The sequence below is a fragment of the Xyrauchen texanus genome, chromosome 39, assembly GCF_025860055.1.
Source record: "Xyrauchen texanus isolate HMW12.3.18 chromosome 39, RBS_HiC_50CHRs, whole genome shotgun sequence".
Taxonomy (NCBI): domain Eukaryota; kingdom Metazoa; phylum Chordata; class Actinopteri; order Cypriniformes; family Catostomidae; genus Xyrauchen; species Xyrauchen texanus.
The window spans coordinates 33,917,993-34,206,350 of record NC_068314.1 but is presented as its reverse complement, the minus strand read 5'-3'; the positions used below and the strand labels follow the sequence as shown (position 1 = coordinate 34,206,350).

At 38.6% G+C, this 288,358-nt stretch overlaps 1 protein-coding gene and 1 pseudogene across 1 annotated transcript in view; both read left to right on the top strand.

Annotated features, from left to right (window-relative positions):
• Positions 1-61,291, top strand: part of LOC127632512 (chromodomain-helicase-DNA-binding protein 5-like) — a 67,574-nt gene extending 6,283 nt beyond the window's left edge. Inside the window, exons 2-40 of the mRNA XM_052111127.1 lie at positions 4,642-4,808; positions 19,842-20,033; positions 20,687-20,805; positions 21,438-21,679; positions 22,542-22,654; positions 22,957-23,086; positions 24,138-24,304; positions 24,840-25,058; positions 26,829-27,035; positions 27,159-27,370; positions 29,832-29,963; positions 30,053-30,161; positions 32,883-33,074; positions 33,146-33,346; positions 33,523-33,660; positions 33,781-33,902; positions 36,441-36,614; positions 36,738-36,879; positions 39,268-39,399; positions 42,315-42,432; positions 42,520-42,644; positions 43,269-43,515; positions 43,788-43,960; positions 46,056-46,230; positions 46,358-46,444; positions 46,713-46,801; positions 46,879-47,012; positions 47,273-47,417; positions 49,650-49,809; positions 52,170-52,252; positions 52,331-52,529; positions 52,616-52,702; positions 54,525-54,680; positions 54,865-54,973; positions 55,212-55,344; positions 55,430-55,625; positions 56,206-56,369; positions 56,484-56,610; positions 58,858-61,291. Of these exons, the coding sequence (XP_051967087.1) occupies positions 4,642-4,808; positions 19,842-20,033; positions 20,687-20,805; positions 21,438-21,679; positions 22,542-22,654; positions 22,957-23,086; positions 24,138-24,304; positions 24,840-25,058; positions 26,829-27,035; positions 27,159-27,370; positions 29,832-29,963; positions 30,053-30,161; positions 32,883-33,074; positions 33,146-33,346; positions 33,523-33,660; positions 33,781-33,902; positions 36,441-36,614; positions 36,738-36,879; positions 39,268-39,399; positions 42,315-42,432; positions 42,520-42,644; positions 43,269-43,515; positions 43,788-43,960; positions 46,056-46,230; positions 46,358-46,444; positions 46,713-46,801; positions 46,879-47,012; positions 47,273-47,417; positions 49,650-49,809; positions 52,170-52,252; positions 52,331-52,529; positions 52,616-52,702; positions 54,525-54,680; positions 54,865-54,973; positions 55,212-55,344; positions 55,430-55,625; positions 56,206-56,369; positions 56,484-56,610; positions 58,858-58,985 (5,945 nt within the window). The 3' untranslated portion in view covers positions 58,986-61,291. The remainder of the gene's footprint in view (positions 1-4,641; positions 4,809-19,841; positions 20,034-20,686; positions 20,806-21,437; positions 21,680-22,541; positions 22,655-22,956; positions 23,087-24,137; positions 24,305-24,839; positions 25,059-26,828; positions 27,036-27,158; positions 27,371-29,831; positions 29,964-30,052; positions 30,162-32,882; positions 33,075-33,145; positions 33,347-33,522; positions 33,661-33,780; positions 33,903-36,440; positions 36,615-36,737; positions 36,880-39,267; positions 39,400-42,314; positions 42,433-42,519; positions 42,645-43,268; positions 43,516-43,787; positions 43,961-46,055; positions 46,231-46,357; positions 46,445-46,712; positions 46,802-46,878; positions 47,013-47,272; positions 47,418-49,649; positions 49,810-52,169; positions 52,253-52,330; positions 52,530-52,615; positions 52,703-54,524; positions 54,681-54,864; positions 54,974-55,211; positions 55,345-55,429; positions 55,626-56,205; positions 56,370-56,483; positions 56,611-58,857) is intronic.
• An 18,697-nt stretch (positions 61,292-79,988) lies between these two features.
• Positions 79,989-253,055, top strand: LOC127632939 (rho guanine nucleotide exchange factor 10-like protein; annotated as a pseudogene).
• Positions 253,056-288,358: the final 35,303 nt, after the last annotated feature.

Sequence of the window (288,358 nt, the reverse complement as noted above, 5' to 3'; positions counted from 1 at the left end):
CAACACTTATGGAATATCTCAAATAATGCACAGTTATGGCTACAAATATGAGCACCCTTGGTAAATATGAGCAAAGAAGGCTCTTGTTTATCCTTTTGATCTTTATTCAAAATATTTACAAAAATGTATCCTCTAATGGATATCAAACTATTACAAACACAACACAAGTTTTATTAAAAAAAAAAGGCAAATTATTGGCACCCAGGGCTAGACTGGTTATCTGGCATACTGGCATTTTGCTGGTGTGGTGACGCATTTTGGGGCCGATCAGGGGCGGACAGGCCATCGGGAGAACCGAGCGGGCCGGTGGGTCGGCCGTGAAACGGGCCGGATGGGCCTCGATAAGCTATAATGAGCAGCCACGTTATACAGAATGGACCACAAAATGGCAAGGCGATATGTAGAATAGGACAGCGAACATCCCCCCGCTCAACTTTTTGGGTCAGTTGCTATGTAAAATCCTGAGCCGATTTCTCTTTCCAGTTTAGCCCTGTTGGCTCCCTATTATTCAATACTTTGTGCAACCTCCCTTTGCCAAGAAAACAGCTCTGAGTCTTCTCCTATAATGCCTAATGAGGTTGGAGAACACATAGCAAGTGATTTGAGACATTCATCCATACATAATCTCTCCAGATCCTTCAAATTCCAAGACTGTCCTTCAGTTCACGTCACAGGTTTTCTATGAGGTTCAGGTCAGGGGACCGGGATGGCCATGGCAGGACCTTGATTTTGTGGTCAGAGAACCAATTTTGTGTTGATTTTGATGTTTGTTTTGGATCATTGTTCTGCTGGAAGATCCATTCACACCCATTTTAAGCTTTCTGGCAGAGGCAGTTAGGTTCACTGTAGATTTTTTTATCTGTTGGTATTTTATCTCTTCATGATGCCATGTATCTGAACAACATGTCCAGAACCTCTGGCAGAAAAACAGCTCCACAACATTAAAGATCCACCACCACATTTAACCATGGGCATTGGGTACTTCTTCATCTCTGTGTGCGCCAAACTCATCTCTGGTGTTGATGGTTTGTTTCATCTGAGCATAGAACCCGGTCCCTTTTGAAGTTCCAGTTGTGTCTGGCAAACTGAATACGCTTGCGTTTGTTGTTGGATGAGAGCAGAGGCTTTTTTCTTGAAACCCTCCCAAACAACTTGTTGTAATGTAGGTGATGACTTTTTGACTGCAGTACAAGACCCAATTAATTTCTGCAGTTCTCTAGCTGTGATCCTTGGAGAATATTTGGCCACTCGAACCATCCTCCTCACCGTGCCTGGAGACAATACAGACACACGTCGTTTTCCAGGCCGATTCGTAATGTTTCCAGTTGATTGGAACTTCTTAATTATTGCCCTGATGGTGGAAATGGGCATTTTTCAATGCTTTAGCTATTTTCTTATAGCCACTTCCCATTTTGTGAAGTTCAACAACATTTTGCCGCACATCAGAACTATATTCTTTAGTTGGCAAATGTAGGCAAACATGTTTTGGAGGATTGTTTTTTATTTAATTATTATTCAATTAGTTTACTTCAATTAAAGGTTAGATTTTTGTAAATATTTTGAATGAAAAATCAAAAGGATAAACAATAAAACATATTTTTCACAGTCTTCTTTGCTCACCAAGGGTGCCAAATGTTTTTTGACCACAACTGTATGTATTCACACAGCGTGAGGTGATGGTAAAGCAATTCAACTAATTTTTAAGGTTTCTCAGAAGTTTTGGTAGCTGCCACTTTCACTATTAATTACAATAGAGCACATTAGTTGGGCTCATGTAAAAATCCCATACATTTCTTGCATAGATACATATAATGAAGATGCAATCAAGTCTATCTTCCCACACTGTCAAACTAATTAATATTTGAATATTTTGCAAATAAAACAAAATATATTGCTTCTATACTTAAACTCAACAACTTTAAATCAACAGTTAATTTTTATATTGTTTTTATCTGATAATGTCATTCGCAATCCTTCATGAGATTGTAGTTCATTCCCTCATGAAAGACGGTAAGTACACAGTCTTGTACGTTTGTCTTTTTTCTGATTTTCAAAGAGTTTTTTGCTCCAAATCAAAGTTTGTAATGTTGAGATTCACCTCGGAGCTGGATGGTTTCCTTCATGGCTTGGAACTCTGTTATGAAGACGTTTATTAAGTCCCAATGGAAGACATACTTCCGGAACCAAGACGACTGAAAACATTGGTGGGCACCGATGTGCAATTTGGATTTGTCAGGCTAGCATTGAGACCTGGTAACCCCAGCCATTCAGCTACTGTACATAGCACAAAGTCATGACGGCTTAGTACATGAAGTGCAATTTTGAATGCAGTGTCTGTCTTTGCAAGGCAAAGCAAAGGTTGGTGGAACAGCCGGAGACTGCGGCGTAGTATTCAGAATGTACAGATACAGCCTAGAAAAGTTACATGCTGTCTCATCACATAAACTGTGGGGGCACTATTAACATATGCAATCTGTCAGGGTGCTAATGTGATTTCCTGTAACTGCTTCTCTTCTTAACAGCGAGCACGGCCAAGAATCTCTGCTCTAATGGAGTCCGGCAATGACCCAGTGCTTGCTGGAAGGTCACAATTATCCCAATATCCGTGCTTAGCTGACACGGAAATGTGTGGCTGCAGCTGTGACATTTTAAGGCCTGCTACCAGGAGCCAATGGCAGTGGCATAAGTTATAATCACCTGGCAGTACCTGGAAGAGCATTTGTTTACTTGGCAACATGGCACAGATTGTGGCTGCTATTGCGATGACCACACCCTCATGAGAAACAGCATCCATTGCCTCTTTTATTAGATCATTTGTCTTTGAGATTAACTTCATTTGGCAAATGGCAATGCAGTGGATGTTATTACATTAGCAAAGGGATTTAAAAGAACAGAAAGGATCTTTCATGTTAGTGTTGGTGTAAAAGGGCTAGTTCACCCAAAAATGTAAATCGTGTCATCATTTACTCACCCTCCATGTTCTAAACCTGTATGAGTTTCTTCCATGTTAGGGACTGACAGCTTCATACCAATTACTTTCCTGACTTATTTATTTTTTTTAAATCAAGGTCAGATAGTTTTGTGTAATTTAAAGTATAACCTCTCCAATTTCTGTTAGATTTCTCTGAAAACAAGGCTTAATATCTTATGTCATTCTGTTCTCAAGTAATTTTTTCATGTCATATACTCTACTCTATATTTAGATTTTTCTTTTTAATCTGAAAAAGGACAAAGATACACAAATGATCAGTTAGAAAACGATTTTGTTTTGCTCTGCAGCATCTACATTAGTTAACATTTCTCTTTTTGTCCTCAACAGTACAAGGAAAATGACAACAGAATTCCCATTTGGTTGAGCTTGCCTTTAACTTTGATATTGATAATATAGATACTGAATTGATTGGTATAGATACTCATAATGGTTTGATAAATATATTAGATAACCCTCACATAATAGCAATAAAATCCAAACCACTTAAAACATATCTTGAAAATGTAATACCTTTGCCAGATATTCTTACTTGCTGTATTGCATCACCATGACTGTAAGTGAGACATGAATGAGCAAGAGATGTGAGTCTGATTCGCCTGGCAGGCAGCAGACACGTTCGTCAGACATGAAAGAGCCTCACTGTGAGATGCACTGCAGACGCGCTGCCCTAAATATCCATCATCTCACAGGCAACTGCTCTGTTTATGTGCAGCAGAAGATTAAAAAAAAAGAAAACCTCCTAGCGGTTGACAGTAAGACAGGAAGCTCTGTATTTACGAGAGTAAACACTCAAAACGCCCAATAGAGCTGCAAGCTGAGCTTGAACTGTGCAGTGGCTGCTCTCACAGGAGCTGAAGTCCTCAAACAGTGGCAGCTAAATAAAGGTTAAGTGGATTGTGAGGATATCATCCAAGAGGCTGGGAAAGCCCCATCTCTGGCAGTTCCCATGGGGCGTGTTGGGCTGCAGGGCAGGGCTTTAGCTGATTGACTCCACCGCACACGCTGCATATTTCATGGGCCACATTGTGAGCTGAAGATAGACAGTCGGTGGAGTTGTACCGTACAGCTCCGGTTGCAGAGGATGCCTCTCTGATGTCTTTTTTGTGCTTAGCCTTTTTGACAGCATGGCGTTATTGAAGTGTTAAGAGTGCATATGCACTGCCAGACAGTAGTTTTTGTTTACTGTAAGAGATTCACAGTTCAGCAGATGGCAGAGACCTCACCTCTCTCCATCACTCCCCTTTCAGTGTGTCAACAGGAATCTTTGCTTTTCCTGTCACGAAGTGAAGGATTCCCCCCCCTCCTCCCCAGCAGAGATGGATAGATAGATAGATAGATAGATAGATAGATAGATAGATAGATAGATAGATAGATAGATAGATAGATAGATGAGTTACTCTAAATCATTAACATATGCAAAACTTTATTGAATTAAAAGTAAGTAAAAGTTAATTGAAGGATTTGATTTGCAAGAAGATTCTGCTGTGTAACTAATTAATAACATTGCAGGGTTTTCTTGCAAATTAAATAAGATAGAACATAGATAGATCGATCCAATAAAATTAAGGAGAATGATGTGGGATATATTGAAGGCTTGTGTTGGCGTGCTTTGTTGCTGAATCTTTTGTATGCTTTTATTTTTTCTTCAGACGAGGATGAGGAAGGTGAACGTGAGAGGACTGTCCCCATGTTGCCGCTAGAGAGGTTCTTCTCTGATGATGACTCGGTTAAACAGCAGCAGAAGAAGAAGCCCAGCAAGATAACAGAGGTCAAAGAGCCCAAAGTAAAGAAGAAGAAGAAGAAGAAGAAGACGGAGGTAAGGAACAGCCTTACAAGTGTTATTTAATTTAAACATGGATGTGCAGGTGTTATTATGACATTATCAGAATGCAATGCATTTTTGTGACAGATTTATCAGGCTAAACCTGCATATCAGGGATTGATAACCTGCTTGAAGAATTTACTTGCTGGCCCAGGATAGTTTATGCTGGTTAGTGCTCGTCTAGCTGGTGGCTCTTACAAAAAATAACTGAAAAAGTTTTTTAAATGTAGTACAAGTGTGGTAAATACTGCAGTATTACTGCAGTTCTGAAAACTGCAGGAATAATGCATCCAAATTACCACAATTGTACTGCAGTACTGAAAACTGCAGGAATACTGCGTCCAATTTACCACACTTGTACTGCAGTACTGAAAACTGCAGGAATACTGCATCCAAATTACCACACTTTTACTGCAGTGCTGAAAACTAAAGTAATACTGTGTCCAAATTACCACACTTGTACTGCAGTACTGAAAACAGCAGGAATACTGTGTCCAAATTACCACACTTCTACTGCAGTACTGACAACTGCAGGAATAATGCATTCAAATTACCACACTTGCACTGCAGTACTGAAAACTGCATCCAAATTTCCACACTTTTACAGCAGTACTGAAAACTGCATGAATAATGCGTTCAAATTACCACTCTTGTACTGAAAACTGCATCCAAATTACCACACTTGTACTGCAGTACTGAAAACAGCAGGAATACTGTGTCCAAATTACCACACTTCTACTGCAGTACTGACAACTGCAGGAATAATGCATTCAAATTACCACACTTGTACAGCAATACTGAAAACTGCAGGAATACTGTGTCCAAATTACCACACTTGTACTGCAGTACTGAAAACTGCAGGAATACTGTGTCCAAATTACCACACTTGTACTGCAGTACTGAAAACTGCAGGAATTCTGCATTCAAATTACCACACTTGTACAGCAATACTGAAAACTGCAGGAATAATGCATCCAAATTACCACACTTGTACTGAAAACTGCAGGAATACTGCGCCCAAATTACCACACTTGTACTGCAGTAGTGAAAACTACAGGAATACTGTGTCCAAATTACCACACTTGTACTGCAGTACTGAAAACTGCAGGAATTCTGCATTCAAATTACCACACTTGTACAGCAGTACTGAAAACTGCAGGAATAATGCATCCAAATTACCACACTTGTACTGAAAACTGCAGGAATACTGCGCCCAAATTACCACACTTGTACTGCAGTATTGAAAACTACAGGAATACTGTGTCCAAATTACCACACTTGTACTGCAGTACTGAAAACTGCAGGAATTCTGCATTCAAATTACCACACTTGTACAGCAGTACTGAAAACTGCAGGAATTCTGCATTCAAATTACCACACTTGTACAGCAATACTGAAAACTGCAGGAATAATGCATCCAAATTACCACACTTGTACTGAAAACTGCAGGAATACTGCGCCCAAATTACCACACTTGTACTGCAGTAGTGAAAACTACAGGAATACTGTGTCCAAATTACCACACTTGTACTGCAGTACTGAAAACTGCAGGAATTCTGCATTCAAATTACCACACTTGTACAGCAGTACTGAAAACTGCAGGAATTCTGCATTCAAATTACCACACTTGTACTGCAGTGCTGATAACTGCAGGAATACTTTATCCAAATTACCACACTTGTACTGTAGTACTGAAAACTGCAGGAATTCTGCATTCAAATTACCACACTTGTACTGCAGTACTGACAACTGCAGGAATACTGTGTCCAAATTACCACACTTGTACAGCAGTACTGAAAACTGCAGGAATAATGCATCCAAATTACCACACTTGTACTGCAGTACTGAAAACTGCAGGAATAATGCATCCAAATTACCACACTTGTACTGCAGTACTGAAAACTGCCTCCAAATTACCACACTTGTACTGCAGTACTGAAAACTGCAGGAATACTGCAGACAAATTACCACACTTGTACTGAAAACTGCCTCCAAATTACCACACTTGTACTGCAGTACTGAAAACTGCAGGAATACTGCGTCCAAATTACCACACTTGTACTGCAGTACTGACAACTGCAGGAATAATACGTCCAAATTACCACACTTGTACTGAAAACTGCAGGAATAATGCATCCAAATTACCACACTTGTACAGCAGTACTGAAAACTGCAGGAATAATGCTTCCAAATTACCACACTTGTACTGTAGTACTGAAAACTGCAGGAATAATGCGTCCAAATTACCACACTTGTACTGCAGTACTGAAAACTGCAGGAATACTGCATCCAAATTACCACACTTGTACTGCAGTACTGAAAACTGCAGGAATAATGCGTCCAAATTACCACACTTGTACTGCAGTAGTGAAAACTGCAGGAATAATGCATCCAAATTACCACACTTGTACTGCAGTAGTGAAAACTGCAGGAATAATGCGTCCAAATCAGGCACGGCACCAGGATTTCAGGTTTGGATGGGCCAGACCAATTGTGGGTGGGCCTTAAATTAAAAACGTTAAATTAAAAACGTTATCCAATCACTGTTTAACCTAATAAAAGTTACTGACTAATATACTGCTATATTATCTGTACGTAGGCTATACATAATATAGATTTTAATAGCTTGATGCTCTTTAAATATTTTGTTGCATTGTTAAAAAGTTTCGGTGCATATAGAGTCAGGACGGACCTATCCGCGATCGCTATCCTTGGTTCTGACCAAAGAAGAGCGCTTTGGAATCTCCATTACGCATCATACCTGGGCTGCGTTTCCCGATAAAAGAAAAAGCGGTGTTCTTTATAAAATAAGCACTTCAGAAATAGTTGAAATTGCATTTATTAGGACTCATGGGATATTATAAAAAATTATCTAAACTATAATAGCCTATATTTAGACTGTAAAAGAGGTCAGGAATGTAATATTTCCCCAAAACATAGTTTAGTTCTGCTCGTATAACATGAGGCCGAATATTTCACAATTCTTATTAATTGTTTTAAGTTTTCAACAATAGGCTACTACATTACAGATCAACAACACTGCCCGACAGTTTCAATCAATACTCGGGAACAGAACTTGTTCATTAACAACGTCATCTGTCCATTTATTTATTTTCGTGAGATGCGCAATATTTCTGGATACATGGAGTGGGTAAAACATTATTCTGACCACTTAATTGAGTTTTTTCGTTTTGTATGAAATTGTATCTTAATTTTGATCAAAGTTTTATCAACCAATTGCCTGTATTTAATAAATAAGAAGCAAATATATAGCAGACAATGTAATAAGGCGCCGGCACGATCACTTGCATTGCACGAGAACTGGAGCGTTTCCGCCACAGAGTGAAAAATAAAAAATGTAATTGCGATTTTTTTAATCTCACAATTCTGACTTTTTATCTCAGAATTACGTGATATAAAGTGGCAATTGCAGGTTAGCTATAAAGTCAGAATTGCGTGATATAAAGTCGCAATTGTAGCCTATGTTATTAAGTCAAAATTGCGTGATATAAAGTGCGAGAAATATAGCTTGAAATTCTGGCTTTTTTCACATAATTGCATGTTTATATATCTCGCAATTCTGACTTCATAATAGGCCTACGCAATTGGGAGATATAAAGGCAGAATTGCATGATATAAAGTGTGTGTTACAAAGTCAGAAGAATTGTGAGATATAAACTATGGGTAAAAAAAAAAAAGCAATTGCGATTGCTTTATTTCATGCAATTCTGACTTTATAACACGCAATTGCGTCTTTATTTCACGCAATTGCGACTTTAGTTCACGAAATTCTGATTTTATATCTCGCAATTCTGAGAAATAAAGTCAGAATTGCAAGATAAAAAGTCGCAATTATCTTTTAAAAAGTTTTAGGCTATTCTATGGCGGAAACAAGCTTCCATACTAGGCTATAGCCTATAGCCTGCCCTAGTAGCCTAATTAAATTAATATAAAGAGGCGATTTGTCCACTAATGGCTTAGTCGACTGGGGGGAAAAAAATAGTCGGAGGCCTTATTCCATATATCTTCGAAGTTCGAACCAGCAGGCCATTCTGGTTTGAGCAAGCGACCCTGCAGAATGAGCGAGCAGAGCGGAATATTCAGAAATGCGCTCTCCGCTCACATGCTCTGATCGGAACAAACCCGAACACTGTCTGCTGAACTTGCGCAGAAACATCAAAATAGACATAACCAGCTTAAAATTGTTTTTAAAACTAAACATTTAGACTATTTTAGCACAAATTATGAGCTTAATTGGCGATTTTTTTATAATTCTTGACAAAAGAATTTTGAAGAAAAGTTTTGGGTGGGCCTGTTAAAAAGTGGGTGGGCCTAGGCCCGTCAGGCCCACCCATAACGCCGTGCCTGGTCCAAATTACCACACTTGTACTGTAGTAGTGAAAACTGCAGGAATAATGCTTCCAAATTACCACACTTGTACTGCAGTACTGAAAACTGCAGGAATAATGCGTCCAAATTACCTCACTTGTACTGTAATACTGAAAACTGCAGGAATAATGCATCCAAATTACCTCACTTGTACTGTAATACTGAAAACTGCAGGAATACTGCGTCCAAATTACCACACTTGTACTGCAGTACTGAAAACTGCAGGAATAATGCGTCCAAATTACCACACTTGTACTGCAGTACTGAAAACTGCAGGAATAATGCGTCCAAATTACCACACTTGTACTGCAGTACTGAAAACTGCAGGAATACTGCATCCAAATTACCACACTTGTACAGCAGTACTGAAAACTGCAGGAATAATGCGTCCAAATTACCACACTTGTACTGCAGTACTGAAAACTGCAGGAATACTGCATCCAAATTACCATACTTGTACAGCAGTACTGAAAACTGCAGGAATAATGCGTCCAAATTACCACACTTGTACTGCAGTACTGAAAACTGCAGGAATAATGCGTCCAAATTACCACACTTGTACTGCAGTACTGAAAACTGCAGGAATACTGCATCCAAATTACCACACTTGTACTGCAGTACTGAAAACTGCAGGAATAATGCGTCCAAATTACCACACTTGTACTGCAGTACTGAAAACTGCAGGAATACTGCATCCAAATTACCACACTTGTACAGCAGTACTGAAAACTGCAGGAATAATGCGTCCAAATTACCACACTTGTACTGCAGTACTGAAAACTGCAGGAATACTGCATCCAAATTACCACACTTGTACAGCAGTACTGAAAACTGCAGGAATAATGCGTCCAAATTACCACACTTGTACTGCAGTACTGAAAACTGCAGGAATACTGCATCCAAATTACCACACTTGTACAGCAGTACTGAAAACTGCAGGAATAATGCGTCCAAATTACCACACTTGTACTGTAATACTGAAAACTGCAGGAATAATGCATCCAAATTACCTCACTTGTACTGTAATACTGAAAACTGCAGGAATACTGCGTCCAAATTACCACACTTGTACTGCAGTACTGAAAACTGCAGGAATAATGCGTCCAAATTACCACACTTGTACTGCAGTACTGAAAACTGCAGGAATAATGCGTCCAAATTACCACACTTGTACTGCAGTACTGAAAACTGCAGGAATACTGCATCCAAATTACCACACTTGTACAGCAGTACTGAAAACTGCAGGAATGATGCGTCCAAATTACCACATTTGTACTGCAGTCCTGAAAACTGCAGGAATAATGCTTCCAAATTACCACATTTGTACTGAAAACTGCAGGAATAATGCATCCAAATTATCACATTTGTGCTTCAGTTCTACTGTTGCTCTCTAGAAAGGCACTCTGCAATCTTACACATAATACATTTTCTGTACTTCCCTACATTCTTCAAAACTAGACCAATGACTGAAAACACAATGCAGGCCATTAACATTAGCAGGTACTGACATTAAAATGTTTAAAAAAGTTTTAAAAGCTTTTAAAGATGTGCCTGGCCATTAAGACACCTGAGCATTAGCTACGCAATATTTCAAATTAAATATTCACTAGCATATATAAAAGTATACAACCCCAATTCCCCAAAAAGTTGGGGCAGTATGAAAAATGCTAATAAAACAAAAAGGAGTGATTTGTAAATTATATTTACCCTTTGCTATATTGAAACCACAAATAAACATTATATGAATTTTTACCTTGTGAATTTCACTGTTTTTTGAAAATGTACAGTAATTTCAAATCAGATGATTTCAGCATGCTCCAAAAAAGTTGAGATGGGCAATATAAGACTAATAACAATTAGACGAGTTGAAATAACATGGTGATGTGAAACAGGAGATGTTAAACAGGTGAGGCAACTATGTCATAGTATATAAGGAGCCTCCAAAAACAGCTAGTCCTTCAAGAGCAAGGATCACTCAAGACTTGTCAATTTGCCAACAGATGCCTCTGCAAATAATACAACACTTTGAGAACGATGTTCCCCAAAGACAAATTGGAAGGATTTCATGCAATTCACCCTCTACAGTGCGCACAATATAGTTAAAATATTCAAGGAATCTGGTCAAATCTCAATGCGTAATGGCCAAGACGAAAACCACTTCTGAATGACATCACTGTCTTATGATGTAATTAATCTGTAATGGATATCATGAGCATGGGTTTGGGATTACTTTAGTAAAACTTTGTTAGTCGACAACACCACTCATTGCTGCATCCTCAGATGCAAGTTAAGACTTTACAATGTAAAGGAGAAGCCATACATCAACACTGTCCAGAAGCGCTGCCGACTTCTCTGGGCTCAGTCTCATCTTAGATGGAAATTAGAACAGTGGAGCGCGTTTTTTGGTCCAACAAGTCCACATTTCAAATATATTTTTAAAAACACAGCCGTCGTGTTCTCTGGGCCATCCAAGCTGTTATTAGCGTCAGGTCCAAAAGCCAGTGTCTGTATGGGCCAGGGGTGTGTCAGTGCCCAAGGCATGGGTAACTCGCACATCTGTGAGAGCACAATTAATGCAGAGATTTATGTAAAAAATTTTGAGCAACATATACTGCCATCCAGCACATCTTTTCCAGTGACGTCCCTGCATTTTCCAGCAGGACAACTTCAAACCACATACTGCCTGGATAACAAGTGCATGGCTGTGTGAGCAGAGAGTGTGGGCACTAGACTGACCTGCATGCAGTCCTGACCATCTCCATTTGAGAATCAGTCCTGACCATCACCATTTGAGAATCAGTCCTGATCATCTCCATTTGAGAATCAGTCCTGACCATCTCCATTTGAGAATCAGTCCTGACCATCTCCATTTGAGAATCAGTCCTGACCATCTCCATTTGAGAATCAGTCCTGACCATCTCCATTTGAGAATCAGTCCTGACCATCTCCATTTGAGAATCAGTCCTGATCATCTCCATTTGAGAATCAGTCCTGACCATCTCCATTTGAGAATCAGTCCTGATCATCTCCATTTGAGAATATGTGGTGCATTATGAAACTCACCACACGGCTACAAAGACCCCGTACAATTGTGCAGCTGAAGACCTGCATAATGGATGAATATGGGGGAAAATGACACTTTCTAAACAAACTTGTGTCTTCAGTGCCCAAATGCTTAATAAGAAGAAATTATGATGTTTCACAGTGGTAAACACTCGACTGTTCCAACTTTTTTGGAACGTGTTTCAATCATCTGATTTTAAATTTCTGTAAATTAAAAAAAAACAATGAAATTCACAAGGTAAAACTTCATATAATGTGTAGTTGTAGTGCTTTCAATATACCAAAGGGTGAATATAATTTAGAAATGACAAATATTTGTTTTTGTTAGCATTTTTCATACTGTCCCATCTTTTTCGAATTGGTGTTGTAAAATAAACTTGAAAAAATTGGCAACTTATAAATGGATAAACATTAGCTCTGTCAGTCAATTATAATATTTAATTGCAATTAATCACATTATTTTTCATAGTTAATCACAGACTTTCGAAAATTCAGAAAAATGACTGAAAAATGAAATACTGTATTCCTCTTCTCCTGTCAAAATACATTTAGTTCCTACTTAAGAATGAAAATAAAACAATATGCAACAATAATTATTTTATTAATATTTTCCAAACAAAGCCTTTCACAGTATAAAGATAGAATTACACTAAAATGGCACAAAGTTAAATAAAACATTACATATTGTGTATTCATTGCAGTGCACATTAAATCTCTTAAACACTCATCCTCCACTATAAATTGTCTGACAGGCTGTGGCTGTTCACTTTGCTACAATAATCGTGAAGTTGCATTCGCATGATTCGCGCTGCTTTGAGCTCCATTTGAAAGGTGCTGCGTCTTGATCCCAGTTCGGACGCTAATTTTTTTACATGGGGATGTAAGGTAACTCCAGCAGTTGCGGTGGCTAGTCAGTGATTTTATTACCGTCTGAATCCAAAATTCTTTTCTCCCATCACCCTCAAGAATATTCCCAGCTGAATTACCTACTGTGTTTTGACAAACACCAAGTTCGTGTGGTAATTCAATTTCCATCCAAAGTTATAAAAGCAAGAATCTAAAAATGTTTTGGGAAATCCTTTTTGACCTCTGTCAGGTGCTGTATGGTTACATTTGTCAAGATGTATGGTGATGTGCATGTGTTCAAATGTTAGAAATAATTCACATTAATAAAGAATACATCCCCGCTCCACCTCACTGTGTGGGATCACTTACGTAGAAGAGAAATAGAAAAAAAGAGGTCGCGCTAACAACTTTTCCAGGAATTTTCCACATTTTCTTTACTGTACCTGGTATATGTGAAGCTTTTCTCTCTCTCTCTGTACGAACTTCTGTGTGTTTTTGATTGCGTGCTGGAGAGATAGAGAGAGCGTGTGTGCAACTGATGATGCACTCTCATTTCAGCGTGTGAAAGCATGAGCAAACTGCACTGTGCTCACTCTATTTACACTTTAGACTAATACCAAATATATTTGCATAGCCTTTATTTGAAAATGCATTTTCACAAAATGCGCAGAACGCAGTGTGTGGACTGACAAATTTTCCTCTTGCTGTCACCATATGGAACAAGCGCAACTGAATTCATGTGATCCTTGACTAGTATGCAAGAACTCAACACGTGGCTGTACTAACCGACTAGCCGACTTTACTGACATTTGACTGACCATGTGAGAAGCAAATTTCCGGGTTCGTTGGATGACTGAACTCGCTCTTTCACCATGAATTAATTGTCATCTGAAGGCATGCGTTTTCATTTACAGATGTCATCCTGAGAATCAATGACCATCCGAATAGGGCTTTGTTTGCTTTTAGCGCTAATACTGCCCATATTATGAGACTTTTCTGAATAGTCCAGTAAAATGAAAGCACAATGATGCACAGTGGAAACGCTGGCTGCTTTACTCAACGACTCATGTAAATGTGGCTTTAGTTTGCTGCATCTGGGTTTGTTTTGTACAAAAAAATACTGTCAATAGGTCCTTTCTCCATCTCTTTGATCGCCAACTAATTGCTGCTGTGTGTTTGGGGTGTATGTCTCTGTGTAAGGTCCCCCCAGTTACATCACAAAGGTTCCATCCTTCATTGTGCAATACAACATCATTGTACTACACAAAACCGCACTTTTTACTACATAGATTGCAGTAATACTGCAAACAGACTGCAGTTTTACTGCAGTTAATTTTTGTAAGGGGGACTGTGGCAGGTCAGAGGGCGGGGCCGAGTCGTCATTCCGCACACCCGGCCCCTAATCACGCTAATTAGCCCTGGAGAGGGATAAAGGCCGACCGTAGACGGCTGTGCGACAGAGAGAGAGATTTACGGACAGCTGTCCGACACCTGTTTGTGTGTGTTTGTCTTTTAGGTTGAGTTTTATATTAAACTATTATTTATATTGTCAAGCCGGTACTCGCCTCCTACTTTCCCTTTAACCCATTTACACTGGTGTCGAACCCGGAAGGAGGAGGGATGCGCCGTAGTGGAGTTCTCGGTGCTACCATCCATCCCAAAGGAGCAGCCACGGCCATCTGCCGGAGGACGGAGGATCCCGGCCACCTGGAAGCGGAGGAACGGCCACTGACTGCGAGGGGAGGAGGGGCTCCCAACTAACCGCCTGGAGCGGTTACCGCTGCCAGGGGCGGGGGAGACCCCTACCGTCCACCAAAAACCTGGCGGGGCGTTCTGTCCACCAGGGGCTGGAGGACTGCCTCCGATCTGCCCGGGGAGGTGCGCCTGTCGTCCATTAGAAGGCGGAGGAATGGCCGAGGACCAAGCTACGGTGTTTCGGAGAACCGGCGAGTAAGTGTTTTTTCTCTCTCTACCACTGCCGCTCTTATCAACAATATCAAACATGTAACAGGCAAGCAAATAAACATTTGGGTCGCGATATGACTGTTATGGAGGGTGGGAACACCGATCATTAAACAAGACTTAAATTTAGATCTGTTACTCACACAAAGTGATCACATGGCATCAAAATATCCGTAATGCAACGCACAAATGTAGCATTACTTTTATGATCGTTTTATGTTCCTTTTCTTATTATTTGAGCCACAGCTCGGACATTCAGAAAACTCCCTTTGTGTCTCATGGCAATCAATAATAAAATGTTTTGTTATAAAGCAATGATTAAATCATGACAGAATTAATTTAGTTTTAAAATTAGCCTTAAGCAAAGTATTGAAATCCTCCGAAATGAGTTGAATACGGCATCGTCAAGGGCGACCTTTTAGTGATTCTGGCAAAAAGTCGCTATAATGACATCTCATTATGAGAGTGTGTTGTCAAGGATGTAATTAAGTTATTAAACTACTGTATATGGGGGACATTCGTGGATATTAGTGGTCAGAGCCTCCAGGACCATGGCCATTGGGAGCAGGGCTTTCCCAAGTCTTAGATCCTGGCATTTTCTCCTGGATTACACTTACACTAAACCACCCATATAACAAGTGGCATCTTGATCCAGCTTTACTGCCAGTATAAGAAATGGCAGTCATGCTGTTATGCCTTTGTTCCCATGAGGTGAATGATCCATATGAAACAACTTGCCTGATCCAAAAGTATTGAATCACATAGTTAACTGATTATCCCCTTCATCCTGTTCGTTCTCCCTTCGTGCCTGATGTTTTGCCTGCACCGTGGAGTGCGAATTGATAGGTCAGTCGGTCACAAGCCCCCCAGCTGACTGTAAATGCAAATGAGATAATGAGAGGGATTCCTCTCTTTTCCTCCATTTCGCTCTCTCCCTTATGCTCCTTGCTTCCTCTTTCAGATTTAGTCACTCTATCAGAACTCTCTCTTTCTCAGCGGTGGTAAATGTGCCATGAGAGGGCAGAGAGGTCTCCCCTCAGCAGCTAAGTGCTCTGCTTGACTGAAGAGTCATGTTCTCCCTGCAATGGCATGTCACACACGGGTTCAAATCAATGCTGGTCAAAACCACCCCCTGAACTACTTCTATCCGCAAGTCTAACGGCTCAGATCACCATAGCCGGCCACATGCACCAGAGCCTGATCGACTGGAGAGTCTGGGGATTGGAAGAGAGGAGTCAGAATTGATGCTCTGTCAGATGTAAACAATGATAAGAACATTTCAGTGAAGAGATATTAACATGGAACGTGTTAATCCATGTTAATATATATATATATTAGGGCTGCCGATTGAACGCGTTAATTCAGTGCGTGTAACGAAGAAACGTGCGCTGCTCCAAAAAAAACCAGCCATTTTTTTTACACGTTAAACCAAATTCACCCTTAATCGCTGAAATTAACACGCCACATTTCTCAGCCCTATGAGAAAATAAACCTTATGGGTTTGGAACAACATGTGGGTGAGTACATAATGACTCAAAGAATATATATTCTTTTAAATACTGCATTTTCTATGGGACAGCTTGGCGGAACAGACACAGTAGATGTGGTTGTGATTTTGGGAGACCTTTCAGCTCCTGCTATGAAGCTCTTTAGCAGTTCTGCTCTTTGCTTCTTGCATGAGCACCCCTCCCGTTTCTTCTTTCTCTCTCTCTCTGTACCTTTTCCTCTCTCTCTCACTCTTTCTCCCTCCCCCATGTACGTGATTGAGATTTGTCTAGACGGGCCCTAGAACACAGGCACTGCAACCATGGGGACTCTGCATAACAAGCTCATTATGCAAACATGTGTGATTGGATGGCATCGTTCCATTGGCTGCTGCAGCAGAGAGAGAGCCCCCCCCCTCCTCTCAACTGCACAGTTTGGTTACCATGGCAACACAGAACAGCTGCTGGTGGAGCCCATGCACTCTGCGGCAATGCCGGCCTTTGCTGTGCTGAGAAGTGTCTGCCAGCCAGAGTACAGCTGCAGCACAGCAACAGGCTTTCTCCAATCACTCACACACACACACGCACACGCACACACACACACACACACACACACACACACACACACACACAGTAATTCACCCACTGACACATGAGTTCCCCAGCACTATGATCATTTTGATTCGTTTCCTGTTTCCAGCTGTTATTAATAAAAGTGCTGTAATGATCTGGTTTTTCCTTTATTGTGGGGTTGATTTTACATTTATCAATAGTAACGGCATATTAAATGCCTGTTTTTTTATTAACGTCCTCAGATGCAGCAGCTGTTCCAAATAGAAGAATCTCGGTTTTAATACTTGCATACCAATATATATAGAGCAGGGTGGCCGCTTACCAGCATAATATGGATATAAACATGCTACACTTTAATTTAAATGAACATTTACTTTGAACAATAGTTACTTAAAATACACAAAAAATCTCTCCAAGGTGAGAGTTCTAACAAGTCTCAGCTATTCGATGTGGCATTAGCAATGTCGAGGTCATGGGTTTGATTTCCAGGAAACACACAGACTGATAAACTGTATAGCTTGAATTAAACTGTACTGTAAGTTGCTTTGGATAAAATCTTCTGCCACATGTGTGTATGTAATATAAACTAGGTCTAGGCAAAACTTGATGTTAGCTTGACAAAGACAAGACAGACATCATTTAACCATTGCCATGAGTTTAGGGCAAGAATCTCTGTGTGTCTGTTTGAAAACAATGTTTATTTTTGCATTTCTGCCCAGTAGTATTTAGCATTAATTTATATGTTCCATTTAATGTCGTCACCCTAATTGTTTGCCCTAAATAAATAATATAATGTAATTATTTTATGTTTAAAAAATATTTTCTTTCTTAAATTAGCTTCACTGTAGTTAGCCACTTTCTTGTTAGTAACGTCTCGGTTACTGACGTAACCTCCGTTCCCTGATGGAGGGAACGAGACGTTGTGTCGGTGAGTTGACACTATGGAGTCGCTCCTGCAGAGCCCAGACATCTCTGTTCTTGAGAAAAGGCCAATGGATATTACCGTGTGGAATTTCTGTGGCGATCCTCTGTTTGGAGATAGCGCTTCCCTTCCGCTGTCCACCGAAGCAGACAAAGAGCTGCTCGGAGCTTCTAAACTCTGCGTGCGATCCAAGTAGATACGAAGAGCGCGCACCGGACACAGCAACGCCAAGGCTGGGTCTGCCTCCTCCTGGGGCAGTGCTTGCAGGTTCACCACCTGATCCCTAAAAGGGGTCGTGGGAACCTTGGGCACGTAGCCTGGTCGGGGTCTCAGGATGACGTGAGAGTAAGCCGGACCTAAATCTAGGCACAGTTCACTGACAGAGAACGCCTGCAGGTCCCCTACCCTCTTGATGGAGGTGAGCACCATCAGGAGGGCAGTCTTCAGAGAGAGCGCCTATAGCTCTGCTGACTCAAGGGGCTCGAAGTGAGCTCCCCGAAGGACCATGGAGAGATCCCACAAGGGAACGAGGCGTGGCCTGGGGGGGGTTTAACCTCCGCGCGCTTCTCAGGAACCTGATGATCGAATCGTGCTTCCCTAAATACTTACCGTCCACTGCATCGTGATGTGCCGATATGGCGGCTACATACACTTTCAAGGTGGAGGGGGAAAGCCGTCCCGCCAACTTTTCCTGCAGAAAGGAAAGCACTGATGCGCACCTCTGAGTGATCGTGTCTACCACCGTGGGTGGTAGGCCACTTAGGTCTTCCACGTCCCGTCCAAGGGCCAGGCATGTAGATTCCAGAGGTCCGGTCGCGGGTGCCAGATGGTGCCCCGTCCCTGAGAAAGAAGGTCCTTCCTCAGGGGAATTCGCCAGGGGGAGGCTGTCACGAGGAGCATGAGGTCTGAGAACCAAATCCGGGAGGGCCAATAAGGGGCCACTAAGAGGATCTTATTTGGAGGATTCTGCTCCAAATAAGTTTGGAGCAGAAGAATAAACCTTGTGTAAATTGTTAGTTGTATTGTTTTCCTTAAAAAATGTCTAAAACTCTTTAAAACAAAATCCATTTTATTTATCTTGTTTTAGAAACAACATTGCATAAGATATTTGGGTTTTTCAGTGAGTGTCCCTTACTGTCCCTTACTTTTGTCTTACTGTACTGGCAGAGTTTTTACAGTCAAAACAAGTGAAAAAATCTACCAGTGCTGAAGAAGTAATCCAAAGTATTTATAATATGTTACTGACCTTGAGTAATCTAATGGAATACGTTACATATTACATATTACACCATGTATTCTGTAATCTGTAGTGGAATACATTACAAAAGTAACCCTCCCAACCCTGTATATATACACACTCAGTGACCACTTTATTAGATGCACCTTTACACCTACATATTCGTGCAATTATTGACCTGTTGTGCATTCTGAGATGCTATTCCGCTCACTACAATTGTACAGAGCGGTTATCTGGTAGCCTTTCTGTCAGCTCGAATCAGTCTGGCCATTCTCTTTTGACCTTTCTCATCAAAAAGGCATTTCCATCCACAGAACTGCCGCTCACTGGATCAGCAGTTACAGAAATACTCAAACCAGCCCCAACCATGCCAAATAATCACCTTTATTTGTGTTTTTATTTTTTATTTTCTTGAACTGCTGTTATTGCTGTTTTTCACACTGTATGTTTAAATTCTGCTGCATCCCTGAAGAAGCTAAATAAGGAATTCTGTTCACTATTGTTTACTGTAAAGTTTGTAGTGTTGTTTTCAATAAGCCTGCACCTCACAGGGGCTTCCTACCGAGCTGGACAACATGTCAGATAGAGAAGATCGGGGTCACAGGTCAGGAAGTGAGAGCAGCACCTACAGCTCCCTGAAGAAGAAAAAGAAGAAACCCAAAGAGAAGAAGGAGAAAAAGACAAAACAGCAAAAGAAAGATGAAGATGAGGATGACGATGATGACGATATTGGAAACATGAAGGTACGGTCAGTACTGATTTGGAAATGTTAGATTATTTAACCTGCCATGCTTCAGAATAAAAAAAAAGTAATAAATATATACTTGATTCTGATTGGTCAATGCTGCCATCTAGCGGTCTGATATTTTTGAGTTACAATCGCACATCCGGGGATTAAGACATTTCCATCAGGGTATTGCGAGCCAACTTTACTACTTCTCGGATCACTGTGCAATCTCTACATGAAAGCTAAGGAAATAATTTAAACTCAAATCAATGTTTCATGTGCATTTATTTATTTACTTGGCAAGCAGTCTTTTAATGAGCTGGATAATGAGAAGTCAGACACCAAACACCAACAAAACTCTGATACAAACTGCAGGTGGAATTAAGCTGTTCAGCCATTTCTTTCTTCTCACATAATTACACAATATCAATGCAAATCAATGTGTCATGTCCATTTATTTATGCATTTGGCAATTAGCCGTGTAATAAGCTGGATAATGTACAGTCAGCTGGTTGTTATTGCAAAATAATCCCCTTCAGGATGATACAAGACCTCTCTGCTTCACGATGGGGTCCTGATCACCCTGTCAGGGTTTATTTTGTGATAACAACCGGTTGACTGTACATAGTCCCTTACATAACTCAATTACTGTTTCTCTTATGACACCAGGAACCAAAGTCATCAAGTCAGCTCATGCAGGAGTGGGGTCTGGAGGACGTGCAGTATGCCTTCTCAGAGGACGACTATAAAACTATCACCAATTACAAAGCCTTCAGCCAATTTCTTAGGTAGGACTCCAAGATTTCCCTTATTTATAGATGTTTTAATGCCCTGCTGTCAAGTTGTATTGTTCTATTTTAGAACGTTCCATTTCGCAAATGCTTTTGTGAGGTAATGACATTATGTTGAGAGGTTTTATAATAACAGGCATCAAAACAAGATGTACTGTCAGACCTTGCACCATGCCAGTTTCTGCAGTCAGTGTTGGATATAATATTGCATCTTGTCTCTAAACACCATAATATTTTATTCATATTTGACTCTTTTATAAAACAGATACTTCAGACTCACGCAAAAGTCAGGCTCTGGAAGTAATAGTTTTATGCTTCAAGTCAAATTTGTAATGTTGTTGTTCACCTCGGAGCTGGTTGGTTTGGTTCATGGCTTAGAACTCTTATCTGAAGGATTTTATAAAATCCCAATAGAAAAAAACTCTTCCAGAACCAAGATGGCTGAACAAATGGGCAGGCACTGTTGTACTTTATTTCTGACGGGATGGGCCACATTCAAAATGCTGATAAATTCACACCTGCACGTGTGTATCTTTTTATTAACACACCAAGCTGCTTTTTTGCAACCATTTACAGCCAACACTAACTCACTGTGTAGTTGTCTCTTTTCCATTTTATGTTCTGGTCAGGCCTCTTATTGCCAAGAAGAACCCCAAGATCCCCATGTCAAAAATGATGACGGTTCTTGGGGCGAAATGGAGAGAGTTCAGTGCAAACAACCCTTTCAAAGGCACCTCTGCAACCGCGGTGGCAGCAGCTGTGGCTGCTGCCGTGGAGACGGTCAATGTGGCTCCGCCTATCGGCATTAGAAGTATCCAACAGATCTCATCATCTGGGCCAATCAAAAAAGCCAAAACCAAAGATGGAAAGGGTAAAGTTGTGCTTTTTGTAGCTGACATAAAATTGGGATTTGTATCTAGGGTTTGATTTCTAAAGCAGTTAGAGGGTTGACATGGTTTACACATGTAGCATGATTAACGATTGGTTCTGATGTTGCGTTTGTGCCTGGCTTCGCACATGCTAGACGATCCCAATTGCTTTAGCGCAACCTAAGTGTTCATATGTGTATGTCAGGTAAAAAAAAATGCAGTTTGGCAAACATTAGATTTAGTTGTATTCTATATGAATTTCCAAACGTAAGTTCGGGAAAAGCTTGTTTATCGATGCCTGCCAATCATATCCCATGGATAATATAAGTGGCTGCTTCCCTCGCAATTTTGATGATTCTTTCAGCATCCCTCCACCTCCCCGTCTCCACCTTTTTATTTTTGTAACGGCCAAATATTTTTTCAAAATTGTCTTTCTATTTCATGCTTTAGTCAGATAGTCCTTGGGGGGGATCTCAGAGCTCAAGTCCCTCGGTTATGGAAAGCAAGCCAAATCCATTTACCTTAATGCGTTCCAGGACTGTGTGAACTTGAGAAATGGGTAGTTGATGTGAAATGCTTTTGAGGAGGTGACATGCTATATTCCATGTAAAACTATTTAAAGTTTTATTTTATAAGTATTGTTGTGCATGCAGCTATTATGGCCCCTTATTGAATTAGGGACTATATGGAATATTTGTACATTTAAAGTTAATGTTTCACACCACAGGCCATTCAAAATGGCTAGTGAAGGCAGTAGTTGCATGTGCATGGACATGCTATGAACCAACGACCCATATAAGTTATATAGAATGGAGTATTGTCCTCAAGATCTCACTTGTTTATCTCATCTGGACTGCATTGCAGGGCCCGGTGCTAAAAAAAAGAGTAGGACTGTGAAGGAAACAAAAAAGAAAGGGAAACCGAAGAAGTCCAAATCGAAAGCAGGCCAGGGTGGGAAAAGGAAAAAAGGCTCTTCGGTGAGAATTACTTTGCATGGAAATCTTTGTAGGGCTTAACCTTTATCACATGGAAAAGATTCCCCATAGCTGTTGACTTGAGAAAAGGAGAATACTGAAAAAAAATATATATAAAATCATTCACGGTTCAACCCATTTTTATGAGGTTCTTTCTGAAGCCGGAACATGTTTCTGTGTTAGACCCTTTTCAAGCTTGATAGCTTCTGATCAGAGGATTTGTCTTTTACATAAACTGCTGCATCTTTTGTATGAGCTGATTACGCTATGGATTGTTTTCATGGATTTCGTGCCTTATGTCCAAGAGTGAGGAGGATTTCCTGGATGACTTCTCAGACTTTGATGACATAAGCATTCACAGTGCCTCTGTACGCTCAGACACATCAGCGGCACCCAAAAAGAAGACGGCCTGCCGAGGACGAAAAAAAAGAAAAAGTAGTTTGTTTTAATTATTTGCTCATTTTGTTGTACTAATGAGTTTTATGTCTAAATGTGTTAATTCTCTTGTTTTTGCATTACCAGTAGAAGTTTGGGCACACCTGCTCGTTCTTTATTTTCACTATTTTCCACATGCTAGAATAATTGTGAAGTCCTCACCTATGAAATAACACAAATTATTTATTATGCAGTGACTCAAAATGTTCAAGCTGAGGTCTGTAATTTCTGCACCACTAGCGCCACCAAATAAAATTGCCAAAATTAACTTTGTTTTCAAACATGTTACTGCCAACAAACGGGTAGTCCCGCCCCAAACTCACGCCATTGGTTGAGTCGATGTTTCTGTGTCAGATGGTCGGGACACAGTCACAACACGTAAAAAAAAAAAAATCAAATGTACATTTTAGCTTCTTTAAAGCAGCCACTCTTTGTCTAGATCACTGCTTTGCAAATGCACTCAACCAACTTCATGATGTGCCATATCTGGTGCTTTTAAACTACAGTATTTAAGTAGTTTTATAAAAGTACAACAGAGATCTATGACAGTTGCTCAATATTAAGGAAACTTCTCTTAGAAGAGTTACAGTAAACAATTTGGGCCTGCTCTGAGCTTTAAATGGGAGCAGATGTGCAGCTTGAACTTGGACACTGATGACGATAATAATAATAACACTGAGCAATTTGGCACATTTTCGATGGACATTGTGAGTGACATTTATCTTTTTTTGCTAAACTAAAATGTGAAAAATAATTGCAATTTTAGTTGTGTAAAGAAATGTATATGTTGGCACAGGTTATATTTGTCTATAAAACACATTTTGAGCATTTAAGCAAAAACATGAGAAACAAATTCAGCTAAGTGTGCACAAACTTTTGACTGGTAGTGAATGTCTTGATAACATATACGAATATAATACATGTTTTTATGAACTGTTATAAATATGTATTGTTGTATGAACTTAAGTTTTGACATTTTGGAATAGGCACTGATGCACAATACCTTTACACAAACGTTCTTTACACAATGTTGACCTTACTTTTAATGTAGGAGAGGATGGAGATGGGTACGAGACAGACCATCAAGACTACTGTGAGGTTTGCCAGCAGGGAGGAGAGATCATTCTGTGCGACACCTGTCCCAGAGCATATCACCTGGTATGCCTGGATCCAGAACTGGAGAAAGCCCCTGAGGGAAAATGGAGCTGCCCCCACTGTGTGAGGAAATCCCATCTGGCATAACACATATATACTTTACCTGCAAAGAATCGCAAACACACATTTGAGTGTCTGAAGCTTAAACATGAACTATAGGTGTTTCAACTTCAGACACATTTAGCACTGATATCATCGCGTGATAGGGGCATGAACTGATCGTCTGACCTTGGGGTTCGCGTGATATGTGCGCGAAGCGATCATCTGTGTTCCGCAGCTGCTTTCGGGTCCTTGAATAACGTATAAAGTGCGAGTAAGGGCAACCAGTGGACATTCGGGTGCCCTCCTAGGGTAAGATGGTGCCCCCCTAGGGTGTTGGTGCCCTACGCAGACTGCGTAGTCTGCTTATAGGGAGCAGCGGTACTAAAGGCACAATCGAAAGTGTACAATTCAGTTTTAATAAGACCTTTGAACATGGTTCTTCACATAGAAATGTATGTTGCATATATGTACATGTATGTGACATACATATTATATATGTATTTACATGTGTTGCCATGTCTACAATTTCAGTATGGGCTATTTCCTCATCTCTCAGGAAAAAGAAGGCATTCAGTGGGAGGCCAAAGATGATGATGAGGAAGAAGATGAGGTCATTGGGGAGGAGGAAGATGACCACATGGAGTTCTGCAGAGTGTGTAAGGATGGAGGAGAGCTGTTGTGCTGTGACACCTGTCCTTCCTCCTACCATATCCACTGCCTCAACCCACCACTGCCTGAGATCCCCAACGGAGAGTGGCTGTGTCCACGATGCATGGTGAGAGACCCAGTTAGAATGCTATCATACTAGGTGTCAATTTCACAATTTAGTTGACCATAACATTTGGATCATTTGAGTAGTTTGAAAGCTAATCTCCGTCCTCAGGTGTGCACCGTTGAACTGCACTGGAGAACATTTCAAAAGGGTTCATGTGAACCTCAGCTCAGTTCCTGGTCGATGCAAACCCAACCTGAACACGAATTGCTGTTGATAACGTATTTTTTAGCGTTGTTTTTTTGCCAATAGTTTAGCAATGGAGTAACACCAATTTCAACTTCAATTGAATTCAAGTTTCGTAAAAGTACGATGGCATTTTAGTGCCATGTTAAAATAAAAAAGTATGATTTTGAGAATAAAATAATAACATTATGAGAATAAAGTCAAAGCATTACTAGATTAAAGTAGTAATGTTATGAGAATAAATTACAAGCATTATTAGATTACATTTGTAATGTTTTTGAAAATAAAGTGTTTTTTTATGAGAATAAAGCAATAGCATTACAATAATAAAATTGTAATATTCTAGCTATTTTTATAGCTATTTTTAGAATGTGCATTAAGGGAATTTAAGCATTTTATACATTTCAGTGTTTGAGCATATACATTTGTAACATTACGAGATTAAATTTGTGAAATTATGTGAATAAATACTTAATAAAGTAATTTAATAAGTTGGAGGTGGAGAACAGCAAAGTGGAGCACTGGGTACTATTTCAGTTTGTGTACTGCGTTAATTTAATAATGCTATGACTTTATTCTTTAAATATTACTAGTTTAACCTAGTAATATTATGCCTTAATTCTCATCTTTATTGTACTCTATTGGTAGAGCGGGTCGGCCACTAATCGCAGGGTTGGTGGTTCGAATCCCGGCTCACAAGACTCCACATGCCGAAGTGTCCTTGGGCAAGACACTGAACCCCAAGTTGCTCCCAATGGCAGGCTAGCTTACATACCTTACATAGCAGCTCTGCTGCCATTGGTGTATGAATGTGTGTGTGTATGGGTGAATGAGACGCAGTATAAAGCGCTTTGAATACCGTTAAAGCTTAACATTTACTTTATTCTCGAAATGTTACAATTTGTATTCCAGAAATAATATAAATATATATATATATATATATATATATATATATATATATATATATATATATATATATATTGTTTTTAAATGTGTGACTAAAACAGTGTCATAAAATGTACCGTAATTCACATTTATAGGGGACCTATTAGGCAAAATTCACTTTTACATGGTGTTTGTACATAAATGTGCACACAACCACCCTACAATGTTAAAAGTGCACCCACTCCTCTTTCTTATATTTCTATTAATCAAAAACAGTGTCAAAATGAATGGTTTTTGTTTCTGCTCTAAAGTGACGTCACGTTAGAGCAGGCCACGCCCACGACTGGTGACGGACTCCACCCTATTATCATAGATCCTCCCCTGAGTGATCTACACACAGTAGATGGGAGTGGTTGGAGCAAGTATGAAAACATTAAGTTAACATGTTACACATGCACATTCACAACTAATTTCTCCGATAGAAAAGAATATTCAACTAGAAAACTAATGTAGGGATTTGATTATATGAATCATGCTCTTAAAGACCTGGAATGTGTATCGGGTTAAATTTGATTTCATGTTAACGTAAAAAGCTGATAGAACCTGAACAATCTATGATGTAATTTAATGGAATCATAATTAACAATGAACAATGAAGTAATTATAAACTATACCACTTTATAAATCCATGTTTTGCCCCAGTGCCCACCACTTAAAGGGAAAGTCCAGAAGATTCTACACTGGGCTTGGGGAGATCCCCCCTTGCCACTTGAAGTTCTTCCTGGACAGGATGGAGAGAAGGTTGGCGTTCTGGCCAAAACCCCACTCAAGGGTCGTCCAGAGAGGCAGCTGTTTGTAAAATGGGCCGGCCTGTCCTATTGGCACTGCTGCTGGGTCAGCGAACTACAGGTGGGATTTCCCTATTACCACACCAGGGCCAACATTAATTTAGCCATTAGTTATCTTTTGCCTCATTCCTGTTTTTTTAGTGCCTTTTCAAATTATTTTATGGTGATCTTTACTTTGATGCAGTTGGAACTGTACCACACGGTAATGTACCGTAACTACCAACGTAAGAACGACATGGACGAACCGCCTCCGTACGACTACGGTTCTGGGGAGGAGGAGCTTAACAACGAGAAGAGGAGGAGCAAAGATCCTCATTATGCAGCCATGGAGGAGCGATTCTATCGTTATGGCATCAAGCCAGAGTGGCTGATCATTCATCGCATTATCAACCACAGGTAATGTGGGCTGCGGTTATCGCTGTTAATGCTCTGGTGTACAAATGTTACTTATTTTGAACGCATACGTGCGCATAGTGACTAGACTACTGGAAAACTCTGTGTGCACCAATTCGGATGCATCTATTTGACTAAAGCCACGTCCTCACTAATTATTTATTGTTTGAAAATGCATTGATTTTGCTGTTTACACCTCTCATCCAGACTTGAACAGAGCCTTTTGTAAACACTCTCCATTACTGCATACTTGGGAAAACAATGCAGATAGAAAACCTAAAATGGATTATTGTGGATGTTGCCTAAAATTCTGCTTTAAATGTCATTATCGTCCTGAGGCCCAGCAATTCATTTTTGTATAGAATATTTGTTATTGAAGTTTTTCTTAGCCAATACATGCTACAGTGGTAATACTTGGGGTATTATCATAGGACTCCCTGGGCTTTTCTGAGATACCAAATGTTTGAGAATTTGGCCATGACAACTTCCTCTCCTTGGTGTATAAATATGGATTGAAATGTACCAGTTCAATTCAGCCCATCAAATACATACATAAATATATTCATTATATGTGGAGTGGTGATGGTGTTGTGGTCTAAGCACATAACTGGTAATCTGGTAATCAGAAGGATGCTGGTTCGAGCCCCACAGCCACCACCATTGTGTCCTTGAGCAAGGCACTTAACTCCAGATTGCTCTGGGGGGGATTGTCCCTGTAATAAGTGCTCTGTAAGTCGCTTTGGATAAAAGCGTCTGCCAAATGCATAAATGTAAATGTAAATATGCACCAAACACTTTATTGACATTTAAAAAAGGGAAATTGTAAAACGTTTTTCCACTGGGTCTCAGGAATTTATGGTAAGATGACATCATAATAGCTTATAATGTAAAATAATACGATTTTTATAATGACAGAGCAGACTGCATAAATGAAAATACACATAAATATTAGTTCACACTTATAGTGGGCATGAATGGAATGTAGTGGTGACTGAGAGATACTGTATACCTCAAAAGCCTATTGTATCATATATCATATTTGATACATGTGATTTCAACATGCTTTTACAATAAAATAATATACAGCATTTTAACCAAGCATAAGTTGCTTTTATTCAGCAAATACTCATTTTAAAATATCAGTAACATTATAATCATTACTGTCACTTTTACTTTATTAAAATAAGCTGTCATTTATCCCAACATAGAGTAATTTTTTGCACAAGTCTGCCTCCATTTGAAATAGATTGATATAAACATTGAAACCACTTTTTTCACAAATAACCAGTAGATGGTTCCATAAACATGTGAAACGTACAAACCATACATTCTTTGGCAATTCAGCTTCAACAGAAAGTGAGATAGGAGCTGTCAAAAATGTGTTTATCATATTTGATACATACGGCATTATAGCGTTAAACTCTCATCCTCCTCAATAATAATTGTGGCTATGCACTTTGCTACAAAAAATTGTGGAGTCGCAGTTACATGATTTGCACTATTTTATACTCCACATGAAAAGCGCTTGCAGAGAACGTCTTGTTTTGCTTTTAGAGTTGGCACCAGTCGAGGAGTCCAGTCCCCACTCGCCTCGCGGACGTCGGACGTTCTCCATGTCCGGGCGGTCGGGCTACTAAGTCCCCCCGCCGGATGTCAATGGCACTCCCCTGGCTGGACGGCAGTGTCAAGGACTCCGCGACGGGCATCCCTCCTCCTTCCTGGGTTTTGGCACATGTGTAAAGCGGGTTAAGGGAAAGGAGGAGGCGAGATCCAGCTTGGCAATATAAATATTAGTTTAATGATAAACTGAATGAAATATACACAAACATAAACACACAGAGCAGCTGCCTGTAATTCTCTCAATCTCTCTCTCTCTCGAACCGTCGTCACTGGCTGCCTTTATCCCTCGCACGCCCCCATCAGGCTGATTGGGGACCGGGCGTGTATTGTTCCACTTAACAATGAGTTAACAGAGTTTCAGTGTTTAATTTGAAATATGTGTGCATGTTTTCATGCTGAAACTTCAGACTTGGTGTGAATAGGCATTAAAGGGATAGCTCAGCTCAAATAAAAATTTCCATCATTTACTAACTTGCATACTGTTCCAATCCTGTATGGCTTTCTTTCTGCCATGTAACACAAAATGAGATGTTAGGCAGAATGCTAAGTCTCAGTCAATATTAAATTTCATCATCAATATTATGTTTCAATAATGTATTTCCAATCAACAATAGCATCATAAATGTTGCTTCTTTGCCTCAAATCACAGGCTGGCTATTTTTCTGGCTGGTCCAGCTAATGTGCTGATGCTTCTTATCAAAAAGTAGATTGGCTCTTTTAATTGAAATACTGGACTTCATTTCCTACAGCTGTAGGAATATATATTTAGTGTTGCAGTTTCTTTCATTATTTTCCTACAAATTGTCTGTTTCCTCTCCTTATACTGACTTTGTTTGTGTTGAAGTTTTGACAAGGATGGAGATGTACACTTCCTGATTAAGTGGAGAGATTTGCCGTATGATCAGTGCACCTGGGAGACTGATAACTTTGACGTCCCTGATTATGACAGCTATAAACTAGCCTACTGGGAACACAGGTGAGCTATTGCATTAATGTATCATGTTGATTTAGTCATAAACACACACACACACACAACTCCACATTGACTAACTCTGTGTCTACCAGGGAGCAGGTGCTCGGTGAGAGCCATCACCACCTGCTGTTCAGAAAGGAAAAGAGACTCAAAGAGGAAGTAAAGAGAAGGGAACCTCCTCCAGACACTCCGGTTGTGGATGTGAGTGAGATCGCTTTTGCTTCATATATATATACGGCACATTTTCTTCACTATCTTCTCTTTATACGCAGTGTTCATTTTCACAGTTTTCCTTTTTTTGGTCCTATTTTTCTCTTTTGACGAAAATATTTTCTCATGTCATATTCATGAATTTGAGTACATTTTACTGACGAAAATGGCATATACTGTAATTGTAATCGACAAAAATGACATTTTAGTCATTTAGAAGTTACTCTGTTGTGAATTCCTCACGTTTAGTATGTGTCGTGCATTTCTAAGTAAACGGCGTATTCACAGAGCAAGTTACGCATTCTGACTTGCGTGTAACTTAATTAAAGTTCACCTGTTCATTGACTTCTTTGTGTGGATGTAAGTTATAATATTATAATATCTGGCACCATTCGGAGTAAATTCTAGAGACTGTTGTGCGTGAAAATCCCCTGAGATCAGCAGTTACAGAAATACTCAAATCAGCCCGTCTGACACCAATAATCATCCGTACGATTATCTAATCAGCCAATCATGCAGATACAGTTCAGGAACTTCAGTTTATGTTTACATTAACCATCAGAATGGGGGAAAAATATGATGATTGTTGGTGCCAGATGGGCTGGTTTGAGTATTTCTGTAACACTGTACAATTGTGGTGAGAAGAATATCATGTCTGAATGCTATTCTGAGATGCGGGTTGGTGCTTTTTTGGTGGCACGAGGGGGACATACACAATATTAGGCAGGTGGCTTTAATGTTGTGGCTGATTGGTGTATATATATATATATATATATATATATATATACAGTGGCATGCAAAAGTTTGGGCACCCCTGGCCAAAATTTCTGTTGCTGTGAATGGTTAAATGAGTAGAAGATAAACTGATCTCCAAAAGGCATTAAGTTAAAGATGAAACTTTCATAAGTGTATTATTTTTGTTTTGCACAATTTTAGAGAGAGAAACAATGAATGGAGCCCATGCAAAAGTTTGGGCACCCCAAGAGAATTGAGCTCTCAGATAACTTTTACCAAGATCTCAGACCTTAATTAGCTTGTTAGGGCTATGGCTAGTTCAAAATCTTCATTTGAAAAGGCCAGATGATGCAATTTTCAAAGCTTTATACCTGTACATACTCTGACTCCTCAAATCTTGTCCCAACAATCAGCAGCCACAGGCTCCTCTAAGCAGCTGCCTAGCACTCTGAAAATGAAAATAATTGATGCCCACAAAGCAGAAGGCTATAAGAAGATAGCAAAGCGTTTTCAGGTAGCCGTTTCCTCAGTTCGTAATGTAATTAAGAAATGGCAGTTAACAGGAATGGTGGAGGTCAAGTTGAGGTCTGGAAGACCAAGAAAACTTTCAGAGAAAACTCCTCGTAGGATTGCTAGAATGGCAAATCAAAACCCCTGTTTGACTGCAAAATACCTGAAGGAAGATAAAGCAGACTCTGGAGTAGTGGTGCACTGTTCTACTGTGCAGCGACATCTGCACAAATATGACCAAGAGTCATGAGAAGAAAACCTTCCTGCATCCTCACCACAAATTTAAGCGTCAGAAGTTTGCAAATGAACGTCTGAACAAGCCTGATGCATTTTGTAAACAAGTCCTGCAAACTGATGAAACAAACACCTCTCCAACTGTTAAGCACGGGGGTGGATCGATCATGCTTTGGGCTTGTGTTGATGCCAGTGGCACAGGGGAACATTTCTTGGGTAGAGGAAAGAATGGATTAAATTAAATACCAGCAATTTCTGGAAGCAAACATCACACCATCTGTTAAAAAGCTGAAGATGAAAAGAGGATTGCTTCTACAACAGGATAATGATCCTAAACACAACTCAAAATCCACAATGGACGACCTCAAGAGGTGCAAGCTGAAGGTTTTGCCATGGCCCTCACAGTCTCCCGACCTAAACATCATCTAAAATCTGTGGATAGACCTCGAAAGAGTAGTGCATGCAAGACGGCCCAAGAATCACAGAACTAGAAGCATTTTGCAAGGAAGAATGGGCGAAAATCCCCCAAACAAGAATTGAAAGACATTTAGCTGGCTACAAAAAGCTTTTACAAGCTGGGATACGTGCCAAAGGGGGTGTTAATAAATACTGACCATGCAGGGTGCCCAAACTTTTCATTTTTTAGTTTTTTTGATACTGTAAAAGATGGATATAAAAAGTTAAATTGCTTAAAATATTAAAGTCTTCTTTAACTTCACACCTTTTGGAAATCAGGCCATCTTTTGGTCGCTTAGCTGTTCACAGCAACAGAAATTTTGATCAGGGGCGCCCAAACTTTTGCATGCCACTGTATATAGTACTGTGCAAAATTCTTTGGCACAGAAGATATTTCCCAAAAAAACATTTGTCTTAAGATGGTTATATATATCTTCATATTTAGTGTGTCAATAGGAAATAAACATTTTATTCTCCCAAACATTTCTTTTGCAAATAGAATAGAATAGAAGAACAGGGAGCCCTGCAAGAGTTGGCATGGCACTCACAGAGCCCGCCACTGAACATCGGGTCAGTCTGAGATTACATGAAGAGACAGAAGCAATTGAGACAGCCGAAATAAATAAAAGAACTGTAGAAAATTATCCAAGAAGTTTGAAACATCCTATCTGCCAACAAGCAAGAAAAACGGTGTCCAGGTGTACCTAGGAGAATTGATCCTGTTTTAAAGGCACAGGTGGTCATACCGAATATTGATTTTTATGTCCTTGGTCGCAGCCCACCATCAAGTTTGAACAGCAGCCCTGGTACATCGATGACACAGGGGGAACTTTGCACCCTTACCAGCTGGAAGGCTTGAACTGGTTGCGCTTCTCTTGGACTCAAGGAACCGACACAATCCTGGCTGATGAAATGGGGCTTGGCAAGACTGTGCAGACTATAGTGTTCCTGTACTCACTCTACAAAGAGGTACCACTTGAACTGTCTATCAAATGTACTTGAAAGAGAACGTGTGTAACAGTTAGTTGTTCTTATTACAGGGTCACTCCAAAGGGCCGTTTCTGGTCAGTGCACCGCTCTCCACCATCATCAACTGGGAGCGAGAGTTTGAAATGTGGGCTCCGGAATTCTATGTGGTCACTTACACGGGAGACAAAGACAGCAGGGCCGTCATACGCGAGAATGAATTAACCTTCGAGGACAGCGGCGTCAAAACAGGTCGCAAAGTTTTCCGCATAAAGGTGAGAGAATGTTGTGGACTGGTTTAAAGCGGATGTGTGTAAATGTTGCGATTTTAACCTACTTTTTTAACCTCTAAATCTTTTTGAGCATGATTTTATGGCAAGAAATTTGGATTCAGTGTGAATATGTCTTTTATTTTGACCTTTGACGTATATGACGTTTATTTTTCCCTCAGAAGGACAGTCCGATCAAGTTTCATGTCCTGCTGACATCATATGAACTGATCACCATTGATCAGGCCATCCTTGGCTCTATTTCCTGGGCCTGTCTGGTTGTGGACGAGGCCCACCGACTAAAAAATAATCAATCAAAGGTACAGAATTAAAGGAAGGCAAAAATTGGCATCTCATTATTTTTGGTGAAATCTATAATAATTGTGTAATAGACTTTAATTTATACTTGGGACATCAATATTGTCTTTACCTTGTTAAAGTTTTTCAGAATTCTGAATGGCTACAAAATCTACTATAAGCTGCTCCTAACCGGAACCCCTTTGCAGAACAATCTAGAAGAGCTATTTCACCTGCTCAACTTTCTCACCCCAGAACGCTTCAAGTAAGACTGCAGTCTGCATGATTTATGTGGTGATTCACAGATCGGCTCATAGAATAAAGACTCCCTATAGAGTGACATGACTTATAAAGGGACATAGTCATAGGAATAGACAAAGGCGAGATCCATGTTTTATATTTTGCTAGTTAGTTTCAATTGTGTTATTCGGTGTGCCATGCTTTAATTCATTTACATTTATTTGATCTCAGTGTGACCCCGCGTATGGCTTCGCTATATGCAATGCATAATTTAAATCGACCAATCTCAGTTTATCTAAGTCATTCACTAAATAGGTTTAAGAGAGCATTCTTAAGATTCCAACCAAAAGTTCAGTTTCATTTAGGTGCTACTAGTTCTTATCAAAAAAAATGTGGCACAGTGGTTAGCACTGTCGTCTCACAGCAAGAAGGTCCTGGGTTCGAGTCCTGGCTCAACTAGGGCCTTTCTGTGTGGAGTTTGCATGTTCTCCCCATGTTTGTGTGGGTTTTCTTCCGGGTGCTCCGGTTTCCCCCACAAGTCCAAAAACATGCAGGTTAAGTGAATTGGAGACTCTAAATTTCCCCATTTGAGTGAGAGTCCCCAAGCCACGGGGGGTTGCATCAGGTAGGAAATCCGACATGAAACTTGTGCCAAATCAAATATACACTCACCTAAAGGATTATTAGGAACACCTGTTCAATTTCTCATTAATGCAATTATCGAATCAACCAATCACATGGCAGTTGCTTCAATGCATTTAGGGGTGTGGTCCTGGTCAAGACAATCTCCTGAACTCCAAACTGAATGTCAGAATGGGAAAGAAAGGTGATTTAAGCAATTTTGAGCGTGGCATGGTTGTTGGTGCCAGACGGGCCGGTCTGAGTATTTCACAATCTGCTCAGTTACTTGGATTTTCATGCACAGCCATTTCTAGGGTTTACAAAGAATGGTGTGAAAAGGGAAAAACATCCAGTATGTGGCAGTCCTGTGGGCGAAGAGGTCAGAGGAGAATGGGCCGACTGATTCAAGCTGATAGAAGAGCAACTTTGCCTGAAATAACCACTCGTTACAACCGAGGTATGCAGCAAAGCATTTGTGAAGCCACAACACGCACAACCTTGAAGCGGATGGGCTACAACAGCAGAAGACCCCACCGGGTACCACTCATCTCCACTACAAATAGGAAAAAGTGGCTACAATTTGCAAGAGCTCACCAAAATTGGACAGTTGAAGACTGGAAAAATGTTGCCTGGAAATGTTACATTCAGATGGTAGAGTCAGAATTTGGCGTAAACAGAATGAGAACATGGATCCATCATGCCTTGTTACCACTGTGCAGGCTGGTGGTGGTGGTGTAATGGTGTGGGGGATGTTTTCTTGGCACACTTTAGGCCCCTTAGTGCCAATTGGGCATCGTTTAAATGCCACGGCCTACCTGAGCATTGTTTCTGACCATGTCCATCCCTTTATGGCCACCATGTACCCATCCTCTGATGGCTACTTCCAGCAGGATAATGCACCATGTCACAAAGCTCGAATCATTTCAAATTGGTTTCTTGAACATGACAATGAGTTCACTGTACTAAAATGGCCCTCACAGTCACCAGATCTCAACCCAATAGAGCATCTTTGGGATGTGGTGGAGTGGGAGCTTCATGCCCTGGATGTGCATCCCACAAATCTCCATCAACTGCAAGATGCTATCCTATCAATATGGGCCAACCTTTCTAAAGAATGCTTTCAGCACCTTGTTGAATCAATGCCACGTAGAATTAAGGCAGTTCTGAAGGCGAAAGGGGGTCAAACACAGTATTAGTATGGTGTTCCTAATAATCCTTTAGGTGAGTGTATATATATATGCGGACTATCGTGAAGCGGACCCTGCACCTATGCGGGACAAACACTAGGAAAGAGAGAGAGTTATATATCAAAAATGGTAATGGAAAATGCACACAGCATGAATATACTGTATATTTATATTGCATTGACAATTTCATGACCTCCCATATAATTTTAAAAACAACATAGAATATTTTCTATACTTTTTTCATGTATTTTTAACAAATGAAGGCAAAATGTGACAAATAAATAAAAATTCCCCAATCTTCCCTATCTAAAGTTTCCCAGCTTAAAATGCAGTTCTAAGTTAGCCATTTGTTGATTGATTACACTCAAAAATGTCAATGTGTGTCTCTGTGGAGTTATCAAAACATTGCTCTGTTTGTTTAAGCGGCACATCCAGCCTGACGCAGCAACATTGGCTTGACCAATAGCGTGAATTTAGGGTGGGGCTATCTGTTTTTACAAACAATGGAAGTTGGAAAATTTGAAAGAAAACAGTGATTATTCTTTTAAATCCGTTTGTTGACGCTTATGGTGCAGAAAATACACACTTCAGCTTACATTTACATGTCCCATAATACACTCTTTTACATTTTACAAATATGTATATTGCAGCATAAAATCTTGATGATGAAGAATACCAAAAAAACAAAACAAAAGAGATAATGGACGTTATTCATCAACTTCCAAAATCCAAACGAATATGTTGTTTTTGCACAGTAACCTGGAGGGTTTTCTGGAAGAGTTTGCGGACATCTCAAAAGAAGACCAGATTAAGAAACTGCATGACCTTCTGGGGCCGCACATGCTCAGGAGGCTGAAGGCCGATGTCTTCAAGAACATGCCGGCAAAAACCGAACTTATAGTGCGAGTCGAACTCAGTCCCATGCAGAAGTCAGTCTACCCGAGTTCTTTTGATCCTCATACTAAATTATTCAGTCAAACTTATTTTATCATTAATTAGTATCATATTTCACGATTGCATATGTAAGATAATCAGTGCTTTCTCACTGACAGGAAATACTACAAGTTCATTTTAACGCGGAACTTTGAGGCGTTGAATTCCAAGGGAGGAGGGAACCAGGTGTCGCTTCTCAACATCATGATGGACTTAAAGAAATGCTGCAACCATCCTTACCTGTTTCCAGTAGCTGCAGTGGTGAGGAGGAGAGGGGGCAATTTATAATTAATACCACCGCTATATGGAGACTGTGCTATATTTTAAGCAAACGTAATGGCAAGACTATCTGTTGTATAGGAGCTATAAAAAGTTTTTTTTTCAAGAGTTTATTGTTTCTTAGTGACTGCAATGAAATTGATGCACAATATCTGCCTTACTGTATTTATTTCTGATGTTCTTGCATTCAAGGACAAAACATTTCTGATATTAATGTTATTTACTCTTATAAAAATTGGTTGAAGACAGTTAGTATCACTTTAATTATTACTCATACTTAACATTATAGCTTTTTCAAAATCCCAAACCCCAAGTATTAAACTTTGTTGTGTAACTGGTCCTGCAATCGATCATATGCCTTTTGCATGGTGGGTTATGAAATGGGAGAAAAAAATCCAGGCTTATATTGAAGGAGGGGATGGGCTCTTTTGACTTGCCAATAAGCAATCACCCAGAGCACCCTAGCAACCGTACAGCAATTCATTAGCAACAACTCAGAAAACCTTAGAAAACTGCATAGCAATGCCCTGGCAACCACCTAGAACAAAGTGTTGCATGGGAAAGCACTACTCACATTTTCTGTATGTAAAAATCTAGTTTTAAACTAGTTAAAAAATTGTTGAACTATTCTATATTACTTCTAAAAATTCTAATATATATATATATATTCAAACTAGTGACCAAAAGTTTGGAATAATGTACAGATTTTGCTCTTATGGAAATAAATTGGTTCATTCAACAGATCACAAAGTTTAGTCAGGACATTACTGATGTAAAAAAAACAGCACCATCACTATTTAAAAAAAGTAATTTTTGATCAAAAGACTGGCATGTCTTAAGGTCAATATTAGGTAAAAAATTACAAAAAAGAAAGAGCTTTCTATTGAATCTCATCCGTCAATCATTGTTTTGAGGAATGAAGGCGATACAATGCCTGAAACTGCCAAAACAACTGAAAAGATTTCATACAAAGGTGTAACTACAGTCTTCAAAGACAAAGGACAACTGTCTCTAACAAGGACAGAAAGAGATGTGGAAGACCAGATGTGCAACTAAACAAGAGGATAAGTACATCAGAGACTCTAGTTTGAGAAATAGACGCCTCACATGTCCTCCGCTGACAGCTTCATTGAATTCTACCCGCTCAACACCAGTTTCATGTACAACAGTAAAGAGAAGACTCAGGAGGCCTTATGGGATTAATTTTCTTAATTGCAAAGAAAAAGACACTTTTGAAACAGAAACACAAAAAGAAACGTTTTGAGTGGGCAAAGAAACACAGACATTGGACAACAGATAATTGGAAAAGAGTGTTATGGATCTTAACCCTATTGAGCTTTTGTGGGATCAGCTACACTGTAAGGTGTGTGAGAAGTGCCCGACAAGACAGACACATCTATGGCAAGTGCTACAGGAAGTGTGGGGTGAAAGGTCACCTGAGTATCTGGACAAACTGACAGCTAGAATGCCAAGGATCTGTAAAGCTGTCATTGCTGCACATGGAGGATTTTAGATGAGAACACTTTGAAGTAGTTTAAGAAGTTCTGAACATTTTTATCAAATTGTAATAGTAATTTTTCACGTTATTAATGTCCTGATTATACATTGTGATCAGTTGAATGCCACTTTGATGAAAACAAGTACCAGTTTGTTTCCAAAAGAGCAAAATCTGAACTTTATTCCAAACATTTGGCCGCCAGTGTGTATATATATATATATATATATATATATATATATATATATATATATATATATATATACTGTTCTTTCTGAACTTTCACCTAAATTAATTGGTTCAGATAAATGTTTTACCAAATAACATATATGTAGCATTGTGCAAGTCCAAATCATTATAGTGTCTGTTCGCTTGGTGCTTGGCGCATGTAAACGATTCACCAAATCGCTTATATATAGTGTTCAAAAGTCCAAAATGTTTTTGTGAATTGTTTGAACAGTTCAGTTAAATCCAGAATCTAGTTAACATTATGCACATTAAATGTACACTTTTTAATGTATAACTAAATTCCATCAAATTGAATTGTGTTTTTTAACCAAATGAAATTAATAAAACATAAATATTTATTTATTTTGTATCTTATTTGTTAAAAATTACTCAATTACATTTGATGGAATTTTGTTTTGAAATATGTAAATGTTTAAATAATTTATTTAATTACGTTTTTTTACAATTATTTTTTATTATATTACATATATCATATTTATACATATTATTTTGATATTTATGTAAGCATATTAAAAAAACAGTTCAGAAATTAACTTGACACCTTGGATCCTAACATCATTAATTAAGCCTTAAATTAAGCTATATCGTCCAATTCTTATTTTAAAACCCATTCTTTCCGTGTTCAGGAAGCTCCAGTCTTGCCCAACGGTTCGTATGATGGTAACCTGCTAGTAAAATCCTCAGGCAAACTCACCCTGCTTCAGAAGATGCTCAAGAAGCTTAAAGACGAAGGCCACAGGGTTCTCATCTTCTCTCAGGTAGTTTCTATTCCTTCTCCTACTAGCACTAGATCAGATTACAAAATGTTCTTTTTGAAAAAAAAAAAAAAAGCATAAATATGCAGCGGTCTTGCCTGTATTTCAGTGGAAGATTAATTAGATGGTAAACTGTGAATAGAAAATAAGAGCGGAGCTCATTCATCTTTTAAATGGAGTTGACAAATGAAAAGGTGGGGCTTGGATTTATCTCCGTTGTATTGTTTAGTCCACAGACTTTTAAATTGCCTGCAGAATCAGTGCATTGCTTTGATGAATGGCACAAGTAAAAGGGGGGTGGTTGACTTTTCATTTTACCACCCTTGTCTTTCCACAAGGGCTTAAAAAACACACTGTACATATTAATATTTGAGCACATCATCTGTTTGTTCAGTCCTTTAAGCTCGAATAAAGAGGAGGGCTCTGTTTCTGCATTTGTATGGGTGGAATTTAGTAGCTGGCAGACTGCCATCATTTACTCACCCTCGTGTTTTCTAAACCCATTTATTTTTCTTTTTTCAAAGTTTTGAAGAATGTCTTTGCTGCTCTCTTCCATACAGCAGAAATGAATGGCTACCAGGGGTTGTAAAGCACCAAAAAGTACAAAAAAGCACTCCAATATGTACTCAATATTACGAATGCATTATATTCTAAATCTTCTGAAGCTATTTAAAGGAATATACCAGGTTCAGTTCAAGCTGACCACAGTCGACAGCATTTGAGGCATAATGTTGATTACCACAAATATTAAAGGAGACCTATTATGCCCCTTTTTACAAGTTGTAATATTAGTCTCAGGTGTCCCCATAATATGTCTGTGAAGTTTCAGCTCAAAATACCACACGGATCATTTATTATACCATGTTGTAAATGTCTCTTTTTGGGTGGAATCAAAAACACGCTGATTTTGTGTATGTCTCTTTAAATGCAAATGAGCTGCTGCTCCCCGCCCCCGACATAGCTCTGGTGTCTGTGAATACAATCAGAGACAATGCTAACTTTAGCTGGATTAGCCGTGGAATCAGCTGACAAGAACATTCACAAACATCCTGTTTTATATTGACACTCATTCACAATGCAGTCCGGTGTAAAATGATTTGCACAAACATACAAGATTTTTGTGTGTTTTGGGGCACATTTCCTTCAAAACAAAACTTGTCCGCTGTGTCTTCAGTGGCTCTGATGTCGGGAGTACACGAAGACACTTATGTTCACAACAACAGAACACTTATGAGACATTTTTCTTCTCACTGTATCTGCTCCAGCATGGAAAAAAATGGCGGACTGTGTGTAGATCACTCAGGGGAGGATCTATGATAATAGGGTGGAGTACGTCACCAGTCGTGGGCGTGGCCTGCTCTAACATGACGTCACTTTAGAGCAGAAACAAAAACCGTTCATTTTGACACACTGTTTTTGATTAATAGAAATATAAGAAAGAGCAGTGGGTGCACTTTTAACATTGTAGGGTGGTTGTGTACACACACTGCCGACTTACATTTACGTACAAACACCACGTAAAAGTGCATTTTGCATAATAAGTCCCCTTTTAAGTAATAGTTCACCGAAATGTTTTAATTCTCTCATCATTTACTCACCTTCATGCATTACCAACCCCATGAACAACGTAATATATTGTACAATAGAAAGACCTTTTTTCTCATAACGGAATGCACAAGTAAATTTCAACCCCCAATAATTATTTTGGCCTGTGAATAATTTTGTAAATATTCGAATGGCTTTTAATAGGAAAAAGGTTCCCTACCCCTGATTTAAGTCATTGTTTTGCTAGACATTCTTCCCTCTCCCAGCAGGGGGCGATATGCATGAAGCATGTGAATCACCAAAAAACACAAAAAGAAGAAAGTGAAAGTTAAAGTGGAGATTGACTGAGCAAGGAGGTGAATTAATAGTAAAAAATAATTAAATATTGATCTATCTCTCGCCCACACCTATCATATCGCTTCTGAAGACATTAAGTTAACCACTAGAGTATTGATTTATTTTATGCTGACTTATGTGATCTTTGAAGTTTCAAAATGTTGGCACCTATTCACTTGCATTGTGAGGACCTACAGAGCTGAAATATTCATTAATTTCAGTTCAGCAGAAGAAAAAAGTCATATGCATCTGGGATGGTATTAGGGTGAGTAAATGATGAGAGAATGTTCATTTTTGGGTGAACTATCCCTTTAATGTTAACTTTTCTCTCCTTTAACTTTAAAAAAAAAAAACAAGCACAAATCTGCATTAGTGAGGCACTTACAATGGAACCTGGGCCAATCGTAAATGTTAAATATTAATATATAATCTGCTCACTGTTTCAAAAATAAACAACATATGTGATAAAATCACTTACTAAGCTTTTCTGTGTTTTACAACTATGTTGCTATGACAATGTAAAGCCATAAACCCCAAAACCATAAAACATTGTTTTAAAAAGAATTACGGCTCACATAATACAAAACTTTTAACAGAAGAAAATTATAAGCTTCACATTTCTGCTTTTAAACCTCCCAGAAATGTGCCCCATTCACTTCCATTGTAAGTGCCTCACTGTAACCTCGATTTTTGCATTTTTTAAAGAAAAGGAGAAACAATTTGAAATGTTTTTTTAATTTTATTGTGCGTATGAGTCAGTCAGCATTATGCCACAAATGTCGATTGAGCTTAACTTGAATTGATCCTTTTACAAGTCTTTATTCATTGAAAATCTTGCCTAACAGTCGCATAGGCACCTTAATTGTACGGAAAAGTGCAGTTTCTTCTATAAATAACTCCACAAAAGTCATACAGGTTTTAAAAGACATGAGGGTGAGTAAATGTTGACAGGTTTATCATTTTTCATCTTTTAAAACTGCCATATGTCCCTTTGTTGGATACTATTATTATTATTGCACTTTTGACCCCTCGCTCAGATGACAAAGATGCTGGACCTGCTAGAGGACTTCCTGGAGTACGAGGGGTATAAATACGAGCGTATTGATGGGGGCATCACTGGTGGGCTGCGACAGGAGGCTATCGATCGCTTTAATGGTGAGAATGCTGGTAGTGAAACTGCAGTGTGTGTTATATAGTGAATACTGAGGCGCTCAAACTGACTGGCTGTCAACATGTGTTTAGCTCCTGGGGCTCAGCAGTTCTGTTTTCTGCTGTCTACACGTGCTGGAGGATTGGGGATCAATCTAGCAACCGCAGACACAGTAATCATATATGACTCTGATTGGAATCCACACAATGATATTCAGGTAATGCAAATACACACAAGCACCGAATTTCATTCCATTGACTTCTATTGGTATCATACTGAGCTAATGACATTTCCGAAGCCTACACCTAACCCTTACACAAACCTTTCTGTACATTTTATAAAGCATATTTTTTAAATTTGTTTCCAAACTACAGCTTACCCTAAATGTAAGCGCAGCCTAGTTCTAGCGGGAAGACTAGCAGCTGTACATCATCGCACCATTAGCTGGGTAATTCCCAGCCAATCACATGTAAGCCGTTGCTTTATAAGTCTGCTCACAATCTATCACATTGCTGTTTCAGTGTGCTAACAAGGCAACCTCCACCACCCCACCACCACCTGTTGAGCCCCATCCCACATGGTGGTAGGCTCCTCGCTCCTGCCTCCTATCTCCGGCAGGATATGACGGTTCCGAGTACAACTCCCTCGGACCGCCAGACGGGGCTTACGCCAAAGAGAGACATTACCTTTCTGTTTTACATTAATCAAATAAATGGCATCTTAAACCTCACTCGAGCCTGCGTTTCTTCCCGATAGAAGTACCTTCCCCCTCCATTATACCTGTACCAGTTCAAATTCTTGCTTAGGTCTATTTCTTGTCTTTCTGTTCATCTTTTTGCAGGCATTCAGCAGGGCGCATCGTATCGGCCAAAATAAAAAGGTGATGATCTATCGTTTTGTGACGCGTGCATCAGTAGAGGAGCGTATCACTCAGGTGGCCAAGCGAAAGATGATGTTGACCCACCTGGTAGTGCGTCCCGGCTTGGGCTCTAAGACAGGTTCCATGTCGAAACAGGAACTAGACGACATCCTCAAGTTTGGGACGGAGGAACTTTTCAAAGATGATGTGGAAGCTGCCAGAACCATGGGTGAGCAAAAGTGGATTGTCTGATCGTTTGTGTAATTTGAACCCTACCCACAAGTGTCCCTCTGAAAGTAGATTTTGCAAATGTCCTCTGTCCATTACATGTATCAATGTACAAATAAGCAGTCCTCCTAGAAATGCAAGGTCATGGGTTTGATTCTCAGGAAATATACATACTGCTAAAATACTGTAAATCACTTGAATGTTCTGATAGTTGCTTTGGATGAAAACGTCTGTCCAATAAATGAATGTAAACATTGTGTGTCTCTCATCTAGGTGAATGTAAGGACGGAGATGAGGGTAGTGTGATCCATTATGATGATAACGCCATCTCCAAACTTCTGGACCGCAGTCAGGATGCCACTGAAGACACAGAGATCCAGAACATGAACGAGTATTTGAGCTCCTTCAAGGTTGCTCAGTATGTGGTGAGAGAGGAGGATGGAGAGGTGAGACACAAAAACTGCATTTTCAATTGAATCATGCCTTTCGCTATTTAATATGTGTTTATCATTTATAACTGACAACCATGTTTTGGACATTTGAATTGATAATTGTCATTCAAATTGATTGAAAAGTGCTTTATTTATTTACTCGTTTCAAGAGGGACTAGTTGTGCAAGTCAATTGTAGATTTTTATTATTGTTTATTGTTGTTTGTTGTTCACAATTTTTTACTTATTTGAGAAGTTTTTGTTTTTAAGATATGGTACCATGGTTTTACCTTGAAAGTGAATCGTTTCGTTCTAACAGTTCATGTAAATTAATTGGTTCAAATAAATGATTCACTAATTCAGTCATATGTAGCGATGGAAGTTCAAATAATTTTAGTGAATCGGTTCATTTGAACAGTTCATGTCAATGAATTGGTTAAAAAAATCAATTCACCAATTCTCTAATATGTAGCTTTGGGAAGTCCAAATATGTTTTTTTGTTTCAATTCGTTCAGACAGTTAATTTAAAAGAATTGGTTCAAATAAATGATTCACCAATTTTCTTATATGTTGCATTGCGAAGTCCAAATCATTTTAGTGAATCGGTATGTTTGTCCAGTTTATGTAAATGAATTGGTTCAAATAAATGATTCACCAATTCATTCATATGTAATGTTGGGAAGTCCAAATCATTTTAGTGAATTGCTTTGTTCGGACAGTTCAAATAAAAGAAAAGGCTCAAATAAATGATTCACTGATTCACTTATATGTAGCGTTGCGAAGTCCAAATAATTTTAGTGAATCGGTTCATTCGAACAGTTCATGTCAATGAATTGATTCAAAAAAATTATTCACTAATTCAGTCATATGTAGCTTTGGGAAGTCCAAATCATTTTAGTGAATCGGTATGTTTGTCCAGTTCATGTCAATGAATTGGTTCAAATAAATGATTCACAAATTAATTCATATGTAATGTTGGGAAGTCCAAATCATTTTAGTGAATTGCTTTGTTTGGGCAGTTCAAATAAAAGAAAAGGTTCAAATAAATGATTCACCGATTCACTTATATGTAGCGTTGCGAAGTCCAAATCATTTTAGTGAATCGGTATGTTTGTCCAGTTTATGTAAATGAATTGGTTCAAATAAACGATTCACCAATTCATTTATATGTAGCGTTGCGAAGTCCAAATCATTTTAGTGAATCGGTATGTTTGTCCAGTTTATGTAAATGAATTGGTTCAAATAAACGATTCACCGATTCACTTATATGTAGCGTTGCGAAGTCCAAATCATTTTAGTGAATCGGTATGTTTGTCCAGTTTATGTAAATGAATTGGTTCAAATAAACGATTCACCAATTCACCTATATGTAACGTTGGGGAGTCTAAATAATTTTAGTGAATCAGTTTGTTCAGACAGTTCATGTAAATTAATTGGTTCAAATAAACATTCAGTACCATGGTATAAACAGTATTGAAGCACAATGGCATTGCCATCTGACATCATCACTGTACCCCTGTACCGCTACAGTAAGTTTTTGTAAGAAATGTATATTTTGGCCTTCGTACATTATGGAGATCTCATGGTCCCCATGAGGACAACGGCTTCATAAAGGGACTAAATGTTGTAATTTACAAATACAAATACCAAAAGTTAAGGATTAGGGCCAAATTTAGTCTAGAGGAACTACATCTAGCTTATACTAACTAAAAACAATAGAAGTCTATGATGTGACCTCATTTAGATTGCTAAGTAAACGCGTGTGTGTGTGTGTGTGTGTGTGTGTGTGTGTGAGCGTGTATTTATCACTTTGTGGGGACCAAATGTCCCCATAAGGATAGTAAAACCCGACATTTTTGACCTTGTGGGGACATTTTGTCGGTCCCCATGAGGAAAACAGCTTATAAATCATACTAAATTATGTTTTTTGAAAATGTAAAAATGCAGAATGTTTTCTGTGAGGTTTAGGTTTAGGGGTAGGGTTAGGTTTAGGGGATAGAATATAAAGTTTGTACAGTATAAAAACCATTATGTCTATGGAAAGTCCCCATAAAACATGGAAACACTACGTGTGTGTGTGTGTGTGTGTGTGTGTGTGTGTGTACCTGCAGGAGGAGGTCCAGAGGGAGATTATTAAACAGGAAGAAAATGTTGATCCAGACTACTGGGAGAAGCTCTTGAGACACCATTACGAGCAGCAGCAGGAGGATCTGGCTCGGAACCTGGGCAAAGGGAAACGAATCCGCAAACAGGTCAACTACAATGACGCCTCCCAGGAGGACCAAGGTACACACGCACACACACACACACACACACACACACACACACACGAGAGAGCGAGATGCTTACATTGCAGTACTGCAGTAAGCATATATGAGAGTACATGTTTTCCCTCTTTTGATCCTGTGTTCAGAATGGCAGGATGATCTTTCAGACAATCAGTCCGAGTACTCTGTTGGCTCCGAGGATGAGGATGAAGATTTTGAGGAGCGTCCAGAAGGTAGGGACCCTTTTCTTAGCTGTAGAAGACATAGGCATGACAGTGAGGAAATGGCCATTTTTAAGCAAAAGTAGCGGTATTCAAAGCACTTAACACTGCGTCTCATTCACCCATTCACACATACATTCACACACCAATGACGAAAGAACTGCCATGCATGAAAGAATATAACTCTGGGTGTGTCGCTAAAAAACCATGTGTTAAAGTGACACAATTGTGTTGTGAATTCGCCAAAGTGTCTTTACTATATGAGATCCTTTTCTTCCAGGGGGGCGCAGACATTCTCGCAGACAGCTGAAGAGCGATCGGGACAAACCGCTGCCGCCACTACTGGCTAGAGTCAGCGGAAACATAGAGGTGAAGCTCCTGTACCTTCTGTCTTCAGGTCAAGCTGTGGCGTCATGCATGATATTTACGTACCTTTGGGATTTCAGGTGCTGGGATTTAACGCCCGCCAGCGAAAGGCCTTCCTGAATGCGATTATGCGCTGGGGAATGCCGCCACAAGATGCCTTCAACTCTCATTGGCTGGTCCGCGACCTGAGAGGAAAAAGCGAGAAGGAGTTCAGGTACTGCGTTTGTCTGACTGTGGACAAGTTTTAGTTTGAATATGTCTCATGCATCTTAAATAACTCATCAGTGCCTTAATATGTTGAAAACCAGTCTAAGCTGGTTGGCTGGTCTTACCTGGTCTTCCAGCCTGGTCAGAATGATCAGTTGGGTGGTTTGGGCTTGGAGACCAGCTAGATTTTTTTTTCCCCAAGCAACGGTATGTTCATGTTTTTCCGTGAACATATGAAACATTCAGTTTTTCGTGTGTGTTCTTTAGGGCTTATGTGTCTCTGTTCATGAGGCACCTGTGTGAGCCGGGGGCAGATGGAGCCGAGACATTTGCTGATGGCGTCCCGAGGGAAGGGCTATCCCGCCAACACGTTCTCACCCGGATCGGTGTTATGTCTCTGGTTCGCAAGAAGGTAATCCATGCAAATTTTATTGTAACACGATCGACATGAGTAGCTAATTTGACGCTGTATAAGAAATTGTAGGACTTAGGTTTTTGCATTTGTTTAAATTACGTGAACATTATTTAGCGTGAACCTTAATCACATCACTGAAAATAAATGGCTCCCAATATATTCAATGATGGATGCGTCCATTGCATCAGACGGACAATAAGCAGATGCCCCATTCTATTTCTGATACACCGAATGTCAGTAAATGTCATTTTTTAGAAATTTTGCTTCTACGTGTTCAGTTTTGATAACCGTTAGTCGATGAGAAGAGTCTTGGTCGACCAAGTTTTGATTGGTCGGTTGGTCAAAAAAAAATAAAACAAAACTGCAGGAAAATGACGAACAACGGTATTTCCGCTGGTTGGATGCTAGGCGGTACTATGGGATAACTTTCGTTAAGCAGTGTTAGGGTTTATCCTACACAATAAATGATTTCAAACTTTGAACTTTATTTTTTATTTATTTTAACTAAAAGTTAAAAAGTGTTGTTCAACTTTTTGAAAGATGGCTTTATAACAGTTGTGAACATCTCTCTGGTAAAGAAGCTTCATCTGTGCATTCTCTACCAGTCGGGTATTTCGTTATCCAGGAAAATATATCATGTGTGTGAATATATATATATATATATATATATATATATCCAATTACATTGGAAACCTCGGGGATGTGGGATTAGTGAATATTATTGCTTTAGTGATTTTGCATTGAAAATTAAATAATTTATTTAAAAAACGAATAACTTAAATCAAATACATTTCTAAATTCAAATTGCACTCCAAACAAAACAAAAAAGCAAATAAATAAATATATATATATATATATATACAGTATAAGTCTGCGATGGACTGGCGACCTGTCCAGGGTGTCCCCGCCTTTAGCCCAATGTTAGCTGGGATAGGCTCCAGCCCCCGTGACCCTGTACACAGGATAAGCGGTTGACGATGGATGGATGGATGGATACAGTATAAGTAACCACCTTTCCATTTACCGTCAGACAAGAATCCGTCTAAACACGTAGTGGAAAATGTATTACACAAATTAAGACATAAAAAAAATTATTAATGTAAAAATAATAATTATAATGATAATAATCACTGAAATATAAATCATTGTTCGAGGTGAGCGTGTTTTTGTATTATTTTATATAGTTTGTATTATTTTATATAGTTTTACAGGCTGCAGAGTTGCGTTCACAATAAACTGCTCTGTGGAAATAAAATGAACTAAACTCAAAGCACCTCCTGAACTGAGATGTCTGAGGTCATTTGCAGCACTCATAAAACCCCCCAAAAATAAGGAACCAAAGAGTGAGATCCTTGCGTGGGATGCGCGTGTTCCACAAGACTGCACGCCTCCGTATCAGTGCGTCATATATGCGCATAGACGGCTTTTCTGTCATCTGTTCCTAATAATATAAAATAGTGTTTTTTCTTTGTGTCTTTGTGTCTACAGGCACATTGTTTTTAATATTAATTTGATAATAATAATAATCTAATAATAATAATAATAATTTAATAGATTAATGAGAAAACGAGCCAAATATCGTCTTGACATGGTCAAAGGCATCAGGTATTGGCGATCACTCTGACCATCGTCGATCCTCGAGATCATCGTCTGTTTGCTCAACCAGAATGTGCATTTCTTTCTATAAATTAACGAAATGTTCAGACAGTCTCTTCTGGTTTTCCCAACACATTCAGAATCATTACAGATTTTGCCGGTATCGCTGCGGCTTGCTTCATGCATTAAAGGCTCATATAGGCATAATTGCTTATATGTAAAACTTAATATCATAAACGTGCGACGACTAGTCGACTAATGGCTTAAATTAACGACTAGTAAAATCTTTGGTCGGGGGCAGCCCTACATTTTTTATTTGTCATGCGTTCACAATTAGTTTCTAGCTCTGTAAAGCAACTTTACATTTTGAAAAGGTGCTAATGTATGTAAATTAAACTTACTATTATTATTGTTATATTTTAATTGATGCAACAAAAACAAGTCAGTGAGGGATGGAATAATGTCAATTAAGGGATAGGTCAGAACGGTTGACTAGATTAGTTAGGTGACCTAGTTTACCTAAGTATGTTGTTGTTGTTTTTTGCGGCACATCATTAAATACCCCATCTTCTCTGTGAAGTCTATTGAAATATCCCCTTGTTTTTTATTGTGTGTGTGTGTGTGTGTGTGTAGGTTCAGGAGTTTGAGCATGTGAATGGAAAGTTCAGCATGCCAGATTTGATTCCCGCAGGCTTAGAGCTTAAAAAATTAACTGAAAGTGTCTCATCGGACCCAAACACTCCAGTCCCAGCCAGTCCTGTTCCGACTCAACCCAGCACTCCTGTGCCGTCAGGTATGTAAATGTGTATCTACTGGACAATAGTCACCGTCTGAATTTAATTAATGCGAAAGATCAGAATAGTGCAAAAACAATTTGCGAATAATCAGTGTTTTGAGTGTCTCTACTGGTGAAACTAGCTTAAAATAAATACATTTAAAGTTGAAGCCAATGTGGCTCTTTTACTAAATGTAATGCAAGTAATTTATTTGTGGTTTAGAACTTACGAATAACATTGATCATCTCGTAACAAGGCCACATGTCAAGGTCTGGGTAGATTAGATGGCAAGTGAACAATCGTAGTCAACATGTTGAATGCAAGAGAAATGGGCAGGAGTACAGACCTGAGCAACTTTGACAAGGGACAAACTGTTATGGCCTGTTATGTTAGGGTCAGAGCATCTCTGAAATGGCAAGGCTCGTGGGGTGCTCCTGGTCAGCAGTGGTAAGTACCTACCGACAGTGGTCCGAGGAGGGGCAAACCACAAACCAGCGACAGGGTGTTGGGCTCATCGATGTGTGAGGGCAACAAAGGCTATCCCATCTGTTCCGAACCGACAGAAGGTCTACTGTGGCACAAGTCTCAGAAAATGTTATTGATGGTGATGGGAGGAAAGTGTCACAACACACAGTGCATCGCACCCTGCGTAGCCGCAGACCAGTCAGAGTGCCTAGGATGCCCCTGTCCACCGTCGAAAGCACCTACAATGGGCAGGTGAGTATCGGAACTGGACCTTGGAGCAGTGAAAGAAGATTGCCTCGTCCAACGAGTCCCGTTTTCTTTTACATCACGTGGACGGCCATGTACGCGTGCACCGTTTACCCGGGGAGTGATTGCGCCAGGATGCACTGTGGGAAGACGACAAGCCGTTGGAGGGAGTGTGATGCTCTGGGCAATGTTCTGCTGGGAAACCCTGGGTCCGACCGTTCATGTGGAAGTCAATTTGGCACGTGCCACTTACCTAAACATTGTTGCAGACCAGGTACACCCCTTCATGGCAGTGGTATTGCCTGATGGCAGTGGCCTCTGTCAGCTGGATAAAGCGCCTTGCCACACTGTATGGTTGCATGGTATACCGGTGCTATGGTATTATTGCAATAATAAAGCTTTAAAATACCGGTGGTGTCACAGTATTTTTTAAACGGTAGTACCATAAGTTATGTTGTTTGTGTGGTAGTAATCAGACCTATTTCTGCAATAACATTGAAAAATAGTCTTTTCGAGTGGCATCCCCTTCACGCAGTGCCCTTTAAGAGCACAAAATGCTGTTTAGAATTGGCCACTTACATGGTATTGTTTATTTTTCAATGAGTGTTTTTCCCATGCTTAAAACACATGTCTGAATCACGTCCCTGAGTCGTGTGATCAGTGTGTGTAATCTGCATTCGCGCTCCTGTTTACCGGGAGACCAGGGCTGAAATGGATATAATAACGAAACAGCTTCTCAAAACAGTCTTTTCAACGTTACAATGTCTATATTTTTATGTTAACAACATTCAAATAATCACAGAAATAATGGACGTATTAGGTAACAAGTTTGTCCATTTGAGCCTTTTCCCTTTTCATCCATCAGTTATTTTCACCCCTTCCAGAGCAACATTTTAATATATACTATATTAATAATGAATTTGCTTAAAACAAACTGCGAATGGTGAGTCATTAGTTGACTGTCATATAAAACAAATTAATATTATTTAAATTATTTAGCAAAATAATCATCTTTCATGTTGACACTGCCCTTCCAACGTCCCAACTCGGAAACTCGTTAATATGACTTTGTGGGGTCATTCATGTGCTTGGAACTCATAATTATGATATGTCCTACTCCACTTGAAGCGCACATTTGACCATCTGTGGTATCGTGATACTATTTGGTATCTTGATACTTTAGCTGGTATACTATCGTAAGATATGATCATGGTAGCGTGGCAACCTTAGCACACTGCACACATTGCTCGGGAACGGTTTAGGGAACATGATGAATAGTTCAAGGTGTTGCCCTGGCCTCCAAATTCCCCAGATCTCAATCCGATTGAGCATTTGTTGGATGTACTGGACCAACAAGTCCGATGCATGGCGGCTCCGCCTCACAACTTACAGGATTTGAAGGATCTGCTGCTAATGGCTTGGTGCCAGATACCACAGAAGACCATCAAGGGTTTGGAGAGTCCATGCTTTGGTGGGTCAGTGCTGTTTTGGCAGCAAGTGCAGGACCAACATCATATTAGGCTCATTAGTGTATATTCATATCTAAATTATTCGGTAAATGTGATTCCATCGTAGTTTATGCATATGTCTCCTTAGCCAATGAAAAAACGATTCCGCTATTGGTTGCTCTTGGTCAGCTGGACAGTTACATTTTCTGTTTTTACAGATAAGACTGAGTCGGTATCTGGTTCTCAAGAAGACAAGGAGATTACTGAACCAGAGAGCAGCGCCAAATCGTCAGAGACTGAGGTTGGACTGCTGCATATAATTCTCAAATGTCTCTCGTCTCTCTAGTGTGTATTAAAATGTCTCTTTGTCCTCTCACAGCAGCCAGTTATTCCAGAGCCCTTCTCTGCAGTAGAGAAGACCAATGAGAGTGAAGAGCCAAAGACTGTCAGTGCAGAAGAGAAGCAAATGAAAGAAAGTAAGAAGAATGACATGCCACCCATCCAATCAGAGCCATCGTCTAATCAAGCACAGGCACCCACTAAACCTAGTGAGCAGTCAGCCAATCAGACTCCCTCTGGTGAGCGTTTTTTCACCATGCATGTAATAGTTCTGCAAAATATTCATAAATTATTTTAAAAAAACAACTTCAACAATATTTTCCAGACTCTGTTGAAGTGAAAGAATCTTCTCCTGAGAGAGGGGAAAATAAATCCAGCCCTGTTAAAACAGATGACAAGGAGCAAAAACCAGGTCAGTATTAGTGAAATACGTTTATGATTTTGGAGAAAAAGGGGTGACCATCAAGATTTTGGGTTTAAATGTACATATTTTAAATGGAAAATATGTCACAATGCAGGACATTTCACAAAATCAGCTTTTGTGACACATCGATTCCAACAGTTAAGCTGGCTCTCCAGTAGCAGACTCAAATTGGGAGGGGGGTGTCACACTTAATGACTGTTTTCACTAATCTTGCCCTCCTAGTCAGTGAGCCTGTCACATTTACAGATTAAAAACAGAGGGAAGGTGTCACACTTAACAACTGCCTTTGACTTTTCTCAACGCTTCACTGTCACGGCCCATTTTCGCAGCCAATCAACCATAAGCTTGCGGAAATAAAAGCAAGAGCACCACCTCCGGGTGAAATATGAACACAAAGGCAAGCAGTGTTTCACGGCAGCGGTTGCGGTTTCCGTTTCATTATTTCTGGTTGCATGCAGAAAGAGCAGAAAGCTCAGAAAGTGTTGGGCAAGACCAAACTTACATGGCCGTGGACAATATAGCTTGGCATTTCTTCAATTTGAGTTGGAGGTAAGAACGCGTTGTAACACGCACAAGAAGAGACAGTCACAATGTCGGGGTAAAACTGCTTTAATGGCAGAAAGGCAAAAGTACCAAGGGGCAAATCCAGAGAAGCGTAGTCAAGGGGGCGGAAGGTCGAAGCCGGGAAATCAGTATATAACAAATGGGCAAATCCAAAGAAGCGTAATACAGGGAAGCGTAAGGTCGAAGCCAGGAGATCAGAATATAACAAAGACAAACACGAGAGTAGTAGAAACAGGGGAAAGCTAGCGAAACACTAGAGCTGGCAAAGCGAAGGGGTAACTAAACAATAACCAACAAGTGTGGGGAGAAAGGGTAGAGTATATATAGAGGAAGTGAACCGTGCAGGTGAAACTAATATTCTGGTGATTGGGAGCGAGCGTGAGAGCTAGAGGGGGCGGGGTGAACTTGAGGATCAGAGCTCGTTACACGCGTCTATAACAGTTACTTTTATTTCTAAATTTATATGAATATACAGTATTTTATAAAATATAGTATTTTCAGTGTTTCAAGGCATTAACTCAGTCGGGAACACATTGCTTGCGTTTTAAACGTCTTTTAATTTTAGGGCAATATATAAATTAATAACCAGGATTTTTTTTTTCTCTCCCCAATTTGGAATGCCCAATTCCCAATGCGCTCTAAGTCCTCGTGGTGGCGTATTGACTCGCCTCTATACGAGTGGCGGACGTCGAATCTCAGTTGTCTCCACGTCTGAGACCGTCAATACGCGCATCTTATCATGTGGCTTGTTGATTGCGTTACCACGGAGACATAGCACGTGTGGAGGCTTCACGCTATTCTCCGTGGCATCCACGCACAACCCATCACATTCCCCACCGAGAGTGAGAACCACATTATAGCGACAACAAGGAGTTTACCCCATGTGACTCTACCCTCCCTAGAAACCGGGTAAATTTGGTTGCTTTGGAGACCTGGCTGGAGTCACTCAGCACGCCCTGGGATTCGAACTCGCGAACTCCAGGGGTGGTAGTCAGCGTCTTTATCTGCTGAGCTACCCAGGCCCAACCAGTAATTATTTTAAAAAACAGACACAAATTAGAAAATGTTGATACATTTAAATAATATTTATATCAACATTTTTCATTTTTATGTTTACAAACATAATCTGTGTTCTTCGTTTTCTAGGTAAATTATGAAAATTATAAAGAGGAAAAAAAAATATGGCATTTCGTTACAAAATGTCATGTGCCATGTATCTTTCAAATCACTAATCTGGTTTCCACAGTCATTCCTGATGATTTAAAATCCGAAGAACCCTCTGAGAGCCAATTGAATGGAGAGAAAGACGTGAGGGACGACACGTTAGACGAGAGCCACAAAGATGACAAGACCAGCATCAAGACGCGCTTCATGTTCAACATCGCAGATGGAGGATTCACAGGTGAGTTACAGTCTTATTGACATTGTTCTGATTGGTTGTCTTCCTCTGACAGGTATTCCAGAATGGATACATATTGCATCGTGGACAGCAGAATCAAAATGATGTTCAAATGAAAACAGCGGCAAAGAATGCATGGATAAGGACAGTATGTGCGTGTTTTTGTGTGTGTTTTGTTTGTTCTCAGAGTTACACACACTCTGGCAGAATGAAGAGCGTGCAGCTGTGTCATCTGGCAAAATGTACGACATCTGGCACCGTCGCCATGACTACTGGCTGCTGGCTGGCATCGTAACGTATCCTCACAGTTTCCACAGTCGTGCTTGTGAGCTTTCTTAATATTGCCACTTGTTTATTTTTTCCCTTTTTTCAGTTTTTATAGAAGCAGTGTCCTTTTTGCAACATCTGCAAATGGCAGATGACTGTAAATATTTCTTACCAGACATAAACTGCATTTTGCATAATGTTTTATTTTGCATTATGAGTTTAAAAACCTCTCAGAAAACGAGGCGAACCCTTAAGCAAGTGTCTCAGACATGGCTATGCCCGCTGGCAGGACATTCAGAATGACCCACGCTATGCCATCCTCAATGAGCCTTTTAAGACAGAAATGCACAAAGGGAACTACTTAGAAATGAAGAACAAATTTCTTGCCAGGCGATTCAAGGTACACTATGAATCACATGTTTTACTTGATGTTTTAATTAAAAAAGAACATGCCTTGAATGTTTCTTCCCTTTTCTCCATATCAGCTCTTGGAACAGGCTTTGGTAATTGAGGAGCAGCTACGACGTGCAGCATACCTGAACATGTCTCAGGATCCCAGTCACCCTGCTATGGCCCTCAACACACGGTTTGCTGAGGTGGAATGCCTGGCTGAATCCCATCAGCACCTCTCCAAAGAGTCACTGGCTGGAAACAAACCAGCCAATGCTGTGCTGCACAAAGGTGCAATATTCTTAAAAATATAATGTGTAAATGTATAGAATTTATAAGCCAAAACTACACATTTTTTTAAATTGCCTCAATCCGGGTGGTGGAGGACGAATCTCAGCTGCCTCCACGTCTGAGACCGTCAATCCGCACATCTCATCATGTGGCTTGTTGATCACATTACCGCAGAGATATAGTGCGTGTGGAGGCTTCACGCCATCCACCGCGGCATCCACGCACAACTCACCACACGCCCTACCGAGAGCGAGAACCACATTATAGCAATCACAAGGAGGTTACCCCATGTGACTCTACCCTCCCTAGCAACCAGGCCAATTTGGTTTCTTAGGTGACCTGGCTGGAGTCACTCAGCATGCCCTTCGATTCAAACTAGTGAACTCCTGGTGTCTTTACCACTGAGCTACCCAGGCCCTACCCATTATTAATGGATTATGAAAGCATACTGTAATGAAAAATAAATATCGAAACTAAGCAACAAAAATGTTTTGTTTTGAAATCCTATGGTTTCTGATCTGGAAGAAAAATGTATAAATAAGAAAATGATTTATCATTATGATTTTTTTTCTTCTTCTAGTGCTGAACCAGCTGGAGGAGCTTTTAAGTGACATGAAGGCCGACGTGACACGGTTGCCCTCCATGCTTTCGCGGGTCCCACCCGTGTCTGCCCGGCTGCAGATGTCAGAGCGGGGGATTCTCAGTAGGCTCACCAGCCGGGGCAACGAGCCGCCACCTCAGCAGGTCAGGGTGACACCTTCTCATATCATATCACTGTCGCATCTAAAAGATGAATAATAGATAGACCTTGTGTGAATGAGCCTTCATGTCAGAATGTTCTGTTTTATCTCCCCTCAGCCTTTCCCTCAGGGATCATTTGGCTGTTCTCAGATGTATAATAGCAGTTTTGCCGGAGGTTTCCGTGGGCCTGGAGGCACCGCAATGGTGAACTACAGCCAAATGCCCCTGGGGCCATATGTTAGTGGTTAGTGCCCTAAGTAAACCTATATTAACCTTGAAATAAAGAGCATAGATAAAACAATCAGCTTGTTTACATGGACACCAGAAAGCCATTTATTAAGACGCAAAAGCAACTTTCGTGTAACATGTACTGTGTTAACAGATACATTCGGATCGATCTGCAGTAAGCAACTTTCTCCACAGCAAAGGGCATAATACATAATTTCCCTGGGAGGCTGGTGTAAATAACGAAAATGGCATGTGAGGACGACTTCCCCATTAATTGCTTTACTCAATTGCTTTGCTTTATTTCCAGATGTCACACAGCTGCTGCTGTGCTTGTTTGCTTAACTTTCCATCTCGACCTGCTGCAGCATTGCGCTGCAATTGCGGGGCTTCCCTCTTACGTCATACTGCACAAATGCATTTTTTAAAACATATAAGAACGCCACTTATGCATTTACATGGCCACAGAAGTCACGTTCTCCAGCAGAAATCTAGATGTGTTAAACCACATAATCTTCCGAACCTTCGTGGACACTCACAACCCACAATTCTTTGCTTCAATGGAAATGTCTAAAAATAAATGATGGCAATTTGCCCGTAAATATGATGTTCAAAAGCAAGTAATGTTAATTCCCAAGTTGAAGTACCTCAGTAGATGGGTGCAGAGTATATAATATGCATAATTACATTAATATATAATTTAAATAAATTAGTAGACTAAAAGTACACCTGTAAAATCTGTTTTCTTTTCTCTCTACATCATTATAACTCTCCTAGAATGTACCTCATGCATTTCCTTCCAGAGGGACTTTGTTCCCTTCTCACTCAAACCGCTCGCATGTTAAAGTGTGGCGTGCTGTCATAGCAACCATGTAACATTCCGTTTCCATTTGTCCTACGAAGGCCGTCTCATTTAAACAAGGCTTGTTTAAAGGAGGACGTTTCGTATACTTCAGCCTTCAAAGGACGCATCCTACCTGGCACGCAGCCTTCGAAACGAGACACAGCAAGTGGCACCTTTGGACCTGTCCCAAATGGCACACTCCACCCTTGTGGTCTTCCTCTGAGAGCAGACTTTGATGATGTAAGAGAGTGCAGAACGATGGGGCACTAGTCAGCAAGTCCATGAGGGGGCATGATTGGTAAAAGTGTACAAGCTACAGCCATGTGCATTCAATTATTCTATCCTGTCTTGATATTTTAGAGACTCGCAATAATTCTAAAATCCTCTTTGAAACAACAATAACAATAAATTGAATAGGAGTAATTCCATGTCTCTTGAAAATTAAACAAAACAAACTCAGACTTAAAAGTGATTCTATATACCCATGATAAGCAAGTGACATTGACAATCCGGAAAAAGCGATAATTAAAATACAATTTTAATCTGCAATTGAACATTGCCTTGTCCGCCATGTCTTATCCTCCAGCTCAGAAACTGGAGTCCTTCTGGTTGGTCTGTCGCAAGGACTGTTGGGTAGCAGACTGCAGTTAGCCCATCGAGGGCACAAAGGAGGTGCTCGCGAGAATCCTCGCAAGCACTAAAATCACAAATGGGACACACTACGGACTTGTAGACTTCACAAGCACGTGCAACTGAAGGCCACGAGACCACAAGTCCACATGAAGTGCACCATTTGGGACAGGGCGTTTGTACAATGGGCAGCAAGTCTGAGTGTGGTTTGTTTTTGTACAGCTGCGCGTTACCAATACAGCTGGAGTTTTGCATACTGCCCCCTGCTGAAAACAGGTGGTACTTCAAACTTAAATTGCTTACATTATTTTATTTCTATATCATTGAACATAACCCTATTATTGGCCTACCTCTGTAAGCACTATTTTTTATTGTTGGTCGAAGTACTTTTGTAGCATCTTACTTTGGTTGTGTCATGCCTCACTAGTTTTCATCGTCTCTAGTCATAAGTTCTGTGTTTTTTGGGCACTGTGTCAGGTCAAACAAAGTTTCAGATTTTTTTAAATGTGTCTTTAGATCCCTGCATTATTCTGTTGTGAACAGTCTTGCATTGCAAGGCTGATTGGACCTTGCGATCTTCGCAAGTGCTTTCCATTTTTGTGTGCAATATATACCAGGCAGTCAGTGAACGGACTGTGGGCGGTCTGTGACTTATAGTAACTACTCTAGGTTTAATGTATGATATATTTATGAAGGCATAAACTAATAAAAAACATATAAATATATATTTTTTATTGCTGTATAACATTCCTGAGATCATAAAATCTGAGCTGTTTCTCTCCGGGCTCCTAGTGTCTTCAAATGGACCCCCGCCCCCAACCAGCCACCTGGAGAAAAAGTCCATTGACACTCTGAGAGATGTGCCCACCCCTGATCTGAAATCAGGCAAACCCAGTGATGTCATATGCATCGAGGACTAGCCCCCACCATTCTGTTCTCTCTCTGTAAGATACCTACGGACAGAACCATGGAGACCTCCTCCAAAAAGTGAATATTAAACAGCAGATCGAATCAATTGCACTTTTGTCTTTAAGAATATGTTCATCTGTTCTTGTATGCGCCTGTAAGTTTTATTCAGTACAGTAACATACTTTTTTGTCGTTCTTTTTTAACTTCTCCAATGCAAAACTCTTGATCGAGTAAGGAGAGACTGTGGACACTTGTGAAGAGGGCACTGTTATTCTGACAGTCCTCTGAGCTTTAGTTTTGTTTTTTTACGTAATGAGGACGTTTTCATCTCTGCTGTTGTTGAGCCATCCGGAGGTTCTACTAGTCCCTAGCCTCTGCTTTGCTCCTGGAGGTGCTACTAGTTCCTAGCCTATGCTTTGTTCCTGGCTCTGCTCATGGATGGCATGCTTTTGCTACCCCTGCAGGTTATTGCTGTAAATGTGCATCTAAATGCAGATTAGTTCAATAACTGTCATTGACTCAACTTCAGTAAGAAGATTATATGAAGAGTACCTCAAATGCCAGCCCTCAATGTTTGCTTTTTCAATTGTATTGGATTGTTTTTCCAGTTTGCATGACTCTTTATAGAGAAAAGGTTACAGTGTTTACAATTATAAACGTTAAAGGATAGAGCGGTAATCAAATAATGGCAAATGGAACACTGTTTTCATGCCTTTGAGCTGATAATGTACACCGAAAATTTGGAAAAAAATTCCCAATTGTGTTGTTTGCTGTGAAACATTGGGGCTTACACACAACTTTAAAGGAATATTCTGTCTTAAACTGAATGTAAGCGCTACTGACATCCTCTGTGGCAAGAAAAATAATCAAAAGGACAATTTAGACCATTTTTACGAAATAAAGTGTATTGTTTTTTAACTGTAGGTGCCTCAACAAAAATACAACCTTCACAGTTTTGCTTTAATACGATTTCCCCATGAGCTTCGATTGTAAGTGCATTACTGCACACTATTCAAAATTAAATTCTGACATGACCAGAATATTCATCCCACAAAGGACAAAGGAATGGTTTTAATTCCTTTGTGCAGTGTTCATGCCACCATTACCGAACTCAGTAAGCTCACATGCAGATATTTTTGATTTGTGAACTTGTTATTTTATTTAATGATATTCTTCTATCGTCAGACACATTCTGCCCGACATTTTGTGAATTGCTAAAAACTTTCTAAGCCAAGCTCATGGACGGTATTGACATGATTGTTCTTGTGCCATCAGTGATGTGAACATGGATTGTTTTGATTTAACTTTGAAATTAAAAGCCTTGTGTATCTGTGTTTTTAAGCAGCGCACTTTACATGGAGACAGGACATGACCGGGGAGACGGCATTTCCAATGGGCCATTTCAAACGCAGTAAAAACCTCTCTCAATAACTTGTATACTCAGTTCGTTTCAGTCTGTGGTATTAGCCAAGTTTATTACTCTAATGTATATGAAGTATTTCTGTTCGTTTTTAGCATCTCAGCACTGGCGTAAATGGCACAGAGGTGTCATCGCTGACCGTAAACTTGATTATACTGTAGCTTCTTTCGCAGAGTAGTTTTAACAAGCGTTTTAAGATGATGCTCATTTTTGTGTAGACTACGAATGTGGGTTAAATGCAGTTAAATGTTCACACGCACACTCACACACATGAGATAAACCTCAAATGATTTCAAAGAAATACAAAGACAGCTTCAAGAGTAAAGGGACCTTAAACCTGAGGTTATGAAGAGAGAGCCAGCAGCATAAAATGTGTTGTGAAATGAAGTTTTATTTTTAATCCTGTGTGATGAGTTTATACCATTTCATTTGTACCTTTTACATTTTATCACAGTATGGATATTGACGTTAAGCTCCATTTAAATGCAATCAAACTGAAGCCAATGAATGAATGTATGAAGTATTTAATAAGCTTCAGTCTAATATTACAAGTTTTTTTTTCATTCAATTACACATTAGGCTTCAAAAGCTTAAAAAAAAAAAGATCCTGGTCTAAACACAATTAGACCAGGATCAACGAAAACACAGCATGTAAGATATCTCCAGATTACTTTGGACCAGAGGTGCTTCTCCTGGTTTTAAACAGTTATGTATAAGCAAAACAGTAAGCAGTATTGCTATTTTGCAGAGATAAGAATATGGAAAAGAGATAAGTGATCTGTTGTCATTTCACTTTGTACTTGTGTATTTGTTTAATGTGTTTTATTAAATTCTCTCCAATAAGATCTGCGCCTTTTTTATTTTGAATTCTCAAATGTTTGCAGAATCCTGTAGGCAAATGCATAGTATGTTTTGATATTGTGTCTTAGGGGTCAGATAGACTCTTGCACCAATGTACTTAAAACAGGTCATTTCTGCAGTAAATGGAAGTGGAGCGTAGTTCTAGTGGGAAGACCAGCAGGTGTACAACATCACATCATTAGCTGGGTAATTCCCAGCCAATCGCACGTAAGCCAATGCTTTATAAGTCTGATCACAATCTATCACATTGCTGTTTCGGTGTGCTAACACTGCAACCTCCACCTCCCCACCACCACCAGTTGAACCCTGTCCCACAGGGGGGTAGGCTCCTCGCCCCTGCCTCCTATCTCCAGCAGGACATGACGTTTCCGGGCACAACTCCCTCGGACCGCCGGACGGGGCCTACGCCAAAGAGAGAGACATCACCTCCCGTTTTACATCTATCAAATAAATGGCATCTCAAACTTCACTCAAGCCTGCGTGTCTTCCCGATAGAAATGCTACTTTCTGGACAATCAGAATTATACTAATGGTGAATATGCAAATCTTGCATGCTAGAACACTGACAATTATCTAGTGACATTGAAGCTGGTGGATGATGAGGATGTTCAATGAGGAGTGCATGGGAGGTTGTTGGGATTAAAGACCCTCTAGGGAGGTGCTGAAGCTTTTTCGTGGTAGTGCTGATGACAATTTCTTTGAAATTCAGTTTCAGTTTTATTGTGCTTTATTGGCATGAAAATATGTTGTACATTTTCAATGCCATAGCATTTACAGCTTTGCTGCATACAAATATAAAATATCCAAAACAACATACATTTTAAAAAGACAAATAATGGTAAGTTATTATGAGTTAATAATATGTTTAATTTACATAGCATCTTTATAAAACCCAAGGTCAACTTTACAAAATCAATCACAACAAGAAACAAATTACAATCAATCTCTACGGTACAACAGAATTCAAGATTAGAATGGGGTGGGTAAATTGTGTGCAGTGATGTCATACAATGGCACTTTATGGTGGTCACCCCTTCAAGCTTCAAAAGCATGCAAATGTATAATTCAGAAGTGTAATAAATTATTCCATGAGACTCATGATTGTTAGTAAAGCATACGATGAGCTTTGGTAAGAAACAAACCGAAATCGAATGTAATATTTAGTGAAACCTTTGACCGACCGTTGATCTCCTGTGTGCGTTCATGAGACTGCACGAGAGCAAGTTCTATAATATAATAGTTGTTACTATTTTTTAATACTCATTTTGTTAAATATAGCAGATGAGTTTGCGTTCAAACAATTTATGCTTTTCTATGCCCAGCCTCATTTGACGTCTCAAGGCAGCTAGCAGATGTTTGGATTAACCAGTTTGTCTGCTTCCTGACCTGGGCCCCAGTTCGTCAAATACTATCATTATTAAGACTATGAGCTAAATTACTAGAGAGGAGAGTGGCACCGTCCCAGGTGGGATGGAGTCCCTCTCTCTTTAGCAGTTCAGGTCTACACCAAAAACTCTTCCTAATGCTATTCTCCAGACAAAAATATTCCTCTTGTATTTACTCAAATGGCTTCAAAATCGTTTAGAATTATGTAAAATGCCCAAATACATGTGTCCACCTTGGATTTTTTCCCGAAAGCCACCGGGTGGAAATAGAACCATGGTGCTTGGGCCCACCATCGCTGCTTGCAGCTATATTTATCATTATTATTCTTTTCAAGGTTATCGGTACTTTTGGGGGTACTTAACATGTAAAAATAAAAACTCTTAAATGTTTGCACACACATCAGAGTTGTCAAAGTTGCGTGGTGGGGGGGGGGGGGGGTTCTGTAGTGCAACCTACAAGATGGGCATGTTCGGGGGCTCTGTAGCACATCCCTTTTGAGCAACCATCACAAAACTTTGTACACATATAGATCTCATCAAGCCAGACAGCTTTCGTGCTGACAGTCATAAGCGCGGTCCAACAGGAAGTTGGCCATTTTGGATAGTTTGAAAAATATATGCTCTGTAATTTGAAATACTCCTAGGGATTTCATGTTACAGGTACCAAATGTGGACAACATCGTGCCAAGACATTGATGATGTTGATATATCAAATGGTGTTGCCATGGCGAGGCATTAATAAATCAATGGTGAAAAATGGGAAACAGGAAGTGTTTCATATCTTCTGTGTTTAATGTGTGATTTAGATCCAAATTGAGATGTATGTTTTGACTTGGGGGCTAATCACTTGGATTTGACTATTTTGGGTCACGGTCATAGTGCCACCCCCTGGCAGCAGGATGTGTGGCTCTTACAATTGACTTTAAAATAGTCCTCTTATATTTATTCAGATTGCTTCAAAATGGTTTAGAATAATGTAAAATGCTAAATACATGTGTCCACCTTGCATTGTTTTCTGAAAGCCATGCTGAAATGGACCAGCTGTGCTTGGGCCCACCATCGCTGCTTACATCTATGTTTTATTTTGTAGTTGTTCTTTTACAGAGTGATAGCCGCTGGCTACGCCTCTCTGTTTTCATAAACTCTCGGTGCAATGACTGTATCAGAAGGCTAAGACTAAATGGTTCAGTGGGTTGTTATACTAGTTTGAGCATTAATGACAAAATAAATAAATATTTATTGTATTTGGCCGAGTTCTACATTAGACCCCGAAGCCGCCGCCAGGCGCCGCCATTTGCGCCATTTAGAATTTCAGCCGCCGCCAGCCAATAATTTCGTAAGCCAAATTGAGCCGCCATCTGATAAAGTTTGGCTGAGCCGGCTAGAATTATTTGCATCAAATAATAATTATATCACATAGAGACATACACACACGAAATATATAAACAATACACAAGATCTATTTTCTCACTGGATTCATAACAGCACAGTCTTGTGCTTGTTGCTACGATACACAGACTCACAGTGAATTGACGACCAATTAAAATTGCTCGTTTTCCGTACAGAAGAAGCGATGCATGTTTTTCTCGCACTGAGGTGAAATGGCGGAATGAAGCAAGCTTCTCACATACTTTCCTAATTCCTACTTACTTTTTTCTTAACTTAGGCCTACCCAGACTTTTGTTAAATCTTCAGGGCACGGTTGCACAAACACCTGAATCAAAGATTGATGTTATGAACCAAATATTCTGGAACGGAGAGATTTATAGCACTGAACGTGATATTACTGCAGTAACAAACCACCGTTTCCACATTGCTAATTCACGACGCATGCTTCAGTGTACATTAAAGTGAAATGTGCAAAACTTTGTCCAAAATAATACTGATAACAGTGTGTGTTTATATTAAGGCGAGACACGGCAGGCAAAAACATAGTTTTTTTTTTACTGGTCAATTTTGAGATTTTTGGATATTTGTCTTCAATAACATGTCTTCTTTCAGACTTGTGGTGAAAAAAGTCCGAAATACACATTTAGGTCTTTATTTTACTACACTTCGTCTGTTCAGCGTCTGTAGATTTCTCATAAAATTCAACAAAAGTTTGCATTCTTAATCAAGGTGTAATATGATAAGCTTCATCCATGATAATGCCAAGTTATTGTATACAACTTAGCCTACATACATTTAGCCTAAACGCAACACATTGTAGGCTATTTGAAAATGTTTAGTAGCATACAGACTACAAAATAAATATGTACATACGTTGTGAAAGTAAAATCTGGTGTTTTCTTTATTACATTGTATTGCATTTTGTAGAAATATAGTGTAAGCCATGCATTGCTTGGAAATATTGAGATCTAGTAAATCAGTATAACATAGACAGTGGTGGACGAAGTACACATACCATGTACTTGAGTTAAAGTAAAGATACTCAAGGTAAAATATAACTTAAGTAAAAGTAGAAGTGCTGCCTTTAAAAATTCACTTGAGTAAAAGTACAAAAGTATTTGCCTTCAAATGTACTTAAGTATCCAAGTACTATGGTTTTTTATGGCCATAATGTCCTATTATAATTTGTCACAAGACTCTTGCTTAACTCAGTCTACATGAAGACTAATGTCACTCTTGGCACACCAATCTATTAATAATATGACATTAATTAGTCAGATATATACTACTAATATATATATATATATATATATATATATATATATATATATATATATATATATATTTATATTTGAATTGAATACATTTTTTGTGTGTTTAATTTTGGAGGGAAGGGACTGTTCCCATAAGGTATAATACATTTACAGTATTTACTGTATATATTTTTCTCGAGCGTCTATGTCATAATTATTAACATCCTAATGTTATGATACATTCACATAAACCTGCACAATGCCATTAAATATAAATATATATATATATATACACACACACACACACACACACACACACACACACATACATAGAATATATATATATATTCTATGTTATGGGAGCAGCCAAATTCCCTCCAAAATTAAACACAAAAACTTATTAATGCAGTGTTTCTGCTACTCTCCAGAAAAACAATGCTATTATATGAGTCATTTTAGTGTCAACATAATAAGCAATGTACATTATGCGTCAATATTTACCGATAATTGCTGCAATAATAGCTGCTGCTCTCTGCCCCGCTTAAAATCATTGGCAACGCAATTTGTTTGGAACTATTGAGAGGTACACGAATCACGTGACCGCGCGGTGGCGAGATCACTGTCGCAACCATCTAGGTTCGCAACTCTCATATTTAACGGCTCTGGGGTGCGTTTCCCGTACAACAACGTAACTTGCTGCTCCACTACCGTAGTACGATGCACTGTTGAAGAAATCAACTTGCTAGTCACGACTGTTTCCCGAAACCGTATTGTCGCAAATTGGTTGTTCAACCACGTTGGTTAATGATGTCACACATGTGGTGGATTAAAAACTACTTTTAATGAATCTGTTCGAATTAATGCTAGATGTAGAATACACACACACATATATGTATACAAGGGTGTAACTTTGGTTTGAGAAGTGGGGGGGACACAATGATGTTCTCGATCGAAAAATGTTTTCTATTTGAATCCCATTTCCTCCATTTACATAGGCTACATTTAGGGACTATGGCGATACAAAATCCAGGAAATGGATATAAAGTTGTTTATAATGATAAATTTTGCCAAAAAGAATAATAGGCTACTAAACTATATATAAGAAAAATATGTCTTACCTTATTTATTGTTTAATAGCCAAGACTTGAGAGAATCATTTTATAAAGTCAAAAATTTTCACAAAACAAACTTTTATTTCAAACTAACCGTTTAATCTGACATTAGTCAGAGATACATCCACCAAACCACAGGTACACAAGATTATTTGTTACACAAGATGCAAAATTGAAATACAATCTCACAAACATAAAAACAAACATTTAACTTTAATATAAAGAGATTTTTTTAGTGTCCTCCATCTATCAATTCAATCCCATCTCTCCATATACTAACTATCCACCCTTCTATACTGTCCTTTCTCCTCTTCTCACATGAAAAAACCAAACACATGCTTCCTGTACTCATTCGCCATGATAAACTCCTGGCAAATGTTTTCCTTGCTGACTTTATCCAGCATTTCTTTTTTTCAAACAAGTAAATCGGTCATTCACTGTCCAGGCAAAAAATAGGATTTTCTTTTATTTTAAATATAATTTATTCTTTCATCAGTGTTCAGTCAGCTTTGACATATTTAAATCTGCATATTTATGATATTTTAACCTTTATAAAGGGCATTTTTCCCTAATCGTTTAAAATATATTATTCATCTTTCATTTTAAATTCTTAAATTTGATCAATAAATTAAATTAGAATAATAAGACACTATATGGCTGTCAAATGTAATAATTTACATTGAAAAATTACAACTGCATTAAATAATGTTATGAGATTGTTTTAAATATTTTTTTTAATATGCAAATATGAAATATTGGAAAGAATGATACTTTTAAACAAGAAACTAAATCATCAGTAGGAGGCGGCAGGCGAACGTCTTAATGAGTGAGTCATTTATTCAAACGATTCATTCAAACTGCCGATTTGTTCAGGAATTAGGCATTTATATGGGTCATTGAATCTTTGACTCAACCGATTCGTTCAAAACGCTGAATCATTCAGTAATGAAAACACTTTACGTGTTCCTGTGAGAGTCAATATAGCGTATAAAATGTAAGTGACTTAATATTATTTCCTTGTTTATTTAACTGTCATATGAAATTGGTGTCACATGGTGGTATTCCACACTCTTGGTCGTGTGATGTTGCTTAACTGTATAAATATAAAAACTCTACATGAATTTTTACTGCTGTTCACTGAATTTCTGTGTGCTGCGCTCATTTGTTTTCATTTCTCCTCATGAGGCGGGATCCTAAACAGCACAACCTTGTTACCGTCGGACAGTCAGCGGCTGTTTGCTACGGAAGCGTATTGCATTCACTTGAGAAAAAAAATCTACTGTTTTTCTGAATTAACGACTTAATTATCTCAGAATTACGAGATAATTTTTCATGGAAAAAAAAGTTTGTTCTGTTTTTCTGAATTAATGAGATCCCTCAAAATCCTGCCAGGAGCTCTATGGGAGCTAATGTGAAAATGTATTAGTTCATCGACAACCACAGAACTTGCTATTATATTAATTACAGATACAAATTTGATTATTTATATTAAATTATTCTCTTTGTAAAATAAAAACAAATCAATACAATAGCTTATAAAAACATCAGCAATGTGTATTTCAATGCATAGTAAAAACCTTAGACATGTATGAAACACATATAGGCCTAACCCAAAATGGCCAAAGCGGTTAATAAATAATAGGTATGAACATTCGCTAACTCTGGGAAAACTGATTTAGAAAGCAATATTTGTTTTACAGTGAGCAAAAATATCATGCTGTAAAACTATAATGAAAATAGTATGCTATAAAATCATTATGAACGAATTCTCCTAAAAGTGGGCTCACTTGAACAAAAAAGGGGGCCCCCTTTTAGGAGAATAATTTAATATAAATAATCAAATTTGTATCTGTAATTAGCTACAATAGCAAGTTCTGGTTGTCGATGAACTATTACATTTTCACATTCATTAGAATTAAAATTTCGTGTCCTGGTGTTTATTATTAATATAACAGATTCATTTATTCATGGATTTGATTCCAGTGGCGGCTACACATGGATTGTTTCCAATTTCCAATAACTCCAGAGCGTTGTAAAGTCCAAAAGTCAACATGTTTTGAAAAAGGATAGATGTAATAATTTCCAAAATTCACAACATGTTTTTATCTAACGAAATATTCTGCCTCAATCCATGTTTGTTGGCGTTTAGACTTTCAAAACCATTTTCACTGTGGTGGAAAAAACTTGCTGTACACAAAGCGAGGCACGCACCTTCCGGGGCAGTCTAGCTAATATATAATATATATATGTGTATTTATATAGTCTAGCACTATTATATATTACAAAAAAAGATGGTATTATGTAGGACTATCTGCGTTCGCTTGGCGCTCCATTTAATCCATTCTATTTTATTCAATACATTTTTAGGGTGATGACGCCATAAAATATGACGACAGACATTAGAAGCTTCATTCTAAAACCTTAATAGAAGTTTCGAATGTAAATATGACATGACATTTGGTACAGTCTAGTATGAACGGTCAGAATGACCGCTATGGCCATTCTAGTAGTTCTAGAATTCCGGTAGTTCTCGTGTTAAATGCAAGTACAAGTCTATTGCTTGATTCGTGTCCTTTGGAAGATCAAAGCGTGTCTCAGCCATGACAGTATTACAAATGTCATAGACAGAAATGTCTTTGTATTGAAGGCCAAGTTTAAAATATATCTCTATAAATTCATGCGCATCCAAGTCTCAGACGACTCAAAGTAAAATAAAACCGGATTAAACTTGAAAGGCGGGACATGTTTTCTTCCATGCAATCCAGCTAAAATAGAGCTCCTGGCAGGATTTTGAGGGATCTCATTAATTCAGAAAAACAGAACAAAATATTTTTTTTAATGAAAAATTATCTCGTAATTCTGAGATTTTTCTCAAGTGAATGCAATACGCTTCCGTAGTTTGCGGATTGCGAATGTCGGCAGATATTTTTTTAAAATTAGCTTACATTTTAAATGAACAAATATTGTAAGTGAACAACAATAGCTCAAGTTTAGAAAAACATTTATTATTAAGACTTTAAAAAATATTTCTGCATCTGAGTATAATGAGTTGAGTTGAGAATAACAATAAACTAGCAGCCAGAGTCTGCTTGTCATACATTGCTGACAGAAAACGCTGCGGTTTAAAGTGGACTCGTTTTCATGGTACACAGAATGTTCTAGGGCTAGGCAACATTAAATGTTTAGCTAACAGTTTGAAGTTACCTAGCAACAATGTATGTTAACGTTAGCTCAGTCAATGTTAGTATCAACAGGTGTAGACAAAATAAAAATTACCCTGACCTGATCTAATTTACTGGATCAACCAACTCACATCTCCTTTCTTTTTTTCATCCATGAAGATATTAAAACCTGTTGCTGGCGTTTCATGACTGACTACTGCGATACCGGCTGCTCAGTAGAACTTTCAGTGCGCTTACAGTTACACTATTAAGAGTGTGCACGAGACGTTCCTGCCTGTCTCTGTCAATGCGCGCGTCCACGTACAGGCACGCAGACGCGCGCATTGACAGAGACAGGCAGGATGTCTGTATTCTGCTCGGTCCTGCTCCTCCGTGGCGATGACGGCGCGCGGTTAAAAAAAAATAATAACAAACGAATTTGAAAGTGGGGGGGACACGAACGGGATTTTGAAAAGTGGGGGGGACATGTCCCCCCTGTCCCCATAGAAAATTACGCCCGTGTATGTATATATACACACAGTGCATCCGGAAAGTATTCACAGCGCTTCACTTTTACCACATTTTGTTATGTTACAGCCTTATTCCAAAATTGATTAAATTAATTGTTTTTCTCAAAATTCTACAAACAATACCTCATAATAACATGAAAGAAGTTTGTTTGAAATCTTTGCGAATTTATTAAAAATAAAAAACGGAAAATATAACATGTACAGAAGTATTCACAGCCTTTGCTCAATACTTTGTTGAAGCACCGTTGGCACCAATTACAGCCTCAAGTCTTTTTGAGTATGATGCTACAAGCTTGGCATGCCTATTTTTGGGCAGTTTCTCCTGTTCTTCTTTGCAGGACCTCTCAAGCTTCATAAGATTTCAGATTTCATGTCAAAAGCCTGAGAGCTTACTACAGAAGTACCTGCTTGACACCAAACCAGACAAACTAGAAGTGAACATGAAGTGGCTTCCAACAGCAAGCAGGGTATGTTTACATGCAACCAGTGTTACATTAGGCCTGCAAAGAGCAGAGCTATTGAACCCATACATGCATCAGTTTACTTCATAGTGTAAAAAAAAAAAAAAATGCAGCTCAATGTTTAGGAAAAAGAAAAAGCTAGATCCAGTTGCTTTATACACATTTTATACAGCCCAATGAAAGTAGTCAAGGAAAACCACACATCAAAAAAAGCATTGTTAACGAATGATTTAAAACCTCAAGTGCACATCTGTGACTTCACATGTTGCAAATGCCTGATGTTGCTTTGGGATGGACTCTGGTTACTTGGAACAGCCATAGGGTTATTTGAGACAGAATGGAAATGCATCTCTGCTGGATCGTGAAAGCCAGGTTGCTGTAAATGGAACTTGTAGCTTGAAGCGAGGGGTAGGTCACCAAGTTTGGCCAGGGATTTGAACCAAACCTGGAAAGATATTGGTACTTTGACTGCCCTGGCACAGAAGAGGACTGGGATCCAAGCTGGAATACAGAATCATATCTGGATTGTGCCTGTGGCTGGTACTTGGTCTTCACTTGCTTTGCAGGTAGATCGTTGCTGGGATGTGCAAGAGAAAGGCTGCTGGGTCGCCTGGTAGCCCTCTACTTGCGGGCTTGTTGTGTTCCACTGGCTTAACAAGAGAGTGGTAGCTGAACCTGGGAGGTTGGAACAAATCTTTCCTTGGCTTGTTAAGGAGCTGGTCACTGGGTTGTGATACAGTAGGGCAACTGGACTGACCTAGTTTTACAATAGGCATGTAGCTTGGTTGCTGGCTACTGGGCTGAGCCACAAACTGGTAGCTGGTGCCCGACGGGTGCTGGCTACTGGGCTGAGCAACAGACTGTCAGCTGGTGTCTGTGAGCTGCGGACTACTGGACTGAGCAACAGACTGGTAGCTGGTGTCTGTGAGCTGCGGACTAATGGGCTGAGCAACAGACTGGTAGCTGGTGTCTGACGAGTGCCGGCTAATGGGCTGAGCAACAGACCGGTAACTGGTGTCTGACGGGTGCTGGCTACTGGGCTGAGCAACAGATGGGTAGCGGTTTTGGGCTGGTTGTCGGCCACCTACCGGAGCTAGTTGCAGACCATGGGCCTGGGCAAGAGACTGGTAGATGGTGTCTGATGGGAGCTGGCCACTGGGCTGAGCAACAGACTGGTGGCTGGTTGTGTGATGGGTGCTGGCTGCTGAACTGGGTTACAGATTGATAGCGGAGCTGTGCTAGCTTAATTGCAGACACATTTCTTGGATGCCCAGGTTTGAAGATCAAGCCAAAGATTGGATTCTGATACCTGAAAAAAGCTTGGAACGAATTATCAAAAGTCGACCTCTTTAGGGCTTGACAAGAGGCTGGCCACTGGTCTGGGCCACAGACAAGTAGCTGGCTTGTGCTTGTTGCTGGCTGTTGAACAGGACAGCATGACTCATTGCTGGCCTGCACAAGGATTTGGTTAGAGTGTTGTTCAGGATTCGGAACGGTCATATTGCTCAGCTGATATCCACTAGTCACTGGACCAAAACTTTCTGAACCAACTGGAGGAGATCTATTGCTTCCAGTGCCATACCCATCCTTAACAGCACTATACGTTATTGTCTTCGAACTCAGGGGTCTGATAAATTGAGAGTATTCCTCTTTGCCATACAAACATTTTAATTTGAATCATCCTGCATGGATAAAGCACTTAGAGCAGACATTACCATAAAAACCAGCACTGCTTTGAGACTTTACATTAATAAATTGATTTTTATTCTTACAATAAGTTTTTCAGGTTTAATGCAATTTGAAGTCTATTGACAGCATTTGTGGCATGTTTATTACCACAGAAAATAAAGAAAAAATTCTAAAGAAAACAAATTTTGTACAGTAGCAGGGTATGAATGAATGAATGAACTAGAGTTGGGGTATTCAAGCTCGGACTTGAGTCTGAGTCACAAGTCCAATTTTAAAAGACTCAGACTTGACTCGGACTCGAGCCTTTAGGACTCAGAATTTTTTTCCAAGTTCAGCTGAGTCCATTGCATTTGTGACGCAATGACAAACAAACAAGCAAACAAATAACATGACACAGGGAGACCATACGTCCTCATTTCCCCAGACATGTCCTCTTTTTCAGATATGAAAAATGCATCCTGCCAGGATTAAACATTGCCTCTAATTGTGTGGGATTTGGCTTTGTCTTCATAATGATGTGCTCTTTACAGTTAGTACTAGCATACATCGTGTATTTGATACTGCACATCAGTTTTCACATGTATATGTCCTTATGTGTGATATATACTGGCTGAGAGTGGCAGCGCACAATTTTTCAAAGTAAGTTCTCTCACTCTCTTTTGCCAGCTTGTGCTCTGTCTGTGTGTGTGTGAAAGTGATTGCCACACATGCTCTGCCACTCTCATCCAGAAACATCTGTAATGCAAGTACACTTTTAAAAGTACGTTTCCCAACCCTGCAAATTATTAAATAGAACAAATGTTTTATCAGACTCGCGTTACTATTGAAGCCATTTCTAACTGAAAATGTTGACTATATCGAGACAAAATCAAATTTGCTACATATTAGGAATATTTAAACTAATATGACAGATGAAATAGACCATGTAAAATGTACAACTCTGACCATAACATAAATGTATTAGTGCAACCTCTGTGTTACCTGTAAAGCTGGCTCTTGCGTTTCAATGGCAAAAAAGTCCGAAAATTCAAAGAAGAACACAAGTGAGGGGAGACGTTTTCTCAATTCCACTCTCCTTCCCTGTTTCAAAGTTAAGAGTCTGGGTGTCATTCTGGATAGCACTCTTTCTTTCGAAGCACATGTAAATAATATTACCTGGACTGCTTACTTCCAATAAGCAGTCCAGGTATACTCCGCAAACAAACAGCTTTACTAATGTGTGTGATTCCTGATTGAACGACCCTCGAGCTGGCTCTTTTGAATCTACAGTGTGAAACATTGGCAATTCCGGTATAGTTTGATGTTCAAAAGAATTATACAATGGAGCTGGTTTTATTTTTTTATTTAGTTTTAGTACAGGTTTAGTTTTCATCCATAACACCACAACATATCTAACTTTTTAAAATAAGGTTGCAGTTATTAACATTTGTAAAATTAATGTGAACAGTGAATTTTACAGCACATTTTTAACTGCATTTAAAACATTAAAAGGTTACGTTTTGCAGTATGTAGGCCTACTCAAAAATCTCTGCAGCATGGACTGGAATCATACAGACCTAGTGCGAGACAGCCCGCATACAGAATAAATTGCTTATTGCCAAAGTTCACGGAAAGTGTATTCAGATGTTGGTCAACGGAGGTTCCAATTTATGTAATGCCACTTTCTTGATGTTTTAACAATGGCATTATTTGCAGTCAGTGCTTTGTAGCGTGCTAGTTTAATCTTGACTAGAGCTCCTGACCCAGAAATTAAGGGTCTCTGAACATTACAGATGGAGGTGAACTGCAGTGTTGTTCCAATGTCAAATCAACTGTTTGGAGGAAAACATAGAAATGAAGCTAGAGATACATTTAAATCAGACCATCCAACAATGCTTGAAAATAATTGTGTTTGGTTAACACATTTCACTTAGCTGCAGTCATTTTCATGCTTGTGCAGGTTCCCATTTTAGTCATTAACATGGAATCCCACAGTATGCACAATGATCCCCTTTTTAAACTGACATCAAGCAGGTATGTTGGTAGTAAGATCTCTAGCTTTTGATTTGTAATCTGTTGTTTTTGTCAAACTAGATAAACTGGAAGAGAACATTTAAGTGGATTCCAACAGTATGTTGGCCTAATGTAACACTAGTTGCATGTATTCTAAGAGCAAAGCTATTGAACTCCCAGACATGCATCGGTTTACGTCAGTGTAAATAAAATACTTGGAATGAAGCTTGCAGCTCACCAATTTCCCTTCAGAGAAAAAGCTAACTAACAAGGGGGTCAACACTTTTTACACAGTCCTTTGAAAGAAGTCACAGAAAACTAAAGTCAAAAAAATAACAGTTTATTGAAAAATCAAATCAGAATATTTAAAACCACAAGACAAGTGGACAATAATGACTTCACATGTTGCAATTGCCTCATACTTTGGGATGGACTCTGGTTACTTGGAACAGGCATAGGAACATTGAGGCAGTTTGGAAACTTTGCTGGATACTGAAAGCCACGTTGCAGCAAATGGAACTCATAACTTTAAGCGAGGGGTAGATCACAGAGCCTCCCCAGGGATTAGGAACCAAACCTGGAAAGGGACTGGTACCTTGACTGTCCTGGCACAGAAGAGAGCTGGGATCAAATATAGAATCGTAACTGGATTGTGCCTGGTACTTGGGACTGCACTTGCTTAGCCTGTATTGAAGCCCGCTTGTACTGGTTGTCTGCCAGACTGGTAGCTGGTGTCTGATGGGTGCTGGCTACTGGGCTGAGCAACAGACTGGTAGCTGGTGTCTGATGGGTGCTGGCTGCTGAATTGCATTACAGAATGCTAGCGGAGCGGTCTTGAGAGCGGACACATTTCATGGATGCCCAGGCTTGAAGATAAAGCCAAAGCTTGGATTCAGGGCTGGCCTGACACCTGAAAAAAAAAGCTTAGAGCCATATGTCAAAAGTGGACCCCTCTGGGGCTTGACAAGAGGTAGGCCACTGGTCAGGGCTCCAGACAGGTAGCTGGCCAGTGCTTGTTGCAGGCTGTTGAGCTGGACATCAGACTGGCTACTGGCATGCACAAGTTGATTCCCACTGGAATGTCCCACAGACTCATTGCTGGCCTGCATATGGATTTGGTTAGCAAGTTGCACCGGATTCAGAAAAGACTCATTACTCGCTGATAGCCACTTGTCACTGGATGGAAACTTACTGAACCAATTGAAGATATTTTGCTTCCAATGCCAAACCCACCCTTAACAGCACTAGAAGTCATCATCTTAGAACTTAGGGGTCTGATAGGTTGATAATCTTTCCCATACCAACTGTAGAAACTTTGCAATTTGATATCATCCTGCATGGGGATATCATCCTCCATTTCAGGGTTTTGGTATCCATTGCCAGAATTAAAGCAATCAACTAGATCAAGAAAAGGAGGTCATTTAAAGTACAAAAATTCAATTATGCAATTAACCTGGATAAACACTTACCAATTCCAGCATAGACAAGCAGCATACAAAGCACCCAAGCAAAGCTGCAAAACAAATAACTTTCTATTAGCACTTATTAGGAAAAGCAGCTAAACAACCTGAATCAAATAACTTCAACATCATACCTTAAAACCATCATGGCAGTGTTATCAGCACCCAGCTAAAACCACACCCAGTCCCACTATAAATAAAAATAAAAGAACTATTTTCCCAACCATGTGTTAAAGCAACTGAACTGGTCTTTTTTATAATGCCTGCAATTACCTCTCACCAATCCTTTACTAGAACACAGCGTCAGATCAATCTGTTGTCACAGAAACCCATAATAGGCAATTATTAGTTTCAGGTGTTAACATTCTCATAGCACATCAAATCTATAAAAAAAGGTTGTTTTTACCCCAAAACTTTTGAAAATGAAGTGAGAAACAGCACTCCAGCAGATATTACCATGAAAACCAGCACTGCTTTGAGACTTTACGTTAATTAATGGATGTTTATTCTTACAATGAGTGTTTCAGGTTTAATACAAGTTGAAGTATATTGACAGCATTTGTGGCATGTTTATTACCACAGAAAATAATTTAGACTCATCCCTTTTTAAATGGAAGTCCTTTTCTAACTACTCTCAAAGCTTTACATAATGAACAGGGTTTTTAAATTTTTTTTTTTTTTTACCCCATTTCAGTATAGCTGAAGTTAGTTATAATGGTGCATTTATTGTTTTTATTTTATTTTTTGACTATTTGTATTTAGTTTTAGTACAGGTTTAGTTTTCATCCATTATAACACCACCATCTCTGTAACATTTTAAATTAAGGTTGCAGTTGTTAACATTTGTTAGACTTAATTACACACATTTTTATCTTCATGTTAATTCCAACATTTACTAGTAGGTTTTTTTTTTTACAATATAAATGAATACATGCTTGATGTAAACATTAATTAATAGATCATAAAATGAACAATTGTAGATTTATAATAAATGACCATTGACCAATATTAATAAATGTTACTAAGGTTCCATTTCTTAATATTAGTTGACATGAACTAACAATGAACAATACTTTTACAGCACACGCCTCTGCACTTTTGACTTTTGACGGTGTGAAATAATTCATTATAGAAATTTAGATATTAAATTTAAAGCTCCAATCTCCTCAGTCCTCTGAAGATCCCGAAAAAAAGTCAGTTGGTGCTTCAGTGACTACATCGCTCAGAGAACCTGTCAATCACAGCTGTCAATCATGATGTCACAGCAGCATTTTTATAGCATCAAATAACTAAAAACAAACTTATTTTGAAAACAAACACTTGAAATTACATCAATGTGATAGAAACGACAGTAAATGACAGAAACTATCTTTGGAAAAAAGATATGTGAAGTGTAATTTAATTGTTTAGTTGGTCTCACGTCCCGTTGAATAACATGGGGAGGCGGGGTTTATGACCTATACTAGGACCAGTCACCGGGGGGGCGATCGAGACGTTTTGGCGATGGGTGTAATGCCTCTGGGAATGAGAAGGATTAAGCTAAGAATGAGATACTGGGCAAACGTAATGGGTCAATCGGAAAATCATCCAGTTAAGAATGTTTTAAGTGATTGTTGGGAATATAACTATAAATTAGGAAGAAATGGCAGAAGGAGTGGGATAGTGGAAATATGGGTCGACATTTATACAAAATTCAAAAAACTGTTGGTTTTGAAAGAAGAAATTTTGGAAATAGGTGGAAGGATGTTATAATTTCAAGAATGCGCATTGGCCATTGTCTACTAAAAGTATGGTCAGGATTGGGAAACACCAGACAGGGTATTGTGACAAATGTAGTTCTGAAAATATGGAAACTGTAGAACATGTATTATTAAAATGTGAGGCTTATGCAAGAGAAAGATTTAAATTATTTCAAGCATTAAGAAAAATGGAAATGGAAGTTTTGTCTATCCAAGCATTATTAGATAATGGCCCAAAGCAATTTAAAATATATGAAGAAGTATTAAATTTTTTAAAAGACACTCATTTAAGTAACAGGATTTAGGTCACTACTACCATAACGTTATCCACACTCCAATCCAGTAGGTGGCGGGAATGCACCATTAAAGATTGGTTTGCCAACCGCCATTAAACTTGAAAAAAGAAGAAGAAGAAGAGACGTTTTGGCTTCACTTTTGAGGGCTTGTGTGGCACACTTGATATACACCATGAGCTACAATCTTAAAAAAATAAAATATATATATATATATATATATGTATATATATATATATATATATATACACACACACACACATCTGAAGAGCCAGAGAGCTTAACACAAACATACCTGCTTGACACCAAACCAGACAAGCTTGACAAGAACATGAAGTGGCTTCCAATAGGGTATGTTTACAGAACAACCAGTGTTAAATTAGGTCTTCTAAGAGCAAAGCTATTGAACGCCTAGACATCAGTTATGTGCAAAATGCTTGGATGAAATTTGTAGCTTACTAATTTTCCTGCAGATAAAAGCCCATTTTTAACAGTGTGTTGGGGCGGGGGTGTGCACATTTGAAAAAAATTATAAATCACAGTTGATTTGTACACATTTTATATAGCCATTTTATACAATGGTAGCTGGCTAGTGGGCAACAGACTGGTAGCTGGCTGGTTGCTGGCTGCCTACCCAAGCTAGTTGTCCTCCAAGGGCCTGGGCAAGACACTGGTAGCTGGTGTCTGATAGTTGCTGGATACCGTGCTAGGCAAGAGAGTGGTAATGGTTGTCAGCTTCCAGACTCATAGCCAAACTGTGCAAGCGTAAATACGGACACATTTCTTCGATGTTCAGGCTTAAATCAAACCAAAGCTTTTAGTTTTTCAAGATTTTGGGCTGGCCTGGTTCCTGGAGAGAGAAAAAAATGTTTACTGACTTTTAATGCAGTGTATTAACACATGAATCAACCGTGTTTTACTAAACCAAATGTTGATGTTATATTACTCAAAGCAATACATTATTTGACAGGTGATGTCTGTATCTAAAAGGTGATTGGCTCTTTTACCTGGAAGGCAGGACTTCCTTTCTGCATCCATTGACTGTTGGGTGCTAGAGCTTCTTGGTCGGGCGTTCCAATTTCTCCCATTCATTTAAATAGTAATGACTCGTCTCTGCTAAATAGTCTCTAGCCTCACACTCTATAGAACTACAATGCCAATCATCCACTATATCTCCTCCCTGAAGTTTGCATACTTTTAATCCTGATTTCTCACAATACAGGGACAGCAGAGGTGTACAAAAGCAATGTGTTACTTTATTTAAAAAGTAACTCAGAAATTATGGTCTAAAATTAAAATAAATATTGCATTACTTTACTCGTTACTCAAAAAAGTAATCTGATTACGTAACAAGGAGAGGAAACGTCTTATTGCAGATGTGTAAACAACTTAAATATGTCTTCCAGATGGTAACAAACACATCAAATAGATGTCTGTGTGATGTACGTGTGCTGTCAAGGTATATTTATTTACACATATACACTGAATATATAGTGAATTGAAGACAGTGAATACATAGTGAGATACAATGTTTGCAGAATCTTGTGGGAAACATAGCAAATATTCAGAAAGGATATTCATGTTCTGTTTGGAGGGGTCAGTAAGGTGTGCTTGCTCCACTGCACTTAAACAATGGTAGACAATGAGTGAGAATGAATGCATGACCTCACGTTGAATTGTCAACACGAAATAAAGACGATTTCTTGTGGTCTTTGACAGAATGGTCAGTTGTGGTGTGCAATAAAGGCTAATGCCTCTGGATTATATAGGGGTAAAAATAAATCTAAGTGATATTTCTCTAATAACAATATGTTCTGCAGATTTTGCACAATATTGAATGGACTCTCACCCACTTAGCTAAAACTATTTATTCCACTTCTGGCCAGCTTTTGAGATGGTGTAATCCCTCTCTCTCTATTCTGTCTCTCTCTCTCCCTCCCTCTTCAGACTTGTCCAACTCTATTTTTTCCTTTATCCCCCTAAGCCCTGCCCCTTGGCCATCTAACCCAACTTAATTGGCCGACAAGTCTGCCAGCAGTTTAGCCATTGGTGGATCTTAAAAGCCATTATGCTTGCTCTGAAGGGTTGTAACTGTCCAACAGCAGGGGAGGGAAGGAGAGAGAGTCAGTTTGTGTGAGAGATAGAGAGAGAGAGAGAGAGAGAGAGAGAGAGAGAGAGAGACAGAGAGAGAAAAGAAGGGAGTGACAGAAGCCACAGGAAGAGGGAGGCTCATTCGGCTTACAAGAACGAGGGAGTGAGGAGGAACTTGCTGGCTGTGGGAAATTAAACGGTATAGTGTATTTACCACCCTCTCAGAGGCCTCAGCTCAGCAGCAGGAGGAGCTGGCGTTTGAACGGAGGATGAGGATGTGTTCAAGCAGGCAGCTGATTTCATAGCAGGAAGTGCATGGGAGGTTGTTGGGATTAAAGTCCCACTCGGGAGGTGCTGAAGCTTTCCTGTGGAAGTACTTTTGAGGACAAAAAGGTGAGTTGTAACTGTTTATTGGTCTATTAATCTCACTTTTTTGAGATGCACACACACTAGCATTCTGGGTTTGCTTGTCATTCATGCAACAAAGGCAGGGGCACCATGAAAAAGGGGTCTATTCTCTAGAGTGGGGGTAGGAGGAGAGAGAAGAGAAAAGGAGGCTGCTCTGTGTGAGCTTGTGGACTCTCCCTAATTTCTGCAGCTCATTGCAGAAACAGAGGGGTCTTACAAATTCCCTAAACACCAAAGAGACACGATCTCACAGACAATTAACCCAGTGCTGGCCGGCAGAACTTCTGGTACAGCACTGTAAGTGTGCACCTCAAATCTCCACCTGGGATGTGGAACTCGCAAACTCTGTTATGGACAGCACCCCCATATTTGTAAAAGAAAGTAGAGCAGCCCTTCATGGACTAATTCCAGCCTAAGATCCATACTCACACACTCTGTGAGGTGCCGAAAGGGCCTCCTGACACCAAGCCATGTGAATCCATGATTTGCTCAGAGAATATCATCAAAATCATCACATAGCATCTCAAAAGTTTCTCTGGTTATTCTAAAATGCCAAAGCCTCTCGTCAAAATGATTGGCGACTATTATCTTCCAAAACTGCGTGACACGCTTTTGCTCCCAGACATAAGACATCTCATGCTGAACGCTAGCAAACATTAAGTTTGTCAGAGCGCTTTTCTGAATGCTCTAAATTTAAAGTAATTTATTACGTTTAATAAAAAGGCCACAGTGGCTTCAACTTCCATATTCATTTCTATTTTGCACCATTTTCCTCAGAAGTGACGATAGTTTGTTGTCTTCAACACATGGGATGGAAAAGATGCTTTATTCGCAAATTGGTTTTACGAAATTGAAATTTTTGGTAAACAGTACGATTAACAGTCCATGTGTAGCCAAGAGAAAGTGCCAGTATAAATGCATCCTGTTAGCCTCCATAAGATCTACCAACTAAAAAAACACAGTTTCATTTAAAATAAGAAAATGCTTGTTGGGACTACTGCATGTATCCCTACATGGAATTAATCTTCTAATTAATAAAAAAATATATAATAATGTTCAATGTTGATATCATTCAGTTTTAAAACTAAACCCAAACACCTACAGCACAATAGATTACAATAGCCAGGACATATACCTTATTCTGATGACGAGTAAATATTGACCAGGCGAGGTTTTGTTTATTCAGTTGCCATGACAACTAGTTTGCGCATACGCGCCTTCCAAGGACTTCTGAGAACAGAGCGCGAAATTTTTGCCTAATCCGGGCAGTAGCATCGCAATTTCGCGCTCTGTTCTCAGAAGTCCTTGGAAGGCGCGTATACACAAACCTAGTTGTCATGGCAACTGAATAAACAAAACCTCGCCTGGTCAATATTTACTCATCAAGTGCAAGTCAGACAGAAACTAAAAGAAGGAAAGACATTCTATTTATTTTTATTCAAATTTAACGAAAGTACATTTAATTTGTGTGTGATCTACCAGCATTGCCTTTGCGATCGACGTATTGGGCACCCCTGCTCTAGGCCCTCCATATCCAAGCGGATGGATTTTGGGCCCAACTGGGGCCTCCTGACAGATACATTACTGAATTTTAGGTGGAGGTTCTACTTTCTTCACGTCACCACCACCTCTTTTAGCCAGGAGTGTTTCTAGAAAAAGTTTGAAGGTTCTTGAATCTTGCCCAATGCCTTAAGGCGTGTGACTAACTCCCACTTAGAAAGGCCTCAGAAAGTGAAAGGTGTTGTAAAGTCTTTTATGAATAGACCTCTGGCCTTTTGGAGAACATATTACACAACAGCATGAGAAAAATGAAACAATATATGTCAGCCATTCAGAAAATGAGTGAAAGAGGAGAACATGGGCCTCTGACGTAGATTGTGTTTCTATATGATTATTTCAATACACATAAAGGCAGAATGGAATAGGTCTTTTGAAGATGTGCATGCAAGACCACATCATGCTTTGAAGGTTTGAGGACGTGAATGAACAATCTAAATAAACAATGACCTGTTACATGACACTCTTTGTTGTTATACTTTGTTTTGACCTCACTATTACTAGGTGGCCTCCGACATCCTTGTTGCTAGCTTTAGTTATGTACAGTTGGTATTTCTGCATATTAATCTCATCAGGCTATAAAGTGCAACAGTTTTGTTCCAGAAGTAAAAATCCAATTCATGTTTTTTCCAAAGGGGAATTGATTCTTAATGAGAACTTACAAATCTTTTAAGGTAGACCTGCTTTAAGCTTTGAGGTTGTTGACTGATGGTGTATGCTTCTGTCTAACCTATCAATCTGCATTATTTATCCTTTATTTAAAAAAAATGACCACATACTACACTCACACACAAAATGATGCACTCTGAATGACGCAATAGAGTCGGTCAAACTACAGTACTTACATATCTGAATATTTTTCAATAACATTAAAATATTTTTCGTCTGATATTACAGTCAACCACTTCAATAGTCAAAAGTTTTCATATATTTTTCATATTATACTTTTATATATTTCCATCATTTTTAATTTGGTTATGTCATTTGCAATGCTTCATGGGATTGTAGTTCATTCCCTCATTAAAGGCTTTACATAGTCTTGTACCTTTGTGTTTTTGTCTAATTTTTAAATACTCAAAGTTTGTAATGTTGTGATTCACATCGAAGCTGGTTGGTTTGGTTCATGGCTTAGAACTGTTTTATGATTGATTCTATGAAATCCATATTAAACAAATGAATGGGAAGACACCTCTGGAACCAAGATGGCTGAAAAAGTGGCACCTATTGGTACCACTAATGCCGTGTCCAAACCAGACATGATGTGATCAAGCAACAAGCGATAAAGCTAAATTTTTGTCCTAGCCATGATACACGATGAGCAACAGGACATTCTTATTCGCTTGGATTAGATTTCGAGAGTATCACGTTGGGTAGCCCCGCCCACAGTGAAATCTCATTGTTCCAAAATCCCACTCCATATAGCTGGTCATTAAACATCAAATACATTCTGATTGATTTTGTGTGTCGTGGTGCAGCATTACATTGACAAAGAAGCTTGTCAAATGTTTAAATGCTTTGCACACAACTCAGCATCCATAAATAATGCATCTTTGCATGTCTGTGCTCTGCAGAAGCAGCCAGTGCTGAGGTGGCATATCTTCATGTGCGTTTGTGACAACAGAGGACACGAAGAGGCGTGTACATTGTTGTCCCACTGTTTAAACACAAGGGTTAAGTGCACAAGGTTTCCATGGAGCCTGCCATCAAATGAGAAAGCTTTGACACTCCTTTCCTTGATGAAGTTTGTAAATACAGCCTATACCTTTTGTCCGTGAACAAAACCAGCTTGCCCAATATACAGTAAATACAGTTGCAAGAAGAAATACAGCATGTGGACACGTGGATTTGTCTGGATTTCTGCATCATTTGGTTTTTGGTTTTTGATCTAATATTTAACTAAGCCACAACATTAAACAAAGTCAGAGTTAAAGACTTAATTACACAGGGCTATTTTGCCATTAAAAATGAACATATACTATAGTAATACAATCTTTTTTCACACACTCCTAAAATGTTGCAATGCACTCAAACAGCCTAAGTACTATGCCCCTGTGGGTAAGGATAACATCATCATTATCTCTGTGTATGAATAACACCCACCATATCTCAGAGCTGTCCTACAATAGCTTTGGCTATTTCGTGAGACGGAGACTTGGGACACAGATAAGAAGCGGAAAAGGAAGTTTCCTCCTTGTGTTGATACACTCATCCTTTATGGAAGATTTAAGTGAAGAAGTTACCCTGCTAAAAAGACCAGCTTAACCAACATGCAATTCCTATTCTGGTCTAAGGTGTATAGTGCTGGTTTGGCGCTGGTCTAGCTGGTGGAGCAGCATAATCATGTTGTTCATGGACAAACCAGCACCAGCAAGTTAGAGCTGCAATGTGTAACTTTTTTGGTGTTTAAATACTTTGTCCTATCCCAGCTTAATACGTAGAGACAAGCACAAGTGAGCCATTTGTAGGTTAATTTTCTCAAAAACTATAAAAACTGTCTCTGTGACACTATCTCTGTCTGTTTTGAGCAACCCATCCAGCTTGACACAACATTGTCCCAACCAATGGCACGAGTTGGGGACGGGACAATTTGTTTGTTTGATCAATGTTTTAATTTTGTAATTCAGTTCGGTGGCACATAAGTGGCGCAGAAATCACATACTTCAGCTTTAAGCTAGTCAAAAGCTTTGTTGGAACACCAGCACACTAGCATCCCATGTTGTGGACCAGAATTCAAAACACAACATATGTCGGTTTTTGGTCTGAGGGCATGTAGTTAGCAAAACTTCTTAAATATTTTGACTTCTAAATGTTGCAACAAAAATTTTAATTGTCTATCCACAGTTTTCCTGGCCAACCACTGGGTGCCGCCATTGTGATTCTTAGTGCCACTGGACTGTTTTCTGGTCCCGGTCTCCATAAGAAGCAATGCAAAATCTACCAATATGAGCATTCCAGATGGAGAACAACAACTATTTGAAGTGTTAGTAAAGATTAGTTCAGGCTTAATTTGTGCAGATGTTGGCTGTCATAACAACTCAGATAGTTCACCCAAAAATGAAAATTCTCTTATCATTTATGCCATCCCAGATGTGTTTGACTTTCTTTCTTCAGTAGAACACAAAAAAGATTTTTCGAAGAAAATCTCAGCTCTGTAGGTCCATACAATTCAAGCGAATGGTGATCAGACCTTTGAAGCTCACAATCACATAAAGGTAACAGAATTAATCAATATGCAAATCCACTTTAACTTTCACTATCAGATGTGAAAGTGAACCTAAAAAAGTACCACGTTACTTTTTAAATATGTAAAAGTAAAAAGTGAAAGTTGAGATTTAAAGTACAAAAAGGACAATTTTGATCTTTTTTTCACCCACACCTATTATGTTGCGTCTGAAGATTGGAGTGGTGGTGGCGTAGTGGTCTAAGCACAGAACTGTTAATCAGAAGGTTGCTGGTTCAATCCCCACAGCCACCACCATTGTGTCCTTGAGCAAGACACTTAACTCCAGGTTGCTCCGGGGGGATTGTCCCTGTAATAACTGCACTGTAAGTCGCTTTGGATAAAAGCATCTGCCAAATGCATAAATGTAAATGTAAGATATGGATTTAACCACTGGAGTATTATGGATAACTTCTATGTTTATTTTATGTGATTTACTATTAATTGTACGGCCCAACGGAGCTGAGATATTCTTCTAAAACTCATTGTTTGTGTTTTGCATAAGAAAGAACGTCTTACACATCTTAGATGGCATAAGTATTGGTAAATGATGAACCATCCCTTTAATGATTTCAATATAACTCACCTTGGTTCTTAGCTTGACGTCATTTACCCACTCCTTAAATTTTGACACGGCAATGTGGAACAACATGCTCTTTACAATTAAACATTTTAAACATCATATTATCCACTAAAAACATACGGCAATGCAAATGAAAACACCAGAGACCAGAAAATGAAAACAGGCTTCACGAAACACTTCTGTGTTCAGGAAAAGGGTGGACAGCAAACATTGTCCTTGTAAAGTATGACATCCATGCTCTCTCTTTACTGCATTAATCAAGGTCAGTCTGCATCAATACTCTTCAATGTCAAGCATCATACAGCTGACACCATGAGCAAAGCATTTGATGACCTGCTTCATAAAAATGTAAGTGTAAGCATTTTTGGTGTATGTGCTTATTCGTACGTCATTCAGACAGCGTTTTCATGTTCCTCCTTGTCAAGTCTTATTGAGAGCACGTGTCATACAGTGCTATTACAAATGTATGACATATTGGACCCAGACACAGACTTCTTTCTCTCCACCAGTGCTTGGTCCCACCACTTAACACACCACATACCACTGATCTTTTGACCTGTGATCTAACAAATAGCCAGGCATTCCTCAGTGACAAATACAGAAACAATGAGTTTGTCCCAAGGTCTGATCACAACAGTGCCATTGTGCGTGGTATAACATGAAGTGGGCCAAGTGGAGAAACTGTGTTTGTGGCCCACTGTATGTGACAGAAGGCCTTGAACACAGTGGCCTTCTCAGAATGGGCATACATGAATAGGGTTTCTGAAAGGCATGATGTAGTGGCATGTTCTGGCTGATTGTAGTGGTTCAATGTCTTTCATTAGCATTATTGTAAATGATTTTACTCATCTCAACACCCTCATCTTGTCTCATTCCAAAACAGGGTGAGACACCAGTGATATTAATGAGTTCAAGACCAGTTATGGATCCAACATGGCAGTGAGCTTGCCTTTGGGTAAATATGTTACCAATGAATCCAACTGATCTTTGTCTTAAGTTTTGGGTGGATATGTATAAAGTAATTATGCAAGCGTTCATAACTGTGGACTTTTTATTGCACATGTCAAATTCTTACAGCCCATTAAACCATCCATTGAGACAAATTAAAAACAATCAACAGGTATTTAATATTCTATCTTGTAATTTATTTTAGGTTGCAACATTATTTGTGTTCTGCAAATAAAAATGACTTATTACTTAGAATCTACTCCCGAATCATCCCTGATGAAATTAATATAAGAACCAATAATTCCTGCACTGTGTCGCCCACAATAAGCCTGTCTTGGACAGCGATGACAACGAACTTATCACTGCATGAAATGTGCCAGCATAGTAAACATTTGTCAAGCTCATCAATATGCAAATCCCATGTGGGTGAAGGAGTATTTTGTTTAAAACTCAGGTAATGAATGAACTCATTGAGTGAGTGAACTCACAATTTCAAAATTATTCAATTTTGTGAACCCACAGGCACAGGCCAATCATTATTAATAGGACAATGAAATCTTTTCTGTTACGTTAGTGGACAGAGATGTAGTTTAGCATTCATTGAATGCAAAAGTAACGATATTGGGCCATCACTTCTGTTGTAGCATGCCTCATTTGCAAATTACTTTAAAGTGTCTGCTCAATGAGTAAATTTAACTTTTAAACCATAATCACAGCATAAGTGCTTTTTTGTCTTTACATTTGCATAGCATGACACTGAGTAACATTTGACTCCTGCTTTTCAGAGCCTATGTCCACAGCTGTATCTCATCAGCAGCAGGAGAATGTGGAGGAAGAGGAAGAGCAAGCGGAGAAATTTAAGTTTGAAGATAACGTGGAGGTTGGCCAACAAAAGGCCATAGCTGCATCCAAAGAAAATGAGATTACGGCAGACTCAGTCAAACACATTGAATTTCAGACACATTCAAGCAAATTGGATGCAACTCTGGAAAAAGATGCAGCTTTATCTCAAGGCATCATTTCTGGTTCCCATGCTGGCCAAGAGTGTACCAGTACTCTCAGTGCAGGTTAGTTATTTTTAGCCATTTCCATACGTATTAGTGAGTTGTTAATAATTTTATGAAGATCAATAAACATTCTTTTATTGGAGGAGGGGGGACTATATGGCTGGAAGAGAAAACTTAGTGGCATAGATTAAACACAGAGCTACTGGGGCATGTTTATAGCACCCATACAAATGTATACCTTCATGTCAAAATTAACTTTTGATAGATATGCATCTAATAGTTACATGTCTTCACAAAATTCTGTACAACCTCCATTGTGGAAATCTTTGCATTTGAAATTTGTATCCTACATCGTGTAACACTTTCCACTTTCTTTGCAGGTGAGCCATCAACCAACATTAAGAGGTAAGTGTACGGACTACCTACAAAATGGAATTCCATAGTTACTCTATGACCCAATTCAATAGCACTTTGTATTGCTACTTTTTAAGTAATCAGAAAATGCTAACGCATTGCAAATCACCACAGGAAGGCTTCACATTTATTAATGGTTCCATTTGCTGGCTACAGGGCTGCACTGCAGACTGGTCACTGGCTTGTGCTGCTTGCAGTCCACTGGGCTGGGCTACAGAGGAATAGGTGGCCTGTGCAAGTTGTACTAGAGCTTGTTGCATGTTGGCATGTGCTAGTTGCTGGCTGCTAGACTGGGCAACAGACTGGTAGATGAGCTGTGCTGGCTTAAGTACATTTTCATTGCTTGTTTGAAATGGCTTGAAGACAAAACTAAACGTTGGGCTCTGGACTTGCCTGTTACTGGAAAAGATCTTAGAGCCAACATGCATAAGTGTAGTTCTGTGGGGCTTGACAAGGGGCACACCACTGGCTGACATTGGCTTCCGACTACTTTGCGAGAGCACAGACTGGCCACTTGACTGCCCTAGTTTCTGGCCACTGGGCAGGGCCAACTTCTGGCTGGTATACAGAGCCATGGTTTCATAGCTGGTCTGCACTGGTTGCTGGGCTGGTCTGCAGACTGGCTTGCACTTTGCTGCTAGGCTGAACCACAGATTGAAGCGGACCAGTTGTGCTTCATGGCTACAAGGTCTCATAGCCAACTTGTGCCAATTGCTTGCTACTTGCTAGTGCCAATTGCTGGCTGCTAGTCAGAGCAAAAGTTTCATAGCTGGCCTGTACTGGTTGCTGGCTACTGTGCTGGACCATACACTGGTCACTTGTGTGCAGTAGTGTCTGGCTGCTGGGCTGTTCTACAGACGGTCCACTGGTCTGCACTTGTTGGCTGCTGGGCTGTTCTACAGACTGGTCACTTGTGTGAATTAGTGTCTGGCTACTAGGCTGTTCTACAGATTGGTCACTGGCTGCTGGGCTAAATCACAGGTTGATAGCGGACCAGTTGTGGTTGAGACACGGTCTCATAGCTGGTCTTCACTGGTTGCGGTCTGCTGGGCTGGACCACAGATTGGTCACTGGTCTGGGCTAACTGCTGGCTAGTAGATGGAGCCATATATGTGTAGCTGGCCTGCACTAGCTTAATTCCAGACTCATTGTGATGTTGCAGTACCATTTGGTATCTGGCTTGTGATACAGAATTATTTCTTAGCTGCAAATGCTTTAAGGTGAAACCAATACTTGGATTCTGGACTGGCCTCATTGCTGAAAAAAGCTTTAAACCCATTTGAAAAAAATCTATTTGGGGCTTGACCAGTAGCTGGTCACTGTGCTGTACTGCAGACTGGTGGCGGACCAGTTGTGCTGCTTGCTGGCTACTGGCTTGTGATAATTGCAGACTGCTTGACGGTGTCAGTGATTCATTGTTGGTCTGCACTAGAGTTTGGAAAGGGAGCTCTGCTGGCTTAAGGGCAGAAACATTGCTCTGATGCAATGGCATTAAGACTAAAGAATGTACAGCCTCAGAGCCTTGAACATTAGCTGACTGACTTGATCCATATCCTGACACACCTGTACTCATCGCACTACCCAAAGAACCATAAATAACCTTGCCACTACCAGCTAAAGAAACCAGAGAGCCATGAAACTGGCTTCTAGAGTCAGAATTAGAACCAGGCCTAAACCCATTTTTCACTGGACCAAAACTAGCTGAAGTGAAATGTATTGCCATGTCCACCCTTAACTTAACTAAACTCACACTTAACTAGAGTGGTGGTGGTGTAGTGGTCTAAAGCACATAGCTGTTAATCAGAAGGATGCTGGTTCAATCCCCATGGCCAACACCATTGTGTCCTTGAGTAAGACACTTAACTCCAGGTTGCTCCGGGGGGATTGTCCCTTTAATAAGTGCACTGTAAGTCGCTTTGGATAAAAGCGTCTGCCAAATGCATAAATGTAAATGTAACTTGTGGAGCACTATAAACAATATTTTTAGAATGCAAGGGTCTGATGGGTTGTAGGTCATCTCCTTGGCCAGACCAGCTGTAGAATCTCTGTAGTTTGAGATCATCCTGCATAAGACGAGCCTGTGGGTCCACTTCATGTTTATAATATCCAGTAAAACCATCAACTAGAACACAAGACAAGAGCGTAATGCAAGTGTTGACAACTCAATTACACAATAGAGATGAGTAAATACTCACCACTTCTATTGCTGTTAACACCAACATAAAAAAGAATTGTGAAATGAAAGCTGCAAAAATACTTGACTTTAGTACCTGGTAAAGAAACAACCAAAAACAAACCAAATACAAGATATTGAGCATACCTTAAAACTGCTATAGTGATGGTACCCATATTAAGACAAATCTTAAAAAATTGCAAAGCAATTAAAAATCCATAAGAAAAGTTATTTCCTCCTTCATGTGCTAGAGGTACTGAACTGGTCTTTTTATAGTGTCTGCAATTGCCTCTCACCGATAGTTTTCCAAAAAACTATCTCAGAACAATCAGTTGTCACGGGAACCTTTAATAGACCATTATTAGTTTCAAGTGTCACCATTCTCATAGCAAACCAACTGCCATTTGATGTTTTCATTTATTTTTAATATTACAAATGAAAAAAGTAATGCATCCATTGAGTAACAAAATGCAGATGTTATAGATGCCTTTTTATTTCATGCATAGTTGCAAATGTTAATCAATTGGCAGATCTGTTCAGAGTTACTGTGGATATTGAAACCATTACTTTCACAGCATCTGCATGCTATGTATGGATCACATAATCTGAACAAAACATTTTGTGAACATTTTTCAAATGAATAAAAACAGCTTTTGCTCTTCTTTAATCAAACGTTTTATGAACTAGAGTAAAGTGCAAATGTAATTTTGGTCTCCAGTCTCACTAGTGAACTGCATGTAATGCAGTGGCCCAGTTTAGTTTAGTTTTGCTGTGAGGAAACATGTGCCAATAGAAAAATCTGGCAGGACCATTCCTGTGAGCTTTCCTGTGGTGAGAGTTGTGTTCAAAATACCCTTTTCAGCTTCTGCTACCCTCATATTCTGCTGAATGTACGTTTCCACAACTGACATGTCAATAATGCTGCAAGTTGGAGCTATCAATATCCTTTTCCACTGATGAGGTGTGTGTCAGCACTCTACAATAATGTGCTGCTATTTCAGCATGTCTGACTTGACCGAGAACTGAGCGACTAAAAAGATGAATCTGTTGTTCATAGATACAACTGTACCATTAAAGCAGAATCTTTTGTTTGGAAGATTCTGACTTTTACTGAAGTCAAAGGCTGATCTAATGTAAGCATGGACAAATTAGTTGAGTTATATTTTTTATATCTGTATCGGTGTTCTTGCTTTTAACAAGGCGAACAAAACCAGCAATATGTACAACCACTGTTTGAAGCCTACCTATAGTAGAACCTCTACAATTTTCACAATGGGTGAAAGGTGCCATACATTTACATTTATGAATTTGGCAGACACTTTTATCCAAAGCAACTTACAGTGCACTTATTACAGGGACAATCCCCCCCAGAGCAACCTGGAGTTAAGTGCCTTGCTCAAGGGCACAACAGTGGCAGCTTGGTGGTGCTGGGCTTGAACCCCAGACCTTCTGGTCAGTAACCCTGAGCCTCAACCACTGAGCCACCACTGCCTGGTTGTTCCTGGCAAGCTTTACAGGTTCCATAGAGTTAAGATTAGGGTGGGGGTGGGGTTAGGGCATCTGATGCTGCCAAGAACAAACTGAGGCACCTTTGTACAATGGGCCAGAATTGTTCAATATTGCCAATTAGTACAGAGACCACCACCTGCACAATCATTCAAACGCAATAGTTGTCAGTTACTGTTTTCATTGTAGAAATTCACTATTAACAGTTAGCCATGATTAATTCAATACATGAGTGAAAGTGTCCAATAATAGGGCAGTTACTAAGATTAAAGGAATTGTTCACCCAAAAATGAAATTTCTCTCATTATTCAAATACTCTGATGCCATCCCAGATGTGCAAGACTGTCTTTCTTCAGCAGAACACAAATTAAGATGTTTAGATGATGATAAAGCCCTGTCAGGTCCTTATAATGCAAGTAAACAGGTGCCAGCTCTATGACGGTCCAAAAGTCACATTTAGGCAGCATAAAAGTAATCCACATGACTTCAGTCGATCAATGTGCTCCCGCACGCAGGGCCGTAGCTAGTCGGGTGAAAGATAATAACGATTCTAGGGGCACAAAGATCCAAGGAGCCCCACAACAAATTCGAGATTTTTAATTGGAAAGGGGCCCAGAGCAGTATACATTCAGGGGGCCCAGATGGCCTTACTATGGCCCTGCCTACACGTAATCCATTTGTATCTACTCATCTCAGTAGCTTCCATACAAACAGGAAGTTAGATGACAAATGAGTACACCCTCTCCATGTAGAATAAAACAGCTTTTATGAGGTAACTGATATGTCTGGAGTCTTCATATCATGTGTGTGCTCATGATTTTAAACATAAGTTTCAAAATTACTATTTATTTATTTGGGAAGAAAGCATTTTATTTATTTTACTCCCTTTTCTCCCAATTTGAAATCCCCAGTTCCCACTACTTAGTAGGTCCTCGTGGTGGAGCGCTTACTCACCTTAGTCTGGGTGGAGGAGGATAAGTCTCTGTTGCCTCCGCTTCTAAGACCGTCAATCCGCGCATCTTATCACTTGGCTAGTTGTGCATGACACAGCGAAGACTCCGCATGCGGAGGCTCATGCTATTCTTTGCGATCCACGCACAACTTACCACACGTTCCACTGAGAGCGAGAACCACTCATCGCGACCACGAGGAGGTCACCCCATGTGACTCTTCCCTCCCTAGCAACCGGGCCAATTTAGTTGCTTAGGAGACCTGACTGGAGTCACTCAGCACACCCTGGATTCAAACTCGTGACTCCAGGGGTGATAGTCAGCATCAATACTCGCTGAGCTACCCATGCTCCCAGATGAAAGCATTTTTAATGAGGAAAAAAAATAAATTTAGTATTTAGTTGGAAGGAAGCTAACTCACTCTCTATCTTCAAAAAACGGCTAAAAACACATCTTTTCCAAAAGCACTTAACCGGTCACTAAAAAAAAAAAAAAAAAAAAAAAAAAAGTATTTACATTTCTTGTTGCACTTAAATCTGTTTGGTGTACTATTCTGATGATAGTGAAACTTTGTAATATGGCACTTTTTGTACCACTGTCTCCCTAAGATGATTCGCTGATGTTCTTCCTCTCTTGTAAGTCGCTTTGGATAAAAGCGTCTGCCAAATGAATAAATGTAAATGTAAATGTAGTTGGAGTGGAAAAGTAGGGAACATTGCCATATCTTCAGTGAGAAATGCACAGAGCTCACAGCTCACAGTCTTATGTGCATTCTGCTGCAAAAACACCTGTTCTTTCCCCTAGCATTCACAGACTCATGAGATTATCTTTGATAGCCTGCCTTTATGATTTCCCTCCACAGATTTCTACATGGAAAAACTGCAGTTACAAGGCTGACTGCCAAGCTTTCTATGAAGCTTCAGAGCTTGCTAGTTTTCCGTTGGCATGTTTACTTCACCACATGAAGTGCAGCTCTAGAAATGTAAAGTAGAAAGTGGGGTGAATTGATATAAGCAAGTATAAGGTTCCTCTATTGGTAGATTATGGCACTAGCACTGCCAATATGATGCCATGGGTTTGATTCCCAGGGACCAAACAAACTGAAGATGGGGATAGTGAGTGTATAGCTTTTTTTAAAAATTGCAAATCAGAGCAGTATTTATCTTGCACAAAAACAACAAAGATCTTAGTGAGTGCTCTCAATTGACAGCATTGAAAGGCATGAACATTATAATTTCATAATGGCATTTTTGGGGTGGCTGTGGCTCAGGTGGTAGAGCGGGTCATCTGCTAACCATAGGGTTGGCGGTTTGATTCCCGGCCCACATGACTCCACATGCTGAAGCGTCCTTGGGCAAGACACTGAACCCCAAGTTGCTCCTAATGGTAGGCTAGTGCCTTGCTAGTAGGCTTGGTAGGCTAGTGTATGAGTGTGTGTGTGTGTGAATGTGTGGTTGGGACACAGTGTAAAGTGCTTTGGAAACCACTAAGGTTAAAAAAGTGCAGACCATTTTACATAAAATATATTTATTTTATTGAATATTACTCGATTAAATTGAATACAATTTTTGTGATGTAATTGCGTAAATCTTAAAAAGTTTTATTTTTTTAGGCCTAGAATGAACAGACCACCTAAATATTTCAAAAGATTAATACAATATTTATATAAATATCAACAATATTATGCATACAGTATAATATTATTTTAAAATATTATTTTGTATACAACCCTCCCCCTCCCCTCCCATATTTGCACCATGATCAATGGAAACATGTAAATGCTTCAATGAACAATCTACGCCCTTGAGTCAAACACAAGTGTTTTTTGTGAGACTGAGTGGGGCTGATGGCATCTGAACATTCCCCTCTCTCTCCTCCCACCCACCTTCAAGTAAGGCCCCTTCTGATCTGAGCAAGCAAATACTCTTGAGAGATCAGCAATAATATGGCTCTATTTTTGGGGAATGTTCTAGAGATCAAGCTTCCACAGACTTGGCTGCATCACCAAAAGAATTAAACGAAGAGGAAGATCAGACAGCGAATTGCACTGAGGTGAAGACAGAGACGCAAACATGCACTGTTGAACCTAGTGTTGGACCTGAGGAAATCAGACACAGTCCAGTGCAAAATGCTGAAGGTAAGAGAAAAAACTTCATGTACTATAATAATAGAAATGATATACTATGTGTACTGTATATACTGCCACCATTTTTGTTGATTTGAATGTTTGATGAGACGATACTGAGTTTGGTTTGATAAACACAAGTGCATTGTTTGATGATTCAGTGTTGTGTCATATTTTGACATCTGATTTGTATTCATATTTTGATTGGGTAATGCAACTAAAAGCAACAAAGTACTTTTCCATTCATCTCACTTATCCTTCAGCATTATATTATTATTTATATGGTTAACTTGGTAAGGAAATTCAATGAATGTTAACAAATAGAGATTCATCTTGTACATTTAAAGGAATATTCTGGGTTCAATACAAGTTAAGCTCAACTGACAGCATTTGTGGCAGAAAGTTGATTAGCACAAAAATCAACTTTGACTCCTCCCTCATTTTCTATAAAAAAGCGAAAATTAAAGTTAAAGTGAGGCACTTACAATGGAAGTAAATGGGGCGGTTTTGGAAGGTTTAAAGGCAGACACGTGAAGCTTATAATTTTGTTAAAGCACTTACAATAATTCTTCTGTTAAATCTCATATATATTATTGGAGCTGTAAAGTTGTTTAAATCATTATGTCATTTTAGGATTTTAGGGTTTGTGGACATTTGTCATGGCAACAAAGTTGTAAAATTGGCTGTAACTTTACACAGAAAAGGTTAGAAAGTGATTTTATCACACTAAAATCACGTTTACAAGCATGTTGTTTAGGTCTTGTGGCTGTACTCCTGAAAAAGTGAGTATTTTATCATTCAGAAAATTGGCCCCATTCACTTCCATTGTAAGTGCCTCACTGTAACCTCTAATCAATATTTTTCAAAGAATAATACATTTTTGTCGTGATCAATATTATGCCACAAATGCTGGCGGTTGAGCTTAACTTGTACTGAACCCAGAATATTCATTTTAAGGGAGAGAATTGTCCTTAGGTTTCAACACCACCGGCAATAAACTGTTGTGGTTGATAGAAGTGTGATATGATAGATAGGTATGATAGAAATGTTTAAATAAGAGCTGTAGTCCTTCTTTTGCCATCTGTGACCACAATCTTAAGTTTAAATGTGTTTTGCTATTTGCTAGCAGACAGTTGTTTAGTTTCTGATAGCTTCTAGTAGCTTATAATTTCTGATGTAGATGAATCATTTGAGGCATTAACGTCTGATATTCTTTGCACTTATATTCAATGTGCCAGACAATGTGGACGAATGGATGTTCAATAATTATTTTAAGAGTTTTTAAAGTTGTTGCACATGTCCTAGATTTACTATTCTTTTCAAATAAAAGTCAATGTCTCTAGACACAAACATTTCCATAGTGCAGTTTTTTCTTACAGAAACCTGCTTGTGCAGCGTGGGAGCCATGATAAAGGAATAGTTCACCCAAAAATGAAAATTCTCTGATCATTTACTCAACCTCATGCCATCCCAGATGTGTAGGACTTTCTTTCTTCAGCAGAACACAAAGGAAGATTTTTAGAATGTCTCAGCTCTGTAGGTCCATACTGTGCAAGTGAATGGTGACCAGACATTTGTAGCTCCAAAAATCACATAAAGGAAATGTAAAGTGATCAATGGAAAGGAGGAGGCGAGAACCGGCTTGATGATGTAAATCATATTTTAATAGTAAACTTAAAAGACAACATAAACACACACATGACGGACATGTCCGCTAACGATCTCTCTCTCCCGCACGATCCTCTGCAGTCGACCTTTAAACCTCAACGGCTTGATTAGCCTAATACGGGACCGAGTGTGTATGATCACGACCCGGCCCCGCCCTCCGCCCTGCCACAGGAAACTTAAAAGTAATCCATAAAACGCCAGTGTTTCAATTCATATCATCAGTGGTAATATAATAGGTGTGGGTGAGAAACAGAACAATATTTAAGTCCTTTTTTTACTCTAAATCTCCACTTCAACTTTCTGATGTGAAATTGAAACTAAACAGGCACCACATGTGGCTTTCAGATGTAAACATCAAAGTCATATGGATTACTTGTGTGCTTCCTTTATGTGATATTTGGAGCTCCGAATGAAGGTCTGATCACCATTCATTTGCATGGTATGGACCTACAGAGCTGAGACATTTTCCTTAAAATCTTTTTATGTGTTCTGCAGCAGACAGACAGTCATAAACATCTGGGATGGCATGAGGGTGAGTAAATGAAATAATTTTAATTTATGGGTGAAATATCTCTTTAATGTTAAAATAATATTGTGGGTTCAATACAAGTTAAGTTGAATCGATAACATTTGTGGAATAACGTTCATTAACAAAGAAGTATGTTTGAATAGTCTTTTCTTCAAAACAAAAGCAAAAGTCTGGTTTACTGTGAGGCACTTACAATGGACGTGAATGGGGTCAATCCGTGAATGGGGTCAATCCTGTCCACGGGCGGACAGAGCGATGACGCCACAGAGGGAGGCCGAGATGTGGGGAGGGAGCGAGAATGAGAGACAGAGAAAGCGGGTCAAACCAACTCTCCTCGGCTCCCAGGCCGCCGCCCACCTGGTCCCTGGTGGACAGCAGCGGGCTCCTCTATCCCCTGGCGGACGGCAACAGCCTCTATCCCCTGGCGGACGGCAACAGCTCCTCCGTCCCCTGGTGGATGGCAACAGCTCCTCCGCCCACTGGCGGACAGCAGGAACTCTTCCATTCCCTGTCAGATGGGAGCGGCTCCTCCGCCCCCTGGCAGACGGCAGCTGCTCCTCCATCTCCTGCTGGACGGCAGCGACTCCTCCGTCTCCTTCTGGATGGCAGCAACTCCTCCGTCCCCTGATGGATGGCAATGGCTCCTCCATCCCCTGGTGGACGGCAACAACTCCTCTGCCCACTGGCGGAATAGCAGCGACTCCTCCATCCCCTGGCAGATGGCAACGGCTCCTCCTCCCACTGGCGGATGGCAGCGGCTCTTCCGCCCCCTGGCAGACGGCAGCGGCTCCTCCATCTCCTGGCGGACAGCAGCAGGCTTCTCAGCCCCCGGGCTGATGGCAACAGCGAGTACTCCCAGGAAAGCGTGATCTTCCTCCTTCCCGGGTTTTGGCACCAGTGTAACGAATCTCTGCTTGTCAGGGTAAGAAGGAAGCAGTAGTCGGGTGCACATACTATGGTTTAAATTTATTAGACAAAAAGCTGACATAAAACACTGATGCACATACACAGGATTGTTGTTTCTCTCTATCCTGGAGTCTCTCTCTTGACTGCAGCTCTGGTCGCGATTCCTAAAGCTGGGTGAGATCATCTCGGCCTCGCTCCACGCCGTCATCACTCCGCCAAGCCTGCCCCGTCACAGTGTCTCACTGTAACCTTCATTTTTTTAAGGGTCAAAATAATTTTTTGTGAGAAGCGGTACATAAAATCCTCTGAATGTAAAATCCTTAAAAAGTTCAAGCAAAGAGCTGCATTTGTGTTTCTGAGGCTTTCTCAATTTCCCATCAGGGAGTGTCAAGAGGTCTGCAAAAAATTAATAGGTGTCTTTTGCTGCTTTTATACAATAGAAAACACAAACACACACAAGCAGCTCTTAGGCCTACCTTACATTTCCTCACTTTGTAGAACTTTTCCCAGGTGAGGGCTCTGCTGAGTCGGAACATCATGACGGCTAGTGAGGAGGTGATCTATGACGACGTCCCCTGTGAAGATCTGTCTCCAGGAGAAGGTCAGCCATGAAATTTGTTTTTGTGTCTGTCTGTGTTTGAGTTTATGTGGATCTTCCAGACTGTGTTAGATTGTTGCATATATTAGGGTACAGTATATCTTTGCAGTGGGGCCACAGATTTTAAAAAAGATGGTCTTTGGAACCATCTCAAAATCATAAAATCTAAATTAAATTTGAAAAATAAAAAAAAATAAAACAGAAGTATTTAAACTAGTGGTCTCAGACTTTTAGACCCCTCTGTACAGTATCTACAGTATACAGTATGTGCATTTTTTATTTTATTGGTCAATTTGTGTGTCTGTGTGTGTGTGTGTGTTTTGTATCCACATGCTGTTTTTGCTTGTGTTTCAGCTGACTTGATCTATGAGGACGTTCAGAGAGAAGTGGGGCTTCAAGGGCCCAATAACGATTGGAGCTCAAGTGAGTTTGAAAGCTATGATGAGCAGTCCGATACTGAGAGGGCACCAACCCGCAGCAAGGTGTGTGTATTAATTTAAGACTATCCACAAATGCAGTAATTACACTAGGGGGCGACGAATGTGTGAAGCCCCTATTGTATCTGTTAGTGTTCTTATTATTATTCTTCCGCCAAAAGTCTATGGCAGCCCATAGAACCGTACATAGCAAAGTTATAAAATTTGGCACACTGATAGAGGACAGTGTCAAATGTAACTGATCCCAATTTGGTGTCTCTTACTCACTCTCTCTCACAGCAGTTAAAACAGGCCTTTAACTTTTCAACCATAAGTCGTAGAAACAAAATATTTTTTCCTGTGATTCCTTGGATCATTCGGAAACCTGGTATAGTTTTTCAGCTCCTTCCACTAGATTTCCCGCCATTTTTAATTTTCCGAAAAAACTACTTTTTCCAAGACCGTTCGTCCATTTCACTTTGAAATTTTGCATGTAACATCTAGAGACAGTCCTGACAAAAGTTTTGAGATTTATTATAATAGACAAAACTCCCACGTTACGCTTCAACAAATTTGATTGCGAACTCGTCAAAATAGACATGAGGCTGTATCTTCGCAATCCTTTAGCATATTGACATGAAACTTACTATATTTAATCACAAGCTTGTCTTCAGGGTACTTGCAGTGATACTAGTCTCTTTATATTTCTTGGGCCATACTGAGTCGAATGATTCCTAATTTTCCTATGTCGGCCATATTGGATGTTGGCAATTTTTAATTTAGTCTAAATTGCTGTATATTACAAGCACATTGGTATATCATTACAGAATTTGGTATGTGTCATTGGGGCCCTGTTCTGAAGGTCCTCAAAAAGTTTGGGGACAGCGCCACCAATTGTTAAAATATACAATGAAATGCTTATAGCTTTTAATTAATTTGGCCTATTTTCATAAGACTGGTGCTATTAGCTTCCTTGGGGAGACTTGTGTTTCAGTGTGCATTTTCAAACCAGGATGGGGGTTTTTCAACTGCTTTACATGATTTGCCTACTACATTGAGATTTCCTACTTTCATTGGATATCTGAAAAATGCCCATCCTGATTTGAAAACACCCACAGATTGAGAAATGCCCATTATTGTTCTGCAGAGACCTGTACTTCTCCTTGTGTCATGCCGAGTACATCGATACCAAATTCGACATTGTCGGCCATAATTCCTGTCTGCCATTTTTAATTGTAATATCTTTTTCTAACTCTTCCTAGAACGTAAGTCTGATTTACACACTATTTTGCATGTATCATCTAGAGACACCCATGACAAAAAGTTATGAAAAGCTTTCTGATAGACCAAACTGTTCTTGTTTAACACATCAACAAATTGAATGACAAGATGCCAATAAGGATCTGACGTTGTATCTCTTGAATGCTCTTGTGTACTGACATGAAACTTGGAATACAGCATTGCGAACAAGCCCTTACAATACCATGCCAATTTGGTTACAGCGCCTCCTATTGGTCAAAAGGTTATAAGCATTTGTTTAACACTACAAGTAATAAAACAAACTTCTTCACATGTCCTTAAAATCATAACCGGAATTCTATATTCAATCTAAATGTTTGCCATTGGTGTTGGCCCCATAATTGCTGCTTGCAGCCATTTTTGTTATTATTATTATTATTATTAGTGCTGTTTCCCACATTTTACAATAATAGGAAAGGCATCAAAACAACAAGATAACAAACAATGGGGATACATAAAGAAAAAAAGTATGGGTATTAAGCAGTGACTGAAAATGTTCAAAACAAATCAAAACTACACCATCGATTAAAAGTTTGGAAACGCTTTGAAATTATTGTTTGTATAAGAAAATGACAATTTGATGCTTTAAATTGATCATGAATTACAGTGAATACTTGTATAATGTTAAAAGTGATTTGTTCTATTTAAATAACTGCTGTATTCTTCAAATTGTCTCAATTAGTTGTTTTTTTTATTATTATTGTGAAACAACATGGACTCAAAGAATACATTTTATAAACTCTGTGTTTTAAATTGGATAAAATATATATATATACTTTATATATATATATATATTTTTTTACCTCGGACGGCCTTATTGTCAACCTGGCTTTTTTTAAGATCATGAAAATCTAAAATATAGTGAGTCCAAACTTTTGACTGGTAGTGTACATTGTGCCAAACGAATGACATTTATGTCGAATTTATGTCCTGACACGTTGACATGTTCCTCATAATGATCAACTGCAAAAGTCTTTACAAATATTTAATCCTCTCTAGGTTGCAGGCTGATGGATTGGTCCATGATTAGATGATTTATCTGAGATCCTGATTCTTGTGACACTTTAATATCTGTATGAAGGCTTCCTAAATGTTCTTCCACCACGAGAGGGCAGTGTTTACCAGCATATGCCAAACCTCTATTAAAGCTGGGCTTGACTGACACACTTTTTTTTCATTGCTCTATATTGCTGCAAATTTGAATTCAGTGTGCACTGCGTTATCTGACCTTACACGTTCATGAGGTCACACTGGTATGGAAAACACTTTGCCCAGGCAGTAGTCCCTCAGAAACCAATTTCCCATGGCCAGACTCACCTTTACCTCTGCTGTATTAGGCTTTGTAAGCTTCCTGCAGCCAAACGCCTCTCGATAAAAAAGAATTAGATTTTTGAGTCTAAAAATGGTTTGTGCTTAGTTTAACCAGTTGTTCCTCCATATATTTTTGTGCATCTATAATTGGAAATTAATGTTTTTCTTTCCAAAGCATGCCATAATACCCTGTGGTAAGCTTATAAAAAACATTAAAACTTCAAACAGTAAGTGACTTCACAACAACATGGAGTAATGGGTTTGAGTCTTTGTGGCTGTGTGCAAAGCCAAATGACTTGCTGCCCAACACTAAAATAACAATATCACTAAAATATACATTTTATTTTATGAATATAATAATAATAATAATAATAAATAAAATATGACTAAAATAAATAAATAATAATAAATACAAAACTGTTAAGAATTGGTACTGCTTCAAAAACCAACTGGATGAAAGCATTTTAGTTGGGGATGTAACACAAACAGTTGGATTGTAGAGTACATTGATTTCTCCTGTGAAGAAAGCATTTTGGTTTATAGACCCAGCCTGTGGCTTTGGTTTGACAGTGAGGAGGTGTTTGTCTGAGATTGGCATTAGTGAGGGTGTGCAGACTGTTATAATCTTGTCTTTCTCTGTCGACCTCACGCTGCTTTGACTTATAACAAAGCCATGCGCCCAGTGCCAGTCACTGCTCTTGCATATGCTCTTGTGGTTGATCCTTAAAGGAACAGTTCACCCAAAAATGAAAATTCTCTCATCATTTAGTCACTCTCACACAATCACAGATGTGTAGGACTTTCTTTCTTCAGCAGAACACAAATGAAGATTTTAAGAAGAATATCTCAGCTCTGTAGGTCCATACAATGCATGTGAATGGTGACCAGAACTTTTAAGCTCAAAAAGCACATAAAAGAAGCAAAAAAGTAATCTATAAGACTCCAGTGGTTTAATCCATATCGTCAGAAGTGATATAATAGGTGTGGGTGAGAAACCGATCAATAGTGAAGTCCTTTTTTTACCATAAATCTCCACTTTTCCTTTTACGTCTGAAAGTCACTGGTGTCTGTTTAGTTTTACTTTCATATCTGAAAGTTAAAGTGTAGATTTAGAGTAAAAAAGGACTTCATATTTGTTCTGTTTCTCACCCACACCTATTGTTTTGCTTCTGAAGATATGAAGATATTCTGAGTCATAAGGATTACTATTTTGTTTCCTTTATGTGATTTTTGGAGCTACAAATGTCTGATCACCATTCACTTGCACAGTATGGACCTACAGAGCTAAAATATTCTTCTAAAAATCTTTGTGTTCTGCTGAAGAAAGAAAGTCATGGGTGAGTAAATGAAGAGAGAATTGTTATTTTTGGGTGAACTATCCCTTTAAGTGCTATTGCTGATTTTGCCTTGCCCTCATTCCTCTGTTTCCTGCACTTTTATGCTTACCCCTCCATTCCTTCCTCTCCTCCATGTTACCATGTTTTTGCACTCTCACCCATGGCCTGTGTTGTTGCCGTGATGACACCCTAGCACTCCCCTGATGTGCGAAGACTGAGAGAATGTTACACCAGGACCAAAAAGGAGCTAGCCATGAGACTGGGGGGCAGACATCAGGTACACTCAAACATATATGGGGAAGAATGGACTTCGGAGGTGTTCTAGCTCAGAGCACTCGATTGGGCCGATCTTGGGTTCCACGTTACAAGCTATCTCCTCCTTTTTCTCACTTTACCATTCTCAAAGTGTCAACCTAGACCAGCATGAATTTCTACGCAGCCACTTGAGGCAGTGGTTCTCAACTGGTTTTGCTTCAGGTATTATATTGGACGGGGCGACCCAATACAGTAAAAAAAAAAAACGTAACCTGTATTTAATGTAGCCTGTGTCACATTTTCTTTCATCTTGGATAGTTTTGTTCGGGGGCGTCATGTACTTATTTTATTTTTTTATTATTTTATTTTTGAGGGGCACCAAGGCCAGCCACCGAAACCTCCATAAGTGAAGGTAAATAGGCTTATTCGTTCACTATTCTCTCTAGTTATCATTTCCTCACAGTGCACTATATAGGTAATATACTTTAAGTGCTTAAGGGAACTGTTGCCATTTTGTGGCCCGTTCTACATAATGCGGCAGCTCATTTCAGCTTATCGCGACCCCTTCGGCCCGTTTCGTGTCAATATAGTAAATCCGCATCAATAGTTTCAATAGCGTCAGTAGGAACACGGGTGTGCCTCGCATCACGCTCGCGTTGCATTGTGCACCCGGGTCGCGAGCGGTCTTCATGTTGTGCTGAGGTTCAGGGTTGTGTGGCCAAACTCTCGCACAAGTGTCCTGTCTTGTTTTTGTCACCTGTTGCGTGCATCGCGTGGCGTTAGCCTCACGATGTGCGCTCAGGGTACGTTTAGTGTGAAAATGCGTGGCATCGATTTGTTTGACATTGCTATGCATTCTCTCATCTTGTTTGTCTGTTGGCATGGGCGTATATTGCCTCATTGTCTTTGATGTGCGCTCATGCCATTCGGGTGTTTTGTTTTGGTTCTGTATTGCCGCATGTCTCTCTGTCTTACGTCATACCTCACCTCCTTGTTTGCCCATTATTAGTTTATTAATCACACCTGCCCTCTATTGTTAACCTGTTGATTTCTCTCCCTTTTTTTAGTCGACTCGTGTTTGCTGTCCAGTGCTAGTTCGTCTTGTTTCCAGTCTTGTTTGTTCTCCTTGTCGGTCCTGCCCGGTTCTCCTGTCAGTCTCGTTGCTCTTTCCCTGGTTCATGTTTTCCAGTCCGGTCCATCCTGTTCCCTTTTAACCCTGCCCTGCCTGGATTATTTACTTAGTGTTTTTTACCTTTGGGGCCATTTATGTTGTTTTTCCCCCTTGTGGGAGTTTTTGGTTTGTGTTTTTCCCTTTTATTTTTAACTTTACACCTTTGTCCTGACTCTGACGTTCCCTGACAAAGATGACACAATGGTATACCTTTAAATTAATACATTTTAATTTGATAATCCTGTTTAAAAATAGAAAATATGGGCTAGCCTACCGGCACATTCAAATAACAGTCTTAGAATTTTTGGGAAGTCACAGTTGTTTGAATGTGCTTCATAATGATGCTCGCTCATAACGTCTGTGCATATGTATAAAAATACACACAAATGATAATTCTCTCTAATGAAATGTGAATTAATAAATGCAAACAAATAACTCTCTAATGCGTAGACATCCTTGTGAATTCTGAATGCTGCTGAAAAGTCTTTATCATATGCCTCCAGAAAATAAACGTCGTGGTGTTTTTAAGTTTGTTGTTATTTCTCCTCTTTTTCTTTTCTTTTTTATGGTGGTTTTTATGGTGGTTGGCAAAACAAACTTAGTTTGGGTACGTGCCTCTTTTGTCTGAATGGGTATGACGCTTCTAGATTTGTTCAGGGTTTTCAAGTATAAGGGCATGTATCAGGTGACATTATTTTGTTGTTGAAATTCTCCCCCACTTTAAAAACTGATGAGCCTATTTATTTAGCTAAACTAATTATGCATGATTTTATGGTTCTATGCATTTAGCATGGGTCTTTCCCTGCTGTCTACCCTATCTGAACAGACTTGCCCACCAGTTGAGAAACACTGCCTTGGAGGACAGGGAGGAAATGTATATATTGAATTATTTTTGCGTTCCCTTGCAATTATTTTGGGTTCCTCACAATACCTTTCATCTGTTCCTTTCAACAATTAACCATGGTTTTACTAAAGTAACTGTAGTTCAACAATGGTATTTTTTAGTAAAATCATAACCACAAAATTGACCATTGTTTCTACATAACCATATTATAAACATGCGTTTCATAGTAAAACCTTATTAATAATACAGGGAAAATCATATTCTGCCCCAAAAAAAAAAAAAAAAAAAAAATTACAGTATTACTATTGTAACACAATGGTAAGTTTGTGGTACATGTATGGTTAAAAATAAATAAATAAATGCCTATGAAAATTAATAATGGTTTAATTATACCGTAGTCAACCTGCAGTTAGTTTTAACCTTTGTACATGTACCACAAATTACCCATTCAGTTACAATAATAAAGCACTATAAATATCATAGTTCATCTGTCGTTTCTGTAATAAAACCATATTTTATTTTCATTACACAAAATGCTAAACTTTTGCACACAAACTATTGCGAGGAAAAAGGAAACCTTTTTGTGAGGGGAAGCAACAGTATTTCAGAGAACACATTCCCTCCCTGTCCTCTATAGGGTCTTTTTACATTTCCATGCCAATGCCATATTATGTTGGTTAGTGCCGATATGAGGTTGATCTACCTAGTTAGCCAACATAGCCATGCTGTTCACCAACCAAAAATTAGCTGATCTGTCTGGTAAGGGTTGACCAAGGAAGTGTTGCTGGTTAACCCAGTGAAGAATCCATGTGGGGAACTAAACAAAAGACCCATTTATGTATTTTTCAGTAGGATAAGGGGCCATTCACACAGACCACATTCTTGCATTCAGTCTCTAATATTTTTGGCTGTTGCTGTTGTTTCAGTAACTCACACAGTATAACACAGTATGTGCCACTTTTCATAAAGTGATAGTTCACCCAAAAATTGTAATTCTCTTATCATGTACTCACCCTCATGCCATCCCAGATCTGTATGACTTTCTTTCTTCAGCAGAACACAAGCCAATATTTTTTGAAAAATATCTCAGCTTTGTAGGTCCATACAATGGAAGTGAATGGGTGCCAATATTTGAAGTTCCAAAATCCACATAAGCGCAACATTAAGGTACTCCAGAGGGCTCTGGTGGTTTAATCCATATTTTCTGAAGCAATATGATAGGTGTGGGTGAGAAACAGATCAATATTTAAGTAATTTTTCCTTCACTTCCACATTCTCCTTCTGATTTTGGAGATTCACATTATTTGTGCATATCGCCTCCTACTGGGCAGGGGTATCAAGGGTAGGGGTTTCTCACCCACACTTGTCATATTGTGTCTGAACATATTGATTTAACCATTGGAGCCATTTGGATTACTTTTATGCTCCCTTTATGTGGATTTTGGAGCTTCAGAATTTTGGCACCCATTCACTTGCATTGAATGGATCTACAGAGCTGAAATATTCTTCTAAGAATCCTCATTTGTTTTCTGCAGAAGAAAGGAAGTCATACACATCTTGGATGCCAGGAGAGCGAGTAAATCATGAGATACCTCTCTAAAAAATATAAGCACTGTGGTTCTGTAGCAATATTTAACCCTGTGCTGTTTGTTTGAGGGTCCTGGCCAGCCCAACACAGCAACATTTACTCTACCAACGGCATGAGTTTGAGGCAGGACTATCTTTTTTTCAACCCATGGCAGATGGTGAAAGTTTTCTGGAATCAGTTTTTTTTTTTTTTTTTTTGCAATAATGTTTGGTGACACTAGTGGCACAGAAATTACACACTACAGCTTTAAGACAGTATGTCAGTTTAAAACAGAATGAATCTGGAGACTCCTGCATTCTGTTACATTCTGTTCTGGTTAACCGTTTTTGAAAGAAGGAATGCATCATATGTGAACGGTCCCTAAATATCTCTCTATCCTGTTTTCTCTGTCTCTCATTGTTTATCCTCTCGTTCTTTGCTTAAGGTCCCTTGTCGTATCAGTTTATTTTTTCTTTTTGTACCTCTCTTGCTGCCATTTTTTTAAATAACCATGCACCATTCAGAACACTTCCACTATAAAAACCCTCCATATTGCTTTAGCTTCCTTAATCTCTAATTTGATATATATGAGGGTGAGTAATGGGGACACTGGTGAACAGTGTCAGTAAACAGTTCTCATGTGATTCAAGCAAGACTCTCTATGAATGACCTGCATTTGCAGAGATGGACTGTCCCCCTGCTTTTTAAAAATCTAAAAATATCATTGTGCCTTGATGTTCTCTCACACGATTTGGATCTTGTGGCTTGTGGCCACTGAAACAAACCCAGTTGAACACAGCTCAATGTGAATCTGCAGCTCTGTGCACTGAGCTGGTGTCTCTCAAATGGCAGGCAGATCTGCGTATGGCTGTTTATGTTTGAGCACTGGAGATGGCTGACCTTTTTCCATACGGGTGTACCACATCACTGGCTTTACAGGGCCTCCAGCTGGATTGCCGATCATCTTCTTGTTCCCTCTGGTTCATGCACAGGTCCATCAGCTGATGCATGCGGCACGTAGTGGAACGAAAGATGGCCTGGAGAAGACCAAAATCGCAGTCATGAGAAAGGTCTCATTTCTACATAAAAAGGACCACTCAGGTAATGTAGGAATGATTTTATTTAAGAATATATCTTCTCTCAAGCACCCTTCTTCACCCCTTTTTCCTTTGATAGAAAAAGACCACTCCAGGAGAGAGGCAATTAAACATTTCGAATGCTTTTTCTCAGAGGAACAGTGTGGTGCATTGAAATATGCCATGGCGACAGACAAGAATGTCAAATGGCTCTCAGAGCTTTCGTAAATTCTACTTTTAAGAAGAGAATGGACTGCTTTGATATAAAATTTGGAGAGAAGATCTGATGAGGGGATTTGATACACAGGAAATGAGGGGGGAAATTGGATGGAACTGGTCCCCATATTGCCCTTCTGCACAATGGGGCAAGATTATCATTTGGAAACAGAGACTGGCTGCCTATTGAAACCAAACTCGATATGGCCACCAATTCTCATTTTCAACTGTTGATGACTGTGGGGGCTGCATAAAGTGCTAAACATTTTGTTTTGGAGGTTATACAATTATTTTAAGAGCCTCCTGAAACAGGTATGAATATTTTATGGCTTCGGGTCTCTGAAAAGGTGCAAAATTGTACAGTATATCAGAAGGATATTCATTTGTAGCTGTGTGAAGGGAAAGATTGTTAGGATGTGGCTTAGAACAGCTTTTCTCCAAACAGCATTATATTCCTTTCACTGTACTTTTTCTGTATGAGCAGCTTCTCAGAGTTGTAATAAGATTACAAGTGAATATTCGCTCTGCTTTGCAGAGATAAAAAAGTATTTGAACTTGTGTTTATGTGTATCATTACAGAAGACATTGAGGATGATACAGGGTATTTGGATGTCATGGTATCAGAGGCAAAACACCCACCTGCACAACTGGGACCAATGCCAGATGGACTTAGCAGCCAACAGGTGTGTTTATGTATTTATTGGTATGACGATGAGAGAGAGAATAATGGAAAGCATAATAGCCTATGCCAAAACGTACAAATTTGAGGGAACCTGGCATATTGGTAATAGAGTTCCATCCCAGTTTATGTAGATTTAAAGAATTTGCATAAATATTATCTCATTCAAAATCTGTTGTAAACAGTATATATGTATTGGTAACACTTTACAATACGGTTCCATTAGTCAACATTAGTTAACATGAACTAACAATGAACACTACTGAAGCATTTATTAATCTTAGTTAATGCTAATTTCAACATATACCAATACGTTTTTAAAATCAAAATTTGTATTAGTTAATATTAGTTAATGCACTATGGACTAACATTAACTAACAGTGAATAATAGCATTTTTATTAAATAACATTAACATAAATTTAAAATTAACAATAGATTAATTAATGATGAAAAAGTGTTTTGTTAATAGTTTGTTCATGATAACTAATGCATTAACTAATGTTAATGAATGAAACCTTATTGTAAAGTGTTACCTCTCTCTGTCTGTCTGTCTGTCTGTCTGTCTATCTATCTATCTATCTATCTCTCTCTCTGTCTGTCTGTCTGTCTGTCTATCTATCTATTTGTCTGTCTGTCTATCTATCATCTATCTGTTTGTCTGTCTATCATCTATCTGTCTGTCTGTCTGTCTGTCTGTCTATCTATCTATCTGTCTGTCTGTCTGTCTATCTGTCTGTCTGTCTGTCTGTCTGTCTGTCTATCTATCATCTATCTATCTATCTGTCTGTCTGTCTGTATATCTATCTGTCTGTCTATCTATCATCTATCTATCTATCTGTCTGTCTGTCTGTATATCTATCTATCTGTCTGTCTGTCTGTCTGTCTGTCTATCTTTTCATCTTTATATATAAGAGGACCCAAATGTGACACTCAATAATTATTTGAGAAACCTACAAATCATCTAAAAATGCAATAAATCACATAATAAAAAAATAGATAAATCAAAATAAAAACAGATAGATAGATTGAAAATTCAATAAAAAAAATCAAGCAATAAATTATCAACATTCAGACAAATAGATCAAATAATTTGCAATTTGATAATAAAAAACTTAATCAATTAATACATCCTGAGATAAACATATGAAAATAAATCATTCAGTCACATTTTGTAATTTATAATATAGAAATAATAATACAAATAAATATGACATATTTTAAAGATATATATTTTTTAAATGTAATAAGTTATTGTTAATGGCACTTTTAATTTGCCTTTTTTTTTCTTACAGTATCTACATATTGATAATTGAATGCATTATTGATTTATCGATTCCTCAAATGATTATTGAGTGTCAAATTTCGGCCCCTTATTTATGACCTTATATTAATAGAGATGCTACATGGTAAATCAACGCAAGGACCATTTAAAATGAACTAGTGAAGGCATAAAGGTGATTAAAAATGGTAAAAAATGCTTTTCAAATGTATTTAAAATGGTGATAAGTAACACAGCACCTAAAAATGCACTTTCCCTTATGACTGCAGATAAACTGTAACCTAAAATCTTGATGTTGATTGAAAGAAACGTTGCTGGACATGTAATGATTCAACTACCCATGTGCTATTATTATAAAATGTAACCCTTAATGCGGGTGCACACTGAATGATTTTGGCCACAATTCTGCCGTCTGAGACAAATTTCGGGAATCCTAAAGGATTTCTCTTGTCACAGGGCAAAATCGGCAATCTTACAATGTTCAGTGTGACATGTGCACAGACGGCTGATTAATAGCCTTTGTGATGATCTTCAGCCTCCGACGAAATTTGGGCAGTGTCTGAAATTTAGCATCGTAGCGTATAGTGTGACTGCTATTACGACGGCCAGATGAGATATTCTGCTCCTCTCTCGCACCCGAATTCACTTGGAAAGAAACCTGCTCTGCGTTTGCACCACCATAGCATCATTTGTGCCCAGTTATCACTCTACTCAAGCACTTTCAATGTTTTTTCTTCTTTACATTTTATATAAAAATGTATAATCAGAAAATACTTCGAGAAAAGTGTAACATGTCAGCAACATGCATTATTATCTGAATTATATAATACAGAGCTTAGGCTACAGTGTTAGCCTATGCTCGTGATGGAGTGATATTGGAACAACGGAAGTGCTGATGTCCTGACTTTCTTTGCTCCTCCGTGGTGGGCAAATTTTGCCATTTAGCTTCTATTCCGCAACACTCCCTTAACTTGAGTCACGTTCACCGATCGGGACTATTGGGACCACAGTCGGCTACAATGTGTATTGTGCAGTCTGACATAACGTCGCACAGTGTGTCATGGCGATATCAATGCGTTCATATCATACAGTCTGACAAGCAACAATCGTAAAGGACTATTTTAAATCATACAGTGTGCACCCGCCTTAACTAGGGCTGTCTTTGTGGATGACAATGTCTTTATCTTTTCCACAGATTGTCCGACGCCATATTCTGGGCTCAATTGTGCAGAGTGAGAGGAGTTACCTGGACTCTCTGAAACGGATCCTACAGGTAAGACGAATGGTTTTTGGGCCAAGAACAGCTGTGCAGGCAAAACTGGTAAAACAGCTTGTGAAAGGATGAAGTGGGCTACATTTAAACTGATTCTTGAGATGAGGGACAAAACATGTCCTACACACAAAAGTCCTCTTTATGTCAAAAATTAAGAAATTCATAATTATAAAAGTACTGAAAAAGTTCAATGTAATCGAATTGTGTATAATTTCTCTTCTAACCAAAAGAGTGGTTAGAAGAGAAATCCAATTGCCTCTTTTAGAGTTTCTTAAAATGCTATGTTAAAATATCAGTCAAAATGCCTCATTTTGTTTTACTTGAAATGGTTAAATAGTTGTCCTGATTGGAAGGAAAGAGCACATGAAAGGATTACAGACGATGCTGATGTTCCTCTCGAATCTGAAAGCCACTAAACAACAGACAACACTATAAATTGTCATTAGCATTCACATTCACACCCTTTAAAAGAAGCATGCAGGTTTGGTGGGTTTCATAGTGAGGAGTTTTGTTACACGTAATTCGTATCTCCGCAAGAGCTGCAGAGAAAAGTATGTAATCACACTCCTTTAAAGGCAGAGGCACCGTCTGAAATCGAATCACAGATCAATGACAGCTTTACGCTCTATGAAATCTAGTCATTCAGAATCGCTCTTATCTAGCTTTGTTGTCAAATCAAAGCTCTGTCAGGTGTAATTTACAATTCCTGCTCTCTTTATAACATGCTAGACACGTTCTCGGTGACTAGCGACTAGATAGAACTGGGCCCCAAAACCAGGGGGGCGGGACACGTAATTAAATTTAGTAATGCTGTTTTGGCCAGACGTATCTTTAGAAAAATAAATAGTCCCATCGCCTCATCCTTTGTCTTATTTTCTCTTTGTCGATAATTCATTAGCGGTGGAGACTATAGGGTAGGGAAGAGAGAAGGCATGAAAAATCTATTGTGTCCACAGTCTAACTAGCAAAGAGTCTTGGCTTTTAAAGATTAGCTCTTGTAGCTTATTTATGGGCATTATCCAGATTGTTTCGCAATTTGAGGAATTCAAGCCTGAGCAAATATTTAGCCGAGTTTCATTAAAATTTGAGACTTGTTGTAGGGCAGACAGAGTTGGTATCATAGGGAGCACAGTATTTAAAGGAATGTTCAGCTCAATCGACAGCATATAAGGGACAATGTTGGTAACCACACAAATGTATTTGGACCCTCCTTTTCTTTAAAAAAGCAAAAATCTGGATTAAAGTGAGGCACTTACAATGGAAGTGAATGGGTGCCCATTTTTATAGGGTTTAAAGGCTATAAATAATATGAAGCTTATAATTTTAAAAAGCACCTACATTATATCTTCTGTAAAAAAATACATTAAAATTGTTATTTGAGCTGTAAAGTTGTTTACATTTTCATTTTTACAGTCATTTTAGGGTTTTAGGGTTTGTTGACATTACATTGTCATGGTAACGAAGTTGTAAAATTGGCTATAAATTTACACAGAAAAGGTTTGTAAATTTTATCACACAGAAATCATGTTTATATGCATATCCATTACGTCTTGTGGGTATACTTTTAAAACGGTAAGAATTTTAATGTTCAAAAATTGGCCCCCATTCACTTCCATTGCAAGTGCCTCTCTATAACTTTAATTTGTTACTTTTTTTAAAGAAGAGGGGTGAGTCTAAATACATTTTTTCGAATAAGCTTAATTTGTATTGAACCCAGAAAAACATTCCTTTAACATTTTAGAGATTAAACTTTAAAATCTTTAGGAGTTCATAGTTTTCTGGGACTAAGAAATATAGTGTGGGAGCTTGACAAATGTATAAATCAGAAACCTTGCAGAATATTTGGAAACCTGTGTATTACTTTATTGTTCAGAGGAATTTGTCTAACATCCTATAGCTTAAAGCAGAGGACAGTTCATACAATTTAAAACAAGGCCGACTGATTCAGAAAAGATGTCCTGAAAGAGCTCCATAAGTATGCATACATCTCCATGTATCAAAGACATGCGTTATTTCGAAGATGTATTCATATATGCAAATTGGACATTTTGAATCTTGTATTCAAATGAATGAAATAGGTAATGCACTGAGACGCCATTCAAAATTAATTCAACGCATTTGTAATCTCACTCCCTTGTCAAGGTGAAGCAAGTAAGAGCTGTAAATGAAATAATTTCCCATGAGTAAATGCAAGAAAAAAATGTCACCTTTAGAGCGGTAGCATGTATAAGAAATGCAATCTACATTTCGTATGATTCTTTAGGAATACCAACGACCTTTGATGGAGGCGGAGCCTCGGATCCTCAGTATCAGGAAAATACGGCCTATTTTCTTCCGTCTGTGGGAAATCATGCAGTGCCACTCGATGTTCCAGATTGCCCTGGCATCCCGGGTGGCCGAATGGGATACAAGTGAAAAAATTGGGGACCTCTTTGTAGCTTCAGTGAGTATGAAAGTACTCGGGAGCGCATGTCTGTTTATAGACTGTTTAGGATGGGTAAGGTTTAGTTTAGCAATTGGAAATAATGTATTTTGTCTATAATTCATATTATACAACACAAACCTGAGAAATCAAGAAGAATAGATTTGAAATCATTATTTAAGGAATTGTTGACCCGAAAAAGAAAATTATGTCATCACTTACTCACCCTCATGTTGGCCCCATTTTCAAATTCAACAGTTTTTTAATACAATGGCAGTTAATACTGACTTACTTTTCATTCCAATTAAAAACTGGACCCAAGAATATAATATAAGTAGTCAATGCAGCTGCTATGTCATAGTCCAAGTGTTCTGAAGGCATACTGTAGGTTTTATTGAGAAACAATCCAAAATTGATGTCATTTTTCAGCGGAAATCTTGACGTTTCTTGCATGTTCATGAGCACTAAGAGAAGCTTGTTCACAGTAGTTCCTCTCAGTCAGCATTCACGTCCATATAATGAAAGTGAATGGTGACTGAGGCTAATGGTGATGGCATTTGGGTTTATGAGGGTGAGTAAATGATGACAGAACTGTCATTGTCAGGTGAACTATTCCTTTATATGCACTATACAGCTTTATGTCCATTTTGTTAACATTACAGACTCTCTTATTTTACTGTAGGAGTCACATTTAATGTTTTCATGACTGTTTGCGGATTAAACTCATTGTTAAGTGACAAGCTTATATAGTAGCACTCTCTATCACGTTGTCCGGAGCTCTTGTTTTCAACCGCATAGTTGATTCGGTAAAAAAATGAAAAAATAAAATAACAAACAGTATGTTGAGTCAGGCTTTTAGGCCCAATGTAGTGAAAGTACTGATCCCTAATCTAAACTCTGAAGCAAACCACACTGTAAAAAACCATGCATATTTAACTAGAGCATTGTGTGTTATTATAGTGCTCTGAGGTTAATGTTAATAGAGCTGGCAAGTGTTTTGTCTACTAACAGCGTTCCGCTCTGGTTTACTTCAAAAGCGTAGCCAATTACTATGAGTGACGATTGCTGTCTCCAACCATTGTGAGGGCAGATAAAGTGTGTTAGCATCTCTGGGCCGCAGGGTGTCTAATGGACTAATGAATAAGCTTCCTGTAGTGACCCTCCTTACAGAAAGCATCCATAGGCAGTTCTCATTATTTGTCTGTTAAAAGAGAGCGCTTGGCCCCTCTGACCTGCTTTTATTGATTTGCACTGTTGGTCTTTAATTCCCAGAAGCACAATGCAGTACTGCAGAGTGAAAAATTATGGCTGAAGTTGCAGTACTGTGCATTGGAAAACTTTACCTCTGAAAACCAGGAACCTGAATTGACTCTTGAAAATGCCCAAAAAGTACTTGCGCATCTGGATGTATGCCCTGTTATGACTTCAACAATTCCAGTTCTGATTCCTCTTTTTTTTTTGTTTATTTTTTTATATCCCCATTTCTCCCCAATTTTGGAATTCCCAGTTCCCACTACTTAGTATGTACTCGTGGTGGTGCTGTTACTCACCTCAATCCGGGTGGTGGAGGACATGTCTCAGTTGCCTCCGCTTCTGAGACAGTCAATCTGCGCATCTTATCACGTGACTCGCTGTGCATGACACTGCGGAGACTCACAGCATGTGGAGGCTCATGCTACTCTCTGCGATCCACGCACAGTTTACCACGCACACCATTGAGAGCGAGAACTACTTAATTCCGACCACAAGGAGCTCCCCGTGTGACTCTACCCTCCCTAGCAACTGGGCCAATTTGGTTGCTTAGGAGACTGGCTGGCTGGTTGCTGGCCGGAGTTACTCAGCACACCCTGGATTCAAACTCGCGACTCCAGGTGTGGTATTCAGCGTCAATACTCGCTGAGCTATCCAGGCCCCAGTTCTGACTCCTCTTTAACTATAAAAAAAATAAAATAAATCTTTGCCACATCAAAACAGCCAGTTCAAACGGTAACGGCTTTAAACTTTTATTTCATTATTTCTGAGATTATTTGAATGTTGGTAACATAAAATAAAGATATTGTAATGTTGAAAAGATTGCTCTTCCCCGGTCTCCTGGTACACAGCAGCACGAGTCCTTCAAGTGAACTCCGAGTTCTCTCTGAGTTCCTGTAACGTGTTTGGGAAGTCAAGAGAAGGCAGACGGGAGGTGCGGATCCAAACGCGGCTTTTATTTGGCAATAAACAAACTCAGGAACAAATGAAAAGTCCACGATGGGAAAATAAACTAAATATGGAAAAACATAAAGGGGCTAAACAGGTTGGGGAAACATCCATAAAGGGCAGGGAAACCTCGAACGAAAACAGAGAACCCGAAGAACATGGAACGCAAACATGCAACGAAACAACGAACGACAAAGGAAAGGGAAAACAACAGGGTTTAAATAGACAGACACGGTAATAACAAAATCACGAACAGGTGCGGACAATAACGCTGTGACAGCGGTGATGAGGGCCGGGAAAGACGGGAAGTGTAGTTTATACAAGGACAGTGAAACACGGGCGGACAACAAGGAAAACGTGACATGGAACGTGATCAATGGAGAGTGAGACAGAAAACACGGGGCAGACAACACGGGATCGTAACAATTCCGAACAAATGAATGACCCGGTGAAGTCAGAAGTTCAAGTGGGAAACTCGGAATTCTAGATGAGACCCAAGTTGCTGAGATGGGAGGAGTGCAAAATAAAAATTAAATGAATTAGTGCACTTTTAAATATGGATCCTGATCTCAATTTGCTCCGATAAGCTTGTTTTTTAATGCCACCGTAATTTTAATCATTCTGAATTATATAAATGATAAAAACATGTATTTATAATTGTATAAATAACCTTTTTTATGTAATACTTTTTTATAAAACATATTTAAAACATAAATCAGTTAAAAAAATTTTTTTTTAATTATACATATTTACATTTAATAATATATATATATATTAAAAAATCATTTAAAATGTAATTATTTACAATTATGCATATTTAAAATATATACATTTTAAGTTCTCTCCACACACATACAGTAAACAGTGTAGGGCAATGTTGCCTGCCGTCTCTAATCTAGAGTCCCATCTCACTAATTGATAAAGTTTGGATTTGGGTAGGAGAAACTCATCCTAGACTAGCAGTTTCGAGCAGCCTAAAGACAATGTTGTAGAAATTATGTTACTAAGAGTTTATTGAAATGCTGGTGTTTCCAAAGTTACACCAAAGGTAAAGAAACACCACTGATAAAGACAAACGGTCCATTGTGAGTGCAATAAACATAATGAACATAACCTTATGAAATGTATTTCCCTAATCATTCCTCTCTAATCCTAGTTCTCCAAGTCCATGGTGCTGGACGTATATAGTGAGTATGTCAATAACTTCACCGGTGCCATGGCCATGATTAAGAAAGCCTGTATGTCTAAGCCCGCATTTCTGGAGTTCCTCAAGGTAAGAGCTAGTCTTTGTTTCTAATAGCTGCTAAAACACTTTTGACATGCTCTACCTTAAATAACGTCTGTCTGCCTCTGTGGAGGTGTTACTTTATGGAATATTAACTTTAGAGTATTTTATTCTCCTGTCATTTTCTCCCTCTTGTAGACATTCATTTTAGTAGCTTAGAGAGGTTAGATCATATCAGTCAAGCCACTCATATTTGAACTCTGAATATACCCTAGTTTTAAGTGTTGCTCTTATATGATTTAAAATGTTTTACCTTGTAAATGTGATAACTGAGGTTATCTGTACACTTAAAGGAATAGTTCACCCAAAAATGAAAATTTGCTCATTTGCTAAACTCAAATTAAGATTTTTCGAAGAATATCTCAGCTCTTTTGGTCCACACAATGCAAGTGAGTTGGTGCCAAAATGTCGACGCTCCAAAAACCACATAAGTCTCCATAAACTTAATCCATAAGACTCCAGTGGTTCAATCAATGTCTTCAGAAGCAATATGATAGGTTGGGTGAGAAACAAATCAATGTTTAAGTTTATAGTACTATAAATTCTCCCCCCTGCTCAGTCAATCTTCATTTTCACGTTCACATTCTTCTTCTTGTGTTTTTGGTGATTCACATTCTTCATGCATATCGCCCCCTACTTGGCAGGGAGAAGAATTACTAGCAAAAAATGACTTAAATATTGATCTTCTTCTCACCCACACATATCAAATCACTTCTGAACATATGGATTAAAACACTGGATTCTTATGGATTACTTTTATGCTTCAATTTTATACATACATTTTTTTGGCACCCATTCACTTGCATTGTATGGACCTACAGAGCTGAGATATATTTCTAAAAATCTTAATTTGTGTTCTGCAGAAGAGAGAACATCATACACATCTGGTATGACATGAGGTTGTGTAAATGATGAGAGAATTTTCATTTTTGGGTGAACTATCCCTTTACTGTAAATGAAAACAAAACATTATTTGTAGTTTTTCCATGGCAGTAATATTTGCTTCAGATGAAGTTACTGTACCAAAATTGGTATAGTACCTGTGATTAATACCTGTGAAAGATTTTGAAATACACAGTTGACCGTACTCTGATATCCTTGGGCCTGCTGGAGGGCTCTCAAGCACACCTACTCTCTGACAGTGCGCTGTCTAATGACTGCTAAAGTCTGCTGGCTGGAACCAAAGAATTATTAGTATAATGCTAACCTCCACCCACCTCTCTGACTTCCTTGAGTGCCAAGAATCTTCTGTGTCTACCCTTCTTTCCCTCTCAATAAGTGGGTGCTTCTTTTTACGTTTGCAGAAAAAGCAGGCATCCAGCGTTGATCGCATAACACTCTACGGTCTGATGGTGAAGCCTATTCAGCGTTTTCCTCAGTTCATCCTTCTTCTGCAGGTCAGTATTTACCCAGTAACTATATTCTCACAGTGCAGTCATTCAGAGTGCTTGAGGGGCCACGCTCCTTCAAGTGCCTAGAAATTGATTGCCAAGCAAGTCTATTAGAAACTGAACAACTTAAGGCCATGCCAGGTCTTCTGGCAACCTATTGGCTCAGAGTCCCATGTTCTTCTGGCTCACTGCCATGATAAAACATTGGGTGTGCACATCATGGTATCCAAGGGCTGATACTTTTATAGAGAACTACAATAAACCAAAACAGCCCTGTTAAAACTCGTATGAAATAATTCATATGAGATGCCGAAATCGTATGATATGGTATGACTGTTAATTCCATCCTATCAACAAAAATTATTTCAAATCTAGACCTGTCACGATTATGAAATTTGGCTGATAATGAATTGTCATTCAAATAATTGCGATTATGACCATTCATTATCTCTGTTCTGGCTTTCACGATTGTGATGATTCATTTGCATACAAATTGTCATACTAAAGTGATTGTCATCTTAAAAGTCATTTATCCATATTTAACTTGGATCATTTAATAAATAGGGATGTATAATTTCCTTTAAAAACTTTTAAAAATATTGCTTGTGGGTATAATGACAAGAAAAATAATATTTTAAATATAATTTTTTTTCCAAAAACTCTCGCTGTTTGGTTAAACCTAGTCTTGGTCCATTTACATTGTTGCTTTTTTAACCCAGCCAACCTGTATAGGTGTTATGTTATGCAATGCTACACAACACTATGCTATATTATGCTATGCTATGCTATATTATGTTATGCTGTGCTGTATTATGCTATGATATATTATGCTATGCTATATTATGCTATGCTGTGCTGTATTATACTATGCTATATTATGCTATGCTGTGCTGTATTATGCTATGATATATTATGCTATACTATATTATGCTATGCTATATTATGCTATGCTATGCTGTGCTGTATTATGCTATGCTATATTATGCTATGCTGTGCTATATTATGCAATGCTATATTATGCTATGCTATATTATGCTATATTATGCTATGCTATATTATGCTATGCTGTGCTATATTATGCAATGCTATATTATGCTATATTATGCTATGCTGTGCTGTATTATGCTATGATATATTATGCTATGCAATATTATGCTATGCTGTGCTATATTATGCAATGCTGTGCTGTATTATGCTATGATATATTGTGCTATGCAATATTATGCTATGCTATTTTATGCTACACTATGCTGTGCTGTATTATGCTATGCTATATTATGCTATGCTGTGCTATATTATGCAATGCTATATTATGCTATATTATGCTATGCTATATTATGCTATGTCATGCTACTCTGAGTGCACTCCATAGTGCAGGAGATGGTCTGCGTTCATTTGAAGCGCTGGCATAATGCAATAACCCCAGAAATGAGACAAAAATGTGCGTTCATGGCATTTCTATATTAGCTTAAATTTGCTTATTTGGATAATATAATGTGTACAATAATCATGGTTAGATTGATTTAATAATCATGACAGGCCTATTCACATCAATACATCACAGGCATGAACTTTGAGCAAGCCTCTTAGGCAACACTTTATCTTACGATAATAAATGTCAGTGAACAAATCTTATGACTCATTCCATATTTATTTATTCAGTTCAAATGACAGATGTTTGTCAATATCCTGTGATGCACTTCCCTCGTCTCGTTCCAAACCCAGAAGTGTTCTTTCTTCTGTGGTAGGCAAAAGATATTTTAAAAAGATATTAAAGTCATGGTTGGGTTTAGGGTTTGGCTAAGGGGGTCACATTTTATGATTCGTTTTTGGTTTGGTGTAGGGATTAAATTGAAGAAAAATGATAAAATCATTGTTCGTTGGTCCGTTTATTTTAGCGTATGGTAGTAAAAGTGATACCAACTCCTACGGCCAACTATGATTTCTTACGAATGTGCCATCTCGTACTTTTATTATTATGACTTCTCATTAGATCAGGTTGGAATAAACCACAAACCTGCTTAAATAAATGGGAAATATATAAAAACAGCACCATCCCTTCACGCCCATTTCTTGTCTACGCATGCACATCACGTGCTGAAATGTCAGTGCAATAACAGAAACTAATTCAGAAATATCCCGCTGACCTCTGCAACCAGCCGGTCTCAGATGAGAGTGAAATGTCACTGTTCCACCGCAGGACTGTTCACTCCGTCTTGCTTTCTCTCTTGTCCCTCCCTCGCTTATGTTCCTTTTAAGGGACAAAGAACAAGCACGGAATTCTGAGCCGGACTTTCCCATTCGGGAAGAGCTGCGACACTTCATACCTCAATAGGCATCGATTATGCACGAATTTTGATAGATATGTTATGAATGCGATTAAGGAATTTTCCTGAAGCTCAGACTTTAGAGCTAACATATGAGAAGATAAAGATAAATAGACTGGCTAAGACTTCTCTTTTATCTTTTTTAGCTTTCTTTTGTGGCCTACTTCAAGCAAAAAATATTTACCAGAAGTGTGTAATTTTTTTTGGCTTATGCTATTTGCTCCTTGGAGCAAAAATAATTGTACCCTGATGCAAATAGTGGCAGATACTATTTGCACCGATATTGACATACTAACATACAGTATAAGCATCACTGCAGTGTGTTTATTGTGTCCCACAGACTACAGACTACACACTACATTAACCCCTCCTGCTAAACCTGACCTTAACCTTAGCTTAGAAAAATAACCTTTGTTTTACTACAGTAACCATGGTTTCACACAGGAGAATGAGTGGGATCGACAGACCCGCCTCCAGATCAAACCCTTCTGTGCACCCCCAGACATTCACAGTGACCAAATCACTGTGATGAAATCAACATTTATATTCATTTTTATATCATATTTTAAGTAGTATTAAAGGAAATATTAAGTGGAAACAAGAAAATCGGCTGGGAAAAAGAGCGGGAAGAAACACGGTTTTGAACCCCAGTCGCTAGGACAACAGTACATAGTCTTCACTCCCCATGTCACTGCAAACTCATCCCAAATATAATTTTCTTTTTTCCTTAAACACAAAAGCAGATCTTTGGGAGAATGTCTGAGCTTCTCTTTTCCATACAGTAAAAGTGGATTGTGATTTATTCTGCCAAGCTCCAAAAAGAACAACAAAACATCTTTATATTGCAGTCTTCTAAAGAAATGAACTGACCGGAATTTAAGTAGTTATTCGCTGATAATCTTCCCATCTGCCACAGCTCTCAAATCCTATTCTTTTTTGCGTTCAATTCAAAACATCGAATGATTTGTGATTGCTCCTGGACTACAACAACAAATTTGGTTTACCTTCAATTACGTCACATTTGGCATCAATTTTCATCATTGAACACAAGTGCGATTACACAAGGTTATCGGTGAATATCGACTTGAATTGTGGCATGTTCCTCGCAAAAAGCATGACTTCAGAGAAAGCTTGGAATATATGCACACAGATTGGCAGTATAAATCACCTTCCACTTTCCTTGTATGGAAAAGAGCATTTCTTTTTGTGTTCCATGTAACAAAGAAAATATTGTTTAGGTTTGAATGACATGAAGGTGATTACATGATCACAGAATTGTCACTTTTGGGAGATCTACTCCTTTAACGGGTGTCATAAATAGTTTCACATTTTTGCGTAATCTAAACTGTTGGGTTGTCGACACTGACTGTTCCCTCTTCTATCCTCTGTCTTTCAGAGAGGGCTTGTCAAAGGTTGTTGTTTCAATGGCACGGCTCTGTTGTAATGATTCCCATAGGGTTGATAACATGTTTGTCTCCAGAATTTGAGACGGTGCTCTTAATTTGACCCTCTCTTGATGCTGTTGAGTGGGTGTAAAGGTACCAGCTTCAAATGAATAGTAATAGTACTATAGTACATCACAATGGCTAATGTGTTCTTTGTGCCGTAGAGGTGCACCCATTACGCTCTGGCATTAGCTTCCTCAAATGATTTTGTGATACTCCCTTTCATTTGGGTTCTTTCCTTTATCATCGTATTGCCATTTCACCCTCACATTCTCTTATTACCTCATTCTCTCTTTTAACCCATCACCTAACCACCTCCCACCACTCTGCTTATTATTATTATTCTTTTTTTATATCTGTTTCTTGGCACAACAAAAATGGTACATTTGCATCACTGCATTCAATGAGGTTGAAATGACAATACAGCAAATAAGTAATACTAAAGAGGTGGTTCACCCAAAAGTGAAAATTCTGTCATTTACTCACCCTCATGTTGTCCCAAACCCAAAAGGTGATATTAGGCGAATTGTTAGCTTTAGTCACCATTCACTTTCATTGCATCTTTTTTTCTGAGTGAGGATAAGATTCAGAATTTAATCGTCATTTGTTTTGCCACAGAAGAACAAAAGTCACACTGGTTTGGAACAACATGAGATTGAGTAAATAATTACAGATTTTTCATTTTTGGATAAACTATACCTTTAAAAAATAAAAAATAAAAATTAGTGGTGCAAAATAAAAATACATTAAAATGAAATAAAGTAACGGTTATAAATGAAGCAAAGTAAACAAAGGCCGCATGCACACTAATATGGTATCATTTGAAATACTCATTTTGTTATGTTTGCCCCTCTCTATTCACACTAGAACAGTGTATTCCATACAATGCAAGTGAATGGGTGCCAACATTTTGAAGCTCCAAAAAGCACATATAGCCATCATAAAAATAATCAAAATGATTCCTGTGGTCTAGTTAATGCTAAAGCAAAACGCTAGGTGTGTTCAAGATATAGATCAATATGTTAATCTATTTTTACTAAAAATGTTTGCTTCCGGCCAGCTTGAGGTTTGTACATTGACGAGGGTGGAGTTCAAACTGCCTCTCATGTGACGTAAGTGCCTCCTCTGCATAGAGATTCATAAGTAGATCCCTGATTAGCAGCTGTTTCTATGGACCGCAATCCTAGTTCGACACAAAAACTGTATATGTGGCGGTCTGAGCAAGGAACTCGGTCTGAGGCATGTCCTCCTCCCACTCCACTGATTCAAACAGCTCTCCTTGTTGTCTGTTCCAAGATGGCTCTGCAGCTGATGTATCCAAACCAGCATCTATGCTCCTTTGTTGTAGACAACACTGCACTTCTATTTTTTTCTTTCATATTTCATGCGTCAGTTATCGCGTGAACTTGCTAACACGCTTGACCTCAACCCTTGTGAATTTTTAGTAAAGAAGTTTTAAATATTGAACTTTTTCCTTATACACAGCTAGCGTTTTGCTTCAGAAAACATTAATAAATCCACTGGAGTCATTTGGATGACTATTATGATGGCTATATGTGCTTTTTGGAGCTTCAAAAAGTTGGCACCCATTCACTTGCATTGTATGGACCTACAGAGCAGAAATATTCATCTAAAAGTCTTCATTTGTCTACATTAATTTGAACAAGTAATTAAGAAAGCTAAATGTTGTTACAGTGCTGTACCTACAACAATTTCAACCAGCCTTGCTGTGTGGAAATAAAATAATTCTGTTCTATTCTATTCTGTAAGACATAAGTGTGCATAAATTTAGTCTAGTTTTATTTGCCTGTTGCATGACATATCTTTCTCTCTCTCTGTCTCCCGCTCTTTTTAGGACATGCTGAAGAACACTCCCACTGGCCATGTGGACAGGCTGCCCTTGCAACTCGCTCTGACTGAATTGGAGACCCTTGCTGAGAAACTGAATGAGCAGAAAAGGGTGGCTGATCAAATCACTGAGACGCAGCAGCTGGCTCGTTGTGTCAGTGACCGCTCTCTCAGCAAGGTGAGGAAAACACACACGCGTGCGCACACACACACAAACAATTACTTAGCTGTGATAGATGCAATCACAACAGTGTTACATTGGTTATACACTGGTTATAATGTAATGGTACCACATTGCGATAACAACCCAACAACACTCTTAAAAATAAAGGTTAAAATTAGAACCTAAAAGGTTTTGCAGCCTCATGACATACAGTAGGAGAGCCTTGTTAATTTCCATAAATAAATGTTTTATTTTGTAGTCGTTTTGAAAACCATCTATAAGGCTTGGGATCAATGTCTTTTTCACGCATTGATAATCAGAACATTTTCCCTGTGATTATTTGTTTATAACAGATCAATATTTTTTTTATATATATAAATAGGGCTAATCGTTGCACAATAGTTTTTGTCTCTTTATACATGTTTATCAACACAACGTTGGTAAAGTGTGAGCACCAAGGTTAATTAAAGGGGGTCGCACACCAGACGCGTCTGGTAGATGATACAATGCATTCTAAAATTAGAAACAATTGTTGTCTATGAAGGTATGCACACTGTCCAGCGACGACTCTGGAGGCTGCTTAATTCTGTGATGCCACAGAGCGCAACTTGTATAGTTTTCCATTAAATTCGTCCCAAATCATTATCAAAGGTCCTTGATTATTTAATCTAGCATCACTGGATGATATCTTGTGTAAATGCATCTTTCATAAAGACAACACAATGTACTTTCCGTATTACAACTTTGTCTTTTTGTGGTTTGACAGCTTGAATGAAGTCTTTTCAAGGCTGCATGCAGGAAAAAAAAAAAAAAAGTTGCAATTTTTAATCATTCAGTTTGCACAGTGACACAAGTTTTTTACACTGAACTGCAAACTCATCAACATCAGTGTTCATTCTTGAAAACGTGCAAAAGCCTTCAATGCATTTGTGTATATGGTGACTAGATTTACAATGTTGGACCACCACCTGCATCTGCACCGCATCGACGCATCATGCAGTATTATATACACTAAATGCTATATCAGGATGTTATTCAGTACATCAGTTACTTTCTGTATCTCTTGCTCGGTTCACTTGCTTTTTCTCTTATTCTGTCTATCTCCGTGTCTCCTGCCTTCCTCCACTGCAGTCATTTGTCTCACTCTCTTTTTTTGGTCTGCATCTCTCTCACGCTCTCTTTTCCCTCTCTTTCTCTTTGGCTATGTTCAGAATAGTGTAGTACCCTCCTACTTTTAATTTATGTAGATTATAGTATGTATTCGAGGTCAAACAATTAATCATTTTTGCCAATTATTTGGTGCCAGTAGCTGCTTTTGAATCTCGGTTATTGGCAGAACTCAACAAAGATAGTCCGCCGATAGTCAGCACATACCTCATTATCAACTTCATCTGGTGCATAACAATAAAAACGTCATCTGGTGCAATATACAAAACCCTTCATCTGGTGAATGTATTGGCTATGGAAACCTTAATTTTGTAAATGCTTTCATGTAGAGTTTTCATTTGTCTCCCACACTGTTTATCGATTAATGCAAGATTATATTTGGGATGTTATAATAACAGACACATGAACCATTGCCATAATAGAAACTTTACTGATTGTTGAGTTCATGTTGATTTTGATTGATGTTGTTTCTAGAGAAAAAATACAAAAGTCTGTTTTAGTAATACCGGAAAACCACACATTTGTGAAAAGTGTGAGCGTACTAGTGTAGGCCTAATAAAAAAAAGTTTATTAACTTTGAATCCATTTTGCTCATGCTTGTTATACAGTATGACAATGTTTACTCTATAGTTTTTATATGGTAAAACGCTGTAGATGATTCTAAGAGGGCAGATTTAGCTTTCCTTATCTTCTTGTGTGAGCAAATGGGACATTTCAAAATAAAAGTCCACAGTGTTTTTCGGTCTAATGGTTAAAAGTCCCGCTTAATGCACCAAAACACAATTTTGGTTGCACAATAAACTGCATCTGGGATTTTGTTTAATTTTGACTCTTTTGGCTTCTATGTCTGTGCCCACCACAATAAGGACAAACATTTCTAACACATTCAACAAATTCAACAAACATATTGGATGAGTAATCAGTAATCTGCTTTTTTAATCATTTCTGTATCGCAAAATCCAATATTGGTTGAGCATGTATAATGATCGGATAGTATGTATACTCTTAAGCACATAAGCACAAATTGTACAAAGCAGCACAATCAATTTAACTTTCATTTCCAGTTTGTTGAATATAGTGGAAGTAATTACAGATGCAGTTGTCAACTGTTGTTAAATCTGTTTTACACTCAAAAAAATATTTTAACCTATTTTTAAGATTTATCCATTTCAACTGAATAACAAATTTCCATCTAATTGAATTGAATATTCTTGAATAAAATTTAATTATTAAAACTTGCATTTTGTAAGATTTATACATTTTATTTAGTTAATGATTAGGCAATTCAATTAGATGAACATTTTCTGTTCAGTTGAAATGGATAAATCTTGAAAACTTTGTTTTGTGTGTCTAAAAAAATAAATAAATACAAAAAAAAAAAAATCTGAGATTTTAACTGGACGCCACTTAAATGCATTGATTAGGTCATGCTATAAATGTAGTGTACTACTGTTTAAAATGTTTATCATGGAATAACTTTTTAATAAAATAAAAATACAATTTTGTATAAAAAAATAGACTGTGCGTTAAGCTTGTATTACATTCTGAACAAAGCCTCTTTATTTTTTTAGTTAAAAGAATATTTCAGGATCAAGACAAGTTTAAATCAATCAACAGAATGTTTGACATAATGTTGAATATGAGAAAAAAATAAAAAATAAAAAGGAAATAAATTGACTCTTACCCTCATTTAAAAAAAAAAAAGGGGGAATCAATAATCTGGGTGGCAGTGAGGCACTTCCAATGCAAGTGAATGGAACCAATCCGTAAAAGTTTAAGGAATAATTCACTCAAAAGTGAAAATTCTCTCTTCATTTACTCACCCTCATGCAATCCCAGATATTTATGACTTTTTTTCTTCAGCAGAATACAAACAAAGATTTTTTAGAAGAACAGCTATATTGCCATGTAGGTCCATACAATGCAAGTGAATGGTGATCAGACCTTTGTAGCTCCATAAATCACATCAAGGAAGAAAGAAGTAACCATAAGACTACAGTGGTTAAATCCATATCTTCAGTGGCGATATGATAGGTGTGGGTGAGAAACAGAATATGGACCTAGAGAGCTGAGATATGTTTATAAAAATCTTCATTTATATTCTGCAGATGCAAGAAAGTCATAAACATCTGGGATGGCATGAGGGTGAGTAAATGATGAGAGAATTTACATTTTTGTGTAAACTATCCCTTTAATGTTTACGGATTGGCTCCATTCACTTCCATTGTAAGTGCCTCACTGTAACCAGGGCTGGACTGGGAAGAGAAATCTGCCCGGGCATTTATTTATGTAAGCAACATTATGCCAGAAATGCCAGTCTGTTGAGCTAAACTTGTTTTGGACCCGGTGTATTCCTTTAAATTCTCTCTTCCTCTGCGTCTCTACTGGTTTTTCAGCATGGGTATGTAGAGAGTGACAAAGTATGGGCCAGAGACAAGAAATGAACCCACGTCCCTATGAGTACAACTGATCTTATGTGTCATGAGGAACTCTGACCACACCATTGTTTTCTTCATGCAGTAGGTTTAAGTGAGCTCTCAGGCCAATCACATTGTTTCATTCGGTGCAGTGAGACAGCTCAATTCTAATGTGAAACCCCTGCCATTACCCCATAAACACTCGATGAAATATCAATTCTCTGTCTCAGTTTATCTCAGACCTAAGATAGGCCAGGAGATATAACATGGTGCATGGGCATGACTGCAGTGTCCCTGTCTCTCTTCAACACGCACATCACATAAACCTCTGTCTCTCACATACCAACAGCTGTCCAAACTTAAAAAATAAAAACCCATTCAAGTCCCTTGAAAAGTATGCCTATCCTTCAACACTTCTTGTTTGCCTCTGTGGCCTTTGGGGGGTGCTCTTACTATAGAAAACAAAAAGAAAAAGCCTGCAGCAAGGCATCTAACTGACTGAAGGTCTAATTTCTCAATACATTTCAACAAAGGCCAAGCAGTGTTGCCAATTCCTTCTGGATCCGGCGACTCATTGTGTGATGCGCCGAGGCTACAGAAGCAGATGCATTATTTATAAAACTACTCTCCTGATCTGATCAAACACAAGCTCAGAATATTTATTTGAGCTGCTGGACTTTCTATCTTCTGCTGAAAACAAACCAAGATGTTTTAATAGATGTGCATGATTTGTTTGTTTTCATACAATGTAAGTCAATGGGGTTCAAAACTTTTAAACTACTAAAAGGACATAAAAGCAGGATCAATACGACGAGTGGTTTTATCCATGTCTTCTGAAGCGATACGATCAGTTTTGGGTTAGAATTACTTTTTTATTATAAATCTTGCCATCAGCCCTCTCTTTTGCATCTTCCTCGTGCTTGACACATGAACAATTAACTTATTTTTTTCTCAGCCAAAAAGGACTGTATCGCTTCAGAAGACATGTATTAATAAAATCAAGCCGTATGATCACTTTTATGCTGCCTTTATGTCCGTTTTTTATTTATTCCTTTAATATCACATGCAGTTTTGCTTCTCAGGTAAATACATCTTGTTTAGAAAGCTTGGATATTTTTACTGGATTTTCACCATGTATTTTAAGGGAGCATATATACGTTTATGCTCTAGTTATATATTGGGTTTTGATGTACCAGCCTTACATAGCTACCGCCTTTCCATTAACCTTTAAGTGTCTTATATCTTACGCCTAAGCCTCTAAATATGTGTGCAGCCATGTAATTGGTAGCCTGTATTTTAGAAGACTTGCATGTAATCAGTCTCTCCATACTATCTTTTCTTCAGTCGCTGAACTCTGAGCAGGGCTCTTTGATCCTGTGCGAGACGTTGATTGAGACGGTATACGGCGAGCGAGGACAGGTCCTCAAGTCTAAGGAGCGGAAAGTGTTTCTCTTCAGTGACATGCTCATCTGTGCCAACATCAACGTCAAGTACGTGTCCTGGACAAGGTCAATTGGCTTTCTCTGTGTCACTCCGTCCCCCTTATGTCCGCACTTACAGATTGCCGCTCATCAGATGGTCTAAATATGGACTGGAGCCTCCTTAAACATTACTGAAGCATTACAGTGATGCAACCCCAATGTGCTGCAGTGAACAAGAAGGGGTTAGCTACTATTGGTTAAGGCACAGAACGCAATTGGGCAGAGTCAAATGGGCCGTCATTATCTGGGAACAAATGGCAGGGTGTTTAGGTACAGAGATGGGAATTATCCCCATAGATCATAGGCATAAAGGGCTCCTCTGTTTCACTCAAATAGATTATCTATGACAGCCCCATTGATCACATCTCAGCAGTGCAAAAGGTAAACAGCTAAGTGAAAAAGCTTGCGATGGAGCTGAATTCCACTGCAAGTCTCTGTTCTTAATGCATGGCTTGACATGCCCTTTAGAAGATCTTAACAAGGTGATACCAGTGCTTTACAAGAATACATGAATAATAACATTAACACCTTACAGCTGGGGGGGTCCCACTCTGCTCTACGTACCCTCAGCTGATCAGGCCAGGTCTTTCATATGCTTTTTACTATGTTGTGTGTGAGAATATTTATTGGTCAATTTAATCACATTGTTCTTCTTTCCACCACCAGGGGCCCCCCTGACATTAGCAGTCTGGTGCCAGTGGGGCCCAAGTACACCATGAAGTGGTGTGCCCCCCTGCAGCAGGTCCAGGTAGTTGAGGTGGGACAAGAGGGCTCCCAACGCAAGGACACGCTCTATCAGCTTGGAGGAATAAAGCATCCAGGTGGCTCTTCAGGAGCAGGTAATGGCAACACTGCTAGTGCTTATACCATTCTAGATGTCAAAAATGGAGCAACTAGTACAAACACGTAATTACTCTTTAACTGTACTTTCATGCTAGTAGAACCTCACAATTATCTTTAATTCACTCTTGTTCAAAACTCTAGGTATGCCAGATACCTATAATTAATTTTTTTATAGTTTAAATTCCAAATACCGTAATTTCCGGACTATTGAGCGCACCTGAATATAAGCCGCACCCACTGATTTTTAAATAAAATATTATTTTGAACATAAATAAGCCGCACCTGTCTATAAGCCGCAGGTGCCTACCGGTACATTGAAACAAATGAACTTTACTCAGGCTTTAACGAAACACGGCTTGTAACAAAAATAAATAGGCTTTAACGAAACACGGTGTGGCAGCGGGGGCGTGGTCAAGCGCCCGTCCGGGAGAGAAAAGTGGTAAGGGCGCTTACACCTGAGCTAAATTATGTCTAACACCGGTGTCTAATTTCAGTAAGCATGGGGAGAGCGGCATAAAAAGGCAGCAGCCACAGAGCTGAGAGAGTGACACACGTCAGTCTAGTGTTGGCGCATAGAAGAATTGAGAAACTTTATAAAATTGATTGTAAACATTGCTGTGGTAAACGCCTTACCTGGAATGTCAAGTGCCCTGCTGAAAACTGTCACACTGGTGCCCGTGTGACAGTTTTCCCAAGAAGGACACGTGAAGCAGGGCACTTGAAATTAGACACCGGTGTTAGACATAATTTAGCGCAGGTGTAAGCGCCTTACAGCTTTTCTCTCCGGACGGCGCTTGACCACGCACCCGCTGCCACACACGGCTTGTAATAAAACATTTGCAGTAAACAGTAGCCTACCAAGAAAGTCATTGGTCACTATCTTCCTCGTCCTGTGCACTGAAACCACTGAAGTCATCTCCTTCGGTGTCGGAGTTGAATAGCCTCAGATTTAGTTGTCTTTTTGCACTGAGTCAATTCCTCACGCTGCTGTTTCCAACGTCTTATCATCGACTCATTAAGACCAAGCTCCCGTGCAACAGCCAGATCAATCACCTTCAACTTGAAAGCAGCATCATATGCGTTTCTCCATGTCTTTGCCATGGTGAGGGTGACAAAATTACTACCGTAATCAGAATGATGGGAAGTTTGAGCGCGCTCGATTTAATCTAAACAGTAAACAAAAAAAGTTGTTTTGACCTTAACCCTTTCGGTAATTTCATTGGTCTAATGAAAGCTTCACGCCGCCAAAAAACTAAGCACATCACAGAATGTTTTTTTTTTTAATATATATATAACATTTGAAAGCGGGAAAAATCCATATATTAGCCGCGTCATTGTATAAGCAGCGAGGTTCAAAGCGTGGGAAAAAAGTTGCGGCTTATAGTCCGGAAATTACGGTACACATTTCAGTCATTAATAACATGAAAAATTACTATTACAATTTGAACTTCTTCAGAACTTCTTAAACTACTTCAACTCAAAAATCCTCCATGTGCAGCAATGACAGCTTTACAGATCCTTGGCATTCCAGCTGTCAGTTTGTCCAGATACTCAGGTGACATTTCACACCACGCTTCCTGTAGCACTTGCCATAGATGTGTCTGTCTTGTCGGGCACTTCTCACGCACCTTACAGTCTAGCTGATCCCACAAAAGCTCAATGGGGTTAAGATCCATAACACACTTTTCCAATTATCTGTTGTCCAATGTCTGTGTTTCTTTGCCCACTCTAACCTTTTATTTAGATTTTTCTGTTTGAAAATTGGCTTTTTCTTTGCAATTCTTCCCATAAGGCCTCCTGAGTCTTCTCTTTACTGTACATGAAACTGGTGTTGAGCGGGTAGAATTCAATGAAGCTGTCAGCGGAGGACATGTGAGGCGTCTATTTCTCAAACTAGAGACACTGATGTACTTATCCTCTTGTTTTGTTGCACATCTGGCCTTCCACATCTCGCTCTGTCCTTGTTAGATCCAGTTGTCCTTTGTCTTTGAAGACTGTAGTTACACCTTTGTATGAAAGGTTTGACTGATGAGTTTCTAGAGAAAGCTGTAATGTTTTGCAATTTTTTACCTAATATTGACTTTAAGACATGCCAGTCTATTGCATACTGTGGAAACTCAAAAACAAACACAAAGACAATGTTAAACTTCATTTAACGAACCAAATATCTTTCAACTGTGTTTTATTTAATGGCAAGTGATTTTCTAGTATCAAATGATCAATTTAGCATGAATACTCAAGGATAAGGTGTTGGAGTGATGGCTGCTGTCTAGAGTTGATCAAAATGACTTACCAAGAATTACCAATTTCCTTCTGAAACAGCAAAATCTGTACATTTTTCCAAACTTGTTTCCATGATGTGTTAAAATTGCATTGCATATTCTGCTTGCCTCATTAATATAAAAGAAGTAAAAAAAACCAAATTGATAAATAAACCAATAGAAAAGTGTGTAGCTGATGCTAAATTGAGCCTACTTTGTGTGGCCCTTGGCCTTTCCACAGTCAAAGAAAACCTATTCATGTAAACGTTAGGAAATTTGAACATTACTGTATGATATCCAGACCTGGAAAAATCATGGAAATAAATAAAATCTTAAAGTCCTGTGAAAATCTTAGACATTACTATTGTGAAGGGTTTTGCGAGTAATGCTTTTCACGAGTAATGCTTTTCACTAAAATATTTAATTGGCTAGAGAGCTAGAGTGCAGTGTGAGTGCAATCACTCCAGTAGTGCAGTCTTGGAAAAGTCAAGGTAATTAATTGGTCAAAGGTGTGGGAACCCTGATTCTAAACGATCTGATAAGATGCACCCTTGATGCAACTCTTCGAGACATTGTGGATCAATTGACTTGACTCATTGTCTTGTGAGCAATGCACCTTTATATGGTCTCCACAGATGGGTTTATCTTGACTAGAGATAGAGACAAACAACAGAGACACCACCTGATCAAACTTATTTCACTCTCTGTTAGACCACAAACATATTCAGTGTGCTGTCATCAATCTAGGCAGATTATTTCCCCTTCCCTCCCAATCAGTAGGAGCGACATGAAGAGATTGGAATCAGGGCAGAACCCTCTTACAAAGCACTCTTGTGTTTGGTGGTTGAATACAAGGAGGAGGGAGAGAGCGCAATTGTTGGGCACTATAAATATGCTGACTGAGCTCCAGGTACAAAGTGTTATCAGGATTTAGAATGCTTTGGCTATTTAAGCCTTTTGCTTCCCATCTGAAATAGTAATGGCGTCGTCTGTGGGACATCCATGTTGCGTTGTGGACACAGGGCAGCCAGGAAATGAGATGACAGAAGATGTTTAATGCTGGGACAGACTGCTCTTAAACCTTTCCTCCTTCTCTTTTTTGCATTTCTGTCTCTTTGTCTCTAAAATAATTTCAAAACATCAGTCTATCCAATTGACGTTCTCTTTCTGTTGCTTTATACCAGTGGTATAAAGTCATGACCCAAAAATGGACCAAGTCTGTTCTCATTTGGTAACACGCACAAATGAGAACAGATGGTAACTAATGGTAACAATGGTAAATGAACAATAAGTGAGGGAAAATGGACAGTCAGCCAGTCGTTATCAGACAATAATCCCAGACAGGGCGCTTATTGCACAGCTACCTACCAAATAAAAACCTACATTTACATAAAATATAGATTTACATTGAAGTTATGTTAAATGATAAGACAAAAATTGCAGAGTTGATTTGAATTCCACCTCCGGTTTGTGTGTTCTGTTGGTGTTTATTTAGCAAAAATGTCTTTCTGACTGCTCATTATTAAAATTATTTCAAGACTGCTTGATGAATAAATTAATAAATAAATCAATGGACATGGAACATTGATTTGAATTTAAATATTTGATTATCTTACTTGTAGAAACCACAGAGTGATATGAGAAGTAGGAAAGATGACTTAAATTAGCCTAATGACCAGTTGGATTTCACTTTATCCCCAGATGTGATGTTGTTAATCCGAAATATCAGCCCAAGAGCTGTGTAATAAAATATAACAAAAGCATAGTTATACTATTAATGTCATAAAATTATAGTTGCAAATTTTAGGATATATTGATGTAAAATATATATCATATACTCTCTATATACATTTAAGCAATATCGCACAAGCAAGAGTATCAGCACTGCTGTGATTTGCCTGCAGGTCGAGTGCCGTAGGTAATCACAGCAGTGCTGATTTAGGGCCATATAGCATGTTCCCTATCTGTCACTCACTCGATGTTGTGTTGATGAGTTGACACTAGGGGTCGCTCCTGCGGAGCCCAGACATCTCTGATCTTGAGAAAAGGCCAATGGAAATTGGCGTGTGGAATTTGCATGCCACTCCCCCAGACATACGGGTGTAAAAGGATTGACGGTGCTCAAGATCAGAGATGTCTAGGCTCCGCAGGAGCGGCCCCTAGTGTAAATTTATCGACACAACGTCTCGTTCCCTCCATCAGGGAACGGAGATTACGTCAGTAACCAAGACGATTGCGAGTGTGTATATTGCTTATATACAACGGTTCAATGTAAGTACATTTTAAAATGTTTTGAAAAATTGAGTACGGTCATAAAAAACGCATTTGTGCATGGAACTACTTTATTACGCGGCGGATCAGAATCTGCCATTGCTGGTTCAAAACAAATTATGTGTCCAAGCCTTCATTAGTAATTCAAAAATGTCACTTCAGAAATAGTGTCACGGCTTGTGCTGTTTCGAACAAGTTATTGGATAAACATGGATGGATGTGTCTTTGAGTGAGAGAGAGAGTGAGGAGAGAGAGTGAGACAGAGACAGAGCGTGTGCGATCACCTGTTGCCACTCCCAAGCAGAGATGCTTCAATTCACGTCACCTGACTGGCTCAAATTACACACAAAAGTATCTTTTGCCACCACCTGCTGGCTAACATATGTAATGCCCCCAAAAAAAAGACAGACTGCAGCTCTTAACACATCTGCTCTTACATTTTAGTTTGGAACATCACTAACACAAACGGAGTGATACACTCAGTGAAGTGTCCGCGTGCTGATGGTGTCTGAAATATATATATATATATAATACAAATAATATAAGGCTGAAATAAAAATGCTTTTCGTCTGTTTTTGTTGACGTCAAAGTCTGTGCATCAAACTCTACTCAAATGTGGCACAAACTAATATGTCACTTAGTAGAAGCTAAACAAACATGGACAGTAGCATGTCATGCCTAAAAACCTTGAACAAAAATGAACAAAGTAAAAGAAAATTTTACACAGGCTAAATTTAATTCAGGTTCACAGGTAAATTGCACTTCTACTGTTAACAAATTTGCCAGTTCTCCAATTCAGCCCATGTCATATTAATAATTTTTTCAGTTCATGGTAATATTATTATTATTTAATTTTTTGGGGGAACTTTTGTACAATATGCAATTTACTGTGTTGGTCACCACTTGATGGGTAAAACTAATTTTAAGATTAAGCCTACGCATTTTAAGGTCATAACAAAATCCCATCAAGTTGAAGTTTGTAATTTTGAACAATATATCAAAGTTATAATTTAGGAAATTTTGTTATGAAATTGATATGCGTACATGTTAAATATATTATAAGATATTTTTTGGACTGTAATGTAAAATCCTAAATTTGGATTCCTAAAATGTTTCCTAAATCAAAACCAGTTGAGAACCACTGCTTAATGCATTCATCCTATCTACATTTTCTTTCCATCTGTAACGGTTCTCTCTTTGTTTGTGCTGGTAGTACACACTTATGTCACACTAATCCACCACTTTAATAACCGTTTTCCAGACACTGTTGCTGTAGTCTGCTCCGCTGTCTCTGAATGTGTCCTTTCCCCCAACTCCAGCTATTTCTAGCCCCTCACAGACATACTACCCTTTTTTTCCTTGCCCCGCATCACATCTCTCCTCCCTTGTGATGTCACTCCGTGGGGCTCCGTGCTCAAATCATATCCCATGCTCCCACAGCTCACCTTAAAATGGACCAATTTTTCGTCTCCTCTTGGCCCCAGTACTCCAATTTACTGATGGACACTGCCAGCCTTCCGGCAAGCACCATGCCCACTGCTGCCACCATAGTTAAGAAGTATAAAGATAAAAATATTGCTTTCAGCTGGACTGTTGCTCTGTTACACCTAGGGAATGCTTAGTTTCTTTGCTTGCCATTATGTCTCACGCACGTTGAAGCATTCTAACTCTCAAAGTGCCTTCTTTGTGAGAAAGTCAAACACGTGTGACATGTGTGCACTCTAACTGCTATGTGAAATTCCATCTGATTTGCAGCTAACTGCACATGTGCAGAGAGGTGCACAGGTTAGAATATTTGATGGTTACAAAAATCAGGAAGCGCACAGACGCTCCGTCTGGAATCTGCCGATCACGAAATTTGCATCACGTGCACTGTGTGTGAGACGCATCGGCCCAGTGGTAGATTTCCAAAATGTAGTATGGCAGGGGAAGACTCATTCATATTTATGAGAAAAACACTACCTGATTGGTTAGGTATAGGTTTAGGGGTTGGGTTATATATTTCTCAGACTAGTGTTGGGTAAGTTACTCAAAAGAAGTACTGTAATCCTACAAATTACTATATACTTATCTAAAATTGTAATCAGATTAATTTATTGGAAGTAATCACATTATAAATTACTTTACTTTTTAGTGGCTTTCTAAAACTATTTTAATAAATTTCAGTGAAATCAAAATAAGGTTTATGAACATAATTCATATTTTTAATGTATTCTGCATAAATAATATTATTTTAGAAATATGTGTACCCCACGTAATGTACTTAAAAGTAATTAACTTTTCTGAATCTCATTAACTGTAATCTGATAACAAGAATTTTAATTAGGGCTGTGGATAAAAAAATATATTCATTGCACAGTTTTCTGTGATTAATCACAATTAATCGCAATTAATTAATGGTAAATTAAACATTACAACAGAGAATTAAAAATTATCATAATTGTATTTACTTTATACTTTGTCTTAAAAGAACTATCAAGAAATTGGTTAGTCATTATTTATTTAAATTATGTTAAATATGTTACATTTGTTTTGCATATAGAGACATATTTTTACAGGTATTAATCTTTGATTCAAATATATATGTATATGCCATAAAGTCAGTGGATTTGTAGGATCAAATGGCCAATTTTAATTTATATAAAAATTTTATTGGCAAGAGAAACTTTAGTGTACATTGCCAGTGCATTATTAGACACCGTACATACAGATATAACATATATTGAATGCTGAAGTTTAATTTACTGAAGTTTAAAATCTCAAAACTATTATTTTCTCTGGCTCCCACTTAGTACAAGTTGTCTGCAGCTTGTTGAACAGCCACATCCCTGTCAGTTTCTATCGCACACATGCTGGGTCTCTGAGGCGATTTTGCTATTGACAGTGCTTCAGATGAAATTGAGTGAGCATTTTCGGGCCATGCAAAGAGATACAGCATATCTCTCGCTCGGCTAGTTCACTGCTTGCAGTTGAAGTCTCCATTCTCTGTAAAATAAATCTGCTCCCGTGTTTAATATGCCTGGGACATGCATCATGTGTAATGAATCAGCATGCATTGCCCCACACAATCAGTTTCTGCTGTTTAGTCGAACATGCACCTCCTGGAAATTTATACAGAATATTCCCATTTTAACCACAGAAAGTTGGACAAACATGAGTGAAGATTTGCCCAATACACAAAGTGCCTGGATTTGTTTCTGACCGACTAGCCTTCCAGGAACAACTCGGGACATGTTTCTTATATGGCATTACATTTCAGAATAAAAAATGATACTGCATTAATTGTGTTATTTTTTTAACGTGTTAAACAAAAAACAATTATTGCAAAAATGTACACGTAAAATTTCCCAGACCTAATTTAAATGGTATTTTTTTTTACTTAAAAGTAATCAGATTACAGTAAATAATTACTTTGTAATTTAGTTTTGCATTCAACACCGTCTCTGACAAATCAGCGTACAGATTGGACCAATAAGGTGTGGATTTCCTCATGAATATAAATGACTCTTTTCCTGCCATCCTACGTTTCGGAAATGTGTTGCCCTGCCAGCCTGATAAAGATTGACTCAACTAATGGTGTGAATTTGCCGTGATCTGTTTGCATGATCAACAGCAAATTGGGGGAGTATTTAAGCTGTTTGAAAACAATGTTTATTTTGCAATTCTCTTTCAAAAATTGCACACTTCATCTTCAGATAAGCAAAATTTATATTACCACTTATTTACTTATTTTAAGACAGTAAGACTTGTTTTTAGAGAAGGACTTGAATCAAAATATATTTTGTCTTGTTTTAACAGGCATACACCTTACTAAATTTAGAAAACATAAGTGAAGAAAAGACAAAATGTACTTATTTCAAAAAACATTCTTATTTTGCATGTTTGCTTTGCCTTTGTCATGTTTTAGGCATTTTTAGATATTCTTACTGGAAAATAAGACAAATATGCTTACTGAGAATGAGATTTTTTAAATATTGTATGTTGATTTCAGCTAACGAAAACACAGACTTAAATGAGGATTCCAACACTTAGTCCCACACTTTGTCCCTCTGGCTAGGACTTTGTTGACTCTGGGCTTTGGATTCCTGTATTGTGTCTGCACAGGCCTTCATTGGCCAGAGCTCAGCATGTATTTGTGTGCATATGACTGTGTGTGAAAGAGAGATAGACTTGTTGAAACGGCAGATTACCGTGCCCTACCAGATCCCAGCACACCAACTGGATTAGTCTGGATTACAAGTCAGTGAATTCACCTGAGGCAAACGTGGGCTACGAGCCCACAAACCTGTAGGCCTGCCCGAGGCCTCTCAGCTGCAACCAGGAGAGCACATCAACTCTGCCAGCTTGAACAGTAGGGCCTCACGGTCCCTTGTTTATTCAAATGTGCCTGCTATTGATCAAACCGTGCTAGTGAAAGATGTGTCTGTGGTTGAGTGTGTTGAAGATCCTATTAAATTTCAAAATGTTAGATAGATAGACCGAGAGGTCTCTCTCTCTCTACAGCTGTGTGAGGCAACAAATTGTAGACTAAGATGGAGAGAGAAAGAAATGTCCCTTCCAGCCAGTCTTGGAGAATTAGGCTGAGCTGGGGTCAACAATTGCTAGCACCCTCCTCTTTCACACACAGGTCACCTGATTATGTAGAGGTGTTGAAAGGCCAGACAGTCCTGTGGCCGCCGTATCCAGCTCCGAGATTTAATTACAGTCCTCATTCCTAGACTTTCAGTCGGCCGATTCACCCCAGCTATCGATTCCGCAGGCGTAGACCAGAGACCACAAAAAGGGGAATGGGGATTCAAATCGATGGTCCATTTCACATCTAATGAGACACCTGTAATCATTTTGTCACCTCTAAAGGGCTTCATATTTATGAATAGCTTCATTTTACTCTCCTTGTTGTGTTAGCCTCTGTGGCTACACAAACAACAATGGGGGATCGATCTATCTTCCGCATTGATTCTCTTTGTTAGTGGCACTACTGGAGAGTATTGACCAAATAAACGTTTTTTCATCTGTCCCGAAGTCTTTAAAAGTTGAGGCCTTTGATTGGGTTTCGATGCATTGGCATTGGGGAAGTTTTTAAGGAAAAACCAAGTTTACCAAGCACAGTGGGTTTGAATTTCTCTTTAAAGATCACTGAGGTCAGGTATCATTCTTAAATGCACCTTGTACAGTATATCATTATAAACCACTATAGCGGATACAGAGCATTTATTTGAAATGGAGGAATATGCATTGTACTGGAGATGCTAGAGTGTTTTTTTTTTTATATCCTAATTTAACGCATGGTGTAACCGAGCCATCCTGTCTCAATTCGATTTTTGAATGATTCAGCACCTTATTGAAGCACATTTCCTCTTAAATACCGTCTCGGCTATCAAGAACCATGGGGTGGAGGGGCTTTATGCACTTCAGGCTTCATGTGCTGCTAAAACCTGGTGTGAAATTTCAATACTGCATTAAGTAAAACTGGTTTGTTTGACAGGCAATATCGTTCTGGGTCCACCCCGTCTGTATCAGGAACTGCAGGAGTTGCAGCATGACCTGTCAGTGGTGGAACAGGTCACCCTGCTGGTGGGGACTTTACAGGGAACTTACCAGGTAAACAATGTTCACTACCTCATGTATATGTACACACACGCCAACTGCACAGAGACAACTTTGATCTAAATGCAAATTTTCTATAAAAATTTAAATATTTGGTTACAGTGAGGCACATACAATGGAAGTGAATGAGGCCAATTTTTGAACGTTAAAATACTCACTGTTTCAAAAGTATAGACACAACACATAAACAATATGCATGTAAACATTATTTTAGTGCGGTAAATCATTTACTTACCTTTTCTGTGTAAATGAATAGCCAAAAACGTCTAGGTTACTGTTGTAACCTCCGTTCCCTGATGGAGGGAACGAGACGTGTCGAGTGAAGTGACACTAGGGGACTTTCTTGAAGGCCTCGTTTACCTCTGAACTTGAGAAAAGGCCAATGAGAATTTGGCAGACAGAATTTGCATGTCCCTCCCTGGACATCCGGGTATAAAGGGAGGGAAGCATGCATCTGTTCATTCAGGTTTTGCACTGAGGAGCCGAGAATACGGTTCGGCCATTGCAGTGGCTCGGTTCAGCATCGTTGCCAGTGGGACACAACGTCTCGTTCCCTCTATCAGGGAACGGAGGTTAAAACAGTAACCTAGACGTACTCCGTCTGTCGCTCACTTCGACGTTGTGTCGAGAGAAGCGACACTAGGGTCCCCAATTCAATCACGCCATGCGCTGAACCGTGTATATGTGCTGCTGATGCAGGTGTGGGCAGGCAGTTGCGTGCCAAAGCAACAGGCTGCGTCAGACTGCACGTAGCCTTCCCCAACGCCCCACAAAAATCGTCAGAAACTTTTTAGGTTCCCGGCATCCAGAAGAGGGAGGGAACAAAGTGACGTGCCAAGCATGGGAGCAGGCCGCGCCTATTCTCTCTATGTTTCTCGCATAGAGTCACAGTGGCTGGGGCCATCTTAACGCTATCACATGCATCGGGGAAGGCGTTCTTTTCTCATGTAATCGTGACTTTCTTACGTTGTTGGTTTTTTTATAGCTATGACTCTTATGATCATCTTGCTGTGCATGTCACTCTCAGTGTTGAATGGGAGAGGCATCTGTTAAACTTACTGCTGCTGTTTCTGCATCACAAATCCACCGATTTGCATAGTATTGTCGGCGTAAATAAGATGACGTGATTGATGTTCTGTAGCACCAGGACATGACACCGTTGTTTGGCAAATTCGACAAGCTGTACTGCTACAGTAAAAATCTACTTGCTGTTTGTTATTGATCTTTTCGCCTGTGTACTAGAAGTGTGTTGCTCTGTTTTCCTGTGAGCACTGAGTGGCGCCTCTCGTGGGAGGAGACTGTTCCGCAGCTCTCAAATTGAGCTGATTGGTTTTAATTACACTATAATGTTTTTATGTATCGTACGATACTTATGGTATTGTATAGTGAACGTTGTATTGTATAATACAATATGATACAATACTTTTTACACCCCAAATATATATATATATATATATATATATATATATATATACAGTATATATACAATTGTTTACTCAATATTTTCCTGGGACTTAAAGGGATAGCTCACCCAAAAATGTAACTTCTTTCATAATTTACTCACACTCATGCTATCCCAGATGTGTATGACTTTCTTTCTGCTAAACAAAAACAACAAATATTTCAGCTGTGGGTCCATACAATATGAGGTGAGGCAATACTGCCACTGGTGCCCTCTCAAAGCCCCTCTGGCTGTAATCTTAAATAAATAAACAGAACATTCTTGTCCATCACGAAAATAAAACAACAACAACAACATTGCAAAACTGTGAAAAGAAAAGAAATAAGAAGTCCAGGGAAAAATCAAGGTGGAAGATATTAAACAACACAACAAAAGCAGTATTAGTCAAATATGCTGGAGCCATCTGGGGAGGGAAGCCTTTCAGGGAACAGCATTTACATCGTGATCAAATTGTGATCAAAGTTTAGCAGCCAAATGTGTAGATCGTCAATTGATTATCACGGAATTCGCTTGATACTTGAATGACAACATGGGGAAAAGCTTCATGATGTGATCCACTTTGAGAGTTCAGATACGAACAGCATGTCTAAATAGCAGGAGGCTGCTCTCAAATCAGGACAGCTCTCCTGATGCCTTGACAGCTACTCAACTCCGCCACGACCAAAACCAGCTAGAGTTGTTTTTAACCTCTTGAGCGTTGTATGGAAAAAGTAGCAGAGCTAGTCTAGTCTTGCTCGATTTCCTGACCATAACTGTGCCATTAGCCTTGCTCCAAATGACTATTTCTCGCTCACAATCCAATAAAAATAAAAATATGCAGTAGGCAAATGTGCATATTGTTAAGAAGTTTTGTTCAGCATTATTGAATTTGGAAATGTGTTCCAAACAAATTTGGCTTTTGAGAGGAGTGAATATTTTTGTTCATAAAAGAACAAACCCAATACATCAAGGCCAAAAACATAGAAAACCACAACACCAAAAAACTATGATGACTTCTCAGTTTTGTGATATATGTTGTATGTTTGTAGTGTGGGTCACATTTTGTCTTTCTTTATTGTGCTTGTAGAATCTAAACACTACGGTAGCACAGGACTGGTGTTTAGCTCTGCAAAGGCTCATTCGCATCAAAGAAGACCAAATTCAGAGTGCCAACAAGTGCCGTTTGCGATTGCAAGTCCCTGGCAGACCAGACAAGTGAGTAAATGTAATCAAACCTTTGTTTGGGGGGTTGTTCATCCCACAATTCATAATTTTTCTCAAAACAAATAGAAAAGTAATCTTCTCTTGATAGCAGGTGGAGTGGTGGTGGCGTAGTGGCTAAAGCACAGGGCTGTTAATCAGAAGGTCAGAGGTTCTAACCCCACAGCCACCACCATTGTGTCCTTGAGCAAGGCACTTAACTCCAGGTTGCTCCAGGGGGATTGTCCCTGTAATAAGTGCACTGTAAGTCGCTTTGGATAAAAGCGTCTGCCAAATGCATAAATGTAAATCTTAAAACTGCTCAGAGAATGAACTGGTGAGCTTGACCTAATCCTAACTTGTTGTTAATATGGTGAATTTATAAATAGAGGAAAAAGTAGCTAATACTTCATTATATTCATTATATGCTATTATTTAAGGAACTCTGGTTTTTAGGCAGTTTTCTCATGTTGTTTAATCGTATTAATCTTTGATATGTTTGATACATGCTTAAACATTTTTAAGTAGTTTATCAATTGTTTTCAATGTTTGAGTATTTACATTTACATTCATTCAGTTGGCAGAAGCTTTTATCCAAAGCGACTAACAAAAGAGGAAAACATAAGCGATAATTCAAAACAGATTAAAGCTTTTTTTTAGTAACTGGCTGCTCTTGGAAAAGATGTGTTTTTAGTCATTTTTTGAAGATAGAGAGTGAGTCTGCTTCACGGATGGAGTTGGGAAGGGCATTCCACCAACTTGGTATGATGAAACTGAAAGTCTGGGAAAGTGTTTTGGTGCCTCTTGTGTTGGTACAACAAGGCGACGTTCCTTAGCCGACCGCAGGCTTCTGGTGGACGTGTAGCTCTGCAGAAATTATTTTAGGTATGTTGGAGCAGACTGGAGACCTGTCCAGGGGTGTCCCCCGCCTTTCGCCCAATGTTAGCTGGGATAGGCTCCAGCCCCCCGCGACCCTGTACACAGGATAAGCGGTTGACGATGGATGGATGGATGGATGGATGGATGTTGGAGCAGACCCAGTGACTGTATTGTATGCCAGCATCAGAGCCTTGAATTTGATACGTGCATCAACCGGCAGCCAGTGGAGAGAGACAAAGAGTGGTGTAACATGTGCTCTCTTTGGTTCATTAAAGACCAGCTGCTGCATTCTGGATCATTTGCAGAGGTCTAATTGCACATGTAGGAAGGCCTGCAATGAGAGCGTTACAGTAGTCCAGTCTAGTTATGACAAATGAATGAAAAAGCAGTTGTGTGGCATGTTCAGAGAGGAAAGGTCTTATCTTTCTGATATTGTAGAGTGTAAATCTACATGATCTTGCGGTATTTGAGATGTGGTCTGTGAAATGTAGCTTTTTATCGATGGTTACCCCTAGATATCTGACCATTTTGGAAGGCGATACTGCAGTTGTACCCAGCTGCACGGTGATGTTGTGTTCAACAGCAGGGTTGGCTGGAAAGACAAGGAGTTCGGTCTTAGCTGGGTTGAGTTGCAGGTGGTGTTCCTTCATCCAGGCCGAGATGTCTGCCAGGTAGGCAGCGATTCGAGCAGTCACTGTGGTGTCGTTGGGCTGGAAAGACAAGTAGAGTTGCGTGTTGTCAGAGTAGTAGTGGTAAGAGAAACCATGTGACTGAATGATGTGTCACAGAGATGTTGTGTATATAGAGAAGAGAAGTGGCCCAAGCACTGATATTTGGTTGATGTTTGGTCTGTTACAGTTTGATAGTGTTTTGTCGTTTTGCACATTATCATCAGATTACATATGGTGTATTGGTTGTCTAAAATAAAATGCTGTTTTTGAGTAAAATGGACTAAAATGAATGAATGTGACTTGGTAAAATATTGACTGAAGTTTAAAGGACAATTTTTTTGTCTTGTTTTCCAGTAAAATATCGAAACGTTCATAAAACAAGACAAATTTACTTACGCAAAATGGCATAAGATATTTAAATAGTGAGGTTTATACTGAGCGGTAAATTACAAACCTAATAGAATGAAGGGAAATCACTAAGTGATAGTAACAGGAGCCCAAGGCATGCTGGAGGTACTTGTACGCGGCCCTTTCAGTTTGGAAGTGCAACTTTATAGCTAGTCATAGAGCTTATTCCATTAATTTTACTTAGTCTGTGAGCTGCTGTTTCCCATTTAGAGCCCCAGTGTCATTTCTCTTTGATGTGTAGACAGGGGCTTAAATGTACTCTTATTATGTCACATTAAGAGTCACTGACTGTAAATGTGTCAAGGCGGAGGCTGCGCATTTTTCACAGTGCAGTGCACCTGAATGTGCTTATCTTAATGATGCAGAGTGAGAGCGCAAACTTCACTCAAAGAATCGGCTGAGAAATGAAGACAGATTAGTGTTGGATGCATGTAAGAAAAGAGCTGAGGAGAAGACAAGAACATGAGGAGAGAGAGATAGGGAGGAAAAGGGAGCATAAACGACAAAGCAAAGATGAGCAGTTGAGGCTCATTCAAATGGATAGTTCAACAAAAATGAAAATTCTGTCATCATTACTTATCCATATGTCGTTACAAACCTATATGTCTTTCTTTCCTCTGGGAGGCTGTCAAGTTGACAAGGTCTCATCATAAAAGTGGTCCAAATTTTTTTGGAAGTCATATGGAATCTTTGTTTAGTAGCTGAAATTTAAGTCGTTATTCACTGATAATCTTCCTCTCCAGTGAGCTGTTAACAGCGGTGAAAAATTCAATCAGTGAGTTGATCTCTACTTTAGTTTTGGAGTGCTCGCATCATGCAATAATGAGGGAAAACAATTAGTAAAACAGTACACACAGTAGTCCAGCAACCATGTATGGCATGTCCACATTATTTTCTCCATAAATACCAAATCAAACCAACTGTACTTAGTGCATGGTGAATGGTGAATAAGACATTAATTATAGCACATGAGAAGCGCTTTTACCTTGAAGTTGCACCAATGACTATTTAACAGAGATGGGCCACTTCTATTAAAATTAATGGGAGCAATTAGAACGCCCAAAAACATTTCACCCCGACGACTCTGCCTGGACTCCTAATTACGTTTCACATCAGAGTACACGTGAGAAGTGATATGAGATACGAAAACAAATGCATGATCATATGTTATGCATTTCAGAATATGATGTGTATGTTTTTAATTCTATATTTTATTGGTTACAATATGAAAAAGTATCTCCTACTGAAAAATCGACCTATTTGCTTACCTGACTGTCCAAGAGAAATGGCAATTTCTCTCCAAATCTTCTCTTTCTCCACCTGGTTGCACTACAGTTCAGAGGAAACATCAAATAGTCACTGGTGCTCCTGCCAATGTTCCACTAATTGTTCCTCCATTTCTTCGGTCCAATGAGACTTTCTTGATACCACAGCGATGCTTGTTGTTGTTCTGTTGCAGGTGCATCAGGACTCCTCCCACTGAAACTTCCCGTGCCCCGTTTCTTGCTCTCTCATTGGCTGTAGGTCAACACTGCTGCTGTTGTATTCAGTCAAAACATATTTCACATTTTGCAATTTGGAGTCGCAGACAGGTCCAGATATTTAACATGCAAAATATCTCGCATTGGCGCTTTTATCAAATCGTGTCTTTGATAGTGCATACATTGTGATCTTCCTTCACGGGAGCGAGCTCCGATTTGCCTACGATTTCAGGCTTTTGTCAGCGATCTTCAAAAAACTGTCGGCGAGCAAAAATCAGGCTTAAAATCGTGTAGTGTACACTCGGCATTACCCTGATTACATTTTGTAAGTTCATGTGGGACTATAATTTCAACTGCCAATGTTTTTTCTATTTATTTATTTTTTATTTATAAATATATTTATTACACATTTTACATATGTACTGTATATAAATGTAAATATATGAATTTTAGAGACTGGGTGGGTATGTATGCCCACCTCTACAGACACTACTACACCACTGTCGTTAGGGTCAGGGTAGCAACACTTTTGATTACGGTATAAAGTCTGGTCCACATTTTATTCTAGCCAAGATCAGCCCACTTATGGCCTCAGTCAGATATCTATTGCGGTTAGTTTACTGGTATTAAGACGCATTTTGGGCAGTCCAATCATAAATGGACACTCCGTCATTTACACTTGGTCGTAATTATATGATTGTCGTTTGACAACTTGTGTTTGGATTTCAAGGGGAAGGTTTGACTGTGGCGCATTGCTGCTTCTCGAATGCATTTGAACGGATGAGCGTTTACACTACAAGCCCAATGTGAGCGACCACATTAGACCACCTCTGAATGTATTTGATGTGGAAAAATCTTGAAACGTTTTGGACCCATTTACACCTGCCATAATTGTTGTCCCATTTCAAACACATCTCTCAAATTGCAACTGATATGATTTAATTTTCTTTTTGAACCGAATACAAAGGTTTTTGTAGGATGTCTGATTTGTGTGTTTGTCCATTCAATGAAAGGCAAAGGCATCCACAATTTTCAAGCTTCAAAAAGGACATAAAGATAGCATAAAAGTAATCCATACTTAAGACTCCATGTGCAATCCATAAGCAAAGACTCCAGTGGTTAAATCCATTTCTTCAGAAGCGATACTACCGGTTTTGGGTGAGAAACAGACCAAAGTGTAACTCCATTTTCAGAGAAGAATTGTGAGAGAAGCTCAATTACTCTTCTTTGCGCTTGATGCATGGTTATGCTCTTTTGTTATCAAAAAGTCCAAAAAGAACCTAGTGAGGAACAGAGGCGACCATGATCGGATGGAGACTGAGAAGAAAACAAGGTAAAGCTTTGAGCAAAGAAAGACTAGTTGAAGATAATTTAAGGACATCTTTCTCTTTCTAACTCTCGTTGTCACACATATATCCTTTCTCACTTTATCCACCATTCTCTTTAACAAACACTTGTATACAGATGTAGAGAGAGAGAGAGAGAGAGAGAGAGAGAGAGAGAGAGGCAGTCCCCAGCATGCATCCCCTGTTCTCTGTTTTTCACCTGCTGTTAGTCTAGGAGCCTTCCCTGCCATCAGACAACACCTCTCAGCAAGCAGCAAATGGGATAGCGACACATGTTGAATTTCAAAGTGCTGCCTCTGAGGCCGACGCACATTCAGGAAACAGGATAATTAACATTACCTATTTACTCTCTGCAAACTTGCTGAAACGTGTCCTGCCTGTTACACGTCGATAAAGAACACGGCATGCTGATTGAGAATGAAAAATGTATATTGCATACACACAGATGGCTGATACAGACAGAGGCTTTCAAGGATAGAATATTGTTTTTCCTCTAGGGTTGGAGATTTATTTTGTGCTTTTTTGATTCCCCACAGAACACAATTTCCACACTTTCTCATTCACTGTAATAGGTTTAGTAATATGACGTAAATACTATGGAAAAACTCTCGAACTTCATTACGTTTTTTTGCTAAACTGTCTGAAAGAAATCAAATGCAGGTGTTACCGGGTGAGGGCAGTCACGCGTCAGCCAAATTTAGATTTGAACTTCATACCCTGATAAACCAGACACTGCTCTGATCTACATAGTTCCTTTATAATTCACTAGTGCATTAATTGTTTGTACAACAGTTTAGTATTAATGTAATCTATATCTTGTTGAAAGTTAAGTTAATTATAATTTTTATTGATATTACTGGCACCTTGTTTTGTGTTTAGTTTTTGTTTTGTTTTGTGGTTTGGTTTGATTTAGTTTGTTTTGTTTTAGGTTAGTTTTGGTTTTTAGGCTTGTTTTTACTTTTATTATTGTTTTGTTTGCTTGTTTTTTGTTTAGTTTAGTTTTTGTTTAGTTTTTTGTTTTGTGGTTTGGTTTGATTTAGTTTGTTTTGTTTTAGGTTAGTTTTGGTTTTTAGGCTTGTTTATACTTTTATTATTGTTTTGTTTGCTTGTTTTTTGTTTAGTTTAGTTTTTTTGTGTGTTGTTTTGTTTAATTTAGTTTGTTTTGTTTTAGGTTAGTTTTGGTTTTTAGGCTTGTTTATACTTTTATTATTGTTTTGTTTGCTTGTTTTTTGTTTAGTTTAGTTTAGTTTTTTTGTGTGTTGTTTTGTTTAATTTAGTTTGTTTTGTTTTAGGTTAGGTTTGGTTATAATGCTTGTTTTTACTTTTTTATTGTTTGCTTTGCTTGTTTTTTGTTTTATTTGTTTTGTTGTGTTGCATTTATTTTTCTTTTGTTTGTTTTTGGGGTTTGTTTTTGTGTTTTTTTGTTGTTGTTGTTGCTTTGTTTTTTTGTTGTTTTTGTCTTTTCTTTTGTGTGTTGTTTTGCTTTGTTTTGTTTGTGTTTTTTGTTTTTATTTTGTTTGATTTTGGGGTTTGTGTTTGTTTTTTGTGTTGTGTTTGCTTTGATTTTTATTTGGTTTGTTTTTGTGTTATGCTTTTCTTTCTTCTGACACTTTTTTTTGTGCGGCTGTTGATGCTTTGTCAATAGTGTATGCAAAACAATCATGGCAATTTTGTTCTTGGTATTGTTAAATAAGTATGTAGGACTGGTGAACTGATCTACTAATGCCCTTTCATTTTAGGTATAGAGTCCTTTGCTCCAAAGTCACTTCCTGCTTGATTTACTATCTCAACCAATCAGCGTGCAGAAGAGCAGAGAGTCTCGTGTTGCATTTATTCCAGCATCTATCCTGTCTTTCTGCATTAGTGTCACACACATGCCACAGCACTGACCTGCAGCAATAAATCAGTCTGTTCCTTGCTCTCTGTTCTGCCCTCTTTGCCTTGGAGTCTGTCTCCTTTGCTGTTTCTTTATTCAGACTGCACAGACACGGACAAACTCACACACCTTCTCTCAACCACCCAGATTTTCAATCAGCTAGCGGGAGGAACCCACGGCCATTCTGTTTATCATGTTTAGACCGATGTGGGTGCCCAGCTTTATCCCAGGAATCAAATTAAGCACGGAGCGCACTTCCTCTGCATCAAACAACATGCCTCCCCCTATTCCAGCTCTTTTTACACCCTCCCCATCCTGTGAAACCTTTGTGCTGAGGGAAGTCTATGGGTTGTTGTTTGCATTTGCGATTCTGGGAAGGAGCCCGACAACACCTGAATTTCAGTTTGAATGATCTTTTTTTAAAAATTATTATTAACTCAGAAGAGTCTTCGGAGGCTTTAATTCATTCTCCCATATCCATGTCTTTGCACTTCACACTTTTTCTTTCCTCTTTATTGCTCTGTCTCTGACTCGCTCGCGCTCCCTCGGGCTGGGAACGAATGCCGAGCAGGCACAGGCTGCTGGTGTGACAGTATCAAAGGCAGGCGTCATCTTATTCTCCAGTCAATTACCTTCTAATGAAGTTTAAATGTGAATTACCTTCCATGCCTACTCTTCGCCCTCTTTAGCTGGCAATAGTTGGAAAGTAATTTTTTCTCTCTCTCTACAAGTTTTGAATGGGTATCTGACTAAATAAAGGCCTGAGTAACTGACTAAGGATATATCAGAGGCAGTGTTGGTGAGAAGTTAACTAATAGTCGCAACACTACTAACTTAACTACTTTTTTCAGTAGCTTGACAGTAGTTTAGCTCTTTTTACAATAGTGTAGCTTTTCCAGTAATGACCTACATTTTCCAATAGCGCTTAAGGTTCACAAAACACTACTGTACATTTTTCACATGTGGCGGCTGTGGCTCAGGTGGTAGAGCGATTTGGCCTCTAATCGCAGGTTGGTGGTTTGATTCCTGGCCCACATGTCTCCACATGCCGAAGTGTCCTTGGGCAAGACACTGAACCTCAAGTTGCTCCCAATGGTAAGCTAGCGCCTTGCATGGCAGTTCTGCCGCCATTGGTGTGTGAATGTCTGTGTGTGAATGGGTGCATGAGACGCAGTGTAAAGAGCTTTGAATACCGCTAAGGTTAAAAAGGCGCTATATAATTGCAGACCATTTACCATTAATTTACCATCACATTGCATTGAGTACGCAGCAATGGAGCTGAGGGCGAAATCAAACATGCTCACCTAAAACATCCTCTCATTCTCATGAAGTGCTGGGAAAACCAAATCTTGTGAATAAGTGAATTGTTTATTTCAGACAGTACATATAAAAGAACTGGTTAAAATAAACGATTGCATTATATTTAGCATTGGGAGCATTTGGATGATTTTAGTGAGTCGGTTCTTTTGGATGGTTCATGTAAATGCACTAGTTCACATAAATGATTCGCTGATTCACTTAAGGCCAGTACTGCCTTAAGGGAAGTTTGCCTTCTTTTTCTGAAGCGAAATATTTAGCGAATTGCAGCTGTTTATCACTATATTTTTATTCGGTTATCCATAACATAGGGTGTTTTGGTGGAAACCATAGTTTTGATACAATGACTGAAGTATCCATATAGTTACCATGTTTTTTTTAGAGTAATAGTAACCATGACTGTAGTATTAAGAACTATTTTCTTCTTAAAAATATTTAGAGTATTTACAGTCGCTACCTTTTGTTTGTAACTTATTGTGTAGCTAAATCCTTTTTTAAAGAGTAGCTTAAGTGTAGCTTTGCTACTTTAAGTTAAAAGTAGCTTGTTATTCAGGAAACTACAAAAACTTCAAGAAACACTTCGCTATATTTTAGTAGATGTTTTATCAGCGCACAATTATCATATTGTAATAGTTTGAAAATACTGATACTATTTAATCACATTTTCAATAAAAAAAGTGTCACTCTCAGTCAAAGCCGGGTGGATTTCTTGTGTCCAGTGTCCTTCAGTAACTCATATTGAAAATCCTCCTCCCATCCAGAATCATGCAGTGATCAGTCATGCCCACTCATTCCCCTCTTGTAGATGGCATTGAATCTGAGAAGTTCTGGACCATTAACCTTTCTAAACACTTTGGCTCAGAATGCAGATCAACTCAGCAAGCTCTGCTCAGCTCTTGGCCCGGCCCTCTCCGGCCTTTCCCATGCAACCCTCCATTTTACCACATCTGCAAATCTTGCATCCGTATTGAGCTATGCTTTCTGCTGCCTCTTGGATTAAATTAAGGGAGAAATATGCTCTATATCTTCTGCTGTCTCCTTTCTCTTCTTGTAAGCACTGAATACATTGAGCAATAAGACCCAGTACTTGGATTCAGGCCCGGCTTGAGAACAAGTTGTATGGGGTAGAGTGGCAGCTGCTCTCCCCAGGGCTTCTTGGTGCACTGCAGCAAAAGTATCTCCTAATAGTATTAATACTGATAATTAAGATACATCATGTTGTGCTGTGTTTTTAAGTCAGCACCAGAAATTGAGAGGATCACCATGTTGGTTAAATTGATATACCTTCATCTCACCATCTGTCGGATGTTTTTCTCATTCAGGTCTGGGCGTCCTGTTAGCTTTACGGTGGTCTTCAACACTCCAAGCCCCCTCAGCAAGATCTCCTGGGTCAACCGGTTCCACCTGGCCAAGATAGCATTAAGTGAGTTCTGACTTTTATCCCATAATAACCAATGAAAAACTGGAGGCCTGGTAATGTTATACATACTGACTGTGATTTAAGATATGTGATTAAACAACTGGACTGACAGCTTTTAAACCAGTGGTGTCAAACATATGACCTTATGATTAGGGCTGTCACGATTATGGAATTTGGCTGACGATTAATTGTCAAACAAATAATTGTGATTATGACGATAAATTGTCATATTTAATATTTAACTTCAAATATTTAAATCAGATAATAAAATAATGATATGTGATTTCCTTTTAAGTCTTTAACAACATATAAATAACATGAAAAATAATGTTTAAATGTCAAAATATTTCTATGTACTTAAAATATGTCTCTCTTTCTGGTCAGGTCACTTTAGTTTTGGCCAAGCTTACATTAACACTGATGTTTTGTAACTCCTGTATTTTATACTATGTATTTTTAGAAAAAAATAAATGAATATAAATTTTTATATATATATATATATATATATATATATATATATATATATTATTTTATACAAGGGTAAATATTTCTGTCCTAATTTCTTTACTTTCACATGTTTTTGAATGCTCTTTTATTAAACCCACAAGCCCTTGTTTCTGATGAAGCAAAACCTTTGAGATTTTGTTTCATCATTTTATCGCTCCTTTGTGTCATAACACTGTATATATGGGGGGTGAGTGGATACGATGACACACGGGACGCAGAGGTTTGGTGACCTTGGTGTGCGCACATGTTAAGTTTTTACATTTGTACAGAGATGATTTAAACTCTAAAGAACTAAATTGTGCCAAAACATGACCAAAAAAATGACTAAAACAGCAATTGCTAGTGGGGTGGCCAATTGGGTCACCTCACTCCGCCACAGGCGTTACGTGAGAAATCACTTGACTTGTTCCCCGATTTCTGATTAGGTGGGCATGCGTGAGAAATCTTCAGACATGTAACCAAACCATAATCCATGCCAACAAAAGACAATAGTTTATTTAACCTAACCTGATATGAATTGTGCTGCATACGTGAGCATTTCTGATGATCGTTTCTGTCCAGTCCGCTCGTTTTATTGCGTTTAACCACAGCTGTCGTCATTTTTGTATCTGGCAGTGGCAGCAAGTATGCGATAAAATTTCATATTGGAGCCTGTACTCCGTCGATGGCACCCAACATCACAACAAGATGACATTTTAAACTCCTTATGGATGCCGCCTCCAGTTTTGTCTTTGTTTTGCCTCCAGCTAACGCCGTGACATAATTGTGACATCGGCACTAAAAGGGTCTATAGAAATATGAATAGAACTAGAATAGAACTATTATTTACACGAATTTCGGATCTGTTAACATTTACATTTTACATTTACATTTATGCATTTGGTAGACGCTTTTATCCAAAGCGATTACAGTGCACTTATTACAGGGACAATCCCCCCAGAGCAACCTGGAGTTAAGTGTCTTGCTCAAGGACACAATGGTGGTGGCTGTGGGGATTGAACCAGCAACCTTCTGATTACCAGTGATGCGCTTTAGTCCACTACGCCACCACCACTCCATCCATTAACGATTTGATTCGAATAGTTTGAGTTTGTTTCTCAGGAGCCGATTCTTTTTAATGAATCTGACTCATGTCCAGTTCGAAATGAACCAAGAACTGTCACCGAGTTATTTAATGTTTAAGCCACTGACAATTAAAACATACAGTGCAGTTACTATGACAATGTGACAATGTAATATGGCAATGTGTACTTAAAGATAGACCTAAACATACTGAGCCCTTAGACAGGACAGGGCGAGAATGTTTTTCTGATGATCTGCGTTTATTGCCCTCGCAATATATTTACCATGGTTTTACTACAGGAACCATGTTTTAACAATGATATTCGTAGTGAAACCGTAGCATTTTATTGATTTATTTATTTTACCACAAAATGTCATTTTGCAAAAATGTAGCCACAGTCACATTATTTTCAGGCTGGTTTTACCACGATATTGGTTTAAAGAACAGCATAAAGTTTCTTCTCTACTTTTTGAAAATTACATGGGTACACCAAGGTTTAATAAAATAAAAATAAGCAGAAGGTGCTATTTAGTCCAGTCCGGCCCACTTCCTAAAATACGTTTGCATTTTTGTTCTTTCATTTTCTTGTTTGTGATTATTTTTCTATCCTAAGGTAAGTTTCTGTGATACATTTTTATGATTTTTGCACTGTCATAATTAGAATGCCAATTCATAAAGCCAGAGAATATATGCTTGTTGCTGAAAAATAGAGGGTGATAAAATAATCTCACAGTCTTGCATGGTTATCTCATCTTCGCATTTACAAGGACTTGTAACTTGTTGGCTTCCTCTGTTTTTGGCACATCATTGAGTGCGGTCATGTTTTATTTTTGTCTTATCGATGCATAAACCAGTATTGATATGTTTTAACCTCAGAGGCAAGGATATTTCCAGCCACAGTATATTCAACTATAACTCCCTGGAGAAGCTGTATCTACTCTTCCTAAGACATTCTAACAGAAACTGCCTTTCTACCTCTGGTTTACTTCATAGGCTTGATAAATCTCAGCCATGAGTAAGAATACTAGGACGAGAGTCCTAGTGTTTCACAACAGTTTAGTTATGTACTTTAAATAGTGGTGTGACCAGATAACTTGCTTATTTTCCTTTGCTTTTGTGGAGGTATTGCACTGTAAAAAAAATCATGTTGTTTTTACCAACAAAAAAAACCTGGCAGTTGTGGTTGCCAGAATAATTATGTAAAAAATTTAGTAAAAATGTAAACAACTTTACAGAACAACCTTTCTAATCATAACAAGTGCTGAGTACAAGACCTACCCTGTTGTCCAAGCTTTACAATGTTTTGTGTGTGTGTGTGTGTGTGTGTGTGTGTGTGTGTGTGTGTGTGTGTGTGTGTGTGTGTGTGTGTGTGTGTGTATGTGTGGGCATGTTTATGTGGTTTACGAGGACATTTTTAAGGTTACAAACTGGTAATTACAAGGGTATTATGCTATAAATGTGATTTATGAGGACATTTCTAGTGTCCCCATAATTCAAATCGCTTAAACATATTAAACTATATTTTATTGAAAATGTAAAAATGCAGAAAGTGTTTTGTGAGGGTTAGTTTTAGGGGTAGGGGATAGAATCTATAGTTTGTACAGTATAAAAATCATTATGTCTATGGAGAGTCCTCATAATGATAGCTGCACCAACATGCATTGTGTGTGTAGGGGAGCAGTAGTGTAGCAGTTAGCGCGCTGCGCTACGAACCTGGCGACCTGAGTTCGATTCCCGCTCATGGCCAACACCAGTGACGATTATCTGAACCGGTCCCGGGCCTCCCCTAGGTTGACTCAGCCTAAAATGAGTACCTGGTGCAATGTGTAAACATCGCCACTGGGGAGACAAAGGTGGTCGGGCGTGGTGCAGGCCACCCACCCCCTTGTGTACCGTTCTGGCCTTCATAGGTGCTCGCTAACAGCACTTGCCCCTACAGTCTGTTAAGGCTAAATGGGGGATCTTTGTTGTGTGTGAATTAACTTTTACAACAGCAATGGCCCTATAGAAACTCTCGATGGCTGTTTGTACACTCTGCATGTTGAAAATAGTTTTATGGCAATAGACAGCTGACACTAAGTGGATGTTGGCAGCATATGTAAGTGACACGATCTCTAAAACACAGCTAGCTAGTGACAGAATGAATAACAAACACTCCCAAGAGCCTTTCTCAAAAAATCATCTCTTTTTTCTTTTTCTCTTTTTGAGTGTTTGTTGCAAGAGGCCATTTGGCTGTCCCTGTATTTCCTAGTTTGCTTACTCGTCCACCCCTTGCGTAGCTGTCAGTCTTTGTTGCGCATGACCATCTCTGCCCAGCTTGTTGACCAGAATGAGCTCAGTAAGGGAGTTCAGGGATAGTTGTCACACGTTTTACTCCTTCAGGGTAGGTTTTTTTTTTTTTTTAAATATTTCCTGCATAGCCACATATGTGGGGCATAGCCCCAATAGTGGGCCATGTTGTCACTCTACTGTATATGGGGTAAGTTGTCACAGTGGAAATTGCTATTGAACCAGTGGTGTATGTTTCATGTGAACATTGGGAGGTGATTTGTGAACGTGTCTCCACCATCACAACCACCAACAAATATTGTAATTACTAAACTGTATGCAGGGACTTAAACTTGCCCTGGCTTTCATGAGAATTACCTTTGACCTAAGAACACATTTGAAACGTTCAGTAAAAATATGCCTTAATAATATAGTTGACCGTTGCCTGAATGTATGCCAGTGTGGTTTGATATTGTTCTCTTGTTAACCCAAGAGCTATAACAAAAATATCATAGTGGGAATTTACTTTGGAGGGTGGAATACATACAAATAAATATACATAAATCCTAATTTATGAGGGTTTTGAAGTATTTGTTTAAAACCAACAAACAAAACCTCTGATAGAAAAAATGGTAAATGGTCTGCACTTATATAACGCCTTTTAAGCCTTAACGTTATTCATAGCGCTTTACACTGCATCTCATTCACCCATTCACACACACCAATGGCAGCAGAGCTGCTATGTAAGGTGCTAGCCTGCCATTGGGAGCAACTTGGGGTTCAGTGTCTTGCCCAAGGACACTTCGGCATGTGGAGTCATGTGGGCCAGGATTCGAACCACCAACCCTGCGATTATTGGCCGACCCACTCTACCAACTGAGCCACAGCCGCCCACACATTTGCACAATTTGACTTTTGACTCCAACTCTTACTGTTATTGAGATGCAGTGCTTGTGACAATTTCCTTGTGTGACAACTAGCCCCGGTCTCCGATATAACTTTCAATCTGCACTATAAAGAATCATAACATTTCTCATTTTCCAACTTGCAAAATGTTGGGTTTTCTACAATTGTCAAAGCAATCCACTGCATCCACTAATCCAACCTGATGAAGATGTCGGTTACACCATAATTACATTACGCCCACGCATTGCCCACTCATTTAACAGAATGAAATTACAATAATTACATGTGCAACTTCATGGGTGGCCTGTTGTTGCTGAGCTCTCTTACCTCCTCAGCGTGTGGGCAGCCCTTGGCCATGGTGATTTGAGCCCTCTCCGTTGGGACAGCTAACGAGAGTGGCTCCAAAGAGGAATAAAGTAAATCCAACCCACCTTAATAATCAAATTCTGAGTATCATAGTGGACTACTTCGTCCATTGGACCATCAGCTTGAACCTCTTTCTTGTGCCAAATTCAGTTAACTAAACGTAGTGTGTAGTGTAGCTAACTACTACTTGTACAAAAGAGTAGCTTAACTGTTGCTAAGTTATGAGTAGCATTTAGCTCAAAATGCTACTGTTTCAAAGTCCTCTTTCATGCATATTGATTTTATTAACAAGCAGAGTGGCGTCTCATAAGTCCGCACCACCTGTCCGCTATACATCCCTGCTTGAGGTGAAACTTTCGGCTGATTTAAAATGCACAGAATCCTTTTGTCTCCGACGAGGGCCATTAACGAGGCCCTGTGAAGGGTAACATATGTTTGTTGCAACATAAAACAGGCTGTCAAAAAGCAGTGTTTGTGATATTGTGGAGGCATGCTGGGAATTCATGGGATGGGAGATGGAGAGCTTCAACATGACTGTGCACGAGTGTGTCCTCAGGGTTTCATTAATTATGAAGATGTTGCTCAGAAATGGCCACAGCATCTCCATGTGTTGTCGAGAACGGCCCAACGCTGTCTTGTTACTCGTTCAGAGGTACACACTTAATTAATATGTACAATATTAATTAAGAACAATTGAGGTTAATTGAGGTTTTTTTGAGTCACAGGCAAAATCATGTTTGGTTTGACATGCAGTTTTCAAGGGTTCCCATGAGAATCTTGGAGGAGATTGCCGAAGGATGCTCAACATGTTTAGAGCTAGGGAGTAACTAATTAAAGTAATTGTGCTACTACGTAATTTAAAGCGATAGTTCACCCAAAAATGTAAATTCTGTTTTCATTTACTCATGCTAATGTTGTTCCAAACCTGTATGACTTTCTTTCTTCCATGGAACATAAATGGAGATTGTTAGAAGGCAGATTGTTAGCCTCAGTCACCATTCACTGTCAATAGCCTAGTTTCCTTTCACACTATTTTGTTATCGACTAAGTGAAAATGCAAAAAATAAAAATTGCGACATTTGCCGCCTTCTGCCTGTTTCCATTCAAATGGCCTTTTCTCAATAAAAATGTTGTGCTTGATGACGTCATGCCTAAAAAAACTCTTTGTGGCATACATTTTGGTTTATCGCAACAGAAATCTGCCCTGAATCCGTTTCCTTAAAGAAATGTGTGTTTATCGCTAATTCACCTGCCAGATGTCCCTAATTTTTTTCCTTTTTAGTTTTGGTAAAATGGGGAGAGTATTGAGATTATTCATTGAAATTAGACAGATTACTGTCATTTTAATGTCACAAATAAATGCAATCAGAAGAGGAGGAATTGCAATCAAAAGGGAGCAGTTGCCCTTCTGACTGGACTGTAATATTGGTCCTGATGTTGCGTCTATCGCAGGTTGTCATCGAAAGTGAATCGTCATGGCCCTGTTCAAGCTGGCAACCTGCACCAAGTATTGGGGGAAACTTTCGGTCTTAGTATAAGGACCATCAATCGATGTGTATATGATGTGTGCACAGATATTAAAGAAAAAAAAAATATGCGATGTAATATCAGGGTTTACATGTGATACATTCCTGATATTCAACATTTTGAAAAATCATCTAATCAAAAGCATCGCCATCACAACTGCATTATGTCCCGCTAAAAGGAGCTTGATTATCATCTAAAATTGATTTTAGCTTCATAATGCAAATGTATATTTTCTGAAGAAGCAGTAAATGCGATTCGAGGTAAAGATGGTTAGATTTAAAATATTTAAACGTTTTAAAATATTCAAAAGCTCGTTTTCTGAAAGTGAATTCAGCATTGGACAAATAGTTCTGATAGTTTATAGTCTTGAAAAAACATTCTGAGAATGTCATTCAGCCGACTTTATCATCTACAGAACAGGGTAAAGCTAATTTAAGTTTGAGAAAAGAAAAGACATATATAGGTCTAAAAAAAATTTTTTAATTGAAAGCTTTTTTTCATTTGGTAATTTATTTAATTTAATTCAGGAGATTTTGCCGGCATTTTTTCAAACGTAAAACTGAACAATAATTGTATTGAATTGGGATGTACGTGTTCCAAAATGAACACGCTAAAGCTTTTCAACTAGTATTGTGTATTTATTTAGAATTTAAAACATCTTTATGCACAGAAATTATGTTTTATGTGCTAATTATGTGACTGCTGTCTATTATTTTGAATGGTGTGGAAAATAAACTTTTAATAAATAAAGCACGAGAAATTTGTGTTGCACTCCTGGAAGTGTCACGTTTGCAGATCGGCTCAATATGCCGTAAAGATCAATCCATCATCACATACAATAAATTGGCTTTCAATACTGTCGTCATGATAAACGCAGGCTAACGATTGGGGCAAACTCTGTCATGTGACTACATTTTTGCGTTAATGCCAATTTCACCAACAAAAAGTGTTTCCAAACCATTTTTTCCACAACATTTGATGTATCGACATAGAGTTTATGCGCTTGAGTTAAACGGAAAAATATTATGTCGACATTTGTGACATTTTAGCGATAATGCGCGTTTCCATCAGCTTTACTTTGATGCGCTAAAACTTTTTTTGCAAAAATCCTTGGATGGAAACGTAGATATTGTATGGAAAAAAAAGATGAGTAAATGAAAAATGTTACATTTTTGGTTGAACTATCTATTTAACTGCATTTTTTCAGTAGCATGACAGTAGTGTTTAAAATAGTGTAGCTTATCCAGTAAAAAGCTACGTCACATTGCTTGATTTGATTTATTCGGACAATTTATGTAAACATTTGGGAGTTTGGAAAAAATAATTAAATACTGATTAAATTCCATGCACAACATTTATTTAAATGCTGCTTTCCATTAATGTTTTCAACAAGTTATGTAAAATTGTATAAATTAATTTGGAGAATGTTTATGGACTGGCATTCACTTCTGTTGTAAGTGCCTCACTGCAACCGCAATTTTTTTCAACACTGTCACAAATGCTGTTGATTGCAGGAATATTCCAGCAATATTTCCCCACTGTTTATAAAGGGTATCTTGACTGTAGGTTGACTTTACATTAAGACCCCATTTCCACCTGGTAATAAGATGTGTCTCAGGTGATCCGATCACATGAGGTCAGGTGAGACACATCACTGTTTACACCTGGCCACTTAAATGTATCTCCTGTGACCACTTGTGATCAGATTTGGAGGGGAGGGACTCTGTTTCATGACATGCTACATTCACTAACTATGTCAGTGTCACTGTATAATAATAAACCGCAATAAAGTCAGAAAAGGCAAAGACATTATGGCGTGCTATTTCACCCAAGTGCATCTGACATTGAATCTAAACACAAAAGCAACGTTTCGAGTAGAACTGTCCATTATTTCAGTGGATTACCTGTATTAACCTGAGCTGCAGATGTTCATGCTTCTCTTAAGTGTCCGTGCATGTTGATTTCAGACACACTGAAGAAGATTCCAGAAGTTATCATGCTAGTGTAAATAAGGTTATTTCCTCTTATAGCCACTCATAACCACCAAGTTTAAAGGAATATTCTGGGTTCAATACAAGTTATGATCAATAAACAGCATTTGTGTGATAATGTTAATTACTAAAAAAATGTATTTCAACTCTTTAAAAAAAAAAAAAAAAAAAAAAAAATCAGGTTACAGTGAGGCACTTACAGTTGAAGTGAGTGGGGAGTGAATTTTTGGAGGTTTAAAGGCAGAAATGTGAATAATTGTTGAAAAGCAATTTCGTTAATTATTCTGTTAAAACTCATGTATTGTTTGAGCTGTATAGTTGGTACAGTAATTTAGTAAGCTGTACAGTAATTTAAGGGTTTGTTGACATTACATCACCATGGCAACAAAGTTGCAAAATTGGCTATATCTTACACAGAAATGGTTAGTAAGTGATTCTTTAAAGAAAGTGAGGGGCAAGTCCAAATGTATTTTTGTGGTAATCAGTATTATGCCACAAATGCTGTCGGTTCTGCTTAACTTGTAATGAACCCAGAATCTTCCTTTAAACTCTTGTTATAGTGCACTGGTTGATTGACAGGTGAGGGGTGGTGCTTTGCTGCTGCCGGGATGCACACAGGACGGATTATTGTTTACACTTCAAATGTGATGCATTCAGATGCATTTTTGACCACATTCGTGTGTCGTTTTTGGGATCCCCCAACATACCTGTCAATATTTGGGTACTAAAGTCCGCGAGAGGGGGTTGTGCTGGATGGCAGGGGCAGGCTATACATACAAATACATACTAAATACAAATTGTGCCTTTTTGATTTAATGTGCAGAGTAACGTCATTTTTCCCACCGTGTCCGATATTAAAATCAGTGCGACACACATTCAATATGGCTTCAAGATATGAAATTAAATTCTTCCGTCCAGCTGAGCACCATCTGAGTCTTCTCCTCCCATCTACCAGTGATGCTTGAATCATCTTCCCGCGTCTACTACCTGCGCAGATATCAACAGCGCAACTGGATTGTAGGTTGCCAGGTTGAGGTCACAAATGGGTTGAAATTTGTATGATGTGTCGATTGTGTGAGTAGGATGCGTTTGATACGAGATCTGGCAACTGGACAACCTTGGAATAATATATTGATGTGATTATTTATATAATGAGGTTTGGGCCATACAAATTACGGAAGTATCCCAGGAGAAATGTCAAAAGGGAGTGGGGCGGGAGATGGGTGTTAAATACGGGAGACTCCCGGGAAAAACGGGAGTGTTGACAGGTATGCCCCCCAAACGCACCAGGTGGAAACGGGGTCTATTAGTTGCTTGTAGCGATTACAGTTTTAAAGTAGCCCCCCAAACACTAGATTTTGGGTTTCTTTTATGCAGTCGGTTGTAAACACATGCACACACATGTACACACACAGACAGAGGGAGGCAGATCACAGAGCTGAAGGAAGAACTAGCTAAGAAATGAAGAGTATACAAAACAGCAGGAGAGATATGGAAAGAAGTATATGGTGGCAAATTCTGTTTACGTTTGTATATACAGTATACACCGTGTGATTGTGTTGAAAAAATAACTTTAGGATAGGACTGACAGGAAATCATTGTAAATCTTATTGTTTAGATGGATCAGGTTGGTAAACAAAGTTGGATGCGGTTGGCTGGAGATTTGGTGTTGAACACATGTGGCATGTGTGTGTTAGCCCACTCATCTTACCACTCCACCTTCTCTGTCTTGATCAGTGATTACTGCCGCAGTCTCTACAGCATGACCAAATAATGGATGAGAAGAGGAGTTTCGAATGCTTCTGTGAGGGGCTGGTAACTCCCCTCATTCAATGTATGGCTTAGCAGCTTATCAAGTGTGGACTGAGGTCTACGGATGTCATAGCAACAGCGATCCCCCCCTTCATCAAAGCACCTGCAAGGCAGCATATAGAACAGCTTGTGATAACATGAAAGATTAAATGTGTTGTGTATTCAAATGCTGTTACCGCACACCAAAGATCATTTTATGTATCTATTCATCGAACTGATCCCTGCGCTTCCCTAAAGTAAAACCATAAAAAGTCAAATAGTTTAGTCTGGTGGAGATATTAAAAATATATGATAAAGACCTTGGAAATTGTCTCTGTGTTGTGAAAATCACATTACAAAAAGTAAAAATGGTTGAAATCTGTTCGATTTAAAAAAGAAATCAACCCCTAGGAGATGAAACTCCCCAAAGTTGAAGAAATGGCCAAACATGCTTGGTATGATGGCCAAATGATTTTGAAATGTTACCTTAAATTAAATAAATAATCTTGCTGTTCAGCACTGCTGTTAGTCCACAATGCCAAAGCATAATTGAAACTCAGTGGCGGGCCATGCATTTAAAGTCTAGGCCTTCAGTGTGATTCATGCCATTAAGAAAACACTGTTTCAAAATGAATAAGACATCCTATGTCCATCATACATCAGACATATGTGACCGATCACGGAAAGTAGGGACACAAGTCGGTTTTGGGGCATTTTGAGTTATTCACAGATTCTGAAAGTGTAGTCTCCAAGCTTTCCAACGATTTGTAACACATGGAAATCTGACAATATTTGGAGAAGTTGTGGCCATTTGAAGGTAGGCACTCAAAAAAGCTAAAAGGGGAGAAAACGGCCTCAAAAGATTGTGCAGTTCTCACCTCTCTCTGCTGCTGGGAGTGACAATAGGGCTCATTTACATCTCATTTAGATAAGCCATACCCCTGTAAAGCTCCCCTGTAAACATGGACTAAACATGAGATAACGTGTACGTGTTCTTAGAATGAACAAAAAGCGACAAACTTTGATGTTTATGGAAACTCACCCCATAAGAAACAGAAAAGTATTCTTGCAGATCTCGTTGCCTCCAATGAAATAAGTCGTTCGGGCACACTTTCTCTTTGTCGGGTCTTCTTTGTGGATGTAACCATCTCCGAAGTTTGCACTGTGCGTCTGTTTGCCTCTAAATGTCCAATAATTCGCATGACGCCAGTCCGATACATTCTTCCTCGTCTTCATCTTCGCTCAGTTGTAGATTAGGGATATTATTCAGTCTTATCATGCCACTTTCATCGCCGCTCAGATCGTCTTCAGAATCAGTGAACGCTTGTTCATAAGCATCTGGCTTGTCGAAGAAGTACTTCAAAACATTTTCGTTGTAACGCCACGGTTCAGCTCGTCTCGCGACATTCTTTGCGGCGTCCATCTTCATTGAATTTTGATATCAGATAGAGCCGGCTAGAGCGCTGCATAATAAGTAGCCACGCTGTTAGGGGCGGGGGCAAAAGCGCGGCGGCTATTCAGTACGGAAATACACACAGACAATGACACGCCCTACTGCATGCTAGAATCTCCGAAAAACAAGCCGATTTCAACCTCAAAATGTACGCTTTTAAATATACCAATACTGTTATCTCAAACATGGAGAGGCTTCTTCATGATCTCAACTAACAGATTCTGCAAAAAAGCGGAAATCACCAATTTTGGAAAAAAACACTTGTTTCTCATTTTGCTCACAAGTTGTGCTGCCGACTTGTGTCACTGGTTTCCGTGACGGGTCACATATCAAATCTGGAGATTCTGACTTAATAATAATGTATAGTTTGTTGCGATTAAATAAGAATCATATGGACAATAATATGTTGTGAATGTACAATACCGATCGCGAATTGCTCGGCCATCTGTAATCTTTTCATGAAAAGGGGTGATTCAGTAAACATGGCGGATTCTGTAATAGTCAGTACAGTCATGCGTCTCCTTCTCCACATCTTTCATTTTTCCTTTTCTCACTCCCAGATTGGTACGATGGACTTCATCTTCATGATGCCTGCATCCTGCTCTTACTTGAATTCATAGCTAAAGGGATTGGGGCCCCTCTAGGGGGGTGTCACAGATGTTTGAACATTCAAAACAAGCAGCCTCATGAATATTTTGTGACTGTCGCAACATTTTAAATTCTGTTCTTACTTGAATTCGTAGCTGAACTGATGGGGGCCCCTCGAAAATGTAATTCTAGACTGCTTAGCATTGCCAGTCAATGGTTTGAAGTGTCGTTTCATTGAACAACTTTAATTGCCTCCCGTGGGGGCCCCATCCCAACTTGGGACCCCAGGCAATTGCCTATCCTGTAGGTCCGCCTCTGCACATGTGATGCTAAAATAATGCAATAAACATTAACTAAACTACATAAACAAAGATCAACCTACATTAACTGTTCCTATAAAATGTAATGAAATGTGATGGGTCACACAGGGACTTGTTTTCCACTATAATTTTAACAGTAATTTACATGTATTCCCTTATTAAACATAATATAGGATTTTCCTGTCAATTATATGATAAATAAAGTTTTTTTTACATCTAAATTTTATTTATTTTTTTACATTATTTTACTATAAAATTACCTGCATTGTCTTGTTAAAATATATTATATAGTTTTGTAACTATATATATTATATAGTTTTGTTACGGTAATTATATGTTAACCAATTAAGTTATAATTTATTTTATTTTTACACTAGCATTTTTCTTTTATCTTTAAAATTAGGACAACAAAATTCCAGTGTGGCTTAAGTGACCAAATACTTTTTGGGGCCCCTGCATATTCTAAAGTTTTTCGTTAATTAAGAGTAATATATGTAGAACAGTTCCAGTACAGTGTATTTGAATAAATTGACTAGGATAGAGCGCAGCTCCAATTCTTATCACTTATTTTACTTTATCTAGCAGTTTTTGTGTTTTTTCCCATATATGCAATGTTTTCCCTATATGCAGATGTATTCCTAATACATTTTCCTTTTATATTATCCCAGTTCCTCATCCAGCGCCTCTCTGGTAGAGATACTGTACCTGTTAGCTTCAAGCCAAATTCCCTCTCCTGTCCATCATTCTCACTTTCTCTATCCGTTTGTCTCTTTCTCTCTGACTGCGGCTATCAACAATAAACCCTAGTTAAACCCCAGCCTCCCTGACGAGGTGCATTTTGTTTGCTTATCCTTTTTCTAAGCGGCTTGAGTTTTACGACACAAAATGAATAGAACGATGGTTGCTGCATTGTTAACGAGGGAGTGAGGAGACTGCATTTGACTGCTGAGTACTGGCATGCTCCTTGAATTGTGTGGGAACTTATGTGGACAGAATGCGTTATGCCTGAAATATTAGCAATGGTGGTCCTTGCTATGCAAGGCATAAGGCAAGGGCGCCTCAATAACGCTAATACCTTATTTGCAGCATTTATTTAGAGCAAAACCTTAATATTGCACATTGTTAATGTACGGTATTTCAAAGGAGTGAATTGCAATACTAGTGTGCATCCTTGTAAACTAGTGGTACCATGCATGCTGAATGTCAGCTTAACCTCACAAGAACTCCATGTGACAGACTGCTACATTTTCCATTTCCCTTTTTGATTTGTAACTAGTAGCACCTAATAAACAAAAATTGATGTCCACAGATGTGGACAGCAGGACTAAGTTATGAAATTTTAAGTAATTTCAAGTTAAAGAAAGTCAGATTTTTTTTCACCTAATAGTTTATTATGTGTCCGGGAGTATTGGTTATTCATTTTGAGACGTTAGATATTGCAGCTGATTTCTACAAAGCTGAATAGATAATTATGATTAAAAGTAATGGTTTATCTGCAATCATCAAATCACTGCCAACTATGTTAAAATCAAATTTTGCATTATAAAATTCAGAATCTATGTATTATCATTTTCCCATGTAGGAAATGTACACAGTATGGCTTAAAGTGCCCACGTGCCTTCACCAATAATACATAGGAAATTAGCGACTTTGCGGCATAGTACATTTACAACAGCCAAATTTCTGTACATTAATATGTAAGAATTGTATAATGGAATTAGCCATGTTTACCCACCATTATAAGAAGAATAAATGACAAATGATCAGATTAGAAATCTAAATAAAGATTCTCTACCATTTAAAATGTACAAAAGGCTTGTTGTATCCACTCAAATGTATATGTAAGGAATTAGCTTAATAAGGGAATTATGATTAATTAACTTATTGAAAGAATTAAGGCATACGTCTGATCACTCTGCTACACTGAGTTGATATGACATGTCTGTCTTGAGATTAATACTATTATCATGGCCATTGAAAATAATATGACAAATATATTGAAATATTGTTCGAGCTAGGAGCACAGATCTTTTAAAAATCAATTGACTAGATTATTTATCAAAATATACCAGTCAAGTGCTCTTTGAATACAAACAAGACTTTATTTCTAATCTACAACATAAAACTAACTAACACATTGACAAAGATGAAAAACAGGTTGGTGAGTGAACTGCAACAGAGTAAATTGAACTCTATGGGGTCTATAGACAGTTCCTTGAGAACCATCGATACTTCATTTAGTAAACCTCGATTTGTCATCAGGTTACCCAGAGTAATTAAATAAGACACCACCACTTTCTAGCAAATGTCTGAAGATGTACTTGCTTTGTTGCGTTTCCTTGTATTGCTTTGGTTCTTGACTCTTTGTAGATAGTTCCGGTTGTTCCATCGATATTTTAGATAGTGGATTGTAAAGATGAGGCAGTGCTTTGAAGCAAGCCTCCCACAATGGATACTCGCGACTCCGTCACGTTTGCAAGTCATAGCGCAGAGAAGAGAAGAGCTTCCTCTGAACTATACGTTCCAAAATCTCCTGGACTCTACATTGTGCGGATCCTGGGCGTAGAAGGGCTAAGAGCCCAGAGGGAAGAGGGCAAGAGCGCGAAGAGAAGAGAGCAAGAGAGTAAGCGAGAGTTTGTTCTCGGAGGGGAGGCTTTATACTATTGAGGTTGGCCTCCCCAAATGTGTCTTGAGCAGTGTCTTCTGCGGGGTCACATGGTCACCTCTTTCCCTAATTTTTAAAGTTGACTTACAATACTTTATGTAAAGGCTTCTTAATAATTCCCGCTCAAAAAATGTTCTAATCATACATTTTATATAATGAAATCAGTGCAAGAGACATGACATCTGTTAACATCAACATTCTCTACATAAACAGGCAAGCATTTACATATGAAACACGACATACTTTCTTAATAAATTACTGCTATAATTCAGTTATGTCATGTTCATTGTTGTCTTTTGTTTTTGTGCTCTTATGTTGAAGTTTAGTTTAGTTCCTGTTTCCTGTTTGGTTTTTGTAGTCCTTTTGTAGTTTCATTTTATGATTGGTTTCCCCTGATTAGTTCTCATTCCCTGATTGATTCCCCAGCTGTTCCTCATTCCCTTGTTTGTTCCTTTGTGTATTTAAGCCCTTAGTTTTCTTGTTTGCTTTGTTAGTTCTTGTATATGTTATTATGTTCTGTGCTAGGTTTCCATTGCTTTCCTTTGTCCTTAGTTTTCCTGTTTTTATGAATAAAAGCTGCATTTAGATCCACATTCTCTGTCTAAATTCGTCACAAGTTATAATGCGTGATAAAATTTCCTAATAATTATTTTGTTATTTTGTTTTAAACACAAATAATGCATTACACATTATGAAAAACATAATTGTCAAAATTATTCTCAGGTTAAACCTTGAATGAGCGTTTTAGGGACTTTGGCAGATTATGTGTGGAATCAAATTACAGTAAAGTAAATTTTGCGATTGTGTCAGAGTTCCTGGATTAGGTGACTTGAATACACTTGAAAAGTTCATTTGTATATTTGAATTGTTATGAGCAGTGCATTAGTTTTCTTTCCAGCTGAAAAGATAATACCAAGGGCTAATTTCAAAGAAAGTAAGACTTTAGCATGTCTCATGATCCCTTATTGGTCTAATTTAAGTGTAGCAAATTGTTTATTGGACAAAAGGGGAGTGTCTTGGGTTTCTTCAGAAGAGTAGTCTTTAAGTCATGTGTTGACCATTAAGTGTGGGGGTATTTCTGATTTACCACATGTATGAGGAGAGTTCTCAGTGCGTCCACAGAACTCTCTCTTTATTCTCGAGACGGTTGACACTCAACAGAGCATCTTTTAATGGACTCTTTTCAGGCCTCGGGCATCAGTAATTTTGCATAGCAACTGTTCATTTTATTGGCCAGATGTGGGTCATCTCAGACTCCTTGGCACCAACAGAGGAGAGTCTTCAATTTAAAACATTGAGTATTTTTCGGTGTGGATAGCAGGGCCTCTGTACTAGTTTATTAATCACTTTTCTGCCTTCAATCACTACACCCATGTCTGCCAAACATGTTGAGTCCTCCAAACATCATCTACAGCAGGAAACTGAACTTTTGACCAGATGTTAGAAGGGAATGCACTAGGTTGCATAGGAAAGGTATAGGATGATCCCTTGATCCCTAATTAGTGAATTACTTAATCTCCAGTGTGCTGCCTGTCTTCATTGGTCTCAGAACTGTTTGAAAAGCACCTTATTTTCATTCTAAGTCAGTATACAGCTTCTGAAAGCAAAATTTTCCAGCTTTTGGATATGTCCATTGATCCTCAATGTGATAATGCACGGTGAATGTTGGATATTTATGGAAAGTTAGACCAATTGTCCACATACGTGGACATTGTGCTTAACAGCGTGCTGTTAACATTGGGTCTCACAAGGTTAAACCAAGCCTTAGGTGGTTTGCTGGTCTTTAGAGCTGGGTGGGTATTGATACAGATTTCCGGATTCGATTCGATTCTGATTCACAAGAACTTGATTCAGTTCTGATTCATATGGGTATATTTCAGTTATATTGTCAATTTTGCTTACATATGAAATAAATTATCTTTCAGCTAATGCTGTTAAACAGGGGACCTTCTAACTAGGTACATTATTAAAATACAAATATATAAATATATATGTTATGACTAGTTTCCATCAATAAATGAAATGTGAAATTAATAATTTTTAGTATTTACACTGATTTGTAGAACATGCTAAAATTATAATGTCTCTTTAAGAATAGCGTTGGTTCAACCAAGTGTTTTGATTGAATGCACATTAAATAGAGGGGAGTTGATATCAATCCATAACAAGATTGATCATAAGGATGATTGTAATGCATCTGAAAAGTGCTTAAAATCCCTTTAAAACCAGCATAACCAGCTTGGCCTGTCTGCGAGACCAGCTTACCACATTACAAAAGTGAAACAAGTTTTTTTTACTTATGTCCAAAAGTGTATGCCACACATGACCTTTTCTGACTGACAAAGAGAACATTTCAAGCTAGATGCCAATTTAATAGTTGGCTTAAGAGTCACAGCATGTGAGAGCAGTGTGAAGCAGGTGAACAGTGAACCCACTGACCCACAAGTTTGACTGACTGACAGACAGAATTCAATTACAGTTTTGTAGGACTGACCTGCACTACTCTATCATCCATCCAAATGGCAAACCTGTGATGAGATCATAGCAGAGCTGTTTTATTTAATGAATAGATGTGGAGAATTCAGTCTCGATTGCAAAAGGAAAGGAGACATGGTGGGTGGAAGGATAAGCAGCTTTTTTAAGTTAGTAAAATTAATAAACTTTCATGCTTCACTAAACTGCAAACATGTCAACAACCACATTAAAGAAAAAGAGGTTTGTTCTGTTAAGGCTCAGCTTACAAATGACTAAAGACATAAGGGCCTTGCTTTTAACTCTTGCACACCGTCTACTCTGGAAGTGTCTTTCAAGCCAACAATAAATGGGTGTGGCGTTCCATTTTGCAGTGTCCAGTGTAGACAGCCTTAAGCCATTGCGCCCAGTATAGACAGGGTGTAAGGAGATAAGAGTTTTAGGCCACGTCTACACTAACATGTTTTCATTTGAAAAAGCATTAATTTCGCTACAGGTACGCGTCTCTCCCACACTAGAACAGTGTTTCCTCCACCAAAAACTGAGTGTTTCCAAAATGCTCTACATGACCGAATTTAATTATCAAATTATGACGTTAGGAATCTGAAAACCTATTTTCCAAATGGAAATGGTTTAGTGTAGATGTGGCTTTAGTTACTGTTTGGGCGATTTTCACAAAACTTGCCAATAAATGTGAAGTTAAACCCCCAAATCATTACAAATGAAAATATGAAATTATATTTTGCATATAAAAAGAGATTTCCATTCATGGAGTCCGTCAGTTTATTGATCTGTTCACGATCAACTTTCACTGAAGCAGCAACCACAGCCTCCCAAATGCTGTTCAAAGTGTTACATTGTCTTCCCTCACTGTAAATCTCACGTTTGAGAAGAGCCCACAAGTTCTCAGTAGGATATAATGCAGGTGAAGAAGGGGCCTTGCTGGCTAGCCAAGCAGTGGAGTACTTGGATTCATGTGATGGAGCATTTTCCTGCATAAAGATCATGGCCTTCTTGAATGCTGAGGACTTCTTGCTGTACCACTGCTTGAAGAAAATGCTTTCCAGAAACTGGCAGTAGGTTTGGGAGTTGAGTTTCAGTCCATCTTCAACTCGAAAAGGTACAACTACCTCATCCTTAATGATAACAGGCCATACCATTACCCCTCCTCCACCTTGCTGGCACCTGACTCGAAGTGGGGCCCTGTGTCAATTAGTGATCCAGCCACGGGCCCATCCATCTGGTCCATCAAGAATCACTCTCATTTCATCTATCCATAAAACCTTTGAAAACCTTTTGTTTTTCAAGTATTTCTTTGCCCAATCTTGACACTCCAACTTGTGAATATATTCAGTGGTGGCCATGTTTCAGCCTTCTTGACCTTGGCCATGTCTCTGAGCACTTGGCACCTTGTACTTCTGGACACTCCAGGTAGGTTGCAGTTCTGGAATATGGTAGCTTTGGAGAATAATGGGTTCCTGGTAGCTTCACGTTTACATTTACATTTATGCATTTGGCAGACGCTTTTATCCAAAGCGACTTACAGTGCACTTATTACAGGGATAATCCCCCCGGAACAACCTGGAGTTAAGTGCCTTGCTCAAGGACACAATGGTGGTGGCTGTGGGGATAGAACCAGCAACCTTCTGATTACCAGTTCAGTGCTTTAGCCCACTATGCCACCACCACTCTGTTTAATTCTTCTCAAGTCTTTTGCAGTTAATTTGAGCCTTTTCTTCTCCATGTGTTTTTGCGCCCCAGTTGACTATTCGCAACAGCATTTATGATTGTTCGTTGGTCACACCTTAATAGATTATCTATTTCAAGAGTGTTGCATCCATCTGAAAGGTATTTTACAATATTTGACTTTTCAGTGTCAGTTAAATCTCTTCTTTGTCCCATTTTACCTAATGAAGTAATGGCAATGAAGGTAATTAAGCTGCCTAATAATTATGCCCACCTTGATATAAGGTGTTAGTCACTTTCGCCATACACTCCCTCATTACACAAATACATACCACCTGAAAACAATTGAATCCAATAAGCATTCAAGTTTATACGGTTTGGAGTTGGAAATTGTGTATGGAAATAATGATAAGATCAGAATACTCACTTGCCTAATAATTGGGCATGCAGTGTATTTTACCCCCAATTCAGATTACTGTAACACGTCCAGAGGGATTACTTTTACAATTCCCATTGTTTTCAATAAAGATTCTCATTAACACTACACAGGCGGCTGTGGCTCAGGTGGTAGAGCGGGTCGGCTGCTAATCGCAGGGTTGGCGGTTAGCGACCCACAAGACTCCACATGCCGAATTGTCCTTGGGCAAGACACTGAACCCCAAGTTGCTCCCAATGGCAGGCTAGCGCCTTGCATAGCAGCTCTGCCGCCATTGTGAATGTGAATTTGTGTGTGAATGGGTGATTGAGACAGAGGGTAAAGCGCTTTGTTAACCTCTAAGGTTAAAAAGGTGCTATATAAGTGCAGACTATTTAAAATTCACTGAAGCAATTCCTCTAAAGCCAGACCTTTTTGGGTCTGTCTTGAATTTTGCATATTCAGTGGCAAGCCTTGTTGAAGCCAATGTATACAATATTTTTCCTCATAAGCGTGGCATGTTTGGTTATTATGCCACACTTAACATGTGCATTTTTAAACTAAAACAGACTTGCGTATGTAAACAATCTGGCAGAACAAGTGGTTATTGCAATTTATCAGATTAGTGTCAGATTTATCTCAAAGGACCATATGTTAGGAACAGAATGCAATGAGTAATCATTTTCTCCAGTTTCTTCATGATCATTAGATCATAAAAAGTACAAGAGCAAAATTGAGCAAATTTCAGCCTGAAAAAATTGTGTGGTGGAATTTTAGCATAATTTTATTACGTGGTTCCTTACAAGTAACACGGCAGTTCAGGGGTGAAATGTCCACACTGTGGTGCTAAAAGTGAGTTAAATGCTCTCCCAAATAAATCATATTTCTCATCAGCAAAGTTTGTCCTCTTCATGATTTATTTATTAAAAATGTGTCTTTCAGAAAGTTCAATTACTTTTTAATACTTCAATAAATAATGCATAGATTTGCCAGAGCGGTAGGATCAACTTAGTCTAAAACAATTACATTAAAAATGCTTATTCCTGGACTTAAAGTACTGAACAGGGATTATTCCAAGGTGTCTACAATTATCCAAAGAATGATATGGTCTTACTGTTCTTACTAGCAAAGAAGTCCCTCGCAGGGGTTTGGAAGAAAAGATATTCAGTGTCTGACTTTTGCAGAAGTAGGGGATTGAGTGCATTGATTGTAGAGCAGCAACATCACGAATGACGAGATGAGAGAACCAAAATCAAAGCGTTAACTCCCCTTAAGAGCGTGTATAAAAAGATGAAAGATGAAGAAGGACATACCTTCAATGAAGGCTAAAAGCAATCCACCTCAAACTTGTGAGAAACTGTGCAACTAAACTCAAGCTACTGTAATGGGCCCTTAAGTCTCCTGCTCTCTCTCTAACGCGTTTAACAGCTACAGAGCATAGCCTGTTAAAGTGTGCTGTGAACCTTACACAATATGAAAACAAATGAGCCATTTACAGTCTGACTGCAATTGTGTGTAGCCTATTTGACTTGTTTCTGGGGCTGATTTCAAGTTGACGTATGTGCAAAGACGCAGGAAGCAATAAAAAAAGATATTTATATGTAACTGATGGGTAATTACTGAATTGCTTTAATAGGAAGCGCTTGCTGGCATGCATGTATGGTGCTCGGAGATTGTAAACACCTGTCAATGTGGCTGTGAGGAAAGACCTCGGTGGCCACGTCTAGAATTTAGACTTCATTAATTGAAATCTGGAGCTTGTTGTTTCTCATGCTGAGATGGACACCTGCTGCAGCAATGAAACTTAGGCTCATTAGTTTGCTTTACTGCGAGTATCCTCTGAGGGTGCACACTTGGAGCTTCAGATATCTTAACTACAGTTATATTTCAGATTGTACAATAAGTATGTGCTGCACAAAACAAAAAACAAAACAAATGATGTTTCTCGATGGACTGGCATGTCAGGTGTCCTTCCTTTAGCTGGATAGGTCAGCCCCACCTGTACACGGATAGCGTTGACATGGATGGATGGATGATGTTTCTTTGGGATGTAACTGCAATCTCTGTTAATGTTTTGCTTTAAAAATGGGTAATAGAATGAATAATAAAGGAATATTTCAAGCATTTATTTATCGTTCATTATATCGGTCGCTCATTCATTCATTCTATCTTTCGTTATATATTATGTCACTATTGATCATTGTTAGATTGTTTGTTTGATCATTATATCTTATTCTATCATTATATTTTGTGCTTTGTGTCATTGGATTGCTCTGTCTTTCATTCATTCTATCTTATGATTATTCTATCATTCGTACTTTTGTTTGTTTGTTTTGATATCATTCTTGTGGTCGAATTTCTATCATTTGTTGTTCATTCATTGTTCTATCGTTCATTTGTTAGTTTGTTTTTCTGTCTAGCATTTCTTTGTTTGTTTTACTATCTATTGTTTGTTTGTTTTCCTATCTATTAATTTGTTTGTTTGTTTGTTTTCTATATACCTTTGTTTCTCTATCTTTTGTTTGTTTGTTTTCCTATCTATTGTTTGTTTGTTCGTTTGTTTTTCTATATACCTTTGTTTCTCTATCTATCGTTTGTTTGTTTTACTATCTATTGTTTGTTTGTTTTTCAAATATTTGTTCATTTGTTTTTCTATATACCTTTGTTTCTATCTTTGTTTGTTTGTTTTCTATCTATTGTTTGTTTGTTCATTTGTTTTCTATATACTTTGTTTTCTATCTATCGTTTGTTTGTTTTCCTATTTATTGTTTGTTTGTTGATTTCCTATCTATTGTTTGTTTGTTTGTTTGTTAGTTTTTATATTGTTTGTTTGTTTGTTTTGATATCATTCTTGTGGTCTACTTTCTATAATTTGTTGTTCATTCATTGTTCTATCGTTCATTTGTTAGTTTGTTTTTCTATCTAGAGTTTCATTGTTTGTTTTACTATCTATTGTTTGTTTGTTTTTCTATATACCTTTGTTTTTCTATCTATCGTTTGTTTGTTTTTCTATCTATCATTTGTTTGTTGGTTTTACTATCTATTGTTTGTTTGTTAGTTTTTATATAATTGTTTTGTTTGTTTGTTTTTCTATCTACCATTTGTTTTTCTATCTATCATTCCTTTGTTTGTTTTACTATCTATTGTTTGTTTGTTCATTTGTTTTTCTATATACCTTTGTTTATCTATCGTTTGTTTGTTTTCCTATATCTTGTTTGTTTGTTCGTTTGTTTTTCTAATATTTGTTTGTTTGTTTTTTGTTGTTTGTTTTTCTATCTAACATTCCTTTGTTTGTTTTACTATCTATTGTTTGTTTGTTCGTTTGTTTTTCTATATACCTTTGTTTATCTATCGTTTGTTTGTTTTCCTATATCTTGTTTGTTTGTTCGTTTGTTTTTCTAATATTTGTTTGTTTGTTTTTCTATATACCTTTGTTTTTCTATCTAGCATTTCTTTGTTTGTTTTACTATCTATTGTTTGTTTGTTTGTTTGTTTTTCTATATACCTTTGTTTCTCTATCTATCGTTTGTTTGTTTTACTATCTATTGTTTGTTTGTTTTTCAAATATTTGTTCATTTGTTTTTCTATATACCTTTGTTTCTCTATCTTTTGTTTGTTTGTTTTCCTATCTATTGTTTGTTTGTTCATTTGTTTTTCTATATACCTTTGTTTTTCTATCTATCGTTTGTTTGTTTTCCTATTTATTGTTTGTTTGTTGGATTTCCTATCTGTTGTTTGTTTGTTTGTTAGTTTTTATATTGTTTGTTTGTTTGTTTTGATATCATTCTTGTGGTCTATTTTCTATAATTTGTTGTTCATTCATTCTTCTATCGTTCATTTGTTAGTTTGTTTTTCTATCTAGAGTTTCATTGTTTGTTTTACTATCTATTGTTTGTTTGTTTTTCTATATACCTTTGTTTTTCTATCTATCGTTTGTTTGTTTTTCTATCTATCATTTGTTTGTTGGTTTTACTATCTATTGTTTGTTAGTTTTTATATAATTTTTTTGTTTGTTTGTTTTTCTATCTACCATTTGTTTTTCTATCTAGCATTCCTTTGTTTGTTTTACTATCTATTGTTTGTTTGTTCGTTTGTTTTTCTATATACCTTTGTTTATCTATCGTTTGTTTGTTTTCCTATATCTTGTTTGTTTGTTCATTTTTTTCTAATATTTGTTTGTTTGTTTTTCTATATACCTTTGTTTTTCTATCTAGCATTCCTTTGTTTGTTTTACTATCTATTGTTTGTTTGTTTGTTTGTTTTTCTATATACCTTTGTTTCTCTATCTATCGTTTGTTTGTTTTCCTATCTCTTGTTTGTTTGTTCGTTTGTTTTTCTAATATTTGTTCATTTGTTTTTCTATATACCTTTGTTTTTCTATCTATCATTTGTTTGTTTTCCTATTTATTGTTTGTTTGTTGGTTTTCCTATCTATTGTTTGTTTGTTTGTTTTATATTATTTGTTTGTTTGTTTGTTTTGATATCATTCTTGTGGTCGACTTTCTGTCATTTGTTGTTCATTCATTCTTCTATCGTTCATTTGTTAGTTTGTTTTTCTATCTAGAGTTTCATTGTTTGTTTTACTATCTATTGTTTTTTTCTAATATTTGTTTGTTTTCTATATACCTTTGTTTTTCTATCTATCGTTTGTTTGTTTTTCTATCTATCCTTTGTTTGTTGGTTTTACTATCTATTGTTTTTTGTTAGTTTTTATATAATTTTTAACAAATAATATAGATAACAAATCTACCATTTGTTTTTCTATCTGTCATTTGTTTGTTTTCCTATCTATCATTTGTTTGTTTTCCTATCTATCGTTTGTTTGTTTGTTTGTTTGTTTTTCTATCTATTGTTTGTTTGTTTTTTGGTCTATTGTTTGATTATTTGTTTTCATTCTTTTGATCATTCTGTCTGGTCTGTCATTTGATCTATTGTTCTCTCCATTTATGTCTGTCTTTCTATCAATTGATCGATTTATCGATCGATTGTTTGTTTGTTTGTTAGATCCATTGTTTGTTCCATATATGTCTGTCTGTCTTTCAATCAATCAATGAAATAGGGATAAGCCCTTCAATATGTCCCACCCAAAATTCCTATGTGAGTAATGTCAACAAAATGTCATATCATGAGGTCTTTAGGTTATTTTTGTTTATTTATTTCTTAATTGTATTCTAGGGGAGGAGAACACACCAGGCTGGCTCTCTGCAGAGGATGAAGGGAAAACAAGGGCTCCATTTCGGTGTCCACTACTGTCCTGTCGCATGCCTGTCTTGACCTCCAAAGCCCCTGAATGGAAGGTGAGTAACTTCTATTATAAAAGTGTCATTTTTCTGTTTTGATGTCCGTAGCCAGAGACTGAGATCCAATTTCCTCACTGCCAACCACAAAACAAAGACTAATCAGAAACATATTTCAATTCCCTTGAACAGAAAGGGTATAAAGTTCCTTTCTTGAAGACAAGCTACTATTAGACTGTACTGTACACAGTTTAGTAATTTCTTAGCTGCAAATTTAAAGTCCAACAGAAGCAACCTCCACCAACAGAGTCTGACCAGAGGATGATCTTATGGGAACATTGCCAGAATTGTGGAATTACAAGGTGACATAGAACCTGTCCATTGACACTAGTAGGAGAAAGCGCTTGTGGGTCAGTAGCAGCTGTTAAGAACTGTAAGCTCCTCATAGATCAAATGGTGAACTTGGGTAAGAGACAGACTAAAAGGGCTTCAGAGTCAGTCATATAAGAATGAAATATGTTTTACCATCTGGAAGATGATATTTCAGGCTAGATTTTCAGTCCTAACAAAGTTAGTTGACGTGCCTCTGAATGCAGGGTTTAGGTTCCAAATTACCACAGTCACCATGTGGGGATGTTTTGAAGTGATCATGCAATTACCTTAATGACTATGGAACATCCGAGTATAAACCAATCAGGCTACATTAAATTTAACTTCCTTATTGCAACCCAATAGATTGGAAGTCAAGGCTATTGGAGATATGGTGTCTCTTTCTTCAAGATCTTGGAACTCGAAGAGTTCGACGAAGAGATCACCGGTGTACATTTTCCACATCATCGCTTTCCACAGCTGCTCAGAACAGTGCCAAGAGTTTGCTTAATTGCATTAGGGCTTCTCTTGGGCTTCTCAACCTCAGACTAAGGTGTTCAATTGCCATTACTTTTAGGAAATATGGTCCAATCACCTTCAACAAGAATTGTTTGCTGGGTTGGGTAGGGATGGCAATGCTAAGGGTTTGGTTTCGATTTTGATTCCTCGAAACGATTCTGGTTCCTTAAGTGTTCCATTAACGATGCATTTAGTACTTTTTAGGGAGAATTATTTGGAAAAGTAGCCTGTTGTCAAATGATGAGATCACTTCAGATATAAAAAATCTGAAATAATTTGAATACAATTCTTAAAAAAATCAGGAATCAGACTCCACTGGTGGTGCTGTATGTTTTGTGCTGTCGATTCAAAAGAACCGTCTCAGAGTAATTTGTTCAGGAATCGGACTATACTGGCCATGCTGTGTTTTGTGCTGTAGATTCAAAAGAACCAACTCGTAAGTGTCATTTGTTCAGGAATCGGACTACTCTGGACACACTGTATTTTGTGCTGTAGATTCAAAAGAATTATCTTGTAAGCGTCATTTGCTCAGTAATCTGACTTCACTGGTCATGCTGGTTTGTGCTATAGATTCAAAAGAATCAGCTTATAAGAGTCATTTATTCGGGAAATGGACTGCACTGGTTGCACTGTGTTTTGCACTGTAGATTCAAAAGAACCAGCTCTTAAGAGTTATTTGTTCAGTAATCAGACTTCACTTGTCACGCTGTGTTTTGTGCTGTAGATTCAAAAGAACTGGCTCGTAAGAGTAATTTGTTTAGGAATTAGAGTACACCGGTCACACTGTGTTTCATATTTAAATTGAGGCAGCATTTCTGATGAACTGCGTTACAGGAAACACTGTCATAGTATTTTATTAAGGTGTTCTGTCAGCATCTGTGGGAAAATGCACTTTTGAGAACCGTTAACAGCACTGAAAGTCATAAATCATACTGTTCTGGTATTTTAAAAAAATGGATCCGGTTCTGAATAAGAGCATGCACCATGTCAAAGAAAAATGGCCTCCCAAAAGGATCGGCCAATGATAAATTAATTTGAGAGTTTTAAGAGTGAATCTACTCTGATTATGGATGTGTAGTTATGTCTTTAGCTTGTGTTTGTGTCTGTATTGTGAAGAATTGAACATAGATGTGGATTACAGAGTGTTAGGTGCAGGTTCTTGCAAAAAGGAGATGGGTTTACAGTGAGTGACATTAAGTCCTTCTTTCAGAGAAGCCTTCTGCCTTACTGTCATTATCTATCACTTACCACAGGGCGGCATGTGTTATCCAATGCCAAGGCCTCCAAACATCTTACTCTTAGGATTTGGCAGCTGATGCATTTGGGAAAGCATCCGTTGGTGCAGGGCTTAGAAGTCCTGAGATGGTTGGAAAAGGAAGGGGACTTGAAGACCAAGATTAAACTAGAAAAGCCTCTGGGGACTCGCTCATCTCCAGTAATAAAATGGAAGTTCTGTAGCAGCATACCATGAACAACTGATCTTTACACACAGTTCTGCCATTTTTGTAAAAGCCTGGTGGGTGGACTTGTTAGGCGGAGGAGATAACTGTTATCAGGACTCACACTTCTGAAGTGGATCAGTGGGGTCCCTACGTCCCACCCCCATCCAATCCACCAGGCAATATCTGACCCACTTCTAAGCTTTGTGAAAATCCATTAAAACATAACAAACATGCATGCATTGTTCCTGAAATGCAATGCTAAGTAATGAGAACTGCTATTTATATCTGTGGTTATTGATATCTATATAGGCCAAATCTAGTGACTTGCTAATGTTATACCTGATACAGAATTTGTCATCTTTATAATGATAAGTATATAAATAACATATTAACTCCACATGAAATGAATCAGCATCTTAAAGGAATAGTTCACCCACAAATGAAATTCTGGCATCATTTACTCATCAGATGTTTTTTCCAAACCTCTATGACTTTCTTTCCGTGGAATGAGATGTTAGGCAGAATGTTTGCATTAGTCACCACTTTCATTACATATTTTTTCCCACATAATACATAAATGGCGACTGATATTGCCTAACTTTGCCTTGTGTTTATATTTGGAGTTTGGCTTGAACACGTATTTTATTCTATCTGTTCAGAGGATCACTCACATGGAGAATTCAGTTGCTTGACTATCCCTTAACATTCTAAAACCCTACCTGTAAAATTGAGCTTTACATTGGAAATGTAAGCACAGCGTCTTCTAGCGGGAAGACTAGCAGCTGTACATCATCGCACCACTTGCTAGGTAACTCCTGGCCAATGTAAGCCATTGCCTTATAAGTCTGCACACAGTCTTCACATTGCTGTTTCAGTGTGCTAACGCAGCAACCTCCACCACCCCACCGCCACCTGTTGAGTTCCGTCCAGCTGTCTCCGGCAGGATCTGATGGTTCTGAACACAAAAGCTTTGGGCTGCCAGATGGGGCTTATGCCAAAGAGAGACATTACATTCCTGTTTTATATTCATCAAATAAATGTAATCTAAAACTTTACTCAAATCTGCGAGTCTTCCTGATAGAAGTTTTGAGATCTTTAAAGACATCCCATAGGAAGAGTTTCCTATGAAGCATTAGGATGGAGAAAAGACGGCTTTATAGAGTGTTTTTAATACCATGGAGATTCCATCCTGGGTGCTTTGAAGTGTTGGAAGACAAGCTGTAAAAAGGATATTTGAAGGTGGGGGGTGGGGGATTAACACGAGGGAAAAACTGAGAAATGTTTGTTGAACCTCTTTCATAGTACTTAATCTAATTTCATGATTCTGTCCAGTGAAGCTTACCAACAGAAAATAGGGCCTTTCCCTAGTTTATTACTGTATTGCTATGTGTCTAGTATAACCTAGTTTGGAGATGTTTATTTTTTTTGTGAATCAAAGGTTCATGGTTGTGTTTTGGTTGTCAATGGCCAGTCATTTCTTTAAAGTCTTTAAAAAGCTGCTTCGAGGCTTCAAGCAATAAGCTTAACGCACCACTGGTCTTGTACACATAACTCTATGGCTTGTTTGCATACAAACCCGAATACAGAGACCCTGCTTTTGTATGATATTGACACACTTTTAATCTAACGCATCTTTTGAAAAACTATGCATTTTAATGTTTGCATTACAGACCCACCTACATGGATACACTTATTCGAGAATGAATAGCTTGTGCGTTAGCTCACCTGATAGAGCATTGGACTTTGAGTTGGAGGACAACGGTTCAAGTTCAGCCAATTAACTCAAGCTGACATTTCGCTTCTTCATTTTAAAACACTAACAGCTAGGTTTAGACGTTTATTTGGTAAGGATGTCTTTTTTAACGTCTCATTTATATTTTAAAATACTATTGGTCAGGTTCAGCCAAAAGTTTTAGGTTAGGGAGTTATGTTTTAAAAACATCCATCCAAAATTCACCTTTAAACATTTTACTCGCTTTTGGCGCCCCCAGCTGGAGATTTCACCGGAAAACTGAAGCCAAATGTGTTATACGGCACGTACATTTTTAATTGCAAAAATGTTGTCATGTTCACGTAAATTTCATGAGATCAGGCTGCATACAGAGGCCCTGCAGTCCAACCTTTTTATATGGTCCTGATTGGGTCGCAACTTTCATCCTTATTTTACATTGACATTTTCCTGTACATAGTCTTGCTTTATCATGTGTTCTCACAGGATATAGATTTACTGGTCCGTTACCGTACTGCTGCTCAATAGTAAACCATATAAAAGATGATGACATCCCTTCTGATAGTGAATGTGTGGATGTCAGTCTATTTATAGCACTGTTTGGAGAGGGACTGATATATGACTTGAACCTGTTACAGCAGGAAGCTTAAAAAAAGACAAAACTCACACTGATGCACATGTGACCGAGACAGAACACACATGAAATATAGATCTGAAAATGTCTTGGAGAAAGGTGCCCTTGCAATACATGGTAGCCCTCTCTTCATTCAAGTTTTTTATCCTTTGTGATTTTGTCAGCGTGGATTTTTCCCAGCGCTGCACACCCCCGTAAAATCATACGAGCTCACGCCTTGTGCTGTCTTTTCTACAGATAGATGAGGGTTGTGTGTTTTTTTTCTGATTCCTTTCATTCCCTATGTGAATTCTGCATTTCATCCTCCTCTTTGTCTGTGAAGAACAGATTCCACAGCATGGATTAAAAGTGTTTTCCTTCACATCTCCGCTGGACCATTGCGACTCTTTCTCTCCTGCTCTGCAATTTGTCCTTCAAGCAAATAAAAACATGTATACAGAAATATCTGGATTTGAAAATCCCTGACCGACCTGCAGCTAAATCCAGAAGGCTTCATCTCAAGGCTTTGCTTTATTAATTGCTGATAGCTTAACCTCTTCTTCTCTGCCCCTTTATCTCCAAGGATCAGTGTAATCAATTAGTAGCCCCCTTTGTTTTTGGTTTTACTCATAGCCAGCCTGATATCGCTTGACCCTAATCTGTCAGTTGTTTATCTGCTGAGTTCAAGTGGGTCAAAGGCATCAGGCCCTCAACACATTCGGATTATTCTGGACAGAACTTGTAAATCTGATTTCTTTCTCTCTGTCAAGATCACAGAGGACCTGTCACCACTTCTGATATAAACTCGGGCCGCTTGGTCAGGGCTGCAAATCGCTGCACTCAGCGGAAGCTCTCGACGCACGACTGGAGCTTGTCATTGTTCATTGCACTGAGTTTAGTGACAGCACACAAATCAAAGAAAAATGTCAAAATCGCTTGTTCTATGGATGACTTTGCTCACGTCTAGTTTTGAACATTAAAGCTATCAAAAGTAAAGTGTGCAGGAGGAATTCGCCAAGAATATATCGCAGCCTCGTATAAGCACTGTTTATTTGTACACAATGTTTTGTGTGTCCAATACACTAAATAAATCAAACACGCTGTCCTTTTCTGTTTTTTCTTTTGTGGTCTGTTCTGCATAACACGACGGCTCATTTTAGCTTATCGTGGCCCATTCAGCAAGTTTCGTGGCCGACCCACCTGGCCATTCCGCCCCTGATCGGCACCAAAGTGCGTCGGCCCACCAGGAAAATGCCCAGTATGCCAGACCGTAATAGGGAATACTCCTACCATCAGAGCAATTCAACCTTGAAATACCTCCTGTTTTCAGCAGGGGTAAGTAAACGGAACTCCAGCTGAATAGGCAACAAACAGCTGTACAGAGAACAAACCACACTATGGCTTGCTCGACACTAGCGACAGCACACGATGAGAGCACGTTCAAACACAGCTGGATGGAGCTCAGTTCCGAATGCGGGCATCTCAGTTTCCAACTGTTTAAATTGTCACAGTGACCTAAAAGTGCTGTGGTCATGACGTGATGCAATCAAGGCGCGTTATAAGCGTTCATCTGATGCATGTGCACATTGACGTGTCCTTAGAAAGCCCTGATTTAGATCTCTGACAGACTGATGAATTCAATTGCAAAATTGGTTGTGGTGGACTATATGTCTGCAACAGGTTCAGGATGGGCAAGGAGCAAGCGGGAAACGGCAGGACAGTCAATGCAACTTAAAATACATAACGCCTCCTAGGAACCTGGGGAGAGATGAGGGGGAGAGGGAAAGGGTGAGCGGGAGGGACAGAGAGAGAGAGAGAGAATAACTTGCTCGTCGGTCCCCGGACATGCCGTCTCCTGGTCCTCAGACACTCCTCCGCCCTCTGGTGGACGATAGCCACTCCTCCCCAGGCAGACGGCAGCGAGTCTTCCAGCCCCTGGTGGACGGAAGGGCTCCTCAACAGCACAGCTTCAGGATGGGCAAGGAGGAGGCAGGAACCAGCAGAAGAGTCAATGGAACTTTAAAGACATAAATCAACTTAAAACAACATAAAACACATAGACAGCAGGTTTGTCTCTCTCGAACTGGTGACTCCGTCTTCCCTTTATTTCTCTCTCCCGCAGGTTTGGTGACTCAGCGCTGGCCACGCCCTCCTCCTCATCACAACGTCAGTGATAGGCGTTCAATTATATGGAAATAAATATAGGCCTATTGTGTTCTAAAGCCTTCTATGTCTTAATCCGTTTTATTTATTTTTTAAACTCTCTCCATAACTGAATCCTTTGGAAAACAAACAACGTCAGGAAACTGAAAATGTAGTTTTGCAACTTAAACAGATTACAATGGACGTGGCCTAGCACAACTTGACAAACTTTACTAGGACTAAAGCATCACTCCACAACTGTGATCCAGTCACCTGAATCAGCTCTTTAATATGTTGAAAGTTCATTCGAATACAATGTGCTATTGCATATATGTCCACTTGCGCATTTGCCCTGAAAAGAATGACAGTGACGAAATTTGTATTTGGCCAATGCTGTTTCAACGCATTTAGAATTTATCTTAAGTACTCTAAATTGTTTGTTCATGTTAACACTCAATGTTACTTGCCATGAGCTCCCTGACTGGTTGGTCAGACATTACTTTCAGTGTTTTTCAGTGTACAACAGTAGGCAGCCAACAGCCCACTAGCACGATGACATATCTGTTATGGGTTTGCCTCTGGGTTGTGACCAGGATTTACCATAATAGGCTATGTGAATAGCCCACAGCAGCAAGGCTAACCACATCATCCGCGCGGAGATCTTGTAATACGAGAGGCCAATTTGGTTATAAACCCAGATGCCTTTTGTGCTTGCTTGTATGTTCCCCATCAGTCACGAGAGCCATATTAGATTGTAATATTATCTCAGGTGAATTCTAAACACACTGCGATATCAGAAGGCCGTGGGGTAAATGGAGGACAAAGGTTGTATTAGGATTTAAGGAAAAGCAGTGTGGAAAGTGCCATAAAAACAGCCTTTATTCAGAGTTTTTGTAAGTACCTTCAAAATGGTCTCACATATATGATGAGTAATACTACGCGGACAGAAAGGCTCCTTTCATCTTGTTAATTCTCTGTTGAAGAATACCAAGAATCTATGCTAGCGGTCCTACTCAGATAAGGAGATGCTCATTATTACATTTTTCTGATTTCCTGCTTTGCAGCAAGCACCATCTAGGCGAGGTTTGGCTATTTGGCAGTAGAGGGCATTGTGGCTCTGTTCGTCCCGGGTTGGTGCCATTGCAGCAGAGCTTCATAGCAAGGTCATCTGCAAAGGGGCTGATCTTTAGCTTTGACAGTTATGTGCTAATTATTGGAAATCATCAGTGTTCCAGCAGAGCTTTTAAACCAAGCAGTCACTGTCTTGTCCTCCACCCCCTTTCCCCGCTCCCTATATTTTTATTGAGACAACCAAGGGCAGGGACTAAAATAACCACTGGGAGCAAAGCTTAGCGCAAACAAAATGTGCTAATTTAAATGTCAACGCTTCCTGTGATGTACTTTCAGCTGAGCATAGAGACATTATGAGAGTAATAGTTAAGTGTGAAGGAAAAACAAAACAGTTTCATCAGGGCTCCATACGGCAATTAAAATGGTTGTAAATGTGACAAAATGTACTGTACCAACAAGTCTGACAATAATTTAAATCAAGATGCCGTTGGCGACAGACGGGAACACTTTGTGTGCATTCAAATTTGGTTTTATCCATTCATATTGTGAGTTACTGAAATTACATCTTTAGAGCTCACTCCAGTGGCGTAGCTAGACCCTGGCTGATTGGGCTAAAGCCCCAGATCTTTAGTTTATAGCCCTGAATGTGTTTTTTTTTGTGATGAGAGAGAGAGAGAAAAAAAGTAAGGCTTAATGTTCATTACATCAGGGTACAAAAGCAACAAGGTAAGCTTCAATTCAGACTTCAAATGTAAATTAATTCCATCAGTGAGCCCCAGCTGCATTAATTGACAGTTCGCACTTTGACTTTTACCTGCTGTTCGTGCTCAAGTTCATCAGATGAATCATTACGAATGCCTGGTGTAGGAGCTATCTATTTTCTCTCACGGGGGTGTAGATTTTCTGTATCAGAGGCACTGGGGGTTTATTATGTAAGACTTATTTCTAAATATATAATCTATAAGCCTCATTTCAAAATTATTATTTTTTTTTTTTTACAATCCCCATACCAAGTAGATTTTAATGCATGCGCTAGTCAACTTGTTTGATTATTTGGGTTTAGTTGGGAAATTGCAATGGAATTTCCTCAAACACAACTCAAAATAGCAGCACAGTGAAAACTAAGCTTAAGTAGCACAATACATAGGTCTTAAAATGATAAAATCTCACATCAAAGTCAAAGAAATATGACTGCTTGTATATGTGCTCTGCCCATTCTGATTCACATTTCCATGTCATGTGCGTGGAGTTAAACTGATGTGTTTAAATAGCCTCTTTGTGATGCCTTGATTTTTAAATGGTTTAAATTCTAATGGCATTGAACTTCTAATCTAATTATTGTACTTAAGTCTGCACAACAGAGCAAAAGGGAAAAATAAAACACTCTGTAACCATTTTTCAAGCGTTGAATCTTTGCTTTGTTAAAAACAACTTGAAATTATGTTTGATAACTATCATGAAGCCCAACGTCGGTGTTTCGCCATACGTTTATAAAAAATACAGTTATTTGTAAAGCGGTTTAATGGAAAGGAGAACCGGCTTGGCAATATAAATAATATTTTAATGATAAACTTAAACAAAAGACAAAACACACACATGACGGACATGTCCGTAAACAATCTCTCTCTCCCGCACAATCCTCCGCAGTCGGCCTTTATCTCTCTCGGAGGCTTGATTTGCCTGATAAGGGACCGGGTGTGTTGAATCACGACCCGGCCCCTCCCTCCACCTGGTCCTCTCCGGGCGGATTGGGGGAAGTCCTCCAGCCCCTGACGGACGAAACGCCCCACCGCGTTCTCTGGGAACAGAAGGGGTCTCCTCCGCCCCTGCAGCGGTTCACCCGCTCCAGGCAGTCGGCAGCGAGCCCCTCCCCGCTCACGGTTGGGGGTCTCAGACCCCGCCACATTTCAGTGGCTGGTAGGGGCCTCCTCCGCCCCTGGCAGCGGCCCTGACCGCTCCAGGTGGTCGGTTAGGAGCCCCTTCTCCCCTCGCGGTTGGCAGTCATTCCTCCGCTTCCAGGCGGCCGGGCTCCTCGTCCCCCGGCAGATGGCCACAGCTGCTCCGTTGGGGTGGATGGTACTGGCGAGAATGAAGAACTGTGGAGAATTCTCCAAGAAGCTTGGAACATCCTATCTGCCAACAACCAAGAAAAATTGTGTCCAGGTGTACCTAGGAGAATTTAGGCTGTTTTAAAGGCAAACGTGGTCAAACCAAATATTGATTTAGCTTTTTTATGTTTACTGGAATTTGTATGATATTAAGTGATAAATTAAAACAATTATTTCTTGAAGACATCCTCACTATGCAACATTTTTCACAATTGCCTAAAACTTTTGCACAGTCCTGTATATATAGGATATACTGTCTGTATGTGTGTGGGTGTATATATATATGTATATATGCACACACACACACACACACACACACACACTGGCAGCAAAAAGTTTGGAATAATGTAGATTTTGCCCTTATGGAAATAAATTGGTACTTTTGTTCACCAAAGTGGCATTCAACTGATCACAATGTATAGTCAGGACATTAATAACATGAAAAATTACAATTACAATTTCCTATTAAAAAAAATCCTCCATGTGCATCAATGACAGCTTTGCAGATCCTTTACATTCCAGCTGTCAGTTTGTCCAGATACTAGGGTGACAGTAAAATCCCCACACTCCCTGTAGCACTTGCCATAGATGTGTCTTGTCGGCACTTCTCATGCACCTTACAGTCTAGCTGATCCCACAAAAGCTCAATGGGGTTAAGATCCGTAACACTCTTGTGTCTGTGTTTCTTTGCCTACTATAACCTTTTCTTTTTGTTTTTCTGTCTTTGCAATTCTTCCCATAAGTCCCGCAACCCTGAGTCTTCTCTTTACTGTTGTACGTGAAACTGGTGTTGAGCGGGTAGAATTCAATGAAGCTGTCAGCGGAGGACATGTGAGGCATTTATTTCTCAAACTAGAGACTCTGATGTACATATCCTTGTGTTTAGTTGTACATCTGGTCTTCCACATCTCTTGTGTCCTTGTTAGAGCCAGTTGTGCTTTGACTTTGAAGATTGTAGTGTACACCTTTGTATGAAATCTTCATTTTTTCAAGCATTGTATAGCCTTCATTCCTCAATACAATGATTGACTAACGAGTTTCTAGAGAAAGCCGTTTCTTTTTTTGCCATTTTTGACCTAATATTGGCTTTAAGACGTGCCAGTCTATTGCATACTGTAGCAACTCAAAAACAAACTCAATGTTAAACTTCATTTAATGAACCAAATAGCTTTCAACTGTTTCATGTAAAGTCAAGTGATTTTATCAATAGCACACAATGATCAATTTAGCATGATTACTCAAGGATAAGTTGTTGGAGTGGTGGCTGCTGTCTATATTTGATCAAAATGACTTTTTTCAACTAGTGATGGTATTGTTTTTACATCAGTAATGTCCTGACTAAACTTTGTGATCAGTTGAATGCCACTTTGGTGAACCATGGAAATCTAGGCCCGCGGACGGGCCCTTAAATGTACAAAATAAAAGTATGCGATAAACAAAACAGCTGTGTGTTACATTGGTACACATGCCACATATCTTTGGAAAGCTACATTTCTTGATTTTCTATTGATATAACCATTTTAAGATACAATCACAACAGCAGGTACAATCTATATCTTTGTCAGACCACCAACATATAAACAACCAATAACAAAATTTAGGCAACTCACCTATGATGCCTCATAGTTGTACACTGAGCCATAACTTCCCGACAAAAACGGTGTTGTTTCATTGTCAAATGTCCAAATGATCAAATCAAGTAAAATGTTTAGTCCAAATCACAGTATTACATCAATAAATATCCACAGACTCTTGTTGCATCATTTCAAAGCACCTGGCAGCTGTGCCTAATCTTTCACATATTACCGGTAATAACTTCAGTTCAGATGTAAACATTTCCTATATCCGGTATCAAAATGGAAGCACGCACTCTGACCTTTCGATTGACACCTCATTTGACCCAATAGGAGCTTCCATGTCCTGTCCACAGCCTTCAATACCCAACCACCATCTGTGTCGAGTGTAAGGGCATACCCACTTTCCTTTGTTTACTGATCAAACCAATTACATTGAAGAGTGGAAATGACTGACGCATCGTATAGCCAATGAAATTCTGAAAACAGTGATATGTGGCTTTAGTGGAACGATTAGAGGACGGCTCTGTTATTCCTGTGCGCAAAGTTTCCTCGAGTTTACCCACTGCTGTGCGCCTCCGCGCGTAAATGCATGCAGAGCTGCTTTGGAACTGTTTACACATTTGGCGATTTAAATATGGTGAAACGGACGCGAAAAACAGGATTTTCACCCCAGGATGCGATATAAGAAGGCATTCATTGTCAAAATTCTGAGTTTGGAGATGAAATTTCTGAAAACAATACAGATGATTCAGAGGCAGATGGAGAGATGAGACATGGCTCTGGACAAGTAAGTGTTTTCTTGTGTTTATAACATATATTACTGTATATTCCGCATAAATAAGCTTTAGTTTGAATAATGAATACACATTTTGTAATTACCCTTTGTCGTGTGTTTCCTCAGTGAGTGTTTGAACCGTTTGTGCGTGTTTTTAGTTCATTGTTTGTTTCAGATCTATTGACATGCTATATAGATGTTTTGTATATTTACTGTAATATATATATATATATATATATATATATATATATATATATATATAGTAAATAAATCAATAAATATAAGTTGAAAATAAGGATATATGTTTGAGAGTCTATTTGTTACAATGCGGGGAGGTGGGGGAGGTGTAGGGCCATCTATTTGTTACAATGCTGAATTGATGGGGGAGGTGTAGGCCCATCTCTTTGTTCCATAGTACATTGGCAAAGTATACAGTATTTACAGTAAATATACATACAATAATACATTTTTACACACTCGAAAAGAAAAACTAATTATATATATATATATATATATATATATATATATATATATATATATATATATATATATATAGAATACAGAAAAGATGGAAAAGTTGTGTCTAGCTTTGTAAATTACATTTATTTATTCTCCCCCACTCAGCAAGCGGCCACATAAAGTGGAGCAGCAGGACAGCACCTCATCAAGAGAGGAGGGCTTTCAGAGAGACCCTTGCTGAGGAGCATGGCAGAGTTGGGGTCTCACTCCACAGCCAGACCCGTATCTCCTGCTCCACGAAGAGCACATCACAGGCTGTTGCACATCACCAAATCTTGCACTGCTGGTCGTCTGAAGTGCAGGCAGTGTCATGCAAAGACACCAGTGAAGTACTCTCCTGTGTTGTGCCTATGTGCTTTGTACACAAATGTGACTGCTACAATGACTGGCATGTTGCTAGAAACATGTACAATTTTATAATGGTTTGTAAATACTTTATGTAAAAATTAATGTAAATAGTTTGTTGTGTATTTTTTATATAAACAAATTGTCCACCATAGCACTAGTTTTGACTCTTTTATATGCACAACATTTAGTTTCAAGAAGGGAAAAGGCACTCTAATGTGTTTATGCATCAGTTACTCTGTGTCAGCAAAACTAATAGTGGATCTGGATATGGAATATGATAGCTCTAAGTGTCATCTTTCATTAGAGCCCAAAATTATGACTGTACGTTGAAGCGTTCAAAAGTTGCAGCCTTTTTGTCCTAGGTTTCCAAAGTGACCTTTTGGAGTATCCAAAAGGCACTTTTGTAAAACGCCTGGGTGTACCCTTAGAAAAACATGTGTAAAATATTCATTTTTTATGATATTGTTATAACATTTGAACCTGGACTAGGTAAGGATTCATGCTGTGATCCCATTGTGTTCTCAAGCTAATAGCTACAAGTTATAGTCATCTGCAGGCATCTGTATGCAAAAAAAATTTCAGGCGGAAAAAAAAATTCTATTTCATTGTGTTCAAACTTCTATTACTCAAAATCAGTAGCACTTACAGTAATTCTGACAGCTGGAGAAAAAACTTCAGAGTGCCCCCTTTCAAATGTGACCAAAACCATGCATGTACTCCAAACGGTTCAAGAACAGCTTTAAATTTACTTCGGGTATGCCTTGATTAGGCGTTTTAGGCTAATTTTACAGGATTGGGAAGAGGTTAAAGTACCAATTTCCTTCAGAAACAGCTAAATCTGTACATTATTCCAAACTTTTTCAGTATTCCAAACTGATATAGAATGGAAGGCAGTTCAAATCGACACGACTTTTAACAAGTTGACAACACATTAACAACGCGTTTTCTCAGGCGTCAATTTCTCATACTTCTGAGCCATTTGGCCTCTTGTCCAGTTTGAACAGATGAGTGTTGTAAGTTCCCATTGGCTGCTGAGCACTAGGGTTAAACTATTTCTGTAAACCAAGGGAGGTTGCCTACCCACTCATAGACTATGCTACCACTATTTATGGGAACGTGTGTTCCCATCCAGCTGAAGTTTCAATTACTGCCCTCTGGAGTAAACATGTGGTACTACAAGCTTGTATTTCTCCGGAATCTTCCTTATTACGGTCCGGGGGCATTACGATTAATTGCATACATTTTTTTAACACGTTATTTTTTATGTAATTAATCGCACGGAATATATTTGTGGGTGTGTGTATATGTTTTGATTTGTAATTTGCCAACTAAATACAGCCATTTGGCACTTAAATGATTCAGTTTAGAAACCAATGGCTCCGTAGTTATTTTTTATGTATTTTTTTTTAGTCTGGGGCCCTGATCATGCTGGGTTTTGATCAGGAGTTTTTGTGAAATGCCGTCAGTCTTCTACATTGATCAATTTGAAATGTTGCAAATTAAGCACCACTTTCAAAGCCACAGTCGCACATCAACATTTAATCACTTTGCATGCCTGCTTCTGTTTAAACGTGTCCGCCAAACTGGATCAGTGTCTCCTGCTTAAACATGGTTCATTAGCATTCTACCACCATTAATGTGGTACGTTCTCCACCTTACCCTTCCCCTAAGGCTGATTAAGTGTATGCATTGCAATTGAAAGTGAAGCAAGGAGATTTTGCTTTCTGACATCACCTCTCCCTTGTTGGAACCTGATTAGTAGCTGTTTCTTGTAATTGTTATGATTAGAATTAAAACTGCTTTTCTGAGGGCACAGCTGGCCAGGACAAATGGGTGTTTACAATTGGAGCTTAAAGCCCGGGATTTGTTGCTTGTACCAGTGTGGCAGCTTGGTGACTGTCTGCATTAGCCCACAGCTTGGCACAGTAAGGATTTGAGGACCTTTTGTTCTGTGCCCTCTGTCATCTGATCAAGGGGATTAAAGAGACCCTCCCGTCACACTCCTCTGTGCTTTCAGTACAGCCCTGGTCCGTCGCAATGGCATCCTCTAGTTAGATCTCAAGGACTGGCAGAGATTGTGGTGGTTCACCACGTTCTCTGTGCACACATTTCGCATGGTTGGAGATTCTGTTCCAGACGTGCTCTAGTCAACTCTTGGCTTCCACTCCTCTTTCCAAATCCATTATTTACAGGACAGTCCATTGCTTTCATCTCAACGATGCTGGAATTGTTGCGCTGTGTCATAGAAGTTGTGCCAGAGGGGATGAAGAGACGTGTTGGATTCTCATTTCATTAGCTGGATGCATCACAAAATGCGTGGAGTGACTGTGCAGGGCATAAGGGGAGAAAATATCAGATCCTGCATGAATATGAATGCTGCTTAGTGATGTCCTGGCAATGTCAGATGGTGCCCGGACCCGATATGCTAAATGACTCTTCACGCTATCCTACCCGGCACTGATGCAGTCTTTGTGTCAATTGTTACAGGAAACAAAAGATTTAACTTGGCATGTGGAACTCAATAACTGGATAGGCCATAATCCAGACAGTAAACCCAACACCTAGTAAATGGATGGCTAAAATTGAGAGGAAAACTTATACTACTTCTCACATTACTCTAAATATTCAATGCATAACTGATAGCACAGCAGGTGGTCGACACTTTGATCTTTGCTTATCGCCACGCATGAAATTTAAATGATTGGATTTCGTCCAGCTCATGAAATTGTAACATTTGCATCCTATTTCAGCTTTGATCCCCTCATCCATCTGCATTAGAGTCACCAAGGGATATCAGAAAACAAACAGGGGCATGTCATTGGGATATTTATACTCATTTAGCTGCATTGGGGTTAAACTGCCACAACCTCTCTAGTGCTTAGTCCTAGCACCCTGTTGCTGGTCCTTTCCTCACATGTATTGAATTCCTATAGGATAATCCACTCCTATTTCCCTTTTCCTAATCCTGTGAGGTAGCAGAATGCTAAACACACTCACGTCAGCCTTGCATTATGCAGAGGATTTCTGGGTTTCTGTCATCCAAACCATGAGGATTAGAGAGTACGAAATGATACCGCATGAGCCCCGGACCAACAGTGATCTAGCATGTTTCACACACCAAAAAATGTATCTTGCTTCTCGGCCTGTGATCTGGTTAGTATTGGCGCAGTGTGTTATTTTGCTATCTCAGGTCTCCGTGGCTCACTTCCTCTACCCTGAAGCTAAGATTGAAGACATGGTACAGAGGGCTCTGAAGCCTGGCAATTATCAGTTAATAACCAGCAGAAGTGTTCTATTAGTGTTTGTTAGCGTGTGGGAGCCGCGCGTGACGCTTTCGTTGGAGAAATTGAGAATTCTTTCATTGGAACGAAGCTTTGCTTTAGTGACTCAGACTACACTTTTTTTCTCTTTTGGCTATGCTTCATTTTAACCAAGCTTTGTGGATTAAACTTCAACCAGAGCTTATTTAATTAAAATGGTGTTGTAGAGTGCCAGCTCAGCCTTGTGTGTGTGTGTGATGTAAGTAAATGGAGTGTGTGAAGGTGGCTGTGGCGGTTTTATCACTCGCTTGTATGAAATTGTTTGAATTTCTTGGTTTAAAATCTGTAATCTAACTGAAGTTTATTTATATTTAGATTTTATGATGATGTTGGCTTGACAAAGCCAATGGTCATTTAATAGTTTAATTATAATAATTTAATTATAAGTTGTTGATTGCAAATAGAGAAGATGTTGTGTCATTTTAAAGCTTAATGCATTTATTTATCATTGTTTTTTTTTATGAAAATACAACTATTCATTGTTTGTTCACATTAGTTCGTAATGCATTAACCAATGTAAGTGTGTACAGTTAAGTATAAAAAATAATAATAACGTCTAGGTTACGAATGTAACCTCCATTCCCTGATGGAGGGAACGAGACGTTGTGTCGAAGAAGCATCTGATCTATGAAAAAAGGCCAATGGGAATTAGGCAGACAGTATTTGCATACCCCGCCCCGGACATACTGGTATAAAAGCAGAGAATTACGTCGTGTTCATTTTTCGTTCGTTCATCCACAAACGCTGCCTCGGTGTGATCGCAACCCAGACACACAAGACAACGCCTCTGGCCGTCTGAAGCGGACAGCACTCTACCGCATCCAGGAACAACGCAGGGGCGGAAGGGCATCTTTACAAAGACGCGTCCTGAAAAGGATGTTCAACGCCAGCTGCTTATTGCTCTTTTAGAGGAAATAACTCTTTTAGAGAAAATCACTTTCATAAACTCTTAGTTTTGTGCGCTGTCGAAGCGCCCAGGGGCAAACTGCACTGCCGTGCAGGGAAAGAGAAAGCCGCTGAAGTGCGCCATAGATCCAACAGCAGGCAGCATCAGAGGAACAGGAACGGGTGTGTAACTCGCAGCTGACTGCAACAAAACCATCGGCTCCAAAGAAAATTTCAGAATGAACTCGTCGTATTTCTCCGCTTTTATACCCGTATGTCCAGGACGGGGTATGCAAATACTGTCTGCCTAATTCCTATTGGCCTTTTTTCGTAGATCAGAGGCATATTTGGCGCTCAAGAGAGACCCCTAGTGTCGCTTCTTCGACACAACGTCAAAGTGAGCAACAGACGGGGAATGTTTATTAATGTTTACTTTACATGTTAAAAATGATTTGGTATATGTTGAAATTAGCATTAAAGGGTTAGCTTACCCAAAAATGAAAAGTCTCTGATTATTTACTCACCCTCATGATATCCCAGGTGTGTATGCATTTCTTTCTTCACAAGAACACATTTGAAGAATGATATCTCAGCTCAGTAGGTCCTTAAAATGCAAGTTGATGGTGATCTGACTTTTGAATCTCCAGAAATCACAGACAGTCATCCATATGACTCCAGCGGCTAAATTAATCTTCTAAAGCACTTTTGGTGGGAAAAAGCTAAATATTGACTTATTTTTTTATTATAAACCATTGCGATTATGTCACACGTGCATAATGATGCTCACCAGAAGCAATGGCATTTTTACGCATGAACTGACGCCCATACGACAACAGCGGTGCTGTTTACAAGTGAGTAGGAGGAACGCTGAACAGAAGCTTTGTCGGTTTTGGTTTCTTTACTCACAGTGATGTGTTTGTGTGCTTATCCTGGATGTCTCAACCGAGAGGCGAACGTGAGATTATGTCTGTAACATGACAACGTAAAGACGTCACACGAGAGACCGCGTGATCTCAGCGCTGTCTACTTCTGCTGACTGCAAGAGCTGACGTTCATGCTGAATATTTGTTCTTTTTGGAGCTTCAAATGTCAGATCACCATCCACATTTGCTTTTTAAGAACCTACATGGCTAAGATATTTTTCTATTTTTCTTCAAATGTGTTCTGCAGAACAAAAAAGTCATACACATCTGGGATGGCATAATCATTTTTGGGTGAACTATTCTTTTACCACAATTAATGTGCTGTAAATGAATTTCTCATTATTATTTCAAGTTAACCAATAGAGTTAACTAATGTTAACAAATACAGCCTCATTGCAAAGTATTCCCTAATAAGGACTGTTTTTAAATAGGTTTCCTGAAGGTTATCCCTCTGTCCTCTATTGGTTGTACAAACCCCAAATTTGCGCTATTGGTTTCTCTATTAAATTTATTTACATTTATGCATTTGGCAGATGCTTTATTGTTGCTGTGTCAGGCTGGATGGGCCACTCAAATTAACAGGAATGTTTTGATAGTGCCACAGTGTTACACTTTAAGTGGAAAATCAACCCATGAATGGCTTACTTACAGTTGTCTCTGCATATTATGCTGCGATAGGAGAAAGTTGTACCTTTAATTAAACCGTGTGTCTATCCAATTTATTCATTTTATTGTTTTTATTTGATTCAAAACAGAGATATGGTCCCTTTATGAGTCATAAGCAGATAACAAAAAGTAATTGACAACTCTGGGAGGGAGAATACATGCTCCTTTGTGTAACGTTCATCACATCTAACATGCATTGAATAAAGAACAGGCAGCACAGAGATTGCATTGCTGTCACAGAACATCAGCTCAAAGCATAAACACTCCACTTGTACTGCTCTGAGGATTCTGACATTGTTAGTTGGCTACAGACTTCAAACTCCCTCAAGCCTGATGACATAATAATTGAGTTGATTGAGTGGATGGGTTGGTTTATTTTAATATTCTTCATATTAGACTTGCTATTTATTAACAATATATTGGTTAACCACAATGAAAAGGAGAGACTGTCGAAATTTTTTTTATGTTTAGTGTTGTAAGAATAGCATTCAGAGATGATATTTTTCCTCACCACAATTGTACAGAGCGGTTATCTGAGTTACTGTAGACTTTGTCAGTGTGAACCAGTCTGGCCATTCTCTGTTGACCTCTCTCGTCAAGGTGTTTCCATCCACAGAACTGCCGCTCACTGGAAGTTGTTTGTTTTTGGCACCTTTCAGAGTAAATTCTAGAGACTGTTCCTGAAATCCCAGCAGTTACAGAAATACTCAAACCAGCCAGTCTGGCACCAACAGTCATCCATGCGATTATCTAATCAGCCAATCGTGTGGCAGCAGTTTAGTGCATAAAATGGATGTAGTGGTAGTGGCATAGTGGGCTAAAGCACATAACTGGTAATTAAATCCCCACTACCACCACCATTGTGTCCTTGAGCAAGGCACTTAACTCAAGGTTGCTCCGGGGGGGATTGTCCCTGTAATTCAGTAATACAGACAAACGCATAAATGAAAATGTAAATGTAAAAATCAAGCAGATATGGGTCAGAAGCTTCAGTTGATGTTCACATCAACCATCAGAATGGGGGGGGGAAAAAATCTGATTTGGTTGTGGCATGATTGTTGGTGCCGTTCAATGATATGGTTTCAAAACAAATAGTATTTAGACTTATTAGGCAAATTTTGGAATATAGTTCTTGTATATACTGTATATGGGGCTATATGTAGGAATGTCAATCGATTAAATTAAATGTATCTAATTAATTACATGATATGTTGTTTAATTAATTGCAATAATACCCACATATATAATAAACATTTGCTGAGAAAGCCCCTCAAATAACAATAATTCAATATATTATGATTAAATCATTTTAATAGTAACATTTACACACACACACACACACACACACACACACATATATATATATATATACACACACACACATATATATATATATATATATACACACACACACACACACACACACACACACATATATATATATATATACACACACACACACATATATATATATATATATGTGTGTGTGTGTGTGTGTAAATGTTACTATTAAAATGATTTAATCATAATATATTGAATTATTGTTATTTGAGGGGCTTTCTCAGCAAATGTTTATTATATATGTGGGTATTATTGCAATTAATTAAACAACATATCATGTAATTAATTAGATACATTTAATTTAATCGATTGACATTCCTACATATAGCCCCATATACAGTATATACAAGAACTATATTCCAAAATTTGCCTAATAAGTCTAAATACTATTTGTTTTGAAACCATATCATTGAACGTAATCCTATTATTGGCCGTAGCCCTATTATTGGCCTATTCCAATATGTATGTACTCATGCTTCAGATGGAAATAAATGTAAAAACATAGCTCACACAGAAATGAGAATCATTTTTCATTTTTAACTGAACTATCCCTTTAAATGTGGATACGTATTTATACACTGCAGAAAGGATGGACTCAAGATGCTACGCAAGCTAATATGGGTTTCCGCCAGATGAGTTCATGGCCTATGGAATGCATACTCACCACCTGGAGATGGCATATGGCACGTCACCCAGAAGGGTGGAGAGGATGCCATGTAGAGCATTGGGTCATGGGGGCCAGCAGCTGTGTGGCCGCCCTCTTCCTTCATCAACAAATCTCTCTTTAATTAGCTCACCTACTGCCCTTTCCCTGGACGAGCTCCCTAACACTAGTCTTCCATCAAATCTCTCTTCTGTTTGCATTGGGATCTCCAATTGAGACTTAGTGGAATAAAGCATCGTGATGATGCTAATCTAATGGTCGCTTAAATAATCAGTTTGAGTTATGGTTTTAGTTACTGAATTTGACTGACTGGTAACATTTTTCTTTGACAATATAATTTAAAATCTTGGCCTAATGTGTATGGACAAATGCTAAATGAGTTTTTTAATGATTTGACATTATTTTGACCAGATTGTTCTGATTGTTCTGTTCAAACTGAGGTTATGCTGATGATTCTACAGCCTGATACCATAGACCCATATTGCAAAAAGCCCATGTTTTCAATGATCAAATCACATTAAATCATGATTAGCACGTTTAGAGTGGTTTAAAGTCAAGGCCGGCCATTCAAGTATACTGCTAACCCCTTAAAATTTGGAAAAATATCAAGATATTTAGTTTGGGTCTATAATGACCCTGTAGAGCACAGTAGATATACAGTGCAGCACACTTTCCTATTGATTATAAACATGAACAATGACACAGGCTTGTATTTCACACTGAACACAAACTTTCATAACAGCATTCCATCCGCATTTACTGCAAGCATTCATCTGCTAGTGTTTACCTATCTGCCTGGCAGACAAATAATTAGCTAATTCATTGAATGTCATTGAATCATTGAAATGATGCCCACGCATATTTAAGAATCATAGAGACTTGGATATGGCGTATTTTGACTTTACATTTACATTTATGCATTTGGCAGACACTTTTATCCAAATGTGCACTTATTACAGGGACAATCCCCCTGGAGCAACACAATGGTGGTGGCTGTGGGGATTGAACCAGCAACCTTCTGATTACCAGTTATGTGCTTTAGTACACTACGCCACCACAAGTTTTTAACGCTTAAACGACCATAAATCATAAATGACCCAAATATAATTTGTAGGGAAATACTACAAACAAATGAACATTAATTAAAATTCTGTAAAAATCATCATCTGGAAAATTGCCATCAGCTATATCAAACCTTGTAGGTCACAACTGAAGGCTCCTTTTTTATTGAACACAATAGATTAGATTTACATTGGACAAATTTGATTTTTAGAACTTTTAAAGTAAGTTAACTTTCTTCTGCTGAGCAAAAACCAAGATTTTTTAAATGAATAGTTCGGCTCTGTAGGTCCTCACAATGCAAGTGAATGGTGACCAAAATTATGAAGCTCCAAAACCACCATAAAAGTAATTTTTATGACTCTAGGGGTAAGACTATATCTTCAGAAGCAATATGATAGGTGTTGATGAGAAACAACCTTTTTTACTATCAGTCTCCACTTTCACATAATTCTCCTTTTGTTTTTGACGATTCACCTTCTTCATGCATATCGCCTCCCACTGGGAAAGGAGGAGAATTAATAGTACAAAATTACTTAAATATTGATCACCTATTTGATCACTTCAGAAGACATGTATTTAACGACTGGAGTCATATGGATTAATTTTTAAGCTGCTTTTAAGTGCTTTTCGATCTTCATAATTTTGGTCACCATTCACTTGCATTGTATGGACCTACAGAGCTGAAATATTCTTCTAAAAATCTTTGTTTTTGTTCAGCAGAAGAAAGGCATACACATCTGCACTGAAAAGGGGAAAACATCTCTATAGAAAATACTAAAACAGTGCACTTAAAATTAAATTCATACATATATGTTTGATGTGAAAACGTAAGTATATTGCATGAAGTCCAAGTGAAATTCAAGACAGTCATCAAAAAGTAATATGATTACATAGCTACAAAATGTTCATATGGATATATCCCTTGACGTTGTGGTCTGTTCTTCACACAAAGCTGTTGTGCACATTTATCTACTTTTTAAAAACTTTTATGGAGCTTTTTATCCTTTTTGAAGCATGGAAAAGAGCAGTTTGGACATTCTTGAGTGAACTTTATTTAACACCTCATGCATTTAATCTCATCCTTACTGTATGAGCAAGCATAGGTGTAATATGCCCATACCTGTAGGTAGTAAAAATAGCCCTTTTCTCTGACAGGTTATAGATTAAAGTGCAGCAGGTCACAAAGAACCAATGCAATTCCATAAATTAGAACAAGATTGGGAGTCAGTATCCAGAAACAGTATATAACCACTGCATTCTGAAAAGAGTCTTGCGTGGTGCCTGGAATCATGTAGCATGTGTCTTAGACTCTGGGGGCCATGGTCGACAAACCTATCTCTACCTGTGAAGATTGCCTTTGCTCGTCACTGAGCAACAGTGTTCTCAAGTGACTCAGAAAGCCACAGTCTGTCCCTTCCCTTCACCAGCTGAGCTCTGCTGCCCGCAGTCTGCCATGACTGGCATTTAATTACAAATTAGATATTTTCTGTCACTGCAGATGAATGAATGGTATAAAAATGAGGGGTGTGCGAGAAAAGTCGATGTGTCCGGTAAGTTTGAATAACCGAGGAAGGACAAGAATTGAAATAACCTTTTCGCCGACATTATTTTGGACCTGTTTGTGTTTACACTATGAAAGTATGTGAAACGTGTGCTGGAAATCGCTAGCGATTGATGCCCAGTTTTCGCTTGGGGCAAGATGAAAGATGTTGAGTCCTAATTAAATTAGATGTGCATTTTGCCATCGCTCCCAGCCTTTATTCTCACTTGGAATGTAAACATTCCAAAAACAGAGACTGTTTGTGGCTTATTAACATGGTGTAGTATCACGCACATTATGGTCTCCATGAATTATGCCACCCACCACTTTGAATTGAGCCACATTGCTTTATTGTAAACAGGCTGAAATTATCTTTCTCTCACTCTGTATATTTTATAGTTTACATTATTTCCATATAGCTCCTGTGCATATTATCCAAGGTTGTTAAAATAACAACACGTTGTTAAAGAAACACATTACTAACAGAGTTTTGATGTAATAAGTGATGCTTGTTACCAAATATGGTTTTGTTTTGGATTTTTAAATATCGCATATACAAATATTTGTTGAGAAAGCTCCTCATATAACAATAATTAAATAAATAATGATGAAAGAATTATACATAGTTATCTTTAAATATTTAACAATTATATATATAATATATAATTGTTAAATATTTATATATGTGTGTGTATATATATATATATATGTATGTATATATATATATATATATATATATATATATATATATATATATATATAAATAAAAATATTCAGATAATTAAAATGCATTACATTCTTATGGCAGAAGAGTTCATCATTGATAAGACAATAATAAAAACAGCTTTAGAATACAATGTATTGTTTACTACCATATTATTGATCATAAGTCAATCATTGTCACACAGTTCACAGTAATCCATTACACAAGTGAATTTGTCAATCAGTTGTAGATTTATTATGAGGGCTTGTTTAAGGACCCATCAATTTACACCTGCGTCAGACATGCTTGTGTAGAGTCTCGGGTGCGTTGCATCATAAACATACATTTTTAGGTCACTGTGTCAAGTTAAATATAGTTTAATACTCAATCTTTAAACACATCTTGAGATCCCTTAGTTCACATTTGCTCTCCATCAAGTGTTTTATATGCAAGAACGTAACGCATGTTTGTATTGTTCTGCTACTGAAGTGTTTTCTTCACTGTATAAACTGCGCATTTTCATACAGCTGAAGTTTCACTTACTGCCCTCTGGAGTAAACAGGTGGTACTACAAGCTTGCATTTCTCAGGAATCTTCCTTATACGGGGACATGCGATTTAATTGCATTAATTTTGTGCAAAGACAAAATAGGCTAAATATCCCTTGTTAATAGAATATTTGCATTGGGTGTCATTTCCAATCAAACTGTAATTTTGCCAAATTATGCAGGAGTGTGAAAATATTGTTTTATTGTGTGTTTTTATGATGCATAAAATGCTATCTATGAAATTAGACTCAGCAAGACAAAGGAGGTGGCCGTTTTACTTCAAAAATGTTAAAACTGTAATTTCACCACAGAAATGTATTAGGATTTGAGATGTGCTGAAAATGACCAGAAATAAATGACAGAAATGTGATGCAATGTATAAACACATTGTTTGTAGACAAATTCAATAAACTTCTGAGAGTGTGAAATTATTTTTTTCTTACTGTTTGGTTTCAGCCTGGATTGTTACTACATGATGAACTACATGCGCTCTTGTTCTGTTGCTGTTGGTTACTTTTTAAAACTTGTAACCAAATTGATCTGCAAATTCAATGATTGTTTACTCAGTTTGTAACCACAAAGAAAGATCAACCACCAAAAAAGAGGTTCATCAAAAATCCGACATGAAGTTAGAACCAGAGCAAAGTTTTAGAAGACATTGTCAGATGTAGAAGAGAATGTAATTTGATAAGATCATAATTAATATGCATTTTCTTTTGTAGCTGGAGGCTGCTCTTCATAATCCCGTCCAATGTGCTTTACTTGGTGTCTCGGCAGCAAGCACTTCGCTTCCACAGGGCTATCTCTGGGTAAGTAGACAGAGAAACACATACAATATGTACTGTATATTATCATATATGCACATTGAAATGATGATATCGGATCTGTGGAGGAGGAGATGATTATCAGTGAATAACAACCTTATTTTTGCCTTGTCCACAAATGAAGATGTTGTATAGATTCAGACTCTTCGAATGTAGCGCATGATTCATACGGACTACTTTAATGCAAATGGGGCTTTTTGTCTTTTTCAGAGCATGAAAATTCTGCTAAGAAGTCAGGGTATGGAATGACATGAAGGCGAGAAAATTATGACAGCATTTTTGAGTGAACTATTGCTTTATTTTTTAACATTGTTTAAAACTGACAACAATTCAATTTAACCAGTGGATATAAGTTGTATTGTGCAACGAGCTGCTCCAAAACAATAAAACGTGTTTTCAGAAAAGCACTGTGGAACCACATTTAAAAAGTTTCACACAGCCGTCGGGCAATTTATCACGTAATCCTCCAAAGCAGTGGTATAAATCCAATTTGAGCCTTGTTTGGACACAAACGGACGCGCTCTTGCCTGTGACTTTGAGTTAATTGTTTTTGGAGTTATTCTAAAGAGCACTGAGGGTCGACTTGAATGGATTTAAAAGATACAGTGAGAAATTCAGTGGGAAATGATATCTGTCTGGATTAGGCCTTCTTTCGATTGAAAAAAAGAAAGAAATCCTTGATATTACACATCTAAAATATCATTAAATCTGATTCCAAATCTCACTCCCCACTCTTAAACCGCAGGGGTCAGTTTTTTAATATATCTCACTGCCTCCATTTAGGATCAGCAACTCTCAAGGGCTGCCAGTGCATCTCATTACATGTGCTAATATGTGCTTTTATGCAACATTTGTAAAATTATTTTCTATGCTGTGCTTCAGCCATGAGATGTATTTTGGACACAAATCAGACTTTTCTTTAACTGAAATCGGTCCCCGTTTACCAAAATACAAAATACTGCCCCCAGTGGCCAAAGCAGAAAGTGTTGTTGGGCGAATGGGCACGTGTGCGCTCCATTTTCCGGGTGAAATGTCAACGGAAGGGCGCTAAAAGTGAGTTGAGAAGTGAGTTGTTTTCAGCAGTACAGCCTGTAATATAGTGAAGACGAATGCATATTTCTTACAGCTGATTACAGTCCAAGGCGGTTTATTACTGTGGTATGTACGATTTCAGATTTACCTGTTTCTAAATGGAATGAAAAACAAATTAAACTCTGTTTGGTTGCGTTACATGTCATTCATACGGCCTCATACTGATTTAGTAAGCAGTTCTTGGCCACAATTTAATGGCACTAGTCAAATGTCTGGGTACACAGGACTACTGTATAGAAGAGTTAAAGCAACCCCTAAAGCAATCAACACATCTTCCTCTTATAGCAGGTATCATTTTCTTGGTGAACTCAGCTAGACTGAGCAATGTGAGAAGGGAGGAAATTATAGCAGTTGTATGCTACTTGCCAAAGTATAACTTGCATACAACGTCTCTTTTTCACCGCCACCGTTTCAAATGACCAGTGACCATAATGAGATCACAATATGATGGGCTCCTAGGTTTTTTTTTCTCATGGCAGTTTTTTTTTAATTAGTCGAAAACAGTAAGCCAGCCAGATTCACTCTTGTTAGTCTTTTCACCTCTAACACAAATTCAGCTATTGATTTGATCTTGTTTGTGTTGTTTACATTTCTGGGATTTTATTTATTCTACTGGTCAATTTCTGGCTCAATCAATGGCTTGAGTTTGGGGCACAAGAGTCTGGTTCGAAAACTGATTATAATCCATAGCTTATAAAACTTTAAAAACCATCCATCATTCTGTATTTTTTCAACTTCATAAAAAAGTGTTTAATAGTAGAACCTGTGCTGAAGAACTACACTATCCATGATCCTGAAAAGAAATGTTCCACCAATCAGAAAATCACTGCGGAAAGAAATACGCACCAAAAGAGCTCTGCATGAACCGCCCACTTCCATGATGCACAGTGAATGATGCAATCGAATCCCTACACTTTCAAACTACTTATATATTTACATATGAATATTTGAATTATACGTCAAATGAATAGTTTCAATACTTATAGTCAACACATGTACAAGTTTTATATGTTTCCATAATTTTCTATTTGATTGTCATTCGCAATGCTTCATGGTGTTGTAGTTCACTTCCTCATTAAAGACGTTAAGTATAGTCTTGCACCTCTTTGCTTCAAATCAAAGTTTGTAATGTTGTGATTTTCCTCAGAGCTGGCTGATTCAGTTCATGGCTTAGCACTCTTTTATGAAACATGTTATGGAAGCCCTATGGAAAAGAAAGTGAATAGGAAAAATACTTCTGAAACCATGAAGGCTGAAAAAGTGGGTGTGCAATGTTGCGCTACGTAAGCTGTTTAACGGGGAATTTACTTTCGTTTATTAGATGGGGGTGGGGTAGAAAGGGTGGTCAGAGTGTTTGGGAAACCTGTTTGGAAACAATCATTATTCTTGCAATTCTGTATGGTGCCACTAGTGGTGCTGGAATTACTAACTTCACCTTTAAAGTCAACATGAAATCCAAATGTATCCTATGTCCCCCTTAATGCATCTTCAGGGTCTTTTTAAGCACCATTTGTCAGTGCAAAAACAAGCAAAATGAAAATGTAGTATCTATTTAAAATATGTATTTCGAAAATGCTGTTTTCGGATGTATACGGCCTAATGTAGACGTAGCTTAAAGGCAGATGTGAACTTGAATCGTCCGCATTGAAATTCAACTGCTACAGTATGCTTATGTCGCCATGCCAGTTCTGAGAAGCACATGTGTGAAATGGACAAAGTTATATCTCTGTACCTTTTCTTTAATAATAATGTAAAAATATGATAAAGATTTGACAGGTTCCATCGGTCTATTGGCTTGCATATTGCGGGGCTGTTTGTCCAGTGCTAGTAACACTTATTAAGTAAATAATTAGTTGGCTATACTGAATCCGTGGTAGGTGGCCCCTTGGTGGTCATGAGGCCCAATGCAGCCACTTATGTTACTTACTAGGTAGGGCCAGCACAGCGTTATTATATTTAGATACATCAGTTTTTTCATTGCACAATGACATTCATAGATGTTGTTAAAGCAACACAGAACAAATAATGTGTTTGATAAGTGGTTAGGAAAAAATGTATGGCTGTATTGCATCAATCTGAAATTGTGTTTGTTGATTGGTTGTGTGTATGTGAATAAAAGTCGTACATTTTCATACAAGACAAGGCATGCGATATTGTAAGATTTTGCCATGGCGTACAAATTATTACGAATTGACATGAGACTGTGTTTAAGTAAAAGACTGTGTCCGCACTGTGTACAAAGAGACCGATAAAGCCCTGATCCCCTAACTTCCTTTATTCCCCCAAGCCTCACAGTCAATTTTAGTCTAATTAATACTCTGCTCTCCAGAGCATTGGCTTTAAAAGCTGTTTTCACAGCATCCCGGCCAAAAAAAAGAGTCCAGGGAATGATTCTAGATACCCAGTCCTATAAACAAGTACTGATGGGTTTGTCAGGGAATTGTAATTCCACCTAGTCTGTGGAGGAATGGAATTGAAATAGGAGGGGTACACGTGCGTTCACGTTTCTGGAGGGAGATTCGGTTATTTTCCGAGCCTTGTGCCGGAAGATAAGCCCACCGTATCTCCCCTGTGGTGCTGCAACATGTCGTTATTTGCTCTTCCTCGTTCTTCCCGGCCCATGAGACCTTGGCCTGTCCAGATCCTACACTCTGATACAAATCAGACAAATGATTTCATGCAAATTAGAGGGAGAAACTGAAAGGCTAAAGACTATATTTAGCCTATGCCTTTTGCTCACATAACATGACTCAGAGTGAGAATGAATCTCTGCTGTCCAGCAGCATGCCTCTTCTCTCCACCGTTTTGTTCTTGTACTTTTGTTGGGATTACACTCCACTTGGCTGGCCGCAGTTGCCCAGTATCCTAAATTAATCATAAATGATGGCCTCTAAACATGAGCCTTAGACTGGAGAGCCAACCAACTGCATTTCTCCATCTCGGTTAAACCGCCTCTTGAAGTTGGAAGGCCTGTTTGATATGGATTTTGTAACTGAGGCAGTTTAGTGCCACTCAAGGAGAGACAAGCCAATTTGTGCGGCAGACATGATGGGATGCTGACCATTTTGTTTAATATCTAATAGCGAGTGGGTTGCGCCACTTGCATTATGCATGAACAAGAGATCACGATATGCGTTTGAGCAAGGGGTGAAGACAAACAATATTTTTCACTAAAAGAGGGATTAGTAATTTATGATGTAATGCAATCCAGATGTGTTACAAGAGTTTGCATTTTAAAGCAACTTCAAGCCCTCTGTAGGAGAACGGATGGGAGCAGAACTGAGATCAGTTGTGGATTTATGAGCAGCACAGTGCTGAAGACACTCTGTCAGCTACATGTAATTTCACAGAGGATCAAGTTTGTCATCTCAGTCTCTGTTTTAAGAAGCCGATCAATCTTCAGCCCAAAGGAAACCCTCCATTGTCAAACAGCTCAGCTCCTTTCAGAGACATCTCTCCACCCTACCTTTCTCTCTGCTTCAGTGATGAAAAGATTCCCAGAGTAAAAAAAGAAAAGAAAAAGATGTTTGAAGTTATTGAGCTGACAGAAAGTATTCATTAGGGGTGATAGTGTATGAATTGCAGAGATATTATAAAGCAGAGGACTATGGGTTTGATTTGATGAGATATAATTAAAAAAATGTAGATGGATTGCTTAAATCTACATGAAAATTCATGGGTGTGAGAACAGTTTTGGTTGGATGAATGTCTCGAACAGTAGCTGAGATGCCGTCCACGTGTTTATGCAAATTTTAGATTATTGCATTAAAATGCTGGATGGAAACACCAAGATGCGAATAAAGTCTCCAAAATGTGCAAAAAAAAGCAAAAGTTTTTTTTTATTTGATAAGAAGACATGTGCATAAAATATGATGAAAATACCAAATGTATTGCTATACAATTTATAAAGTAATATACTGTACTTTATGAATATGGGGTGGCTGCGGCTCAGTTCGTAGAGCGGGTCGGCCACTAATCGCAGGGTTGGTGGTTCAAATCCCAGCCCACACGACTCCACATGCCGAAGTATCCTTGGCAAGACACTGAACCCCAAGTTGCTCCCAATGGCAGGCTAGCAGCTTGCATGGCAGCTCTGCCGCCATTGGTGTATGAATGGGTAAATGTGTCACAGTGTAAAGCGTTTTGAATACCGTTAAGGTTAAAAAGACGCTATATAAGTGCAGCCCATTTACCATATGTAATTCCCTCAGAGAACATTGTGCAACAAATGCTGACGATTGAGCTTAAATTGTATTGAACCTAAAATCTTCCTTTAAGCACATTGGATGGAAACTGTCTAATTTGCACATTGTTTCATGATATTCCAGGTTTCCGCATAAATTGAATTCGCAACTTAGCTAGTGGTGTCTTCGACCTGTCTTTACAGGTAGCCAGTGGAGGTGATTGCTCTCAAGGCCAGGTGGACATCTTCTCCCTGAACAGACCCACACCTCGGCCCGTAAAATCGATCCAGATGGGAGCTCATGTGCGGTGTTTGGAATACGTGCCTGAGCCCACCCCTTCAGAGGATGCTGAAACCAGTCCATACAACACCACTGGATTTGGAAACACTATCTGTGCCGGTCTCGATGATGGCAGGTAAAATAAATAATTATTTTAGAATATTAAAAGGCTTCCCATGGTCATGGAAAACCTGGAAATATCAGGAAACGGTTTAATTCACAGGCCTGGAAAAGAAATGCAAATCAAAGTCTTAAAAGGTCATAGAAATATCTATAGAGAATGTATATATATATTTTTTCTAGTTTTGCTCAGTTCTATAATATGTTATTGACTACTGTAGAAAATGTATTTTGCCAATTTGCAGTTGCCAAACACCGTAACAACTTGATGTAGTAATATATAATGTGCAAATACAGGTGTATGTTTACACTCTTTTCTAACCAGACGCGATGCAATAAGATTCCAGCAACATGCTCAATAATGCTTCATGATGTGGCGCAATCATGAAGCATTTTTTCAGATGTAAGATTAACATGAAAGAGATACCTTTTTTCCAGCCAGAACATGAAACGGCACTAAATGCTCAAGCAAGTGTAATTTTAACTACAGCAGTTTTGTGAAATTAATTTCTATTGGGAAGACACGCAGGCTTGAGTGAAGTTTAAGATGCCATTTATTTGATGAATTTAAAACAGAAAAGTAATGTTACGTTTGGCGTAGGCCCCATCTGGCGGTCCGAGGGAGTTGTACTCGGAACCATCATATCCTGCCGGAGATAGGAGGCAGGGGCGAGGAGCCTACCCCCGTGCGGGACAGGGCTCAACTTGTGGTGGTGGAGGTTGCCGTGTTAGCACACTGAAACAGCAATGTGATAGATTGTGAGCAGACTTATAAAGCAATGGCTTACATGCAATTGGCTGGGAATTACTCAGCTAATGATGTGATGATGTACAGCTGCTAGTCTTCCCGCTAGAACTACGCTAGTTTATCACTTCCCGCTAGTTTATCACTTACTTTGTATATCTCCCTGAGTGCCGACATGTTTGTTTGACATCATGCACCCACATTTCAGCGAAATTGGAGTTGAGAATTTCTGCATGAGCCTAAAAGTTGTAATTCTGACTTCAAGATGACATTCCATTGCACTTTTCCTAGTAGGAAGTTGTAAAATCCGACTTTCCGAGTTGAATGGATCGCAGCACTACTTTTCAAAACTTGATCCGACACTGAATTCTCAATCAGCCTAATTTACACTTAGAAAACTACTGATGTTGCTATAAGAATGCAAAACGCACTTACACATTTACTTAAAGTTAAAATCAGTCCTCATTTCCTGTTTAATAAATTAAGCAATCTCACGGTCATGCAGAACATCTCGTGATTTTAAATCCATAAGGATCTCTTTCTCAACGGCAATACCAGCAGTGATGACAGCCGATTTGTCAGTGAGACTTTCACACTCTTCGCTCTTGAATTCCGTATGTCACTAAAAGCGTGATTGCGTCACTCAAGGCCAGCTAGAAGGCCTCGACCAGGACACATCCTAAAAATTACGCCCACCAAGAACAAATAAATCAATCTGATTGGCTGATGAATCTGACAATCTGACTTTATTTGCCCATTCATTTGCACTGTTGAGGGATTCTGAGGAAATTCTGAAGGCCTAACGGGGTAGACCTCAGGCTCACGCCCTGCTTCTGGCATGTGATTTGTGAAACAGTTGTCACACTTCGCTTGTAAGCATTAAGGAATAAAATTCTGACTGGATGCATTTTTCGGTTTTCTCTATTTTTTTGTAAATTAATTAAGAGTGGAAAACATTGGCTATCGGTTAAATACCTATAATATATAGGTAAAAAGATGATTGAGAATAAAAGGATGAAAAATATATTTGTCATGTTAGGCCGGCAGAGAGGGCTTTGAAGTCATTTTACAATGTCTTACCACATAGCTCATCCAGTCACAATTTAGAGTTCAACCTATCTGTTTTATAATATTTAAAGCTTCTCAGTTTTAAAAAGAAAGGTCACACCACAGTTGACAGTGCCTGTTAAATATCTAGCTCCCTTGGTATAAACAAATCTATTCAGTCAATTTAGATTTCAGTCACAGTGCTGTGGAAAAGATTTTTCTGTTTTTGTGTAAATTTCATACTAAATTCAAAATTCATATGAAATAACATAAAACAAAGGCAGTCTGAGTAAACACAAAATATAGTTTTAAAACGATAGTGTTATTTATTGAAGCAAAAAAAGTTATCCAATACCAGCCTGGGCTGTGTGAAAAAGTATTTGCCCTTAGTTACTAAATCTCCAAATATGGAACTGCATTGATAATGGGGTTTAGCTGGACTAGACTATTTACTGATTACCGCTAGCCCTGTTCAATGAAATCAACACCTGAATAGAACCTTTTCAGCAGCATGAAGTTGGCTTAAAGTTCTCACGCAGTAGCACGATATGCCAAGGTCGAAAGGAATTCCAGAAATTATGAGGAAAAAGGTGATTGAAATAAATCAGTCTGGGAAGGTTTACAAATCTATTTCAAAGGCTCTTGGATTCCAAAGAACAACAATGAGAGCCATTATCTCCAAATGAAGAAAATTGGCACAGTAGAGAATCTGTCCAGAAGTAGCTGACCTTCCAAAAATCCTCCAACAGCACAGCAACGACTCATCCAGGAAGTCACAAAAAAGCCAAGGACAATATCCAAGGTACTGCAGGCCTCTCTTGCATCAAGGTGTTCATGACTCCACTATCAGAAAGACACTGGACGAAAATTCCTTCCATGGAAGAGTGGCGAGGCAAAAACCACCCAGAAGAACATTAAGGCTTGTATGAATTTTGCCAAAGCACACCTGAATGATCCTCAAACCATTTAGGAGAATGTTCTGTGGACTGATGAGTTGAAATTGGGACTGTTTGGAAGACAGGGGTCCCGTTACATCTGGCTTAAATCAAACACAGAATTCCAATAAAAGAACTTCATACCTACAGTCAAGTATGGTGGTGGTTGTGTGATGGTGTGGGGATGTTTTGCTACTTCAGGTTCAGGGCAACTTGCAATAATTGAGGGAGACATGAATTCTGCTCTCTACCAGAAAATCCTAAAGGAGAACGTCCGGTCATCAGTCCGTGAGCCAATTATCTAAAGCATAGAAGTAAGTCCACCTCTGAATGGCCAAAAGAAGCTAAATTTAAGTTTTGGAGTGGCCTAGTGCAAGTCCTGACTTGAACCCGATTGAGATGCTGTGGCAGGGCCTTGAATCGGGCAGTTCATGCTCGAAAACCCTCCAATGTGGCTGAACTAAAGCAATTCTGCAAAGAAGAGTGGGCCAAAAATCCACCAAAGTGTTGTGAAAGACTGATCTCCAGTTATCGGAAGCATTTAGTTGTAGTTATTGCTGCTGAAGGTGGCACAACCAGCTATTAAGTTTAAGGGGGCAGTACATTTTTCATATGGGTGATATACATTTTGGATAACTTTTTTGTTTCAAAATTATTTTTTTTATAAAAATAAAAAACTGTACTGTGTTTACTCTGGTTGCCTTAGTTTTATGTTATAGCTCGTTTGAAGATCTAAAACAGTTTAATATGAAAAATAAGATATCAGGATGGGGAAAATACTTTTCCACAGCACTCTAGATGAATTTTCCTTTGTGAAGAAATGGAGGTACACTCATTTTGTTACAAAACTAAAAGATCACTTTTCTCAGAAATCAATGTGACTAAGAAGGATGAAAGGAACAGTAGATATTTTGGAATATTATTTATGGAAATGGCAGTGATTGATAAGCCACAGAGAAAGTTAATTTCCCTTTTGAAATATCATCTCTCGAACTCTAGGCATTCACACAGGACGTGTTCTTCATTGAAAAGCAGTTAGACATTGTTCACAAACCGAATGCAGGTTTTAATGTAACGTATTTTAGCTTGACATTGCATCTTAAAAACATAGTTGGCCGCAAGCATGCATCTTAGCTGTCTTTCCTATCTTTTTCTGCCAAAGCATCCTGGTCTATGGCAGTATGGACACTGCTGCCCAGTGTCTCTTGACTCTCCCTAACCCCAAAGGCTGTCCAGTTCTATGTCTCAAACACTCCGGGAACTTCCTGTTTTCTGGCTTGCGGGACGGAACGCTGATGGTATACGAAAGACATCATGGAGGTACGAGTTACATAATGTTCTATGGATAATTGTATTGTTGTAGAGCTTCACATCCTCTTTCATGTCTTACACTCATTTATTTGTTTTCTGTGTTATGCAGAATACCATTAAGTCCATTCATCCTCAATACTTTGCAGGTGCTTGTTTAGCATTCCGGATAATCAGCCCGGATTTAAACGTCTATGTTATTTTTATCCTATTAGCTGTGTTTTTATTCCATTTCATCACATTAGCACATAAATGGACAGTTACTTTTCCCTACTAATGGGATTAAACACTAATTTGGTGGGATAATTAAGATGGGTAATTATTAGTATGTCCCCAAATGAAAGGGACTGAAAGGGTAATCAAATCAAATTAATAGTACAAATGAATCTGATTGTCCCGTGTTCAATTTGCTCTTTCATCAACCTTCCATTCAAACACTCAAGGATGTTTTTTTTTTCAGTCTCTTCTCAGTAGGCTGAATGCCTTGGTGAGTATCTGAGAGATATTCCTTTTGTCATGTATTCTGAATGCATTTGCAGATGAGACAGGGATAAGATTGTTATGGTGACATATTAGTTCTATAGCAAGCCAATGAATTCAGGATTAACTTGAAAGCAATTCATGATTTCACAAGTCTGTCCTCTTCATTTGTGATAAGTGTGAGCTAATGACAACAGAACACATGGCATCAGCCTGATCGCTCATAAAATTCGGCAAGTGTGTGCTGATTTTTCTTTAGCCAAAATCGATATACGTTGACCGAATTTGAAAACACTGCCTCCAGAGGCTAAAGCGGTGTGACATCCATTTATATGCAGGAGAGGTTGCCAGAAGCCAGTTTAAAAAATTATAGTTTTCAGCTGAACAGGGTGTAAAACAGTGAAGCGAAATGTTTATTTTAATTAATCTACCCCCCAACCAAAACTCAAATCTAACCATAACCATTTGTAGAGACAGAATGCAATGTTAGGGATGAAAATACAACCTCATCACGCTCCTGATTGTTTATACAAATGTCGTGCCACGAGGGAAAGTAGTTGTTGCTTAGTCGTTCCAAATATGTCCGATGGGAGATAGGGCAATTCAGTAAGTCAGCATACTGTTGCCAATCCTAGGGTACCGGAACTTTCGGACACAGCATGCCGACTTCCCATGTGATCATGTTGGAGACATGATATATAGGGAAGGACTGTGTTGTGTGCAAGACAGACAGCCTGGCACAATGGATTTATCACATTGCACTACTTACCTGGCTGTCAACAAGGAATTACCTCCACTGAGTTGGAAAGTAAGATTAATTATGCTGATGTGCAGTGTGCCGATTGAATATTACTATTCATGTAGTGTAAAGAAATAAATAACAAACACAGTCCCTGGGAAGTACCGACTAGAATTGGGGGAGGGGCTGAGAAGCCTTTCTTCTTTCTCTTTTTTTTTCATGCAAAGAGTCGTACAAATTATTCTATGGAGCAATACATTGCCCTCAAAACAGCAAATATTGTTATAAACACAGCGTCTCGCATGAGATTAATCAGAAATCTTTTCGAAACGTATGAGCGAGACAAAATTGTTTGGGGGAGCCTTCTTGTTTAAGAGGGTAGGACCGTTTTGTTGTGTTTAATCAACAGAGTGCAGAATTTATAAGGATAATAATGAGGTGTCTAGCTTTCGGAAGAAAATACGCTAATATATTACACCCAGAAGCAATAAGAATCCCTCTGAATGAAACACCACGGGAAACAGCGCCAACACTTATACTTTATTACTTTTCCTGTAATAAACTAAAGACTGTATCTTCAGTTGCTTGGAGGGTTTAGATAAGTCCTCCTCTTCCCCCCAATCTTAGGCGGCCTTCATTTGAGTACAAGGTGATTTTTTCAAAGCACAAAAAATGTGAAGACTGACATTTTAAATATGCCATGCAATTAACCTAAAGGAAGGCTGAAGTCATTGTAAAGCTATTCTGGTTTCAAAGGCAGAAATAAACAAATGGGAATGTTAATTAAATGTCTCACTGCACTTCCCTTACTAATTTTGCTTTATTAATGCACCACAATGGGGTGAAAAAGACTAAGAAATATCTTATGTAAACCAGTACATCTCATAATGTCCACCAGTGTCCATAGTGGCTGCAACAAAAACGCTGTGTGATTAAAACTCAATACAAAAACGGTCTGGCGTGTTTTGAGCATTTCGTAGAGAATGACAAATGTATAAATTGTATTGCACAACAAGCTGCAGTAACATGGCACAGTTAGCACATTAGCATTTAAAGCGCTAGCTCCTTTTGAGGTAGGCAGTCCACAAACATGCTTTGCTGTGTGTTTTTTAAGACGTAGCCAGAAATTATACAGTCCCTACACCAGTTATACATATTTGTCTTGCAACACACAAGGATTTACTCTTGAGTATTAATGAAACCAATTTACTTTCAGTGACTTGCTCAGGGCAACAACAGTGAAATTAGCATGCAGAACATTTTGTTGCTCTGCTATGTGAAGCGTTTTTAAGGGAAATAACATGCTAATTGGCTAGCATTGACTATCGTTGGCCACGTTTGAAATGTTCCACCTGATAGGATTAGTGATTTGCCTTTAAGCAAAGTATTTTACCAGCCTCATTGTTTTGTAAAGCCATGTACTTTTATTTCTCTTTCAGGATATGCAAGTTAAAAGTGTCAGGGTACATTTGCAAAATAGGTCAAGTCAAACTAGAATTACTTCAAATTAGGACTAGGTGATATGACTACAAAAATGAAATCTCTATATGTTTCTGCCTATTGGCGGTAATATGTCTCTGCAAATAGGCCTACTGTATGTACAGTATTTGCTAAAAAAATTTAATCAGAGGAACCATAATTTTAATCAAACAGCCATTGTAGCCAAGTACATTTAAAATAGTAAAGGAATATTCTGGGTTCTAAGCTCAGAAATGTTTTTTTACAAAAAATCAAGGTTACTGTGAGGCACTTACAATAGAAGTCAATGCGGCCAATTTTTGGAGGGTTTAAAGCCAGAAATTTTAAACTTAAAAATGTATTAAAGCACCTACATTAATTGTTCTGTAAAGCTGTTTATATTTTCGTTTTAATAGTTATTTTAGGGTATTAGGGTTTGTTGACCACATCATCATGGCTACGGAATTGGCTATATAAATTTACACAGAAAATGTTACATTAAAATTAAATGTATGCATTTGGCAGACACTTTTATCCAAAGCGACTTTCAGTGCACTTATTACAGGGACAATCCCCCCAGAGCAACCTGGATTTAAGTGTCTTGCTCAAGGACACAATGGTGGTGGCTGTGGGGATCGAACCAGCAACCTTCTGATTACTACACCACCACCACTCTGATGTTAGTAAGGGATTTTATCACACTAAAATCATGTTTACATGCAAATTGTTTATGTATTGTAGCTATAATTTTGAAACAGGGAGTATATTAACGTTTAAAAAGTTTAGCAAGCGGGCACTCCCAGGTATGTGGAGACTGGGCGTGTGTGGGCATCGCAGCCATTTCAGCTCCATTATATCCAATATTACACTTTTTCTGCAGTGTCTCATGGATGCATTTTTTAAAATGATATACTTGCTCCAATCTGCATAGGCGATAGAGACATTTTCAGAGAGGGGAAATATGGGTAATAAGAATTAATGTCCAAATAGTATCGCTTTAAAACCATCATGATATTTTGGATTTTGCTTCATTTAATATCGGCAGCAAAATCATTGCGATTATATTGTAAATATAGAAATGTATTAATTCATATAAAAATAAATATTTGATACAGCATACCCAGCCCTTCTTCAAATACCAAGATCTGTTGATATACACCTAAGTTTCCCTTTGCCTTTTAGGGAATAAATGACGTCGTCTTGTGATTCATCTGTTGTGACTTGTGTGTGTTTCTGTCTTATAGGGGAACTGTGGAACCCAGACTCTTGCAGAAAACTCACAATTGGTTCAGATCCTCTGAGGACGTTACTTGCCTTAGAAAACTCTGTCTGGGCAAGCTGTGCTAACACAGTTACTGTAGTTGTCATCTCAAGCTTGTCCACTCAGGTAGGCTCATTTCAAAGCACTGCTACCACTGATATTTGTACACCCCTAGCTTAAAACATATCAAATGGAGACGCAAAGACTATGTTTCATGGGTACTTGGTCAGGTCTGATTGACAAATTAGATTGTGTGTGAAGATTAATAGTCTTACAGATCAGCCGCAGTCCATTGCTATATCTGTGGCCAAGATATCTCATCTGGGGTCTCTTGTTCTGTCTTTGTTTGTCCTAATTCAAACAACATTATCAATTAGGTTTGGGAATCGAGAACCGATTAATTTTCCGTCATGAGGAATGCAGACGGAACATCCTAATTAAATACTCTCCGACAGTGTTTTCTGTACTGCTACTTAACAAAACTAAAACATTATGAATAGTGGTCAAAGGTAAATTTAAAACTGACTTGGGCTATGTTCAGACTGCAGGCAAATCAGATTTTTTTCTCAAATCAGATCTTTTCAGGCAGACTGTCCGCACTATTATTTGCAAATGTTCAAATCAGATTTGTGCGTCAAGACCAAACCAACCTATCTGCATGGGTTGCTTTGGTAACGACGTAGGCGTACCCGCTTGACGATGCTTTCAAAACAGATACGGGAAAAATGGAGATCATCTCGCTCTCCAAATAAGTGCTCTGTCCAGTACCGGTGTCATCGTTGTGTGTCGCATTAAGAGTGATGCAAAAGACCATTTGAAATCCGAATTGAGCAGCCAGAGTGTCCGGACTGAGACACTGTCACGGTATTTAATCCTATGTCTCTTCCTTGTCTCGTGCCTTGTTCTTAGTGTGTGTTGTGTGGGCGTGTTGTTTGTACCATGATTAGCGCTCTGCCGCAATCACTCCTCTCACCAGCTGTTACTCATTCCCATTCCCTTTAAATTCTCACCACTCTCTCATCTCCTTGTCAGATCGTTGTTTGTGATGTCCGGTGTTGTTCGCTCTTCAGAGTTCCAGTCCAGTTCTCTCGTTGTCCCTGTTTCGTGTCCTGTTTGCTGTTACCCGGATTCGCCGTGTCTGTTCAACACTTCTCTTCACTCTTCTCACCACGATCATCTGACCATTGGAGACTCTGCGCCACTAGACCATCACCCCGACTTTTCCCCTATCTTCTCAATTTGACTGTCAATAAACTAATTGTCAACTTGCAACTTGCTTCCTAGCTTCATTACGCCACAGAACGATCTGACCACAAGATGGAAGCAGCGAGTAACAATTCAGACAGCCTAGAAGAATTCGTGATGAACAGCAGACTTCGTGATGGAGAACCAGGAGAAGAATCTCAATGACACGGCTCGGCTGTCCAGGCTCTAGTGGCGCAGGTGTCCGGACTCACCCAGCAAATTCAACTTCTGCGAGCTCCCACTGCGCCACCCGCGACCGCTGATTCCTCAACCACCACCAGCCCCTCCCAGTCGGAGCCCCGCCTACCGGTTCCAGAGCTATATTCAGGTGAACCTAATTTTTGCCGAGCTTTTCTAACACGATGCTCAATGCATTTTTCTTTACAACCCAGAACATTCTGTGATGAAAGAACCAAGGTCGCTTTTGTCCTGACGCTACTTTCTGGGAGAGCGCCCTTTGGGGAACGGCGGTGTGGGAGAATCAAGATGAATGCTGCACCTCTTTTCAAGCACTCTCCGCGGAGATGAAGCGAAGCTTTCGACCGTGCTGTCTCCGGTAGAGAGGCAGCCAGAGTGCTGGTCGACTTGCGCCAGGGGAGAGATCTGTATCAGACTTTTCTATCGAAGTTCGGACGCTAGCGGCGGAGAGCCAATGGAACGAGGAGGCGCAGTGGGACATGTTCCTGCATGGGCTGGCTGATCGCGCCCAAAAGGAGATATACGCCATGGATCTCCCCACCAAGCTAAACGATTTGATCGCCTTGGCGCTTAGAGTGGACGCAAGGTTATCCAGAATGGAACAGCGTAGTACAAACCAACCGCCTCTTGAGAGGATTAGGCGGTCAATGTTCTGGAGGCGGGACGCTGCTCAGCCCCGCTCTGTGATCCCGAGCCCATGCAGGTGGGTCGAGCCCGGCTTTCCGGGAGGAGAAGGAAAGGCGGAGATCCCAGGGACTGTGTTTGTACTGTGGTGGTGCTGGACATTTTGCCTACAACTGTCCTTTAAAAGGATCCGCCTGATAGCAAGTATGAGGCTACTATCGGGTGGGATCTCCACGAGAAGACCTCATCCACATCTACCCTCCTTCCGTAAGTCTTCAATGGTCTAATCACCGCCACGACTGTCGAAAGCACTTCTGGATTCTGGGGTCGAAGGAAATTTCATGGACTACACTTTTGCACTCAACCACCAAGTCCCCTCAAGTCTCTCACTCACCGGATCGCTGTTCACGCTCTCAATGGCCAGAAACTTCCCACCATTTCCCTAGCCACTGAAGACATCACTCTGCCACGCCAGGCAATCACACCGAGACCATCTCCTTCTACATACTGGACACTCCTCTTGCCCCCATCGCCCTTGGTCATCCCTGGCTCACCCATCACAACCCTAAAGTGGACTGGCAGTCTAAGTCTGTGTCAGCGTGGAGCACTCAATGTCATAAGTCTTGTCTTGTTTCTGCCTGTTCGCCTGTTTTTGTCCCTGTTTTTCAGGAAGAGGCGGTGGATTTATCTAACGTGCCCGCGGAGTACCTGGACCTGAAGGAGGTGTTCAGTAAGTCTCGGGCGCTTCTCTCCTCCACATCGCCCCTATGACTGTGCCATAGAGTTATTGCCAGGTACATCTCCGCCTAAGGGCAAGTTATATTCACTCTCGATTCCAGAGAGGGAGGCTATGGAGAAATATATTTCTGATTCTCTAGCTAATGGATTCATCCGCTCTTCCTCTTCCAGCCGGGGCGGATTCTTTTGTGGGGAAGAAGGATGGATCTCTGCGACCTTGCATTGATTATCGGGTTGAACAACATCACGGTAAAGAATACTTATCCTCTACCGCTGATGTCTTCAGCTTTTGAGAGGTTGCAGGGAGCATCCATCTTCACGTAAATTGGATTTACGTAATGCTTATCATTTGGTCCGCGATCAGGGAGGGGGATGAATGGAAAACCGCTTTAACACCCCCAGGGGCACTTTGAATACTTGGTCATGCCGCTCGGCTTGTCCAACTCCCCAGCGGTCTTCCAGGCACTCGCCAATGACGTGCTGCGAGACATGGTTGATCAGTTCATATATGTTTACCTGGATGACATATTGATTTTTTCTTCTTCTCCAGGAACATGTGCAGCACGTCCGCTAGTGCTTCAGAGATTGCTAGAGAATGGGCTTTTTGTCAAGGCGGAGAAATGCGCTTTTCATGCACAGTCTGTTCCTTTCTTAGGGTACATCGTGTCGGTTGAGGGAATGCGCATGGATCCTGAGAAGATCAAGGCTGTGGTAGATTGGCCAAGTCCAGAGTCTCGTAAGGCCCTACTGAGATTCCTGGGGTTCGCCAATTTCTACCGGGCGCTTCATTCGCAATTTCAGTCAACTAGCCACACCTCTGACCGCCCTGACCTCCCCAGAACAACGCTCAGGTGGTCAGACGCAGCTGAGGCTGCGCTTGCCAAACTGAAAGGTTGCTTTGTTTCAGCCCCCATCCTGATAACCCCTGATCCATCACGCCAGTTCGTGGTGGAGGTCGATGCATCAGAGGTGGGGGTAGGCGTAGTGCTATCCCAGCTGCTCTCCTTCAGACGACAAGATACACCCTTGCGCTGCTTTTTTCTCATCGCTTGTCCTCGGCCGAACGTAATTATGACATTGGTAACAGAGAGTTGTTGGCAGTCAAGTTAGCTTTGGAGGAATGGCGCCACTGGTTGGAGGGTTCGGGGTACCTTTTATCGCCTGGACCGATCACAAGAATTTGGAATATATTCGCGACAGCTAAAAGATTAAACTCCAGGCAGGCTCGGTGGGCTCTTTTTTCGGTCGCTTTGATTTTACTCTCTCGCATCGCCGGGTTCCAAGAACATCAAACCCGATTCTTTATCACGTATTTTTGATCACTCCAACGCTCGCCTACTCCCGAAAGTGCATTTTACCAGAGACTCTATTCATCTCTACACTCACATGGGAGATCGAATCGAAGGTCAAGACGGCCTTAGAAGGGTAACGCCTCGCTCGGTGCCCACCGAACCGCTTGTTTGTGCCGGAGGGGTTACGGTCCAGCGTTATTCAGTGGGGACATTGTTCTAATGTGGCTTGTCATCCAGGAGTTAATCGAACTAAGTTTTTAGTCAAGCAACGATTCTGGTGGCCTTTGATGGTTCGTGACGCTCACAGTTTTGTTTTGGCTTGCTCAGTCTGCGCCACTGGTAAGAGTTCCAATCGACCCCAGACGGGTTACTTCAACCGCTGCCGGTGCCATCGAGACCCTGGTCCCATATCGCTCTAGATTTTATCACCGCCTCCCACCCTCACAGGGACACACGGTAGTTTTAACCGTGGTGGACCGGTTCTCGGCTGCGCCCACTTCATTCCCTTGCCCAAATTACCCTCTGCCAAGGAGACAGCGGTGATTGTCATTGACCACGCTCTTCGCTACATGGCCTCCCGACAGATGTGGTCTCTGACAGAGGACCCCAATTTGTGTCCAAATTTTGGCGAGAATTTTGTAAATTACTGGGAGCGACTGTTAGTCTGTCCTCAGGGTTTCATCCCCAGAGCAATGGTCAATCTGAGCGAGCCAACCAGGATCTGGAGAGAACGCTACGATGTTTGGTATCCAAGAATCCTTCCTCATGGAGTCAGCAACTGTCTTTTGTTGAGTACGCCCACAACACGCTACCAGTATCATCCACGGGCCTATCTCCGCTTGAGTGTAGTGTAGGTTACCAGCCACCTATTTTTCCTAGTCTGGAATCCGAGTCGCGGTCCCTCCGGCCACGCTTCGGTCCAGAGGTGTCACCGCGACTTGGACTAGGGCCCGGAGACTCTACTCCAAGTGGGGTCACGCACCAAGGCCAAAGCTGATCGCCACCGGTCTAGGCCTCCCGTGATACGCCGTTGGTCAAAAAGTGTGGCTTTCTACTAAGAACATTCCTCTACGCTCCGTGATCTAATAAACTTGCACCTAAATTTATTGGCCCGCTCGCTGTCACCAAGATCGTTAGTCCGGTGGCAGTCCGCCTCAACCTTCCTCCAGCGTACAGGAGAATTCACCCCGTATTTCATGTATCCAAAATAAAACCCGCCTTTTATTCCCGCGATTAACCCGCCGGTTCCGTTCCCCCGCCGCGACTCGTAGACGGGAACCTACTTATTCGGTCAACCGTATTCTGGACTCAAGACGGAGGGGACGCGGATTTCAGTACCTGGTGGACTGGGAAGGTTACGGTCCGGAGGAGAGAGGTTGGGTACCGCCAGAGACATTCTGGATCACTCCCTTATCGATGACTACAATCGGCAGGTAGGGAGCCTGGGAACGCCAGGAGGCGCTCCTAGGGGAGGGGTACTGTCACGGTATTTAATCCTATGTCTCTTCCTTGTCTCGTGCCTTGTTCTTAGTGTGTGTTGTGTGTGGAATGTGCGTGTTGTTTGTACCATGATTAGCGCTCTGCCGCAATCACTCCTCTCACCAGCTGTTACTCATTCCCATTCCCTTTAAATTCTCACCACTCTCTCATCTCCTTGTCAGATCGTTGTTTGTGATGTCCGGTGTTGTTCGCTCTTCAGAGTTCCAGTCCAGTTCTCTCGTTGTCCCTGTTTCAGTGTCCTGTTTGCTGTTACCCGGATTCGCCGTGTCTGTTCAACACTTCTCTTCACTCTTCTCACCACGATCATCTGACCATTGGAGACTCTGCGCCACTAGACCATCACCCCGGACTTTTCCCCTATCTTCTCAATTTGACTGTCAATAAACTAATTGTCAACTTGCAACTTGCTTCCTAGCTTCATTACGTCACAGACACATCTGAAAAAATCAGATTTCAATCGCATTTGAAACCACCTCCTGATGTGGTTTGAATCAGATTCGGAAAAATCAGATTTCATGTGTTTTTTTGCTGTCCAGACTATTCAAAAACTCATCTGGATACAATCTGGATATGCCAAAAAATCTGATATTTAGTGGCAGTCTGAGCAAGGACTTGGACATTTTTTTACCAGGCCTTTATTTGTTTTATTTTAGATCATTTTAAAATGCTTTTTATGTACATATTTTAGTCTTTAAAAATGAAACTATGAAAATCCATTATTAAAATAGATTACATGTATTGCATGTTTAAAACTATAATAATCTAAACACAGAGATACATAAAGCACCTCAATATTTCATGCGTGAAAATTATTCTATCAATTTTCCCAAAATTACGTATGTCCAATAATTGTGCGTCAGTTTCACCACACTAAAAATTTTTCCCCCAATAAATTTTTTTTTTATACCCTTTTCTCGCAAATTTCTGCCCAATTCCCGCTACTTAATAGGTTCTCATGGTGGCGCGGTTACTCAATTCGGGTGGTGGAGGACAAGTCTCCGTTGCCTCCGCTTCTGAGACCGTCAATCCATGCATCTTATCATGTGACTCGTTGTGCATGACACCACGGAGACTTACAGCATGTATGAAACTCATGCTACTCTCCATGATCCATGCACAAATTAGCACATGCCCCATTGAGAGCAAGAACCACTAATCACGACCACGAGGAGGTTATCCCATGTGACTCTACCCTCCCTAGAACCAGGCCAATTTGGTTGCTTAGGAGACCTGGCTGGAGTAGACCCCGAAGCCGCCGCCATTTGCGCCATTTAGAATTTCAGCCGCCGTCAGCCAATAATTTCGTAAGCCAAATTGAGCCGCCATCTGATAAAGTTTGGCTGAGCCGGCTAGAATTATTTGCATCAAATAGTAATTATATCACATAGAGACATACACACACGAAATATATAAACAATACACGAGATCGATTTTCCCACTGGATTCATAACAGCACAGTCTTATGCTCGTTGCTACGATACACAGACTCACAGTGAATTGACGACCAATTAAAATTGCTCGTTTTCCGTACACAAGAAGCGATGCATTTTTTTCTCGCACTGAGGTGAAATGGCGGAAAGAAGCAAGCTTCTCACATACTTTCCTAATTCCTACTTACTTTTTTTTTGACTTTTGTTAAATCTTCAGGGCACGGTTGCACAAACACCTGAATCAAAGATTGATGTTATGAACCAAATATTCTGGAACGGAGAGATTTATAGCACTGAACGTGATATTACTGCAGTAACAAACCACCGTTTCCACATTGCTAATTCACGACGCATGCTTCAGTGTACATTGAAGTGAAATGTGCAAAACTTTGTCCAAAATAATACTGATAACAGTGTGTGTTTATATTAAGGCGAGACACGGCAGGCAAAAACATAGTTTTTTTTTTTACTGGTCAATTTTGAGATTTTTGGATATTTGTCTTCGATAACATGTCTTCTTTCAGACTTGTGGTGAAAAAAAGTCCGAAATACACATTTAGGTCTTTATTTTACTACACTTCGTCTGTTTGCGTCTGTAGATTTCTCATAAATTCAACAAAAGTTTGCGTTCTTAATCAAGGTGTAATATGATAAGCTTCATCCATGATAATGCCAAGTTATTGTATACAACTTAGCCTACATACATTTAGCCTAAACACAACACATTGTAGGCTATTTGAAAATGTTTAGTAGCATACAGACTACAAAATAAATATTTACATACGTTGTGAAAGTAAAATCTGGTGTTTTCTTTATTACATTGTATTGCATTTTGTAGAAATATAGTGTAAGCCATGCATTGCTTGGAAATATTGAGATCTAGTAAATCAGTATAACATAGACATCTGTAGACATGAAGTGGCAGCTTCAGCCATTTGCAGCTATGATAATTTTGGTGGCTGCAGCAGCCATTTAGGTTTTGGCTGAGCCGGCTAGCCAGCCAATAACTTCATCAGCCAGCCATTTTCCCAAAACAAATGGCTTCGGGCTCTAGGCTGGAGTTACACAGCACACCCTGCATTCGAACTCGCGACACCACGGGTGGTAATCAGCATCAATACTCGCTGAGCTACCCAGACCCCCAAAGTTACTGTACTTGTTAACCAAGTTGACAAAAGTGTCAGTGACGAGCATGCTTGAGATGAAATTTAAGACAATTGATGTTTGAAGAAACCAAAGAAAAGGTAAATATCACTTGTGAGCAGAAATGTATTTGGCGTATCATTTCCAATCATGCTGTAATTTTGCCAAATTATGCAAAAAAGTGTGAAAATTGTGTGTGTTTTGAAACTTCTAATGTTAGCTATGAAATTAGTGTCAAATGAGTCTGACATTGTATTTCAAAAACATTAAAAATGTCATTTCAATCATTTTCACCACATAATTATATAAATCTAGTATACATGTACTTGCATACACTGCTGGACATTGTAAGTAGACAAATTAAATAAACTAGTGAGAGTGTGAAACATTTTTAACTGGATTTTACTTACGACTAATTGATTTACGTTCAAATTTATGCATTTGGCAGACGCTTTTATCTAAAGCGACTTACAGTGCACATATTACAGGGACAATCCCCCCGGAGCAACCTGGAGTTAAGTGCCTTGCTCAAGGACACAGTGGTGGTGGCTGTGGGGTTCGAACCAGTGACCTTCTGATTACCAGTTATGTGCTTTAGACCACTACGCCACCACCACTCCTGATTCTCATGGCTAAAAGTGCCCAAAGTTGAAGAAACACCCATAAATAAACAAAACATGGTAAATGGCTGGCATGTAATATAGATAGGATCAATAATTTGGTGCTTTCTTAAAAATAGTCATTAGTGGAATCATTTAGGATCCAGAATCGTCAAATTGAATCAGAATCATAAACTTCATGGATATCTTAATTATGAAAAACTCATACCCAGAGGATCTTCCCCATGGGCCTGTATAACCCTGAGTCTACCTTTAGTTCTGCCTTCTTGGGTTATATCTCTGCAACCAAACATCTCTTTCATCCTCTGAGATTTCTCTGGATGCGCTCATCAGAGAGGAGATTTAAGATAGTTGTAGGTGAGTGGACCCCTGCTGTTTTTGGGTTGATCCTCCCGAAAATGTAGTCACAAATTCAGAGACCACAAGTGGTTACAGGATATGCATTTGAGAAATTATAAAGACGAGATATATTATTGTTCAGATCAACAATAAATGGAAGTCCCATGCTCAGTTAAATGAGAGGTTGCTTATATGCGTTACTTTCGAAAGCACTGCTTTTCCTTGTCACCTAGTATTATACTGGACTAATGAAGGGTTAGGTATGATGCGTGTGTGGTAGTTGGTGTCTTGCTGTGATTTGCCCCTCAGGTGAAGAAGAACAGTGCCTCCTGCTGTGATATAGTGATGAAGTATCTGAAGGAGAAGGGTTTGGGGTAACTCTTTCATCCTCTGAGATTTCTCTGGATGCGCTCATAAGAGAGGAGATTTAAGATAGTTGTAGGTGAGTGGACCCCTGCTGTTTTTGGGTTGATCCTCCACAGTTTGGGTCAGGGCTCTGTTTTGTTCTAGTGATTGCATTGTATCATTTCCCTGTGGAGCTGTGCTCCTGCTGGAGGGGGCCGCATCTTCTCTACAACTGTAAGTCTGGCACTTGGGACTCATGGCACAGTGTACGATGATGTGTTTCGGTGGAATCAGCAATGGGGCCTGTAAGAATTCAGCTCTCTCCACTGACTTTCCCCTCTCTCACCGGCAGATCTTAGCTAAGCCACATATATGCATTGTCACCCTGTTCCCCTGACCTGAATCGATGATCCTGGTTTGAGGCAGTTGCTTCGCTACTGATGTGGAATGCTAAAAGAGCATTTCCCCGCTGTACTGCAGAGAAAACAAACAGTGTTATGGTCGGGCGAGTCCGCAGTATACAGAGCAAACAACATAAAATACCAAAGTCTTCATCCACTGAGCTCTCCAACTCTAATGTTTATTTAAAAGAATATCAGGGACACAGGTCAGATCTCCAAAACCTAGCTCGTAAACAAGCAGAAATAACTCTTCTGCTTTTAGACCCTGTTTACATTTGATATATTAACATCTGTCTCGAGTGATCCAATGACAAGTGCTCAGCTCTAATTCAGGTGTAATTGATGTCCATAATGTTTTTTGATTGGATCACTGAAGCCTAGGGTGGGCGATAAACCTGTTAAATGAAATAAAGGAAGAAATGTTCCAGTGCAAAGTGCCACCACATGGTACAGAATATGCGCTCCAATCAGAGGTTGCACAACAAATAGTCATCATATTATAAGCATTATTATTTTTATCTGTCGTTGGTTACTTTTGTGTTATTTTTGCATTAAATTGTTTTCCCACAATCTTGGATGAGAGCGCTCTCTCTTTACTCACGCAACCTAAAGAGTTAAAACGCATAAGGATGATTAAAACTAGTCCTATGTCATGTCTCCTAAATGTTTTATTTTTTTATCAGCCAAAATGACAGACAACCTTTTGGAATTATCTGCCAATTAAATATTTGGTATATAATGACACATTTTCAGTTAACGCAACCTTGTGGTTTCAATCACTGTAACATTCCTTAAGATCCTTTAGTTTCTGTTGGTGACAATAATGCTTTCCTACTAGCATCTGTTCTGCCACAAACACAGAGAGAGATGTCAATTACCTCTGGAATTATTAATTAATGCCTTTGTAGTACAAAAAGGTTTTCTGCATGCAATAGAAGGCTAAATCCTTGGAACTGCTTTGCCTTGAACATGCACTTCACGGATGCCTTTCACGGTCACGCACCGTCTCTGTGTAAACAACTGCATCTCCGGCTAAAAGCATTTAGATGCGCTCCTCCCGTGAACATGAACAGGGGAAAATGGGATGTCGAATACCATGAGCTTGGCCTACTGGGAGTTGTGGGCCTTCTGGGCTTCAGCCCGTGCATTAATGTGCCCCTGATGACCACATTGCATTTGTTGTGTAAATGTTAATATGTCCTATACAGCAGTGAAGGGCCACCTACTCAATGGCCATCAACCACTGTGCCAAAAAAAAGGGGTTTACTTTTTTCCCAGTTACATGTGCCTAAAGTAAAAATCTGTTTTAAAAAAAAAAAAAAAATGAAAGTCATACATTATCACGCCCAAGGCTTCCCTGAACATTTTAGTGTGCCTGATATCAACATACAGCGGCACAGTTCATTTGAAGCATGCTATATTCAACATATAGTTTATAATGCATGTCAAGTCTAGTCAATTTTATTTGTATAGCACCTTTCACAACACACATCGTTTCAAAGCAGCTTTACAGAAGATAAAACTAATGTCTATAATGTCGATGAATCATCATTGTGTAATTAGATAAAATATGATTGTTTATCGTGTGTAAAAATAAGTAATTAAATAATAATTGTATTAATAACCAGAGTGAGCAAGCTGAAAGCGACTGTGGCAAGGAACACAAAACTCCATAAGATGTTGATTATTGGAGAAAAATAACCTTGAGGGAAACCAGACTCACTGTGGGGGCCAGTTCCCCTCTGGCTAACATCATGAATATAATGTAAATATTAATTATGTATAGTTAAAGTCATGGTTTAAAATTATAACTAAGTAAGTGTTAAGTGTCAGTGTTTAAACATCGATTTTGTTTGAACTGTAAGATTAATGACCAACGTCTTTGAAGTCCATCCTGGATTAACTGCAGAAGTTCACATAGATGCAATTGTCCTTGTTAATTGGCCGATGAAGGCTTTTGTTGGCAATTGTTAGTCTATGTATTCCATTTCAAGATCGTAGTCCATCAATAGACCGAGGTGATGCAGGCAGAGATCAGGGATGTGAAACGCAGTTCAACCTGGCCGGTAATTTCGGTGAGGTTCGGTGTGGTCCATCCTAAATCCAAGGTTCAGACAATGGCATATGAAGTATCCCATGTCTTATGGTTGGAGTTGGCATCAGTTAATCCTCTGAAGCCCATCATAATACACTGAAGTGATGTTTGCCTGGCACTGGCTGCATTTAGTCATCATCATTAAGCAACACGTTGCAGTGGAGTCCAACACGAAGCATGAATGGTGCTGGATCCAGCCGGTTCTGGTGACCTCAGGATAGGAGTCCTGAGGTTGAGACAGGGAAACAAATGAAATAATATAAGCATAGATGCCATTCAATTTATTGCAGAGATATAAATCATGATCAATGTTTCTGGTTCCGGCAGACTAAACTAAAGCAGCCTAATTGTGAGTTGGAGGATAAATTAGGTGTATGCCTGGCTAAATAGATGAGTCTTTAGTCTAGACTTAAACTGAGTGAGTGTGTCTGAGTCCCGAAAATGTAGTCACAAATTCAGAGACCACAAGTGGTTACAGGATATGCATTTGAGAAATTATAAAGACGAGATATATTATTGTTCAGATCAACAATAAATGGAAGTCCCATGCTCAGTTAAATGAGAGGTTGCTTATATGCGTTACTTTCGAAAGCACTGCTTTTCCTTGTCACCTAGTATTATACTGGACTAATGAAGGGTTAGGTATGATGCGTGTGTGGTAGTTGGTGTCTTGCTGTGATTTGCCCCTCAGGTGAAGAAGAACAGTGCTCTCCTGCTGTGATATAGTAATGAAGTAACCTATGACTCACGTGAAACTCAGTGATGGGTCCGTATGGCCGTAACACCTGGTGTAGACCTTAGACAGGGTAGATGGCATATTGAAATTCTTGTGATGGAAATTTTAAGCCCAAATCCAAAATCGCTCACTCTCTTTACAATTACTTTTCTAAGCTAAGTAAATTTGGCTGTATTTTAGCATCGTAGGCAACATTATTATATTAAATATCGTCGCTGTCTGATGAAAAATGTATTTTTCAAGAGCATGGAATTTTTTTTCTCATAAACAATCTTACAAAATGAATAAAGAAATAATATAATCAGTCACTTTTAGTACCATAAATATAATTCTATCATTACACATCTGTTAGCACTGAACTGTTCGATATTTTATTTGGACTTGCATGAATTTTTTTCAGTGAACGTGGACATACATGATTTTATTATCATGGGTTCCAATGGCGCATATTCAGATACAGACTCGAGTCTAATTTTACATGTTCCCAGAACTCGGTATTGATTTCAAGATAATTTATTTTTGGATATAATCTGAGCTTTTACTTACTATTTTAGATCTAACAAAATTTTATGACTAGGGTTTCTAGTCCATTTGTTGAGTGGACAGTTCGGTTTCGAGACGCATTTTCCAGGTCCAACACATGAATTAGAATTAGCTTTCACTTGTGGTTTCGCAAAGATGTAAATCTGGCAACCGTATTTGGCTGGTATAGTCTACTTATTAAAGCTACCTGGCATTATGTGTGCATGAAGGATTTGGTTGTCAGGGAAATCCATAGCCAGCACGATATAGGCAATCTCTTCAATACACTTCAGTTGGACAGCTGAGGTAAATTAGTTGACGCTCTTAAAAACATAAAGGCGGGACATACACGGTTTTGATGGACACTTCTCAAGGCCAATGGAGATACTTGTTAAACAGATAGCCTGCTTAAACATCTTTTCATTGGTCATTTCCTTGCACAGTTCGAAGAGTAATGAGAGGTCACTCGGTTTATTCCTTATATGGTAAAAAGTCAAAATTGCCAAAAGTGGAGTTATGTTTTTTTCTTTGGAAATTGACTATATACACTCACCTAAAGGATTATTAGGAACACCATACTAATACTGTGTTTGACCCCCTTTCACCTTCAGAACTGCCTTAATTCTACGTGGCATTGATTCAACAAGGTGCTGAAAGCATTCTTTAGAAATGTTGGCCCATATTGATAGGATAGCATCTTGCAGTTGATGGAGATTTGTGGGATGCACATCCAGGGCACGAAGCTCCCGTTCCACCACATCCCAAAGATGCTCTATTGGGTTGAGATCTGGTGACTGTGGGGGCCATTTTAGTACAGTGAACTCATTGTCATGTTCAAGAAACCAATTTGAAATGATTCGAGCTTTGTGACATGGTGCATTATCCTGCTGGAAGTGGTGGCCATAAAGGGATGGACATGGTCAGAAACAATGCTCAGATAGGCCGTGGCATTTAAACGATGCCCAGTTGGCACTAAGGGGCCTAAAGTGTGCCAAGAAAACATCCCCCACACCATTACACCACCACCACCAGCCTGCACAGTGGTAACAAGGCATGATGGATCCATGTTCTCATTCTGTTTATGCCAAATTCTGACTCTACCATCTGAATGTAACATTTCCAGGCAACATTTTTCCAGTCTTCAACTGTCCAATTTTGGTGAGCTCTTGCAAATTGTAGCCACTTTTTCCTATTTGTAGTGGAGATGAGTGGTACCCGGTGAGGTCTTCTGCTGTTGTAGCCCATCCGCCTCAAGGTTGTGCGTGTTGTGGCTTCACAAATGCTTTTCTGCATACCTCGGTTGTAACGAGTGGTTATTTCAGGCAAAGTTGCTCTTCTATCAGCTTGAATCAGTCGGCCCATTCTCCTCTGACCTCTAGCATCAACAAGGCATTTTCGCCCACAGGACTGCCACATACTGGATGTTTTTCCCTTTTCACACCATTCTTTGTAAACCCTAGAAATGGTTGTGCGTGAAAATCCCAGTAACTGAGCAGATTGTGAAATACTCAGACCGGCCCGTCTGGCACCAACAACCATGCCACGCTCAAAATTGCTTAAATCACCTTTCTTTCCCATTCTGACATTCAGTTTGGAGTTCAGGAGATTGTCTTGACCAGGACCACACCCCTAAATGCATTGAAGCAACTGCCATGTGATTGGTTGATTAGATAATTGCATTAATGAGAAATTGAACAGGTGTTCCTAATAATCCTGTAGGTGAGTGTATATATATATATATATATATATATATATATATATATATATATATATATATATATATCAATCATAATTGTTGAGTCTCATTTATATATGCATTATGTGAGCACTCCAAATTAATTGAGGCCATCACCATCCAGCACCTCGGACCATTTAGAGCAGCGTGTGAAGATGAAATGCTATCTATAAGGGGGCCTGGGTAGCTCAGCGAGTAAAGACGCTGACTACCACCCCTGGAGTTGTGAGTTCGAATCCAGGGTATGCTGAGTGACTCCAGCCAGGTCTCCTAAGCAACCAAATTGGCCCGGTTGCTAGGGAGGGTAGAGTCTCATGGGGTAACTTCCTTGTGTTCACTATAATGTAGTTCTCACTCTCGGTGGGACTCTTGGTGAGTTGTGGATGGATGCCACGACAAGCCACGTGATTAGCCGTGTCAATTATAGTCTCAAATGTGGAGGCAACTGAGATTCGTTCTCCGCCAACCGGATTGAGGCAAGTCACTATGCCACCATGAGGACTTATTGGGAATTGGGCATTCCAAATTGGGGAGAAAAAGGGGAGAAACAAAATCTGTGATGTACGCATGCTATTTAAATGTTTAGAAAAGGCTTTCGACAGGGAAGACAAAACGTTTCAGTTTCAATTGTACATTTATGTAATGGCAAATGTTCTTGATTGTTGCAAGTTTATGCACGCAGGGTTAATGACATGCAGTGACACAGTCAAGAGGAGACGAGGAGGAGATGCTTACAAGTTCTTCGATGGACTGATAACTTTAGTTGTTTAGTTGTTTTCTTTTAAAGCCATATCTAACCAGCAATGTTTAAAACCCAGTGTAGCACAATGGTTGATTAACAAGTAGGCAGCACTTCACAGTTGCCTGAGACACATCAGGATGAATTTACACAAGCATTTACACTAGAATTGTGATGTGGTTACATACGTTTCTGTCCACCTCTAATTGTGGTTTGAGTGATCCAATAACAAAATGTGGTTGATGCATGTAACTAGACCTTTATTTCCTGTTCACAAAGACACTGAAATAATCGGCTTAGTCAATTTAATAAAATTATTCCATCATTCTTTTTGTTTTGTCTCTGAAGTCCAAACAAAATAAAGCAAAATCACACAGAGACAGAGACAGAGACAGAGAGAGAGAGAGAGAGCAAAGACACCCACTCCCGACGAGTCAATTAAAAGAGAAAACACATCAAAGGCAGTTTAAGTCATCTTCCTTGCTCTCAAACAAAATAAGCTCCCTTTGGCAAGGGCACGCAAACAGGTGATAATCCTTGTCCGCTATTGTGCGACTGAGAGAGAAGTGTCTCTTGCACCCAACTCGCCCCTCCGACTAAACTGCCTCAACCCCAGACTCGAGAACTTGCTGTGCGTACGAGTTCTCAGGGCTCCTCGGTAGCACCGCAGACCTCGGGGGACTGCGTGCAAACCCTCGATAAGAAGCGATGCTCCCTCATGCCTCATTAGAGGACCAGGCATGAAATGGCGCCTCTTTCCCTGTGGACTTTTAAAAGGTGTTTGGAAAGGGGTTGTATTGTTTTCTGAGACAGTGGAACAGGGCTTTGCTGTGAATCACTTTGAAATCAAAGTAACTAAATACCGAATCACTGAAACCTTCTTGATGTGTGGCCCTCAATACCACTCGCATGATGGGGAGTTTTGATGGCAAAATCTTCAGACATAATAGATATTCACGGTGTGGGAAAAGATAACGTGAGAAAGGTGTCTAATTTGTGTTGAAGTTTGCCTCTGTGGTTTTTTGGAACTGAATAATATCCTTAAACTGTTCTTTGATCAACTCGAAATTAAGTAGCAAGCATAAACACAGATAAGCACACTCAAAATAAAGATGATGAGAAAATATGCAAGTAAATATAGAATTAAGAAATTGCTCAGGTGACGCATGGAAAATTATAGATGGCTTATCCCTACAATTCTGTGCCTTTTTTAATCCTCACTACAAGTTGCAGTATTTATAATGTTTAACTTTGAAAGGATTGGTAAAAAGAATAAAGACTATTTATAATGTTACACACTGCTGTGGGCCTAAAAGTAAAATTTGAAATAACTGAAATCATTAAACAAGTCTAATTTCCTCATGAGTTGTGAGAAGCCAATGAGGGGAATTTTAAACTATATAATGATTATACTCCAATGATAAAATCTGCAGTTTTTGTGACATGCTTAACTAAAGCATGACTTCAATTATTAGACAAACAGTGCAGGACAAATTTCAATGTGGTGAAGTAAACATCTTGGTATTCAGCACAAGAGTTAGAGGTAAATCAACCATAATGGTTTTGTTACCATTTCTATGAATTTTCTACTGATCTATACCAATTAAGGACTGTCCTCAAGAGGCCAATACAACATCAAAGGCTACACTTTATTGTTTGTCATTCAGTTTCAGTCTGAGATGTGAGATCATGACCAACTTCAAAGTTAAATTGTGTAATATCTATCAGAAAGACTTGAGATTATTGGAATAATACTAACGGAAAGATACTTGTGTAATTTGGCATAAGACCTGTCCTGCGGTTCAATGCTCCAATGCTGCTTGAACCATCAGATTCTGCCATAGGCCGGAACGGGACCTAAACAGGTGGAGATGGGGTGGGGGGTACACGAAAGTGGCTTATGAAGTGGAAGCTGTATTGTGATTGGATGTGATGCTTGATGAATGAATCCCGAGATCTTCCTGCTAGAACAACGCTTACGCTTACATTTCTGTGCCATTAGCAGCACCCAACAGAACTGTTTTCGAAGAGGTTCCCGAAACACTCTCACTGTCTACCATTGGTCTGCAAACAGAATATTACTTTTTACAGTCTTACCCTTTATCAAGCACAGCCACTTTGCTTGGTAAAAAACAACATGGAATCATGTTTAATGTCGTAACAGTCACACAAAGTCTTCTTTGCAACCTGAATTTCTTCAGAACACCGCACAACTAATGAAACACAATGCAGGCGTTTCAAGATGCGTTTATTAAAATAAGTTATTTCTAACTTTACTTGTTGTCTAAAAATGCAGCTCAACAGTCAAAGACGTATGTCCAGTGCATTTTAACAGTATATAGAAAAATCAACATGATCTCAAAGTGAAATCGGAAAGAGTAGGTCGACTTTTCTTTAGCAAATTCGCTATATGCTAACTGACATTTAAAACACTGCCTCCAGTGGCTAAAGTTGTAAGTTTTGCAGGGCATATAGGCACATGTGAACTCCATTTACAGTATGTCCAGTATCAAGCTCTTCACTGATTAAGCAGATGTGTTAACTTCCTGGTTTCAACTTGGATATGAACCCAGGTCTCTTTCGATTCTGACATAACGCCACGTGGGAAGGTACACACTAAAAACAATGCAAAAATGTCTAGTGGGAAATGTCGCATGTCAATGAGTTGGCATGCTGTCGCTGATCCTAAGGTACTGGAAAATTTGGAAACAGCATGCCGACTTCCTGTGTGATCATGTTGAGAAAAACAGCACAGATGCACACTAAAGCAGGTTTGAGCAGCCCCTAACTTGCTCTATCCTTGAAAAACAGACCCAAACCCGGTCGGAAAACCCAACGGTTTGTCAGAATACTTCAAGTTGGGTTGAAGACTTCTATTACGTAGAACAGCCAAAAAGTAATTCTGGTTTTCAATAGTGATGGGTAGAATGGTTAAATGAATGTCTACTATCCATGCACATCCCTAGTGAATATCTTATCTCTAAAAAAGCTACAATTATCACAGATAAGAACAGAGTGCATCTGGGGCTCTCAGTGACCAATTTGGGCTGCTCTGACTGCATTATTAAATACAGAAGCCATGCTGATAAACCAGAAAACAAAAGAAACAGAGAAAACAATCTATTGGAACACAAGACAGTCTTCATGAATGAGCTACGTCTTATTTAAAGCTCTACCACACACCATACGCATCTCAGCCACGATGACCACTAATCATGCCAACTTCAGCTGATGAGTGGCACCTTACTGTGGTTTGTTTTCTGCCTATATTTACCCCACTCTATTTCATGTTAATTGCTAGATTGGTGTTGTGTGTTTAGTTACTCACCACACTCTCTCTACCATAGTTGGGCATGTTAGGTGCTTTCTGTATTGGTTGCCAGTCTTCAGCTCAACGGATTGTGGTTGCATCACTCGCCTTGATGCTTCACCTGAGTATTCCTCATCGGTACCCCTCTACAATGGCTCTGCTCTTCACACTAGCACAATGCACACAAACCTACTAACACTTTTTTTCTGCTACCCCAAACTCATCTCTCTATCTACAAAACAGTCATCCTTCCCTGCATCAATGCTATTAATACATTAGAGTTTCTGAATGCTGATGCAATAACGTGGTCAGAGATGTAGTGTACATTTTTAATGAACGTAGTACGGAGCAGAGAGAACATAGTGAGTAAGAGCTCTGACACAGTTTGAACACTGAAGTAGATTAACTTCTGCAGAACTTAGGGGAAAATTTGTTTGGTGTGGTGGAAATTAAGTCACAACAGTGGCATGGTCGTAATGTTTTCAAAACTGCTAGAAATCATTTTCACACAATAAATATTGAAGTGGTTTGTTCATTTAGCTTGTTCATTTAAAGGAGACCTTTTATGCCCCTTTTTACAAGGTGTAATATAGGTCTCAGGTGTTCCCAGAATGTGTCTGTGAAGTTTCAGCTCAAAATACCGCACGGATCATTTATTATACCATGTTGTAAATGCCTCTTTTTGGGTGGAATCAAAAACACGCTGATTTTGTGTGTCTCTTTAAATGCAAATGAGCTGCTGCTCCCTGCCCCCTTTCCGGATGAGGGCTGTGCCTTTACAGCTGGTGCTTCGGTTACTACAGCAACAACAAATCAGAACCAATATGATTGAGAGCTTAAATAACGGAATTCAGGCTGGGCTGGACTGGGAAGAGAAATCTGGATTTTACATAGCAACTGGCCCAAAAGTTGAGGGGGTGGTGGTCGCTGTCCTTTTCTACTTATCGTGGTGCCTATAATACTTAAAAGTGGGGTCTGGGATGAGGTTAATATGGTAAAATATATACTACATTGTAAATGTAGCAAAAATTGATGACGAAGGACTGGTAAAAAGTTACAGATCAGTTACCGATGTATCGATTTTGATAAAATCTTTATAGCAAAAGGCTACAATCCAGGCTTTCCGAGAAGGGGAGCCAGTCCAATACTTATGTTTTACTTTTTACTGATCCCTGAAGTCTTCTGCAGGTATTGGGACAGAACTACAACCAGTACAAAAACAAAAAAAAGTTAAATGTCCTTTCAATCCAGTTGTTTTCCTTTGAATCTCTTTTCATTGTGTTTGGCATCTCTGGCCATACACAATATAGCAAATCAGTTCTGAACTTCTCTACAATAGAAAGTTTCATTTTTGGTTATTCAGACACAATATGTACTCTTGAGAAGAAAAGGATACAAATAGCTTTAAATTGCCAGCAACATTGGTGGATCATCAATACATTGAATTCTTGTGGCAGTGTGGACTTCAAAACTAGCTTCCAATAAGGTGAAAATGGTCTGTACCAGATCTAAGTACGGTCTCCTGGCTTCCAGCAATAACACAAAATAGAGACACTTATGCTTGGAGACACATCCATGAAAACAAGCTATCAGCCTCTATAAAAAACAACTCATTTACGGTTGTGTTCACTCTTCAAATTTAAGATTTTCACGCTCGAAAATCACATTGAGTGGCTGAAAGCTCACTGTTCCGAGAATATTTTTCAAGTCCAGGCGTGTGAGGAGTCTTTGCAGATTGAGAAAGAAGAAAGAGAAAATAAATAGCTTGTGAGGTAGTTTTTTTTCTTCTTTTTTTCTGCTTGTTGATTTTCATTGGTTTTTGGTCCTCCAGCCCACTTTTTAACCCTTGTGCATCAATTAATAAAAAGTTAATCAGAGGTCCTTTTGAGGACAAAAATGGCCACGTCAAAAAACTCCCATAATAATATTATATATTAATATTATTTTCCACTTTCAATTAGTTTTAACCAACCTCATTCCTGATCATAATACCAGATATTTTTTCATTTTCTTTAATTCACACTTTAAATGCCAGTTTGTTTATATAATGCCCCTGTTGTTTATATATATATATATATATATATATATATATATAACACAAATTTATTATTTTCCATATACCAAATGCTAAGGGGAATTTAGTTTTTTGGATTATCACAGTCTGGGATATGTCAATGATTAGCATCAACATTGATTTTGATGCATTATTGTTTTTTGTGCAGTGTCAAAAAAAAAAAACACACACTCAGGAACTTAGAGGACAAAAATGTCAACGTCAAAAAACAGCAAAAAATATAATAATATTTATATCGGGAAGACATGCAGGCTTGAGTGAAGTTTAAGATGCCATTTATTTGTACTTGGAGTTGTACTTGGAACCGTCATATTCTGCCGGAGATAGGAGGCAGGGGCGAGGAGCCTATCCCGTGCAGGACAGGGCTCAACTGGTGGTGGTGGGGTGGTGGAGGTTGCCGTGTTAGCACACTGAAACGGCAGTGTGATAGATTGTGAGCAGACTTATAAAGCAATGGCTTACATGTGATTGGCTAGGAATTACCCAGCTAATGATGTGATGATGTACAGCTGCTAGTCTTCCTGATAGAACTACTCTGCGCTTACATTATTTTCCACTTTCACTTTTCACATATTTTTTTAACCAACGGACTGATCAGGCTGATTTCTGATCATAACTACCAAATATTCATACATTTTTAGGATTTTAACCCTTTAAACGTCAGTTTATTTACATAATACCACTGTTGTTTTTTCACACGCACACATTTCTCCATACACACATCCAAAACTCACTCCACACCAATTTTAGCTGCATTATTTACTGGGCTGCAGTGCTCTATAATACAGAAAATAGGAAAAAGGCATGTACTATATGCTCCATAGGCTAAACATGAGAAAAATGGCGCTATCTGGTGGAAAATATAAAAAAATTACATTTTGAAGCCAGGGCTCCGGAATGAAAGCATAATATCATAGAATTCATGATGTTGTGCTTTAATGGCACTGGGATAAAATATTGCTGTTTTAATAGGTTTCAATGGGGACATTTTTGTCCTGAAGGTTATGAGTGTAACTATTTTGTGTACACAGTGTATTGTAGGAACTGTGGTTAAAATATAAAATTTCCCCCAAAAATACACACTTTTGGCATTAACACAGCCAAAATTATAAAAAACAAATATCCAAAAGTTCGCACAAGGGTTACGTGACTGCTAAATGAAGGAAAGTAGGTCTGTTTTTTTTTTTTACAGTCAAATTTTTGAATGAACAAAATCTTATAGACCTCATTAAATCAAAATGTAAGTATTGTGACTTGTAGCTCATTTTAGCTTTGAATCCATCTATATTCTAGTGTACCAGAATTCACTTTTAGCACAAATATGCATTTAAAATGTACAGTATTTCTCTTACAGGCAAAATTATCGATGTCTCATCTTGCACTACAAATATTTTTGTACAATCAGATGCTTTCTTGAATGAGAATGTTCCTCCCCCATAAAGTGTGCAACAGTGCGGTTCCAAAAATCCCATTCATTTCCTCCATAGGGGAATTGAGTTTTAACAATTACTCATACAATTTTTTTAAACCAGACCTACCGTGAGCTCTGAAGTTATGCTTCGGTTGAAGCCATCTGTCCATATTATTTCACCAATTTTTTTCAAAAATCCTGTTTAATACCACAGTTTTTGGTAATGAACTACACTACCCATAACCCTTCAGGAAACAATCCACCAATCAGAAAATCAAACTACGGCAAAAGAGCCCAGCAGCAACCGCCATTTCCATGATGTACTATGGATGACGCACTCTCCCTATGATCTCAAACTACTTATATATTTGTATTTATCGAAATATTTTGCAATACAATTTAAATATATTGTTTCTATACTAATACTCAACAACTTTAAATGAATAGTTTTTTACTTTTCCATAACTTTTAATTCAGTTGTGTTATCCGAAATGCTTTTTGGGACTGTAGCTCATTCCTTCAAACATGGCAAACGTTTAGTACATGTAAGCGCAGCATATTCTAGCGGGAAGACTAGCAGCTGTACATCATCACACCATTGGCTGGGTAATTCCCAGCCAATCACATGTAAATCGTTGCTTTATAAGTCTGCTCACAATCTACATTTACTTTTATGCATTTGGCAGACGCTTTTATCCAAAGCGACTTACAGTGCACTTATTACAGGGACAATTCCCCCGGAGCAACCTGGAGTTAAGTGCCTTGCTCAAGGACACAATGGTGGTGGGTGTGGGGATCGAATCAGTGACCTTCTGATTAACAGTTATGCGCTTTAGCCCACTACGTCACCACCACTCTATCACATTGATGTTTCAGTGTGCTAACACGACAACCTCCACCACCCCACCAGCACCAGTTAAGTCCCATCCTGCACGGGGGTATGCTCCTCGCCCCTGCCTCCTATCTCTGGCAGGATATGACGAGTGCAAATTCTTTGGTCCGCCAGACGTGGCCTACGCCAAAGAGACAATGCTTTTCTGTTTTATATTCATCAAATAAACGTCATCTTAAATTTGACTCAAGTCTGCGAGTCTTCCTGATAGAAAGTCTATTACCTTTGACGTTTTGTCCAAGTATCAAATCAAAGTTTGCAATGTCGTGATTTACCATGGAGCAGGCTGGTTAAGAACTTGTTTATGAAGGAATTTGTGATGTAAACTAAAGGCTATTTAAAAAAAATAATAATTTATGCAATGAGACCTTCAATATGATTCACCCAAACTTCCTGTTTCAGTGAAAAAAATACATTAACAAAATGATTGGAATGAAAACATAACACTTCAACATTTTTTCAAACTGCACAACAACTACTGCATGTCAAGATTATGACACCTTGGACGAACAAAAGTCATAATGACCATTTTATATGTAAACATGCAATTTCAGTCTCTCAATGTAAGATTCTGTATCATTTGACATCTGATCTAATAAGTTGTCCTTGCCTAAATCAATTCATTTATTGTGTTTGTATTTATAGTTAGCTAATTCATGTGTCTAAAACATAACAACATTCTGTTTTAGAGATTTGAGGTCCATCAGGACCCAATGATGAGCGTAGCTCACATGGTGCGAGCTGGAGGGGGCGTATGGATGGCATTCTCAGAAGGTTCCTCTATACGCCTGTTCCATACTGAAACCCTGGAGCACCTGCAGGAGATCAACATTTCCACACCATCCTCCTTTTATAACCCCAGTGAGTACCTCTCTCTCGTTTAATACACAATTCATATAGCTTTAAAACACGCTTGATCAGTGCTTGTTTCCGTCTTTTCATTGAACTGTTTCTAATCGGCAGCTCTTACGATAAAAAGGTAATGATGGAGAAGTTTTTTTGGAATGGTTCCTGTAGACTTGCTCTCCGGGGACGGACCGTGAATAAGTATCTAACTTAAGACCCCGCTGAGCAGTAATGGAGTTGCAGGGTTAGAGGCAGGAAAAGTCACATTAGAGAGAAGGCACAATGGCACAGGCAAAGCCTTCCATGTGGAGCGTTGCCATAGCAACGCTCTTGTCATGACTTCAGCAGATGTGTTGGTACTGTGCCAGCATTTGCCATGTTTCCTTTTCTTCATCCACCTGGTCTTTAACTTGTCTGTTCAACTTCATGGTTCTTTACCCCTCTATGTGTAACTTTAACCATCTTTATCTCGATGGGGTCCTTTTAATTTTGCCATCTTTTCAAATTCTTCAAACTCTTGTTAGAAGCCATATTCAGGTGGTAATTGTTTTACAAAGGGACGTGAGGTAGTTTCAGCATTTACAAGAGACAGTATGTGATTTTTATTTCTGTCCAAACCAGCCTTGAGAAAATTACCTGGTGTATTTTAACAAACACCAGTGTCATATGGTATTTTGCCTCCCATCCAAATCTATATCTTTGAGTTTGCAAGGTGGAAATTTGTCCAGAAATCGGTTAAAATCTTTATTAACCACATGCCAAAGCCAAAATTTGTGCAATATTTTGTGTACTGTTTAATAGAGGCTTACATCAGAGAAATGTTTGAAATTGTATTTTAGTTGCACCAAACTTATATTATTGTTTGTGTATCTTCCCATGACCAATAATCTGCCTTACTAAATTAAATAAATCATGTTTATTTTCATATTAAACCCCAACAGTCATGTAGCACCAAGCTTACAGGTTTAAATTATGTGGCCAGTGGTGGCTCAGCGGTTGAGGCTCTGGGTTACTGACCAGAGGGGGTTCAAGCCCCAGCACCGCCAAGATGCCACTGTTGGGCCCTTGAGCAAGGCCCTTGACCCTATCTGCTCCAGGGGTGCCATATCATGGCTGACCCTGCACTCTGACCCCAGCTTAGCTGGGATATGTGGAAAAACAAATGTGTGACCAAAATAAAGGCTTCAATACATAAGTATAATGAAGAACTTAACCAAACAGACAAACACACACAGGTGTTTCCGTAAATCTCTCTCTCTCTCTCTCTCTCTCTCTCTCTCTCTCTCTCTCTCACTCTCACTCTCACTCTCACTCTCACTCTCGAACTGCTGCTTCCAGTTGGCCTTTATCCCTCTCTAAGGCTTGATTAGCCTGATTAGGGGCTGGGTGTGCAGAATCACGACCCGGCCCCACCCGCTGCCCTGTCACATTCCCTCGTTCTCTCAGGCCGGGGAGCCCCCCCACCTCTTTCCCTGGGGAGCGGCATGTCTTCCGCACCATCTGCCGGCAGGTCATCCCCATCTACCTTGGTGAGGGAGGGGACAAGTGGAGGGAAACAAAAAAAAAGTGTGGCACCTACACCCCGTAATGGCGATCGTGCCAAATTAACAAAACATTTTAAAAAGAGAGGGAAAGGTCAACATGGAGCAGCAGTGGAAGAGAGAGGAGAGAGAGAAAAACGAATATAATAATTTGTCATTTTTATAATATGTAAATCAATTTATAAAAGTATATTTAAAAAATACTATTTATAGTCATTTGTCTTAAAATTGCAATATGTTAAAATAATAATACAAAAATAATAATAAATATAATAAAAAAAATAAAATAAAAAATATATATATATATGTATATGTATATATATTTTTTATATATATATATATTTATATACTGTGTGTGTGTGTATCTATATATATATATATATATATAGATAGATATACATACATACAATTTATTTATAACATATTTATTAATTTATAATTTGTTATTATTTATAATTGTATTATATAATCTTACTCTAATTCCATAATTTGTGCTCAAGTGTTGTCTGTGTTTGATGACATTGCAGGGTATTTTAAATTAACTAATTTTCTTTAGTGAAGAGAACAGATATCGCCTGCTCAGTGTGTAGGGGGCAGTGAACACTTTGTAGGGACCCTGCGATTCAAAACGCAGTTCATGTGAATGACCACATAAGAAGTAAACATCCGGATCTGTTGGATGACAAAACCCATTCGTCTTTAGATAATACACCTTTTTTTGTGGTGAAAAAGCCATGCAAACTTTCCTTAACTGACATCTTCCTGAGAAATACTTGCTGTCCGATTAGGGCCAAAGCTATGGCACATGTTCGAATCCGGCTTAGGACAAGTCCTGTTCCCTCTCTTTCTCTCCCCCCAACTTCTTTGTCCATCTCTACAAAATAAAACTGCTAAAAAAGGGCACATCAAATCTTCAAATTCTTTCATACGGTAAACCAGCCCCCCTTTTCTGGTGTCTGAAATATTTAACAGAAAATGTCACTATCTTTGCTCCCTCTGTGCAGTAGGAGTTTGTGCAAACATTCATTATGTAAGCAAGGACACAGCGCCTTTTCTAAATAGTTTTAATATTGGCACAGTGAATTGACGCCTCGGTGCTCATCTCAAATCAGGCTATATAAAGAGTAATCCGGGTGACATTGCTTCAGTAGGCCTACCTTGCTATATTCTCTTGAGCAGAATGATTCCTTTCCGGCTGTCTAATAATGTTTGAATTCACTTCAATGCAATGTCCACTTTTTAGCTCATAGAAATCACATGATCCTCCAGTTGTCACAGACAGATGTGGTTAACAGGAATAGCTATAAAAGCAGAGCAGTAAGTTAATGTCAACTGGTCTGCTATTACAGCTGTGTCTCATTACTATGAAAACAAACAGAAAAGATACATCTCTGAATTATGAGAGCATGCAAAACATTAAACCTGTGTATTAAAGTTAAAGCTGCATTTTAGAAGACACTTAAAGGAGAAAATGCTAGTTTTGTGGCAGAGAAGCTTGTGAAAGTCCTGTGACCCTGAGGCTATTGTTGAACTCAGGCATTTAAATAGGTAGTGCATGTTTGGTGAGGTAACGCTGCAATTACAAGTAAAACAACAAAAGTTAAAATAGGTTTTGGCAGATGCCTTCTCCATTTTGTACTGGAGGCCTAGAGAACATCCCATTGGCCTGGATATGCTAATTCACAGACATCACATATAGCGAGACTGATATGGTTATTACAGATCAATGGCCTGCAAATCCCAGAAGTTTTCTCTCAAGTGATGGGTGATGAATTAATTATTGTCTCAAAGTCAACCAATTATTCTGCAGTTGCTCCTCAGTTGGAACCTTCAGACATGATAAGCATGCCAGATGTTTTTTTTTTAAATAAAATATATAAGGCCAAATACCTTTTTGCTAATATAGAGGCTAGATTAAATTATAATGTACCGCAGGGGTTTTCAAAGTCTTTGGCAGTGGGCCTCCCCTCTGACAAAATTCAAATAAAAATGTTATAAATGAGATCAAGAAAATAGCAAAAAAATCACTTTGTTTCACTGAAATACAGCCAAACAATTTAACCACTTCAAGTTTTGCTAAGCATTGTGTATACAGTATAGTCAAATAGTGTTATATTATCCCATTAGATCTAATTTACTTTCTATTCATTTATTTTACCAGCAATTATATCTGCACAAAGATATTATAATAATAATAATAAAACGCTTTTGACATACAAATTTTGATGTATTTGGCTTTTCTTATCAAGTTTTTACCAGTCTTATTTTTGCTTCTTGTATTTAATTGGCTGGCCAAAAAGATATAAATTAAAATAAATAACATGAGTCTGCTTTATTTCAATTACAAAACAAAATTATAAAAAAAATGATTCTGCTTTATTTTGATTACAAAAAAATAAATAAATAAAAAACATGTGTCTGTTTTATTTCAATTACAAAAAATAAATAAATAAATAAAATGAGAATACTTTATTTCAATTGCAAAAAAATGTGTTTACTTTATTTCAAATACAAAACATTTTATTAAATGAGACTGCTTTATTTCAATTACAAAAAAAAATGATTCTGCTTTATTTCAAATACAAACAAAATTAATTAAATTAGTCTGCTTTATTTCAATTACAAAAAAATTATTCTGCTTTATTTCAAATACAAACAAAATTAATTAAATTAGTCTGCTTTATTTCAATTACAAAAAATTATTCTGCTTTATTTCAAATACAAACAAAATTAATTAAATTAGTCTGCTTTATTTCAATTACAAAAAAATTATTCTGCTTTATTTCAAATACAAACAAAATTAATTAAATTAGTCTGCTTTATTTCAATTACAAAAAATGAGTCTGCTTAATTTCAATGACAACAAATAAATACAATTATTCTGCTTTATTTCAATTACCAATTTTTTAAATAAAATTAATAAAATTAGACCGCTTTATTTCAATTACAAAAAAATTAGTCGGCTTTATTGTAATTACAAAAGTTTTTAAATAACACGAGTCTGCTTTACTTTAATTACAAATAAATAAATAAAAAACATGAGACTGCTTTATTTTAATAAAAAATTTAAATTAAATATAAAACATGAGTCGGCTTTATTTTAATAAAAAAAATTAATTAAATAAAAAAAATTAGTCGGCTTTAATTACAAATAAATAAATAAAAAACATGAGTCTGCTTTATTTTAATGACAAAAAAATGAAATAAACATTAAAAAAAATCTGTATTAGCTACTTAAATAAGTTCTGTATATTGAATATTCTTCTTCATTTTCTCCATAAACATATATGGATAGCTATGGGGATTTTTGGTTTTAGAACCGTGATTTGTTTTACATTTAACTTCACATTTACATTTATTAATTTAGCTGACACTTTTATCCAAAGCAACTTACAAATATGGACAACAGCAAAAGTGATTTCTTTTATTAAGGAGGTAATAATATGAAAAGTTCTGTAACACAAAGTTTAAAATTGCTCAGAGAAGTACACATTATTTTCTTACATTTTCCCCATGTTAATTCACGGTCACATTGGTAGAGTGTTTGTATGAATTCACAAAGGCTTGATTAATGAAATATGAATAAATGAATTCATACAGCCTGCTAAGCTGTCAAATATTTGTCTGTTATTATCGTTTTCATTTCTCTTTGAATCAGTGGCATTGCCAGAAACAAGGCTTTGGGTGTGCCAAGGGAAAACATGGTGTGCAAGAACCGAAGCACCATGCAGTGACATGTAGCCTACCGTTGACCATTATCCATTTTATTAATTTACATTTAGCTTTAAATGTTTTTTAGACATGTGTTACATCATAATGACTTGACTTAAGGTGATGCCACTCAAAGGAGTAGGTTGGCCTGTTAATGTATCCACATATTAGGCTTAAAATATAATACTGAAATCTGAACTTTGGTCATGATTCATAATTATTTAACAAAATATGCTGAAGACACAATTTTAATTAGAGGGACAATTTGCACTGGTCGGGAATATACTGTATATAATAGCCTATGTAATAAAAATATAGACCAGTTTGTATTGTTTTGATTTTTTTTTTATTATCATCTTTGCATTTAGGGAGTAAATACAGGGATTTTATACATGAATGCAAATCATATTGTTTCCTCAGACTCACATGCAAGAGCTGCAAATTGCAAGAGCGCACATGTAATCTGACATGTCCTCTTTGAAACATTGAGTACTTCTGCTGATGTATATGACAATCTATTATTAGAGTGATAACTCTTCCACAGGTAAGAAATATATACATAAGTGAACGTTCCGCAGAACAGCTGACATTTCGAAGAAGGAATTTTACCTAATGCATTTCCTTCGCTAATGTTCTCTCATGACCGTAAGTGATTTCCTGTTGACTACCTAGCGTAATGCAAATGCTTCATTTCCACATTAACCAAAGACTCCCCAAGTGCTATAGCAACCTGAAGACAGCATGCCAAGAAAACGAATCAATTAACCACTTGCTGTTCGCTCTTGCAAAGTGAACATCATAATTGAGCATGCGACCACCATCCATACTTGCTGAAGCATTACAATGAACGCTCAGCTGTGCTGCTATTTCTCCCCTACATCACTCAGATCTAATTAGAATTGGCAGTTGAGATTAAAGGCGCTTTTAGAGGTCTGAAGGTACAGGGTAGTAACTGTATTTTTTTTCTTTTTCGTTTACAGGTCAAAAGAGCATGAGAGTTACCAGCCTGCTGATCTGCCAGGGGCTGCTGTGGGTGGGCACTGCCCATGGCATTATCATCACCCTGCCTGTGCCCAAGCTGGAGGGCATCCCCAAAATTACAGGTATATGGATGGAGGCTCTTCATGATACATAACTGCCTTTAGCGCTTTTGGAAAGTCTCTACAATGATAAGACAATTGAATAAAGATAGTTAGCTATTTGTTTAAGTCCTGAGCCACTAGTGGCATCAAATGGAATTGCAATCTGTTTGTTTGAGCTCACACAACAACAATAACATTAACAAATAGCATACTGTGCATCTGGGGCAGGACTACCTTTTTTGTTTGAATAAGGGCAAATTGATGGAGTGTCTCAAACTTGGTGCTGATAGTGGCACAGAACTCCACCTTAAATTCACAATCAGGTTCCACAGATTCACGTTACTAAACCTGCACATTTGCAAAATGATTTTACGTGGCTCTTTATACGTATCTGTGGCAGGGCGGAGGCAGAGTCGTGATCCTACCTAATCAAGCCTCCGAGGTATAAAGGTCCACTGCAGGGTGTCGTGCGGGAGAGAGAGATCGTTAGCGGACATGTCCGTCATCATGTGTGTGTTTATGTTTTCTTTTAAGTTTCTCATTAAAATATGAGAAATTCTTATACTAATACGGGACAGGGTGCGTAGGATCACACTTTACTTGGAGCTGGTGTACTTGGTGATGGCCTTTGTGCCCTCAGACATGGCGTGTTTGGCCATTTCACCGGGCAGCAGCAGACGCACGGTGGTCTGGATCTCTCTCGATGTGATGGTGATGCGTCGAATATGTCGTTGACTAAGGCGTTCATGATGCCCATCGCCTTGGAGGAGATACCGATGTCAGGATGGACCTACTTCAGGACTTTGTATACGTAGATAGCGTATCTCTCCTTCCTGGACCTCTTGCGCTTCTTTTCTACCTTACCGGAGGTCTTAGTGACGGCCTTCTTGGATCCTTTCTTCGGGGCGGACTTCGTTGGTTCAGGCATGATAATGCGATGAGTCCATTTCTAAGTACAACCAAACTCGGAGATGGCCTCCTTAAAAGCCAGGAAAGTTGCATCCCCTCCGCCTCATACCAGGTATGGGCGGTGCACAGGAGATCGATCACCAGGGGTGTGATGCGCCAGTGCCACACAGTTGAGATTTCACCTCAGATGTGCTGCAAAAAGTATCATGAACCACGTAATGTCATTTTGCAGTCGCACGTAATATTCATGAGATCAGGCTGCAAAGTCCATTTTAATCTATACAAATGGGAATTATTAATCAATGTAAATTTTGTTTTGCATGGCACAGGTAAGGGGATGACATCGCTTAATGCGCACTGTGGACCAGTGGATTTCTTAGTTGCCCTGTCCAGCACTCTGTCTCCTGATCTCTTAAAGCGAGACTCTGTGGTGGAAGGGCATGATTCGGCCTGTGTTGTGGAGGACCATAGTGACTCGTCTTCACAGGAATCTCTGCAGCAGCCCAGTATTTCCGTCCATGGGGATGACAAAGGGAAGGGACGGGGAGTGTTGCTACAATACCGCCTCCGCTCCACCACAGGGTTACCTGGACAACCATTAACTGCACGAGGAGGCGAAACCTCAGACTCCTCTTTAGAATCTTTGGAACATAGCATGGAGGACGGCTCTATTTACGAACTCAGCGACGACCCAGACATGTGGGTCAAGGGGCGGCCCTGTGAACGGGAGGGGGCGAGAAGGGACAGGGTTACCTCAGTAGCAGTTATCTCGGGAGGGAAGGGCTTTCGACGACTGAGGGAGGGCCCGATGGGGGCCAGCACAGAAAGCACCCTAATGATCTGGCAGCTTCCACTTACGGTTTGAGCTGGAATAATGTTAGGGTTGGGCAAAATTCAGAATTCAGTTCTTGAGTTGGAATTTGCACAGGATGTTGAAAGGGAATGACAGGAAGAGAAATCAACTGAGTTGCTATTCAAAGAAATTCAGCAGTCATACAATATTTTTTGCGACAAAATTATTTAACCAATTATGCCCATTATGGAGAGCCACAATTCTCACAACATAATTAAATAAATATATAAATCAATAAATAAATACATCATGAAATTGCTAAAAAAAAAATGAAAAAAAAAAAAAACTGTACATTGATAATAAAATTAATCTGTAATTAGCCATTAGCTGGAAATGTTCAGATTTCACTCACCAGCGATTCAGTAGTATAATTGCAAAGAAGTTCAGCACCGAGATCCTTCCTCTGCATTTTGTGAGTAAGAGTTTGAATTTGGTAATTCTATGTAATGTGTATCCAAAGAAGAGATCCACGCAATCCATTTTTCATTGAATAATTACTCTTTTATTATTCTCTTTGTTCTATACGGTCAATTTTTTATCAAAAACAACATAGCATGAATGCAGTAAAAAACATTAATGTGATTAATGTCGTTAGCTCTTTCCCCACCAAACACGGAATTTTCCGTGTTTTATGAAAAAACGCTTCCCCGCCAAACATGGAATTTTCCGGGTTTCCGTGTTTTAGGTGTTATACGGTAAGGAAGACCCCTCCACATGTTTTGAAAGAGTACGCAACTCTTTGATCCAAGAAACAGACTGCGATCGTCTCAAACATGAAGAAGTGGAGTATTGAGAAGCTCAAAATATCGGACTTAAACATGCCTTTTTATCAGCTTTTTGTCTGAAATGTTGTTTTTTGACAAAACCGATCTCTGTTCAAGTCGCAATAAAAAAAGAACAAATGAAGATAAAATAAAATCGTTTTTTTTACCTAAAAGCAGAGGCTCAGATCTTTATTGTGATATATAGCATCTTCATATATTCATGGAAGAAAATATTCTGCGGGCCATTCAAGTTTAGTGAAAATCGTCAAAAACCCTGGCGGTGGCTGGCAACTTTTTTAAAAAAACGCTGGTGGGGAAAGAGTTAATGTGCACAACCAAAACACTTCTGTGAGATGCTCACTGAACTGCCACTATTCTTAAAGAGACAGTACGGTTTTGGCATGTGTTCTACAGTACAATTAATGTAAATGCTAATAAATATTACAAATTATGCTTGTAAACAACAAACATCCACTAATTATTTAAAGATTTAAGTATTTTATTTTGTAACAAAATTCATCAAATAATTTATTTGAGTAATCTTTAACAAAATAAAATAAATATACTAAAATGTGTACATTTTTATTCATGTAATTTTGTTAAAGATTACACAATTTAATTTGATGTAATTTTGTTATGAAATTGAAGTGAGTAAATCTTAATATATTTTGAGTGTGTAACATTACGTTTATTTAAGGAATACATAGAATTTTAAATTTTTAAAAAGCTAAGATGTTACCAAAATTAAGAAAAACTGATGATAAATGTACAATTAATATCTTTGTAATGCATTAGCTGAGAGAAAATTTCTTCAAAATTGGCATTGAAACTTCAATGTATTCATACTGTATAAATCAGGTATAAATCAAATCAAAATCAGAATCAAATCAAGAGCTTTCGAATCAGAATTGACTCAAATTGGGAAATCTGTATCATTAAGCAGCCCAGCTCAAAGTTTTGTCCATTTTTTTATTTATTTAATGACTTAATTTTGAATAATTCAGCCCTCTATAATTTATTCACTGATATTGATATTGTAATTGTTTTTGATGATTAATGATTATTAATTAGTTATGTTTGAGCAAAACAATGAACACAGCCATCAAAACAGATTCTAATTTGCCACACAGCACCATTAAATGTCAACCACAACTCATTTAAAAATAAATATTGACATAACAATTTTGGATAAATTAGAGCAAATTTATTTCCCCCCAGTCTATAAAATGAAAGGTAATTTATTTAATATAATAAAATTGATTTATATAAATTAAAAACAAAATGATGGAATTGGCATTTTAAATATTGATTAATAATGTCCGCTAATCTCTCTGGCAACGCCCCCTATTTTGCATGTACACTAATATTTTGTATTTGTAAAGACCACACTCATAGCAATTTCTTTGAATGTCATTCCATTTTATTTCTACTTCCTTAAAGTTACAATTATGCATCCTGTTTGCTACCTCAGTTCAAATTCAGGAATTGATTTGGAATTTAAAAGGTATTCTGTATTCAATTCTAAATGGTGCACAACCCTGGATAACTGGGCACGTGTGGTACAAAATGTGATGCTCAGGACTCCTCAGTTATTTTTTTTATTTTTTTTTTTTCTCAGAAGAAGAATATCTCGTTTTAATATGAGTTGTGTGTTAACGTTGGGATCTCACGAAATCAAGGTCCTCCGGTCATCAGAATGCAAACAATGAGAATATTCTGAACATTCAAAATGCTTCCAGTGATAAACCCACCTTTAATTCTGCCGCATCCTCTCTATTACTTGTACCTGTACCCGGACAGTGTTTCCTACCAGTCGAGAATCCTTATTCGTGTATTTAACGTCTCAGACACCAGACTTCACCGTAATCAGTGGCTAAACTATTCATACAGAATGTTTCCTTAAGGGCCCGAGTCAGGTCAACCTTTAGTGAATAATTTACTTTCGAATTTACTACGCCACAGAGCTGCTGAGATGTCATTTTATTCCCCGGTGTCTAAAGAAATCAAATCAGTGCAAAGTGAAAAGCAAAGTGAAAGGAGTTTCCACGCATCTGTGCAGTCGCTCAGAGATTTCTCTCACCCCTGAACTCTTGATAATGTGAACACACAATTCTGTGCTGAAAATCAAGTCTGTGCAGGTCAGTGCACATTGTGTGTTAAAAGATGTCTAAAAGATTTCAAAATGCTTGACAGGGCCCAAATTTCTAGGATGAGTAAAGCCCAATAAAAATTATTTTTTGTGGACATAATTTTTCTTTATAAACACGAACTGAAATTGTTTTCACCATATGGCAGTCATTTGAAACGTCTGCTTAAATCACTATTACTTAACAGGCAGATTCATCAGCATCTGGTACTGTAGGGGAAAGAGACAAGCACCACTAATTGCAGAAAAGTTGTGGATCTTGTTGTTCATTTGGTCTCATTGAAGAGGTATTCGCTGCTGGTATGTGTGTAATGTTGAACTTCCTACTGCAGTCTACTGTTGCATTTCCAGAATGGATTAACTTGCATTACAGATTTGCTGTTTGTAAACAGCTTTGAAGGCAGCCCTAAATATCAGAAATGTAAATCCAGGTATAGCTACTGAATAATATAGTTAAGTGTTTTAGTTTTCTTATTCCATTTTTCACACCATGCAATATTATGAACATACGAAATGTATAATTTGCCCTGGTACTGCAAACTTTTGTCTTTAAACTGTTTTTTTTTTTTTGCATTATAAAAGATACTGTATAAAACATTTATGAAGGCCATAATATCCCACTGTGGCAGGGCGGAGGGCGGGACCTGGTGAGTAGGATCACGACCCGGCCCCGCCCTCCGCCCTGCCACACCCACTTAATTTAATAACTGTAGTGTTTACAACAGTGTCAATGTTTGAATGTGAAATTGTAAGATGTAAATGAATTCAGTATAACACGAATAATACAAATGTAGCATTATCTATCTATAGAAAGTAACAATTTGAAGTTTCAATTTATGCCCAGAATGCACTGATTATTTTAGATATTCTTTTTGTGTGTTTGCTAATAAAACATACATTTTGTTAATTCACTGTTACTAGAATAAATCAATTTGATGTAAGTCTACTTCTGTGTTTGCGTTTTAACTATTATTCTTATGAACTTCTGTAAACGGCAGCGTTATCAGTGCATACATTACTCCAAGGGTACGTTTACACGACAACGATGCACTGAAAACGGAAACCTTTTTCCTTTGCATTTCATTTACAGACGACAACGTTGTCAAAACAATCCTGTTCACATGGATCCGCGAAAACAATTAAAAACGTTGTATTACGCATGCCAGGCCAATAGTTGGCGATGTCACTTTGTAAAGAAATACTTTGCTTCTGCGCATATAAGCATTCTACCACAGAGCGGTGAATTCAAACAATGAAGATGGCGAAAGCATCGAGCAATTTTGTCTAGATGGACGATGAGGTTGCTTTATTACTACAAGTGACCCTGGACTATAAAACACGGCACCTTTTTAAGGACTCCAACTGGTGATCTCATGTTGGTCTGTTCGCATATCGACGATAACGGCATCATTTTCAAAAACTTGCACTTTGAAAATTATTTTCAAAAGTTTGTGTTTTCAGGCCCCAAAACATCGTTGTCATGTAAACGAACAGCCAAAACGCATAAAAGGTTTTCCGCTTTTAGTTGAAAACTTTGTTGTGTAAACGGCCCCTAAAGTAAACAATTTACAAAACAAGAGAGAAAACATCAATGCTGAATATTCTTGGTTGCTGCTAAGCTGTCAAAGTTTTGCAGGCTCTTGCATTTTCCCCGTCTTGTTGATTCCATACAACTGACACAGAGATGGTAGATAAGTATGGTGCATCAAATGACGTGCCACACTGGAGAAGGCAAGAAACTGCTTCAAAAGGTCACGACTGAATAAACTATTGTTTGTTGTGACTGTAACAAACTCAAGCAAAGCTCCTGCCAGGACATATTATATTTGAAAATGATCACTCTGTTTTGCACACTCCATTTTATATGTCTGAGCTCAGGAAAGGAACAATATATTTAATGGGGTTTTATCTGGCTTGAAATTATTCACAAATCCCTAATTTTACAGTATACTTACAGTACCCCTACAGTACATATCCAAGACCAAAACAGTCTCCTGGTTTGCGGCCCAGGAAACAATTACCTTATAATCCTGCAGCAATTTAAATACAAACAATTAAATAACTTGGTATTACATCCTGGGCCGATTTCTTCACATGAAATTTTAGCTTATCGCGACCGACCCACCGGCCAGCTTGGTTCTCCCGATGGCCAGTCCGCCGCTGATTGGCCCCAAAGTGCATCGGCCAACCGGGAAAATGTCAGATTACCAGTCCAGCCCTGGTCGTAGTAATAGTACAAGAAAGCAAAATCATAAGAAATCACACGAGTTGGCTACGAAAATAAATGATCATACGAACAATGTTAAATCAATTCCTTTTTTCAGGTTTAAAACAAAACCTAACCACAAAGTCTAACTCCTTACCCAAATCCTATACCTAACCCCTAACCCAAGCATAAATCATATAGTGTATAACCTGTTACCCAAACCTCAAACCTGACAATGATTTTAATAGGTAAATGATGTGTGTACCCCGGAGAAAAGAAAACATCAAGGTTTGGAAGGAGATGAGGGAAGCATTATACAGTTATACAGTTTGTTTATTGCTTGGTCTCTATGGGAATACAAGTTGTAGCTTTTCATAGGAACTGAGTCGTAACATAGCTTACATTTTCGCCATCTCATACAAATTATTTGAATATGTTTTCATGAGTTCTCATGAGACTATGTTGATTACGTCCACCACCACTCCCTTTCGACAATGACGCATACATTCTTAACCGCAAAAACACCAGAATACTGCAAAAATAACTTGGGCCCTGGACAATTTTGGTTGTGTTTTACAACTACTACAACCACTACTATTCCAAACAACATCATTAGAGTCTGGTGACCATACAGGCTGGTTCTTGAAGAGGTTTGTTGGGTCAGCTGCTAAATATTTGTAAAAAAAAAGGACTGCTTTAAAGCCAAGACGTGTTGGGCGCATTTAGACGGTACTTGGGAGTTTTAAACACAGCTGTGAGTGCAGAGGTTTAGACCAAAGCTCCTGTATCTCTTCATCCCTGTCCTGTTGGATTGTTTTCTGGCTTAAGAACATCAGCCTTAGGCTGTTACGTGACCAAAAGCCTGTTAATGTAGTTCTCTGCACAAAGGGTGTTTGTGATTTGTGTACAATGTGATTTCAGATCAATTTGATCGGAGATCAGAGTTCTGTGAAACAGCTGTGCTCACACTGTGTTTTCCTGAGGTTTTGTTAGATAAAAAAGAAAATCACCCAGCCATGATTTCTATTGAGAAGGAAGAAACTCTTCCGCCTCTAACATTCTGCATATTTACAATTAAGGTAAATTATTTAATATATATTTCAAGATGGTAGTGTAGTGTAGTGTTGTACACTAAAAACTATTGCAGCTTGTATGTGTTTTTCAAATAGTCAAAACTGGTGACTTTCAGACAAACTAACCCTAACCCTGACACAGTCTAACCTTTTCAACCAATTTAACCCTAACCCAGCATACCATTTTAGCCAAACTAACCTTAATCCAACCTAACCCTATCAGCCAATCTAATCCTAACCTAGCATACCATTTTAGCCAAACTAACCTTAATCCAACCTAACCCTATCAGCCAATCTAACCCTAACCCAACATACCATTTTAGCCAAACTAACCTTAATCCAATCTAACCCTATCAGCCAATCTAATCCTAACCTAGCATACCATTTTAGCCAAACTATCCTTAATCCAATCTAACCCTATCAGCCAATCTAATCCTAACCTAGCATACCATTTTAGCCAAACTAACCTTAATCCAACCTAACCCTATCAGCCAATCTAACCCTAACCCAACATACCATTTTAGCCAAACTAACCTTAATCCAACCTAACCCTATCAGCCAATCTAACCCTAACCCAGTATACCATTTTAGCCAAACTAACCTTAATCCAACCTAACCCTATCAGCCAATCTAACCCTAACCCAACATACCATTTTAGCCAAACTAACCTTAATCCAACCTAACCCTATCAGCCAATCTAATCCTAACCTAGCATACCATTTTAGCCAAACTAATCTTAATCCAATCTAACCCTATCAGCCAATCTAACCCTAACCCAGCATGTCATTTTAGCCAAACTAACCTTAATCCAACCTAACCCTATCAGCCAATCTAACCCTAACCCAACATACCATTTTAGCCAAACTAACCTTAATCCAATCTAACCCTATCAGCCAATCTAATCCTAACCTAGCATACCATTTTAGCCAAACTAACCTTAATCCAACCTAACCCTATCAGCCAATCTAACCCTAACCCAACATACCATTTTAGCCAAACTAACCTTAATCCAACCTAACCCTATCAGCCAATCTAACCCTAACCCAACATACCATTTTAGCCAAACTAACCTTAATCCAACCTAACCCTATCAGCCAATCTAATCCTAACCTAGCATACCATTTTAGCCAAACTAATCTTAATCCAATCTAACCCTATCAGCCAATCTAACCCTAACCCAGCATATCATTTTAGCCAAACTAACCTTAATCCAATCTAACCCTATCACCCAATCTAACCCTAACCCAGTATACCATTTTAGCGAAACTAACCTTAATCCAATCTAACCCTATCAGCCAATCTAACCCTAACCCAGCATACCATTTTAGCCAAACTAATCTTAATCCAATCTAACCTTATCAGCCAATCTAACCCTAACCCAGTATACCATTTTAGCGAAACTAACCTTAATCCAATCTAACCCTATCACCCAATCTAACCCTAACCCAGTATACCATTTTAGCGAAACTAACCTTAATCCAATCTAACCCTATCAGCCAATCTAACCCTAACCCAGCATACCATTTTAGCCAAACTAACCGTAATCCAATCTAACCCTATCAGCCAATCTAACCCTAACCCAGTATACCCAGTATATCTAAATCTTTAGCCAGCATACCATTTTAGCCAAACTAACCTTAATCCAATCTAACCTTATCAGCCAATCTAATCCTAACCCACTATACCATTTTAGCCAAACTAACCGTAATCCAATCTAACCCTATCAGCCAATCTAACCAATCATATCATTTTAGCCAAACTAACCTTAACCCAATCTAACCCTATCAGCCAATCTAACCCTAACCCAGCATACCATTTTAGCCAAACTAATCTTAATCCAATCTAACCTTATCAGCCAATCTAACCCTAACCCAGCATACCATTTTAGCCAAACTAACTGTAATCCAATCTAACCCTATCAGCCAATCTAACCCTAACCCAGCATACCATTTTAGCCAAACTAATCTTAATCCAATCTAACCTTATCAGCCAATCTAACCCTAACCCAGCATACCATTTTAGCCAAACTAATCTTAATCCAATCTAACCCTATCAGCCAATCTAACCCTAACCCAGCATGTCATTTTAGCCAAACTAACCTTAATCCAATCTAACCCTATCACCCAATCTAACCCTAACCCAGTATACCATTTTAGCGAAACTAACCTTAATCCAATCTAACCCTATCAGCCAATCTAACCCTAACCCAGCATACCATTTTAGCCAAACTAACCGTAATCCAATCTAACCCTATCAGCCAATCTAACCCTAACCCAGTATACCGTTTTAGCCAAACTAATATTAATCCAATCTAACCCTATCAGCCAATCTAACCCTAACCCAGCATACCATTTTAGCCAAACTAACCGTAATCCAATCTAACCCTATCAGCCAATCTAACCCTAACCCAGCATACCATTTTAGCCAAACTAACCTTAATCCAATCTAACCCTATCAGCCAATCTAACCCTAACCCAGCATACCATTTTAGCCAAACTAACCGTAATCCAATCTAACCCTATCAGCCAATCTAACCCTAACCCAGCATACCATTTTAGCCAAACTAACCTTAGCCCAACCTAACCCTACCAGACAATCTAACCTTTAACCCTAACAAAACATAACACTTTTAGCCAATGTAACCCCAATCATGTAAAAAAGGCATTTTAATACATTTTACATCCCCATATGATTACACAAGATATTCCAAAATAATCCAAAATGTATTTATATAATATTTTATATATATTAATATTTAAGTGCACCACCTGCAATTTTGTGAAACATTTACACATGCAGTTCAATTGCTTTGGCATTGACCTTGAAGGTTAGTATTTGAAACATGAATTAACTTGAAGTTTGTGTTAGTCTGTCATTTTATTTTGGAGTAGCCAAACGTGACCTGTAGTATCAAAACTTTGGCTACATATCATTATAAACACATTCATCTTTGTAGAAAACGCAAGTCGCAGTGATGACTATGTGGTTATTTCAAATGCTTTTCAATTCACAAGTCATTTTCTCATTTCCTGCTAACTCTTACTAGAATATTCCAGTGGGGACAGTCAAAGTACAGACAACTGAGATCGTATGGTGACACATGCTGAGTCAGTCATGCTGTGCTGTCCCGAGTGCAGCAATGAAAAAAACATTCATCCAACATAAGCCAGCAATTGTACTGCATTGCTGAATTGTATTTTAGAACAGTTTTGCAATAGAATACCCCTTCACCAACCACGCTTTCGCCTCAAAGAAGACAGCAAAGGCAGCCAGGTTGCAGTGCAAGCAATTTTGCCTGACAAATAGACACAAACAGCATATACATGTACATCAGTAGTCTAGTCTAGGGCATGGTCTTTTGACACTGAGCTTTTTCGATCTACTGACATGATGCCACAGCACCATTGAGTGAATTGTGTATATATAAGTGTAGAGATTCTCTCTAAATGCACATAAAGCTGCAGGAGCAAGACAGACAGTCTGACTATGCTGATCCACCAATCAGAATGCTCATTTCAGACGTGATTGGACATTTGCTAACCTACAATATTTTCTGTTTCAGTAAGGGGCAGGATTTCCAGTGTCTAATGCTAACGCACCCCCTTTTTGAGCACAAACCATGGAAATGACGTGCCTGAACTTAAACGGTTGTATTTACTGGACCCTTTGGAGTATGGACACAGTTGTAGTATCTTTTGAAAGAAAACACTTTGGGCTTTATTCAGTTAGAGAAGATGAAGTTTATAGTAATGGAATGGTTTTTATAATCTAAAAACAGTAATTAAAGTGCCAAGACAACCCAGAAATGTTCACAATGTTCTCAAAGCCACAAGCCTAAAGAAGTTACGTTTCAAATAATTTTTCTCTGAAAATCGCTGGAAGCGTACAGAGTAAAATTAAGGATCCGCCTTTCAAGACGGCAACAAAATCTGACCGCACTTCCTGGCTATTATGAATAAAATGATGCCGCATTTTTAAAAAAAGACTTTGGAGACAGGCTCATTTTGTTTACGGGACTCTAATATATAAGATCATATACAGTTTTACAACATGAATGCTGCTCAGATTGCAGAGTTTGTTGAAGAACGATGATGAAGGGTAATTCTTTCAGGCAAGATCTCATGTAAACAATGGAGAATATATCAATATTTCTCAGATCTATAACTTGGATGACAAAAAGTGCAATTGGATGTTTTTCAATGAACGCTTGTCATGGACAATTGACCCAAGTGTGCCGAACTGGATTCATCTGGCGATTGCGTTTTCATAATAAAGGTACGAAGTCCCGTTTTGATATTGCATGTTTTCATTTGTACTCCTGGCACAAATAACTAAATTGCTGTTTCTGGAGCATTGCTATCATGAAACAGAGATCGGATATCAATGTTGAATCCTTAGACCTTTGAAAAGATGTATAATTTGTTAACATTAATTACATTTATAGACATTAAATTATATATTAAATGTAAACAGAGTGACATCACTCTCGAGTGCGAGCGATTGCATATCAACAGGTTAACTTTTTATGAATTAAACAATTGTAAGACAGACAGACTCTTACAGAAACCATAATTACATAATTATGTAACAGACTACTTTTTTTTTAAACATGCACACTCTCAAATTGTAGAAATAAAGGGGGGGGGGGAAAATCATATTTTCAAACCCCTACATAAATGTACCATGGCAACCCAGTTGCTACAGTTATTGTTTATAAAATTAAAAGATAGACATAGCTAAAACTGGTGTGAACCTTTTAGTCAGGAAAAGGAAGAAAGATTCTACAATTGGAAGTTTTATCGTAGGCCAGGTAAGAAAAATTGCTGTAACAATGGTATTTTGGCAGAAACTATGGTTACCATTATAAATGGTGCATTCATTTTTAAATAATAGTTTTAAAAGAACACAAAAAAATCAATTAATTAGTATCAAGCTATTATTTATTCTACTGATGCCTTTCTATTGAGGATCTGAATATAAAATTATGAATGTAGACCGAGCGACTGTTCTGCGTATCTTTACCTTTACATCAGTTCTTAGCTATTATTCTGACCTACTAACTTGAAGAGCTGCTTTTCATCTTGTTCTAACAGAATTTTCGCTGCTTTCAAGCTTCGGATGCTGCGGGAGATGTTGTCTTATTATGATTGACTCATTCATTTGAACTTGACCATATTGCTTCTTGATTTTTCTGAAACTTTATATAAAACCAAGACAAGCAAATTAATCAAGGAATATTTCTGTTCAGTTAGTGTACATGGTAAATGCAGTGTAATGAAAAATGTTGAGCTGAGTAACCAATTGACAACATCACCTCAGCACCTAACAGTACTTCCAACTCCCTTGATATTGTAGAGAGAGAGAGTGAGCCTATCAAACGATATTGTGGTAAAAAACCCAAAAGACAGTCCTGGCTAGCGGAAAAGAGTGCGCTAAACAGAGCGCATTTGCTCTCGGCAATTTCAGTTACACCTACTAAGAAAATAATTACACATTGAAACCGGTCTTGACCCAACATGAATGGACAAATTGGGTCGCAACCCATGTACAACCGAATACATCTAAATTTATGACAACCATCAACGATGAACGTGAGACAGAGGTTGCATTTTCGCTCTCAAATTAAATTTGTACTCACTGATTGTTAGCTTTAGGGTTGGAGTTTAGGTTAGTGGGTAGAGATAGCAATAAATGCAATCCTGTTAACTATATTATATTATTTATAACTAAAAATACAACTTACTTTTGGCACCGCTATTTGAACATTTCACCCAGAAACTGGAGCTCAACTTTGCGCATACTTTCAAGAACACTTTTAGCTTTGGCCACTGGGGGCAGTGATTGAAATTATGGTAAGCACAGACCGATTTCAGCTGCAAAGATTTACACCTACTGTCACCGAATTCACAGTGTGAATCGTTTTTGGTTACAAATTCATCTTTTGCTATACTCTGTGGAAAAGTACTGTTTGCTGTAGACTACGATTAATAAGTGAACATGCTGGATAATAAATAGAGAGACCTAGATAAACAAGTAGTATTCAGCTGGTCATGTGATCTCAACATGGTTGCCCCATGAGACAGTCCAGCTCCATGTAAAATAAAGGAGTTTATAATACTATTTGTCCTAGTACTATTTGTGTCTTTGGACATCAAAATTCCTTTTTTAATGAGGAAAAAATACAGAGCGCACTTTGAATGCCAATGTTTTGCAAGCTACTGGAACAGAAGGGGAATGCTAACGCTCAATATTATGTTCCGTTCAGCTCCTGTGTATCCTTGGTCATTCAAATTTGGATGCATTCCATGTACAAGCAATAATCGTCCCATTTGACAAGAATCTTAACAGATTTTTCAAGACAACAAACAAAAATATGATGCATCCTGTAAACAATAACCGAGGGGCCAAAGCAATCTTTACCATTTTCCCCTGGCATTCATCGTGAGAGGCAGTTGTTCTACTGTGTGACTATGGCCCGATCTCAGCTAACTTTTGTGTGACAAACGCACCGTGAGCCAAGACGCCTGTGAGTGAAGGTTAATGGAGGGGCTCTTTTTCACCTGGCCTGTTCTTCCCCATGTGAAAGCTTGTCTGCATGTAGAGTATAATACTCATTCATAATCACTCGTTCAAGAGGAAGCAAAGATTTCTGTAGTGAAACAGGAGGGCTGAATGAAATTGGAGTGCTGGAACTTAAACATGGAAGTAGTTTTTAATATTTCTTGGTCTGTGGGCGTCGGCCTACTGGGAAAATGCTCAGAATGCCAGATTGCCAGTCCAGCCCAGGTCACTATTTGACAAATCTGAGTCAAAATTGACTTTGGTGAGTAACCAATTGGCCAGTAATGTTTTTAGGAAGAGCAACATATACTGTACAGTATATAAGGGTTTGCACCGCCTAGTCGAATGACTAACAAATAACTTTGTCCAGGTATTATAGACTTCTGTCACAATTCCCCGTTGTCTGCCCTGTGTTCTTTCGTTCTGTAATGGTTGTGGAAGTAGGAGAAGGCAGACGAAGGTTGAGGATCCAAGTGCAGTTAACTTTATTTAAACGAATGGAAACAAACAGAGATGAACAAACAAAACTACCACGATGGGCAAAAATGAAAACAAAACACGAAAACGCTGATTGTTTGTGAACGTGGTTGTATGTAAGTGATGTTCGTTCCCATGCCTGTGTTCCCAGTTCCAGTGTTTTCGTGTTTTGTTTTCATTTTTGCCCATCGTGGTAGTTTTGGGCAAATTTTGGTAGTTTAGAGGGAATCGTGACACTTCTTTGGGATTATCCTGCAGCTATTCAGGTAGTAGGTTAAATATTTAATCACTATACCCTCCCTGATAACAAAGGATATAGTTTAGTTATGTACTAAAGAGGCTTTTTATGTTGGGGAACCTATATCTGTGTAAAATATGAATCCGTTATGCAGTCAAGGCAGAAGGCAATGCGAGAGAGGAGGGTAATGACATAAATGCTTGTTTGCATTGTATTGGGATTTCGGAGGTGGGGGAACTTTAAAATTGGGTACTGTACCTCCCACAATACACTGTAAAAAAAAATCCAACTTCTAGTTTTTCAGAGAAGCTCAATTTTAAAAGTTGACTGAACTATATAATGTCGAAAAAGTGAGTTTACTTGAAACAGTCAATTAAGTTTTGCCATTTAAGTTAACATTTTTAAACAGTGAGCACATACGATATTATGTTTGGTGGTGAAGGTAGGATATACAGGCTTTTGAGCATGCTCAACTCCCCACTATTTGAAACTATGTGCACCTCTGTGAAATAGAAGTTTAAATTGTACTGATATAAGTCTATAAAGCCAAGCTCTACCATGGAAAATCAGGAAATATGTGGGAATTTAAATCTTTGATTTCGACTGTAAAACCTTTAATGATGTTTGTTAAAGTCATGGAAAGGTCTTGAAAATTCATGGGTCAAAATCTGGGGGAACCTTGTAAGGCTGAGCACTATGAACTTCACATTGTTACATCTGCTACTGAGCATGTCCATTGGAGAAGCATTTTGGCTGAAGAAAATACCCACAATCCCCTGCTCTTGAATTTATTTAAGTGTGTTTTGTCAAAGCGTTCCTAAACTGTTTGGAATTAATAGATGTTTTTTCTCTTTATGGATTTTTAATTATGTTTTGCTGTAAAAAGTTGTGTTTTGTTTAAAGTCACCATCAGGGTAATTAGTGTTCACTTTGATGAAGTTTCTTTACGTATGAAGTTGATTCAACTTCTAAAATTTTGAAGTATCTGTAACCTACACCATTTAAGTTGGACCAATTATTTGGTCTCTTGGTGGGGCTGATACATTGATCTGCTTAAAAATATTTTGTATTTTATATTGATCATTATGGACAGCTATACTTAACAATTCAAGTTTATTGAACCAACTTGAATTGTTAAGTTGGTAAAACTAATTTTCTTGAAGTTGAGTAAACTCAACTTTTTTTAAGTTTACTCATCTTTTTACAGCGTAATAAAGTCTTAATAAAATACATGGGTGTCTAAATATGGATTTATTAATTGGCCTGTTTTTTTGTTTTTTTTTTCCAGATGTATCGATTTGACTGGGATTCTGAATTAATGATTTGTCTATCATTATTTATGTATGTCATTATTCAACTTAATTGTGAAAATACATAATTACATTGACAATTTGGTTTAGTAGATGATAAAAATGTTTTATAAAAATAAAATAAGAATGATATTGCATGTATTTAATGCATCTGATAACAATCAGATGATATCTGGTACAAGTTAACTTCTTGCCCGTTGGGAATCATCTTATAAAAGGTATATATAAAAAAATATATAAATGCATATTGTTCTTAATGGGGGAAACAAACACCTTCTGCACATCTACCTTTCACTCAAATTGTTATTCTGACAATGTAATCGGTAATCGGGGAGGCTGTGGCTCAGGTGGTAGAGTGGGTTGTCCACTGATCGCAGGGTTGGCGGTTCGATTCCCGGCCCACACGACTCCACATGCCGAAGTGTCCTTGGGCAAGACATTGAACCCCAAGTTGCTCCCAATGGCAGACTAGTGCCTTGTGCCATTCATTGGTGAGTGAATGGGTGAATGAGACACAGTGTAAAGCGCTTTGAATTAAAAAGGTTAAGAAGGCGCTATATAAGTGCAGACCATTTACCACATAATGAAAACATTTGCATTAAATTATAGGAGTTTAAAATTCTACACTGCCTCGTGAAGAAGTATTTTCATTATAGTGAGTCTCACTGTATATTTGCTAGAAAAAAAAATCCAAAAGAAAAATAAAATAAAATAAACAAAATAAAAATAAATGCTGAATCAACGAAAATGGAGTACACATCAATATACAAATAACAGTGAAACCTTTTACAGTGTGTTGTTCGAGTGGTCTTTTGTTCTCAAGTTGTAGGCCTATGATATGTTGATTTTGATGTCACTTTGGATGTGATTTATTCCTGATTCAAAACACTTAAGCAAGAAAACAAAAGCATTTGCCTGAGGGGGAAGCAGCTGCCACCAGGGATACGAGCTGGCACACAGTTAGGGAAACAATTCCCTCTTCTATCAATATTTTACTCTGTACAAACTCTTTGCTGTTGAGACGTGTTGTCTGTGTTGGTTAACTATATGGAGTCTATCAAATAATATGAGCAAAAAATATTTAGGCTTGGGATTGATGCCTTTTTCATGCATTGATAACGGATTACAGATAAATATCCGTAATTCCTTTTATTTATTTTTTCAAATATAATAGGGCTAATCGTTGCACAATAGTCTGTCTCTTCATCGATATTTCTCAACAAAACCTTGTAAAGTGTGAGCAACAGGGTAACTTATAGGGGTTGCACACATGATGGACCAGGCTGACAACATAGTGCATCTTAAAACAATAACTTTCTGTAAAGGTACGCAGACTGCTGCCGTCTGAGGCTGCTTAAAATTCTGCTGCGCCACAACTTAACCCAAATAATTGTCAAAGGACATATTATTTACTCTAGCCATCACTGGATGATATATTGTTTATATGCATCTTTCGTATAGCCTACACAATGTATTTTTAATTACAGCTATGTCTTTAAGTAGTTTGACAGTTTGAAAAAATCCTATTCAAGGCTACATACGAAACTGCACAATACATTTTGCCATTTTGAATTGTTCAGTTTAAGCATAAGTTGGTTTCATAAACTTATTTGCAAACTTATCAATATCACTGTTATCATACAGTCATACAGTATCTGAAGAAATACAAAAACCTTTGATACTTTTGTATGTATGGTGACTAGGTTTAAAACTCAGTATTGCCACCTGCAGTGCAGTGGCGTGACATTTAATATAAAGTACTGTAAATGTCATATTGCCCCCTTGTGGTCTCCCAAAGCTATTACGCCAGACTACTTTAAATGGAAGGCCAACTCACAGTGATTTGGAAAGCACACAAATTAGGCTTCTACTTTAAATGTCAGCTAATGTTAATATATCACTGCTTAAAAAAGTATCAAGAATATAACATGCATCAATAATCACAATAAGCAATGTAGTGATATTTTATGACATTCCTACAAATGCCACATCAGTAACTATGTTCCATTGTAGGGGAGACTGGGGCTAGTTGTCACGAGGGCTCTATCACATACAGTAACTAAATGGTTGTAAGTCAAAAGCTGTTGTGTGTGTGTGTGTGTGTGTGTGTGTGTTAAGGGGGGGGGGGAGGGGGGTGATGTGGTAGCTCAGCTAGTATTGACGCTGACTACCACCCCTGAAGTCACTACTTCGGGCATGCTGAGTGACTCCAGTCAGGTCTCCTAAGCAATGAAATTGGCTCGGTTGCTAGGGAGGGAAGAGTCATATGGGATAACCTCCACGTGGTCGTGATTAGTGGTTCTCGCTCTCATTGGGGTGCGTGGTAAGTTGTGCGTGGATCATGGAGATTAGCATGAGCCTTCACATGCTGTGAGTCTCTGCAGTGTCATGCACAATGAATCACGTGATAAGATGCCCGGATTGACAGTCTCAGAAGCGGAGGCAACTGAGACTTGTCCTCCGCCACCCGGATTGAGGTGAGTAACTGCACCACCACGAGGACCTGTTAAGTAGTGGGAATTGGGCTTTCCAAATTGGGAGAAAAGGGGGAGAAAAAAAAGTTGTTGAGTAAAAGTGTGTTCCCTAGAAGTAATTTTGTATGCGGGTTTCAAGTTCAAAGCTATCTTAAATTTGAAGGTTTTTGGTAAATTATATACATCATATTTATTGCTACACTGTCGCTGTTGAGTTAACAAGTGAACACAATAAAAAAAAATGCACTGGCATACATTTAGGCAAGGGTCAACTATACAATGAGGGTAGATTTTTTTTCTAATAGGTCGAACTTCTTAGGACAAGCATATTTTTCACAAATGGTAAATGGTCTGCACTTATATAGTGCCTTTTTTTAACCTTAAAGGTTACCAAAGTGCTTTTCACTGTGTCCCAATCACCCATTCACACTCATACACCAGAGCTGCCATACAAGACGCTAGCCTGCAATTGGGATCAACTTGGGGTTCAGTGTCTTGCCCAAGGACACTTCGGCATGTGGAGTCATGTGGGCCAGGAATCGAACAACCAACCCTGCGATTAGCGGCTGACCCCCTCTACCACCTGAGCCACAGCCGTCCCAAATCTCAGGTCGCCAAGACTTCAAGGTGTGGATATACAGAACTTTCTGTACTTTTTTTTTGACTTTCAAAAATAAAGATACTTGACTAATATTCACTGGAGTGTGACAACAAGCCCCTGCTGTCATTTCCCCTACTGTATATGTACTAACATAACATGAACTATGTGAGGTACTGTAACAGTTCTTTAATCAGAAACTTCAGATGGACTACAACATAAATAAGCTCAGATTTCTAATCAAAAATATGTACAAAGAGATAGAAACAATATTTATACTGAACACTGATTTTCATTTGATTTCAAAAATGCCTTAGCTAAGACGGAGCAGCACTAATGCAACTGCCTCTCAACATGTGGACTCTTAAAGTAGTGCACACAGGCTGTGTCTATTTTGTATCCCAGATCATCTATAACCCTCATTACGCAATATGTTACCATCTTGTTCTCTTGTCACATAAACAGATGTGTTGAAATCAAATGGCTCTGAGCTATTTTGCTCTACATGCAATCTTTCAAAAGTTGCATTCTAGAAAAGATTAAAACATGTTGAAACTAGGGTATACACCGTTCACCGTTCAGGATTAACCAATCCATTTTTGGGGACAATTTTGTTCATAATGCAGCCCAACAAATGTGCCATGACAGATGGGACATAAAGCCCTAAATCATCCAAGTTAAAAAAGAAGAGGGAAGATGAGGAATAGGAGTGTGTACATTTCAGAGAAAATGCTATTTCTGGATCATCCAAATTAACTATCAATCTGTCAGAAATCATGACTGCTAACTGGGCTTTCCAGTAGCAACATCCTACAGAGATTTGACACTAAATAAAAAATGTGTGATAATGTGACAGCCCAATGTTCTATGTAGATCTGTAAAAGTGCTGCTAATCCTGCTAATAATGTCAATATTTTCAGCCATATCAGCCTTAGAGAGCAACGGTCAGGTTTCTGAAAGTGAAAACTGAGGTTGAGTCAGCCTAAAATAATCTTAAAACATAAACAGATGATGCTTTGCACCTCAAAGTATCAGCAGTAATTGCTAAGTATTTACAAGCTGCTGAATATAATGCAAATCCAGAATCAGGCCTTTCTCAGCGGCCTTCCATGTCAAAGTAACATGCTTTTGCCTCGTGACCAAACCACGATGAGCTTTGAGTCTCAGCCTGGCTTTGAAACGCCCATGCTTTTAAAGTCATGCCTTTCACACGAGAAGCATGTGATTCTGATAAGACAACAGACCCTCATGTTCATCATGCCCTTCCCTGGTTAAAAGCACTGTCATCCCTTAAAAGAAGGCTTCCATGATGCCATAACAGCCATTTCATTAAGGGCATCATTCCAATTTAAATCAGCCAATGGAATATTCAGCACAGTGACACAGGCCTGTAGAAAGATGTTATCCAATAAAGCTTAAATAAGGAGCAAAGAAAAAAATGGTACATACATGCTTGTGTTTTGCATATGTAAGGGTCTGGAGCTGCTCAAATATCCATAGTAAAAGAGTGGGGTAAACTGTGCCACTTTTTACTTAAAATAATAGTTCACAAATAAATGAAAATTCTTTCATCATTTACTCACTCTCATGCAATCCCAGATGTGTATGACTTTCTTTAGATTTTTAGGAAAATATCTCATCTCTGTTGGCCCATACAATGGAAGTGAATGGTGATCAGACCTACAATGCAAGTGAATGGTGATCAGACCATATTAGCTCCAAAAATGTAAATAAAGTCAGCATAAACGTAATCCAAATGACTCCTGTGTTTAAATCCATAACTTCTGAAGTAACATAATAGGTGTGGGTGAGAAACAGAACAATAGTTAAGTACTTTTTTACTCTAAATCTCCACTTCTCTCACTCAGATGTGAAAGTGAAACTTAACAGGCATCACATCATGTAAAAGTGAAAGTGGAGATTTAGAGGGGGAAAAATTACTTACATTTGATCTGGTTCTCACCCACACATAAAGATATGGATTTAACTATTTTTTAACTACTTTAAGCTGAGCTTAGAGAGCTGATTAAAATGTATCTTTTCTTCACGTTTCATATATTTCCACTTATCATTTTCTTATCAAAACTGAACTACATGATGATAATAATAAGTCTGAAACAGTACAAGTTAAAGAAAGCTTACAGTAGCCTCTCATTCTTATTATCTACCACCCATTACCTTCCACCTCTTTTTAATTACTAATTGGCTGTTTTGTTTTATTTCACTTTTGTGTGTTGGGCTCTGAGCTGATTCTGTTCTTTGCGGAGGGCCCCACTTGACATAATCGACTCAATCTCCTGCCAATACAGAATAAGATTTTCCCATTGTGTAATTTTAAATTGATAAAATCCCTCCAATAATATTCTTTTACACAATCTCAATCAATGAGACTCAAGAGACAAGTCTCAATCAGAATACCTGTTATTGCTATTAAGCATAACGACAGAATATTTATTGGTGGATTTTGTTCATTTAGTCTTTGTTATTTTTCATTTAATTTTTAATTTACTATCTCCCTCTAACCATTCTCTCCCTACTGTTTACAGTCTAGTGACAAATCCTATGGAACCACAGATAATTCTGGTTAAAATATTTGTCATCAATAAGAGTCATCTTGAAATGTTAAATCATTAACCAAATCTTTTGTGTTCTCCCTAGTTTTAACCTCGCAACTACTTTCTTGTACTTATCAGCGCAATCCAAATTCTGGCATCAAAACGCAGCCACGTACTGAAATAAATTGCAGAGAGAAGCACCTGGTAACCGTCACCGCCCCCCCGAGTGTGCCTTTGAGGCATCTGTTGTAAGCAGTTCAACTGTACCGCATAAACAGGTGTATGTATGGTGTCAATCCTGCCAGATTTAACAAGAAAGAAACATTTAATTACACTTAACTAGTTGTTCACATTCACTGAAAACAACACTTAGCCGTTACAACCCTCCATTTGTTTCCCCACACATTGAAGCCAACATCTAGCTGTAACACTACACCTAGGCCCTGAACCCCATGCAGATCTGTGTCAGCTCTCTCTCCCTAGTCTTCCACTACAGTGTGCCAACATGTGGCTGAAGACTAACCCCACGGCCCACTGGAAAGACTTGAAGGCGATATTGAGTGACATGCTGGAAAAATTCACCAACACATCCCATGTGCCACATAGACCAGCTAGAAGCTGAAGCCCAAGAATGACTTTAGGTGCCCAAACAACTGGAACAAGTGTCAACAAGAGAAATCAAATGGCTCCAGTAAGCCCTGACATCTGTCAAGCACAGAGAGCAGCAAACTAAAGCTACCCAAGAGGTCCTGGAAAAGAAACTCCAGCACACCAAAGTGCAACTGGGAAAGACCTTGTTTGATTCTGGAAATGTCCAGAACTGAAATTGAAACCCTGACCCAGCAACCGGACCTCACCAAAGATGAGTTTGACATGGTCAGAGGTGAACTGAAACACTCTTACAAGTTAAGGCTACAGTTTAAGATGGACATTTACATTTACATTTATGCATTTGGCAGACTCTTTTATCCAAAGCGACTTACAGAGCCCTTATTACAGGGACAATCCCCCCAGAGCAACCTGGAATTAAGTGCCTTGCTCAAGGACACAATGGTGGTGGCTGTGGGGATCAAACCAGCAACCTCCTGATTACCAGTTTACCAGTTATGTGGTTTTGACCACTACACCACCACCACCACGCCTGTCCACCACAAGATGGACAGGCATCCCATAGCATCACCCCTGGTCAACAAAGCAGCATCATACAACCAAAAGCTTCCACATGATGAGAGACACAAGGGCCCACTGCACAAAACCTCAGTGGCCCTTTTCCAAGAAACACTCTCCAAAAGCAATGAAAGGGTAAGGAACATTGACAAGTTCATACCAAATCCTGCTGAGGGTCACAAGATCCATGCTTAGGTGCATGACATAGACATCCCCCTGAATATGAGGCCTCAGATGAGTAACAGAGACACTTTATACCTACTATAGATAACATCCAGCCATGAGGTACAAAGTTTTCTTGACAGACAGTCAAACCAATTCTGACTACCAATGTCTGAGAGAGGCCTTGATTAAACAATTTTCAGACCCAGAATCTGAGCAAGAACTGTTTAATGCCCTGAACACCAAACAGGGATGGAAAGAAACCATACAAGCCTACTACTGTAGACTATGGCAAAACTACTTCCAGTCTCGGAACAAACCTGAGATTGAAGAAGAATTCAACTTCAAAACCATCTTCCTCTGAAACCTGCATCCCACGGGATGACAATTCAACAACTGTGTGACTTAGCACCCACCTTGTTTATGTTAAACAAAGAATGGCCTCAAGAAAGGCCCATAAGGCATCATCAGTCTCAAGCCTTACCTCTCAAAACCAAGGGATGGCATCAGAAGATATGTGACATCACAGCAAAGCCAGATTCTTCAGCATAGAGTGAAGTGAACTACATGCCGTTCAAGCGTGTGACCCCCACATTTGAATACCACTCCTCTCACTACCAATGACATGAATACAGGTGCCAGACACAGCAGTGACCAACACGGCACTGGCTTATGGACCGAAAACTCAGCCATTAACCTCAACCACATCCTAAACCAACATGACAGAAACTCAGTCATACAACAGCTCACAAAGAGTTATATACAGACATCAAGAACTGTGTATAAGACTTCTATGAACTGTGACTTCCTCAGCATGCTCAGTCACCTAGAGGACCCAGATTAGCCAAGACACAAAGTGCCAATCTTTAAATGGCTCCACCAAAACCAAGTCGACAGGAAAAGTGCTCCAAGACCAGAAAAGGGGGAGCTTGAAACAGTCTGACACAGTTTACAACAGTCTAGAATACAGCTAAAACAGTTCGACATAGTAATTTGACACAGTAATTTGACAGGTATATTTTGATAAATAATATCATCCTTGTTTTTAAAAGATTTCGCTTCAAAGTTATACCCAAACATGCATGATATTATCTTAATTAGCCATGAGAATAATATTACTCCAATCAGTGAATTAATCATAATTCCCTTATTAAAGCAAATTCCTTACAATAGAAATTGTGAGTGGATACAATGAGACATTATATTATGATTTTAATGGATTTTCTTGCTTATAATGGTTGTCGAATAAATAATGATGTAGAATAAGGACAGTGTGAATTAATTACTAGCTCACAAACTTTTTCCTACATATAATGGTGGGTATTGTGGCACTTTAATCTGTCATCTACATCAACCGAAATTTTCTACAAACCGGAACATTCCTAGGTAACGCATTTTACCCCACTCTCCTGCACTTTTTTTTTTTATAGATAGTAGTAGAGGGCCTATGCTCAGTTTGTGGTTTGTGGTAGCCTTGAGCAGCTTAGACTGAACTAATTAATTTCTTTATTTTGTGGTAACTTCCTCACTTTAATTAGTTTAATTTCCTTCCTATGCTCCCAAATAAATTGAATGAGCTCACCACAGAAAATACAAAGTGATGTTTTGAGCTACATGATATTCATAAGACTACAATGACACTTACAAATACACCCATATAAACCTGTGTGCATCTATCAAAAAAATCACATGACAGTATCACATGACCATATCAAAAAGAGAAGACAAATAGAAATGTATATACAACCATACATATGATATACATACACATTTACATAAATCTGATAAAAGAACAAAAACCACACAAACGAAAATGTATTGTACATATTTACACAAGTGAGTCAAAATCATTTTAAACATTAGTTTTTAAAATAATTTCTTAAAAAATAGCAATGCAGAGTATGGAATTGTATGTAAAGTTTTATGGATGTATATTTTTTGGTCATGCACCTGGATTCAAAACTTTGTTTGGATGTGCATGCTTTCAAGGATTTTTTATTCCCTTCCTCTCTTTTATTTCCTGAATGATCTGCGCACAAGATCATACATAGACCAGACACCTGTGAAATGTGAGGCCTTGTTTTTTTAAATTGACAATGAGTAATTGTATACATGTACTGCATCACTATTCTGGAAATTCAATATACCTTCGCCTCATCTTTAATGAGGCAGCTGCTACACAACAGACCTGCACAATCATGACTGGCCTTGACAGACAGAAACGTGTGGTTCACCCTTGCTAATTGAGAGAGTGAGTGAAATCTATACTTCGTATTGATCCGAACCTCTGGGTCACAGCAGTTTAGCTCAAGATCAAAGGTCTGACACTACTGTAACAACACACCAGCAGTGTCATGTAATTGCTCCAGTCAGAATCAACTTGTTCCCACAATCAACCATTGTGGGTTTACCAATATAGACCATCTTTAGTCACCATTATGTCAAGGCATAGATGTTTTTCACAACCACAGATAGTGGTATTTTCAGATAATTCAAGAGGTGGTGGTACTACACAAGGTGATGTCATATTCGTAGAGATGCAAAGGAAAGATGTTAACATGTCTGATGACAGCAATGTACAACGAATTACCAGTAGGTTGTAGTCTTGCCTTTATTTATATATTTACCTTTTTACTGTGTATATATATATATATATATATATATATATATATATATATATATATATATATATATATATATCTATCAGTGGTGGCTGCTGGTCTTTCAAAGAGGGGAAGCTCATTTTCGGCCTACATTATAAACTTATTTAAAAGTAAATTCTGCCCTATGAATGAACGAACGAACGAACGAACGGCTCTAAAACAAAATATAATAAACTTGGTAAAACTGAAACAAGGAATGTGGTGTATAATTGTGTGAAATGTATTATGCAAATTGACTAGCAATTTACGCCAAACAAATATAAAGAAATAGGTTGCAGCAGTTTGTCTTTCGACTACACTTGAGAAATCCATGATGGGACTGAGCTGCGAAATAGCTTCAGTGACTTCTTATAGTACAGATTCGCTGTCAATCAAAAGGAGATGCAGTCTTTCGACAGATCCTCCAATCATCACGCTGAAGCCCGAGTCGGGCCAGCCCACTCCTCATTCACCCCAGAGACGCTGAGCATCTGTGGGCGGGACATAATCGCAGCATTTATCCAATGACCGTCTATTTTCGAGCACTGAAAAAAACTGTTCTGAGCAGCCCCGTTGAAGTCAATGGACGCTTCGGCTTCAACAGGGAAATGCACTGACGCTACGGGAATGTATGAGAAGTAAATCGAGTCAGCCGACCTGCTATATGTAATGTAGCTGATTCTGAACGAACTCGTCTTCGAGATGAACGTGTTCTAATGCATTTTTAGTCAATAAATTGTTTACACAATAGTACATATTTGACCATTATTTTTTTGACATTATAGGGGAAGCTGAGCTTCCCTTGCAGTCTTAAAGAAATCCCCACTGATATATATATATATATATATACACACACTGTCTATAGTAAGGCTGTCAATTAATCACATATATAAATATTTGCTAAGAAATCCTCTTAAATAAAAATACTTATACTAATATATAATGATCAAATAATTATAAATACAGTAGTTATATTTAAATAAATATAATTTATATTATTAAAATAATAATTCAGATAATTGAAATGCTTTACATTATTCTGGCACACGACTAAAGCATTGACAAGACAAAAAGTGGTATAAGAAGGCAATAAATTATTGATTTCATATTATTACACGGCACTCTGTAATACTCGATTCTGATTGGTCAATGGCACCATCTAGCGGTCAGATATTGCTCTGTAACTACTGCATATCTGGGGATTTAGACATATCAGACCACTCATCCGGGTTCTGCGAGCCACTCTCCTGCTTTTCGGCTCACCGTGGCTAAAAACATTATTTAAACTCAAATCAATGTTTTATGTGCATTTATTTATTTATTTGACAAGTAGTCTTGTAATAGTTTGAATACTGAGGAGTCAGACGGTCATTTTCACACCTATAGAAGATTTCTTGTGCGATAACAACCAGCTGACTATACAGTATCCCTTACTTATTGAACGTAAGCCTATAATTGGCCTACTGTCCACAGCAATTTACAGTATTTTTCAATTGAATTCATCAGTCAGTCAGAAATAGACTTATTATAAGGTCTTTATTATGGAGGCATTAATTTACACATGCGTCAGACAGATGCTTTAAGAGTGTTTTGGTTGCATCACATCATAAATGCTGTGTTTTAAGGTCGACATGTCAAGTTAAACAGAGTTTGAATCTTACAAAAACAATCGAGATTCCTGCATTCGGAATTGCGCTCTGTCCAGCTGTGTTTGAATACAAGAACGCATTCTCATCTTGTGCTGTCATCGCTACTGTCAAGCAAGCTCGAGTGTGTTTTGTTGTCTGTACAGCTGCTTATTGCCAGTACAGCTGGAGTTCTGCTTACTACCCCCTGCTGAAAACAGGTGGTACTTCAAACTTGAATTGCTCTGATGATAGTTATTGTTTATTATGGTCCAGGCACGTGATTCATTTGTTTAAAAAGTGGTGTTATTTTTTTATATAATTAATCCCACCAAATTAACATATTAAACCAACAGCCACTATATTATTTACTGTATAGAGAGCTTCCCTGAATCTTTATATACAGAAAATACACATACTGTATGTTCTCATTTGCTGCTAGTTTTAAACTCCCTAATGACCCATATATATTGACAGGAAGAATGCTTGTCTCCTCCTCGCCTCATTTGTGTTTACTGCGAAGTTCAGCACATTAATTAATTTACTTTATTTCTTGCTGAATTTGTTTATCTGATCATTTTCAGTTCAAATAATTACGGCCATACTTGCATTTTCCAATGTTTAATGTGTTAATTCCACCAAGACTCAAAGAAGCTCAGGCAGGTAGCCATGAGAAACGCTTACAATCTACCCGCTCATATGGAGAATGTCTCGGTTTGCTTGAAATCATTTTAAATGTGCCATTTTATCCCTCTTCAAAATCCAGCCATGCACTGTTAAACGATAGTGTGAGTGAATTGCAACAGATGATTTTCTATAATCATATGGTATTCTAAAACAAACACAGATGACACTGTGACACAAGAGTCTGTAGGGTATTACATGTATAATTTAGAGATGTGGACTCGATCAGTGAAAATGGGTATTTTGCATGTATTTTACCACCATTGTATGTAAGGTAATTTGCACGCATGCTAAGTTTAGGAGTGAATTTAGGGTCTCGAAATATGTGAGCTATGGACTAGATTAAACTGTCCTTGTTGTACCTTATTAGGTAATGAAATGTATAACGGAATTAGTCATGTTCGACAACCATTATAAATTAGATAAATGACAAATAACTAGATTATTTGTCTTTAATAGATTCTCCACCATTGAAATCATAATACAACATCTAGTTGTATCAGCTCACAATTTCTACTGTAAAGAATTAGCTTTAATAAGTAAATTATGATTCATTCACTTATTGGAGTGATATTATTCTCATGGCTTATTGAAATAATATCACATGTATTTAGGTACATTTTTGAAGCTGAATCTTTTAGAAACAGGGATTATTTATCAAAATATACCACAGTCACATTGTCTTTGAATACAGACAAAGTTTATAACTATTCAAACATAAATCTAATCTAACACATATATACATGAGACAGGTTGGTGAGTAGTGACAGAATGTGAAATAACTGATCAGTACAGTGAAAATGAACTCTATGGAGTCTATCGACAATGCCTTAAGAACCATTTCATCCATCTTTGAGTCTACATCGATTTGCTATCAGATTACCCAAATTATTTGATTAATACACCAGCACTTTGAGCACAATATTGGAGATGTACTTGGGTTCTTTTTGGTGTTTCCTTGGTTCTTGGGGCTTGGTCGAAAGTTTGTTTCATAAATGTTTTGACTTCTATATGGTCGAAGTTTATTGTCTGTATGAATTAGTTTAATTGTGAAGCGAGGCCTTCTCACTCCTTCTCGGGACGCCGAGCAAACACGGAGGACGAGTGTTCAGAGAGCAGAGTCAAGAGGAAGAGAGCAAGAGCAAGAGAGAGACTTCTTCCTGTTTGGAACTACTTCAACTGAGATTGGCCGCATACCACAAAGGTGTCCTGCGCCAATCAGAAGAGACTTTTTAGAGTCACGTGGTCAACTGGGCTGTCTTTTCCGACAGTTGAGTTATGGTCCTTTGTTTCAGACTCTTAAACATTTCCCGCTTAAAAATAGTGCATATTTAATCATGAACTTTATATCTTGCAAATGGTACAAGAGACATGAAATTCATTGTCATCAGATTTTTATTCATACATAAACAAATGTTTACATACTAAATATGACAAGTTTTTATGGATGTTATAAGTGTAGGTAATAAAACATGAAAATCTCTGGTTAAAAAATCATATTGGTTTTACACATCATTGCATTTTATCAAGTTAAACCTTATTGTTACCATTCGTAGTAGAATTAGATAAATCATACAGAATTAAAAAATATATTTATCAATTATATGTTATTGCACATCGCCACACACATTTTAAAGAGTTCCATCAGTCTATAATCATCAATTTGTCAGGTACAAATGTTACCACAGTTCAAAGTGATTTTCAGCATTATCTAGCAAGGCTATATTAAGATGAAATGTCTTAGAATTGTGCAAATCTGATGGTAACCTTGAACAGAAGAAAAGTCTGCTTTATCTGGGTGGGGGTTCTTGTGAAGGTTCTTGTGATTTATGACGTTGAAACATTCCAAACTGAAAGGCTGTTTTTTTTTCCTCATTTTAAATCATGTTGGTGGAATTCTTGTGCATATATAATCTTACAAGTCCTAATGACATTTTAGACACATTTAACAAGAGAGCTGTGAATTGGAAAGGATCTTTCTAACCTGATTTGCTGAGAGGAGTCTTCCGAAGTAAGAGGTAATTGGTCCCATTTGTAATACAATAAATGGAATATGAGATTGCTCTCAGAAATCTGGGGCATAATTACTGTATATGTATTTAGACATGTTGGTTTGGGTAGTTTGTTTGCACTCCCAACCCCTGAGTAAAAATTATGTTGTACATGACAATATTAACATCCAAGATAAAATTATTTAAAACAAAAATCAGCATTGCCTATTCCTATGGGTTATGAATACATAATGAGGAAAGAATATCTAAGAAAGAAGCAGTACTGTTCAAACATGTTTTTAATTTTTATTTTATTATTGCATTTTAATATAAAAATAGAAACCTCTCTGTAATTCTTCCATTCCATTAGTGTCAACTAATTAGGCAGTTTAGTCCTGTTGTGTTTTCATATGCTGAATGCAGTGTTTAGCTTCAGCAAAAACTCCAAAAATGCAAGTGTCATATATCATCGATTATTCCACTATAGATTACTGCATATTCCAAGCTTTGGAATAGACTTTCCTATCAATGTTTAAAGGGGTAGTAAAACGTTAGATCTCCACAGCTCAGTCTTGGTTCATTCAATGGTTTCATCCTCATCTACTTAAAGATGAAGTGTTATTTTTTCAATGTAAAAAAAAATATATATATATATATATGATTGGACGAGATGTTGAGCACTGATGGTCTGACACCATTAGCATTCTGACGCTTCACTGTCTGTGTATCACTCCACTTGTGTTCGTGCCATTCTAAACTAAAGTGTCAGAGCAGTGCATATGTGTTAAGAGCTACTGTTTGTATTTTGGCTACCGCAAAATAGGGAGACATTTCCCCGCTTGGACACTATTTTTACACTGAGAAAGCTGATCTTCAGAAAGCTGACAGCATCTCTGCTTGGGAGTGGCAACAGGTGTAAAAAAAAATTATTTACTTGTTCATTAAACTGTTGTATAAGCAATATAACACTAGCAATCATGCTATATGGCCCTAAATCAGCACTGCTGTGATTTGGCCGCAGGCCGAGTGCCGTAGGTAATCACATCAGTGCCAATGTAGGGCCATATCACACACTTGCTCGTGTGATATTGCTGAAATATATATCTTTCTAGTATCCTAGCTTCATTTTTGGAGACAACTATAAGTAAAATATCTGTAGGTTGATTCTCTTGAAAAATTTAAACAATGCGTATCTGTGGTGCTATCAGATCATTCCTTTGTTTGAGGTTGTGTGTCCCCATTTAACTATTCCAGCAGTATATATGTGACATTTGCAGCCTATGCATGGAATTTAACTTATTATAGAAAGTATTAATTATCAGTATAGCAAAACATTTATATGTATAATCATAAACCCCTCCAGATAGAGTCCAGACATCAGAAAATGTTCAGTCTAGACAAGTTATTCTCAATTTTAAATTGGACATGGAAAGAGGAAAAAAACATCCAAAATGCTTTGAAACCTGTGGGCTTTGACCTCTCAGACATAGGAAACATGGTATATTACACTCTCTTTTGATAATGGTACACCTGTAGCACAAACGGTAGCATAGCAGCATTGTTTATAATGTGGGTTGCTAGGAGACTGTCAAATACCTGCTAAGCAAATGGGAGCATTGCAGTTTTGTTTCCTTATGTCATCTTCCAGGCATCTGGCAATGGAATGCCTTTATGGTTGGAGATCAGAGATATCAAGTAGGAATATCCCACTTGAATGGAACACAGCATTAGAGCTCCTTGGTTGGGCATTCCAATTTCTCCCATTCATTTTAACAGAGGTGGCCCATCTCAGCTAAATGGTCTCTGCTGCCACCTACTAAGCTGGAGTGTGGATTGTCACAAGAAAGTCTTTCAGTGGAGTTAAACGTCCTCTAAAAACGATAAAACTGGTGAAATTTCTTAGAAAATAGGTCACACATCTTATGTAGGATTCAATCCTAAACTGAGTATACTTCTTGAACTTTTACATTAAAAGGTAGCTTACCCTGTAGAGTTGTGTTTGAGCCCTATGCACAACGCTGAGGCCAGTTTTGGTTTGTTTAACATGAATACTGTACATACCTGATGAAGCTGGGCTACAATAGTATTATGTAGATCTGGAAGAGTCGGACCTAAGCATTAACATGAAATATGACAAAGACAATTACATTTAAAGTGCACAGCAACATACTGCTTGACTCCACTTATGGTGAGAGTCTGAGGTGGGACTATCTTTTGGAATGACCAATAGCAGACTGGAGATCAGTGTTCAACAACCCTGTTTGAAAACAATCATTATTTTCGCCATTCCTGTATTCTTGTTTTCCTCGCCATTATCGGCCCTGTCATGCATCCCCCATTGAGGATTTTATGTCACTATTATTTGCAAAGCTGCTTTGGACAAATATATATTGTGAAAAGCACTATACTAATAAATTGAATTGATCCTCCATGTTCAGGTCTATTTATTGTAATTGCCAAATTGGCACTGCTACTACTGTAGTTTAACCTACTTTTTGTCTCTCGTACACTCACATGAATAAATATTTGCATCTTCGGAGTGCAGAGCCTGAGGGATTATCCTTGCAAGAGCAGTTCTGCATGTAAGAGTAGAAGTAACACTTGATGTTAAGTGCGTGTCCCAGATCACAGGTGAACATGGTTTCATCAGGTCTCCGGTGAGACAAACAGGGAAAAAAGCAGCAGACGAGACTGAGGGGGTTAGGGGAGGGTGAGAGAACAAGAAGACAGGGAGTAAATAATGAGAGAGAGAGAGAGAGAGAGAGAGAGAGAGAGAGAGAGAGAGAGAGAGAGAGAGAGAGAGAATGGAGAGAAACAGTGAGAGTGAGCAAGCCAAACTGACAGCTGTTAGTTCCAGAGAGGCACAGTATGCAAATGTTACCCTTAGCTGAGAGAGAGTCTATCAGTGTTGAACTTCTGAAACGAGGAGGTAAAGTCGTCTCCCTGGGCTTGTTTTGTTGTAGTCCAATGTAATTGCATGTTCTATTTTATGTTAACATCAACCTGGTCTCATAGAATCACGTGACTATAAAACAAAGATAACTTTTATTCACTTCTACACAAATCTTGAGTAAAATGGCAGATTATTCGTTCGTAATCATGTAGTTTTCACTCTGTTGCTCACGCAATGCTGTCTTATGACAGCAAAACAGCTTTTATCTAGCACAGGGGTGGGGAACCTTTTTTCCATTAAGGGTCATTCAAGTGTTTCCGAAATTATTCGCGGGCCATACAATTGCTTGCAATTTCTGATTGTGGGTTCAAATTAGTGTACGCTACCTGTTACGTGCTGACACACTAAGAAAAAAACACTGAAAGGTCTGTCTATTATACAATATTTTGCATTGTTATCATTTCAAATGAATTTTAATCATTAATTTTAGTGTATATCTTTTATTTGTATTTTTTTATTATTTTTAAAATGGCCTCATGGGCCGGGTAAAGTGGTCTTGCGGGCCTTATACGGCCCTGAGGCCTGACGTTCCCCACCCCTGATCTAGCACATGACTTGTATTGATTTTACATTAATTTCAAACCCTTCAAGAGACTTAATCAATATGCAATTTTGCATTATTTAAGCGTGATAAAATCACTTAAGAATGTTTTCTGTGTAAAATTATACCCCATTTAAGCAGTGCCAACAAAAGTGCCTCTGGTAAGAAACCTCTACGTTTTTTTGATTTAAACCTCTTTGGAGGTTTCAAAAAAGAGTAGCATCTCCAGTTTCGTTTGATAAGCCGCTTTAAATAAAATTATACATTTGTCACGCGTCATGTGGACCTGATAAATATGAGGTCCACATATGTGGAAAATGGGACAATTTTGCTTCAAAATTTGAAAAAACACTGGAATAATTTTCAATTGTAACACATCTGTGGGTGTTTTCGCTTAATTTAATATACATTTTGTTATATTTTATTTTGTTATCACTGTACAATACAGTTCTGTTCAATGCATTCCTATTTACTATGCATTATTAATAAATATATACAAATTGAGAATAAATGTAAACACTGACAAATTTTGCTTTCAGAGGCTTTATATGGAGTTAAGGATGAAAATAAGGTGCATTTTGAACTGTTCTGAGACCAGTGCAGACAGACAGTACACCAGAGGTTAAGTCATTCACTAAATAGGGAGCAAGGGTGCATCCGATAACTTTCCTATGCAGTGCATTCACTCCATAAATCCAACCAAAAGATTTCATTTCAGGCTGCAGATGTTGGCAGACATGGGACAATGGTAATCAGTACATTTTATAATGCGAGATTTCATTTGAACATGGTTGGTAGTGATTTTGTCATGTTTATGTTTTTTGTTCATGTCTTTTATTTTGAAAGTTTAATTCCTGTTTCATTGCCATGTCATGTGACCCTCATGTGATCCTCTCTTGTTCCATGCATTTTGTTCTCATTGGTTTGTGTTTCATTGTCTTATTCTTACAGTAGTTCAGTCTTGTGATCGGTTGTCTTGTTTAATTGTTACCCATCTCTGTGCATTTAGCCCTGATGTTTGCCATTGTTCTGGGTCAGGTATTATTTGTGTCGAGTCAAGTCAAGTTTATGTTTGTGTTTTGTTATGTTTCACATTTGGATGCCACTGTAAATAAACTGCACTTGGGTTCTTCACATCATCATCGTCTTCATCATCATTGATACGCAACATTACAGATTTAATGATGCTGGCCATTATTTTTGGTCAGAATTATTTATTTGGCTTTATAGAAAATCAGCTGTAATGTCTTTAACCTCTAAAAAACATGACTAACCAACACTCCTGGACACATGATCAAATATTAGATGAAAACAAATCTTTCTTTATCTTAGCTAAATTAAGCTAAAATTTGCTTAAAATTAACATATGTGTGCATAAATTATCATTATTAGTAGTAGTAGTATTATTGTGGTAGTGGGGGTCTCAGGTGTTTAAAAGCCTCAGCTCTTTAGAACATTTAGCTCGCTTTTAGTGCCACCCAGTGGACATATCACCCCAGAATTGCCGCGATACGTGTACTGACACACATAGGTCTACTGTAATGACATTTTGCAAAAAATGTCGCCACAGTCACAAAAAAAATAGAGACCAGGTTGGTTTACATGGTTACCGACAATTGTATTTTCACTACAAGGTCAGAGCAGTTCAGGGCAAACTCTGTGCTGCGGTGGCGTCCTGTGATAAATCCTAGCTCATGTTATCGTGTTAGATAAAGAACTGTGTTCTATTACTTTTATTTATGTTGCTTCCTTTGCGTAACCAATGTTCCTGCTATCTATCTACAACAGAATTCTTCCCATACAGGTTTAAGCTTGTAGAAGGCAGATAACTGTAACAACCAATTCTTTTAAGTGAGAGCTTTTGCCCCCCTCGCTATGACACTATATTGATCATGTGTAAACAGCATGCATTATTAATTTTCTGCCCCACAATGGAGAAATCAATGAGAGCCTTCTAGCTGTAAGCCAGAGTAAATTACCACAAAGCTTCGGTTTTGAGAATTGTTCTTTTCTTTGTAAATATTTCTAGGTGCAGGGAACATTTTTCCTTCTAGAAAAAAAAAAAGAATTCCAGTATGCATCAAAGTCTGGATAAAAAAAGATCTTCTTTTTGCTCAAACTCTTTAAACAATGTTTGAGGGACAGTACGTGCCAACGCGTATATGATGGCTGTTTTACAATCAACAGCTTGTGACTCGATATTAAACACCATATGTCCACATCCTGATGTACAACATCCTGTCATTACATTCCACTTCAGTCATATCCTCATTTGCATACAGTATCTTCAGTACACTGAATAAATAAATTGCTTACTTTTTTATCCATGTTACTCATTCGCCTGAATCAAATGATTGGACGCTTCGGGTTGTAAATTTGTATGTAGGCTTATCTATCTTCAGAATAGCATACTAACAAATCACACTCAGTATATAGGATGTAAACTGTGCCCTGTATACACATTTTCTGTATTTTTAAATTGAAATAAAACGTGGATGACCTACTACTAAACAGTATATGGTATGCCACAATGCAATGCCCTCAACTTAGACTTCCATTTTCACTGCAATGAATGAACCGGACATAATTACAGCTGCAATTATCATCTTTTTTGACTCAATATTTGATCAGACTGCTAAACAATTTAAACACAATATTACAATTTCAATGCAAATAATCAGACATTTTTATGTCTGAGATGATAACTGGACACCACTCAAAATACAACATGTAAAAACAAACAAAAATAGTCATAGGCATCAAACAGTGTAGTCTATACTGTGGGGTATTTAGTAAGTACTGTCATTAGCTGGAATTTAATATGGAACATAACCAAATACTTTGATTCATACAGTCACTTGGGGCAAATTTCTAAATGGATAATTCACATTTGACAAAATATAGTTTCCTGGATTATCTGCTAGGCAGGATGAAGCAGAGTTTAGAGCTGAAGCAAAGTGAAATGCGCCTGCATATAATGAAATAAAACACTAGCTGCTAGGGTAATTGTGAGTACTCTAGTGGCAATTAAAGTTAATTACTGCCTGAACTGATGAGTATATGTCATCGTTAGTGTGGAAAAAATTCAACTGGTCCAACTGGTCGACTGAGGGACAGCGTCTCACTTTCAGGAGGATGTGCTGTCGGGAAAGCTACATTAGCTTTGGTCATTAGAGAATGCTTTCAGCAGTTCAGATTTTCAGAAGTTGTAAATTTCACTGTGTAATTCTGCTTTTTTAGTCTAGAGAAAGTTGGCATGACTGGTTAAACTTCAGAGTAATAACATTGACAAAAGTTGTTGAGCGAGGTGGGGTAGCCTTTAGTTTGTCACAGCAGTTTACCATGATTGCTATTTCAGTAAATTTTAAATTCCTAATGTTAATTTTGTCAACTTTTAGGAGTACACTATGGTAGATGATCTCAAAGCTAACAGTCATAGATCGCAAAAAAAAAAATTTTTTTAGAAATGAAATTCCATATCATTTTTTAGTCATATGGAATTTTTTAGGCAGTGGTGGCTCAGTGGTTGAGGCTCAGGGTTACTGACCAGAATGTCGGGGTTTCAAGCCCCAGCACCACCAAGATGCCACTGTTGGGCCCTTGAGCAAGGCACTTAACTCCAGGTTGCTCTGGGAGGATTGTCCCTGTAATAAGTGCACTGTAAGTCGCTTTGGATAAAAGCGTCTGCCAAATGCATAAATGTAAATTTTCACAGGGACATTTTTCAAATTGTTACTTGGCAGGATATTTAAACTCAGTATGCAAATTTACAGTGAGGTCTCTTACATGATGAAACACACTCATATATTCAAATTGGATTATTGTGAACTACCGATCTGCTTTACACTGCATAATATTTGCTAATGTCTTAAACTACGGTATTGCAGAATATTAATTATGTATTATGTTATACTTCATATTAACATTCCTCATTTTTTTCTTCATCCTTATTACAAGGCACAAATATATATTAGGGCTGTCGATTTAACGTGTTAATTCAGTGCGATTAATTTCATTAAATATAACGCGAAATGCAAGCTTGTAGTACCACCTGTTTACTCCAGAGGGCAGTAAGTGAAATTTCAGCTGTGTGGCAACGCGCATTTTATACAGTGAAGAAAATATCCAGACGGCACAAAACAGACATTCATTACGTTCAAACGAATCTTGTGTTCAAAACATTTGATGGAGCGCAAATGCAAACTAAATGATCTCAAGATTTAAAGATTGAGTATTAAACTATATTTAACTTGACACAGTGACCTAAAAATGTGATGTTTATGACGCAACGCACCCGAGACGCTACACAAGCATGTCTGATGCTTGTTAAAATTGATGGGTTCTTCAACAAGCCATCATAATAAATCTACAACTGATTGACAAATTCACTTGTGAAATGGATTACTGTGAACTGTGTGTCAATGATTGACTTATGATCAATATGGTAGTAAACAATACATTGTATTCTAAAGCTGTTTTTTGTATTGTCTTATCAATGATTAATGCGGAGTCCCTCAAGGCTTAATTCTTGCACCACTCCTGTTCAACCTGTATATGCTCCCAATGAGCCAAATAATGAAAAAGAACCAAATTGCTTATCACAGCTATGCAGACGACACACAGATCTACTTAGCCCTATCACCTAACGATTACAGCCCCATTGACTCCCTGTGCCAATGCATTGATGAAGTTAACAGCTGGATGTGCCAAAACTTTCTTCAGTTAAACAAAGACAAAACTGAAGTCATTGCGTTTGGAAACAAAGATGAAGTTCGCAAGGTGCATACCTTGACGCTAGGGGTCAAACAACTAAAAATCAAGTCAGGAATCTTGGTGTGTCTCTAGAGTCAGACCTCAGTTTCAGTAGTCATGTCAAAGCAATAACTAAATCAGCATACTATCATCTGAAAAATATTGCAAGAATTAGATGCTTTGTTTCCAGTCAAGACCTAGAGAAACTTGTGCATGCTTTCATCACCAGCAGGGTGGATTATTGTAATGGACTCCTCACTGGCCTTCCCAAAAGACCATAAGACAGTTGCAGCTCATACAGAACACTGCTGCCAGGATTCTGAGCAGAACCAGAAAATATGAACATATCACACCAGTCCTCAGGTCTTTACACTGGCTCCCAGTTACATTTAGGATTGATTTTAAAGTATTATTACTGGTATATAAATCACTCAATGGGCTAGGACCTCAATATATTGCAGATATGCTCACTGAATATAAACCCAACAGATCACTCAGATCATTAGGATCACATCAGCTAGAAATACCAAGGGTTCACTCTAAGCAAGGAGAGTCCGCTTTTAGCTTTTATGCCAGCCGCAGCTGGAACCAGCTTCCAGAAGAGATCAGATGTGCTCCTACAGTAGTCACATTCAAATCCAGACTCAAAACACATCTGTTTAGCTGTGCATTTACTGAATGAGCACTGTGCCACTGTGTGTCCGACTGTTTGTACTGTATTTTATTTTATTTTATATTCTAAAATGTTTCAATTATTCTTATTTTTTTTTTAAATTCTTTATTTTAATCTCTTCTATGTAAAGCACTTTGAATTACCATTGTGTATGAAATGTGCTATATAAATAAACTTGCCTTGCCTTGCCTTGATTAACTCTTTAAATCTGAATATATATATTATATGCGATTAATCACGATTAATTAATCAGGACATCATGTAATTTATTTGATTAACAATTTTAATCGATTGACAGCCCTAATATATATATATAAATACTTGGTGCTTATTAAAACCTAACAAATAAATCATTGTTATTGTAATCGAGTAGATGGCATTGTGAATTATCCATGTTATCTATAATGTGGAAAACAATATTATGCCTTTCTGAGAGAAATAAAATGACCACCATCTCATATGGTGGTTGCCCCCAGTTTAACCTCAAAAAGTATCATATTAAAGGGTTAGTTCACCCCAAAATGAAAATTCAGACATTGTTTTAACCCCATTTGATTTTCTTAGTTTTTCTTTACACAAAGGGAGAAATTGTAAAAATAATTTCTACTCAGTGATGTCATACAATGGCAGTTTATGGTGACCACATCTTTAAGCTTCAAAATTATGCCAAAAAATTATTCAGAAGTCTAATAAATTATTCCAAGAGACTTGAGACCTGAGACGTTTTATGAAAGCATACAATGAGCTTTGGTGTGAAACAAACTGATATCGAATGTATTATTTAGTGAAACTGTTGACCAACCTTGCTCTTCTGCACATTCATGAGACTGCACCCCCTCAGGCTCCCCTCAGGAAATGAGGTGTTCAAGCGAAAACCCATATTTTTCTTTTTCTAAAACAAGTCCACCACAGCGATAAAAACAAAATTACACAACACAGCTCAACATAAATCATAGAACTTACTAAATATGTCTGATGAGTTTGTAGTCAAACAATTGATGCATTAATCAATCAAACTTAGAGAGATAGTGAAGCGGGAATGTCTCGACTCCATTCTGAACTGGTGAGCACTTATGACAGACCTCATTGAAGAGAACGATTGCTCAGTGAAAATATTTGGTAGGTGTAACTTTCTCAGATAAATTCAAATCGTTTTTATTGTCGTTATGATAATTTTTTATATTTCTTTAGATTCAGATACCCAAGTATGGGGCATAGAAGCCCTTGTGACTGTGGAATAATGCTGAATGTGGATTCAGGGGTGTCCCGAGAGAAAATTTAGAAAACGTTTTTTAAAAACAAAAAAAAAAAACAGTAGTATATTTTCAATAAAGTGAGAGACTAGTCTACCAACTAGTAATTTTAGTCTTTCCTTATCCATTCCAGACATCTTATTAATATTCACAAAATTAGAACAGAAATCGATTTGTTTATTCGATTTGTTTATTATTAAAGCCTCATAACATGCTGATTAATAAAGATATATTTTGAAGGGAAAAATCTTATGGTCTAAAAGGTGCTTTGAAACCACGTTAACTCATGCGGCGCTTCAT